This window comes from Bemisia tabaci, chromosome 2, assembly GCF_918797505.1.
Source record: "Bemisia tabaci chromosome 2, PGI_BMITA_v3".
NCBI lineage: Eukaryota > Metazoa > Arthropoda > Insecta > Hemiptera > Aleyrodidae > Bemisia > Bemisia tabaci.
The window spans coordinates 22,488,978-22,711,992 of NC_092794.1; the positions used below are offsets into that span (position 1 = coordinate 22,488,978).

The following is a 223,015-nucleotide window of genomic DNA, read 5'->3' on the forward strand; positions in this document are numbered from 1 at the left end:
GGAAAAAGCTCATATGAACACAATTTTCCCTCAAAGAAATACGCTGCTTGGTGCAACACTATAACGACCATCCAGGAAGGCAACTGCAGATGCGTTTCGACCTCATTGGGCCAATCCTCAGTGCAGCACAGCCTCCTGCATTTCCTGCTACCAAGCTCGGAGAGGTCGTGAAAACCAGCCTGAGACTTGGGCAAGCGGTCGCTTGGTAGCAGGAAATTCAGAAGGCAGCGCTGCAGTGAGGATTGGCCCAATGAGGTCAAAATGCGTCTGCAGTTGCCTTCCTGATTGGTCGTTACTAGTGTTGTACCAAACAGGGAATCTCTTTGAGGGAAAATTGTGCCCATATGCGTTTTTTTCTCTCTGAGACTTTCAGCTTTATGCTGATTTTTAACACACATTGGCTAAAAAATTCCAACTTACTGTCTACCTTCTAAATGATACAAGAGATTATACCTCTGCCAATGGAGATAAATGTGATGCTTACAAAAAGAGAGAGGTAAACTGCCAACTTAGCATCTTCTAAATGCTAAAATTGCGACTGATTTTGCTGCTATAAATGAATGTAGCACTTAAAATAATCTTGAATGAGGAAATGGAACTGTAGATTCGGTAGGTAAACAAGTTTTTCATTTGAGCAACTGCAACATTCAGAGTTCATGAACATACAAGGTAGACTTCTATGGAAGTAAAAATAACACTTGATGCTAGTTGCAGTTAGGTATAATTTTTTTGTGTATGTAGCTCCCAACTTGTGTAAATAAAGAATAATTACTCTCAGAATAGGTACCTACATTATAAAATAGCAGTTCAAGCCTCACAGTTAAGATATATTTTGTCATTTACTTGATGGTCCCATACTATTTCCTCAGGACCATTAACAAATCGATGGTGAAACTAGCGAAACATTTGACTTGAATGCAGTGCTGTAAAATTTATCCTCCTATTTTAAATTTGAAAGGAGAACATTTTCACAAATTTTTTTTCAAACAGTAGAGAAAAATTGAAACATTTATGTTTTCCTAGTTTCACCTTAAAGATACTAACAGAATACTACAGACACTTTCAGAATTGCATGAGCAAACCTTCACGGCCAATCCAAGAGTTTTCAATCCTTGGACCCCCAGGCGGTCAACTGCTTCTTGTTTTTTTCACGACTCATTTTATGAAACACCCTTATCAGAGAATGGAATTAAGTTCACAGGGATTCATTAAAAAAAAATAACGCATTTTGTTTCAATTTTACCTTCTATCTCTATTTGAGATATCCAAAAGCATGCTTTGTTTATAAATTAATAATGAGAAAAATTACACCTTTCCCATTTTCATCTTGTTTTCGGAGAGATTTGTCCCAAAATCACTTTCTTTCAAAAAATTCACGATTCTTCTGATTCAGGATTTTTTAAGCTTTGATCGTAAGGTGACACCCAGGCAACCACATCCCTCATGGTAACACAGTTCTACCCGTTAGGTTCTGTGCGTTTTGTTCTTCACTACTTAGGAGTTTAATATTCAATAGAGACAAAGTAATTTAGGCTTAAAAATGTATTTTGTAAGTAAAAAAAAAAAAAAAAAAAATTCAAATTCTTGACAAAAATTCTTTGAAGAAACTATAGGAGAGTTGGAATTTGTAAATAGGTAAACTATAGAGTCGTCCAAAAAGAAAAAAAGGGTTGAGGAATTAAATCGAATTATATTATTGCTATCATGAGTTTTCTTTTATCCTGTTTTTTCAATTATTTTCAGTTCAGAATAAGAACAAACAATTTAATGAAAGGAGCAGAAGAAGATACATTAGAATCGCAATGTAAGGAATTACTTTCCTGGAGATGCTTGCACACATAGGCATTAAACACAAAAAAGCAAGCTGACTAATAACAACTCTTTTATATACAATTTTTAAAATTTACACTCCAGAAAATTACTTCCAAATAAATTCAAGTGAAATTAACAAATAATACACCAGTTTGTACAGTAATAGTGAATACAACTAGACCTTAAATGCTTTCACTAAGGCAAAAGTTTGGTAACAACACTTCATATCCTAAAACAATCACTTGAAAAAATAAAAATCGGAGTAAAAGTTCTTGAAAGTTCAAGCATGTTCTAAAAATAAGAAAATTTCAGTGTAAAACGACACTTTTTCTACAAAGTTAACTTAAACGGTACAGTAGTTGAATTTCAACACTTACTCCAGCAGCACAGCTTGCAACAAATTGCGATTACATGGTAAAACTATAGCAATTACACTGGAGTGTTGTGTATAATACCTATTTCCTAATTGAAGGGGCTGACTTGTTGAAAAATATTGCAATATGATTGTAACAAGTTGCGACTTTTTTCTGATACACTGAATTCATCTCATAGGAATGTGTTGCAATAAACTGAACAAGAATGTGTTTTTCCTTGAGTCTCAAATTAACACCAAATCATATAATTCAGTAGTAATAGGAAACCAAGGAAAATTGAGTTTTTGACTGAGAGGGGGAGGGGTGGATGGCAAAAAAAGCAATTGTAAGTTGAGCTAGAGAAAAAAGTTAACTTTTCTTTCTCACAGCGTCACAGCATCTGCAACTCTTAATGTGAGGTAAAGGGAGATTCAAGAGAAATTAGTAGTGTGATTATTTGATATTAGTCCTTGGCAGTTTAAATCTCACGATCTCCAAATATTTTTCAATAGTAATTAGTTAGAATTATAATGCAAAATTCCTGCCATGAGTGAAGTTGATTGTTCAGAAACTGTACGCTTTATACTATAAGGAGATTTCTTCTCAAATTCCTTTGATATTTCCCATCCGCAATGATGACTTTTGATCAGCATCCATAGACGAATTTAATGCAAACAAAAATTGACAATCGATCAGGGCACACATTCCCATAAGGAGTGTGTGGGGCCCTTTCACTGAGGCAAAATTGAAACTATGTTTCAATATTTTCATTCCACTGTGTTACCTGGGTAAAAATACTGTGATTGGCCGCACATTCTGACTTTGACAAAGTTTGGTTTCATTTCAGCTCAACAACCAGTAGTATTCTTGAGTGGTTAGCATGTTAGTGAGATTGAAAATTTCAATTATGACTGGATCTAAGAGACAAAGAGTGTCCGATAGATTAGAAATTCATTTCAATTAAGACTTCAGCTGAGAAATTTTAAAAATTCAATTACAAGCTTTACGTAGTTAAAGGTAGGTACAATCTTTTGATATCTTTCTCTCGATCTTTCTTTGATAGGCTATCTTTAGAAAAACTCAAATTTAACAATTTTATGTTACTTCTTTTTATTTTTTTCCTAAAAATGTTTCCCTGTTGGTATTAGTTTCTATGAAATTTTTTGACTGAAGTTCTGACCTTTGTTTCAATGAAGATTGGTAAACTATACATATTAATATGTACTTATATGAAGCATTGAAGACTTCTTAAAGTGGGAAAGATCCATTTGCTCTGAAATTGTATTAGTCCTTTCTGAAAATTCAATTCTCATTGGGCGAACAGCAAAACAGTCTTGCGTAACAGTAATTATGATGAACATTTGAGCTTGTTAAGTATTTTAAAGCATCTGATGGAATTGAATTCTTCCACTCTTGAGAGATGTTTTCTTACGAGTGGTACGCACCACTTGATCTGTGAGGTCTTTGTGCGGGCAGATGGTAAAATTCACAGGTAACAGATTTTTGAGGGAGAGAATGTAGAAGAAATTCACAAGAATCGGATATACTTGAGCTGAACATTAAAACTAACTGGGCTAAAGCCTCTTAAGATTTCTGTAATCCTTAGCCAATGTCCATAACATGTGGCTTAATAGAAAATGGCTAGAGTTAACAAATGAGATTGAGAAGGACGTTTGGGTCTCTCACTCCCCTCATCAATACATACAAAGGGGGAATTTTGGTTAGAGTACATGAAGTGATTCCCAAAAATTGTTGTTGAAGTAAAAAAAAAGATAAGTCATCAAACAAATTCTGTTGACAGGTTTGTCTTTCCCTTGAAATCACATACACATAGCTTTGTTTATTTATTCAAGCACAACAATTGATCTTAGTTCACAGTCAACAATGCCTTCGCTGTCAATGACATTGCAGTCTTGCCACTTCAATGATGAGCTACATTGTACTATAAAGGATGAGCAGTTCATGGGACAAACCAGAGGCAAGTCCTTTTTCTATAATACATAGGTTGTCCCAAAAGTACTGCACGTTTTTTTCTTATTGACGAACGGTAGTAGATATCAAAATTCGGTTTGTGTAGTCTTAAAGACCGGCCAATTACCGATAAAACAAGACAAATCCGAGCTCTTTAAGTCAAAAAGTGACCAAGTTACAGCGTTTTGAAAATGACTTGTAGAGGGGACCCCTACGGGATTTTCAGCTTTTTTTCTGGAAAAAAAAACAAAGAATTAAGGATTCAAGTGGTTTTATTCAATCAATTTTGCAGAATCTTACCAAGATTACTAGCATTTACTCTTCTTCACTGGATGACTGGACACTAGTTTCCTTCTCAAAATACCCTCCATCACTTGCCACACAGCGCCGCAACCGTTCTTCCCAATTCTTCAAAGATGGTTTTTTCGAATTCTTCTTGTCTAATGTTCTTTAAGAAAGTTTCAACAGCTCTTTTCATCTCGTTGATGGAGTTAAACTTCCTGCCTCTTAAGCCCTTTTTCAACGTAGGAAATAACCAAAAATCGCAGGGAGCAAGGTCCGGGCTGATATCATGTTACCAACTTCATTCGATCGCGACGATTTCTCTGTAGAATTTTTGATCAATCAAATCTTTGTTTTTTCCAGAAAAGAAGCTAAAAATCCTAGAGGGGTCACCTCTGCAAGTCATTTTCAAAACACTGTAACTTGGTCATTTTTTGACTTAAAGAGCTCAGATTTGTCTTGTTTTATTGGTAATTTCTCGGTCTTTAAGACTACGCGCAAACCGCATTTTGATATCTGCTACGGTTTGTCCAAAAAAAAAAACAATCAACTCTTTGTTTTTTTCTAAAAAAGAAGCTGAAAATCCCGTAGGGGTCCCCTCTACAAGTCATTTTCAAAACGCTGTAACTTGGTCATTTTTTGACTTAGAGAGCTCGGATTTGTCTTGTTCTACCGGTAATTGGCCGGTCTTTAAGACTACACAAACCGCATTTTGATATCTACTACCGTTTGTCAATAAGAAAAAAACGTGCAGTACTTTTGGGACAACCTATGTATAATAGTATTCACAGCTCCCACAATAATTTTCACAAGATCTGTACATATTTATACTATATACGTCATAATACAATTGGTAACTTTGAAAAATAATAAGTATGCAAATTTCTAATGCTTGTTTTAACTCAATGGATGGCCAAAAATTAAACAGAAGAAAATTGAAAAAGGTTCAAAGAATGGAAAAAGCAAAAATCTAACGATTATTTCGTTTCAATTGATAAAAGCAGTAACCCAGAAAATTAATTCAGCTACTTTCACGGTCCACAATGAGAGAAATGAGCAGAAATCCGTTACTTTGTACTTGACTCGGTTCGCGAGCTGTAGCACTTGGAAAATTCAGCTGTGCCATCAAACAAAGATTTAGATTACCTATTGCTGTCCTATTCAATAGAGCTAAACATTTTCTGATACATTGATTTCATTTTTCTCTTTTATTCTTTGATGGAAATAGTTGACAGGCTTAATTGAGGGAGGGAAAAGTGGAAGAGGAACATGCACACAAATTTTCATTTCCCCTGAGGAGGGGCGTTAGTGCAATCTTCCTTTTTTTACATTAGAATTTCATCGAGAGAATAGTACAAAACTAGGGTTGTAAATGTTGTTCAGAAATCAGTAATGAAATGAAAAATGCCGGAAAATTATTCACGATCAAAGAATAAATAAGAATAAATCGGAATTTTGGACTGGAAAAATAATCTTAAAGTGACAAATACATCATGAATTGACACCTTTGATCAACTGTATGATCAATTGTTTCATCAATTCAATTAGAACTCAATGAAATACAATAAAAAATGTTCCTAACCAGTAAATGGTAAAGAGAAAGCTCTAGTGGGCAGAAAGTGATCGATTTCACTATTTACTGCTTTATTTGAGACAGATGAGCACAGCTCAGTGGATATCATCTGAAGTCTGATTAACAAAGCAGCAAAAATTTGTATAGCTCGATTTTTTAGGGGAAAAGGCGCGTAATATAGAAATTCAAGACTATAAGCCTTTCTTTTTGGGAGGGAGGAAAAAATTGACGACCAAAAATTTGAAAAACTTGGAAAAGGTGAAGAGAATGAGAAATAAAAAAAACCCTGTCGCTTAGTAAGGGGTCGTTGGTAAGTAGAGGAGACAGTTCTTTTTGTAGTCCGCATATTTACTGTGTAAAGAGTGTATTTTCCAAAGATTTTCTATAAACTTAGCATTCCATCATTGCATCTTGAGTGCATCTTAAATTTCAGCTCAAAATGGTAATTATTCTTGTGTTTTTGCGCCCCTCTTCCCGCCTATAATAAATATATATGACCGCCATTTCAAAACATGGGTGCAAATTTTGCTGAAATTCTATAGAAAACCAGTCTCAGAGAATCTCTGGCTACCATCAAAATTTCAGCTCAAAATATTCATTCTTACTCGAGTTATAGCGTAGACAAAATTAACCCCCCCCCCCCCTTCATCCCACTTTGGCCCCTTGCTGTGCGAAAACTACTTAACATATTCCGATTTTTTCATAACAATTTTAAAAATGCTCTTGGGAAACTACAAACAAATTATTTACTGTCTTTCAGACTGATGTCTGATGGCATGAGAATTGAGAGGGTATTAGGCAGTAAAAAATTGACTGCTCAGAAAATCCAATCTAAGATCCTTCTGGGCATTATAGGAAAATTTCTAAAATCACTAAAAGAACAAAAATTCTTCAAGACTAGAATATAAAATAAACTTTCCTACAAAGAGGAAAGTTCAGGCAAGTAGTGTCGGTGGTATCAAGAGTTTAGGAGCTTCAAGTGGAAACTTGACACAAAGTGAGAACGGTTTTAAGCTTGCAAGGATTTTCACAACATTCTTCGAAGTGGAGGTTGCTGTTACCCAAAGTAAGTGAAACTAAGGTACGCTCTTCCCCTATTTAATCGCCTAACATCAACAAAACGCTCAATTTTTGGAAAATTGGCCCAGGCAGAAGAGCGGAGAAATAAGAATTAAATATTGCTGAGTTGAAACCCTGCTACATACTTCCCACTGAAACTGAAAAAAAACCCGAACAAAACTGTATCTTTAGTCCACTTTCGGTGGTCTGTTTTGGAAGAGCATACCTTCATTGCACTCACCTTAGTTGTTACCTGATTTTAATATAGGACTCATTTTTTGGAATTCAAGATAAAATTGAGAGCTTCAAATTTTTCATCATCATGGTTTCCAGTAATTACTGTTCATGCAGAAATTCAAAAGAAATAAATGGCTTGTTCGGATTATAGAGCAAGATCATAATAAGAAATTTTAATTGAATGAGATTTAAAAGACATGATACTAACTGCTGACAAAAAAAAACCTTCCCAGGGAAAAACCTTTACATTGTGAAAGACACAGAGAAGTATTTAGAATCGCAGGAAAATGAAAAAATTGAGTTGCCTCCCTAAAGGGGTCTTACACTTCGATATCATTAGATTATGTTCTCATGGAGGATATTGCAAAGATAGTTATCATTTACTTTAAGACATTGATTAGTTCACCTCAAGCAAGAGATAAAATGAAGATGACAGACGAATGCAACCAAGACATTGTTCAGTTCTGAAATCTCCTTTTAATTTTTTCCTTCAACTATTCAACTTATCTTTAAAGAAGAAAGCAAAAGCTTTTGGGCGGAACAAGAAAAAATTGGGTGACATTCCACTTGAAAAATCTTAAAATGTTACATAAAAGCATTCTACAATTTCTGACCATTTATTAAAAATATTGTTTCATGAACAACCAAAATTTGAAAGAAATTCTACCTCCAATCCATTTTCAAAACTTAAAACCCTAAACCTCACAACCTCGATTTGGAATTAACTACACTTATGCGACATTCTAAATCCAGGTCTCATTCATAACTTAGTAAACTTCTATGGCCTCTCCACAAAATGTAAAGAAACTGTATGATTTGAATTGAGAAAAACACATGAATATGTTAGCAAATACAGGCAAAATTCTCAAATTCTCGTTGAAAATGACTGAACTTGAATTCCTGATAAAACAACAGCAAGTATGGGGATTCCAATGATAATAAACATCTCTTCAGGAGGATTTAGGTCAAGATAGTTTTAAGGTGTAACTTTAAATTTTAAGCTGACTCAAGTTAGGATGAGTTTGCTGAGACTAAACCCTGGTTCCTGCCCTCATATTTAGTGAACAAGACTTTAAGTTAATCTGCCGCATAAATGTAGCTATAGGGCAAAAATAATTTACTCCTTGAAAAAATAAAGAAAAAGTAGAGCAAGGTTTAAACTTATTATGTGAGAAATATGCGCAAACAAACATTACAGAAAATTATGTTAGTTAAAAGATGGATTTCAAAATGAATAGTTTTTCAGTACACAAGAAATAATAAATAACAATAGAAGGTTTTCAAAAAAAAAAAAGCGAGAAATATTTCCCACAAAACTGTAGGCTACAAGTCATCGACAATAACTCACAAAATAACACTGAGAGCAGTAAAAACTGGTACCAAGGAGAGACAGGACTGATAGAAATATACTATGAATTCAGCGCGATTATTCCACGATTTTGCATAGGTCTGAAAGAAGAGGAAAAATATTTTAGAAACTTGGTAGTGAACTGATAAGTAGGTTAGATTCAGGTGAGCGATAATCGTGGTTCCTGAAGAATGGATGATTATGGTTTTTTTTTTTATTCTAAGAAACTATTGAATTTTTTCAACTAGCAGTGAGAAGGAACACACATAAAAAGGGAAAAAATGGGTCTGTTGTACTTGAGAGATATAGCCAAGTGAATAGACTCTCTGCATGTAAAATCATACAAAACTCACTTTGAGCGCATCAAATAGTCTGAGATCTACTCCCTGGAGGACAGTCTGCGATGTTTATAACACGCTTTTTCAAATTTACCGCATCTGCAGATAGTATTTCATAGTGGCAGACACTCAAGTTTGCCTAGAGAAAAACTCAAGAAAACCTAACCTAAATGAACAAACAGTCTCTCAATCTGTTAAAAACTTTCCTTACGTAAAATTTCAATCAATTTGTTTTTGCAGAGCAAAGAAAGAAGAGGGAAACAAATACAAGAAAACGAATAAAATCATACACTAAAAAAAGTTTACAAAATGGTTTTTTTAAGTATGTTAGTTTTTCTCAAGTTTCATTCTGGGCAAACCTAACTATCGGCCACTATGGAAAACTGCCCACAGATGCGTTAAATTTGAAAATATATGTTACGAACAACACAGGGAGCACGCTGAGGGGTACATTCCAGATATTTTAATGTGACCAATGCAAATCATGCTCGTTATTTAAATTTTTGCAAAAAGTTGAGGAAAATTTTATCCCGGAGGATAATCCACAAACATCCATGTCTGGTTCCAAGGTTAATCATTGTTACAATTTAAAAATCTCAAGGAAAATACAGTATTTTTTAGTAGTGTTGTGTAAAAAATCATTGGTTGCTGGACGGATTATCGTTTCCATAAAATGCCTGCATTTTTTTTGTTAATGCATAAATCCTGGAATTTCTTTGGGAAACATGCAATTTTAACGGCAGGGGTTCTTGCTATAAAACACCCATGGATTTTCCTGGTAATGGCCCTCACAAAACTTCTTACACTACTTCTATGGTGTTGGCGACTTGGAGTGATTTGTGGACGAATCTATTCTGTAACTTAGTGGAGAAAAACTTGAAAATTGAAATTGCAAACTCACCGAACATATGAATTGTATGTTATCTGTTTTCTTCCATAACTACTTGTTTAAATACACCGATTGGCATTTGACTCGCTACATCGTGGCCTCCTAATGCTGTTGTTCCATCTTTTGCTATGAATAGTTGTAAACCAGTGCCTGTAAATAACAATTCAGAATTGTTCCATATTGAAGTTTGATACTGAAGGAAAGTATGGTGAACTTTGATTATTTTTTAGGGAGAAAAAATTATCCTCTGTAATTTTTTAAAGAAAATATGACATTGACAAAAATTTGGGTGCTAATAATAACTATGATAGGGGAAATTTCCAAAAAAAGGTGAGGTTCAAGCTTAAAATATGGTGAATTTTAAACTCTGAATCACTTTTTCTCAAAAGAAAATTTTTGGACATCAGACTTCAAAACAACATAACTCCAATTAGGTTTGACATTTTTAGGCTTTTTTTTCTTAAATTCAGAAAACATTTAAAGAAAGTTATAATGGTAGTAGCACTATGAGAGCTTTTTTTGTGCCTAAAGTAAGAAAGACACTTGCCTATGCAGAGATATTAATATCTTCATTTTCCACTTTTAGGCATTATGTCCCTGGAAAACCCATGAGAGGTCCAAATTATTTTTGTCAAAAATAGCATGCTGCTAAGACTTGATGATTAAGGATAGCCCATATGATGAGATGGCTTCAAAAATATTATCTAAATAGGTACAAATGGAATATTATGGGAGGGAAATATTTACTACATTGTTTTTTCTCTTACAGCTGTAATATGAGACCATCATTGTCCGTTTTGATCATTTTCAACTTTTTAACCTTGGAGTATCCCTGTAATGAGACTGCATCTAGACAGCCCATAAACAGACTCAGTTGTTGATTAGGAGGGTTTTAGCGGACTACAAAATTATATGAACGATCCGGAACGTTCTGCTCAATACTTTTAGCAGTTTGAGCATAATATTGGGGGAATTAAGTTTTAAGGGTGGCCCTAAAAGCAACCCTAATGACAGCCGGGCAAGATATTAGGAGTATAACTTCCTGGGGCTCCATGAAAATTTTCGACGCAAATCACTTACTAGAGGTGGTGTCATCCGGTTTGTCCAAATTTGAACTTTTAATTAACTCATCAATCAAACTGTCGGGATTGACTCGTGTTCCTTCTACTCTCCCTCCTGTGCTTGTTTCTTCCGTTGCCTTCTTCCGCCTTTCTAGTGCTGCTTTTCCACGATCTAAAGAGCCAGTTTCACTAAGACCACCGGAACCACTGCTTGCATTTCTGGTTAAAAAGAAAAAAGAAATTGCAGATAAATCCAGATGAACAATTGAAAAATTTTAGGTTGCTCAAACTACTCCCTGCAGTATGTAATTATGTGCTCAAGGATTGCAGGGGTACCCTGGATAATATCAATAAGAGTTTGATTTCTCAGCTACTTAAAAGGGAACTTAGCTTCTATTTTCATTTTCATGTTAAACTGAACACTAACTGTTATATTGTTGATATTACTATTCATCGATGGTGTTCATTTGCGTTTAATTGTAGCTACAACAATCTCAACGTTTCAAAGCGTTAATTGCTTCCTCGATAAAATTAAGGAGCTGAGGCTGTGCGTGAACCTTTCATCAAATATTGAAGATCAGAAGCAAATGTGCAACATTTCTGGTTCTCAACCATCTTAAAAATTACCTTCATGGAAAATGAGAGGATTTTATTTTCCTTCTTGAGCGTGGGAACATTTCAATGATTTAATGGTATGAATATTTTTCAGGATTTTCAAGCGTTTTCAAGATCAAGCAACAGTCTCATGCTAAAGATTTTAAGTGAAATTTAAAAACAATGTTTTGTCTTTAAGTTATTTGGGCTAGAAAATTAGTGAGGGGATATTAAATTTTTATTCCTAAAATGTCTCACAAAGTATCAGTAGCGTTCAATATACAAAAATAAATTTGATTGGAACAACAGCAACAACAAAATACTGTGCACAGTTAATCAAAGGAAAATTATAAATAAACTGTAGTTAAAATGAAATTAAGGCATAATTATCAGCTATTAGCATGCAAAATAGGAAATAATAACCCTTTCTCCTCCTACCATCGTTTTAGATAATGATGGCAGAGGAAATTGTTATAGTGAAACTCTCAAACCATGTGTCTTGGTTAGCGACTTTGCAGACCTCCTGTAGTACTTTATATTTTCAACAGAAAACTATTCAACAGCAATTCTTGAAAATAGCAGTGAGTATTCTTCTCTCTGTCAAGAAAATTCTGTAATAATTTAAAAACTAGCTTGAATTAATTCTATGAAACTTCAGAGAATGATGCTGGTTTTTTTCTCCTTCAAAAAAATAAAATAGAAGCAGAGATTTTAAAACAGTGCTAACAAGGTATGTACACGGTTTACGAGTTTCACCGTCGCTTTTTAAAAGGAAGGAATAAATCAGCTACAGAAAAAAAAGCTGGATATTACTAGAGTAAATAGTTTTAAGGCTGGCACTGACCAAATGCAAGATCAGATTTCAGACTTAACAAAAACAATAGAAAAGAGCCTTAAGAAAAGAATGAAAAAAAAAGAGGAATAGAGGGAATTTGTTGTAGATTTGGAATGTGGCCAAATCTGCTTTCAAAATAACTCATTAATTGGGTAGAAATCTAGGTAGCTGCTACTGCCACTTCGATATTCAAGGGGGCCTTCAAGGGGTTGCAGTTAGAAGTGAAGGGCAACATAAATTTTCCTCTCCATAGTTTAAAAAACATACCTGTTAGGGATGATTCAATGTGAATTAGGAAGTGTATATTTCAGACAAAGGACACACACTTGGCTCTTGACGATCACTTTTTCACCTCTGAATAAAATTTTTACAAAAAATAAGCAGTTTATGTACTTTTACATCCACACTTGAATGGAGCCAAGATTGGACCTCTATCTTTAATGATTCAAAAGTTACAAACAAAAATGGTTATTTTTTGAAACATCAATGCATTGTAAGTAGATAGAGCAAAGACTTTCATGGCTAATGTAACTCAAAGGATATTAATGAAAATATTTTTAGCCCTCCAAAACACTTACTTCAGAGGCACTTTGGGGGAACATCTTTTCTCAAAAATGTCAAGAGGTCAAGGTAAAAGACATCGGATCTGGATTTGATTGAGACAAGATGATTTTATTTGATACATACAGCCTCATAGTTTTGAAATGCTGGCACCAGTCAAGACTTACAAAGGTTATAAAAAAAAAAAAAAAAAAAAAAAAAAAAAAAAATTAAAAACGTAAAAAAATTGACTTTTAATTTATTGAAGGATCAAAATGAATTGGAGAATAAATTTGAAACACTGAAAAACTCTGCAAACAGGCTAACCATGAGAAATTGATTTGTCTCGAAGAAAAAAAAAAAAGAAAAAAAACCGAACAAAAAACTACAGTGTCAAGATGCAAGAGAGGAGAATGTATGACTAAAAGAAAAGAACTGACAGAAAACGTGGAAGTAGTTGGTGAAATACATTTCTAAAGTTCTCAAATGGATAGTTTAGAAGAGTTAAGAAAATTATGCAAAAACTAGTCAACTGAAAAGAAAACAGAGGAGACTAACACTTGACTAGCTCTGCGCAGCGTGATACATGAAGGAGGAGTTGAATGGGCATCTGATTCTTCTGGCTGCAAGTCTGGGCTTATCATTGTGGGTAGACTAGTTTTACAGCTTCCATCTAATAATTTTCTATGTGGAGGCAGTATAGACCTACAATTATACAACTTATTAGATTTTCCATCACACTATACTTTGCTTACAGAGAAAAATGAATGAACTGCACTCAGCAGAAAGAAACAAAGTTTTATGGGAGAAAAAAGGGCCTACTCATAGGTTGATGGTGGACGGAAGAGTGTAAAGAGATTGGAGAGAGGGTAGGAGAAAGCTTTTGAAAATAAGTCTTGGAAAATGTTGTCTATAAAATATGCAGGCTCTCAGTTACTGAAATAGGTAAGAAAGTGATTTCTCTCCACTAAAAGCAGTCCGAATAAAAGTAACGTATGTTTCTATTCTTTCTCTGGGTTTATCATTTTTCAAAAAGTCTCAAGTAAAATTCTTTGATAATAAATTTAGTATTATGAATGTAAGTCGTTCAATTACAAAAAAATTAATAGTGCATGAAAGTGGCAGGCTCTATTGAAATTTGTTACTATTCACTATGAATAAAAATGTCATTTAAAAAAAAAATTGAAAATAAGAAAAAAAATAGAATGAAGAACACATCTAGCATGATAGTGGGTAACACAACCCCAATCTTTTTGAAGACATCTTCTTTATCCTGTGCCCTCTTGGGAAATTTGATTTTGTGCATGACGATGACCTAATCTCAAAAAATCTTTAAGATTTGACTTCATTCATGCTATAAGGATGAAAAACCTGTGGAGCAACTGTTAGACCCCGAACATAATAATTACAATGAAAAGGTATAGAAAAACTAAAAGGATGCATTGCATTTCTACAAAAGGGAATTAATTAAAAGGATATACAAAGAAGATTTTAGGAAGCATTAGACATTACACTTGCAGACATCCCCTGCAAAAAATAGATAAGTCAACTCTTATTTGGAGATACACCAATGCCGCGAGAAAGATTCTTGCTAAGTTGGAATGAATAGAATGAAAGTAACCAGGATCCTATAGGAATTGAAGGAAACCAAGAGAAATGAAATATCGATAATGAGGATACAAAAAAAACACTGTATCTCAATTGCAGCATCGCAAACCTGGTTGGTTTTTAAAGGGAAAACATCTAAGTCATTTTTCATAAATCTTTGTACTATTCCTTTTCTGTCTAAAGAATATTCTGGGAAAATTTAAAACAAAAAAATTTGTTCGTTTCTCTTTAGAAAAATAATTCAAGAACAGCTTTGAAATACTGCAATTGAGGTAAATGATTTTCTTTAAAACCATTAATACACTAGAAATTACACCCCATGACTCTAAAAACCTTCTGATCAAGATAGAAACACCTGTTATAAACAACCATGCTATGAGATTTGTTAGAAAAGCAATTTCTGGATTAAAACTGAAGGTGTCATGAGGGTTGGCTGGTTGGAAACCAAAGCGAGCTAACTACATAGAACAAAAACTCAGATCGATCTGTTGTAAGTTGGAAGAAATCATTAAATTATCCTCAATAGAATTCTTGCTCAAATTTAAACCCCAATAACATTTATTAGCCCTGGTAATATCGGTGCTTCCTGCCATTTGTCAAAGACCTACATATGGGACGTCCCTTTGAAAAAAATCCATTGAGATGGATAAATTTCACAGCCGATGGTCTTAAATTATTGCATGTACATATAAATCTAGAAACCTACTCACAAAATCAGTGGAGAGAATGCAGACGTAAAAGGGCTTTTGATTTCTGGAGTAAGACAAATCTTTCTTAAGCAGGTGCCTAGTATGTACTTTATCAGCTAATGATTTATAGTTATCCCATGAGAGAAGAATTGGGCCTGAAGCACCTTCATAACAAATGTTCAATATTGTTGCCTTAGGCGGTGAGTATTATAAAGGGAAATTTATGCTCTAAATGAGATTTTCCCTTGGTAATGAGAGAGCTTGTTTGTAAGAGCACACTTTGCACCTTGGCTGCTATCTTGTTGCAACTCATTTCAAATCCAATCACCCACCTTCGTTTATATTTTCATTGAATTAAGAAAAAAAAAAGAAAATAATTATTTTTGAGCAGCAAATTCTCAGAAACCCCTCGTGAAGGAAGCACTTTAAAAAGAGCAGCAGAAAGCAAGGGGAGATGAAAAAATCACGTGAAAAAAAATTTACCTCTGATTGGTTGCGTCACTGAGAGGAGTGGGAAGCCCTGGCGAGGATAATGTTCGGGGTGAGGGGCCAGGTCCGGACCATGGAGGGAACCTAAAAATATTCGCGGTTGCAGATAATTTCGCTATAGGACTAGGAGTTACATCATTCCCTTGTAAATGCTTCGGAATACTATTGTTTTGATATGAACTGGGAGGACTTTTTGGTGGCTTGTTGTTATTAATCCGCACCGATGAATTGGGAGTTGTTCCAATGGCTATACTACTCAAAGAGTGGTTATTGGAGGTTGACCAAAACCTTCTCCGATTATTAGTTGTGGGGTGAGTAGAGAGGGGGGTAGAGGGAAGAGTAGGGGAAGCAGGAGCCGATTGAACTGGGGGTAGCCCCGGAGACCAGACCGGCCAAGATGGCGACCTACAAACATAAATTTCACCACTCACCAAATAGAAAATGTATTGAGTCGACAGAAAATAAACAAAATGAGCCCATTGATTTAAAAACATAAAAATTATAACAGTAGAATATTTTAAAATATTTCTAAATCACAACTGAAAATTTTCTCTGGGAACACAGGTTCTCATGTTCTAAGTCATGACTTTCAAATGGACTCTCATGACGCTGCATGAGGATTAGTTGGACCAAACTGAAGAGACAATATACAATACCACTGTTAGACTGGACATAAAGAAAGATTGACAGAAAAACAAAAAGATTGCCAGATTTTTACTGATTTATTAATTCTGTGAATTTTTTCTCAGGTCAATATTATAACACTCGCTCTCACAATCTGTTTCCAATTTGTAAGTAAGGATCAACAGCTTTTATAAGAGATCAATTTTACTCTGTTGCACAGGATGAATTGAATAATAAAAGAATAAAAAAAGCTGACAATGTCAAGTAAATGTCCATTATTAAGGTTCCATTTACATTTATATGGGTACAAACATTTTTATTTGTCAATCACTTGAGTGTCATAATACAAATTTGAAAAGACAAAATATCTTAAGAGATGGTTTAAGATCCGTTACTGCTTTTCATTGAATTTTGCACAGAAAAAAGCAGAAAAAGAAAAAAAAAATATGTATGAAGATAATAGATCAAAGAAAAGAAAAACATGAATGATCCTTCAAAGTAACTTTCCAACACCACATCCAGTGACAGTGACGGGATTTACATCAACTAGTCAAAGGTAAATGCAACCACATTAAATGGGAGGGGAGGACTGAGGAGGGAATGCAAATCCAAGTTAATGGCCCGAAAACGTATTTTTTGAATCTTAACCTTGCCTCCGATAACATTTTTAGCAGGTGCAGCGACTGGTCTCTCAATTTCTATTTCTTTATCTTACCTCTTCAATCCTTCTTCTTCTTCTCCTACTTTATCTACTATCAGGAGAAGAGACAGTAATTTTCCTCTAGTTTTACCCAACCAGGGAGACTTTGACTGACTCTTCTAGAATACAATGTCAAAAGACTGAATTCATCTTCAGGACCGAGTAAATCCTCCACACTAGGATAAAATAGTGTTGACACACATTAAATTTGTATGAAATTAGGGCATAATTGTTGCCTTGAACTCCAGAACCTCAAAAGAAATTCAGATGAACAAAAAAGTGTGCTATTTCAATATGTATACAACACAAAAACAACGAATAAGATTCCCTCTTTTCCTTAAAAACATATTTTCCTATAAAAAAACTTGGAAACCATCCACTTCATCCTTGGCTATAGAAGGAATATCACATTGGAACAAGACGTTTTCCTCAAGACAAAGATTGGAAAGAAACTGGGTGAATAGAGAAAATGAATCAATGAACTATTGGTAGCTCAGAAAGCTGGTAAATTAGACATTTGATTTTGGTAAAGTTTTTGATTTAAATGAAAATTGCCACTTTAGCAAGAATTTTTCATCAGACATTGATGTAAATCTATATCAACAGCAACCATTGCCAAATTATACACACAGAAATAAACAAATAAATGAAAATTGCTAGTAACGTTGAAGAAGTGCTTTAAATGTGCATCTAAGTTTTAAACTTCTTAGAAATTTTAATTAAGCAAGTTTTCAATCACTCTATTGAACTATCTGTCAATCCATCATTCTTTTCCACCTCTCATGAATTAAATTGATTTCTTGGTGAACCAAATGTAAAAGATTATATCCATATGCTTCTTCGTTTTTTGTACCCATTTCATGAGACAAAAAACGATTCTCCACACAAGAGACGCAGCTGAGGTTTTTGCGCTAGATTTTTATTCGGGGTAGTTTTCAGAGGTCACCCTCATCGATCATGGGCATTCTGACTCTTGTTCCTACTCCTAAGCATGGCAGCTACAGTAATTCCCACTTTATTCACAGAACAAAGTTGACTTTCAAAGGTCAGGTTCTACAGGCTACTATCCTTGCACTGACACATGAATATTGGCACTGCCATTTTAAGCTTTGCAGAATTCAATCAATGGTAACTAATTCTCCCCTCCCCCTCCTCCTCATAGTTGTCATTAGCTTGACAATTTTCCATAATAGGAGCAGGGTCACTCCAGATATGCTTTTAAATGAATGGCGTAGTGACTGACTTTCATTGCATTGTTTCATAGGGCTGCATAAATAGGTATAATAAAAACGTAAAAAAAACCAGACATTGGTGCAATGAATGTAAACTCCTTCTATCTATTAACTATAACATAGGATTTATCATAGTAATCAACAATCTAACAAAATCAATATCTACAAAATTGAGAAGACAATTTTTAGTTGGGGCCTTATTCGTTAAAATCCATTCCAATGGAAATACCACCTGAGCAGCATTTTTCAACAAAAAAATTGCATATCATTGAGATGAAGTGAAAATTTTATTGAAGTTTTATTGCTAGGATCATCAGTATCATCAGCAATGGATTAGGTCAAATTACAATTCGATTCATCGCGATTTTTTCAGTTATAACGTTGTCAAATACCAGCATTAATAAAGCAGTGATTGTCTCTTGGTTTGTCTTAATAATTACAATCTTCAATTCTAATTAAATGCAACAAATTGCCACTCACAGAATTGCAGTAATTTGCCGATAAAATTGCAACCCATTTCAATCATTGCTAAATCGCTTTAAATCCTAAAGAGCTGAGTGCTAGAAAGTTCAGTTGAAAAAATAAATACATGAAAAAGACAATTACTCATGAAGTATGGTAAAAATAATGAGGAGAGACCATTGAAATTGATGAAGAATAAAAAACAGAAAACGACCTGAAGATTAAGGCGTACCTTGTATGACCAGCAGCTGCAGAATCTGTTCCAGAACTAGATTGCCGAGAATGTTGTGAACTGTATCCTGAGACCCGACTCAACTGACTTGTATTGGAAGAATTCCGGGAGTGCCCCGGTTCTGAGGAATGGTTATTTTCTTCTTGCTCCATAGGAGGTTCTAATTCTGACACTGTATCTTGACCACTTGGTTCTGTGTTAACAGCTCCACTAGCACTGGTTAACAACTCTGTTGTTCAAGAAGAAAGACTGGATATCAGGGGATTTGATTTCGATAGAGTAGATAAGAAGATAGGCAAGAAAATCAAGAAAACGAATGGAAAGCAAAATAGAGAGAGGGCATTCTTCCCATATTGGCCATCATACGGTACTGATGGCCCCTCTAACAATTACATCTCGTAGTTTAAAAATACCATTTTTTTTCTTTCAAACTCTTTTTCAACTTTTCATCATTAAGTCAGATTATTCTAATCACCAAAAAAGTGATTTCAGACGCATAATGAGTTTATTCTATTGAAGTCATGAAAGAAATTAGGAATGTTAGGCATCAAATGAGATCCGTGAAAAAGAGCGTTTTTACACAAAATTATGTAGCAAAAAGCCCAGCTTACCATGTGTTTCTCTATTAAAGAAAAATTGGTGTTAGCCCGGAATTTCCAGGAACTAACCTCGGAAAATTTATGTTCCTTGGAACAAAAAAGTTCCTATTTAAATCCCTAGCTGCTTGCAATAAATTCCTAATGCTCATATCACCAGAATCTTTCAAGTTTTGCAGCTTTTGGTTGAATAAGACTCTTGGAGCTCAGGAAGTTTGGCATTCATTCAAAATCAGGACAAATGGTTGAATCAATGCTTGGCAATCTTCTGCATAAAAAATTGTGAAGTTATCTCTATAATCCTTTTTTAAAAATGAGCTCTACGAACCTGAGGAGAATAAAGGAGGCCTCTTCTTGGGTAGACTTCCGAAACCTGAGCTACCACTAGAAAATTCTTCTCCTCTAATTCTATCTGCAGTATCCCCTTCAGATAGTTGCTTTTGCTTTTGAGATGGCGAAGGACTGAAATTAAGAGAATGCCTCAATTAAAGTACTAACAGATGACATTCTAAAAAACAATCTGACAGATACTTGGATCGCATTTAGCAAAAAGGAACACAATTACATGCAGTGTATTCAAAATCGTGCAACTTCTTCTTTTCTTTCAAAAATACTGAATGTAGGTACAGTATTAAAATTTGCACAATTATTTTCCTTAAAAATTGGCAATTTTTTGGTGGGAAGCAAAAACTATTTGCTATTCTAAGAGATTTTGTGGATAATTATGAAGAAGCAACTTTTTTACAACACTGTAATCGTGCTGGTTCCTTTTTGCTAAATGCAAACCACTTATGATTGTGAAAAGATAACGGTGTTGATTTTCAAAAATGTTATGAAGTAATTTACAAGCCTGCGGGACGTTTATGTGGTGACTTACTTCTTAAATTGAAAAGGGATCTTATTTGCTGACTAATTTTTAAGACAGTATGTTGGAGTTACATACTGTCATACGACACATGTATATGTGTGTATGTCATAACATACTGTCGTACAAGTGCGTCTACCCCTATCAGTTTGTGTAATTTTTAAGAGGCAGGAAATGATAGTTTCAAAATGTGAGCGTTTGAAATGTATTTTCTCCAGAAAAATGATGATCCTCTAGCATATTTGGCTGTGGCAAGGCAGCAGGTAAATCTTGATGAGAGAAGTTTAATTTTCACCAGTGATCCAGCTAATACTTTTGCTTAGTTCTAATATAAAAAATTTAAGTACATTCTAGGTAAATTTCTCGATGTTACTTTGGACCTTCCACATGAGTTGTGTACTGATTTCTCTAATATTGAATATCGAAAGGGCGAAGTAACTTACACTTTAAATAAAACATCACCCGATAGCATATTCATACGGATATTCAGCCTTAGCATGGAGTTATCTTGTCTATGCCTAGTATCATAGCCTTCTAAAAGACATCTGCGAGTCATGAGACCTGAGCCTGCAAACTCTGCAAGATTTAAGTCTGTAAATCCTAATTTTTGATAAGAGCGTCCGCCTTTTAGCTCCTAGAGGAAACAAAACAAAGAAGATTCAATATTTCATAATATGAAAAAACCTTAAACTCTATCTCATTAAGCAATAAACACTGAGAACTCTGAATCTTAATTTGGGACTAAGGCCCTGCACTCCCTAACCGCTCTGCAACCTAGCCCCAGGGATGGGTATGGTTTGATGCGTTCAGGTTTCCAGGAGCGGTATCGGTTACTTTTTACACATTGAATCAAGAACTCTTGAGATGCAGGTGATTTTATATGTAGACAGAACCTAGCATCACACAGCTTGTCAAAGAATATATTCGGCATACAAAAAAAAAAAAAAAAAAAAAAAAAAAAAAAAACGAAAATATTTTCATGCTCAAATTTTGCACGAAAAAAAATAAGATTCTAAAAATTATAGAGAATTTTGTGGTTTAGAGAAATTTAGGAGGAAGCAAACACTGGTAAAAAAAACCTCTTGGTTCAAGAGTGCAGTTTCTTGTCGCCGGATTTAAGAGTCTTGAACTCTTGTTTCAAGCGGATTTTGCATTGATTCAATTCACGTTTGAATTGAATCGATGCAAAATCCGCTTGAAACAAGAGTTCAAGACTCTTAAATCCGGTGACAAGAAACTGCACTCTTAAGTCAATGCAACGCGGCATTGAAACGATTCTATGCAACGAGAGCTTAAAAACAAGATAAAAGTTACCACAATTGGTTTTGGCGAAGCTACTTAATGTATTTCAAAGTTGAGGGCTCAACTTTTTAATGCCCCCCCCTCCCCTTCAATTAAGAATTAGATGTAGCTGCCTTTGGGAGTAAAACCTAGAATGTCTCTACTTCTTAAAATAGGGGCTAAAGAAAAAACCTACTGCTTTCATCAGTAAAAGTCCCAAAAACTTTGAGCATATTGCCAAGATTAAGCTTCCTCAGATATGAGAAATTGTGGGTAACACATGCAAGGCTCAAGATACGTTAAATAGTAAAAAAAAAAGAAAAAAAAAGAAAGTGAAATCAACAAAAACGGGAGGGTTCTAAAAAATAAAATGCTTCGGTGCTATGGGAAAGACAAGACGGAAATTGGAGAGGAATTTACCTTCCTAACGGAGACCCTGAGAATGCAGGGATCCAGAATTCCTGTCGACGCATTTGCACTCATTTTGCAGACAAATTCAAATTTGGCACCCCATCGGACAGTATGGTCCTTAACCTCCTCCCTGTAACACAAAGCAAAGACAAAAACGATAAAGAACTCGTATAATATGTGTACCGGGTCCATTTATCAATTCAAACAAGTAGCGCAAAAACAGAGTGAGAACAAAAATCCACAACATTGAAAATTGACTGCTTGATTGGGAAGACTACGTTAGTAGAATAGGGCACCACCTGGCCGCTACACAGCCCAACCCCCTGAGGATGAGGGTGCCTCGAACCCTCTAGGTATGGTCAGCCTCGCGGGTTCTTGGGAGTTAATTAAAAATCTGAAGGGAGTGAGCTCATCCGGGACTATCATCTGTCGCGTCGGTGGCCGCAAAAAGCATGGAAATCGGCTCAAGAAAACGTTATGGAGCGAACACGAACAGTGACAAAAAGGTGAGTGCCTGGACAACGACAACGCCTTCACTCCCGTGCGTAGGCAACACGGGCATCCATGGAGCCCGAATACTTGCATCCATGAGTTAAAATGAAATTTTTAATGCTCGTCGCATTCGACACCAACTAAGGGCACTGCGTGTTGCACTTACACCGTGACTTAATTCCGCTGTCGCCTGTTGTGCCTAGGAAGTCAACTATTACCGAATTATTGTATCACGACATAGTCAATTTTCTGAGGAATACATTATTTAAATGTATACAACGTTGCCGTCGAAAAATGGAAGGCTGCAGCCCCTCCCTACCCTCTAGGTATTCGAGTACCTGTATACGGGAGAGTATTGCCATCTCTGTGCCGCTCTCTGATTGGTTCATCAGTTTCAGGCTATCATGGAGCTCTAAAGTTGGACCGATGTAAACCAAATGTAAACAAACCCGACCCAGAGGAACACGTATTATAGGCTGAGAAATGACTGATAATCACACGCTAAGCTTAATTTTTGGAAAAAATGTTCATCAAAGATCGATCCGAAACCAATGCAGAAGTTGGATATAAAACAATTTCTTTCACACCCAAAAGCACGTCTAGAACTTCTAGAACTTTTCCGCCATTGTTTGTTTACGTTGGGCCAAATTAGGAGCGGAGGGGCTGGGGTTTGTTTACATTGGTCTAACTTTGGGGCTCCACGATAGCCGACCAATCAGAGAGCGGCACACTTTTTCTGTAGTAAAAGGATTGAGATGGCAGTACTCTCCCATATACAGGTACTCTACCTTCTATGATCAAGGAACGACGAATGCAACGAAGTCGTTTCCTGGTTACCTCAAGTAAAGTTCGAACGCGCACCTCGACCTATTGGTATTTTTTTTTCGCTGAAGGGTTAGAAAAAAGTTATTCCTATTTATGCGACACGTGTATCCGAATTTCCGATATGGAAAGTTGGCAGTTTCGAAAACGCCTTCAATTGTGGCGTAATACCACACGCATTCCAAAGAGTACGAATAGTTGTATCGTTGCGCCTTAGCAATGCAATGGAACTAATGGAAGATTAATATCAGCCTTTGTCTTTCATTAAAATCATCTTAAAATCACATACATTTCTGTCTTTGTCTATCGCTTCGTCTACCGATTCCAACAATCAGCCCGCTGTTGACTTTATTTTACGAATTTAAAATAGTCTTTCCGGCACGAGAATTCCTGAGATTCGCCTATACGGACTGAACTTTTTATTTTTCCAAAATAATCCACCAAAATGGTTTAAATTTCGAGTTCATCGATCGTACTCAGGATGCATTGCGCAAAAGCTAAAGATTCACCTTAATACTGCCGTGCTAAGGAAGAACGCCGTATGAACATTCGAAAGTTGCCAAATTTCCTTCGGCAAAATGCTTATTTTTTAGGAAAGTTATTAATATATTCTTTCAAATTTTCAGGATCTTTAGGTAAAATTGCGAACTATAAATCATCTGAAAAATGGGGAGGAAAATATTCATAAATTTACCAGACAATGCGCGTTTTGTCAAAGGAAATTTGGCAACGCCTGAAAGTTCATACGGCGTTTTTCCTTAACACGGCAGAATAGAGAGCAACGATATGTGGTACGGATGGGGTCGAATGGACCGCATCGTAATAAAGCGATAGATACCGATGGACGAGGAGCCGCTGGGAGGGAGGGGGAACCGAACCTAACAGGCCCCCATTCACGTATACATTGGATCAGGGAATCGTTCATTAATTGATGGGTTAAATGATGCGACAGCGATGACTATATAAGTTAGTTCCCACCAACTGTCTGTTGCCATTTTATCCGCAAATATCGGCTGAAAAGAAGGTTCTAGGCTACCCGAAAGTCGTGAGATATCCCAGGAGCTTATGAACAATGTGTTGAACGGGACGTGCCTGTCTACATTGAGCCTTCTAAAAAATGACCTGTGTATTTGGCGGATGAATAATAATTGGACCATATTTGCAACTCGGAACTATAATTTCCGGCTCGTCCGTAGAAATATTTATGTGCGTATATACAAAAACTAATGGTGCATACATTATATCTAAACTGGGCCAGAAATTATAGCTCCTAACTGCAAAAATTAGCCCAATTAGGTTTTCCGATCGTTTTTGCGAGCCGCAACGGTGACCCATAGACTAGTGCAGCGATTTCCCGTCGTCATATATTTGTTGAATGGTCCTTTCTGTTAAACGCTGTGCGAGCGGGAATAGCATTATTCAACAAACAGGACCTTTCCGAATGAGCTTTAGAGGCATCTTTCTTTCTTTCTTTTTTACTTAAATTTATACCTTGAGACTCGTAAATAGGAACGTTCAAAAAGTACGTTACACCCTTTTTCAGCATTTCTGACTCCCCTCCCCTCCTGTAACGCTTTTGTGGCGTGGGTCCCTGCTCTTTGACGCATAAAAACAAAAAAAATGGCGTGACGCTCTCTTCGACACCCCCCCCCCCCCAAGCGTTACGTAATTGCGGAATTTTTCGGTAAAAGGGCGTATAAGGCTTGCAAAGATTGTGCAATTTTTTACAGCGTTTAAGGCAGATGAAATTCATTCACAGCCGACTTACTTGCGTACAATTGTGAGGAAAAAGTCAGAGCAGATTCGGGGGCAAATTCACAGCAGAACTGACGGATAGGTTACTTACAACTGGACTGCATTTTGCAATTCGGAACTATAAATTCTGGCTCTTCTGGAAAAGCACTTATGTGCATAGGGAAACTAATGGCACATACGTTGTCTTTAAACCGGGCCAGAATTTATAGTTCCAAATTGCAAAATGTAGTCCAACTAGAGAACTACGTTGCACAATCTGAGCAGCATTGGAAGTCTCATCATACGCCTTTTTGCCGAAGAATGCCTCAATTCGTAGCTCCTCTGTCGTAAGGGCGTAGCTTGATCCTCGCATGAGCCCCAGGAGGCATGGATTTATATGTGAATCAGGGATCACGTGGAAATTGAGTTACGCCCTTACGTCAGAGGATCGACGAATTTATGAGCGCTCTCCTGAAGGTGTTGACACCTTAACGCAGCGCACACTGATGAATTTAACTGTACTTACGGGCTTGCCCGGCGTGAAAGATAATTGGTGATAGTAGCCCACACGTCAAAAAAAGGAATATAAACTTATATTTAAATTGAAGGTGTAAAAATAAAAGAAATACATTCTCTAAGGACCGAAAATGACTTGACCCGACTTGAGATAAAAAGGAGAAGCCCTCGGCGCGGCAATCGGCATGTAACACATATTGGCGCCTACAAGACTGCACGAATACTTCACGCATTGCATCAAACACAGTGCGGTTATTGTGGTCAGCGTGAAACGGATAGCGCCTACAAGAATGCATGAATACTTCACGCATTGTGCCAAACACAGTGCGGTCAGCGTGAAACGCATAGCGCCTACAAGACTGCGTGAATACTTCACGCATTGCGCCAAACACGGTGCGGTCGGCGCGGCGGCGGAAGTTAAAATCATGAAATCAAATTTTGTGTTTGTTCTTTCATAATTTTTTCGTTCATTTCTTATGAATGGAAGGCCTTGTCCATTAGAGATAGGTTTACGAAACTTGACTTCCGCGCAAAGTTCCGTGACCTTTTGCTTGTAGTGTTGACAGGGCTTTCCCAAAAAATGTGTTCAACACGAGTAAACGCGTCTTATGCACCCCTCCCGCGCTGGCACGTTCACTTGATGGTTTTTACTGATGTTTCAAAACGAATGAGAAAGGGGCGGCAAAATACAGGCGGCCCATGGGCGGCAAGTAGGTGAATCCGACCCTGGTTGAGTAGTTTTCCGTTTAAAAAATAAAGTATGACAGGAAGTCTGCGACGTCGCAAACCGAGTTATGTGATTACCGACTTACACCGTCGATTCGTGTTATTGTGTTACTTTTGGCTAATATAGGAGGTGAAACACAAAGGAACAAAAATTTTGTGTTGATTTGGGTACAGTTAGCGGTGAATTTAGCGTAGAAAACAATGGAGAGACGGGGAAGATGCATTCCTCCGATTGCAGCGTTTGTATTCACCTCTCTTTTCGTGTTTTTCCTCAAGAAAATTGGCTGGCACTTTATCTTGAAATCGTCAACCGAAGGCTGCGGTTTTTTTTTGTTTTACTTCCCGTATTGACTAAACTTTTGTGTTGAAATTTCTCTCTGTGAGGAGCTTTCTCACAGTGGCGTGGCGTGCTTTGCCATTTATCGATTGACCTGCCATTTAAATTTATGAAAAAGGATCGATTATCAAGGTGTTCGTAACGAGCACCTTAATAATCGATTCTTTACTACCGCTTCAAATGGGGAAATATCGATAATCGATCATTCACGCCACGCCACTGCTTTCTCAATCTAGTTCCCAGTATGCTTGACTTCCCCAGGTGACTTTAATTCCGAGGGCCCACATTACGAGGGTATCCTGACAAACGAAAAACCTTACAGGGTCGCTACAGACTTTAAAAAATGAATTTCCCAGACACATCTTGATGAAATTCCATGACAATGGACCACTAGACAAGGTACGAATTTAAGCGATCTGATGCATGTTTCTTAACCAGAATTTCTCGCAAAATACGATTCACACAACGAAAATTACTGAAACCAATTCCTAACGAAGATATTAACGTTTTTATTTCACATTGGTTACGAGGAATTTGAACTGCCCGCTCACAAGAGACTCAAAACTCTACGTGAGTCAAATCGCCCACTACAACGGTTTCAGCAAGCTTCTCAATCGAGCAATGTTCATTTCCCATCATGTGTTGTTCAAACTATTAGCAATTTGCTATAACTGAGCCAAAGCTTCAAGATTGAGGTTGCCAGATTTTTATATCGCAGAGACTGTCATGATAACGTTTAGCGCGCGATGTGAATCACGTAGAGCATTGAGTTTTAATGAGCGGGTGGTTTGAATTCACACATTAGGAATCATTAAATATCTTCGTAAGGAGTTAATTTCGGTAATTTTCGTTGTGTGCATCGTGTTTTACGTAAAATTTTTGTTAAGAAACATGTATCAGAATGCTGAAAGTCGTACCTTATCTAGTGGTCCATTGAAGTTATGCCAAATGGTTAAAACGACATAATTTAAAATTATTTTGTAGGCAAACTTCTTTTTCGAGACGCCGAGCTCATTTCAGAGAGCGATTATAGGTGACTTGTTACCTACAAATTGTCTCTGACATTTCCAGGTTTTTCCTGACTTACAATTAGCAAGATTTCCTGACATCTCCCGGTGCTCCCTGACTTCGGCAACCCTGACCCTGGTTGGACAACTTAATTTGAAGCGTATTTTCGTTGATGATCGGTCGAACCAAAATGGGTGGATCATATCGGTTTCGTATTTTGTTTTGACGCGATCATACTTTTTCGGGACTCACCGAACAGATATATAGAAGGTGGAATTCTTGCTAACGCTGGAGCCAAAATATAATCCTACAAACAGTAAGGTTTAGAAATGACCTGATGAAGATGATGGCATTCGACCAGCATTTTACCTTTTTTTTTTACCAAACCGATTATGATCCCGCCGCCATTATCGCGGCATTTTGGCTCGACCAATCATCAAAGAACGCTTTTGAAATGTCAACATACCGTCTCTTCGGAACTATTACGTATCCTCTAAAAAAATTTAGGAACCTGATGTCAGAGCTGACTTTGAGCATTACTGGTCGAAATTTCAAGTAACTGGCATGCAAGATTAATGAGGAAAACGAGTAACTAGTGAGGATCCACTTTATACCCAGAGTTACGACAACTCACTTTTGGTTGGGCCAGGATTGGGCTGAAAGTGGCCTAAAAAAAATCCAATTCTGATTGGTTCTCGCTCATGAAGGCCGAAACTAGTGCACCAAGATGGCGGTACCTCGTATGTGAACAAGAATAATGAAAATATTACCTAATTGTGGTTTATCAAGAGTAAATTGTTATTGCCATCGGTCCAAAATGAAAATAGATTAAGAAATTATTCACAAACCAATCTCATTTTCTTTTTAATTGATCAATTTGTTGATGTTGTTGTTTCTGTGTGACAGACATCGCAGGATTCCTGATCCTTATCCCCCAATATCGTTCGTTTGAGTGCACTAGTTTCGGCCTCCATGGCCAGCCAAGGTCGGCTGCCAGTCAGCTGATAATCGAGTTGTCGTTACTCTGGGTATAAAGGGACTCTACCCTATCGTAAAACGCTATCGAACCGCAGAATATATAAGACGCTTGTTTCACTTCTTGCTCTAACTTCGCTTTCAACCACGAACAAACTAACAGTTTCTGGATAGTTTGCATCGTGAGGATTCAGATTACGACATGTTCTCCGCAAAAAGGGCGTAAGCCGTTCTACGTCCTTGTTGCGCTAAAGACTGTGCGTGAACCGAATGCTCCCGAACTTTCCTCGATAAAACATTTATTTTTTTTGGGAATATGTTGATATTTTCCCTTTGAGCTGCTCAGACACGCTGAAAAAACGGCGGAGGAAATTCTCCGCGTGAAAATTCCACAGATGCATGTGATCAAGAAGTTTTCCAGAATATTCGTATTTGATTGTGAGAAACTCGCAGAGATCCTGAGGTTCATACGTCATTTCACCTGAACATGGTGGGACTCGAGTTTACAGTATAGAAGCTGATTGTCGACGGTGAAACTACCAAACCACGTATCTCGGTTTGCGACGTCGCAGACTTCCTGTCATACTTTCTTTTTTAAATGAAAAACTACTTAACGTCCAGTCTTGAAAATTTCTGTGATTTTTCCTCTTCGTGCCGAAAAAATTCTGTGAAAATTTCAAGGAATGATATTGATTTGGTGTACTTCAAAAAAATAAAATGCGAGCGTAGATTTTTAAACACCGCAAACGAGATACGTGGTTTGGTAGTTTCACCGTCGTTGTGTGGTTCGATGAAGCTCTATCACGCGTGGAACACTTCGCATGCACGGTTTCCCGTGAAAACCGAAAATGACGTCAGAAATCTCGGTAACGCCAGAACGAGAAAAAAAGTTACACCTGCTGTGATGATTGGACCATTCGTCGTCAAAACGACATATACGTTTTGCAATGCTGCTTAGTATGTTCAACTCGGTACTTAATTTGCAACTACGCGATACGGTGGTCTTACTTGAATTTTTATCCCTAGAATCTGCTGCACTTCGCATATTTCTTCAGTAAAACTATTATCATGGATGTTTTTCTTTGGTTCGCTACAAATTGCATTCGAGATGGCACGGCCAGAGCAGCACTGCAAAGCTCATACGTTGTTTTTGCAAGGCATGACTCGATTGAAAGGTGACTAACTGTAAGAACATCGGGCAAGCGACAACGCATTCGACACTTGAATCGGTAGATTTTAAAACCTATAACACGTCCATTTTCAAACAAGCTCTGAGCTCCATGAGAATACTTGTAATCTAGAGTTCATCAAATGAGCGACGTGTTTGGTTATAAAACTCACCGATTCACTTGAGATGGAAGAGATAAAACGACCTACAGATAAAACCATCCGATTTACGATGCTAAGTGCTCCGAACATCGACGCAGGACGACGCCAGATGAATTTTTCGGAGCAAACTTGAAATTTTTCGATAGGATCGAATGGAACGGAGTTTTTTTTTTTTGACCACTCCCAAACCTTGAAGTACCTTCCAAGTGAGAGAACGGCCACTGGAGGGTCCATTTCTGATAGGCTGGCTCAGTCATCTTCGACTTCATGGAGCTCTTATTAGGAATAAAAAAAAGAAGAAAAAAAGGTGGACAGTAGAGTTAATTCAGAGTTAAGTAAGGAGATGATGATGCGATTTGCCTGTAAGAATCGCCGTGAGCTGAACTCACGATCAGGTTAAGGAGCTGTCGCTAGTTACACATTTCTGCGCGATTTGAATAAAACAAATAAGCGCTTTAAAGAACGAAAGAATGCAGGTAAATATTCGCATTTTATGGTCGACCGAACTCAATATTACTTATTAGAACGGAACTATTCACCTACTGAATTTTTTTTTTTTTGAGAGCTTATTTCATTTAGAATCTTGAGTATGCGTAATCTCTTATCCTTTATGTTTTTCCTTAGAAAAATAAAAATATAATAAAATAGAATTTTAAATGGTTCGAAAAGTATAGGTAGGTAAAAAATAAAAAATAAAATGAAAAATAAATCAATAGAAAAATTAATTTGGTCACCGACAGCAAAACTACCTTTCTTGAAAACTAGAGGTGATTATTTGACGTTGAAAAAATACTGAAACCATTTGTTCAATGGTACACTGTACCCCATGTTAACAGACAGTGCGAGTAAAGATCTTACACTTGAAACATAGAGTACGTAGAGTCGTAATGTAAGTGGGTGAGTTGGCGCCACTTTATAGCATTTTCCAGGTCCCGAATTCCGAGACTCCTGTGTGACGCCGGGTCACTTTTTCGATACATAATCGATTGTTTGCGATACAAGGGTACCCGGCCATCCGATGTAAACAAAGAAGATAGGAAACACCACGTAATCCACTCCACCATTTTGGATCGAACATGTATCGAAAAAGTGACCCGAACTCGGCGCACACCGGGCTCGGAACTCGTCGAGCAGAACATGGCGCCCCAGCGCTCCCATTTACATAACGACTCTATGTACTCTATGACTTGAAATGGTGTAACTTCTTAATATCCACAACATTACAATGCTCGACACGATGACGAAACACGCTGGAGCGAAGGGGCGGGGAGGGAGAATGGAGGGGGGGGGGGTCTCGCTCCTGACCCTCTTTACAGCCCGCGCAGTTCAAGCCCGTTGATTTTCCCCGCAGCGAACATCGTAGTCAGGTTGGCCGAGCGGTCTAAGGCGCCAGATTTAAGCTCTGGTTCCCGATTGGGAGCGTGGGTTCGAACCCCACACCTGACAGAACATTTTATGTTCTCTATTAAAGTTTCCGCGTATCTAAATAGGAGTTACTTGGACAGCAATGCGGTCGGCGTGTAGTGGAGTAAAAATTTAATACATCGCCCAAAAGCTTGTAGGGCCATGTGCAGGGTTGGGGGAAAAAAAACCCGGATTTTTCCTTTTAAAAAAAAAGCCCCTGTATACCCGCGGGTAGAGTTGGGGTTTTTTGAGTTTAGGGTGTTTTTTTCGGGGTTTATGGGTTTTCAAAGGGTTCTTTGGCGCAATGTAGGCATATTGGAAACTTTATTAGAAGACCCGAGAACTAAATAGTACACAAAAAAAGACAAAAACAATGAGACAGCTGCTCGGGTTAGAAAGGGGGTGTGTGTGTGTGTGTGTGTGTTGAGGACTCTTACCAATTACATGTACTGAGAAGAGTAAATTGGTACATTCCTCATAGGAGATGGGTCTAAAACTACGACACATCAAGCAAATGTCTGCGTTACGTGCCAGTTTTCTGTAAATTTTTCCATAGTTTCGGTTTAGTTGAAACATCGAAAAAATAAGTCAACTTTTTTTTTACAAAAGGGGGAGTGTTATCCGGCAAAAAGTGATGTAATTATCTAAATAGGGTGATTGTTCAGATCTGTGTGATGAATGCTGGTAAAAAATTGGTCACTGATCATGGTATGAGGCTTTCTAAGAATGTTCTTCTTTGGAGGGGGGGGGGGGGTGTGCTACATTTTGCGTGACGTAATTTGTGGTCAACCGCAAACAAGAAAAAACAAAAGAAAGGAATATGTACTGGGCCACTCATCGGGGTCTTGAACTGCGTAAACAAACACCATGTTATTATACATTTGTTGTTCTTAATTAAGGTGATTCGATGGACGCCATAATTTGTGTCAGAACGGCATGCGATATATCGCATCAATTGGTTCCATTTTTTCAGCTACTCGTCATTTTTCTCCAATTTTGAGATCGCAATTCTGTTGTCAGGAGACTACAGCAATCACTTACCAATTTTAACAAAGAAATTCAACGTAATAAAGGCGTGGTTTTTTCAGAGAGAAAACATCGCATTCGATACCGATATCGAAACTGCACTCTAATGCGTTATTTTCTCTCTAAAAAAACCACGCCTTTATTACGTTGAATTTCTTTGTTAAAATTGGTAAGCGAGTGCTTTAGTCTCCTGACAACAGAATTGCGATCTCAAAATTGGAGGAAATTGACGAGTAGCTGAAAAAATGGAACCAATTGATGCGATATATCGCATGCCGTTCTGACACAAAATATGGCGTCCATCTAATCACCTTGGGTTTTTTGGGGGGTTCTCCGGGTTTTTTTAAATGGGATTTGTTGGGCTGGGGAAAATGGGGCCAACCCTGGCCGTGTCACGATGAGTTTTGATTGGCTCCTTCATCTTGAGCTCCATGGAGCTCTTAGGACCCGGAAGTGGCGGGCGTTGTAAGTAAATATAAATACAAAATGGCTTAAGATGTAGTTATATTTGCATATCGCAACGAGAACGTTACTCAAATGAATCATTACGACGTATTTACAGTTTTACGGCTAATCGTGTGCTACTTTCGACAAAAGTCACTTTGGATGTAGTGAGGTTGGCAGTAAGCGCAGTGGTTAGTAACCGTTAAAAGTTGGCAATAATCCCCCTCCCACCCTCAAAAACCAAAACAAAGCGCCGCCATTTTTAGGTCCTATAGGCACCCATGGAAAGTGAAGGAAGGTCATGTCCATACCGTCTCTTACAAGGTGTAAAAGTAGAAGTGATAGAAGCACATTTTTGCCAAAAAACGCGAAGTTTTTGTTTTCGTGGGGACTAGACTGTACTTAGAAAAAGGGCTTTCCTCGTCATCGATTGAGTACTTCCCGATATTGAATTTCCCGGAGCCAAGGGTCTTAATCTTTCTACGATTCCACACCTTCGTTTTACATAATGTATGGTTGCGTTAGGTATTCTCACTCAATGAAACATTTTTTGGGGGCTAACTTTTGCAGTCGGCTTCATGAAATATGCTCAAGCAAAATTCCTCGCGGAGACGAGATATAAAAAGTAATTCCATCGATTAATACCAATCTGATCTGTCTAGTAATATTCGTTGGAATTCCTATCGTCATATTTCATCTACATAACCTAAGTCTATAAAAGGTACACATTGGCTGCTAGTATTTTAAGACGTGCACCCTGCACTTCTAAACGAGGAAGCAGAGATAGGAGATAACATGAAAATGAGTGCCGAAACTAAAAAAAAAAAAGAAAGAAAAAAAAAAGAAAAACCATAAACTCCAACCAAGCGAAACGGTTCTCGGTATTTTCTACGGATCTCCTAATATTCATGTATAAAACTCGAGTACGACTTGATTTTGTCGAAAATATTGTTCTTCAAGAAAGCAACTATGAGCAAACGAGGTATAAGGCTGGAAAATATTGCCTAAGAAAGATGGCACTCTGAAAGAAAGGACGAGGGGGAAAAAGCATCATTGCACCGCCCGAGGTTGAATTTGCGGGTCGGCTAGGCAACTAAACTAACTGCGTGACAAATCGTAGAGTATCACAGGAATATGAAGGCTTTCCGAGTCTATACCTTGCTTTAAGGGTCCCGTGATAGCAAAAACTTCATAATTAATTCAATGATGGAACATTCGTGTTTAATCACGTGTTTTAAATTTCTTGGACCTTCGTAATGCACCTTCACCTTGAGTAATTTTTAGGCACCTTCACCTTGAGATTTTAAATTTTTAGGCAACGGCTGAGTTTACAGCGCTGGAAATGAGGAGAGGGCGGTTAAATTTCATTTTGCTGAAGAGTGAAATTTCAACGACTTTTCAGAGGCTGCGTTTCAACCCGTACAATTGTCCGAGAATTCGATAAGAAACTTCGAAATTTAACTCATATTTTATTTCCAAAACTGAGATTTTACTGTCTTCGTGCGTTTCGTGGCATACCTGCTGAGTTTTTTTTTAGGAAATTTAAAAATAAAATGATGAAATTTTGAATCTCTGGATGAGATGATCATTTTCCATGATTTTTGGCCCGGAACCGTCGCCAAAAGTCAAACAAAACGATGTTTCTCCCGAAAAATTGTGGGAAGGCAAAGAGGAGAAGCGACACCCATTTTGGCAGTTTAACCATCAGACGCCCTATATAAACTGAGTAGAAACAGTAATCTTAAAAATACATGTTGAAGCCTCGTGCATGAGAAAAGCAAGCGAGGAGAGTCTGGAGTGGATTAACGTAAGGCAATCACGTGGTCAATATTTGGAGCGAGCTCGTCATTAGCTCTTTAACACACTGACACACAAGATACAAACCGCCGTTAACAGTGAGTGATGCTAAACCGTGTAAGTAGATTCGAATCGGTCGAGGTTAAAACCTAGCATTTCCTCCTCTTGGTAAGCCCTCACACGTAAGGGTTCTAACGAACTTCAAGGGTCAACGGAAAACGGACTTATTCGCTTTCATGCGTTGACCGATTCATCCGGGCGCGCACTTCAACGGGTTCCTCTGTTTACTCTACTTGCGCGGATCTGCCACCTAATCTTTCCCTCCCCCTCTTTTGAAATCGTACCCCTCGATCAGAGACGGCTACACGCAGCACGCAGCCAGTAAATCACGCGAGTGATCCGACGAACATGTTATGGGCAGTGTTTATTAGCCCGAAGGAACCGGTAAGAAAAGAGGTCTGCAGCTAGGCGGAATGGAGATGTTGCATGTGTGAGGAATTTGCGATTTGACTACTGATTCTTACGTAAAAGTTCGCGAGAAACACGATGGTGCCACTGGTTTTATCTGAAATCAACTCCCAAGCTCAAAAAAAACTCTCAAGTTGAGGCCAAAATGGAGGGGATATCCCACCCTACCCTGAGAGTTCACGTCTACATCAAGACAAACTGTCCATGCAAAGATAGGGAGCAAATATATGACAGGGCTGCCACTTTATTTGGGGACTCCAAAACTGAAAACACGGCAAACATGTAGACGTGGGTAGGGTGGGATATCCCCTCCATTTTGGCCTCGACTTGAGAGCTTTTTTTGAGCTTGGGGGTTGATTTCACAGAAAACCAGTGGCACCATCGTGTTTCTCGCGAACTTTTACAAAAGAATGAACAGTCAAATCGCAAATTCCTCACACATGCAACATCTCCATTCCACATTTCATACACATAATCTCATTGAAAAAAGGTTAGGTTATATGGACCGGACGTTCGGGGTTTCATGTCACCCCCAACTATTCGGCTACTCGAACTGAACTTTTGGTTCGTGTAACCAAACTTTCGGTTAATATGACCTGAGAACTTCGTTTGTCAGTTCATTTAACAGCCGAAGTTTGGTTGCGCGAACCGGAAGGTAGACAAACCGAATATTTGGGGGTGGTATGAAACACCGACCGTTCAGTTCATAAGACCGATTTTTTCTTTCACTGTGGGACTCCAAAAAGTTTCATTTTTTTTCATAATTTGTTCTAGAAAATAAATCTACCGGGCCGACCTCCGTGAGTTTTGCAGACATCTGCACTGCCGTGCTAAGGAAAAACGCCGTATGAACCTCCAGTTGTTGCCAAATTTCCTTTGATAAAACGCGAATTTCCGGGTAAACTTATGAATATTTTTCTCCCAATTTTTCAATTAATTTTGTTCGCAATTTCACCTTAAGTCCCTGAAAATCTAATTGAAAAATATTCATAACTTTCCTCGAAAATAAACATTTTATCGAAGGAAATTTGGCAACTCTCGAGTGTTCATACGGCGTTTTTCCTTAGCACGGCAGTGCAGGTCAATAATGACCCGCTGAGCTCGCTCTTTCTCAATGTTTGAGATATGAACCAGGTTTTCTGAGGTGGATTTAACCATTTAAACGATGTTAATAATTTTCATAATTTGCCATAGTTCGTTCTACAAATCTGCTCGGACGCGATTTTATTATTTTTGCGGGTATTATCAAGAAGTAACCTCGAGATGGACCCACTCTCTTTTTAGTTTCGGAATATTAATATGACTAAGGAAGCGGTTTTTTGAGGGTGCAAAGAGTCCTCTGAGGTTTGGGCCCCGTTGTTGCTAGAGTACCTGTATAGGGAGAGTAGCGACAGATCTGAAACTCCGAAAGTCCATCAGGCCTTCACCGATGCCTCCGCGAATAAAGTTAGGGCCCAAAAGGGCAGCCAACCTATGAATTTCGAATGTCCAGAGCGATTTACAAATACAATTGTTACGAACCGTCGTTTAGAAAGCATGTATTTGGTTTACTTTTTGCATAAATTTACTTATTTTAGCGAAAGAACGCTCATTTATGTACATTCTTAGCCATCTTGGTTAGAATTGAAATCTGTAGGCTGGCAGTGAAATTTTGTGTGTTAGAAGTTGCTCAGAAGGGTGGCTGCACTTTTGGCCCTAAGCCCTCCATGAACCGATCTGTCGCTACTCTCCTTATACAGGTACTCTAGTTGTTGCGGGCAAGAAAGGTATACCGGGTATACCTCCGGTTATACTTCTGGGTATACCTCCAGTTATGCTATACCCGTGCCCCTATTACAATTACGCACGAACCGAATGTAGTGCGGCCGATTAGGAACGCCATTCTACAGTACATACGACCGAACTTTCTCGCTCGATGCAGCAGCTGACGTTTTACTTGTCTTTTTTAAAAAAAGAAAGAAAGGGAAAGACAGCAAATGGACATGAACGATTTGTGACCATGAAGCACGGATCTGGTCTTCTCACCTGACTCGTGAACATTAAAGTTTAAGTCTGATATAATTAAGAGTAGCAGAAGAAACGGTAAGCATACAATAATACAAATTCTTAAACACAGCCGCACAGAGGAAGAACGCCGTATGAATAACTTACGGGCTTTGCCAATTCTCCTCGTTAACATTTATCTTGAAGGAGTGCATCTAATTTAGCTCTTTCATGTGTCAGGAATTTGCGACTTAAGTACGTAACTTAAGTATACTTATACTAACTTAAGTACTACAGTATGTAAAATTGCGCGAGAAACACGATGGTGCCACTAGTTTTCTCTGGAATCAACTCCAAAGCTCAAAATAAGCTCTCGAAGTTGTGGCTGTAACGGAGGGATATCCCACGCGACCCTGAGAGATCATCTCCATATCTACACAAAACTCTCTTCTCTATGCAAAATATAGATAGCAAATATTTAAACAGGTTTGCCACTACTGTTTGGGGCAACTCCAAAGCTCAAAAGCTACCCGATCATCTCCATATCTACACAAACTCTCTTCTCTATGCAAAATATAGATAGCAAATATATCAACAGGGTTGCCACTTTGTTTGGGGCCTGCGGCAACCCTGCCAATATATTTGCTCTCTATCTTTGTAATAACTTTGAGAGCTTTTTTTTTAACTTTGGAGTTGATTTCGGAGAAAATCATTGGCGCCATCGTGTTTCTCGCGACATTTTACGAAAGTATGAGCACTTGAATCGCAACTCCCTCACGCATGCAGGAGCGCCATTACACGGAAAAAAGTGTTATGGAATGTTATCTTGGAAATGTCCATACCACCCAACGACCCCTACCTCTATTTTCTGTGAAATATTATTCATTGAAATTGTAAGGTATTTTATATTGAAGTTCGAGGAGAATAGACTGAAAAAAAATTGAAAGAAAAATATTACCTAATAAGTTTCCCGGGAAATTCATTTTTTTATCAAGGGGAATCCAGCAACGTCTTAAAGGTTCGGCCGGCATTCCTGGACCTAAGGAGTCCTCTGATCATCGGTGCAACGCACGTATTCTCCATGATTCAAGCGAACGGTGTTGCGGCTCTAAATGAGTGAGGTACGTGATACATGATTCTTCAGCGGATGTCCTTACGCCATTTAAAATGGACCATTTTAGGCACCGCTGCATTGTGTCACGGATTAAATAGTGTAGGTAGCCCGTTTTGGTTGCTTACACAGTTCTGCCGAGCTAAGAAAAAACGCCGCATGCGACTTCAGACGTTGTCGAATATCCCCTCATAAAATATTTGTTTCTTAGATTAGTTATGCATGATATTCCTTGCAATTTTCAGATATTTGAGATTGAATTGCAAAATAAAAATAGTCTGAAAATTTGAGGAAAAATATTCACAATTTTCCCTGTATTTACAATTGATTCTCATTGGAAGAAATATTGCAACGTTTAAGGGCTTATGCGGAGTTTTTCCTTAGCGCGACAGAGCTGGCGCCCTTACACTCCCAGCTACGCGCTTCACTGTTGAGGCGGGTCTACAATGGAAATATGCCAACAGGCAACACCAGGATATCGAACACATTGTTTTTAAAAATTATGTTGTTGGTATCATTTGGTAAGCAAAAAGTGGATACATTACGCTCAGAGGCGCATTCTAGATGTTCCTTCCCAAAAAATCTATATAATAAACCCTGCAATAAAGCTAAAGTAACCGGACGCGATTTATTGAATTCGATTAATTGAATCGAGGGGATGATTTTCGCGTTCGGATACTTTTAACTTTAATTCAGATTTTACGAAGGAGATTTTTCGGGAATTATGCTGAACTGTGCCTCCGAGATTGATGGATCCGTTTGTCATGCCGATTCAAATAATTGAAACCAGTCAGTAGTTCAGAAAACTGCCTTGGATTTACGGGGGTGCGAAGTGCTTTCGACCGCGCGGAAATTTCGGAGGAGCCCTAAAAATCGTGGAGACTGATTTTTTTTTTGTTCCAGGATGTTCAGATTAATTTTCAGTTTTTGCTGTTTCTTTTAAAATCTGTTTTTCTTGACATCTTTCTAGCAGTATTTAATTGCTCTCTAAAATTTTAATACAATTTTAATCAGTAATTTGTGTTGAACTTTTTGAGAAAATTACCAAGGCCTAGTCTGCACCCCTGGTTTGATAATAATTGATAACTCCAGTGGCGTGTTTACGGGGGGGGGGGGGGGAGGGGGGGGGGGTTGGTTGGTTGATTTGCCCCCCCCCCCCCCCCCCGAGCCTCAAAAAGAGAGAAAAAAAACGGGAGAAATCAAGGGAAAGGAAGAAAAATCGGGTGGAGAGAGAACACGATGATATTTTCGTCTTGAGAAACGAGTGGAGGGATTCGAAGTCGGACGAAAAGGCCTCGAGCGTCGCCTCAGAAGCCTCATCCTTTCTTCAGGAAGTTAGTGGGGTTTTTCCATCTCATACTTAAAACAAAACATCCCATTTGATAAACGGTTTTCCATTTTTTTAAGGTCTTTTTGGGGGGAAAATGATGGAGAGATTCTAATCACTATTCATGACAGCAATTGTTAAAAACGGGGGGTTGTCTTTACGGGGTTAAAATCCTGCAAATTTTCCGGGGGTGGCCCCCCGGCCTCTCACTGCAGCTGCGGGGTATTCCATACCCCCCAACCCCCCCGGTGGGAGGTTTCCCCCCCCCCCCCGAACCTTATCCTGCATACGCCACTGGCTATCTCTATGTTTCCTCACTTCCAGTAGAGATCCACCTTAACTTGATTAAGTTTTTCCTTTTTGTCCAGAACCATCAGACAGAGGCTAACTTTACTCGTATCTTTTCCGTGGGGGGGGGGGGGGGGTGTTCAAAGTGGAGTTTGAGGCCCCTCTGGTAGAGGGTGGAGGGAGGATCCTTGGGGTTGGGGATCCTCCCTTGGCGAAATTTGAAAATCAATCCCCGATAAGATTGTATTTTTTAGCATGTTTTGTGGTCAATGACCGTAATAATCCTGAGGAAATGTCATATGCCCATCAATCCTACTAATGATGCCAGAAAAAATATGACAGGACAGGGTCATGCTGGTGTTCCAAAGTCAAATGTTAAGGTGGGCTACCGGTTGGATGGTAAACTCTTGGAGGTAAAGCGTAACATTGTGCTTGAAGAATGGGAAAACTTGGGATTCCTTTCCCCGGAAATAACTTGAAGGTAGAGAGAAGGACTGAAAGCACATGCCGGACCGCTCAAAAGTCGAATTAAATCCGTTTGGTGGAACCTCTTATAGAAGTTCAAATGAGGATCTTAGAGGCTTTGAGTTGTTTTTAATAAGTGCCAATTAGTGCCCTTAATGCTGCTTTCAGGCCACCTTGGGGGGGGGGGGGGGGGATTGCCTCCCTCCTTGGGGCTGCCGACCCTGTCATCATAGACGATGAAAAGACAAGGAAAAAGGATTAGCCACTTAATTTCGACCAACCCGGCCAAAAACTTTTATTTAATCATCCACTTTAATCCATAATTTTTGTGGCCATCTTGGATTGAAGGGACTCTGTGGGCTTAGAAAACGCGATGATGATGGGAGTATCTAAAATTTTCAGATTTATTAAGCCAACAATTTTGGAGTTTTAAGAGCTTTAAATGGGCACCCCCCCCCCCCCCCCTGCTGTATAGCATAACCTGAGGAAAGTTCTCTGAATTTAGTAAGCTGAGGAAACCAAAAGGGGATTTTTTTAACTTTTCGACTTAACCTTAGCATAATCTGGCCTCAGTCTGATGTACATTGGCAAAATGTGGCATTATTCTGGTAATGGAAGTGACACTGAACCGACGTTTACTGTGGCAGTAAGTAGTATAGTCTCCTATCTGTGACCCCATTAGCACATTTACTTACGACTAAATTGAACTAGGCAAATGCAAGCAGGCAGGTTTTAAGCAGCAAATTTCTGGTAAGGTTTCAAATAGGACCTTCATCTCTTACTGCTGTGCCCACACTTTAGACCTCACTCAAGGTACGGCGTGTTTGTTTACAAGCCCATTAGAGAATGAAGCATTGACTTGTTAGGATTCAACATGAGCTTTTCTTTTTCATCCTAAAAAATCCAGGAATATTAAAATGCATTGGTGAATTAGACTTATCCGATACCATTTTGATCTACTGTTTACTGAATGCAACTCAGTAACCTCCTGAGCGTTTAGTAGAATCGTTCGGCATTCATAGGTAAACATAGAAGACATTGAGTGATTCAAAAAGAGTCTAACAAGGCTAACCGTTTGGCATCAGGTAATTCTGTTTCTTAAGGCTTCCAAAAAGTTTACTTCAACAACACACCTAAAAGAATGATTAATTGAATAAAAATCTTGGAGTTCCTTACCTAGAAGAAATTTCACTGAAGTTCCCACCGTCCAACAAGCGAACTTTCACAAATAGCACAGCACTGACAAATGGGACAGCAGTTAGCTCCTCCAAACACAGTTCAACTGTAAATTTGTATTTCTTTTTCTTCATCATGAATGCCATGGTCCCCACAGGATTGATAGTTATGGATGCCGTTGTTATTGGATATGAGGGGACTTCATAGGTTAAGATGCATAACTATCGTGCAGCGTTAAAAGCTTTTGAAGATTGTAAAACTAGTTATGAAAAAGTAGGTATTAACTTCACGAATAAGAAAGAACACTAAGGTAGCAAAAAACAAGAAGATACTAAAATGGTTGTTCTTTGTTCTTCATACTGTCCAGTCTCAAGTGATTTTAGGGACTAGGGTAAGCATAACATAAATGACAGTCATCTGTATCCCATGATGCAAGAGAAGCTCCGTATTATTTAAAGAAATATTACTTATTCCGGTGGCAATTCTGATATAATGTGGCAACTTTATTGAGTGGTAAAGTACGAATTATTCGCAGATAATTTAGTACAAATCATGTACACTGAAACAATAATTTAAAGAGTGTATCATCAGCAGAGTCATCTGAAGTTAACTGAATTTCTTAAACGAAATAATAAACCTAGGATAAGTAGGTTAAAATATCAGCTACCAGGGCTAATTTCTCTAAATGGGACCTTACTTAACGGGAGGAAAAAAGCTTACACACTGCCTCACATGAGTCATTTCGAGGAAGAACCATTAACATTGTGTTTGCGACTAGCAAATATTCTAAGCTATAAAGTCATTCATCAAGAACCATTGGACTCCAGTTATTAGGTCGCTCTTTTATCATCTCATCTAAGACTGACGGCATCCCTACCCAACATTTATTACTGTTTTCAAAGGGTGTCTTCCTTACCATACCCTCCAACCTACTTTCTTACGACAAGAGTACGCAGCAATACAGTATTCTAGGTTAGTTTTGAGAAAAACTCGTTGCCTGCGCCACAGTCAATTATTGACAACAATAAAAAACTAGATTGTGTCCATAAAAACTGACATTACTAAGAGCTAAAGCGTGAGAGCAAATGAATTTAAGGAAGCAAATCGATTGAAAGTTCTCTGCTCCTTAACGCTTCAAGATAATCCAGCGAGAGCAAGAATCACACTGCAGATGTGACACGCTACAATTACAGGTTCCCTCTTGTTGAGCTTGAGCATTTTCCAATTATGAGGAAAAAACAAAAAATCAAAGCTCTGAGAAAACTTGGGTTCTCATGGATACATGACTGAGACTGACCAGAACAACCGAGAACAAACCAAGGTAGTAATACATAATCTAAGTACTTTGGATGATAACACAGTGCTCAGTGATCTAACTATTTCACTGGTTTCGATGACCAAGATAATAACCGATGGTTCAGATAAGTCTGGTGAAGTAAGGAGATGAAACTAAACAAATGCATTTTAGGTTTCACGCGGGGACTAACGACCGACAGGCACGAAATGCGAAAGTTTTATCACTTCAAGCACTGAACCACTATCACAGAATCAAGTATGTACATATGCGTGCGGATTCGACTCGAAACACTGAGAATACACGAGCACCGACTGAAATAAATCGAATTATTCCGATGTAAAATCGGTCCCTATTAAAACTGGTAAAAAAGCATTCGATCTAATCTAATCTGCGCGATGGTAGTGAAAGTTAAAAATTTACAACACAAGTGATTGATAGAAAATTTTCTCACTTTGACAGGAAGAGAAGACGAGTCAGATGTCAGATGCTCAGGTTTTTTTTTTTTTTTTTTTTTTTTTTTGAGAGCTAGATATAGACAGGAGAATTTTAGAAGAAGCAACAACAAGGAGAGAGGTGTTAAGATGTAGCGGCCATTTTGCGTGTCATTTGATGACGTCATAGGATACTACCCCCCGATACTGATTGCTGATAAAAAAAAGCAAATAAATCTTCGTGTTGTTTTTTTGTGATGTAACACTAAAATTTGTGTTGTGTATTTTTATGTAGCTCCTCTAAATTTTAGCGTTTATCTCTCCTTGGAGCAATGTTCTGTGATATTACCGCGTTAAGTGATGGAGAATGTAAAAGATAACAACAGAATCTTTTCAGGGATCAAATTTGGATTATTTATGTAGATGCTCATTCATATAAAACCGACTCCGATCATATTTTCATTTTACGACGGAGCTATGACAGTCAATTTCCATTCAGTTGACGACAAATTTAATCCTCAGTTCTTTAGTCCAAAATTCACTGTCAGTTTTATTTCTACAAAATAGTCTTATTGGCTTTTTTGCTTGCGTTCCATCATGGGTAATCAACTGGTCGGAATAGCTCCGTCCCAAATATTCCCCGTCGAGCATTACTTCACAGATTTAGCATCTCTTCAGTTCGATATTAAGTAAGTTTATTTCATCTTTTGTAGTGTCTATATCTCCAAGTATAATGTGGTAATGTAACTCATGAGCTGTCATGTTGCTACATGCTGAAGAGGATTGCAAATCTGACGCTAAGTCTTACATACATGGTTCTGCAAATGCACATGGGTGCAGAAAGTGCTCGATCGGCCAATTGCGGTGCAAATGTGAAGGCTCCTGTAAAGGGTTATAAATATGTGAAGGCAGAAGGTGTAAACCAGCTAAGCGCAAAGCTTTTCGCCTAGGAAACCATGTAACGTGCTCTCCTATGCAAAGAAAATAGTAAAGCGCACCCTGTTATGTGAAAAAAATAGTGAAGTGCATTCCTTTATGCAGAGGCAGACCCAGATTTAGGTTTGTGCCGCCCTCCCCCCCCCCCCAAATATATGGTGATGGACTATGATCCGATACCCAGGGATTTTTCAGGCAATCTAGGGATATTTTTGATGAAATAAAAGTAAGTGAAAATCGACTTTTTTACCCTCAATTTTACCTTCCACTCAATAAAAAGTATTTTTCATCTATATATTGTAGGCCTTATTAGCAACACTATTTTTCCTCGATAATAGGCCAGAACATGTAATGATTGTGTCACTCGATATACTTGACAGCTCAATGGAATAGGGGAAAAAAAAAATATAATAAAATATAACAAAACCTCCTCAGCTAAAATTCTTTCATTTTATTGGTCTGTTCAACGCTTCATAGGGCGGAAAAATTCAAAGAAGCCAATCAGATTCAAATATTGCAAATCAGCTTTTCGAATGATGTCATAATTCTACGTTGAAAATGGCAGTGTTTTGCAATATCTCGGGATTTTTTGGGAATATTTGAGCAAATCTGGGGATTCTTTTCTTTCCGGCTGGAGATTTTATAACAGATCAATAATATAATATCTTAATCTTGATCAATTGAATATCTTATTGATTCATGCGATGCTGATGTGCACGAAACATAAGTTTCGCCAACATGGCAAAAGCGCAATCTGATTCTGCGATAGTGAGAAGGATGCGCATCTGTACAGGAAAGTGTTGCAAACAAATATTTAAGGAGGAGAAAATGACTCTTCAAGGAACAAGGATTTGTGACGCGTAAAAGGCGAACATAAAACATGAACTCCTTTTATTCTGTTAAAAAAAAAAAAAAAAATCCAACCATGGCACCATGCCCCCCCCTATAAATCCGGCTGTGCAGAGGGAACAGTTATGCGGGCAAGTCTTATGTGGACAGCAATGTGCGGGCAACCTCAAAAAATGCAAAGGCTGCCTCCAAGAATGTGAAGACGGAGAACTCTTTGCACCCTTGCAAATGCATAAAAATCATTCGAAGTACTAGGTGTCCCTCGGAACTATAAGTTTGTGGTTTTTATTCACACCAAAAATATTTTGGCTGGTGACCCTATGTTGGTTTGCTGGAATTTGTATGCAAATTATCAGATATCAATACCAAACCTTGGCAGTTTTTGACTTTTTGCCCCAACAAAGAGTGATAGTCACTGCTTATGAGTCCAAAGAATCGATCCCCGGAAGAAGTGCAAAATTCAGAGAAATTAAAGTAAGTATGCCTACTGTCACATAATTGCAAACTTCGCTGCTCCCACTCTCCGTAGCTTGAATTAGCTCCCTGGCCCCACCTTCCATTTGCTCACTATTCATGATAATTCATAAGAAAAAGTGATTGAAGTAAGCTCTAAACAGTCTGTTCTTTTTCTCCTTAGCCTCGGCAGCACGCGGTTCTTCAAAGTGGCTCGTGCAAAGTCTCAGGAAGGTCTCATAGTTGTGAAAGTTTTTGCTATCCATGATCCGTCCCTACCTTTAGCTTCATATCGCAATCGCATCGAGGAAGTGAGAATAAAATTGGCCTCCGCTGTGAATTGCCTAGCATTCCAAAGAACCATGGTGCGTATTTATTGCTTCCCTCTTTTCTTAACTGTAATTTCTTTTATGAACCAACCCACATGACGGTCCTTCTAATTGGAATATTCAATATGAAAACAAAAATCCTCATAGATCCTGGAGGGAAGAGCAATAAAATAAGGTGATTATAGGTATCAGCTAATCTAGGTGATTTTTCAACGGATCTGTCTTTCTTTGCTTGAATTGTTTATGCCCGAAGTTAGTATCTCGTACCCATCTAAGTAACTGAAGACTCCTGTCTTAGAAATGTACTTGAAAGTCCTAACATGAGTAAGGGTGCTGATTTTTGAGTAAACAGCAATTTTAGACAAATGGTTTGATTTTTTCTGAAAATCACCACATTTTGATATTTTGTGAAAAGAATTGTGTCTGCTGTAAATTCCCCCCTTTTTTAAGACTCTAAGTACGAGTCATCTTTACTCTCGTGGTGATGCAATTGCTGTTTTCCAAATTTGGACTGATACTTAAAGGATCATTTGGAAAAAGAGCATGCATGCATTTAACACTGCTGAGATTGCGCATATTTTATTTGATTTTTTGTCAATCAAAGGCTTTTATTGTCATACATTCACCCTCTAGATTATTCTGATTTCATGAGTTGATTTTCCTGAATAGTTTGTGCAGAGTTAAGTGAATTTTTATGGAAGTAAATAAACAACGAATTTGTACAATCCTGGCAGTAACGGTGGACGTGCGTCCATCTCTCGAGTGGTCCTTCATTTAACAGAAATTATTTGATTATTAGGTAATGATCCCATGACTTCTCAGACTCAATACCAAATCAGCCCCTAAAAGTCGATGGGATTTTTCCTGTCAGCTATATCTAGAAATTAAATTACATAACGTCTGGAAATGATGTACTTGTAATGGCTGCCTGTAGTAATAAGCACTCACTCTGCATGTTGGGAGATTTTAAAGGGAAAATCGTTTTGTTTGCCTTCCTGAATTAAAAGTGGCATGTGTATTAATGACAAAAAGTAGCTCATTGCATGTATATATTTCTCTATCAATTTTGATGACAAACTTCATTTTCAGTTAACTGAGAAAGCTGGATATTTAATGAGGGAATATGTCAAGTATAGTTTATACGATCGCATCAGCACTCGTCCATTCTTGGTTCCAATAGAGAAAAAATGGATTGCCTTTCAAATACTTTATGCCCTTCATCAGTGCCACAAAGTAGGGGTAAGTATTTTTCAATCAGTCAGCCATAAATTTACTGGTCATTAGAGTCATCATGATGTGTAACTTATTATTTCTTCCTTCCAGAATGGAACTTCATCTCTTCAATGAAGGATTGTCAAAAAAAAGAGAAAAAAAAAGAAAGAAAAAAAAAATAGTAACTAGATACCTTTCATGTGGAGTCATGGCAATTAAAACATTCTTATTACATTTTGCATTCATCATATAAAAGATTAGTTTAAAATTGAAAAAATTATTGTCGGCCAATGTCAATAGCTCTTCAGTATAAAAATATCAAGAGAGATTGGGTTGAAAAATTTAGTAGAAATTTTTAAGCAGCAGTTCTTAACCGGTAGTCCGCGAATCCGGTAGTGCTTCTGTAATGAAAGTAACGGTTAAGAGGAAATCTTCCTTTAATAGTAAAAGTCAAATTTTAAAAAAAAAAACCATTAAAAAAAAATTCATTTGTCTTTGTTGGTGGTTAGCAGACTCTTCTTTTGGCCTAAAAGTAGTCTGCGGCTAATAAAAGGTTAAAAGCCGCTGTTCTAAAGACTTTTCCAATGTAAAACTATTGCGAAAGTTAAATGCTTAGTATATTAGTTCCATATCAAAATGAAGATGTAAATCTATAAACCAAGATTCCAATGTCAGCTTTTACCTTGTCCAGTGTTCAAACTATTATTTCTTCAATTTATGTAAAGTTTTCGTTCTAATGCAGTTATTTCAAACCTGCAAATCTCAATCAGAGATTCTCTGTTCTCATGAATGAATAAGTATACAACTTAAACCTCAAGTTCAATGTCTAAATATATATGCATTTTGTGTGTTTTCTTTACAATGTCACACTTTTGAACAATTCGTAAAAAGTTGATAAGAGCTCATTTTCAAAGTAACATGTATCTATTTTTGCTCATTAGTAAATGATGAATGTTTTCATTTTTGTTTGGACTAGGTATGTCATGGAGATATCAAGCTTGAAAATATTCTAGTTACTTCGTGGCACTGGGTTCTTTTGTCAGATTTTGCATCGTACAAACCAACATTCTTGCCAGATGATAATCCTGCTGACTTCTCCTATTTTTTTGACACATCTAGGAGAAGAACATGTTATATTGCGCCTGAAAGGTATTGTTTATTTTTGCTAAAGGCAAGTCTTCTTTTACTTATGTACTCGCTGTAAAATATTAGTAATGATTTGTGATAAATATTAAATAATAAAGAATCTGACAAGACATAACTTTCAATGATTTTGGGGGAAAAACACCAAAATATGATAAATATTTTCAAATTTTATTTTTTCACCAAGTTACTCTTTCGATGATTCTGTTATCTTTTTAAGATGAATCCAGGCTTGAAACTTTGCGATTTGGCCACCATGCTGCGCTGCTCAGAATAACTGTATATATTTGCCAAAATAATAAAAACCGTAATACTTATTCAAGATTGGAGATCCAGGGGATATAGCAACGTACTTGAGGAACACTCAGTAAAAAAATCTTCTCAAAATTCCCAAAAATAAACTCTTAACTACGGCGGAAAGTAATTCTCATCGCGGCAATGGGAAAGAGAGAGACAGAAAATGAAGGATTCCGTTGTGCGCTCGGCCGCCGCCGCTGAGCTGAAAGTTTCAGCCGTACTTTCTCTGCGCTTGTAATACTAATTGACATTATTTTTGGCTTAAAAAATCAAGCAAAAAATAATCTATATCTTGTGGATCTGCTTTTTGTAATTTGAGGAATATTATTTCAGTAAACTTCGAAGAAAAGTGAAATTTTCAGTGGTGACTGGTGGCGCTATCTCTAATCTTGAATTATCCCTAATCGAACCCTGGATTCACCTTAACCAGCGAAAAGATTATTTTTCTGTGAAAGGGAAATTTTTTAAATATTATTCCTTCCTTTCTTTTATCATAGGTTTTTACGTAGTATGGGTGGTGCAGAGACTGGAGGTCAGTTACTTTTTACTGAAGAAAATGTCAGCTCAAGTGACTTAACTCCTGCAATGGACATATTCTCAACTGGGTAAGTCAGAATTTTTTTTTTTTTCAAATGTTTACTGAGCTCTGTTTCTCTGAGGGAAAATGAGCCAATAAGGGGAATCTTAACTTTCAAGGGTTCTTTTGCCAAAATCTACTTTCATCCCTCATGCAAACTACTTTTGACTGACAGAATTACAATTTTCTTTCTTTCTTTTTTTTTCCTACTTCAAATAACCCACAAGGGCTAATCCTTGCGCTTTAGTCCCATCCCCCTCTGTCCCTACATCCAGTCCCAGGCAACCATTGTTTGAAAGCATCAAATTCTGGTCGCCTGCCCGGGAATCGCCTGAAAAAAAACCTGATTTGAAACGAAGACTATTCTAAAAATTTAAGAAGAATAAGAATAATCCCCTGTTAAAGATTAATGTTCTTAGAATAAGACAAACAATTTGATAACAATTCATAAAGAGTTTTGTCTGTGTCGGTAGCTGTGATAAAGAGAGTCATTTTAATGATGCGATTGATCTAGCTGAATTAAGCATGGATTTCAAAAGAAGTGCTTCTAACATTAAGCATGAAAAAATTACTATCATTCATTGAGTATCCTATTGTTCACTTTAAATTGATTCCATGAAAGGGTGAGTCTATTTAGCAAGAAAGACGTATCATTAGAAAATAATGGAATCTCCCCTTACAAATCAAGACTTGGGGGCTTTTCACTGCATAAATCAATCTGCTGCTTCGGTCTTTAGCCATGACAGCAATATTCCTCCAATGAATTTTTCAAATTCTCTGTGTCTACATGTGACTCCTTTCATTGGTATCCAGTCACTCCTGTTGAACTTAGTTTCAAAATACTCTATGAAGTTATTTCTCTTATTACTAAAGAAGCACAAAATTAAAGCAGCATCAACTCATAGATGTGTTGCTTTTATTTATCAGTATAATGAATCTAGGTATTCAGATTTCAGATGAGAGCATAAATGAGATAAAATTATCCATGATTTCTTTGTCCTATTTCTGAATGGTGCTTTCTAATCGAATTTTTATTGGATTGTGAGTACATACTCTCCTTTTCTTTTTCTTTTTTTTCCTTCTTTCTTACATGGGAAAAAAGGCTAATTCCTCCATTTGTTACAGTCATTTAGTTGGTGTAATTAAATCTGTTTGTTGCTGCAATATAAATACTTTAAGCTGACCCTAGCCTCTCCTTTAAGAGCTGAATCATCATTTTTCATCCACTGCCTCTCTCTCTTCTATGTTGCATCAGTTGCAAAGCATTTAAAAGTGTGCAAAATTTTGATTCTGAAATTTTTTATTCACAGGTGTGCTTTAGCTGAATTATTTTCTGATGGTGCTCAACCAACATTCGATCTTTCACAGTTACTTTCATATAGAGCGGGTGACCTATCATTAGATCCGATAATTAATAAGTTAGAGGATCCTGCTGCCAAAGTAAGTTCCTAGATACTTTAAATTTTGTACATTAATTGGAATCTAAGTGAAGAGCAGTCCTAACTGAGAACTTTTATCTCTGCAGCAGATAAATTGTGAGTGTGGATATTCTGAAAAGGACCACCCATAAAGTCTCATTTGACACAAAAGTCTCCGATAAAAACGTGATAGGGATATATTTTTTAAAACATACCAATTCCTTGTAGCTCATTATTTCTCATTCAAAGGAATAATATGGGACGTCAGTATTAAATGAAAATTAATGAATTTTGAAGCAACAAAACACAGGGAGGAAAAGAAAAAAACTTCTGCTATCCCTTTCAATCAAATTTCCTGATTTTTGTCAATAATGATGACCTAAACTGGTTTGCAAATGTTTTAGGAGTTAGTGCGTGCAATGTTGCACATGGATCCATCTCAACGATGTTCTGCCGAGCATTACCTAGACCAAGAAAGAGGTCGACTTTTTCCTGAATACTTTTATTCTTTTCTCCAATCATATATGCTCATTTTCTCCTCAACGTCTCCCATCCTCTCACCTGACGAGAAAATTGAAAGGTAAGAATGTAGTGCTGATGAAAATATGGTGATTATAGTTTGTACAGTGATGTGTCAAAAGTTAACTTTTGTTTCATGCTTAATTTTTTCTTTGGGGGGGGGGGGGGAGGGAAGGAGGTTTACAGCATTCAATCCTCTGTTCAATTGTGCTCATTAATGGAGGAAAATGTCCCTGTTGCAAAGAAATGAGCTTGACTCTCCAACTGTATAAGTTTAATATTCCACGTAATGCAATGAAAAAAATAACAGAGATGTGCTGTCTGTAACAAAGATCTTATGACAAGCAATGATATTAGTCTAAAAGAGCCATAGAAATATGTATGGGGGGGCTGAAAGCTACTTTCCCTTGTTAAACTGAGCTCATTCTACGATTCATTACATTTTACGGAAAGTCTACAGCAACTAACCTCAACTTTTTCAGTATTTTGGCACGGTATTGACCATAATTTTTTTTTCAGACTGAAAAAGGATGTGAAAAACATAGTTAACTTGTTGAAAGTTGCGGAAGGAGAAAATGTGAACTCATCGCCAGCAGATATGAAAGGCACAGGCCCAGATTCTTTAGTTCTCATCACTTCACTAGTCACATCTTGCATTCGGTAAGGATTATTGACACTATTTTTCTTACTGCAAATAGGTCCAGTCAGGGATTATGCGTTGGGTTAGCAGACAACTTCAAGGGTGCAAGAAATCTCAAGGCTTACGGTCAGTGTATGCACCCATAAGCCTGAGGCTTCTACTCTAAAATCGAACTGTTTGTTATCTCACAGCAGGTACAGTCGCACTAGAGAGAGTCAAAGCCTGTCCGCGACCACAACAGCGACTCAGAATAACAAAGACAAACTGCAAAATTACTCAAATCCACCTAGGTGAAATTCTTGAATCTTTTTTATGACTTTTCTGGAGCAAAATGGACCTCTGTGTCGAAAAGTGAAAAGTTGAATTATCAACCTTTTTGCATATAGGAGTATTTTGTGAAAATTTTTGTACAGAAAAAGCCTAAAAATCCGTGACAAAATGGAGGTATGATGGGTCGAAGTTAATTTCTCAAAAAGCATTATTTTAAGGAAAAGCGATCTCAAGTTTCAATATACCAAGTTAAAGGCTCAAAATATCTGGACCCTAATTATATTTTCAACTAAAATTGACACTAAAGTCATCTGAATTGATGACAGTTTATCTCTTGGATTACTTCAGAGTATTTTTTATGAAACTTAAATTATGTTTCTTCAACCTATCTTACTAAAAATTGCTTTCCTGAAAATTTGCTTGCGTCCATTAGGGTCTCTTATCCTGTCGGCAGTCAGACACTTATTTCTAATAGCTATTTACCTGATTAGTTGTCATTAATAACAGAAAAATTGTAAGAAATGCCACATTTTATTTTCTTCTAAGCAGCGGTGATGTACTTTGAATAGCTTTTTGATGAAATTGTGTAAACCCATGTTTAACCAGAATCACCGGAACTAAATCAGACGTAGTCTAATTTCTTTGCATATTTCAGTTTTTCAACAAGAGATTTATCATCATTCTAACTTGAGATTTTGTGACTACTTACATCGTTTACATAAGCTAGAGTACAATTGTAGAAAGTTTTAAGGCATTATATTGTTCGGTCCTCTCCTAAGAAAAGAAACTTCGAGAGGAAATTAGCAAACTTTAAATAAAGTTAGGCTGATTCTGGTTGAATCTGTACCAGTTGGCAACACTGTTTTTCCTCAATTTGCATTCATTAAAAGTATCAATGTGAGGTGAAGAAAGCTATCCTACCCTAAATAGATTATTTTACATGCATTAAAATGGAGGGAAAACATTGTTGCTAACTTTCACAAATCGCCACTGATCCGTCTATGTGTGTATTTCACTTTGTTTTTATTTTGTGTTCTTCCATTTTTATTCCTATCAGGGGTTTACATCTGTCCACATCAAAGCTGCAGGCACTGGATGTTCTACTAGAACTCTCACATCATGTCGCAGCAGAAACCATACTAGATAGAATAATTCCATACGTGGTGAGCATTTAGTTTTAGTGATTGTTTTTGACAGGGTTTTAGAAGTTTCCAGACTCCTCTCCCTCTAGTTTAAAGGTCTTTTCAAGGTAATTTATTACAAAATCGAGCTACAAGCCAAAAATAAAATAAACAAATAATATTTTAAACTACATTTAGATGAGAAATAATATAAAACTTACAAGAAACAAAGCAAACGATTTTTTAATCAATTACCATGTTCTATACAGCTTAGCCAGCCAAATTTGGCATTAAAAAGGTCTTTTCAAGCTTGGTCTCTCTTCTTTAAAGAAAAAAGCCTACCCATGAAGCGTCTGAAGGGTTCAGAAAGTCTAAAGAAGCTGATAAATTGTCTTGATCCTTTCCCCTCGTAGCCGTATCAAAGGTGAAGCTATAGAAATACAGTTTTACACATTATAGACTTCTATGATACTTCATTGATTCCTACAAAACTGCCCAACGTCATTTTTTCAAAACTTCGGTGATTGTTCTTCTCTGTGTGAAGAACATTCTGTGAAAATTTCAAGCCATGACTTTGGTTTTGTCTATTTTCAAAGAATTAATAGGAGCGAAAGTTTTGAGACACAGCAACCAATATGTGTGTTTCTGCAGTTTCACCGTCAATATACCATTTAAAATACCTTGATTTTCTCGAATTTTTTGCCGAAAATTTTCAAGTGAAAGAAAAACAAAAACAAAAAAAGCTATTGCTTTTTAACATCTCCTCTAATCACTTGCCAGGCTTCTTGGTCATGCAATTCAGGGACTGCAAGATCAAGCCTGCATCCCTGGCATATTAGGACAGATACTGTTCCTTTGAATCTAATTTAAATGTGAGGCTGCATCCAAATCATTTTTCAGAAATAATGTGTCAAAAGCTTTTTTAAAGCAAACTAATTTTTTAGTAGTCTCCCTTTAAAGTTTTCCTTCCTTACCCTTTCAGTTTCACTTAGTCAATGACCCGTGTCCTCGTGTCAGAGTGTCTGCAATTCTCACGCTTAATAAGAGCTTAGCCCTAGTCGAATCTCCACCTTTGAGCGATGTCAACATATTTCCTGAGTATGTCCTGCCTGGACTATCATCTGTGAGTATTAGCACAAGTTTAAGTTTCTTATTGTCGTCCTCTCTATTTCCTTGTGTGCAAGGCAAATTCTCATTGATCGCACTGAAAATCATAGAATCACTTGAAAACTGCATGAGTTTCAGAGGAACTATGATGTAACTTTGCTTGATGTAAGCTATAATTTCAGCATACCTTTTAGCCTCTGCTTGCAGTGAGCATCGTGGCATCAGGCTATTGAAAGCAGTACATACTTACTATCCAGGGACTAGCCAAACTAATGGCAGTAATCACCACTTTAACTCTCTCTTAAAATTGCCTTTACGTAGTGAATGGGCTTTTTTTTACATACTTTTTGTTATTCATTGATGTGAAGACCTTTAATTCTCCTAGCTTTCAGCATGCACCAGTCGTGCCAAGAAGCAATCACAGTATTTCAAATACATGCAAGATGATGAATGTTCTTCCGATATTTTGAATTTTTTTTCATATCCACTATGTACAAAAACAATTCTCAATGTATCCAAAATATACACATTTCCTTTAGAGTAAAACTGTGTAACAAAAAAGTTTTAACCCAAATCTTTTGAGGTTCCTTTGCTCAGTGTTATGTAGTTTCCTCATTCTTACTTTGGAAAAATCGTGCCAAGACTTCTCTCAAATGCACTCTGTCTTTTTTTTTTACCAAACTGAAGCAATGGTACTTAAAAGCTAGAAATGTTCCTTTTTGCAGTCTATTCAATATTAAATTTTCCAAAATCCTTCCAGGTTGCCCGCGATGAAGCAGTTATTGTCAGGACAGCCTACGCTGAAACTATAGCTCAATTTGCAGAGACTGCGTTAAGGTAATTTTTTGTCTCTAGTTCCTCTGCAGTGAATCCTAGCACCTATATGTGAAGACTCAATGTTGGATTCATTTCCTGATAATAATTTGTAGGATGATTAAGGTGCTCTGAGCAGCCATTGCATTCGTGTGTCCCTCACCTCTTTTAAATAGTTTCTAATTTCTTTTCATTTAAAAACTAGAGTCAGCAAGTGTTCACTTATTGCGTCTGATGCAGAGCTCCAGAGGATATGAGAAGAGAGCAAAATGCAGAATTTGCCACATACAACTCTCATTGTTTGTGCAGCCTCTTTAAGGTTTGGGGGAAACCCTTTACAGTGAGTCGACTTTGGTTCAGTTTGGTCGAAAGCTTCGCTCACAAAAAAACTTGCAGAAAAGGAAGTGTCCAAAACTTTATCTGCGAAGTTTCCCTTCAGTGAAACAGAACCTCTCTCTCTGATTGAAACAATGGAGCTATTGGAGGAGGAAAGGGTTTCTTCACCCTTGAGGCCTGCCTGGCTTGACCTTGAGGTTTGCATACATATCTCTGCAACAAGGCTGCTTTCAGCCAAGGTTTTCCTTGATCCTCTGCTCTTGAGGCTTGCAATTAGTCTGATGTCAATCCACTTACAACTTTCATTTTGAGTCAACAAGAGTATAGAAATCGGAGGATTCCCCTCAATTATTACAGAAGTAATTTTGACTTCTTGTCTAATAATTTTGGAAAATTACGTTGAACTCAAAGCCACTAAATTCTATAAGGAAGGTCATTAAAAATCTCTTTTTTTTCTCCAAAAAGCTCACTGATTCTCTCCGACGATTGAAGCAGGTTCTCATAATAATAATAATGAAGGGTGAAATTTACCACGTAGAAACTTTTTCCCAAGCATTTTGTATTTTAGGGTAAAAAAAGGCGCTTATAGGCATGAGTTATTTTGTCAATCTTTTCCCCCTTTTTTTTTATCTATTTGTGTATGAAATGCAGTACAGTGTATATTAATGCCAAGCCATAAGGTTGATTTTATGTATAATCTCCTATTAGTGTTATTAATATTTTCACTAACCCATCCTCCTTTTTTTGCAGGTATCTTGAAAGATGTCATACAAATCTCCTTCCCAACGAAACTACTCGTCATAACTACGAAAGTGAATATGCAACTCTGCATGAAATGATACAATTGGCTGTCGCAACACTTCTTACTGATTCTCAAAATATAGTGAAACAAACGCTCATCGAGAATGGTATCACAAAACTGTGTGCCTTTTTTGGGAAACAGAAGGCCAACGATATCATTTTGTCTCACATGATCACATTTCTAAACGATAAAGGAGATCGGCAATTGAGAGGCTCGTTTTTTGATTGCATCGTTGGGGTAGCATCATATATTGGCATTCAAAGTTCACCCATTCTCTGTCCTCTTTTACAGCAGGTATTATTCTCTCCTATTATTTATGAATTTACATGAGGAGCTGAAAAGAAGGATTAATGGTATTTACTGTACCTCAGTGTACAGCAAAGAAAGAACAGAATCCATCAGCGGAGTAAACCTTGACTGACAATGGATAAATGTATTCAACACATTTGTAAGGGTATGACAACTTAGCAGCTGATAGAAAATTATTTATATACAATTTCTCACACAATGAGGTGTTCAAAAATTAACTTCTTAAGATATTAATATTTATAATTAACATTTTTAAACAACAAAAATACGCATGGTGTCACGTATATAACCTGTGTTTTATTCGACTAGTGTTAAGTGTACATTTTTCCCTCTAATTCAGAAGTTGGCTTTTGTTCTTCCCGTTTCGTGGATCACTTTCTGCATGAAATTTTGAACGAGGAACACACAATTTGGTGCTTCAGTTCAAACCATGTCCAGTGGCTCATTATGATAAAAATGGTTGTAAAAAGAATCTCTTCAAATTAATAACGAAACTCAACCAGTTTCCTCAATTTCATACATCCGTCTTACTTTCTCTATCAGGTATTTTGGCTCCAAGAGATGCACTTCAAATTGCCTCGAGTCTGATTGATATAATGAATCATGAAGTATGATTACTGAAGAGAGTTTTTGCCCAAAGAAGAAGAAGATTTAAAAAACAAAGAGTATCATTTAAGAAAAACAGTACTCTGGAATGTAATAGAGTCTTTATTACTTTTCCTTAGTCTAGTGTTAAATTACTCTGAGTAAAGTTCCAACTTTCAGATATGCATCTACAAATTTATTTCCTACAAAATTTTCAGAACTATCAATTTTGTATTTTTTTGGTATGTGGCCCTATGTTCCGTTGAATAAAACCCTTTTTTCATTTCTGGAAGAAAGAGGAAGGTAATTTGTTTTATTGATCTGTTTCAGGGTTTGACAGACGCAGAAGAGTTTGTTGTTGTAAAAGCAATAAATGCAATGACTGCATTAACCAAACTGAACTTATTATACAAGACGCACCAGTATGAACTTATTGGAGATACTGCATGTTTCCTTGTTCACCCAAACCTCTGGATTCGCCTAGCTGTCGTATCTTTTATTAGTGCTTTAGGTCGATCATTAAACATGGTTGATGTGCAATGCAAGGTTGTCTCGGCAATGAATCCTTACCTCAGGCATAGCATTATTCAAGTTGATCGAGAGGTCTTAGTTTTAAATGCACTGAAATCACCCATTCCCCGCTCCATTTATAATAGTATTCTTAAATGTTCACAAATTGATATGTTTTTAGAAACACTCCGTGAGAGACAAAAAGCTCGTCAACTGGCAAGCTCTGGACATATCCCATCGCCTTCCTCGACAAATCAAAGCAGAAACCTGTCCAGTTGTAAACATCTGTTTCGAAACTTAGCTGCAGAAGGTATGACAGAGGATGTTGAAGACATGCTTGTGTCCATGGATAAACATCTTGATAAGATTCACCGGCACACAGTAGAACAAAAAAATCAAAACACTGGCGTTATTGATCTGATTAACGTTCCTCATCCACAACTTAGGTCAATCTCTCTTTCCAGGCTTGATCCCAAAACGGATTCCTCTTCGATATCATTTCCTCGCAAGAGGGTCGTAGATGATTATAGCAGCACAATGAATGAGGAGTGGCAGCACATGTTCGGCATTGCAGATATGTCTTTGAAGCCAAATAGCACATTAAGTAGTATTTCTCCATCTGAGCTGAGCTCTGCTGAAAGCCAACTACCTCCTAGAAGTCTGGATTTTGATTACAGTCTTCCGGAAAGGTCATATATCCAATACCGTTGTGCTCCTTGTCGATTAGAATTGCGTCATTTGATTGCTCGCAGGCAAGAACTTCATTTGGTCTCTTGTCGGAATCAAGAAAGCGGACATGTCAACGATTCATGGAATACAGTCACTCCACCCCCTGGTTATAGGTTGCGAGGAACATTAGTGGCACACTTGTATGAGCACAAAGCTTCGGTTAATCGCATGGTAACGTTCCCAAATTCACCTTTATTTGCCAGCTGTTCAGCTGATGGATCGATTCGATTGTGGGATGCTGTAAAAATGGAAGGACGCAACATTGCTAACAGATCTCGGCAAGTGTTCAACAGTCATTATGGTCCATTAGTAGGCTTAAGTCTGTGCCATCATGGTCATTCGTTAGCAACGACTAGCCTCTCAGGTTCAGTAGTGGTCATTAAAGTAGATCCTCATAGTAGTAAAATGAGCATTCTACAGAGCAGACAGCTTGACATGCAAGAGGAAGGAAGTGCTGTAGATATCGCTCAGTTTGATTCTGGTTCACAGTCAGTATTAGTCTACGCGACAATGTACGGGAGTATTATTGGCTGGGATCTTCGAGCACCAGGAGTAGCTTGGAAGTTAGAAAACGACCTGAAGCAAGGCGTAATAACAACTATGTGTGTGGACTCCAAGCAGTGTTGTCTCACGCTTGGAACAAGCAGCGGTTACCATACTTGTTGGGACTTACGCTTTCGGCTTCCAGTCGCAACAGTAACTCACCCAGCAAACGCAAGGGTAAGAAGGATGATCAAACACCCGCTGCACTCTTCGTGGATTATATCTGCAGTTCAAAGTAACAATGAAGTTTCTATGTGGAATTTAGAAAGTGGTTTTCGGCAGGCTGTCCTCTGGGCTAGCACGGCACCGCCATTGTCCAATTCTCAAATGAATCCACACAGTGTATGCACGCTTCTCGCGCCTAATTTTACTCAGTCTCCGTTCCTCCTCACCGGTGGCTCTGACCAGCGAGTCCGATACTGGGGCTTGGATAACCTAAGTGACTCATATTTAGCCATTCCAGCTGCAAGTGACGTACCTGGCCAAACAAATTTATCATATAAATGTAGGTTTATCGATGGCACAAACGTTGTCCAAGAAACACCCATCAAACCTAGAACGTCAAGTACTTCTAAAGGAACCAATATTGAAGAGGCGCCTAGAGCAGGACCAGACTATCCACCTGCTGGCCATCAAGATGCTATCACAGATATGGTCATGGTGCAAGCATCTCAATGCTTACTTGTAACGGGCTCAAGAGATGGTGTGATAAAAGTGTGGAAATAACTTTTATTTTTAATCCCATAGATCCAATTTCTGTTTCTGGCAGTTTAAACATGTCGAAACCTGCCAACGTGATCTGCTATGCAGTACCAAAACTTGGTGAAAAGTTTGCAGAATGAAGCAGGTGCATAAGCCTCTTTTGATGAAGTTTATGAGTGCCTTTTTTCCCAAATGGAATTGACTACCAAAGAAAGAGAGGGGGTAGAGAGAGACAGAGAGAAAGAGAAATGTATCTATTCTCATCGGAACTGACTGGGAAGTTATTCAGTTTTTGGTTGAGGAGCATAATCAGGTTTGATCCTTGCCCTTTTCACATTGAAAAATTTAATAGCATTAAAAACGATTGTGTTCACTGTTCCTCCACAACATTCTTGGTGGTAGCAGTCTTCCATTCTATAGGTTTGTGGTAGTCTTCCATCAGCCAATTACTACTTATTTATAACTTTTCCAAAAGTAGAAGCAAAATTTTGAGCATTGATACTTGAATGTTCTTTAAGTGATGAACGTTGCCACTTCTTTTACAATGATTTTTCTGAGGGTCCAGGTTCCATCAACCTATCTTGTGACAAGGTCGATAATCTTGGCAAATTTCAACACCTGAGCCAGAAAACGGTAGTAGGTCCTTCCCCCGCACATAAATTGAAAGAATTATCTGCAAGAAAGAAAATTTCAACATTCTGAAAATTATAATATGTGATAATTTCAGTAGGGCATTGGTTTCCTCATCAAATGCAATTTTTTTGTAGCTAAATCATGATTTTATACCTGTAAATTTTCTCTTGTAAAAATACATGGCGTCTATTTATGAGCTGACCTCAACTGAATTTTAGGCCAGCTTGCAATTTATTTTATCGCAAACGATTCTTAAGACTCATGTGCAGGAGCTTTCATTGTTTTTGGCTTAAATACTAAAAGTTTTCAAGATTTTTTACTTAATCGGTGAGATGCCTATCACGCCAGCTCCACCTTTCTGGACTAGGAACCTGGAGTTTTCTGAGGGAAAAAGAGATGCCAGTCGGGCGATTTGCTCGACTGTTTTTAGCAGGGTTCAGAACATGTGACAAGACTGACAATAAAATCATGCATTATACCTGTGGAGATTCTACAAGAATTTTAAATCATAGGGATCGTTACTTATTCGTCAGTTTATAATGGTTGAACTTGCGAACAAAATTACTTCCTTCAACAACCCCTTTGAATTGTATCAGAACTTAGGTAAAGTAATAGATATGCTTAAATATGTATAGGTAAGTACAGTACAGTAAGCCGAATGTTAATCTGAATTGCATAAGACTTTCAAGTATTTAAAATTCCTGTATTGCAGATTGAATTGTCTCATTTTTACTAATACTAGGTAAATCTAAAAGAATGTTTTAGTTTTTGAACTAAATAGTCATCAGTTATGGTAAAGTGCTGTACCTATGTTTCTCCTGTTGTCTGCTGAGACTCGATTGTTTGCTGTCGATTGTTTTTGGATGGTTAAAGTTTTTGATAAAAAGAGTTGCAAATGTGCGAGTAATAAACTAGGAACTACATGATAACAATTGGAGGTACTGCTAGTCTTTTTGTCGTGGGCTGAAAACCAGTTTTTAATTAAGTTTCTCAACTTTCACCCATGCAATCAAGGAAATGTACTTATGTGTTTATTAGCAGTTTTGCACAGACCTATTTGCCAAATTAAATAGAATGAACTTAAAAATTGTCTGCTCCCTCTCAAATTCATAAATGCCAACTTTTGGAATTCTGTATCCTCACAGGATTGCTTACGGGCAATTGCCGACTCGTTTCCTGTTCTTTGAAGTCGTCGCTTGTTGGTCGAATAAAAGAAAGTGATATCCTAATACTTTTGATTTTTATATTCAGTAACCTCCCTCTGACATCCTGACCAATCAGACGCCTTTAGCGTTCAAAACATTTCATTTTCAGTATCAGACCTCTTACTTCTATAATCTATACACTTTGCCCAACAAAATTTCTTGCGTACACACTTTCTGACGTGCATGCTGTTCATGCCTATAATGTGCTGTCAATACTATGGTGATTATTATTATGACAATATGAATTGCCTCACTAGATGAATCATTTAAATATTTTTTTACAACAAATCGAGTTTAAATCCTTAAAATGAGTTTGAAAGTACTGTTTCCATTTTCAATTGATTTTAACACACCTATCAACATTGATGGTTAATGGGAAACAGTGCTTGTGACTTTATTTTCAGACTTTGAAAGACGATTTTTGGCAAGAAAATTCCGTAATGATTGATCCAGAGACAGAAATCTTTATTTTTCCGAAATAGTCCTTCTAGTCATTTAACTTTAAAATCTACCTGCTGCATTCACTATGCGATGCACTGACGTTGAGGATCCACTGTTAAAAAGTTTTAATACAATCGATTCACAAAAGCCATGTTTACGCAGAGAAAGTCCTCAAATTTTTTATTGCTGATTTTTTGTCAATAGAACCCGAACTTTGTTCTGCAGTCGCAAGTGAAAAAGATTTCTTATACCAAACTCAGACTCGTCAACTGAAAACATTGCCATAATCTACCAACAAGGCGTTGTTTTACCTAAGAACAGGTAGAGAGATGAAATGTTTTTTATTTGGACATGCACCTGCAACGAAATATTCATCACACGCCATGCATTAGATGAGACAGCTTAATAAGGGAAAATGATGTCGAAAATCTTCAACCCTTTTAAGAGGTTGAAAAGTATGGAGAACCAAAGTTAAGCACCTGAGGAGCCGAACCTTTTTTCTCATCACTCTCCAGGAGACTTAAATCATCATAATTTGCGGCTATTTTTTCAAAATAAATACAGTGGTACTCTTCTCATTTGGTGTGTTGGAGTTAGTAATATTCTCTCATTTTTGCAAACATTCGCCATGCATTTTCAATTATTTGCATATTTAGTCGGGTAAGTGAGGTTATACTGTATGTTAAACATGGAAGGAACACTAACACTTTTTTTATCAGAAAAATAATGAATTGAAGGACCTACTTAGGACTGAAAAAAAACTAACAAAAAGATAAACAAACAATAAAAATAAATATATTAATTGCGGCAATTCTTGAACTAGTGTACAGATAACAATTTATTGTAAACCTATAGAAATGGAGATAAAAATTTCGGTATCAATGTGGAAATGCTGTGCATAAAGAAATTATGATTTAAAACTTACTTCCATGAGAATATTGATGTCAAAGGAACGAACATAAACAGTTCAAGAATTCAAATCGACAAATTTCACAAGCTAGAAAAAGTATTAGAATTTTCCTTTCATCTCAAGTGTCAGGTAAATTCAGACATCATGGTACAAAGAATCAGTCTGTTCTTTTTTCTACTGTTTTTACAATCAAAACTTTTTGTTAAACCATTCTGGACTTCACTGGCAGAACATCCAAATATGCTGGGAGAGAACATATGAATAGGTCCGTTTTTCTTTATTTCTTCCTTTCTTAAGAGAACATTTTTTAGTGAAGATGTAGGGATACTCCTTCAGCTGACGGTTATTTAGGAAGATTTGCAAGAATCCTCCATACCAGTAGGAGTTCAGCAGTGGCTCTTGGCACATTTTGTTGGAACTTCAATAGATTGACATGAAGTTCATCATCAGCAAAAAACCAAAAAATTAAGCAAATCCACTGAGTAGAAATCGAGATATTTATGATTGAACACATGAACCATTTCCTGTGTGGTGGAGATAAATAAAGCTCAGAGTGTACTTAGAGCGACTGAACCCCTACAGGGACGTGCAAAGTTCTTTTATTCTTGCAGGAGGAAAAAAAAATCAAATAATTTTCCCCTTCTTTTTGTGGTTAAAAATGAACAACCGATGATGCAAGTTTATTCAGAATTTCTTGGGCATCAGCAAAAGCTTAATTATTATTTTGAATATTGGGACTCTAGCACCTTTGTCCTTTTTTTTTTTGTTTCATTTGACTGAATTTTAGCTAGAAATTAATTTTCAGGATCACTAAATATTCGACCTCTATTTTTAACAGAAAAATAATAGGTCAGCAGGTTCCACATCAATAGTAAAAATGACCTTCCTGTATTTTTCTAGTATTAAAATCACCTTTTTAAAAAATAAATAAAAAAGAAGCAAGAAGCCTCGCAAAGCTTTTTAAGCTTACGAGCTCATTTTTGTTAAGTTTTACATAAGAGGTACATTTTATTAAGGTGATTCTAGAATCATTGAACAGCCTTATTGTGCAGCATTAACACGGATGTCTTATGGAATATTTTGTCTTAGAAATTTGCATTTTAAGGATAGTTGTCTCACACAAAACAGCATCCAACTCAACAGATGCTAGGAAAAGAAACGAGTCAATTTGTAAAATATCTCATGCATTATTTCTAGCCAATTAAGATGTTTCAACTAATAGAGCGGGTTGAGCAGAATGATCAATTCAGCAAGGTAGGTTAAAAAGTAAATTATTCGGATGGTACAATTTTTAAATGCACTATGTCACAAGAGGATTGTAACACTGGCGTTTTTGGAATGCCTTAATCTTCATCCAATACTAGATTTAAGATACGATTAATAAACTGATACCATGTTGTGACATCATTTTCTCTGAGTAAACTATTCATCGTAAGAACTTTGAAATAAATCAATGAAAATAAATATGAATTCAATAGAGCTTAGATCCTTCGTGAAGCAGTCTTAAATGATTTATCAGGGCGATGGTCACAACTTCTGCCAGACTTGAACTCTTGGCTGGAGAGGGATTGGCGAATTATAACAGTGACAATGAAGTCATATAATGGCAGCATCAACTAGGTATTGTCCAAATCCAGCTTCGAGTAAAATACTATGTAGGCAGCTGCAGTTTTGACAGAATCCGGGGATATTTCACAGACTTCCTGATCATCGAACTTGTACCACCTACAAAAAGAAAGATGGTTCTGATAATCGGTCGAGTTTTCTTGTGTTTGAGATGATGGATCCGATTGTAACAATGATTTTTTTTTTTTCCATACTCAAAATGGTTGTGCAGCGTCTGTTGAGGAAGGATAAGCGTGGTGAAAAGTATTTACTGCAGAATAATACCAATAAAATAATGACAGGGGAAAGTACATAGAAAGTCACAAAAGTAATGCATGTTTCCTGTTTTTGAGAAAACAGTAAAACTTATTAACATGCGGTTTCAACATAGCTCTAGGCTGTATCGGGTATCCTCTGTTTTAACACAAGATCTTGTGCAAGTCTCTCTCCTAAAAATCGCCGAAGTTATAGTGTTAAAAACTTGACAAGTAAAAAGAGACTTTGGCATATTTCCAGAATGTTTTTTAATCAAATACTTAAAAGCAAGGTATGCAAAAAATAGAACTTTAATGGAGATAAGAATGCCACTGAATGAGGTTGGCAACAGGATGATTGTCAGCAGTAACAGTGTGGCGTTCGAGAAAAGTTTTCATGGAAACCGACTTACTTGAGTGTCTTTGCTGTTTTGCAATAAGCTGTATAATGTCCACTATCCATTGTTCCATAATGATTGGAAACAGCATAAAGAGAAAAGTGTACATTTCTATGTTCAATGCCGAACAGGAAATTTGACATATCCAAAGTTTGGTTGACAGGAAAGTCAACGTATGTTTGTTGTTTGCGACACCATCCATCACTGGTAAACCTAAAAAGTGTTATGGGAATTAAAACTTGTTGGAATGAATAGGTAGTTGTAAAAAAATTGTGAACTTTTTTCCACATTTAAAATTATATAATCAAAGAAAAAATTTAGTATTTTACAGTCTCTGAAAATATGCTCTCTTTGAAGGAAATTTTGCTTTTCAAGAAATGTTTGATTCAATTATTGCATGCGACACTTTTAATGCATTTTATTTTTTCTCTTGAAAACTATTTGGAATTCAACTCGTAATATTGGCTCTAACATATCATACCTCCTCCTTTAAAAAAATGAATTATAACATCCATAAACAATTTAAAGCTTGCCTTGCCAAAGGACGAAGTTTTCAGATCGTTCATGTACAGTCAAGAAAAAATACCAACCTTTTGAAATGGATGACTAAAATTGGAGGTAACCTTGTAATGTCAAGCTTTTTTACAGCATTTCTAGAGGTTTTACATTTTGGGCATTCCCAGCCTAAAATTGTTTCCGCTTGCACATATAAATCAAGACAATCCTGCAAAAAAAGAAGAAAAAAAGGTAGATGTTCAAATTTAAACATAAATAAAATGCAATTACAGGACAGTATGGATAAAAACTTTGAGTAGAATTTTTTTAAAAAATTAAGATACAAGTCATATGGAGTAAAACTCAACTCTGGATATACTGCGTAAGAAACTTAAAACTAAAACTCACTTCACAGTCTGAATTTTTGAGTTTACAGTTCATTTCCCCTAAGAAAGAGAAGATATTGGATACACATCTGTCCAAAAAAAAAAGAAGTCTAGCCTGGCAATGAAAGATTCCTGGGTAGTTTTGAAAGCTGCGATTGAAAAAGTGGCTGTAACTCTTTCTTCATCATATCAAGGTTTTCCAGAAAATTGAAGTCCCCCCCCCCCCCCCAAAAAAAAAAACACACAAAGCACCTCAAACACCGCAAAAGCTTACCGAAAATCACAAGCACACACTGAAAATTGCAAACGACTGCCAGACTATAAAAAATTTGTGAAAAATAGATTCCGAATTTTTGGACCAAAATTTTAAAATCGAACCGAGCCGGAACCGTCGATCCGGTTCAAACTTTCTGAAGGTTTACACAGCCCTAAAAATTACATGAGAATAACCTACTACATGTCCAATACATAAAAAAAATTGTTTTGTACAACTGAAGTATTCATTCCATAGATTAACTTACTTTTAAAGTACAAACATCTGTGCCAGATGGTAATGGAAGAGATAAATTTGAAAAAGGCTCGAAGGTGATGGAGCGTTCATGACACTTTGTGCAAGTAACCACAGATCTTTGCTGGCCGTAAAATAGTTCTTGGATTGGTGAGTGGTTGTTTTTCTTAAACTCACCCCATGCCCGCTCTCCACTTTCCTCTGATGCACCAGCTAAAAAAGATTGTTGAGGTGGCTGGAAAAGAAGATACACAATATTTGAGAGATGAGCAACTAGAATGATGAAGATTTACAGCACTAAGCAAAGGTTTAAGAGTGGTTTTAGAACTGTTAATTCCTTTTACTGCAAATCATAATAAGTGAACCACTTCTTTTCTTTATCACCTTTCTTCATTGAAAGAAAAAAAAATTCCCTTGAATTGTTCTATCTGATTGTGAGCCAGCCTTGGTGGTGTAGAGGATAACATTGGCGGGGCGTGCTTTGCGATATATCAATTGATCTGCCATTTAAACCTATGAAAAATCGATCATTCACGCCTCGCTACTGGAAGATAGGGTAGTTTGCTGCCAGAACTGAGATTCCAGGTTCAATCCCCGGAAATGATGGGTTTTAAAGGGTACTTAAAGGTTCATCATCATGGCCGTGGATGACCATGCCAATTTAATACCTTATCTATCCCTTCAAAGCGACATTGGTGGAGGAGGATCGAGGCCATCTAGTAGTTGTCACTTTGCACTGACCGGATGTATTTTGATTTGATTGTAGATCGCTCGTAGTGCGTGCAACTGTCAGTATCACCTATGTACTAATCGATTGTATTGTGATTTAATTGTGGACCATTCGCACTGTATGCAACTTCTTTTTTTTCTCTACACTTCAAATATCCCACGAGGGATAATCGTGCGCTTTACCGTCCCTAAAGTCCCATCCCCCTCCGTCCCTAATCAAGCCAGCCCCAGATAACCATTGTTAACTGTCAGAATCACCTATTAGAGATTCAAACAACACAATCCACCTAGGGCTGTTCAATCGGTTGTCGGTAAGCTACCGAAACAGTTCCGTTAAGAAAAAGTTACGATAAGAGCGCTCATGCCGATAGCTATCAGAGTTTTTGAAGCTGACGAAAATAAGCTGTTGCCATTTGTACATCTATTTTACACGCCGCCGCGCCAGGAAATCTGATAAACCGACACACGGGGCAACAATGCATTGAGTGCGAGCTCTCAAAAATCCGATAAGGCCAGCTGTTGTCGAAATCATCGCCACTGTCAGTACTGCGCCAGTTTCAATAAGAGACGATATCGAAAGTGTTCCGGCAAGAATTCGTTTGAACACCCTAAATCCACCTTGGTGGGGGCCATGCTCCAAAATTCCAAGTTGGATAGGGTCTGTCATGGTCATCAATCCAACCTATTGTTGGCTATCAGACAGCGACTGAGCCTTGCGCTACGAGGCAAGCCAGTTGAGGGAAAAAAGAAGAAAGCACAAGGCACACTGTTCAACAGTGATTATCTCTCTTCAGAAGAGATCCCAACCAAAAAATGGGTATCAAAAACTACATATACGCCTTGTATCTATCCGCATAAATCAAATTTGCAAACGCATTAGGGAACAAAGAAACATTAAATAAAACAGATTAACAAGAGGACCAAGAATTTCGGTATTCCTTATCTTCTGTTGATATTACTACTATTTTATCAAATTCTTGCAACTGAAATAAAAAAAATTTAAATCTATTTTGATGTCTGACTAAACATTCAAGAATGAAACAGTTTTTAAATAAATGGGAAAATCCTCTTTCTGATGACTTCACTAATAAAAGGCATTACGAATGATATCTTTGATTATTCCATTGATAACTTTCTGACATCAATCTAACAATAGTCAAATCAGAATAATAGTTACCCCTTTTAAGTCCTCATGTAGCCAGTCTATTAATATTGTAAGAAATTCATGCGAATCCTGTTGATCATACCCTGAAAAAGTGTTGCGGTAGTGCCCGATTCGATTCTGGAAAATAATCAAAACATTTTTAACTTAAATACAGCACACTAAACCACTTTATTCCTTTAACTGCAAATGTGACTCACTCACAATAGGCAGAGCGATTTACCATTAAGAGCTTATATTTTAAGTGAAATTTCCACCTCTTTCCTCACTGCAGGACATTAATTTCTTCACTTCATTCTTCTGGGCATCTCAAGATTCTATATCCTAATTTATTTTTACACTAATGTTTTTTAAAGAAGCATTAAGCCTAAAACTTTATGTGAGCCCGATTTGCACAAAGCTAATGTGACATACTGAGCAGGCTTTCATAGCCATGGACGTGGACAATAAAATAGATCATTTCTTAGTAAATGTTGCTTACTTTCAAGTTTTTGCAAGCAAAAGATTTATACTCGCCAGCCCACAATTTGATAATAACCGTGCGAAACTCTTCTGCAATAGTTCCTTCTGTTTTGCTTTCATGATTTTTCTTGAAATCTTTAGTGGCATGAAAGAATTGATTCAAAGGCTGGGTATTGCTTAGGCACTGCAGAATTGAGTTCATGTAACAGGTATTCCTTAGATTTTTTAATCCAGTTAGACCTGGGGTCTGAAAAAGAAAAATTGGAATAAGAAATACAGCTAATCATAATCAGAGTTGATGATTTAAAAGTTATCCGAACACAATTGTAGATGTGCACTGAGAAAAATTTGAGGAAGACAGGATTTATTCCCCTACAAAAAAATGAGCCACGTGACTCGAGGAGGGATTGGTTTGCTAACAATTGTTTCTTCCAATTTTTGGAGCCAAAAGAATGACAGGTACTGTGAAATCTCTTGGAAGGGAATCCTCTTAAAAGAAGAATGCCTTCTTAGGGTATTCAAAATGGATTCAGTAGAACTGCTCGCAACTCTGGCAAAAAGCGCCAAAGAAGCAATATGGCATAGCCTACCTACTTGCTGCCACTATGTCTCTACATATTTGGATTGTAACAAGGTGGAAAAGTGGTGCTGGGTCCACACCATTCCGCAGGGAAAACAAAGCCAAGAAGTTCCAAAATTTATAATTAGAGTCAGAGATAAATAATTTTAAAAGACAATAATTTTTGGAACTTCTCGACTTTGTTTTCCCTGCAAAATGGAGTGGACCCAGCACCATTTCTCCACCTTGTTACATACAGTTTTGGCCACTTCTTGTTTTTTTCCCCTCATATTTGGATTGTTGATATGGCATCAGTATGTCTAAAAATTCCTGCAAAATTTCAGTTAAATTAGATAATTTTTAGCCGTTTCATGATCCAATTTTTTTAAACATGTCACCAAAAAAAGAGAGGGAAGAAACATGTTTTTATACATAAATACCCTTGCAACTTCAAGATGCGAATTCCATGAAACGCATTGGGAAGAAGAAATATTATCAGAGTTGAAGCTAATTTCATTATGTACTCACAACTTTGCCATGAACGGGATCAGAATCTCTTAGGTCCCGAATTTTGTAATTATCTGTATTCCTTTGAGATTGTGGCTTGCTTGATCTATCAATGGTTGGAATCGGCGCTGCCCCTGCTCCTTCTTCGCTTAACTGGGGGAAAAAAAAAATTCCATGAATAAAACGATTAGTTTATAATTTATATGCTAAAAGATGTAAAAAAATGAGGCTGACCGTGGCAGATGATTGGCGATCTGCCCAAAAAGATGCCAGATTGGAATAGGTTACTATCTGATTGATGTACGCACCATTTTAGAAAACTAGAGAGCTACAACCCTTGACAGCTTTGCGGTCCAACCCCTTGAAGCACTCCGTGCTTCAGGTATCATGCATTATTCTCATGATTTCGTATAATGAAATACGATTTGAGAATCACAAGAGAGTGTTATTTTTGAACAATGGATCGTTAGGTTCAGCAGAAGATTCCTGCTGACAGTCCTCACATTTTTTTTCATTACAAAGATAATTTGAGAGAAGAAAGTTCAGGACTTATTCCTTAACCATATTCTCTAATGATGACTGTCTCAATTATAAGCTGAGAGAGAAAAAAAGAAAAACTTTACAAATAACTCTCATGAATTGAAAGGTACCTGATTTATTTTAGGCATGGACAGGGACCTCTTCATGCCTGAATGGCTGGGCATGATCTCAGAGTAACCATCTGAAAAATAATAAATAAACAATTTTGAGTTACTATCGTCAAATGTTTACAGTTACTAACAAAAACTACTGAAAAATAGAATAATTTTCAATGCATCTGTAATGCTGCTGAAAAAAAAAAATTTTACAGGTTTATTCCACTTTTCCTTATTCTTCTCTTTTTAAATGTTCTCTTCGATTGAGATTTCTTGTTTGATTAAGAATGATATTTTTAGGTATAAAGATACATATTTTCACACATAAAATTTGGGCAGAGAGGAACTCTTTAATTACCAGTCACCTTAGTTTCATTTCATTATGCGTAAGCACTAGAGCTCACGCATTGTTTTTTTTTTCATATACATGCCTGCAAAATCAAACGAACAGATTCTCTTGACTTACTGCTTAGTAAAATGTTTTAACTAACTGAAATTAACATATTTTTGTCAAATAATTATCGCTCAAAAGTTAAACAAAGGCTCATGAACAAGTTATGCCACATGCATGTAAGGGTAGCTACCAAGGGTAGGTATTGCGAACGCTCACCTGGCTTTAGACGATGAAAAATAATTTGTGATTCAGCTATGTCTCCGTTCCTGTAAGATATAGAAATTGAGGGAAACAATCAATTGAAAAACATAATAAATTATACAGAGGTAGAAAAAAAATCAGTTTTGGCACTATTGAATTCATATTCACACCTTTCTTTAAATATAAGTGCACCATGCTCAAACAAAAGAGTTAGTGCAATTCAATTTTTCAGCTGGAGAAATAAAGAAGAGCAAGATAATGAACTAATTAGCATTGTCTGCATAATATTCCTTGAAAAATCAATGAGTTTTTTACATGAAGTGATGATTAAGTCACAGAGACTTACGGTGAATGCACAAAGAAGGCTTTAAAATGTCACTCACTTGCTTTGCTCATTAGAGCTTGAATTTACCTCCTGAACGGTTGTAAAATTTGAAAATCTAAAGACATTAAAAAAAACTTACATGTTAATATTGGATTTAGATGGTTCTGGATCACCGTTTATTTTTAGATTTACATCTATGTTAGGAGTTAGTGATTCTTCAACAGTTTTAGTGATTGGCTCTTCTGGCTCAGCAAACTTAGTGCTATTTCCTGTATTTTCATCTCCTTGGTTCATTACCTGTAACATTTAAAACACTTTTAATTGAATACACGTCCACAGCTACAGTGGTTGATTACCTTTCATTCCATCAAAGTAAGAAGAATCATGGTAAAATACTTGCGTTGCAAATTACGATACTATTGCCCAGGGTCATTAGTTATTAATACCTGTGTTAAAATGTCATGTTCTTTTTCTTTTGACCGCTTCAAATTAATTGCATACCATCCACAGCCAGAGTTTCTAGGCTTTATTCCCTTGACTAGAGCCAGAATATGAATTATTAATAAAACTCCCTAGTTCATTCAAAAAATCTACACAGATTATTTAGATGTAGTGATTTGAAAATTGAATAAGTTGCAAGCTCAAATGCCTCTTTTCTACTGATTTGGAAAATAAAGATTTGACTACTTTCCATCATATTTCACACACATTACTTAAAAAAAACTTTTTTTCCCCTACCTTATTTGGAAGAAAGAATAAGAATTCTTTCTTCCAAATAAGATTATTATAAATTCTTTCTCTTATAAAAGATTATAAATTCTTTCTTTAATGACATTCTCATGAAAATTCTATCTTCAAAAGATGGATTAATGTATTAGAACAAAAATAAAGAATATTTTAAAAAGCCACAAGGGTAGTTGAATTGATGAAAAAGTTTGTCTTGGTTGTCATTTTTAGTCAATGGCGCAAATGGAACCTGGGGGAAAAATTATGCAGAGGGAAATGATGAAATACTAATGTATCTGGCAGACTTTTAAAGAAGCTTTATACATGCTACATCAATACTTCCTACCACATATACGATAGTCATAAAGCATTTCCAAACTTACACGATCATCCAGTGGTTTGGACACATCTTCCGATGTTGGCACATTGCTTGGCGTTTTCAAAACTGATATGTTTGGAACATGGTTCATTGAGTCATTGGTAATTGGCTGCAAATAAAAAAAGGAAGAATGTTCTAATATTGACTGAAATGATATTAAGATAGTTGTATTTAAATTTGGTAATAGTTAAAATTAAATAAAGTAATGTTACAACCGAACAAGTCCATATGAATGCTGAAATTGCAGAATTACTCAGAGAATGGACTCACCTTACTTGGCCTACTTTTAGCACTGGTCTTTGAAATTTTTATGGACTAAGTAGACCCCATTCATTTTTTTGCATTTCAGCATTGAAATTTAGATTGAGAGAATAGTCATGTAATGCTTCAACTTAATATCAGGCTGGTGTTCCTCATGGACAGTAAAAAAAAACAATACCTTAAATGCAATAATGACACTTGACGTTGACTGGTGTATTGAGCATTAAATGATTACTTAATACAAAGCTGTAAAAAACACGAGAAAAATCACTGGTTTTTTCAATTGCTATCCTAAAGGGACAGATGGCAGACTAGTGACATATTCTTGTGAGGATGTGAAAAAACTTTCATTAATGCCAAAAGTTTAAAAACCTCTACTTAAAGACTCATAAAAGCCTAAAAAAAGCAACTCGGTCCTTTAAACAAAGACAGCCAATAAGTTAAATGTATTGCATTTTTAAATCTTACGCTGAAATATGCTAGAGATAAATAAACAAAAAACTATAATAGTGATAAAATTCTCATTAATTTCTGAGTAAATTTTTGAAAGATTCCCTCTGATCACAAAATTGGATTACTATAACTGACAGATTTGAAAATATTAGAAAAAAAAGAAAGAAGGAAGTTTCCAGTTTGGAAAAGTTTACCTTTTTAGCCCTATCTGGAATGATTGGAGTAGGTTTTGGAACAACAACAGGTTTTGGCTCATCAAACATATTGGGATACCGAATATCTTCTGCAACATAATATATGACATCAATGCACACAATGCAAATTTTGAGTGAAACAATGATAAGAATCAGACTTTAAAAAGGGTTGGATATGGATGAAGGCAGACTAAGGGGATAAGTTCATCGCAAATGGGTATATTTTGGTAAATTTAACTTAATTTTATTTTTTATTTATTTATTTCTTAAATCTTTGTTTGTTGCAATGAACTGAAAGTTTGATACTTCATGATTTATCTTCCCTCTTTCAGATCATGATATCTAATACACTCAGGACTCATCATGTCTAAGTAGGTTCTCCTACTTACACAACATTGCGTACTCCCAAAATACAACGAAACCTTGCACCATATGATAGAACAGTGCCATATTTTGTTGTAGGGTAGTGGTTATTCACATTTCTTGCCACTGTCTACTATAAATTTCTAGGTTCAGCTAACTGCTGTGGTGGAAGAAACCATTAGCCGATCAGAAGTGTCCTTTTCTTTGCTGTTATGAGTATGGGCTACTATGCAGTCAATGTTTCGTAGCTTCTGTTTTTTCTGAGGCCATACAGGAGAAAAAGGCATAATAAAAAGTAATTCTAATACCAACCTAAACTTAATAGTGAAATATCATGGGAAGGAAACTGGACATTCGGGTTTGTAGTTCGAAATGGGTAAGAATTCATCCATTCTGCATATCCACCATTTAGAAAAACAGCTTTATTTTCATACTTAGTGTTAGGGTCCCACTGGAAATAAAAAAGAAAGAGCATTATGTGATACTGTTCATACTGAGAAGAACATGAGACTTTTTCAGTGCATTTTCCAGGGAAAATGCAATATTGTGGCAGTTCGGGTCCATGTTGGGAGCAGTAGAGTCGGTCGAATTTATATTTTTTCTTGGAATCTTCCACAGCTAATCAGGATATTCTTACAGGGTATAGATGATGAAGATTTGTGTGAATCGCGACAAAAAATTGGACAACTTGCAGTTATTGCCAGCTGCATTTTCTACCGATTCAGAGCTTCATGAAAGGTACGAACACATACTGCTAGGAGTTAGAAAATATAGCTCCTGAAACAAATTGTTGTGTCTTTCTGGGTTAAATTCAAGTACTTTCTCTAGCCCTTACACAAATATTCCGTTGTTGAATATTTACGGGGTAAAAGTAGTAAAAAGAAACCTCAAATCAGGAGAAATGAAACCGTGTATTCTCAACTCAAGAAGTGCCTGAAGGAGTTAAATTTTTTTACTAGGATTTGTGCAAATCTCCATCATTTTTACCCCAATAGAATATCCTAATTAGCAACAGACAATTCGGAGAAAAAATTTTAACTAACCTACCCTAATGAGCAGCTATCATAGATTACAAAAATGCATGCATCAAGACAAAGGTCACTCTAATTTCAAAAATAATAGGGCACACAAAGCGAATAATGAGCCAGTTAAGTCATTTTTTTTTTGCTGTGTCATTCAAAAGTAGTGAGTGACCGAAGCTTACAGTTTTTTTCCTGATTTTTTTTGATGAATGCAAAGGGGAGAAAAGTTTATTTGAAAGTGCCAAAAATTAGGCTGGCCTAAAATGGCGTTTGAACCGCTCGCTCGTAGGTTTCGAATGTACACGTCACGATCAATATGGCAGCGGAATGTGTAGTGGAAGAATACACGGCTGCGTTGCATTGGCGGTGTGTTTTTGTTGGTCAATTGGAGGTTATGTAGGTTACTTTGTTTGAGATTCATACCCATTGCTCTTAATTCTCTAAGCGCTTCAATCAGAATGCGATACAGATTCATGTAGGGTATGGAACATTCACATAGACCTTACTTAACCTCAAACGAGAAATCGTGATGTCAACAAAGTCAGCTTGGCGGTATTAAACAGGTTGGCTTCGTCGCCACCATCTCCCTGTATATGACGCGTAGACTCGAAGATTCACGGCGGTCGGTTCAAACATATTTTCAAGGACCCCTAAAAAGGAAGCGTTATATCTCCGCAGAGACAATGTTTCGAGAAGTTGTAATGTGAGCATCGTTCTTCTCGTACCGAAAACTGAAAGATTCGACTATTTGCAGGCAAATCCCTCCCAAGCTTAACTGACTCATTGGGGATGAATAAGGCAGTGAAAAAAAGGCTGAAGGATTTAATTTTCTTTCTGTTTTACAATCATTAACTTTAATCAAAAATTCTTAAAAATAAATAGAGTTGGGCCGGGTATCCGGCGATTATCCGGATTGCCGGATTATGCCGGATACCGGATATCCGGCTCCGGCCGGATACGATTTTCGCGAGTATCCGGATCCGGCCGGATAATCGCGCTATCCGGTTTTTGGACCCGCCGAATAGTGCTTTTTTGGCCCTGAAAATTTCGATAAATTTTTGGTGATATTCTTTCTTTTTTCTTCCCTATCAATACAATTTTCTGTATTTTTTCCTGAAACTTTTGACTTTTTTTTCTTCTCCTTCAATACAGCTCCGTTTATTTTTTTTTCTTTCAACATGAATTACATGCTGCTAAGTCTTGAACAATTTTAATTATATTCAGTCTGTTTTGCAATTCATGCCACCATTTCTAAAGTTTTAGTGCATTGTTTATTTTTATTACATATTACAGTTTCCCTTTTATTATTTTTACTATTTTCAAGTGGCAAATTAAGCAATCTATCTGAATTAAAAACTCCGCATTCATCGTAGTGTTGCAGCACGCTGTTTGTTTCGGTAATATCGAAACGAAGGCCAATTAAGTTTGTGATCGGTTGAAACATCCATTTCTCTCGTTCATTTAGAGATTCTCATCAACAGAAATTGACCGAATAATTTTCCGTCAAGACAGGCTTTGATTTGCTGTGACTTTGGATTGGCATGCGGCGGCGGTGCTTTCAAAAGTGTCAGATTGGCAGCGCTGTTTTCCACTTTTGTTTTGTTTACATTTCTGACTTCTGATAACACCCTCCTGCTGAACATATGAGCACAGCTGCGAAAAGCTAGAAACTGCCTTGCTATATTTATGACACATATTATTTGTCAACCATGATTTTTGTACTATTGCAATTGTGACACTAGAAATAAGGAAAGAAATTCAAGGCCCGAATTTTGTTAGCTACGACCGATCGTGAGTCGAGTAAACTTAACCTCAAAAATGGCGACATTTTTCGGGCGAAAAAGCACTATCCGGATCCGGTACTATCCGGATCCGGCCGGATACTTTTTTGAATTATCCGGTATCCGGATCCGGCCGGATACAAAAAACCGATATCCGGATCCGGTTCCGGTGACACGAAAATTCCATTTCGGCCCAACTCTAAAAATAAATGTTTTTCAACAAAAGAATCCACTTGATTAATGTCCTCAGATGGCGAGGAGGACCCAAAAAATTAAAATTGATATTCAAATACAAGGACTCGGTTGAGAAAGTTCTTCACCAATGCTTTCATAAACAAAGCAAATTCAGGAAGATCCTTCCTGAATCACATAGGACTTTAAATAATTGAGTCGATCCAAGAATAAGTCATATGATCCATAAATTTTAAGGTTGAGTCAGTTTTTACTTACGTTGTTAATGGCCTGCAAGGCAACATCAAGTGGAGATTCAGGTAAAAAACCATCTTCTGAAGAGTATTCATCAATTAGAATTATGTATTTGAATTTTCTCCTTTGAGCCCACAGTGACTTGAATGGTTCTGCGAGAACTTTCTCTATTTGATTTGCAGTTTTGCTGAAAAAATAAAAAGCAAACTGTTAGAATGTTTGTAAACCTTTCACAAACATCTAAACAGATTTGGTTGTATGAAGCATGATTCAGACATTGAAATGGCATTTGATGAAAATTGATCCTTCCTTTGAAAGAAAAGGCATAAAGGCTTAATAACTGCAAAATCATATCAATTCGGTCATTGCCCAGCTGATACAGAGGCACAAAAAATTATTGACCACCCAACCAGCATGTCACACAAAAATGAGAAAACTCTCAAAACTTAGTTTTGCATCAGCAAAAAAATCAAAGATAATTTGCAAGATTTAGAATAATTGTCGGCAAAGAGCGTTAGTTTTTCCAAAAATGTGAAAATCATATTTTTCCTGGTAAACTTCATTTTTCAGGATGATTTTGACAGAGTTTGTGTTTCATTGAGTTCTCATAAAGTCTTTCGTTATAATAGTCCAGGCGCCTGGTAGCTAAAAATGAGGCTACCTGGAATATCGGGTACACAGTGATTTTTTTGGCTTACTTAATGTTTTTTGGGTCGCTGAATCCGAATCTGAAGTTTCCTACCGCGTATCTGGTGAGCATTTTCCGCCATTTCGAAAAATTGACCTAAAAAGGCCTTTTTTTGCGGTTTTTTTGATGTAGCGGCTACGCATGAAAAAAAGTCCCAGATTTAGTTAATGTTTTGAATAGCTGACATAACTTGGAAGAAAATGGATATGAATATGCTAAGTTTGCTAAAAAATTGAGGAACCTCGGATCTCAGAATTTTGGAACGCTTCCGAACTTGGCTGACAGTGGCGAGCCGGATCGCGCGTTGATGGATGCGCCGCGAAAACGTGAATGTTGACGATGCTGTATCTTCTTCAATTTTTAAGCAAACCTAGCATACGTATACAACATTTTCTTCCAAATTATGTCAGCTATTCAAAACATTAACTAAATCTGGGACTTTTTCTCATGCGTAGCCGCTACATCAAAAAACCCGCAAAAAAGGCCTTTATAGGTCAATTTTTCGAAGGTGGAAAATGCTCACCAGATACGCGGTAGGAAACTTCAGATTCGGATTCAGCAACCCAAAAAACATTAAGTAAGCCAAAAAAATCGCTGTGTACCCGATATTCCAGGTAGCCTCATTTTTAGCTACCAGGCGCCTGGACTATTATAACGAAAGACTTTATGAGAACTCAATGAAACACAAACTCTGTCAGAATCATCCTGAAAAATGAATTTTACCAGGAAAAATAAGATTTTCACATTTTTGGAAAAACTAACGCTTTTTGCCGGAAAATGCTCACCAGATACGCGGTAGGAAACTTCAGACTCGGATTCAGCGACCCAAAAAACATAAATAGAGCCAAAAAAATCGCTGTGTACCCAAAATTCCAGGTAGACTTACCAGGCACCTGGACTATAACTGAACATGATTTGTAAGTTAAAAATAAACATCTAATATGCTAAAAACTTTTATCACATTCACATGTCCACTTGCATGGTGAACTTCAAATACTTGGGCGTTTTTCTGATTCAATTTTATTCTAGTTAAGATTTAACACTGGTAAAAACAATTTTTGAACGGTTAAGTATACATTAATATTTTTTACAGTGCAGGCATTTTTCTAGCCATGGTGGATTATTTCAACTTGAGAATGTAATGATCACTTCAGAAACACTTCGAGAGAGCTTCTTTCCAGCGCTTTGATTATAACTGTCCTGGGGGATATCAGTTTTGATCATTCTTACCTCAATTGAAATTTCTGCATTATAATGAGCTAATATTAATATTTCATGAAATTACGAACAAATCAGGTATTATAATTGACTTATGAACATGGAAAAGGCTAAAATTGTGGAATAAAATCAAATTTTCAAAAGACATGCATGGATTCTTCGGCTTATTTACGAACTCACAGTGCCAGGGTGGCTTCACTTGTCCCCTTCAGATAAAAGTGTTCCATCTTTACGTCTTTGGTTGATGTCAAAGCAATTACTGGACTCTCCGAATTTCTTGTCAAAATTTTTCCAATAACTATAGAATCTTTGAAAATCTGAGTAGAGCTGGAAAATCAATTTTTTAAAAAAAAATCCATGTTCCCTATTGCTTGGGGAAAAAACCCATCCACCATCTACGAAAATTGATTAAAAAGCAAAGGGCACTGTTGTTAAAATTTTACAGCACCAATTTGAAAAAAAAAATGCTAGAAAAAATCCACTATGGCCATTTACTCTGGGCGGCCCTGTCGACCCTGCTTATCCTAAATTAATTGATTTTGGAATAAATTACCTCTGCTTTAAGATTGACGGAGGAATGTTTATGATAGAATCATGAACTACGTGGGAATGATTGAACTCTTCTGACGGTCGCACGTCTACCAGTAGAAGAGCATCTTTCATGAGTTGTGATAATACTTGAGGTCCGATGCTTTTCTGACCATCTTTGATTTTCTTTTCTGGTTTTGGTGCGGTGGCTGCATGACAGAGATAAAAACAATTAACAGATGGAGGGATGCAAATAAATTATTAAAGTTATATAATTAAAGTTAAAGTTATATTAATTATAAAAACACCTAATAAATTATCACACTTGACAAGTTGTATGTTTAACATAAAAACTATTCTAATTATGGGGTTCTTATTATTTTGTCGGGTTGCACAATCAGTAGGATACTCACTTTTTTGAGGTCAAACTTGAAGAATTTTTGGTGGAAATTAAAAGGAGACTAAATTTCTACAAAAAAACTATTTAAGTTCAGACGTCAAAAAATGAGTATCATACCTACTGATATTATAATATATTGTGTTCATGGTATTAAGAAAAATGTTTAAAGCTCTTTGGACTCCCATCCCTGAAGCGATGTTTCCTTGTTACCTTTCTGTAGGCCTATGATTAGCTTCATTGAAGGTCAATATAAATTAATCTATATTGAAACTATCTTACTTTCACTTGATGGCAAAATTTCTCCGTTTGACTCATGCAGCTGCGATTTGGCATTCTTTTCATTAGTCTGTGTTTCCTTCAATATTTTTTCTTCATACCTGAAAGAGAGAATACAAGAGTTTGAAATCTACAATTATCATACCTGAAAAATTTTGGATTTCGTAAAAAAATTCCTCAAAGCTAGCAGTAGGTTTGCATTTTTAAAATTGCCTGCACTTATTTTTAATTTGAATCAATCAGCTTTTCATCGAGACTCGCAAGGGTAGAACTTTGTAAATATTTTATTTGAAGGTGACAATTTTTCTTGAATTATGATATTCTCTTTTGACTCCATGATTTCCCAGGATGATTATCTGACTATCTGATGCCTTTTCAATGTTTTTATTGGAATGACTTCAAAAAACATTTTTGACAAAAAATATGTGGAAAATGAAAAAAAAATTGAGAACCTGAAGGTAAAATTTAAGATACTCTTATGATTGTTTGATTCGTTAGTTTTAATTTTTGTCGATTGCATGTATGGGTACGTGTATAAAACATTTTCCATTCACTGAAAGTTTTTGGCTGAATTTAGTTTTTGTTTTTTGTCTGGATTTTTTTTTCTCTGAGATAGACACCAGAGGTGCAGATTGTTCTCAACCAGGCCTGCATGGTTGCAAGAGAAGACCCTGAAGGGGGAAAAGCCCTAAAAATTAATTATTTGTTTTATTTTAGGGTTTATGGATTTTCAACTCTTGTTAAATGATTCAACTTTGGCATACATACTAAAATTATCCAAAAATTTAACAAAATTTTGATCAAGACATTGTGTTGACCTATTTGAGAAAACCTAACACATTGCAGAAAATTGCAGAGGCCTGGCCCCAATGCAACCAAAGCTAAAGCTGAGTTTGCCACCTAAGAAATAGCGATGAAGAATCTCCCGTTTGGAAAAAAATGTAAATAAATATATAAAGATGTAAGATATAATAGGGTTCATTGAAACATACGTACCTAGCTACGAGTTCTTCGTCAAGTTTCTCAAGAACTGAAATGGTTTCCATTGCTGTTGAACCAAACATGGAAGTTAAATATTTTTTGTCGTTCTCTGAGCGTTGGATATAGGAGACAATTTCAATATACGTCATGAAATGTCGGTACGCACTTTCCTGATCTCCTTTTCGCAGAGATTTTTCCCCTTCTGCAAGTATTTTTGTCAAGTATGTGCTTCGGTCTGACCTGAAAAAAAAAACAACAGAAAAAATAAATATAAGGCTTCGAAGAAAATACCTTGATAAAATTGAGAAAAGTAAATAGGAAGAACATGAATCAGTCATCAAATTTGATCTACATTCACTATTCAAAATACTGATGAGAAATCAGATTTCTGTTTTATTCCTAGGAAAGCTAATCTCTTCTCCTTCTTCCATTCTCTAATAAGCCTACCTTCATCTTCCCATGTTGCATTTTATTTTTCATCGGTAATTATGTATCCCTTCCAACTAGCCAATGAGGTCAAGTCTCCATTTCCCAAATTTTGCATCTTTAAATAATCCATCTTGCAACTTTGGATGAGCTTTTTTTGGACTGAAATAACAATTGCCACTAGACAGGTGGTCCAGGCAAATTGGAACGAAAAATATCCTTACTTAGAAAAATGCATGAAAATTTTTTATGCATGGTTTTGGTTGCTGAATACAAAGGACTTCTGCTACCTTCAATTTTTGCGGCTGAATCCAACATTTTGAAAAAAACCTTGCTAAATCTAAGTTTATTTTTTTAAAAAAAAAATGGCAAAAATACTTACTAGCTAATGCTCCTTCGACCGAATAAATTGCTTACATTTATACTCTACATATAATTTGCAACAAATTTGATTCTTATCACTTCAGAAATAAGGCCAAAAAGTAGGCTGCTGAAGAGCATTGAGAAGAGTGCAAAAATTAACTTCTTGCATGTTTATCCTGCAAAACTGGATTTTTCAGAGATGATAGGGCCTAAGTGCATGGTCAGAATTACAGTAGACTAAAAATGCTACCAGAGAGTGCTTTCAAAAATGGTTTTTGGTCTACTGGCACCAAGGTTATGGTCTGTTAAACATGAGACGTCAAAGGGAAAAAAGTGACTTTTCTCTCTTGCCGTGACGTACAACTCAAAAAAGTATTGCAAAGCTCATCTTAAGGGCTATAACATTTCAAATAAATAATTGAAAACATCATTTTATGAAAATGCAATTATCTTGGACGTGTCTCCCTCCCCTCATCCCTATCCCTCATTCCCTGCTAGTGCAGAGCTATGTGACTTCTTGCTGCATCTAAATGTAGGTAATAATAAGCATCGAGTACTTGAAAATTGAATTTGTATTTTGTCTCCTGTCTGGACAATATTGCAAAAAATTTCGTTCATGAGGCAATTTTAATTCTTTGAAAAATGAGATCATAAATTTTGCTCCTTTGGCCATTTAACACTGACTAAAAAGTAAAATATTAAAACCAAGCGTTCTTCACTTACCGCATTGCAACCTTTTTCAAAGTCTCCAGTGGCACTTGGCAAGCAGCCTTAAGCTCAGTTTTGCTTCGGAACCTTAAATCTTTTAGATGCATGATTACTCTGTTGAAAAAAGTAATGAATTAAAGATAGTACAAAGCAGAAACTAGAAAGATACAATGACAGGGTGTGGAATGGCACAATAATATTCTACCCACCTTTCATCTTGAGGGGTTTGAAGATTTACGATAAGATTCACCAATTTAACTTTGTCACCAAGGAGATAGGTGAACCACCATTGAAACAGAAAAATGGCTCTATCAATAACACTTGAATCGAGGGAAGTAAAATGAAAACTTCCAGTTAATCATATACTAGAAGTTTGACCAAGACCAATCCACACAGGTCAGTCATTCCTGTGGACGAGTTTTGGTACTCTACTGCGCAGTGACGTACTATTGAGTGCTTGCAATGTATTTCTTATGGGAGCACCCATTGTGACGTACTATTGAGTGCAGCCGAGTTAGGGCCGGGCGGGGAAGTGGCTTTCAAAAAGATGCGCAATGACTGACCTGTGTGGATTGGTCTTGAGTTTGACTTGCTCAGTATATTGCTGAACAATGAAGATAAGGATAATTTAGAGGGCTAAGTTATGGTGCTCTAACAGGACAAGTTTGCACCTATCACTATAAGTACAAGGTTCTTGTCCTCACGATTAAATGCAAAGAAATAAAAAATTAATTAATCTTTCAATCGAGAGAATGATTACGACTTAAACATTCATTTACGTTGGATCAGTAAGCAAGTACAGTCTTTTGCATTCTCTGCAGTAAAGCAGCAAGGGAGAAAACGACAACTTTCTTTCTTTTGGCCTCTTCTCTGCCTTGAATCAAAAACTCTGCATATTAATAGTTCAAACTTATTAGCCTCTACATCTGTACATAGATACATTTATAATCTTTAAAACCTCAGAGTATTTAAGTGCTGACCTAAGGTAGCTCTCTCGATGGTTCAAAGTGAGTTTAAAGGCAGTTAGCTGAGAGTGCACTAGAGAACTGCATTTGTTTATCATGGAAGTTTGATGATTTTACCTTGGAAAGAAAGAAATATTGAGTGCTAAGAGCAGGGTCTATGCGGGTGTGAAGTGCAAATTCGCAGATGCCAAAAGGCGGTTCCCAGAGATGTCTTACCTAGATCGAGCAGAATAATAGCTGGAAGGAATGCACCTCTGCAATTGAGTTAACTGCAGGTATCAAGATGTACTGGCAAATATAAGTATTGAGTTGTGCGTGGCTTACATATTCTTTTAAATTCAAAACTTATGAGTGAATGGGCACAAACCTGCTGCAAGATAGCTTGGTAAAAAATAACTGACACTGATGTCTGGCGATTAACTCATTGCTGATAAGATAACTGTGACATTGAGTGAAGCAAAATAACTGTTTTGAAGCTACGTGAATACGACAGAAATTGGTGAAGACTTTTTAGAAGGAGTAGAGATGAATTTTCACAGGATAATAAAGACCTTCCATTTCAGTTCGAGGTTCGAGAGCGATGACAGGCAGACGTCAATGACGTCATTGAAAACAATAACATAACCTTACTTATTCCTGATCGCCGATCGGATCCTGATTCCTGATCCTGAATTCCTGATTCCTGATCCTTGATATGTATCTGTAATCTGATCTAATCAGTGATCCTGTGTTTCGTCTCAGTGCTGTGGTTGTGACTAATTTGAAATGAGCCTTTTAGACAAATTAACTGATTCCAAGAAGAATTTAAAATCAACCGAAACTAAATTCATCCAGACTGATGGTTCAGTGTTTATTGAAAGTAGAAGTGAGACTGGCTTTGCAAAAATTCCTACCAGTGATACATCTCATGGATTTATCATCGATTTGAAACCAGATCTTCAAGTGGCCGAAATTCTCCCATGGCTTTTCTTCGGGTCTCAGGATGTTGCCTGTGATAGATCTTTACTCCTTCAACATCGTATAACTCACATCCTAAGTTTAGGTGTGAATGTACCGCACTTTCATCAAATCCAGTACGAATTCATGGAGGTTTTGGACCTTCCAGAATTCAATATACTCGATCAATTTGACAATTGCTCTCTCATCATTGACAGGGTGCGTGAGGAAAATGGGAAAATTTTAGTGCATTGCAATGCTGGGATATCTAGATCCTCCTCTGTTGTCATTGCGTATTTAATGAAGTATAACAGTCTCTCCTTGGCAGAAGCTTTGAATACTGTCAAATCCGCGAGGCCTTGTGCAAGGCCAAATTCTGGATTCATGAAGCAACTACACCACTATGAAAACTATTTATCTGAAAGGTACCTACAAATAATATCTTGGTTGCATTGTTTCAAAATCTGCGCTCCTATTTTAAATATTTCTCATAAGAAGACCGAATCAACATCATCGCTTGATATTTTCACAGAATTTTATTCATTTAGAGAAAAAAATCACAGAAATTTTCAAGGTATCATGTATACTCAGTAGTTTTTGATGTAGAAATTGATGCATGACAAGAAGTCAGCTATGTCGCAACCAAGATACACATTTCTGCAGTTTCACCATCAATATGGAATCATTGTTTCTCTGAATATTGTTTTGTGGGTTAACACTCTTTCAGCTGTGGCAGCCAAAATTTTAATGGTTAAACTCCAAAATTATTGGATATTATAAATAAGTATAATAGATTGGTATAGTTAGATCATGTTTATTTTTCCAAAACAGAATCTGCAAGATATTTTGATATTCAATTGAACGCAGCCAAGAGCAATGCTTATGTGGCTGAGTCAGTTTACATATTAATTCAATAACTAGATAGGTAGGTTGACAGAGACATTATTTTATGTATAAATGTAACAGAACATGCATTGAAATATTCAATATCCAGAATATTCAAGAAGATTGAATGTTCAAGTAACATAGCATGACTGAACAAAACCATCAAACCTCAATGACCTGAAAAAATGATTGCAATGGCTCAAAATTGGGACATACTAACCATGCCTCATGAATAAAGCCGGTATCATACGATCAAAGTGGAGCTCTCAAAGCAGCATCTCGTGACCCTCAAATATTGTCCGCCCGACATTCTTTAAGGATCACATGACTCCACCCAACACCACTGTGAAAGCTCCACTTTGACCGTAGGATACAGGCTTGACAGAAATATGTTTCCATGGTCAAATCCTCTCTCCCTCTAAAATGAGAGTATGAACTTGGCAGCATCTTATCAAAGGAGACTAAATAAATTGCAGTGTTGCAAAAAATTTGCAGTCTTTTTGCTGTGACGAATACTGATAGTATCTGACGAAATGAGGTCCTCAGTATCATTTACTGTATTTAATAAAAAAAATTGTACAGTTTTTTACGGGTATAATTATTAAACTTTCAAGGTTTTCTAGCGAGAAAGATGATACTCCAGGTTTTAGTGATTTTAGAATGAATCTTGTTCCCTCCGGCCAATTTTCAAAACTGTTGCTCTGTAGAAGTCAAGAAGAGCAGCCAAGCAGCCAATGATGAAACACTGCAAGAAATAAATAGTTCAAATTGAAAAAAATGCAATATTAGCCAGCATTTTACAAAAGGACAATGGAGATACATTTGTGTTCCCTTCTTTTTCAATTTCCCCATCAGAATTTGTAAAAGTTAAATGAATCCTTCCTCTGAAGAGGCTTGATTTACTTTAATTTAGTGTTTAGGTCCCTCATGAAAAAAGTTGCTCTAGTGTACTACTCCGATTAATTTCTATTTCTTTTGTTACAGTTCTAGTCTGTATGGAAAAGAGAATTGTTCTAAAGAATCATGCCGATGATCACAGGAACATGCTTCTAATTAATATTTTTTTCCAAGAAGAGAGGTTCTCGCAACATAGTTCTCTTTGTATCAATGAAATCAATACTTGCAAGGTAGAGAAACAAATGTGTCTTCTCATGCCTTACCTGAGAGGTATTTGGAGGCAAAGACATTATGAACATCAACTTAGCTCTACAGAATGTTTGTGTCCCAGTAATGGAATCAATGATGTGAGTTTCTTTCCTCAATTTATTTTCAACTTTTTTTCTTCTTTTTTTTAATATTGGTTGTAGATGAATATTTTGAAACAAGTTACATAACAATTGATGGGTTGCTGAAATGCCCCACTCACAAACAAATGGTTCTTTGACAAATTATGTGGAACAGTTAAGAGGTTGGACACAGTTAAGGCCAATGGGCCTGTTGCAAACCTTTGCTTGAGCAAACATGAGAGTCGCTACTCATAGAAATATCTCAAAATCACGATGAGCGCATCGGCAAAGTCTGAAATGCACTCCTTGCTTCACAATTTGCATAAGAAATTTGCGTCTTTTCAAGCTTCCTGCCTCAAAAACGATACCACGGCACAGGTGAACATTTCGTCAGAGGCTTCATTCCATCCAACCCCTGCTCACAAGGATACTACGCAATATTCAACATAGTCAACGCCAATTTGCCAAAACAGATGTGAAGGGGCGATGATTCTAACCACCTATACAACCGGCGTGTTTATATTCACATTTTTCTCGCGTTGATAGATATCCGCCTTGATTGACCTCATGCTCTCCTCAACTTGCGTGCGGAAGCGTCGGCCATGTTGAGCAGGGATTGAATGGAACAACTCCTCTAACAAAATGTTCACCTGTGCCCTAGTATCCTTTCTGAAGCAGGAAGCTTAAAAAACGCAAATTTCATACGCAGATCGTAAAGTTAGGAGTGCATTTCAGAGTCTGCTGATGCGCTCATCGTCATTTTTGGGATATTATCTATGAGGAACAACTCTTATTTTTGCTCTAGCAAAAGTTTGCAACAGGCCCATACTGCCGTGCTAAAATAAAGTTTTGAGAAAATGGGCTCATCTGAGCAGAATATCATTGAGAGAAGCCTCCATTCTTTGCCGAATTGCCATAAATCATCTGGAAGACTCTCAGAAATCGTTTGGATGATTAAAAACTGACGAATTTGATCTCAACTATAAAAAAAGGGAATTTTTCATTTTCATGTTAGGCCAGTGCTAGGCAAGACAGCCGTAAATGCTATCTTCCTCATGCTTCTGTGATTGGGTTTTGGACACACAACAATGTATTTTAAGATCAGAAATTAGCAGAAATGGGTGCCATTTTACTCAGAAGTAACTACCTGATTACAATCCAACTTTATGCTCACCATTACTATTTTAATTAATCTATTTTTTAGGACATTAGAAAGCATTATCCGTCAAAATCTGAAAATCAAATTTTTCAATTTAATTTTTGATGCAATTAAAATTTCTCTCCTAAAAATTTTACCTCTCACAGTGTCCTTTCTCCCATCAATGGTCACACCCGGGGAAAAAATGCAGAGACCCATGTGTTTCAATCCTTCCAGTTGAATTTTACTAGGGTGTTTTTCTAAATTTAAGTATTCACAGTTAGAACTTGTAACCTCCCTCCCCCCTATAATCAATGGCATGGCATTCTTCCCCTCTCCCCCTCATCAGCCTCCGGTGACTAATGTCTGAGATGGTCACAGGCCGTCCCAATCTTAGGGCTAGCACGGGGATCACTATTCCACAGGAGGCCAATTATTACAAACTCCATGTCTACTGAACTCAACAACTCAGTAAAGATACACTCCCTCTGTTTTACAGGTCATTAATCCCAATAACATGATGATCAACGGAGAGACATAATGTGTTGAAACTTTTTAAATGTGATAACCCTTACCCTCCCCCCCCCCCCCTCTGCAGCCCTAAGTTATGTATCATTAGTCTATTTTTTCCTCCTCAACACTTACTTCCTGGAATAATTTTTAATTATCTCTGGTTCCATGTCTTTGAACCTTTCCCTGCAATGATTGGTGCCATAGGAGTAAATAACGTATAATTTTGTTCAAGTATGACTGAACAAGCTCCTGATCTATTAATAAAGAAACTCACATAATTGAAACAAAAAGTGGAAACTTTGCTCTCACAGTTGAAAAATTCCGTTTTATTTTTTATGAGGCATGATTAATTTTTAATTTTACTTAAAGCAATATTACTGTACTTTTTGTCAAGTTAGGTACAAAGTGAATAGCAGCAGAATTACGTGGTCTTATTTTTACAACAAGGTAATTTTTTTTTTTAGCATTTGTATACTTTTCTTTACATTTTTGTTTGATAAGTTGATTGAAAGAGGGCATGCATGGTTAATTCGCCAGCCGTGCTAATAATAATCACTCCTGAGGCAACACTATTGAACCCAGTTACAGCTGTTTGGTAATCATTTCACCATCTGAGGTAATGAATAGTTTTGTACCTATGTGTGTGTGAATGTAAATGGGGAAAACTTTGAACTGCTCAAGAGTGCAAATTGCCTTTATCATCCTCTAATGGGGCAATATACATTGGTAATTAGGCTCAAGAAATCCAAATTTGATGGTCCAGTACTTAGAGTTTCCCGATGGGGCACGGGGGACCCCAAACTGGTTAAATTTATGAGTTTAGGGTCCCCCTGTTCAGCGAAGCTTCAGGGGGCTACAGGACCATGAAATTTTTGATTCCTTTGGGTTGATTACCTTAAAGAATATCTTTGTTCGAAGCTTCTTTGTCATATTAGTAAACTAGTGTTTTTCGGAGGGGAGTTCTGTCTCTCACTTTTAGGGGACAGTATTTCTGATGGGCCGATTTTGAATTTCTTGGTGTCTTCTTAGGTTTACATTTCCCCTTATTTCCGATTTCAATAGGGTAATTTCAGAATTTTGAAGAAAACCCCGGTTTTAAAGTAAAAACCCCCTTTTATCCTGGAGGGGGGGGCTTTGAGGTGATGAATTTCGGTTGTCCTGGGGTCAATTCCTTAATCATTTTCACTGACCCTGACCTAAACCAACCGAGGAAAAATCCTGGTGTGAGTGGTGTGGGACACCCTGCACTTGCATTAAAACGGTTAATAGTGTGTTACAAGCAAATGTCTAATTTTTTTATAATGAGATTAAAAAAGCCAGTTATCATCTTCAAATTCTGTTTCTCCTCTGTTGTCAGATATTGCAGACACATTTTCCCCCCTAATTTTTAACTAGATAGATAATAGTTGAAATTCCACTTTCTTTTAACCTCTTCATTTCCCTATATAATTAAATTTTATCTCAAAGGTTCCTGGTGTCACATTCAAATCAGTATCTATTCTTTAACAAATTTGTTTCTTCAGTTACTTCCTGCTCTTTATCAGTTGTGGTGTCAAAAGTGAGCTAGAGTTTGACAGGAGTATATTTCACCTTTTTCAAACCTCTGGCTAATTCAATTTATTTTGCTCATGTTTTACCTTAATTATTTTATTTTATTTAGACTTTTTGCTCTGTCTCAATAGCTATCATTATTATTAATATAGTGAATCTTTCAATTAATTTTTGTTTCTTTCAATAATTTTTTTGGTTTTTGTTCGTGTAAGTCACACAGATCTACTCTCTCATTACTTTTATGTACTTTTTTCTTTCCCAAAGTTTTTAGCTGTTCTGTCTTAGCCTGTGTTTTGCACTGAAACTATTTATAATCAAGTGTGTGTATGTATGTGTTTTTTTTTTTTTTTTTTTAAACATAGAACATTGGACATTGAACAAATAGAAAATATTGAAATCGCATCCTCAAGTGGTCGGACATGAGCTCAACAATTGAACTGCCTGCAGTTGAAGCAGAATTGGAGAAGGTACCAGAATTTCCACAGAAAAATTTGGAGGTATTGAAAGAATGGGTGGACGCTGTCCCAAATTTACCACCAATATCTGGTAAGTACTTCCTGATTAAAGATTTCTACAACCATATAAATTGAAAAATTAAGCCAGTTGAAATTTTTTGAAGTGGAAAACAAAATCCCACGTTGCGCAAACTACATGTGAATTTACAGCCCCTGTATCTTATTTCATCTTTAACCCTTAGATGACTAACCGTTTTTACCTACAAGAATGCCTAACCCTGGCCTGCAAGGCCTGTATTGAGAATTTATGGTTATTTGATAGCTGCGATGCTTTTTTCTGTTTTTTGAAGAATTTTATGATTTTCATACTTCGTCTTCCATAACCGAGGTCTCAAACTCTCTTTCTACCCATTAACGGCCCCCCTTCCCCTCTAACTCTCCCTCTCCTCTCCCCAGTCCCCTCAGATCTAGAAGCCTCTCACTATCAACACATTTTTATGTCTTTTTTGAGATTTTAAGGAAGTTACATTGGAGAAACATTATTACCTCTAAAAGTATACTTGAATTTGAGAGGAAGGGGACAACCTACACCACCCCTACCCCCTCCCCCTCCTTCTGGTAGCATTAAAAATTAGTACTTTCCTATTTGTTTCTTTCAAAGTTTTGCACTCAGAAGGTTTATTTTTTTAATTTCGTGAAAAGAAAAGTCTAAAATTTATTGTTGTTATTTATGGAATACTTCTACATTATTTCAAATTTTTTTAATACTTCCACATTATTTCAAATTTTTCGACAAGTTAGAGCAAATTTTGGGTATTACAGTGAATTATAAGATAAACGGGGGACAAAATTTCTTGTGAAGTTTCTAATGGTTTTCCCGAGGTTTTGCTGTGATTGTTGTACCTGAGAAATGGTCATGGAGGTAATATACTATCTGAGAACTGTCAAAGCACCATGCGTTATTTTCTTACAACTAAAAGGTAACCTCTGTACGTATTTACTGTATCACAAGAAGCACCTGAAATTAACACGTAAAAACTCTTAGATCATCAAAAAGTAAACGTACCTAGGTAAAGAATAATGATTGCAGTAGTAGGACAATGTACAAAACGCGGACAAACAACGGAAAATATACAAAAGTTGGAAAAATTTTAGGAAAAGTAAAACATAAAATAAATTACTGGAGGTCAAGAAAATCAGACTTATTATTTACTTATTATTCATATAATTTTAAGTGCTTCTAGTAATACGGAGAATATGTAAAGGCGTTACCTTCTAGTTGTAAGAAAATAACGCATGGTGCTTTGACAGTTCTTAGGCAGTACATTACCTTCATGACTAGGGGTGGACATGAAAAAAAAATTGCTGTGCCCAAAAAAAATTTCAATTTTTTTTTTTAAGAATCATATTTTTAAGGGTTTTTGTAGAGCTATTCGTGAAGGACAGACTTCTTGGACAATTACAGCTGCCATGGCGCGAAAAATAAGAAGCCGCCGGGCCTCGTAGACCCGGTTTGTCATCTCAGGGTTAATTAAGGTTTTGTCCAAGTTTAAAGGATTACTTCAATTCATGTTATTAGCCTAGTCTAACTTAATGTACATTCCCCTCTTAATTCTCAAAAGATAAAAATTCATTTGACTGTAGGAAATTTTCATCCTATATCTACTTAGTACTATTTATACCTTTCATGAAGGCTTGACAAATTTCATGGAGATATTTTTCCCCTCTATTATAAAACCTTCAAATAATTTTTTTTTTTTTTTTTTTTTTTTTTTTTTTTTTACCATTTTCAGATATCAAATTGATACATTTTCACTTCAGTTGCTACTATGATATGGACAAAACCAAAGAATGTATTTTGAAGTATTATGATATCTTCAGAAATCATCCTGAGTTTTTTTATTGTAGGGATATTACTTCCAAGGGATCTCAGACAGCAATGAAACTATTGTAAGTATACCTTGTCTCCTTTGAGTTGTGATTTTGCTGGTCGAGCTAATACTTTGAAAACACTTTTGAATTTTTCATTAATTTCATTTATAATGATTGAAAATAATTTTCAACCTATTATCATATATTTGTATTTATATTATTATAAAATTTGTTGAAATCAGTACTGTGCGTTTTGTCATAAGTATATTTTAACCCAGTATCAGATTTATCTCTTGTAGATTTTGAATTGTCTGCGGGTGTACAGTACTTTTCGCTCAGCTTCTGTAGTCCCTCAGCACACAGTCATGAAGGTATTGATCTTGATAATAAAAAAAAGGAAATGGAAACTATTTGAAAAAAATAGATCATAAACTGTAAGTAATTGAACGGAGAAGAGAGAAGAAGAGTAGTAAATTAGAAAACCCAAATTCACAAAAATTCTTTACTAAGCCAATGCATTTTGGGATATTGTCTTGAAGGATGAACCAAGGGTTCCCAAAATAGTATCTCTTTCTATAGAATTTTCAAGTTTGAGTATTTACTTTTCCAACTACATATACTTTCTCCTTCTCTTTAAAAATTTTAAGTGAAAAAGAGATGAAGGGTTCGTAAATTTGGTCATTCCAGATGGATTAAAGACTAAGGATTCATTCTGTTCAAAGGTGGACATTTCATCTTCAGGGGTCGTTTATCAAGCCTCTGATAATAATTTTTCCACTTTAATCGGTGAAATACCTCCTCAGTTAACTTTCCTATTCAGATGTATGTAACTGAAGGTTATGAAGCCCTTTTAATTCAGTATTTGTACATTTTTTAATAATTTCATTGATTTACAGGGATTATGCTATACTACCCAATCGAACCCCTCAAGGATATCAAATTATTTTCCAAAAGTTATCTACAACAGACACTCGAGAATTTGATTTCTGTGAGGGAATTAAACTCTTGAACATGATGTTGGATGGGAGTTTGTACCTCTATGGACTGGCGCCTGGCACAGTGGCGCTTCTAGACTACAAAAACTGCTCAATTGGACACATGCTAAAATCAACTCTTCCTATGTGGAAAGTAGTCATTCAGTTTTTGGAGGTAAGCTAAACATGCTTAAGGATGCATGAAGCATGCTTTTTCTCAGTGAAAGATGTTACTTAGTTTTTCACTTCCAAGTAACCTAAGAGGAAGATCATTTAAAAAAGGAGTTATGAAAACAGTGCAGAAAGTGTACTTATTTTGATTAATGAAAAGGACAGGATACGCTGTTGATAGTACACAAACTTCATTTCTTGATGTGTTAAACTTTCTAAGAAATAAACTGTCTTGTCTCTAGACAAAAACAGGCTGAGTTTACCTGAATGTTTATCTGTATTTCTTTGTTTCTCAGAGTTATATGTTCTGCGATCTAATTTTGATCTTCTTTTTTTTGCACTAAAAGTATAGTCCCTATTTTTCCAACCTGTTGTTATTAGTCATGTAGTTCCTAAGCAATGGAACTTATAAAAGTTCTTCATCGCCCTAAGATTTAAATGAGGGTTGAATTTTATTTTTTACCTGTATGTTTTTCTACCATATTGAATCATACCCTGCGTTCTCAGCTATTATTTTGGATTGATTTTTTTTTATCAATCTTGCATTAAGGTGCAGCCTATGTGTGCTTAAATTGAAGATTGAAAATTTTAGCTGCTAGCTTCCAAGAAGTGCGAACACAAAAAAAAAAATATACATCATAATGAATAAGTGACACCCATTTTCCTTTTTTCAATTCATTTTTTGACAGTGTGGAGTGAACTGAGCTTTTAGGAATTTTTAAGGATTTTTGCAAACCCTAAACGGCAAAGAAACCTTGTTTTGAATATACCAAAAATGGGACCAGTTTGAAGCAATATTTTCGGTGGGCTCTAATGACGGAGCTAGGCGGGGGAAACGGCGTTCTATGATCGGCTGAAATTGACTACAGGTTTTACCTTGCTACATCAACTCGACTGTTGGCTTCTGATTGGTCGGATTTTGAACAGCTTTTTCTCCCCCTAGAAGTGCTTTTTTAAACATTTTAATGAATTCTTTAGTTTTTTTTCACAAAATTACAAGAGATTATCTACTCTACAACCCTGTAAAAATTCCTTGCCACTGCCCTATTACAGCTACAGTTAGACACACTAGCTCATCAACTAGAATCACTTAGTTTTGTTAATGTTCATTACTTTTTTGTCTCCATATTGAAGCCTTCCTTGTTTAATAACCTTCACCTTCATTTCAATTTCTTCTTACAGACAGCAATACCTGTCAGACTCAAAGGCATTTATTTTATTAATACAAGTTTTTATGTAAAGAAGATATTCATGTTGTTGAAACCTTTTTTAAGTAAAGGGATACAAGAAATGGTGAGTTATTATCTCTTATAATCCTGTCTTTCAAAAACTTCACTAAATCTGCAAAATTTTCAGTAGACTTCTCTCATCTCCTCCTAAGCAGTGATTAAGACCCATCGTGTTATGAGATCAAAGTAATTTTTTTATTACTTTCATGTTTGTCCAGCTGTAATCAAGCTTTGCATGCATAATATAAGGTACCAGATGATTTGAAAGCGTTTAGTTGTCCAGGGTGGGTAGCACTGGTTTACGGTATTTGTTGATTGGCCTGTGGGACCCAGTCTTTTGTGTTTTTAAGTTTTTAACCCCAGATTAATTTATATGTATGAACATGTTTTTTGTTCAAAATCAGGATCTCAGGGTCCAAATGAAGTAGAAAGAAACTAAGTAAAGAGGTTAAAAGAAAATTGAGGTACAATATCAAAGAAAAAAAATAGAATAGAGAAGAGGAAATTAAAAAGTCTCTTATAAGCTAATCATAGCAATAAGTTTTACATATCAGTACCCCAGAGCCAAAAGGTACCTAACTTACATTTATGGAAAAATCGAGTTTGTGGCAATTTCAAAATCTCCATTAACGGTTCTGTGTGTCTGGAAAATTTGGTAGCTCTATCTTACACCAGATACGAGATACGGAGTTTCAGAAATTGAGATTTACATCGGAAGTAATGGGGCTGACGCGCGGTTTGTCTCTAATATCTCGGAACGACTAAAGTGGAGTTAGGTACCTTTTGGCCTAAGGGTACTGATAAGTATCTATAAGAAATGTTGCTTGGGACTGTTTTAATCGGAAGCAGAATGTTTGAATCAGTATAATATGATAAACTGAAACTCTTTTTAGAGGTTAATTAGCTTTGTTTTGTTCTTTTTATGAATCGATACATTGATTCAAGGCATCAGCTTAAATACTGGTGTGTTTTCTATCATTGTTTCTTGTGGTATCAGTAAATAGATTTTTATCTTGTCATTACAGCTTCATTTTTATCAAGAGTGTGAACTAAGCTCCCTGAAAGAGTTATTTCCTCCCGAGTGTTTACCAGAAGACTACGGAGGCACTCTTCCATCTGTAGAGGATTTGCACAGTAAGATGAATTGATATGTTTTGTTTTTTAGTTTTTATTTTATTCCTATGTGTGAGGTTGAAGTCCAGAAAACCCAATGTGTGACTGTTCACAAGTAAAAGAACATTAATTCAGGAAAATTCAGAATCGAGTTCCTGAAATCAAAGCCAAGAAGAGTGCTCCACAAACATTTGAGGACTTAAATCGCCGAAAATGTCAAACCGAATTCGAAGTTGTGGCAGTTTGAAGTTTGTAGTTCAATAGAAAAACGTAATTTTGAGAAAATGTTCTTTTTGAGTCTGAATTTACTAAGTCTAGGGCTCAAAATTGAATGAACTATACTGCAAATGTACCCCTGCAGTTGTTTGAATAATGAACTGACCTGCTTAAAATTCACTCTGTACAACAGTAGATGGATTTTCCTATTGAAATCTCAAAAGTTGATCCTTCGACTCAACTCGTCAAAAACTATTCTGTTCCAAATTTTGTCTCTGTCAACCAAGGTTACTTTTCTTGTAGGTGGTCAAACTTTTATTAAGACTTTCTTATCCTACGTCTGTTTTGACAATTGGACAGTAATTTTATCTCTGATTTAATACCTTGACAACGGGTCATTAAACAATGAACGAATTTTGACTTAAAAATACATCTTTCTGATGGTAAATGCCGCGTAGAACACGATGGGTGCTTTAAATACGTATGAAAGTAACTCAGAAACAGAGAAATATGCAGTACATAAAGTGCAACTTTTCCGCAAATTTAAAACGCCCAAGTTTTGTGCTGAATAGATGTCATCTGGCACCAATTAGAAGCGAGCAGGGGTACCTACGCCTTCCTTCAAATGTCTTTCTACTCCTTGTATTAGAAAACTATAAGAAAGTCGAAATTATACTTTCAGAATCAAAGAATTGAATCTCATTCATGTTGTCTGTAGTTGACAAGCAACAATCCTACATTGAAATACATTTTATTTTAAGAAATATCTATGGAAAATGAGAGGAGATAGTGATTTGACTGCCATTGTCCATCACTTCTATCATTTTTCGCCGTACTGGGGCATCCAGTCTTTGGAATTTTTAAAAGCAGACTTGTCCAGGATTTGGGCTTGAAGAATACGCAATAAATCACGACGTAATCTACTCACCCAGTACTCTCAGACTATTAAATAAAAACCTCAAGGTTTAATGACCCATCAGTCGGAGACAAGAGACCACTAGACAAAGAAGATAATTGAGCAGTGTGATGCTCGTTCATAAGTTTTTAGGTCCTGTGTGCCAAAGAGAGAGGAAGTTTTTGTGAATATTTATAAGATTTGACTTTTGTTGGCTATAGTTCACTGATGAGTTGATTTTGGAAATATTCTTAGGTTCCAACGTGTTTGAATGAACTTTCCTTGTAGGGTCATGTCTTGTGGTGCTTAAATTATTACCTTATATAGTGATCCACTAAAATATCAATGAATAAATATGAACTAAAATCAAAATTAGTGGTCAATTCAAATATTTTAATGATTCAAGAATGAGTTAGGAGGGAGCATGATAAAAATTTGGTCCTCTCATGATTTGTTTATGTATACCGCCTGTGTAATGAAATTAAACACAGAAGTCATGGTCCTGTTCTCTGTGTGGAGAAGTTGTCATACCTGGGAGCTCTTCTTTTCCATGGCTGAGAAAGTAGGGAACATGAAATATATTTCTCCAAATTGCGGTGATAGATTTTTAAACTTGGTTTCCATGATCAAAATTGATGCAACTACTGAGTTTTTCCAGTCAAAATTAAGAAATGCCTCTAAGTTTTCATCAACATAAATCGAGAGGAGAGTATCTGAAGACATTTATTTGATACTCTGTACACAATTCATGTAGATTGAAAAGTAGCGCTGCCTCTTTATTTTGTTCGGCAACATTCAACAGCCGCATTGATGGTCTATTTTGACAGGTTCATTTTTTATCACGGAAAACAAGCTTTAAAAAACAGTTGTGCGAGTAGTTCATTTTTTAGCATGATGTTGTTTATTCACTCAAATGTTTACAAATTAATGAGAGAAGAATGAGTATGAGTTGGTGTTACACTGGTTCGTAAGATTTTGACACTGACATATTTTACCAGCAATATTTAGGTGGAATACAGAATTATTCACCCAACTAGAAAATACACACGTTTAAATTATTGATTTAAAAAGAGAACAATAACTGATCGAATTGTTTCACCCTGTTTCTTTTCTTTTTTTTGCAGGTGAATTTGGTGAGCAGATGTTACAGTTGCGAGAGTTATTTTTACAGGAGGAGGATGAAGTGAAAAATCCAGCTCAGTACAAGAACAAACAAAAAGTAGGCCAAGCCATAATTAATACTTAAGACTATGCTATTTGATCTCAAAATCCTCCTAAATGAGTAGTTAGAGGTCTTGTTATTCTACGTTCGTGATACATTTTAATTTAAAATAAACCCAATGAAATTTTACTTTTAGGTACATTTATAAGCATTTTCAAACTCTTCCCGTGACTTGATTAGTGTGTGCCATAGATCCGTTGGTTGCCCTATTTTAATTATTCTGTTTCATTGGTTCATGTCTAGCATGTTAAGTGGAATTGGCTAGAGCAGTCAATTTTGTATCATTCACTAATGCGTTACAAATCATAGTCTTTCCAGTTCAATGTTCAGATAATATGGACCTTTGGCGTTTGAATTGATTTAACAATATCAACGACACTTTTAAAAGAAAAATAAGAAATTGAATCACTAGCTGAATGAAAAACTCAAAAATTATGAATTTGGTTCACTTTCAAAGAGTAGTCTTCTTTATCGGCGTGCTGGTCAGTTTATTACTGAATGAATATTTCATTGAGTCTTTTTCGTTAGCTTTTTTTAAAATTCTCAAAATTTCTCTGACTGGAAATGAAAGAAAGCTAGAGCTATCATCCAAAAGACGTATAAACTCCTCGATCGCTACAGTCCATCTTTCTTCAGTTTTTTGAGAGAGCTCATCATCTTCAAAATCTTGCGAAATGTGCAATCCACAGCTGTTTTCCTTGAAACAAGCATTTGATCTCCACAGTTTAGAGACACCATCTTCATCAGAATTTCCATCCCATTTTTCTTCCACTGTAGATGAAGCCATGTTTACATACTTTTCAATTAAATTTTGCATCATTGTACAAATAATTTGTAATTTTTCAGTCATGTGTGAATCATTAAAATCAATTTTCCTTCGCTCTGTATTGTGCCTTTTGGGTCTACTCAAAAGTTTTGAAACTCTCTCCAGCAGGAACTCTACAATGTTCTGACAAACTACTTTATTGCTGCTGAGCTCTACCAGGAAAAAACACTGCTCTTCCCATCTCAGGAACTGTAACAAAATCAAAATGTTCATGAAAATTTTAGTCAATATGTTTGACATCAATAAAAATCAGGTAAATGGCATATCAGACTCTGTTTTTTTCTTTTTTATAATGAATAAATCATGCCCAGCTACAGTGCAGAATCATGTTTTGAGGACCAATCAGAAATTTAATGGATAAATGCAACAGTTTTATTTCATCTTCTTCCTATCAGTTTTCCATCAGAGGAAACTTATAGTTCTTTTACCTACGTTTTAAAAACATTTATTGGCTGTCAATACCAAAAATTCTGTACCTTGGAGGTTTTTTCCTCAAAAATTGGGTGTTTCTTAATCAGAAGCAATTAACCTCCTCCTCCTCCTCCTCCCCCCCACCCCCCAAATAAATAATCACCGCCGGTTACATTTGGAGCTAAACAGCACTGTTTGATATTAACCTCTTCACTCATTTCTCTGTTGAAGTTTGCCTTCTTAATCGCTTACTGTTGGTTTCAAGTAGTAAAATTATGTGCGGCCAGACTAACAAATGATACTTAGATCAGTCAGAATGCTGAAATTTTCATTCCAATATTTACTTAAATGTCTCCCTTCTTAAAAAATAAGGTGGATTACACTATCGATTGGGTCATTTGATACTATGCATTCAGTTTTGTAACTGTCGAGAACGAGAAAAAAACAAAGTTGTGACACAACAGAGATGTGACTGACAATGAGCATGTCAGCTAAGTCGCCATAACTTTTAACTGAAAGTTACCATCATGATAGTGCAAGGCTTGTTATATCTTGAAAAGTCCTTGAATGTACTTCCTTGATTTTTCTCTCCCTAATTTTCAAGCCTTTGTGTATTGTTGCACGAAAAAAGCCCCTGAATTTTTCTTTATTTAGTTATTTCGAAAATCATTGTTTGAAGATTGGTCTTTTCATCTCTCACGCTAGAGACTATCAAAATGACAAATAGCATTATCTAGAGGTAAATTTCAAACAAGATGAGTTTTAGTCAAAATTTATTTACCTGACATGTATCATCGGACGTCAGTATACCGTCTATTGTTGCCTTGATGAAATCGCAGCAAATATCAAAGCTTGTCCTCGTGTTTTTGTCAGGAGCCATCATGTTGAGCCTCTCATCAAAGTAGCGCTTTATATCAGTAAATACCCTTTCCACCAGCAAATTTGGCCAATCAAAGGTTGCATCATGTAACTTAGACCAATCATTCAGCACATCATTCATGTACCCAAAGATCAATCGCAATAAATTGGTCAACATCTCCTCTTTGTTCGTTCCTTGCTCTCGTTGAGACTTAGTCTGAGGATCAAGATCTGACCCTTTTATGTTCCTGCGGTTGTGGCTTTCAAAAATTGAGCTTGTCTGACTTGTTGCACTATTTAACTTCAGGGCACTCATTCTAGTGGTGAATTCATCGAAAATATCTAAATCTTTTTGATTAATTTCGGAATGTATCATACATGAAAATTGATCCACAGCACGGTAAAATTTTGTGAAAAAGACCATTTGCTCATCCGATGTATTATCATCAATTTTATGGACTGAGTCCCATTTCAGACTGTCCAGAAAATGTGGGTTTGCATGCTCTTGCATCATTGCACCCAGTTGTGAATAACGCAGTTCATTTGAGTCGGGTGGATAAAAAATTGCAACCTTATAATTTGAATCACTTTCCGTCATTTTTTCAAATTTACAATTCCGTTTCAATGCCTCAGCCTCAGTTTGTTCTGTTCTTTCTTGGTATTTTTTTGCGCAAGAAGAAAATGGTACTCTCTCATCTGTTTTTATTTTGTCCACCTTTAATGGGGTAGAGCTTTCAAGATTATTCAGGTCATCTTTGAAAAAGTTAGTGGTATTAAGCTCCTTATTGTTAAAGCAGAGTTTTTCTATGTTCTTGCTTTTTTCTTTTTGCTGATGAGCCTTCAGACATTGACTGTGGGATTGAAGTTTTTCATTCAGAAAACAGTGAGAGTAAAATTGACTTTCCGGAGCTAAGGAGAGAGAAGCAGTTTCATTCATTTTCTTAGATGTTTCTTGTAAGCTCTCAAGTAAAGTTGTAGTTGTTGTATTGCTTTTATATTGCCCTAGCTTTTCTTGCAATGTGTCTGTTGTTTCAAATTGAGTTTCATCGGAATCAACCGAAGAGTTTTCTGTAACAAGTTGTAACTCTTCATTTGTATGTAACTCACAGTTGATGTATCGTGAGGTTTTTTTACATACTTGCTGTTCACAAGTATTCTCTGCAGACAGCTTGTCTAAGTTAGTAATTGGTGTCGTATTTGACATATTTTTTCGCTTATCTTCTTGACGGTATAAAGTTTCTTCAGATACATTTATCACATCGAACTGAGTCTCACTGGCATTTAACAAGATGCTGTTTTCCATGATTGTTCCGTTTGCTAGTCGTCTACAAGTCTTCTCAGTGCCTCTAACAGCTCTATCTTTATTTTTCAAATCAACTTTAAAGGCATCTATGAAAAGAAAAAGAAACCAAACTTTTGAATCAATCTGGCGAATGGAGTAAAAATATATGACACCTAAAGAGTCTTGTTCGTCTAAAGTAGATTTTACCCTTTGGACTGCAGGTGGCATAATTAAAATGCAGTATAACTGGAAACTACTTGTAGAAAGAAAGATTGTAAAAAGTTGAAGAAAGAAAAATTTCTTCGTAACTGGCCTATGCTGCCGTGCTAAGCAAGAACGCTGTAAATCCATCAAGATTTTCCCTTGTTTTTCGGAACTTAACACATCATAAAATAAAAACTATTTTACCCATGCATCTCAAATTTTCGGGTTAAATTTTTGATAGTATTTTCAAAAGCATTCTGTTAAAACATTTTTCCAAGGTACACACGTTTTTCTGCTATGATACATTTTCCCCAAAAAATGTAAAATGGCGTTTTTGCGTTGCACGGCAGTCTGGTGGTCAGGAGTCGGTCACACTTGTGGAAACTTTCATGGGAAATTAAAATGACTGTAGCAGGCTTTTGCTCAAGTTTAAAAATTTAATAGGCCCTCAGGTTTTCTCCCTTTTTGAAATCAGGCAAAGTTTTACGTTTTTTAAGTGTCAGTAGGAAAGTGAAGAGAATTGCTGGAAAAATTTTCACTAAATTATTTTTGGAGAAAAGTTGCAATAGTTCAAGAACCTTTACCTCAATGAAACTTCCCAGAACAGACTCGCCATTCCTATTCTATTTCACTATGAAGCTCTAGGACATGGTTCAAGGTAGATCGTGCTTTTGCTAAAGTACTTAGTACTAATTTTAAATATAAAATCACACTTACCATCAGCACCACATAAAGCATCATATATAAGGAGTGCTTTGTCGTGTGGGAATATCCATTTTAGTTCCTTCAACAAGGTGGGACCAATTTTAAAAATTTGGTGAGTTTGGTTCTTTGTCAACACTTTTTCTTGAAGCTCATTAAACTGAAAGTAAGATAATAAAAAAATAAGTAAAGTTCCCTTCCAATTCAACTGTTATAGGATTAGCTTCACTTTTATAAATTGAAGATATTGTATAAAAATCCCTGGCATGAAGATATATTGTACTACATCCTGTAGTGTGTAGCACAAGCCCATGACTGCACTCATGTTGTTTTCTATTCCCTGCATTGTTCCAATTTTTCGCTGAATGCACAAATATTTCTTCTTTCAAATGGGTCTTCTTTTTCCTCTTCAGTATTTTATAAATAAACTTGTGTGCTCAAAAGTGATATTTTGAACGAGTCTCTCAGAAAGAAGTATTTTATAAATGTGTGTGACCTCTGTGTCTTTTTTGAAAAGATCTGTATCAATACCTCTGGAAGGGAAGCAGCAATGATGAATTTTATTATCTTAATTTCTTCCTGAAATGAGGGGCTTGGAGGACAAGGTGCATAAGTGCAGTTTTAGCTATTTCGAGAGATACAGGTTTGAAGTTTCGAAATTACATGGATCCTTTGGCAGAAAGTAAGTTCAGATTGAATTTTTGATTCTTAAAAATTGGAATTTGGACGTGAATTTTTCATAGAATATGCATTAAGACCAGTTTTACTTAAAATCGTCAATATTTCAATTTTTCAAAAACTGCACCTATGCCCCTTGTCCTCCAAGCCCCTTAAATAGGATCTTAGATCTCACAATTTTATTTATTATTATTATTATTTTAACCCCTCAAGTTTTAAGAGAATGAAAATAAAATTGAAATACACTTACAAAAAGTAAATACTTCCGAACACTCTTAGCGTAAGTTTTTGACTTTGATCCTTTTGGTTTATTTTTGATGATGACATGATCTAGAATCTGTTGCACATTTATAATTGATACATCATCTGAAAATAGAACAAAAATATTTTTGTTAGAGAAATGCAGACTTGTAAATGGTGAAAAATATTAGCTGTGTAGGTAAATTTTTGTAGCGTTAAAATCCTGTCAGTGAAAAGTATTTCTCATCCAGTCCCTTTCCATCGAGTCATGTTTTTTTTCCAGAACAATTAAAATTATTTAAGTGTGTGTGTATATGAATTATGGCGCTGTGCAACTCTTGATCGCTATCAAAGCCCATCCTTTCACAGATCATAAGGCAAAAAACACTTTCTGATCTCATCCTCCACTCCCTACCGCATACCCTGTATTGGAGGTCCACTCCGCATTCTCCTAAGAGGAGCGGAATCAAAAATTTTAACACTTACATTCTTTTTTATTGATTTCTGAATTATTTGAACCTAATTTAAATAAAACAAGGATATTTTTAGTCCATAAAATTAGATTTGTTCAAATCTAACTGTGTTTTGAACTGGCTAGCTGTTTAATTATCTCATTTGAGAGACTGTCAGTGTAACAGTCAATGATCCTGCATGTTTATTTGCATTTCATCTTACGCCTAAAGGTAAGTCTTCACATTTCCGAGTAATAACTTGCTGCAATAATTAATTTTAAAAGCACACATTTGATTGCGATGTTTTAAAATGTAATTTCTTAAGTACTTAACTTTTACAAGATACTTATAAGCATCTAATATTACGTATTCTTCAAATTTTTTTAAGAATATCTAGCAGAAGTGAAAGAAATGGAAATATAAACTCTCATATTGATGGCCAAAGTAACCGCATACCTCCTTTTGCAATGTTTTAGATTTTCTGTCACACTTGATATTTTTATCTATGAAAAGCTAGTCAATTAGGTACTTAATTTCTTGGAAATTTTCTTGATTTTTATCCTCTATCAGCAGAATATTCTGCACGAATTTCAAGGTGTAAAGTTGGCCTGTGTTTCTCTTTGAATGAATAAAAATAGTTGGAAAAATTTTGAAACACTGCAACTGATGTACGTAGTTTTGCTTTTTGGGCAATGATAAGAATGAGGCCAATCATACCTAAAGTGCAATCATGCTGTGAAAACTTGCATTTCGACAGTGTAAGTCCGCAACCATGTATCTCCGTTTGTGACGTTGCAGACTTCCTGTCATACCTACTCTATGTTTTAAACAGAAAACTACTCAACGGCAATTCTTAAAAACTGCTGTAATTTTTCTTCTCTGTGCTCAGAAAATTCTGCGGAAACTTCAAGGAATGATGCAGATTTGTCCTTCTTTAAAAAAATAAAATAAGAGAGGAGATTTTCAAACACCGCAAACGAGATAGTTGATTGTGTATTTGCACCTTCGATTTGTATTTTTTATTGGTCTTTATGAAGTAAGGATAACAAGTAATATTATGGAGAATTTTTTTGCATAAACATTGCTAATTTTTTTTTGGGGGGGGGGGGGTGCTTCCTATTGTATGAATCAGAGACAAAGTCAATTTCGCTTTTAAATCCTCCACGCAAGCTTGCTTATAAAAAAGTTAAAAATAACAGAGTTCACTGGATTTTTGCATTTCCTATACCTCAAACGCAGTGTCTACTTAATTGTGTGGCTCTTTTCCTAATATAAGTAAGCCAATTTTACTTATCCACGGTGAAAGTTGGCAATCACGTAACTCTGTTTGCAACATCGCAGACTTCTGTTTTACTTTACTTTTCAAACGGACTACTCAACAGCAATTCTTTAAAACTGCCGTGATTTTCTTTTTTTCTTCTTTTTTTTTTGACAAGTATTGTTGAGCCACACCATGTGGCATTTATATATACTAATGTAAATAAATCAATAAATAAATTTTCCTTCTCTGTGCGAAGAAAATTCTGCAAAAACTTCAAGGCATGATGTCAATTTGTTCTCCTTCAAAAAAATAACACAATGACGGCGATTTTCAGACACCGCAAACGAGATATTATATGATTATGCCGACTTACACCGTCGTTAAGTAATTTTTGCAGCGCATTTCATGAGGCCAATATGGATGCGTTTTAGAAATGCTCTGCTTTCGGCCGCGAAGTTATAAACATTCGCTGATCATTTTTTATGTGCTAAGCCGATTTAAAGTGAGGGCAGTAACACCTATCATCCAACTCCGAGAATATTGTGCAAAGTCTGAAATTTTGAAGATTTGGAGCTCCCTAAAAATGCATGAGGTGTTCTGAAAAATATGCTTCCTACCTATCATCTAACTCCGAGAATATTGTGCAAAGTCTGAAATTTTAAAGATTTGGAGCTCTCTAAAAATTCATGAGATGATCTGAACAATACCTATGCTTTCCCCTGAAATTACCTATCAATTTTGAAAGTACTTATAACTTATAAGTCAACATTTGAGAGGAAGGTGCACAGTTTTCTTACCTAATTGTGAATCCGCACTTTCCATGATATTTAAGTCCTCTAATTTCAATGCCCATACGATGCTGGTAGCCAATTGATTTCCGGTTACTATCCCGCACTTTTTATTTGTAACCATTTCCGCTTTTGTGAAAACTCGCGCTCCGAGCTTTTCGCGGCGTTGCAATCTGATTGGTCCAGATTGGTCGTTGAGGAGAAATAACAGGAGGTAAGAAAAGATTTGGCTTGCCGTCCTTTGATGACGTCAATAGGTACTATTTGTATCTGGTTACGTAGTGCTAGTTCGTTGGTCCGCTCCCAGGTCTCTCTGCTTCTGTCGTCGTACTTTGCTCTGCTTTGTTCATCGATGATATGACGTCTTTTCTTGCGTCTTGCGTTATTCGTCGTAAATTCCAAAGTCTGAATTTTTAAGTTGTTATCCTCTTTTATCGTCCCTTAACTTTCGTTGCAAGCAATGAGCAAGTGTTCATAAGCTTGTAGGTTGTTCATGAAACAACCTTCTCCCCTTTGTGCAGTTTTTATTTTTTCCGAAGTGGCTAAATACCTCTCACCATTCCGTCATTAACCGAAGGCCAGCCGAAAGGGTGGCTTCCATATTTTGTTGAGGTAATTTTTTTATTATATATTGAAGTGATGCTTTTAACTCAAGTTATTTTCGCTGGAACTCACTCTGCGTCGAATTTGAAGAGTTCTATACGTCCTTTACCATCCACCCTCCCTCAAAATGTCCATCAAGACTGAACTACCCTTAGATAGGAGTACTCCAAGATAAGACTCATTCGCCAATGATTTCAATGTTCATTCCTCTAAGTATGTTTTAGTCAAATGTTTCTCCGAATTTGGCTTACTTTGATCAATCGACCCGATACTTAATGACTTTCAATTCCACTGCCCTAGCATGATCTGACTGAAGGTCTAGGTATATTCATTACCACTTCGCCATTCGTTGTGATTCTCCAGATTGATCCGAATCACAGAATTAAGTTTTTTTCTTCTACCGAGGGGATAAGAAATGATGCGAGTAGAGGAGTGAATTTGTCTCAAGGTCTATTAGATTATTGCAGTGACAAAGAGGTAATGGAAGTAGGAGGCTTTTTCATTGGAGCAATTTGTCTGATTGCAACAAATGTGTATTATCTGGTGATTACATGTACAAATTAGACTCTCATGCCTTATCACAATATTTAAGACCAACTGAAGCTTTTGAGCATTATTATTCTTTTTGGCAATAGCAGCAGTATCTGTGTGATTTTTTTATTTTCTGTCTGAAAAAGTCAAACACCCTTTCTTATGATGACATCATACCAGTCTGAAACTCGCCCTTGAAAATTTTATTGATAAGAGAAAATCCCACCTATTTTCTTGTATCATATAAATGCGGCCAGGATTGAAGATTGACACTAGAGCCTATAAGGGAATCAAATATGCCAGTCAAGTCTCAAGTCTCTCATGATTCAATTACTGCTATGCACTTTCAGCATACCCTTATTTTATTTCATTCCCTTGATGAGGATGGTGAGAACAGTTCCTTGCTAATTTTCAATCTTTCATTTATCAATGTCCTCGGAGCAAATTATAGAAGTAGGTAGCTCTAATTTCAACCCTGAAAACATACAACATGTGTGTATTTTATTGTCCTTCAATAAGGTCATTTAATGGTTGAATGAGCTAGTTAGAGCTTGTTTCTGATAACTTTGTCCTTTACGTTACATGTATTGAATAGGGAATTCCCAATTCCGCACATATAGGAAAAAAGGGAAAGTTGTCTGGACCGGACTCTAACAAGTTATGCACCTGCGTCCAGGGTGTACATAGTCTAAGAAACAGACCACTGCTCCTACTAGTCTGCAACAGAATGTGACGGCCTTCAGATGCTACTACACACTTCCGCAAAATTAATTCTCGAAGCAAGTTGCTCTAACCCACTTTTGAAGAAAATTAAAAGTAGAATTGAAATAAAGTGAGATAAGAGGCTGTGTTAACCTACTACTAGAGCTAGCATAGGGAGAAAATTAATTTTAAGGAAGTACGAATCATTTCCGCCTTGCTGTCATGGTAATTGATTACCATTGTGGTATGGGTTTGGGTTAGTCCTAATCAGTATTTAACTAGAACTGGGGAAAGGAAAGAAGAGACAAATGTCACATCCAAAAATTGCACCATTCAACCGATATTTACATGCTAACCAATGGGCCAACTGATGATTGATGCATCTAGACTGATGTGACTTTTGTCTCTTCTTTTCTTTCCCCAGTTCTAATAAATATTCTTTGAGTGTGTACATGTATCAGTTTAGGAGCAGAAAGCCAAGCTATACTTCTTTCAATCTTAAATTCTCTTGTAGAGAGACATACTCTTGGTTGAAGATGGTCAGTAATCGGAGAATTTGTTACATTTCAGAGGCTTGGCAGAAGGCAGTAATATAGTAATTAATGTCTTGTCTAATTATTGTCTTAAACTAATAGTCTTGGTTTCAAAATCCTCATAGGATTTTGCTTGGAAAGTTGAGTTTTTTAAAATTCTGTGCCAGACGTCCCATCTGTAAATCCTTTTATGATAAGAGGAAGAATATGATCTAAATCGTTGGCAAAGGGGGGCTGGCTGCCCCTCTGCCCTCCGAAGGTCGATGACTATTCCCACAAAATTAGTGATGGTATAGAGTCGCTTAGTACCAGTAGACCTCATATGAGTCTTTGCCACCTCTCCATAAAATTTGTCTAGTTTTTCCTGTATCCTAGATTTGCCTAGTAACCCCAGATTTGTTGTCTGAAGGCAATCAACTCTTGAGCTATCACATTGTATGATTATTTGAGATTTAGTTGAACTACGTTTTGCATTAAAGGACTCCTAATTTTGGCTAATTTCAGAAACAAATGCGCCTATTGTTCCCCTATGCAGATAGGAGAAAAAATTATCTAGAGAAATTACATTTTTACCAATTTATTAGTGTTACTATTGTTGAAGAGAGTGAATTCCTTAGTTTAACATTATTTGCGGTGAAGTTTTGGGGTGCTTGATACAACATAACAAATTATTTTTTTAATATATTATATCAGATTGAATTTAGTTCTTGTCCCATTTTCGATGTGTGTGTGGTGGGGGTGGGAGGGTTTGTATAGTGTTAGAAAATATATCACAGAGTAGTAATTCAAATTGCTTCCAAGTAGAATCAAATAAATTTTACTCTTCCATGTAACCTGACTTTTTAGCCCTTTAGAACGGAAATATCAGACTTTTTTTGCATTGAATTCGATCAAAATTTTACGCTGAATCAGATTTTAGCTTTATATTGTCCTTTACCATTGACCAGCAAAAATTGTACAGATTTGCGGCTTTAAGTGGAGAAACCTTTAAAAATACACAATTTTTTTAACTCTTGCACTTAACTAACTACGTGTGTATGAGTGGGAAAAAAATTAAAACTGCATTATATTATCACATGCATTGTCTGGCAAGCAAGACTGACGCAGACAAGCCTAATAAGTTGGTCTATGTTACGGATAAAAAATTTAACTTTCGGTGATAACAGAGCCAAAAAAAAATTTCGGCTGATGAACTGATTCACCACTATCAAAATCAGAGGATTCTGGCCTCAGAAAAAATGCTCGGGTCTTTAAATATCAACCTTTATTTTTTCGGAAAACCATGGCTCTAATAGTAAAATGTATTTGATACTACTCCTCCCCTCATTAGTTTTCAAGCTATTCCTTCTTCGAGTCATTTTTTGAGTTCCAGTATCATATTGACGATTTATGCGCAGGTAATTCAGCATTCGGTGAGATAAGAGGATTTAAGACCCTTGTAAATTTGATGATTGTACTGCTAATCTTGTTGATTTTTCCTTTGACCGGTGTGTTGGTTTTGATAGTCTTTAACCCTAGCTTTGAAAGTTAGCTTATATCGGGGTTTTCTCTTCTTTTCCATACTGTAAGCACCTACCCACTTTTTTTTCTGTCCTTTTTTTTCGCATTGATGGCAGATTTCACTTTTGCTGATGTTCTATTTTCCCTAAGTAACCCAATTAAGCGTATTATTCTGCTGCTTTGTTACAATCCAACGGATAAATCAATTAAACCAATTTTATCTTATCTGCTCTCTCTCTCCTATCATGTGTTTTAAGTCAACCCACTTTATGTAACTTTTTTCGCTTGAAATCCTAATCATGTTTCCTTGTTAGCTGAGATCTTAAAATTGAATTGACAGATTTACTCCTTAAAATTGAATTTCTGATGGAAAATGGATTCTATGGCAAGAATCAGCCTGGGTATTTCAACCCGTTAGTGTGTGAGATAGGTAGCTAATTCCCACTTTAACATTTCTGTAGGCACTTTTATCATCATTCAAAACCAATTTAATGTGAAGAAGTGGCATACTTTACAATTTTCACAGGGAACGTCGGTTTTGGTATTTTTGTCATCAACCCAAAACTATAAATGGATTGCATTTTGCAAAAAGGAACCAAGATCATTCCAATGTCGCTAAAATGGTGCATTTTTTTTTACCTTACAAATATAAACTAATCATTTAGACAAGTTTTATTTTTACTCCCAATAAACTATAAATTCAAGACAAAAATTACCTTTTTTTATTTTTTGCATGATTTCAGTAAATTTACTGCCAAGTGTGTAAGTTGCACAATCCTAGCAACATCGGAATTCTCTTGGTTCCTTTTTTGCACTAAAACTATGATACTGGAAAAAGGATGTTTCCCTTGAAGAATGGGTACAGCATTTCAATAATGATCTCCTATGTTAAGGATTAATACTATATGAATACTCAATTGTTGCCAAAGTTCCACAAAGTAAATATTTAATTTTGAGACCTGTCCTCAATGTTTTACCTAGAAATTTTCAGGTACTCCTACAATACTAGTTCAAATTGTGGATCAAAATTTTTAAAAACTCGGCAATTTTTGAAGTTCATGTAGCATTTTGTTTAAGTGTAGTAGTGTTATAATACTTGCTCTAAATGTCGTCCCTTTTAAGGGTTTTTATTTTTCTCTTTGTGCTGTACTTACCCTTAGTCAATCAGATCATTTTGAATATTTGACGCTATGATTTTTCTTTGTTTTTACAGGGCGCGGGTCAGCTGTCAGCTCCCGTATCTCAACAAGGCGACTGCAGAGTTACTGTGGACTGGGTGATCGCACTCAACGTTGATCCTCCTTGGAGCTGCTGACACTCCTAACAGTTTTTAGCCTCGGTCCGGTCTAGGTCGCCACAAACCTGTCTGAAACTGGACACCGGCTGCCTCGTAAGTTTTTTTTTTTTCCCTCTCCAATATTTTCTCATGAGTCAAGTAATAAGCTCTGTGTTATGTTAATCAATTTCAGCTGTGTTATGTTTAGTGACTAATTTAGAGGCCTACATTTAATATATTATCATTGATAAATGGTCCCAAAACACAAACAACTTCATCGTTTTTACATTATTTTTGCGAAGGTGGTTAAATGCACTTGAGTATAATTTGTAATGAGCGAACACCACGAATACTCAGCACAAAATTCGAACTTGAACTTTTTTTCTTTTGTTTTTGTCTTGAAGCAATCAAACATTGACACATCAATAGGGGCACAAAATCAGTCTGTGATATATTTTAAGGCAGCGAAACAACATTATGACAGGTGCTTACATGACTGCTTTCTCTTCGTTGTTTACCTTGATTTATGTTTAAATTGATGCATTGAGTTTATTTTCATCATTAACTCTGTTGTTTTTCTTATTTTTCAGTTTGCTCTTTTGAAACATTAGCTCTAGAGTCAATATTTGCAAACAATATTTGTTCACAAATAAATCTATTTAACCAACGTACTCAATTTGTGTCATTAGTCTTATTTAAATAATCATAATGAAGCTTACCGAAGTCGAAGATCAAATTTATGTCATGAAGTCTTCTACCAACGCAGCCAAAGTTCTTCAAACAATTGCTGAATCAGGGGTAAGTTATAGTATTATTGCAGTATGTGCCTTACCAGTGATGGTATTTCTTAAAAATTCTGACTCTCCCATGTTGTGCGACAAAAAGGACCCAGGTTATTAATTAGCCGAATTAACCTGGGTGGATATGAGAACAGCCTGTTCTCATAATCCTCAAAAGTTTTTAATAATCTATTTTTCTATCTCTTAAATATTTCTTAATTTCTCATAATATTAGGGGTGAAAGCCTATTATCTATCAGCAGAGCTTGAGCTGAAAAGAGAACACTGATTTATAACTTGAGAACATTTTTCTGAGATCTTTGCTTTGAAATTCAATGCGAACATGAAAGGCTTACATAGAAGATTAAAAGCGCCCCATCTTGACTTACTAAAAACGAGGTAACACAAGAACAAGGGAGGTGAGCACCAACGGATCAGGTGAGAGCAAAACAGTGGTGCAGGAGCCTCTCAATCATGCAAATGACGGGTCACAATTGGTTGGAAACGCATATTAGAAGGTCCCAAACATGAACTTTAAGTATGGGAAAGCGCAAAAAAAGGAATCTTAAAATTGTAAATGAAAAATAGTAATCATGCAAGTTTGAAATGATCCGTTTTTGCACTCTAAAAGAGATTCTATTATACGGGAATTTCAGATTTTTATCTCTAAATCTGAATTCCAAATCTATGATTATGTTTTTATTGATTGATCGATTGCTTAATTTATTTGATGATGTGTGATGGAAAAAATGTATTCATACGCCTTCTCTTCCATTCTTTCCTTTTTTTCCCCCTTAGGTCAAGGATGAGGCGTTTTACATCCTGGATATAGGAACCATCATTCACAAACATCACGAATGGCTGAGCAAACTACCTCGTGTGAAACCACATTATGGTAATTAAATCTCTGTTTTAAAGCCTTTGTTCCATCCTTAGGTTTTGTAGCAACTAGGATTACACGAAGAATTTCATTAGGCTAGGAAATTCCTAGAAAGGAAAATAAGTTAGTGTAAAACATTGAAAATAATTGAACAAGGAAAAGTGTAAAAAATTTGAATAGCAACAAATTGGTTGGAAATTGCGTTGCTTTTTATCAGATAATCATTATTTGTTAGTATTTTCAGTCAATCAGAAGTCATCTTTTGACGCAGCTGCAGAAGTATTGTATATATTCTTAATGTTATACAAGCTCATGTGTAGAAGCTGCTCCTCCGTGAGTAAACACTTTCCTAATCCCTTATCAGTTGCAAGAGCAAGTGTAATATGATGATAATGGTCTAAACAAATAGTTGTTTTCTCTGAGAATCAGGGCTTATCAGTAATACATAGTCTGTAAATCAAAGTTCTGATCAAAAGAGTGCTTATCAAAGTCCACAGAATTGCTTACCAGATCATGGCTTTCGCTCTTAATTCACAACCTTTGTCAAGAAAAGATCTATGTCTGCTCTTCAAAGCAAAGCATAAAGTGATAAGAGATAGCTGCGTAGAGTACATAGAGCCGTAATGTAATCGGGAGAGCTGGCGCCACTTTTAAGCATTTTCCAGGTTCCGAATTCTGAGACTCCTGTGTGAGGCCGGGTCACTTTTTTGATACATAATTGATTGTTTTCGATACACAGGGACCTGACCATCTGATGTAATCATAGATGATAGGAATTACTACGTATTTCACACTGCCATTTTGGATCAAACATGTATAGAAAAAGTGACGCGAGGTTGGCGCACACCGGGCTCGGAACTTGTTGACCGGAACATGGCGTCAGCTCTCCCATTTACATTATGACTCCATTTACTCTATGGATAGCTGCAAGATATCAACCTGCCTTAAATTTTGAAGAGCTCCATAATATTATCGGTGAAGATGAAAGAAGTCAAAATCTCTACCCAAGGGCAGATTGGGACCTAAAAATTTATTGGGATATTCGGCCCATTAGTGCTCAGACCAGCTTACTTTAGTTGCCTTTTGACGTTTGAAAGAGACGACCCAATTCAAAACTACCCTAAGTATGAACCTGCCTTCCAGGATTTTTTCCGGTATTCCCACTTGCCTGTCTGCCTCTATCCATACCACTAAGTACTATAATTAAATATCCATTTTAAATTTTAATTTAAGTAGACATCAGCATTCTCATCTACTGTCATTACTAATAATTTGAGTGAACAGAGACCCTTTCTCCTCCATTTGAAGCACTTCGAACTTGGAACTATATTTTACCCATTACTACTCTTCTGATCATGTTTTTCATTAAACTTTGTTGCTATCATTGTAGTCATGGACAGTGGCATATGCAGGATAGGGTTCTGGGGGGACACAAAGCTCCCACCAGGGGGTCTGGAGGGTATGGAATATCTCCGAGGTGCAGCAGGGGATCCAGGCCACCCTCAGAAAATTTTGAGAATTTTGACCCCGTTAGACCCCCTTTTTTAACAATTTCTGTCATGAAAAGTGACAAGAAGCTCTCCACTGTTTCTCCCCGAAAAGACCTTACAAAAGTGGAAACCCGTTTTTACAAGACCAAATGGGATGTTTTGTTTTAAGTATGAGATGAAAAAAATCCACTAACTGCCTGAGGGAAAAATGAGGCTTCTGAGGCGACACTTGAGGCCCTTTCGTCCGACTTCGAATCCTTCCACCTATTTTTCCTAGACGAAAATATCATCGTGTTCTCTCCCTGTCCAATTTTTCGATTTAGCTTGTCTTTTTCTCTATTTTTGGGGGCTCAGGGGGGGGGGGTTGGTTTGGACCCCTTGGTCCAATGAAAATATTAAAGAACATTCCATGACCAGTGGCATATAGACCGGGGGAGGGGGGGGACCAAGTGGTCCGGACATTTCCTTTGCTTCCTTTCCTTTGATTTAGCTTATCTTTTTCTCTCTTTTTGGGGGCTCTGGGGGGGGGGGGTTGGTTTGGACCCCTTGGTCCTCCCCCCCCCCAGAGCCCCCAAAAAAGAGAGAAAAAGATAAGCTAAATCAAAGGAAAGGAAGCAAAGGAAATGTCCGGACCACTTGGTCCCCCCCCTCCCCCGGTCTATATGCCACTGGTCATGGAATGTTCTTTAATATTTTCATTTTGTAAATGTTGATAAGGAGCATGCTGAACAGTGATCATGAAATAACATTTGAAAGTCACACATGTTTTCAGGTTGTCATATTTCCCTTAAATGGCAAAATTTTATTGTTTTCGTTTATCCTGTTTCAGCTGTCAAATGCAATGATAATATCCTTGTTTTGGAAACTCTTGCAGCTTTGGGTGTGGGTTTCGATTGTGCTTCCAAGGTTTGTTTCTTTTCCTGCAGTTTTGTCTTTTCAAAATGAACATTGTCTCTATTTTTTCATATGACTGAGTCAGTCCAACTAATTTTTTTTTTTTTCTCTCTCTCTTTTGAATGTTCTAAATGGCTTGAATGATTTCCACAATAAACGAGCATAATTTTTCTTTTGTAAGTAATTTTCAATTGCAAAATGCAGGCGCTCTCATTTTTCATGCATTTTCTGATAATTGAAGGAAGAAGAAAAAACTGTGTAACAGCCCCTTTATTGGTATCAGCCAAGCTATTGTGCCTAACAAGTTATTGTGGCATTTTTATCTTCAGTGAAAGACTTCACATTCGTTTTTTCTCTGCCTTTCAGGGTGAATTGAATAAAGTTTTGAGTCTCGGTGTAGCAGCTGACAGGATAATTTTTGCTAATCCAGCCAAACCTGCTTCTCATATCCGGCATGCTGCTAGTCTCGGAGTTGGGTTGATGACTTTTGACAATGAAACTGAACTGCACAAAGTGAAAGAACTCCATCCTGATGCAAAGTAAGAAAAAAAAAATAAGAAATCAATTTCTCAGTAGTTCGATTTAGGATTTAATAACTGAGGTAACAGTTAACTGTTAAATACCTGTTCGGTTTGCTTCATAGACAACTGATTACGGACTTTGGAATCTATCTCATCGGTGTGAAGTGACAACTGTTGTTGTCCCTGCAGCAAAGCCTTCTAGAACAGCCATTCTTATAATATTCACATCTTCATCTTTTTCATAGCAGCATGTATCACAGGCAGTTACTTACTTTACTGCCCTGTTGAGGAAAAAGACGGTGCCTACAATGAGAAGGCTTTCAGCCAAAACCAACCAATGTAGGCCTGATAATATGGTATTTTATTTATGTACTGGTCTCATGCTTCTCATGCATTTCACACAGTAAGATTTCAATTTTTGTGTAATTTTGTTCCTCCAAGAGCGTAAGGTAATAGGTTAAAATAAATTGACCCATGATGAATAGTACCTATGTACTCGGGTACTTTTTCCTAGCAGGACAGCATACTTGAACTAGTTGTAAGATTTTTGTACCTTTTCTGCCAACTTCTTCGAAATTATAAGACCATCAATATTGAATTTTATCTGATGAATGATTCTTCCTCTATAATAAAGGTGAAAAGCACATTTATTTTTCCTAGTTAGGCTTACTTTTTTCTGTTATGATCGAACGAACTTTCTCGTGTGTGCAGATTGGTCGTGCGTATTCGGTGCGATGCAGCTGTTTCTCAGTGTCCTCTTGGAATGAAATTTGGCTGTGATGCAATTTTAGAAGCTCCGCACTTGATGAAACTTGCAAACTCACTTGGTATGTTAATATTTTCTCATTGTTTGGTGTTAAATCAAATTTAATTATTTTCAACTGAGTTTCGAGACTTAAACCCCTCGTGCAAGTGAAAAAAGTAGCTCCTAAGCTGTAGAATAATGGGACAGGGTGTCTGCAGGTCTGGAAAACCAAGAATTGCCACAAGACCAAGGAAAAGTCAGGGAATTTTATGAAAAAGACTGGAATTTTAAAAAAACATTGAAACTTGAAAGGTTTAAAAACATCAGTGCTAAAACTGAGTAGTCTGGGGTTCAATGCTTTGAGTTACATTCTAAGTTGTGAATAGAGGAATAATTTTCAATAAAGTTTAGTCAATTGAATGACAAATGCTTGAAGAATAAAAGATCCATATTTTTCCGTCATCTGCTGAGAAATAAATACCAATAATTGTTCATTTTCATTTCCATTAGTGCAAATTGTCGATGTGAAGTTACGGAATTTTGATCATTTTAGTCAGGGGGAACCTAGAAAAGTCAAGGAATTTTTTCTGCCAAATCTGTAGACACCTTGAATGGGGTACAGTTCCAATAGGAATATCTGGGAAAATGAAACTCAAAGATTGCTCTTTTTATCCAATTTTTTATTGTGACTTTTGAAGAAAGCAAGGATGATTCAATCCAAAAGTTTTAAAATTGCATTCCTCCCTGTGGATTATTGCTGAAGAGAGAATGAACTCTTAAAATTTTTGTCTCCAATAATTCAAAGGTCGAACAAGTTCTTATGGTTCCTTCAGAGATTGGACTGGGTAAGCTGAAATTCATCAAATGTAACATGGCCTTTTCGTGTTAGCAATCTGTTGTTCCTCTTTTTCAGGCCTGGAAATTGTTGGCGTAAGTTTTCACGTTGGTTCAGGATGTCAAGATCCTCCAGTGTTCCGCAAAGCAATATCCCTAGCTAGAGGCTTGTTCGATCTGGGCTTTGAATTGGGTTTCAATATGCATCTCTTAGACCTTGGAGGAGGGTTCCCTGGCGATTCAAGCTCATCCATCGATAGGGTGAGTATTTCGTCTCTTGAAATCCAACATCAAATTTTTGAACATTTTAGAATCATTCTCAGTCCTCTTCTTCTTTTTTATTTATTTTTATCTTGATTCTTATTTAAGATATTGTTGGTCTTTTGTTTGTTAGCTTTTGACTGCTGAAATGTCAGATCAGGCCTTTTGATCAGAACTGAGGGTCCTTTATCACATAACTTGCTGAAACAAATTATGATGAATTTAAATCAACAAAAAAAATATACAAAATTGCAGCCCTTTAATGAGTACGAATTAGGAAACGAAATGAAAAGTTTTAGGGGGCTAGAAAGCTTATGGTAATGATATAGTATAAAATAAATATAGAAGAACAGGTATCTTAAAAAAACAATACTAAAATATTTTTAGACACATTGTCAGATAGTCATGACTGCCTGCAGTGACATTAGGACGCAGTGATTTTTCTGTTAATATCTCACAAAGAGGAAGCCCTTAGTGCCCGCCTCCGATTTTGACAAATTTTTCGGAGAATATATTCCCCAGGGAACTAAAATATGTGATCCAACTACTCCCACTACTGAGCCTTACGAGAGTCATTGTGAATTTTCAAAAATCACAAATTTTCAGCAAGCAAATGGTTCATGCTCACAAACCGAGCACATTTACGCCACAGCTGCCATTGCCTGGCAGTGGCTGAGTGGACTGCTCCCCTCATTATGCAAGGTTGTTGGTTTGAATCCCATCCCTGAGCTATAATTTTCATCTTTCTTAAACTTCTCTTCGGTCACCTCTAATCACTCATAATCATTGGTTATTGCTACTTATTTGAAGGAAATTGATGTGATAACTTCAAATAACGCCATCTTCATTTAATTCGGATTAATAAAAAATAAAACCAATAAATATGTCCCTCAAAATTTGTATCCTCCCTCTCATTTTTAAGGTATCAATTTGACGTATTTATGCCAAAAAGAACCATGTTCCACGCAAACGGTATGCACATAGTTCCTTTTAGCATAAATACGTCTTACGTATATGTAAGACGTATTTGTGTTTTACTTTTGTCTGGTTTATTGGTTACGCAAGGTGGATAATGAAGAAGTATAAGTAATGTGCACCTTTTGAGAGCTCTGATCAGTAATTATTTATCATCAGTTGATTGCTTATTACCTGGAATAATTTTTTGGCGCTTAGGTACAAGAGGAAATAATTGACTCTGAATGAGTTTTCTTTTTCCTAACAACTCACCCCAACATAAACGCAAGCTTTTCGTGTTTACACAACCAGTTGTGCTGTCTTTTTCACTTTTGCGGGCTGCGGGGCTTGATTAGTGGATTCCATGGAATCTTGCTCCAAATGCTGTGACGGAGATCGAGGAGATGAAAATGAGGAAAGAAACGGTTATTCCAAGTTGGACGTGACCGAGATGGATATTGATGCAGCCAAGCGTAAGGTGTATGTATGGAATGAACTCACACTGGTGATGGAGTTACCTAGGTGTTACTCATATTCAAATCATATCTTCCTTTTTGTCTGTAAGACTCTCTTTCCTCTATCTATCGCCATTCTTCAAGTGTACAGATCAGAAACGTCATAGTACACAAGAGCCTCTATTTATGATCAATGTCCCCTAAATGACTCTTTAGTATATTACATTATTACACATTTGTGGAGAAAAAAATGTAGTGCTTTAGCACATCTTATTTACATCCAGAAAAATTGGTAGAGAAAATTAGTATTATCAGAGTTAGAATTTGAAGCTTTAACTTAAATTTTTGTTTTTTTTTGGCTTTGTTCACCCCTCAGTGTGAACTTGAACACTATTCTACAACCCTGCTTACTCACATCTTTGTCGATTTAAAAAAAATTTTCAGCACTTGCACATCTGTCAAATTGCTTCGCTTTTGTTAAGAGCAAAGCATTATCTTTATACCCATTTCTGTGAGGTAGAAATTATCCTACTCATAAGTGAATGCAAATCGAGAAAACTTTGTTATAGAACTGATGTGACAACATGTGAAGCTAAGTTTTTCAAGCCATAGAACAACTAATCTTTTGAAACTCATATTGTGAGTCTTTAGATATCGTAAAATATGAGTGAAGTAATTATCTGTATCTCTTACGGTGATGTCATAAATGACTCACTCTCACTGATCATTCTTACGTCACTCATTCCTGTAAAAAAATATTTTCCCTTCAAGACTAAATTTTTTTTCAATTCCTGATTATTTGCCATCCTGTATCTCATTTGAATGTACATTTCTCTGTAGATATCTATTTGTTGATTGCGGAAAATAGTGTTCTCAGATTGCTCCGATAACAAGATGTACCATGAATCAATTCTGTTGGTGTACTATGTTTGGTCTTGGATATTTAAATTAGCCACCGGATGACAAGTGCAAAATTTTGAACGCGTTCATTCCTCAAACAATTTTATCTCCCGCCTTCGAAATGAGCATCTGTTTTAAGTGTACTGTCGGAGATCCAGTGAGCATCTGAAATGTTCTAACTGTTGGGCAGAATTTTCTTTGGAGATATGATCATGAACCTACTAAAGTTTTTTTTTAAACTTTGAAACATAGGTTTTGACTAGGCTGTTGGAAATCTACTGGCAAACCAATTTTTTCTCATAGTTTATTGATTTCTCTACTAACTTTACTGAATTTTCAGTATTCAAAAGAAATGAAGGCTTTAGTGCGAGAGAATGATAAGAAAGATGGAATTTGCATTTTTTCAACTGTTGCCTCATGTAGCATGAGAGCCAAGTGCCATAACAGAGGTTCACCTCCCCGTGGATCTTGACCAATTATTTTCAGCTACATTACCCCTTGTTTTCATTCTAGGTCTTGAGCCTGCCCACTTTCAAGTGATGCACTCCCCTTTGTTCTAATTTTTTCTTTTCCAACTATTTGTTAGCTGGTGACTACTGCTTTTGATACATTTTTCTATTTTCTACATGGAAAACTGTGACAACTTTGTATATAAACCCCTCAATTATTGTAAGGAGGTCTATTTTTAAAATGTGCTTGAATGTATTCGTTCAAGTAAAGAAACTCGGAAGATATTACAGATGAATTGGATGCATTTATGCTGAAAAGATCTTTGCGCAAATGATCAAAATCAAAGGGAACTGCGTAGCATAAAAACCCTATGCACATAGTTCCTTTCCGATTAAGTTCATCCTCCAATGGTTTCTTTTAGCATAAATAGGTACAATTGGACTACATTTTGCACTTAGGAACTACAATCTCTGGCTCAGTTTAGAAACTACATACGTACCATCATTTTCCGTAAACACATAAGTGTTTTTATGGATGAGCCAAAAATTGTAGTTCCTAAATGCAAAATGTAGACCAATCGGATGGATTTAAATCCATCCAATTGATACTGAATTGATCAAGAATCACCCTGACTGCATCAAATGTTTCCTAATTTTCTCTAACATTTTGTTTTTTCCCCTTTTTTTGGTGTATTTTCTGTATAATCCAGGGAAAATTTACAGAAAGTTTCAAGGCGATATGCCTTTCAGTTTCTTGTTAAGACAATTAAATATGAAAGGAAATTACCCTACATGAAATGGGCTGCATTTTGCAATAAGGAACTACAATCTCTGGCCAGTAGATGAAGACACCTATCTGCATTGAGAAACCATTTGCAAATAAGTTGTTTCTAAAATGAGCCAGAAATTGTAGTTCCTGATTGCAAAATATGGTCCACATGCAATCAAACTGACTCTAGTTAAGTCCGTTGGACTTGACCCTTACCATACTTAAGTTCGACTCACCTGAAAACATTTTGTGTACGAAGTTGTGGACTTGTGGAGGTATCCATCGACCTGTTCACACAAATCTTCGGATTCAACGATAGAAAAATGACAACATCTCAAGTTTTAAGCACTCTAATGTAATTCTCCGTTGTAGTTTTCTTTCTTTTAATCCAATTTTTTTTTTGTCATTCCAGATTGCTGATATTATCAATTTGGCATTAGAGGATTACTTTCCTCCTCAAACCAACATTGAAATTATCGCAGAGCCAGGAAGATTCTATGTAGCCAGTGCTTTCACTCTTGCTACCAACATTCATTCAAAAAGAGAAATATATTCGACAGACAAGGAACTTTTACACACCATGTATTACATCAATGATGGCATCTACGGGAGTTTCAATTGCATTCTCTTTGATCATTACACTCCGACGCCTATTCCATTAACGGTGAGTATTGACCAGTAATTATCAATGATCTAATCGTGGCATTCAGGGTCTCAGTAAAGTGTCATTGGTTTAATTTATAAGATGAGGTTAGAACTTAAACATCAACATGAGTCTTTTTCAATTAAAACTTCAAGCAGAACATTTTGGACGCATTGTAAATTTTCAAATTCAACACATAAGTGAGGTATCAGTGTTTCTTGTATCCGTAACTTCTAATTTTCTGCTTGCCCAATAACTGAAGTTTACTCAAGTCACATCTGACACTAAAGAGGTACATGTAAAACAGGTCCAATCTCGCTCGTGATAGATGCTTTAAAGACTAGGCTCATTTACTCATCTGACAGTGCCGTGCCTTTTCCCATAGTTCTGACCCCTCCGAATACTTTGGAGAAAGAAAACCAGGAAAAACACCATATTATTCATCATTTCTCCGAACATGAGAAAAAAATGGAGTTTTAAATCCGAGGAAGTCAAATTTCTACCTTCAAGTCAAGACAAGTACTCAACTTGTATACTTGTTTGAAGACTTATTCAACTTGAGAGTCCCCTGTGCAAACTGCTTGTAGATATCTTCTCTTTTGATTATTTATAGGACAGAGTCTTTTGCTGGGTTTCCTAACTTTGAACTCAGCCCCGTCATCAGTCTTTTCTCAGGATTTGAAATTTTGGGAAGGAATGCCCCTACACACGATATCATATCATGATATCGTCGTATACACATGGTGTTACGCTGACTATCAGGCTTTGCAGCAATCCAGTGCTAAACTAAGGACATCACATAAACGGATTACATTTTGCAATAAGGAACCACAATCTCTAGCTCTTCTACAAAAACAGCTTTCTGCACAAGGAAACCAATGGCATACATGTTGTTTCTAAAATGAGCCAGAAATAGTGATTCCTTATTGCAAAATGTAATCCATATAAAGCGAGAAGTCATTTCAAAGCGAGTGTGCACTGGATGCACACAGAACTCTGCACTGGCACTTACCTTTCAATTCATGAACTTTGCTTTACTTTTAACTTGATTACTTGGCTTCTTGCTTTCCTCTTGTGTTGATCCATTTTCTTTAAATTTTGACAACATTTGAAGGTTACCCCATTTTTGCATAATCATTGTGGCTGTGTACACAAAGACAGTGTTTCTTCAAAGCAAAAGTTGCAAAGAAATGTGAAATGATTCTATTATTCACTTTTTTTTTACAATGTTACAGGACTCAAAAAGCGATCAAGTTTTCTCCTGTTCATTGTGGGGTCCAACATGTGATGCTTTAGATCGCATCATAGAAAATTCATTCTTGCCGAAAATGAATATCGGTGATTGGATAATTTTCCCTGACATGGGAGCATACACCGTCCCTGTTGCTTCCACTTTCAACGGGTTCCCTATCCCCAAAGTGTACGCTGTTGTTGATGAAAAAATCTGGTGAGTTTTCTTTGCATTCTTCTTTCAATTTTCTAAAATACTCTGTGTCAATGTATGCGTATCACTAATATCATATATTCAAGTCCTACTTATTGTCAGGTCATAATTTTTGATCACCCAAAAGTTAATCTCTCTTCCTTCCCCCCTCATTTTTTGATAAACACTGATTTCTCTGTTTTTCACAAGGTCTTAGTCTGACTGTGTGTATCAAGTGACATGGGTACTGGTAATACTTAAAAAATTACACCTCTCCGTTTTTCACAAGGTCTTAGTCTGACTTTGTGTATCAAATGACATGGGTACTGGAAATACTTAAAAAATTACACCTCTCCAGTTTTAATTTTTGAATTATCAAGCCGAAGTAAAGGCAGGTGGCCTATTACTGCCGTGCTAAGCAAGAACGCCGTAAATCCATCAAGACTTTCCCTCGTCTTTTGGAACTTAACACTTTATAGAATAAAAACCGCTTTACCCATGCACCTCAAATTTTCAGGTTAAGTTCTTCATAGTATTTGCAAAATAATTCTGTAAAAACATTGTCTCAAGGTACACAAGTTTTTCTGCTATGATACATTGTATCCAAAGAATGTAAAATGGCGTTTTTACGTTGCATGGTAAATTAGCTGCAAAAGTGCTCAACAATTGGTAACAGCTTTTCGAGTTGGGTCTACCGTGTAAAAATGATGTTTCTAAAGTAATTTTGCATGAGGTGTTCAATAGCGGATTGAAGAATGAATCCTGAAAATTATGAGGCTGTCACTAATTGGTGACTGTTGAAAAACAGCAATAAATTTGGATTTCGTAAATTTTGATATGCACTGTGATTTCTAACTCATGGAAGTATCTCATCAGTAATCATTTTTATGGCCAAGGAGACACGGTTTGTAATTCAATGTTATTTGTTCAACCATCGCTTGCAGATCACTTTGCTCAACTTGGTCCCTATGATGAAGATGATGGCACTTACACAATAAGAGCCTGCATGTAATACTAGCTAAGTAATGCCAGTTTACTTTTTGTTCTTATTTCTACATGTTTTAATGTTAATAATTTATGTTTTACCTAGGCCTGCCCTGAAGGATTGTGCTCCGCTCACCGATGACCACTTTGCAGTCTATCATTCACCTGCATCATTTGGCATTGGAGATTATTCTCCTAAGTGGCCTAAGGGCATGGATTCGGATGAGTTTGAAGAACCTCACCCGTACTTACTGGAATATCTCTCAGCTGACTGATATTCAATCTTTACCAACTTTTTCAATGGAACATGTTCTAGTTCGCTTTCCAGGTTAAAGAAATTTATATTCACTTCTTTTAAAAACATCAGGCAGCATCAGAATATTTCCTTTTACAATTCATTATCTCAGATTTTACGCTGCAACTCCACTCACTAAGTTTCACAGCCTGTCTAAAATCAATGACAGTATGAAATTATTCTTCTTTGAAATAATTACAGCATCACTTGTTGCATTTTTATCATAATTTTGAGAAACAAAATGCTGTGAAGACTCTAAAAATGGCTTAGTAACTTCTCAAAGTGTACACAACAACATTCTGAGGTGATATATTCTCTGCTGTATACTAAGTACCTCCTCATCAGGCCACCCAAGTTAAATACTAATCATTGTCCTATGATGCTGAATAGGAAAATTCTAATTGATTTTTATGGATCTAGCCTTAAGTTGTTATATGTTAAGACTCTGATTTTTTTGTGGTAGTCTTTTAACTTTCGAAATATTTTAAAGAAATTATTAATCATTAATTTTATCGATTCTCTGTAAATGATTCCACAATTCACTTCGGCAAAAGACAAGTTCATGTCATCAGCATCTCCTCTTTTTAGAGAAGAAAAGTTTTCCCTGTACTTATCATAGTTAATTCATCATTTTTTTCAATCTTAGTTAAAATGTATTTGATCGAAAACTTTAAAAATGGATCCTCAGAAATTTTATGTTGTTATCAGTCTAATAAGAATTATGTAGCTTTAAATGGTGTCCCTTTTTTCAGTTGCATTTTTTGTCACTTGTAGCAGTACAGTATGTTATCATAGGGTAAAAAAGAATATTTTACATGATAATCTTCCAAATGGTCTGAACCAATTGTTTCATTTCCTCCTCAAGGAGCAAGACTCACTGCTTTCACGTGTGTGAATCAAATACATACCAGCTTATCATAAAAACCCGATTTTACAAGCCATGTGTTCTCAAATATTTTGCATAAGAAATTATCACTAAAGTTTTTGAATAACTTCATTGTACAACAATGTCCGATAGGAGCCAACTCAGGAACATTTTTATCTCATTTGTATTTTGTATAACCCTCTTAACCTTTTGTCATTTACTAACTTTTGAAGTGTCATATTATCTAACTATTGATTCGCTGCAGTAATGTTTGGCTTTTTACTTGTGCATTCATGTGTTTTTCCAGTCACCGATAATTTTTGTGTGAACATTTCACTTTTCTCGATATTTCAGTTTTGAGTCGGAGAAAGCAGGTCGGTTACAAATGAATTTGAGCTCAGTCAAGCTCGAGCAATGCAATATTTGAGCACATTTTGATAGAAATCTTCAAGTTAAGGACACTTATGATTCCATACGTTGAGTTCCTATCAACAATTCCTCTGCCAGTCGCTCCAAAATTAAGTGAAAAACTGCATTTAGTTACAGAATGCTGCCTATTTTATTGATTCATTATTCATTAAATCTTACGACTGAACTTTTGTCGGTTCAATGTTTTATAATATTTTTAGAAACTTTAGTTTTACTATATTAGGAGACAATTGTGAACAACTAATGTTTGCAAATAATGATTCTAGAGCATAAGTGTTGTTTCTGTAGTGGCACAGAAACACACAATTTCAATTGAGTAAAGAGGCAGCCCGCGTGGTGCTTTCCATTATCTAATCATTATTTTTATTTATATTTTTTATGAACTTTCAGTAATTTATGTATTTTTATTTATTTTAATCAAAATTGTATAGTTTTAAATTGCATTGTTTATTTTGGTTACCATGCTGTCTGTGTAGTTCCAAAATCCTCATTGCATGTATACATTAAGCTCAGATATGAAAAATAAATAAATGTTAAAAAAAATTGAGAGTTTTTTCCTATGCTTCAAGTACCAAATACTTGATTTTGAAGATTTTACTCTTCACACTTGCACAAAAAATATCATTGGAACTTAATTTTCCTTCAAAGATCGGAATAGAATCAGACCTCTTCTATTTTTCCAATTCTGGATTTCAACGTATCAAATTCTGCTAAAAACAGACGTGAAATCCCTACTTTTTTGAAAAATCACAAGAAAGTTTTGTTCCACCACATTTTTGATCATGTGAAATGGTGCGTTGAAAAATCTGTAAATACGCAAGATGGATATCGGTTGTCAAACAGCACCAAATTTTAATGAGATTGAGCATAGGAGAGAGGAGCACTGATGGTGTTTCGTAAACTCCTAACGAATTTTTTAATGAAAAAAAGGGACAAATTTCATTATATCATATCCTAATGGAAAACGTTAAGATTTAAAGTAATAGGTGTCCTGAATAAATGATTTTAATGTGACTTCCTCTGAATGATGCATGCTCTGAATGAATCCCGATTTTCCACCCCACACATCGTCACCTTCCGGCCAAAGTATCACAAGCGCCATGCAACGTTTCAAAATTTCCGCCGCGATTTTATTTCTTTACAGAGAAATTTTGGTTGAATCTATTTGAAAATTTCATCGGCAGTGCAAAGAAACTTCAGTGAAATTTTCGGACAGCTTCGTTGCACGATTTCTCTGTAAAAAAATAAAATGACGGTGGAAATTTTAAAACATCGCATGGCGCTTGTGATACTTTGACCGGAAGGTGACGACATATAGAATGTCTCCTCATAGGTGAAGTGGCACCAAAAAGCACAAATTGTTAAAGGGAATGGGGCCTTCTGTCATAATGCAGTTCAAATTTTGAGACGGGAAAGAAGATGGAGGTTACTATTTTATAAGACTTCAAAGATAAAATATTGCCAATTTAACGATAAAATATCAAGTCCTATATTTACAGAGAAATTTTTTTTTCCATTTTAAACATTACAACAGTCTATAGACACTTTAACAAAAATGCATAATCAACTTATTCTAGCCATCGTTAATAGATACAGAAGTTATTTTCACTACATAGAAACTTGATGGAACAATACCAATTCAAAATATAGTTTGTATAGATCAAAATGATTTGTCAGTAGACTCTAACTGAAAGAGAATTCACAAATTTAAAAATTCATCTACGCGGTAAATGAAATGATTCATTTTGCATTTCACAATTGAATTTTAAGGGGCCAATAAGAGAAATCAGACCTGCATCACATTGAAAATAACATACGCTTCTATATTTTGCAACTAAGATTAGATTTGGATCAATTTACAACGCAGCTCATGTGCAACCAGCCACCTAGAGGTCGAAACTACTCAACATTTGATACAGTTACATTCCATTTGATCCCACCCTCCTCCCTAGTTTTAAAGGCAAAATAACTTATAAAGAATGACCGATTATCAATAATACAGAAGTTTCTATAAACTTGCTGATTGTTAGGATACAGAAAAATGGAATCACAGGATGGTCAGTTTGTGGAAAGACTTAAAAACTTGGTTTCGTTTGTAGACATGAGGAAGAAGAAAAAAAATTCATCCTAACTCCTGGATTGAAATTAAAAATGAATGATCGAAGTGCCAAAGTATGGGTTATTCAGGTATTGACATGATGTGGCCTTAATTTATCATAAGTTGAAGGTGAAACAAGTAAGAAGTAACTACCTGGAACATTCAAATTACAATTTTCATTTAGAAGCGGTATACTAGATGAAAAACAGTAAAAAAAAGTACAGAAAATAAATGCAAGTGATTGTTTTTGCACTAATTTGAATATTATTCTTTGTGGACCAAGATGTAACGGGAACCTTATTCATAGCATGAATTCAATTATTTTTAAAAAAATCTATTGGAGTAACAATGGCTAAAAATATTCATTTGTACAGAAATATTTCTATCCTCAAACAAAATGAAAATACAGCTCAGCAACATGCGTGATGGGAAAAACTCCAATAAAAGCTTGACTTAGTTTTAAATTTGAGAAAACCAGACACAGGGAAATGAAAATTTTTGCCATTGAAACACCTATCCAAACACATAAGGGACAATGCTCAATAATTTAGAACTAAGAGCTAGCTGGTCAATGCTGAATTGCCTACTACAGTGTTCAATTACATGATGGTCATTTACTTGATCAGTACCTAAAATAGACTTTTTTCGGCTGAGAGGAACTAGAGCCAGTTAGGAAAGATGATGTGTGCTCGTAAATGCTGCATAAGAAACAATGAAAAAGTTGGCGTGGTCCGTTTTAAGGAGATGGAAAAGTGAGATTTTACTGAAAATCAACATGAACTAGGCGCTAAAATACGATAATTCATGAGCCTTGGGCATGTGACAAGAGCGATGTGGACAGAACTCATGAGTTAAAGTCCGACAACCTTGTCGTTGATTGCTCCCATCGTAGCTGCTTATGTAACTGACGCTCTAAAATTCCCACCATTCTTACAGCTGTTGACTAACGAGCACATCCCTTTTCTCCCACCCTTTTCTATTACATTTTAGCATAAATACATCGAAATAATACTCTGAATTCAGCATTAAATAAATTAAGAAATTCTAACATAGAATCTTGTTGATGGGCTGTAGTCGCCTACTATTCAACACTTCAAACAGTGTCAGAGATCAATTATATCAACACTGATGCTTCCAGAGATAAAAATTCTGTCATTGTATTCAGACTAACATAATTCGAGTCATTATTTCCATTTGTGCAACGAAGCATAATCAAAGAGAATAAAATATATTCCTAACGAAAAGAATTACAACCAAAACAAAGAAAAATGGAAAACCTGAATAAAACAATTACGATGTTGATGCAATGACTTGGAAATAAAAAGGTAAGATGTAAGTATTTACAACTACTGTCCTCCAAGGACTTGACCTCTACCCCAAGAGTGTCCTCGCCATGAGCTTCCGGAATTTTCTGGTCGTCTGGGAGTTGGAACAGACCCAAAACCAGCAACATGCGGTCTGTGATCTGGGAACCATTGTTTCCTAAAAATCAAAACAGGTGAGAATGAAAATTTGAACTTTCATAACTAGTTTTAGACTAATCTTAAAAAAGAGAAAATCAAGAGGCACTATTGTGAATAGCTGTTATTTTAGGGGAAAAGAAACTATGTTGAAACGAAATAAACCTTTGTACAAAAAGTATGGATGAATGGATAAAAAGGTAACTCATAAATTGAACAATGTGCATCAACGTGATGAATACGTGTACTTTCATTCATTGCAAAAATGAGCCAGCACTCAAATTGGAGTAACTCACAAATGAACAAACAGTTCTTCCCGCCTTTCAGAACCAACCTCTGAAAATGGATCAGTGAAGTAATTAAATGGTAAAAACCACCTACTTTATGGTTGGTGGCATAATTGAATGCATTAAGACTGCAAACAGAAAAGTCAAAATTAATATTTTCTTGACCGGTCTCCTATTTTTTTAATTCCCTAATGGAGAAAGGAAGGACAAAAGTTTGATTTATTCCTTGGCTTGAAAATGCATATGATAGTAGGAGCAAGACTTAGAAACTTACAGGATGCCTGGAGTTGACAGTAACTCTGGACCATTCATTTCTTGTGGATACTTTATTGTGAGGAAATAATACAAGTGTCCAACTACAATGCCAACCAGCTCCATGAGACCCCTGAAAACAGATTTAGATTTCTTTCAGATTCACAGTAGAGATGATTTAGGAAGGTTTGAACATTCCTGTACTTTGAAATATATCCTCATTGCTTTTATAAAGCTGCAATTCCCACACTATGACTCTACCTCCATTAAAATCTTCAAACTAATCGCATCCAGACTTGTTTAAAGTGATACTGAGATCAATTGGAGTGACTAAGATTTACACAATTAAAAAAAGCAGAGATTCAGAGACTTCTCAGTCAGGCGATGGACCAAGTCAAAAAATCCTGTGAGAGCGGAAAAAAATGAACAGTAAAAATATTCGGGAAAACCTGTGTCTTCTGTCTTCAAGGGGAAGCTATCATACATTCAGGTAAAAGTGGAGGACAGGTCGATTTAATTAGGAGAACGACTTTGAAACCGTTGCACCTCCAAGGAAAGCTGTCTTCGAAACCTGTAAATATGGAACTATTTTTCAAACAGAATAGATATAGATTTTCATGTCTATGTCAGATGGTTTCCTTGTGATGGTCATAAGTCAAAAGATGGTGCACATTGGCCCTTCCGTCTGTCTGATTCTGTCCGACTCATCACATACTGCATTTCGATGGTTTTTTTTTCCAGTACATTACGCAGCTTTACCATTTGAACTCCTCGTTAGTTTTTTGCTGGGAGCACCTTATTACTACTAGTAATATCTTGCGTAATTAAAGGTATAATTCTCTTTTCCACTCACAGATGCCATCGCATTGTAATTTTAACATTTACATTAATTTTACCTCCTAATTTTGGTATGCTTGCAGGAAATATCGTCAAGCATTCTGTACATGGTTTCCTTCGTTTTTGCTACTGAAATTGAAAATAACCTTGGGTTTTTCCGATTATGTTTCAACTTTTTTAGGGCATCAAGTCTTTCCTGGCAAAGCCTGTTTCTTCCACAAATATTAATTTTATACACAATTTTGACGAGTGAGAATTTCTAAAAAATTTCCTTGAATTCAGCATTGAAAATTTACCGGAATCAATGAAGGAAATGCAATGGAAACAGAAAATACTGTGCAAACCTGAATAATTTAAGAGCTCAGAAATGAGGAGAGAAAAGAATAACTAAGTTTGAAAGCATTAAGAATAAGAAAATAGCAAAGAACTCTCCTTACCCATTTGACATAATCATGTTGAAACCAAAGAGAACCCACGGTAAGAACATGGCTTTGAACCTTGTTCCAAACCAGAAAGTTACTATCACATCTCTATTTAGCTGACACCAAACATACAGGACACTAAGAACCATTGGGTCCATCAACAGCTGCAAGGCAGAATAAAAATATTGCATTATATTTTCGGCAAATATGAAGACCAGTTCATTACTCTTTGTAACTCGCTAAACCTTGCGGTAGATTTAATATAGATATGATTTTTCTAGTGAAAATTCTCACATCTCTTAGTGTTCATTTGATCAATTGTGAGACAATAGGAAAAAATATATTGGTCGACGCTGTTGCATATTTGGACTTAATTAGCAATGGAGTTGTTGCACATCTTTTTTTTTTTTTTTCAGTTTCGTAAAGCACATAGAAAATGAGGAAACCCACAAGTTACCTTTTTCTCATTTAATCAAATTTTAGGTGGGAAAACGACTTCCAAAGTTGCCGAAAGTTCAACTTCATTTTAAACGGAAAAATATTGCCCCAACAGATTTTGTGACATTACAAGGATCATTTACCGCCATGATCTTTTCAGATGAGATTGTTTATATACATTCCGGTTGTGCAGTACCTCCAAATTTTCGAGGAAATCAGAGTTTCACTCGAAGAGGAAACAATGATTTACCTGAAAATGTTAGAAGGCTATAGCTCCTATTGAGGGGCACTTGTGGAAAAAACTGTAGAAGAAAAAGGTTTTTTATTGATCCACAGAACACACTCATGCATTATGGCTACTTGACCCAAGGACACCCGGTGTGTGCAAGTTCACACATTGTTTCCCCCTTTAAAGAACTGAATCCTTGAACGCAGCCTATTTGTACAGTTTCCAATTTGAAGAGCACAGAGACAGCATTTCGTCAAAAAAGAAACTTCCTGAAACTAAGTATTTACACTGAGTAAATTAAAATACATTTTCAGTTTTTTATGTTTCGTAATAGTCCAATAAGGACAGTAATTTTTTCTGTTTCATCCTTCTTCCAGGATAAAAGCTCCATTAGGAAACAATTGACTTTACTAGCTGCAGAGATTTATGACTCTTTGTCTCTTGATTTCACTGATCCGCTGAAAAAGAGAGACAGCGAAACAATCTATCCAACATGCAAAAAAGGTAAATAAATTTACTAGATGTGGAATAGAAACTTACAGGTATATTCATTAGAAGTCCTATGATAACACAAGAAATCCAATTGAATAGTAGCATAAAAAAGTAGTCTGCAGGACGACCTTCAAAAGTACCTAAGAAGGATGGAAAAAACCAATAAAACTTGAATGATGATTGAATCAATACTTTTGACCCAGAGGCTACAATTAAGATTTTCTGATTATTGGTATGGAAATTTAAATGGATGTGTCGGTTGCTTTTGCAGTGCACTTGGAGTCCATCAGCTTTTTCACTTACAATGCTAACAAAGAGAACGTCACTCAAAAACCTCGATCAGCAACCTGGTATCATGCATTCTCTGTATGATTCCATAGCAAATTAGCTGTCCAGCATCGCACACAACCATTCCTAATGATCTCTCAAATCATTTCATTTTGAGTTTTTTTTCTCAAAATTTCAGCCAGTTTTGGCCAGAAATCCGTATCTGTAGCTTTAAACATTTTTTGAGTCTTTCTTGACTGCAACAGGAAACTGGCGTTTGTTGCTCTACTGGTTTAGAGGCTAGATGAGATGCTTTTTGATTGGGCATCTCCTCAGCAGCCTTTTTAATTTAAATGACGCCTGGTCACACTTTGCTCAGGAGATAAGGAAAAGTCAAATAACCGAGGTAGTTGAGGGACACATTCGTTCTCAGTAGTTAGATTGATATTGAGCACTGTAAAAATAACATGTTTGCAATTATTTCTTTGGTTAGTTTTCATTGATATTGAGAGTACAATACTAGGGAAAAATAAATGATTCAATAGACAAATTTATGATAGTTACAGATAATTCAGCCTTTTATAATAGACATAATTTCTCATCCTATTCCTCATCTTAAGAGAGTGATGGATTTTTTTCAGTTAAACGAATCCATTACTGATACTTAAAATGAATGAGGCAAATTTTCTTGGTGTGTAAAATCTCACTGTGACCTTTTTCTTTCATCTTTGGAAGACTCCTTGTTTCAAAGAAAAAAATAAAAGATATCAAAGAGATCTAAATAGACATAAATTCAGTAATAAGTCGGCGCAGATGTATCCTGTATCTTTACCTGTTTCCAACCGGAGAGAGTAATTATAAAGAAAATAACAGTTGATTAAAAAGTGAAATCCAGTGGAAGGAGCTAAAGGATAGAAGAACACTGATGTTATCGGTCGCCAAATCTGAAAAGCACAAAAATTTATGGGAATCAGTGGAATCAGTTGGTTAAACTTCAGATATACTCATCATTCCATCAATGTTAATGAATTATGGATGAAAGACCTTCTCTGACAGAACAGATCAATACCTAGTACATGATCTAGTCTTAATGTGATTCTAAAAGAATATTTTTGTTTCTCTTTCAACCCAGGACTATGATCCACAAGCTTCGAAGTTCAAGTTAACTAAGAGGAAAGAATTAAAGAATTGAGAAAACCATTAATTGTAATAATGGAAGCACCTTCCAAGAGAAAATATTCAAGCATAAACAAAATAACTTGGTTTCGTTGGTTCTGGATAATGATGACTGTCAACTTCAGAGATTGTTGCCGCTACCCTGCTTAAAATGATAGACAGCTCACACTATTTTTACGTTAAATTTTGACAAATGAATAAGATTCTCTTGTTTAAATTTATACAGTTGATTGGTACCACGGAAGTGTGTTTCAAGCACTTGAGTTCTCACAAACCTGATTCAAACTCAAAGCATTCAACGTAGAGCAACTGTTAAAAGCTGGCGGCAGCAAACTAGCTCTGAAGACTATCTGCTTCCTTGTCAATCACTTCTTATGAAAATGTAGGTGCAAAATAAGTGGATACATACCTCAAATCCATTTATTAAAGGTTCATGAAGAAGAATGAGGTACTGTGGCTTTAAAAGACCGAATCTTCCTATGAGTGAAATTCCAACTGTTAGCCCAAGCCAGTGTCTGGTAAATGTGGGTAGATTTTGAAACCATTGACTGATGTCCGACATTATGAAGTATATGGGTCAAATCTGAAAAAAAAAACAAGGAAATACTCAATTGAAGATGTGTTGATTAATCTCGGAGAGATTTTTGCCATTTGTGACTGTTCATGGCAAAAGGATCCTTGTCTACAAGCACTCAAGATTGAGTTATTGATACCATAAACTGGAGAAAAGTTCTGTAATCATTTTGGGACAAAAACTCCAAAAATTTCAAACCAAACCAGAGTTATATTGGTCCCAAGTCTGTGCGGCAAAAAACATAGATCCAAGAAAGAGCCCTTTGAAATTTTAGTTTGTCTAGATCAGAGTACAAAATGGCAGGACCACAATGCAACTTCATGGAACAAAAATGAACTAAACTGACCACATCTTATTACTTTTTGTTACGTCATTATAGAAAATTACCCGTCTAAATCTCTACATCTGATTTCCTTTACCTGACTAGACAAAAAAGCCTGAAAATTTAAGTTTATTTCCTGTAGATGATCCTAGTTTTTTAAAATATTCTTAGAAAAATTAAGTTTGAATTAATTTTTGATTATTTTTCATCTCACAAGTGCATTTGAACATATTTACAAAAAAAAAAATTGTCTACACAGGGCATTTAGTGCAGATTGACTAGTTTGTATGAATACAACCATTCAATTTTTACTGAGATAATTGTGCTTACCACGAAGAAAACAACGACTTTTGATAGACTCAGGAGGAATCATCCAGAGACATGCTACACCCGTCTCAGAACTACTTTTCGGTCTCCGATTTCTTGAGGTTGGTGAGCTAGAGAGCAGTACAGAGAGTGATAGAGCTCGCGCATCGCATTTTGCTACTAACGTCAATCTCCAATAAGCTCTTAATTCGCACCATTCAACATTTTAATACATGTAGTCAGGTGGCACCACTGGTAAATGGTGACAAAAACAATACTTTGAGATTTGTCTCAACAAACGATACACGAGCTCTAGGGGTAGGGTTGGCTTTCCTTTTTCTTAGCTTCTTCCTATTCTTGCAGCATTATAAGGTTTTAGGTTTGCTGTTGCTTTACTTTAAAAAAATCTGAGAAATATAGAAGCGTACGTAAGCAATGAAATATTGGCGGATGACAAAGCAACATTACGCAGAAAGTGGGAGCAAAAGGGGTAGTCCTCCGAGCTCTCTGCTTGGCGATCCTCGGGAGACATTAGCAACACACCTGAGTTATCCGCTCAATGTTCCTCCTAGGAGTAGACCGGGGACTTAAGTAACACAACTAATGCTCTCGGAGGTAGTTGTAGCAAAGCGAAGGGGTTGTAAGTTAACAAATAGTAGAGAGGTTAGACTTCTTACCTAGGTTCTGATTTGAGGAAGAGGGTATATACCCGTTGTTAGGCCTGCTATCTGATCTTCAAGACCAATAATATGAAATGTATTGCAATTTTTGGTTCGTATGTGACAGAGGAATTTACAGTAAACAGGGGTTGACAGTCAGAAATTAGCGGCTAGACGAGACCATCGTTCTGATGAATTGACAGACTGAGAATCTCTGTGGGTGGAATATTTCCTTGGTAAACTACCTCGCGCTGAAAAGCGGCATGAAGTTCCGGAGAAAATAGTGAAAAAAGCACAAGAAACTCACTCGGTTAATCACAAAAATCTCGATAACTGTTCAGAATCATCACGTTAGACACGAACACAACAACTACGAATGATGAACGACCACATCCGCATGATAACAGCTCAATAGAGATGTCTAGAGTGGCAGTGCGAATGACGGATTGCGTGGCAAGGAGTAGTAAGGGACACCTGGGCCCCGCAAGACTTCACCGTTACCTCACCTCACCTGCTCGGGCGTTGCGGGTATTTTACACTATCATTTATTTTTAAGAAAGGAATTTTAATTATAGTCACTAACTATTAACATCCCCCTCCCCAAACCTCCGGGGGTAATGAACCTCGGCCCCCTAAAATAATCGTGCATCATGGCATGGCTCTGGAGTCTGAAATTGGCGGGAAATGTCAGCCAATTAGAGGTGATCCTGTCTCCGTTATTTTCAAGTGGGGGTTGCCACCAGTTGCCACACAGCCGGACATTCTGAATTACAGACTGTCTGCTGTAGTTCTTGCATGTGCATATACATATTCTTTAGTAATCAGCCATCACTCGTGCCGGAAGCCCGTGGGTTGGATTAGTAAGTCGTGATTTTCGAGCCCGAGGAAAGGACGGTTTGCAGTTTTCCTTTTCCCAGCACGATTTCAGTCATTAAGCGTTCCGTTATAGTTGTGCATTTTTAGTCTCGACTCCTCTGTTACTACATATTTTCAGACCTTTCTGCTCTTCCGTGATTTATCTCAAGTGCGACAGTTGATTCCTTTCGCGTTGGGACCGCGCGGTTCGCTTTTCAGTGTTTTCGCTTGGTTTTCGGAGAATCGCGTTGTGTTATTCCTGCAGTGAACGTCTCTTTGTTACTCTCATGGATACAGTTTAAGTGGTGCTTCTACCCCCTAACTTATTGTCTTTTTTTCTTCTCGACTTACGGTTCCACATCCCTCGAATACCCCAAGATTCAATGGTCAAGGAATGTCGAGACTTGTTGCTCACCTAACCTCTGCCATGTGGTCTTGAATCACAACTTGGATGTACACACAAAACTGCATTTGACGAAAATAGTATTCTGGTGCCAAAGTTTTCCTAGACACAATGGCAAGCACAGAAACTGAGTATCCTACGCTAGAAGCGAAGAAGGTATCTGAAAATGGGGTCCGGAGTGGTAACGACGATAGCACAGAGGGTGACATTAGTGAGAAGCAGCCTTGCTTGGATCCTAAAACGAACGAAGTCAATAACGCTACGAAATTAGAAGATGATACAGATAAATCGGTTAACTTTCAAGTCGAAAGTAATTCCAAAAAGCACAAGTACAAGCCTAACAAAAGTGTATTTAAAAGTAAAAATTCACGGAATCAAACTGGAAGGTTTCCACTTAGTTTCGATTTTTCTCTCGCTAAAGTCCAAAATTATGTTCAGACCAAAACAGGCATGAACACGTGGTGGAGTGTTGTTTTTGTGTTACTTGCGTTATTACTTCTATTCTTCCTGATCTTAAGTATTGTCATGACTGCTCTCTACTGGAGGTCACAGATGGTATTTCCAGTTTGCAAAACAACTGCTTGTCTTCGAGCCTCAGCACAGGTAATACATTTTTACCTCTTTTGTCAAATTACACTTCATTAATGGCCTCAGTCCAATAAAGGAATGCATTAAAGTATCCTCCTCCCTTGTAACACAGGAGCAAGAATGTATCAATCGCTTCGCTGTAAAGAAGGGATCTTTTGCTGTCAACAGAACAACCAAGGAATAATTTTATGTACCTACAATCCCCAGCTTGCAACATGAGAGCTTATTTTTATTTTTATTTGGGCAGAGGTTCGTCATGAGTCTACTGTTGACCCTACAGAAATCCCAGATAGCACATGCATGGATATCAGTACCATACCTGCAATTTTTTTATATCCATAGAACATTCTATGAATACCTGTGTGCTATCTGGGATGCCCCTCACTCCCAAACTTATTTATGAACTTTATATATACAATTGGACTTCTTGTACACGCAGTCAAGCCTAGCCTACTTTATAGCTTTTGCTGATTAAGACTAGAAGTCTAAAATTTGCCCACTGCAAAAAGGTATGAATTTTAACAAGAGAGTCCCAGTAATTCATCGCATCTGGCTTACTTAAAAGTTGATGCTCACTGAAAGGTGCCAAAAGTTCCAGTATACAGAACATCTCTTCTGGTTAGGTGTGTTTTTCTTGAGGTAAAATTTCAAATTTGCCCAACTTTTATCACTTCAGAATCCTCTACGTAATCTACAGTGACCTCTTGTTTTTTTTTTTTAAATTTATGATATTTATTAGAGGCAGGGAAAGACAACATTGAATAAATGTTACATCAGTTAATGGCACCATTCAACAGAAATTATGTGCCAACCAACTGGCCAACTGATGACCAATGCTTACATCTTGATGTGACTTTTATCAAATCTTTTCTTTTCCCTGCCCTACCTCAAAGCCGAAGGTTTCCATCATTTTTACTGCAATCTGTGGATCGTTACTTAGATTTGGACTGTTTTCGCACCCTCTAACAAAACTAAGCATTAGTAAAGCTGTAAATTAAAAGTAGCTTCCAGCATCGTACAATACAAATTACGTACACTGCACACTGCAATATGTCAATTATGCATACTACGCACAATACGTATTTTATTGTCAAATGATTTTCACTGTGTCCTAAATTGCTCTTAACACGTTTCCAAGCACCAAATTGCACATTGCATAGAGAAAGAATCATTTTTGCGGAGCAATTGAATTATTTCTAAGCTCTAATTTTCTTTCTACCTACAAGCTTTCCTTTGTTGCCAGACTTCTCGTGGTAGAATATTTGAGAAAATCTGCGAGTATTTTCCTTTTATTGTAATGCATCAAGGGGCAGCTCAAGTATTAGGTAACGCACTTTTTCCGATTTTTTAACCCCTTCCCCCGTGTAACGCACCTGTAACGCAGCCTTCTCCCATTTTCGAAATGATTCATTCGGGAATGGCAGGATTTGCAATTTTTTGGACGTTTTTTCAAAGTCCCCCCCCCCCTCCCGCAGGCTTGAATTTGTTGCGTAACGCTGGGCTTAACCTCCCCCCTTGTAACGCACCGTAACGCTGGTTCATACCCCCCCCCCCCCCTCCCAAGTGCGTTACGTAATACTCGAACGGCCCCTCAGTACTTATATGGAATCGCTACCAAAATTCTCCAAAATTTTAAGAGAGAAATATTTTCAAGTATCCATGAAATTCACTTTCTATTAGTAGGTATATATGGCAACCTTTGAGTGCCCGTACGGGGTTTTTCTTGAAACACGGCAGCAGTCGCGCTGGGGGCAGTGCCCGCTTTCATGCTGCCGTCGCCTTAGGGAAAACGCCGTATGAGCCTTCAGACGTTGCCAAATTTCCTTCAATTAAAATCAATTTAATTGAGAAAGTTGTGAATATTTTTCCTCAAATTTTTCTGTCAATTTTGTCCACGATTCAATCTAAAATATCTGAAAATCTGAAGGAAGAATATGCATATGTTCTTTCTTAAATGCATGTTTTATTCGAGGAAATTTGGCAACTCTCGAATGTTCATACGGCGTTCTTCCTTAGCACGGCGGCGTGGTATCGGAGCCGCCGTGACCGTACTGTCGCGTCGTCCCATCCATGCACCTTTCATGGAATCGATTCGCGCCCCGCACTTCGCGGAGAAAGGAGCCCAGAAAGGGGTGGATGAAATCAGGAATTCCCCCTTCGTGATACTCAAAATGTCGCATCTGCAGTCATGAGGTTTCCATTTTTGCCGCTGTAAGAAAGAACGTCTTATGAGACATCAGGTGTTGCCAAATTTCCTTCTACAAATCACGAATTTTCTGGAAAATTTGTATTTGTTGCATTTGTCTCACTTCCAATTTTTCAGGGGACCTCATTCGTATTTTGATCCAAAAAGTCTGATAATATCAAGGAAAAATATGCCTAACTTCCCTCAAAAAATACATTTTTTTGAGAGGAAACTTGGCAACAGTCGGATGCTCATACGGCGATTTTACTCGCTATCAGCACGGCAGATTTCTGCTATTCCCAAGGTCGATAGACCTAGGTCCGTCCGTTAGAAAAATTTAGTGGTTCCAAATTTCATGCAGTTCATCTGGATTGTTCCTTAAAAATTTCGCATTCAACGTCGCAATTAGTTTTCCCAAAAGATAGGTGAAAGGAAATTTTGCATACCTAGTATGCTGAGATACCTAACTTTTAGCGATTTCGAGGGCCGGCAACGTTGTAATACATTTAAATAATGCATTTCTCGGAAAATTGACAAACGTCTCGACGGGAATCAGCAATGGTTTACTTCACGCATATCCGTCGCATGCACTTACCAAACGATTTTCATTTAAAACGCCTGGATGCAACTATTCGGGCTTCGTAGATCTCCATGTTGCATACGGACGGAAATGAAGGCGTTTTGACTTTAGACACTAACCACCCCCGCCAGCGGCGCTCAGTGGAGTGATTCAATGAGAGGAGTCGGACCAAATGGACTGCATTTTGGAATTAGGAACTATAAATAACTAAAGGCTCTTCTGGAAAAACACTTATTTGCGTAGGGAAACCAATGGCACATACGTCGTTTTTAAACCGGGCTAGAATTTATAGGTAGTTCCAAATTGCAAAATGTAGTCCAAATGTGGAAACACCAAAAGCTCGTATCGATGTTAATACGGAACATGAGGATTTTAGAAGCGGTCTCATTGCCCTTCTCGTAAAGTTTCCTTCAAGGAGCAAGGAGCACGACATACAGTTTACAGTGTGAAGGAATATACTAGAAGTTGCAGTAAAAATGTCCCCTTTCTTAATTGATCACTGAGCAATTGTTTGCACCAATGAGGAACTGAGGATGGCTCGAACCTGCTTTAAAAAGAAGCCCAACTTGTGTACAGTTCGAGGTTAGGTTTCGCAACCTGCAGTCTACTGTACTGCCGCGCTAAGAAAAAACACCGTATGAGCAGTCAAACATTGCCAAATTTCCTTCGATGAAATACGAAATTCCTGGAAAACTTGGGGTTATTTTTCTCCCAATTTTTTGCAGGATTTCATTCGCAATTTAATCTTTAGTATTTGAAAATTTCAAGGGAGAATATGCATAACTTTCCACAAAAATTAGCATTTTACCGGAGGAAATTTGGCAACTCTCGAATGCTCATACGAAATTTGGGTCCTGGTGGTTTTCAAACAGATCTTGTTTGTTTTCTGACATTATTCTAACCATCGAAGTAAAGACTCACGCGTGGTCGAGTTGGTGCTGAAACGATCATGTCCAATATTGATGGTGGGCCGCAGAATATAGGCATTCCTATTGCTCTGAGTTCTCAACAGAAACTAGACTTGAAAGGGTTTTCATATTAACCGATTCAGCTAACCCATGGATCGTTTTCGATACATCAAATAGGTGAGATTGTATCGATATCGATTGGTTCAATCTGTAAACATAGCCTCAAAAGTCAATCGAGTAATCTGAGGAAACGATGTTTTTCTGATAGATTCTTGATTTTTATGAGTACTAAATGGCATCGCAAGGTGAAATAGTTAGGAATTTTCTCATTTTCAGCTTTTCCGACTGAAATCCTGTAAGTTCTGTTTTATTGTTTTGAACCAAACGATACATCAACATCGAACCACTATCGAAAACTATCTATTCATTTGGCGGAGGTTACACCGACGCAGGGGCTAATTGATATCGGACAGGGCGAGTGTAAATATTGAGCTGCGCTATCAATGTACACACATCAGACGCCTACGCGCTGAATTATCCCGTTTGCCCTCGGAGGCTTCGTCTTCCGGGACTTCCTCGAGTCCGAACTAAAAATAAATGAGCCGCACACGTTTAGCGAAAAGGAGCCGACTATTTCGGGAGAGATGGGGTGTGCTCGTTGAGGAAGGAATCTGGAGAAGCCCCGTTCAAATTCCTCCACTCGCAATAGCGAATCGTCAATTTTAATGACTACATAATGGTTCTTCTGTTCGTTTCGCCCATCCACCTTCATCCTGGTCAAAAATCGTCTTTTCGTGCCCTCCCGGCGAAGTCAATCAGCACGATACATAATGTGAACTGACCTATTCTCGCCGGGTGTGATATCAGTTTAATGTCAGCTTAATACCCTACTGATATCATACTGGTTTTAGAATGAGATCCTTCTGATATCATACTGGTTTTAGCATGATATCATACTGATTTCAGAAAGATATTCCACTGATACCATACTGGTTTTAGGAAGATATTCTACTGATACCATGCTGATTTTAGCAAGATGTACTACTGAAATCATACTGGTTTTAGCATTATAACCTACTGATATCAAACTGGTTTTAGCACTATAACCTACTGATATCAAACTGGTTTTAGCATGATATCATGCTGACTATCACGGCCGCGAGAAGGCACTCCCCAGTATTTGCCTTTACTTCGATAAAATTTGCCTTTTCTCGACAACTTGTGTAGGTATTTTAGTGTATTCTCCGAAGAAAATGCACTAGGTATTTTTTTTTTCTTTTTTTTTGCGAATTTTGCGGAGTTCTAAGACGCAATTTAATTTAGGTACCGTTGTAAAGAATTTTAAGGGAAATATCCCTAATTTTTCACAAAAACTCAAATTCTATCCCGGGAAAACGTCCGAATGTTCTCACAGCCGTTTTCAGGGAGAATAAGATAAGCTACAAATATTTTGGGTTCAGGGAGTGACTTTAGACAAAACCGGTGGGGTTTTTGTGTTTTATGGGGTTTACGCCTATCTCGCACATGGCCAGATCAAAAATGTCGATCGGAAAAATTGTCGAGTCGTCCGGACTCACGGTCCAAGGAGTGAGATAATGAATGTCGGCAACATTGGATTTTGGTGGCATCTGCTGATTTCTGGATGCCATGAATTGTGGTCTCGTCGCTTGCAGCGTGCCTTTACGCGAACTCGCCTGAATAATTTAAACGGGGCACTTCTGCCGGCTGCGCCACGCAAAAGCGTCGCAGGGCTGTCTTGGTCAAGAAAAGCGGGCCTCCTTATAAAAATCCAGGGCAACTCAGAGTATAAAGAATATTCACACGGTCGAAATGTTTTCCATCCGCTCGTTCTTATCGTGCGTGTGTTTTTACACGCGCAATGCTGGTATTTTCAATCCCCCCCCCCCCCCCCGGAATGGAGCTGTTGCATATGTGAGGGATTTGCGATTTGACCATTGGTTCTTTTGCAAAAGTTTGCGAGAAACACGATGTTGCCACTGGTTTTCTCTCAAGCTCAAAAAAAGCTCTCAAAGTGAGGCCAAAATGGAGGGGATATCCCACCCTACCCTGAGAGTCCACCTCTACATCAAAACAATCTCTCCATGCAAAGATAGGGAGCAAATACATCAGCAAGGTTGCCGTGTTTTCAGTTTTGGAGTCCCCAAATACAGTGGAATAACCTTGATTTCCTTTAATTTTGTTCGCAATTTAATCTAAAATATCTGAAATTTTCAAGGAAAAGTATGCATGAATGTGGTCAAAAATACATGTTTTATCAAGGGAAATTTGGCAACTGTCGAATGTTCATGTGACGTTCTTCTTTAGCACGGCAGTATTGGTCCAGAGTCAGACGCGCTGACCGTTGGGCCATTCTGCTGGCCGGCTTACAGTAACGTTGTCGTCGAGTTCTAGCTGACCTCTAGTAAGTGTCCTCTTTCTTGCTTTACCTGAATCGCAGAGGCGCGGAGCCCTTTAGTCACTCAAAACCCTCCCTGGTCCATTGAACCGGTTGCCGAGACCCTTCATACAACGAAGCGGAACAAGGTGACAATGCAGAGACTGGCGAATGAAGATATTGGAGGTACGGCATGGCGGGGAAAGAGGTAAAGGAAGAAGAAACGAAGGTAGGGACACGGGAACTCTTCCCCGGAATCGCAGTCCATTATACATACAGGTCGAGGCAGAAGTCGCGAAACGGCCGCCGGAATTCTGGTTATCCTTTGAATGACCACACGGATTGATCAAGTTCTTGAAAAGTCGGGGAAAACCGTGGAAAGTCAGTGGAACGTCCCTTCGAATTGCCTGACAGTCTTGTCCAGGAACGCAAATTGAAATTTCTCGGAATAAAATCTAGGTGTATAGTGGCTTTTTTTTGCCATAGGAATTTTGGAGGTGACTCTGCAACCTGCTATGAATGATCGAGAATTCGAATAGAAGACACGGAATTCTTACCGTATTTTTATTTTTTTAAATCTAAAAATCGAGCTTTCACTTCTTTTAACGAAAACTAATTATTTGCGAAACTTTCGAGCGTCCATCATTCTTCTCCATGGACTAGTACATTCTCCATACCAATCAACGGAGAATGAATTTATTTGCACTCGTATTTCGACCATCGGACAAATTCACCTTTTTTCTCTGAATTTGTCGGTTCACTTCGTCTTACCCGGACAAAAGACCGTAACTCCATTCCAAGGTTGCCAGACTGACTGAAACAATTCAATTTATTACAAGAACGTACCCGCGAAATTTCCGTTAAAAATTTATTCGATTTTTGACCGTGATCAGGAGAAAAATCAGTTGAATTTCAGTCAGACACTCCCTAGATTTTCTCGATGAAAATCAATTCACCCAGGGAAATAAGGCAATATGGCAATTTAGTCACGTTCTTTCGTGAAGAAACGACGATTTAACCGCAAACGAAAGCACTGCTGCCATCTTATTTTACCAAAGATTACGGGTCCGGAATTAAGTGGCCGATTTCTTAGTCCTGAAAAAAAATTCCGATTTTTCCAAAAGTTCCGGGAATATTTTTTTGAAGTACACTGGGGGAAAAAATACATTGGATCTAGAGTCCAGACTCTTGAAAATATTGACAAGAAAAAGGACTCTTGATTCAAGCAGATTTAAGCTTAAATCAAAAGGAAATCCGCTCAAATTAAGAGGCTAGGTTCTTGATTTAAGCTTAAATCTGATTGAATCAAGAGTATTTTTTCTTGCCGATGTTTTTAAGAGTCTGGACTCTGGATTCTATGTGGTTTTTTTCCCAGTGTATGCCCGGATTTAGTTCCGAAGATAGTCAAATTTGATAGAAAAGAATCGGTCAAACTGACGGAAAACCTCGAAATTCCATGGAAATCCCGCAAAATTCCGGAGCAGGAATTTCGAAGATTCCGGGAAAAGTTCCGAAGTTCGGAATCAATTCGGGAAATGGCAGCACTGAACGAAGCGAATTTTTTAAGAAAACCGAATTTCGAGAAATCGGGCGTTACTGTGCTCCTCGGTAACACGTCAGTGAACCCCGCCCCTGAGAACTTCATTCCTGGAGCTACTGTTCCCTTCTTTAATAACAAGACGGCCGGCAGTGCGAGTGCCTCCCACAACTCCACAAGGTCTCGTTAAACCGTGCAGCGCGGCACGGCGCACAGTGGACCCAGTCCACCAGAAAAGTCGAACATGAATTTTATGACTAAAACTGCAAATTTTTACATTGAATTTGTCACATTTTAAATTTCAAGGGGTGTTCCTAGAGGGGAATTTGACTAGGAAACCAGTGAAACCACTTCCACTACCTCAAAGTTGTGTATAATCGGAGTTATAAGCGTTTAAAGTTTCCAAATTTTGTCCGACCTCTCACATTGACTCGATCCACCGTGCGGCGCGGCGGCAGGTCCGAAGAGCGCGGAACCGGCTACCGGGGATACGGACGGGACCGGTCACGTGCTCCCTCCCCCCCCCCCCCCCCGGTATACTCTTCAGCGTCGCATTCTGGACCCGGGAGTCGTTGTGCCAGTCCACTCTTCCAGGACCGGGGGGGGGGGGGGGGGGGGGGGGGGGGGCTTCGACTTGGTAATGGTATTACGCTGAGGCCACGGTGAAGTTGCCCCGTCGCCGGCCTTCTTTGATTAGAGGCCGTGGCCGCCACTCGTAAAACGCGTAAGTGACCAGTGGCGTGGCGTGCTTCGATATATACCCATTTGAAGCTATGGTAAAGAATCGATTATTAAGGTGTTCCCTCACATCGATCCTTTTCTATAGGTTTAAATGACATAACAATCGATGTATCGCAATTCACGCCACGCCACTGTGACATCTGTCCTGCCGTGCTTAGGAAAAACGCCGTATGAACGTCCGAGAGTCGTTAAATTTCCCCTCCTCAAAGATTAACCAGGGTGTGTAGAATCAGGATTTTCTCGATTCTATCAGAATTTGAAGTCAATCAGGATTTAATCCCGATTTTATCAGGATTTAATCCCGATTTTATCAGGATTTGAGGAAAATACGACCGTAAAATCAGGATTTAAGAAAATTCGGCCGTCCGATCAAATCTCTTTATCGAGCTATTTTTGTGAAGTTACATTCGCCCAATTTTTCTCCGCATATAATTAGGAGTTGGAAAACTTATGAAATCAGGATCCAGCAGTCACATATCAGGAAAAATCTGGATTTCCTAAAACGAAAAAAAAAACTAGACACACTGTTAAGTAATTTTTGAGACAAATTATGGATACTTTTACTTGAAATTCTCCGATACTTCAGATTACATTGCGAAGAAAATTCTCTGGGAAATTGGACGGGGAATTTTTACAAGTTTTTCCTGAAAATTCGTAATTTACCAGAAGGAATTTGGCAGTACACGAAGGTTCATACGGCATTTTTCCTCAGAGCGGCAGTATCGGAGTCCTATGCTGCCGTTATAACGTAGGGAGCCGCACCGGACGGGAAGAGGTAAATTTAACGTCAAGTCAGTTCGCCTTCAACTTTCAGTGTAGGCAATATGGGCTCCTAAGTGTTCGAATAGCGGTATCACCGCAAATGTCTCGCTTATCCAGAATACCCGTTAAAATATCCTTTCACCAAATGTGGAGCGGTGATTCTCACTCATTGGCTGTTCGCCTATAAGTAACTGAGTGCTTAACTGAGTGATTTAAGTTAAGTTCACAGTGCTCAGTAGGAATAAAACCACATTAGCTTCATTTTGAATAATTTGCATGTAACGCCCGCCAAGATCTCTGTGAAGCCCGATAATACCGAGCCATAAGCAGAAGTGGATCATCCAGTGACTCTCCCGATAAAGGTACTCTGCATTGCCATGATTCTCAAGTTTTTCCGTTGCGAGGAAGAAAACTAGAACTGGCGTCCGGCACGGCGGCGGCGCAGCTCACACCGCCCTGCCGCACAGAGGGGATCGAGCCAACTACAGAGATCAGACTTGAAATTTTTGACTACAACTGCAAATGGAGATGTTGCATGTGTGAGGGATTTGCGATTCGACAATTGATTCGTATGTAAAAGTTCGCGAGAAACACGATGGTGCCAATGGTTTTCTTTGAAATCAACTCCCGAGCTCAAAAAAAGCTCTCAAAGTGAGGCCAAAATGGAGGGGATATCCCACGCTATCCTGAGAGTCCACCTCTACATCAAGACGAACTCTCCATGCAAAGATACGGAACAAATACATTAGCAGGGTTGCCACTTTATTTGGGGACTCCACAACTGAAAACACGCAATCCTGCTAATGTATTTGTTCCCTATCTTTGCATGGAGAGTTCGTCTTGATGCAGAGGTGGACTCTCAGGACAGCGTGGGATATCCCCTCCATTTTTGCCTCAACTCGAGAGCTTTTTTTGAGCTCGGGAGTTGATTTCAGAGAAAACTAGAGTACCTTTATAGCGAGAGTATGGACAGATCGCTTGATGGAGGGCTTAGGGCCCAAAAGTGCAGCCACCCTTCTGAGCAACTTCTAACACACAAAATTTCACTGCCAACCCACAGAGTTCAATTCTAACCAAGATGGCCAAGAATGTACATAAATGAGCGTTCTTTTGCAAAAATAAGTAAATTTATGCTAAAAGTAAGCCAAATACATGCTCTATAAACGGCGGTTCGTAACAATTGTATTTAAAAATCGCTCTGGACATTCGAAATTCATAGGTTGGCTGCATTTCTGGGCCCTAACTTCATTCACGGAGGCATCGGTGAAGGCCTGATGGATTTTCGGAGTTTCACATCTGTCCATACTCTCGCTATACAGGTACTCTAGAGAAAACCAGTCGCACCATCGTGTTTCTCGCGAACTTTTACGTGAGAATCTATAGTCAAATCGTAAATTCCTCACACATGCAACATCTCCATTCTGATGTTTATTTCGTCACATTTAAATTTTGAGGGATGGCTAGTTGTAGAAGAAAATTTCACGAGGAAACCAACGAAACACTTTTAGAACCCCCAAGGTTTGCATTTATGGAGTTGTAGGCGTTTAAAGTTTCCAAATATTGTCCGACCTCTCCTATTGACTCGATCCACTGTGCGCCGCCCTCTCGTAGAACTGATGATGAATGAAGAAACGTTCGAGTCCGAGGAACAAAACTGCCGTGCTAAGGACGAACGCCGTATGAACGTTTGAGAGTTGCCAAATTTCCTTCGATAAAATGTTTATTTTTGAGGGAAGTAATGAATATTTTTCCTTTAAATTTTAGGAATCTTTAGGTAAAATTGCGAACTAAATCATCTGAGAAATTGGGAGGAAAATATTCATAAATTTACCAGGAAATTCGCGTTTAATCTAAGGAAATTTGGCAACGCCTGAAGGCTCATACGGCGTTTTTCCCTAGCACGGCAGAAAAGAGGTCCGGGTACGTTTACGTACGCGGTGTTTCCCGCCAAACGAGAAACTGGACCCGGCTTCAGCAGCGCGTCCTCGTCCAGATCAGTGGCGAAGCGTGAATGATCGATTATCCATGTTTCCTCAGTTTAAAGCTTTTACGAAGAATCGATCATTAAGGTGTTCGATGCTAAGATATTGTTTATCGATCCTTTTCCATAGGTTGAAACGGCAGATCAATCGATTCATCGTAAAGCCCACGCCACTGTCATAGACATCTCAGGAGTCTGAGTACCCAGAACCTTCTTAGGCAACCTATCATCTGGCATCCTTTGCGCAGGCCCACCAGCTGTTTTGTGAAAATGTCTTGCAAAATATTCATAACTTTCCTAAAAAACAAATGTCGCAGGCAAATAGTCAAATCTGGCAAATGCCTAGACGAATAGTCAAATATTCTCACTCAGATTGGAATTTTGAATTTTTACCCTAATTTCAGACAAACTATTTCATTGCTCCTGTGAGAAAAAATTCTCTGTATAAATATGCAGCATACAATAGTATTTTGAACGATTTTAAGATGCTGAATGCACATTTATCATGAAATTTTCAGCACGTCATAAAACATAGAATCTTCTATACTTTAACATTTAACTGTACGAAAGGCATGTATAAAGGAAGGAACAAGGAGTGTTCGCGGATTTGTCCCCAAATATTGAAAACCCGTGAATTCCTCGCCTTTTTACAGAATTCTGTGAACTGTCAAAATTTGACTTTTTGCCGAGGCATTTGCCTGATTTGCCGATCAAAATGCCTGATTTGATTATTTGCCTGCGACGTAAACATTTCATCGAAGGAAATTTGGCAACTCTCGAATGTTCATACGGCGTTTTTCCTTAAGCCCTGCATAGACGATCAAATTCCGAAACAATTTCGATCAAAGTAGACATGCTGATGACTGGTGGTCACCATCTACCATCAAATTTTGACGGGCCGCACTTTTTTGTCCAAAGTAAGATCAGACCGGAGTACCACCATTCATCATTTCCTGCCACAGGAAACATTTCTGCCAAGTTTTCATTTTAAAATTAAGCAAATTAATGAGTTTAAGACTGATGACTCCCGACACTTTGATGCTACTTTGATCGGAATTGGTTCGGGAATTTGATCGTCTATCGAGGCCTTTTGCACGGCAGTCTACCTTTGTACACAAGTACTGTAGTAGGAGTCGGAGGCAGGTCGACCCGTTACCGGCCGCGTTGCCCTCTATCCGGTGCGGTGCGGTGCGGCGCACTATGGTCCGAATAGCCGGTTTAAGCAGCAATAAATCGAAAAAGTAAAGTTCGGAAAAAGTTAGATTTTAAGAAGTAGATCGATAGTACATACTGTAGAGAAGACTCCTGTAAAATTTCACTTCGATTAAAGCACTAATAAAGATGTGACAAGCCTGGGAAGTGCGGCGCGCGGAGCACTTTATGAGTGCGATTCCAGTTACCGAGCGGCAGTGCTGTGTTTAAGGGCTTGTTTTCGTCGTTTCACCGTACCTGAAAGTGTTTGGGCACTTGATTCACAAAATATAAGATAAGTTTAAGATGTTTCATGCTGAAACTGTTCTTTTTCATCATATCTAATGTTCTAGATTAACCCTTAGACATAGTCACTTTTTCAATAAAATCGCAAAAGTAGGACCCAAAAAATATCCTTTGCACCTCTGAGCACCTCGTAATTTTACTCGGAAGTTATTGTCATTACTCTAGACTACCATTTAGTCTGAGTGGCAGATCAATCAAACACAATCGCCTCAAGTTATTTCTTATGAAAAATGAGTTTTCGCGTTTCTTATCACTTGCTACAATTAGCTATCATATGCCATTGACGATGACTTTTATCATGTTCCATTGTCATATTCTAGCAAATCGAATGCATTAGAGCTTAAATCTGCCCAGGCAGAATAATACGAGTTGATGGGGTTGATGGGGACCAATTGAAACTTGTGCTCAAGAACAGCAAAGAATCGCCTCGAGAGGCTACTTTGAGGCCCCGTAAAAGTTTTTTTTTTGACGTTTTAAGTGTTTCAAACATATAATCTATCAGTGTAGATATATGTTAGCATAAGTTTAGCTTGGCAGACGAAAACAAGTCTAAACGGTTGATCGGTGGGACTTGAAAGTAAGGCTCCCGAGCAATGAAATTGTCTTAGGAAGCTACTTTGAGGTCCCGTAAACGTTTTTTTTTTACGTTTACCCATGTTTCAAACAAATAATCTATCAAAATGGATATATTTAAGCTTAAGTTTAGCTTGGCAGACGAAAACAAGTTCAAACGGCTGATCGGTGGGACTTGAAAGTAAGGCTCCCGAGCAATGAAATTGTCTTAGGAAGCTACTTTGAGGTCCCGTAAACGTTTTTTTTTTACGTTTACCCATGTTTCAAACAAATAATCTATCAAAATGGATATATTTAAGCTTAAGTTTAGCTTGGCAGACGAAAACAAGTTCAAACGGCTGATCGGTGGGACTTGAAAGTAGGCCTCTGGAGCCATGAAACGTAGAAGTATTATCCTGAGCTATCTTTTTCAAGTTCCCTTGATAGTAGTGTTTGACGAGGCTCTACTTTTAGCTTCTTATAGTCAATCCAATGTAAAATTAATTTTTAAACTTATAAAAAAAAAAAAAAAAATTCTATCGAGAATCGAACCCGGGACATCAAGAAGATAAGAGAGACGCGATGTCCACTGCTCCACCGAGCCACTACAGTCTCCACTCCTCAATTTATGGTTTCTGAACAAAATATTACCACAGTTATATAAAGTATAAAAATGTTAAAAATGGATTTTTCCTGAAGAATATTAGCATTTTTGCACTCAGCGACCCTAAAAATCCTGAAAACTCATGTTGCGAGGTTTAAACATACATATCTGATTTAATGCCGCTTAAACCGGCTATTCGGACCATAGTGCGGCGCGCGGCTCAGCGCAGCGCTGCGGTCCGGGTCATCTCGTGGATGTCTCGCGTCTCGCGGTGCGGCGGTGGCGGTGTCCCGACCCGCGAGACGTCGGCGTCTGGGCCGGTCTCCGGGTCCCGGTCGGCGTCGGTGTCGGTCCCACTCGGAGCCGAGTTCAAGGAACCGAGTCTGGGGTCCCCGCGGCTCGAGTCACGGCCAAGGCCCGGAATCCGATGCCGATTGTGACTCCGAGGAGCTCCCAGCACCGCCGAAACTCAAACTCCTTCCTTTCATTTGAATATGAATCGGAATCGTTCGGATCGTCATCGTCATCGTCGCTGCGCCCCCACCGCCGCACAGTGGATCGAGTCGATAGGAGATGTCCGACAACATTCGGAAACTTTAAACGCTTATAACTCCGTGTATACAAGACTTTGAGGTTCTCAAAGTGGTTCCATTGGTTTTATAGTTAAATTTTCTTCTAGAAGCACCCATCTAAGTTTAAAATTTGCCGAAATAAACATCAAAATTTGCCGTTTTGGTCAAACATTTCATGTCCGATCTCTCTAATCGACTCGATCCACTGTGCGCCGCGACGTCTGGTCCTCGCGCCGCGCCGCGCCGCTACCGAATTGGACCGCGCTAAGCAGAAAGGAACCAAGCCACATCAGCTACTGACAAATGCGATGGGTCAGTTGCGCTGGCTACAGAATCGTGATGTGATGCTTGATTCTTCCTCCAAACAGCAACTTTCTAAGCTGAATATTAGCCAAGATATGGCGCTTCGAAAAATTCTGTTTATGACGTCATCCACCACGGATGTCGGCAAAAATCGAGTGCATCAGCAATTGGCAACCACTGCCAAACACTGGTGAAGCCCATGTTTTCACCGTACCAGTACTGAGCATTGCAATTGTCGCCTTAGAAATTAAGATTTCTAACTTAACTTTAAATCGAATAAGGCAGCATAGAGTGTAGAATCCGCCAATACTTCAACATTCGTGATTCATTCAAAATTAAAACTGTAAACCCTCAATGAAAGAGGTGCTTACTCTTACGACTTTTGATAAGAAAAGCCGGTTCTTTGATGGTGCACGGAGGTGCTTTTGTTTACTAATAAATTTCTCCTCCCACTTCTTCAAAGTCAGCATGGGTGTGTTAAGAGCTCCCTTTATTCGTATGATTTGAAACTAAATTATCACCAGTTCATATATCATCAACAGAGCTTGGTATTCGGGTTAATAATTGAGAATGCCAATTACTGGTACGATGCCAATTACTGGCACAGATACCTTAATCAAGGAGATTGAGGGAAGTGCAGAGGAGTATGAAAAAAACTTGCAGCCTAGGTAGTCCTCCCCTTTCCCTTCGAATCCTTAAAGCATTCTTAAAAAAGAGAAGAAAATCATGAGCCGTAGTAGACAGCTAAAGAATCTTTTCTCTCATTTCAATTATTATGAGCGTTATTCGTGTGAATCTCCTCTCTGAACATCCTCCTCCTGCATCAGCAAAAATCGGTCTCCATCTTTTGTCATCCGAAACGATCTTCATCGCGTCCCAGTCCGTCCTTTGTGTAGCGTGTACGTTGTACCCACGAGCGTCTCCATTTTTCCCGCGATATGAATTGCAAATCTGGCATTATTTCGCTCTCTCGTATGGCGCGTAAATGCATTTCCCTATTCTTTTTTCCGGGTATCAGGGCTCGCAGGTGCAGAAAACCAACGGAAGAAAATATCAGCGTCGCCGCCATCGGAGCTTTTTTGCTCCTCTCCACGTAACCTACGCATGCGGGAAATCCCAATGTATTTATTTATTTTTAAAATTCGTTTCATTGAACTCAGCTTTACCCCGTGAAAGCTCGATCTTATGTTTTTACAATACATCTAAATTACATACGCACATACTTACATAGAGCCACCTTTTCAGCGCTCCTTGGCGCTCTGCGACACCTAGCCGCCAAAGTCCCCTATCCTCCCGAAGCCTCTCAGTGAGTTGGCACTCCCTCATTTCCTCTAAAAACCCCTGTCACCACCCTTTCATTAGGCGTCCCTTTCGTCTCCTCCCAGGAGGAATCCAATCAAGCATCTTTTTCGACAGCTTTTTTTCCGTCATCTTATAAGTAACTTAATAAACTTAATTTATAATTAAAATGGAATAAATCTGTAGAGTAATTTACTCATTTAAGTAGTATTTTTTTTGTTTTAATAAGAAATACCGCTCAAAGTTCGTCCTTTCCTAGTTCAAGGAACGTATGTGCATTTCAACGTCGCTTTTGCAAAATAGAAGTATCAAAATTCGCAGTTTTTGTTAAAAATTTCATGTCCAACCTCTCTAATTGAATCGATCCACTGTGCGACGGTTCTCAGGCTTTTCTCGCAAGATAAAAGAAGCAGCACAAACTTATAGCAACATTGCAATACCAGCAGTTCTTTGTTGCAAAAAGCAGACCCAAGTCGTTGTCTCCCTGACGAAGGAACGTAACTTAATTCCCAGGTTGCCAAATTGACTCAAACAATTTTTTTTACAATTATGCACCTATGCCTATGCAATTTTTACCTAAAATTTGTTTGATTTTTTCACAAAGTTTGAGGGAAAATCAGTGACATTTTTAGTTAGAGCCGCCCAAGATTCTCCTGGTTAGTATTTGGGAATATTGAAATAGCTTTACCCCGCCCAACACGGAAATATTTTAAAAATATTGCTGAAATATTGTCAAAAACATTTTAACAATATTTTAACAATATCGAAATAATATTGCTGCAATAGTTTGTTGTCCGCCCCCCTGACAATATTGCAGCAATATTGTCAAGGTAATATTGATAATATATTTTAAAAATATTTACTTGCGATGAGGTTATCATATTCCATATCCGTGTGCGCGCATTCTAGGAGACGTCTTTGGTACCAATTTTCTTTCTAATGTACACATGCGTCCAGGTTGTGGATCGTAGAGTTGTTACTGACCTTAAAATCCGCGCCGTCCTAGTCGGGATTAGAACTCACGCCTCGGGGTTGAGTTGATATCCGAAGTCCAGTACTTTACCACCAGACCAGCCAGCGGGGCGATTATTGAAATGATATCGACTGTATGTCAGCGCTTTGTCGTGTCGCTCCATCGACTAAGCAATGGCTTAGTCGATGACACGACACGACAAAGCGCTGACATACAGTCGATATCATTTCAATAATCGCCCCGCAGGCTTGATGTAGATGGGCCCGTAAATTCAATCTCTTAACTATCGCAGGCCTCTGAGTCCGTAATATGTTTGTTTATTGACGGATTCTTATAATATTTTACCAGAATTTATTATTTATTATTTATTTATTATTTTTTATTTCATCCTGTAATTTGTGTTTCAAATTCTTTATTAAATGTACTCAACATATTCCTATTCATGTATTACAAATTTTCGTTTTTTTAAACTCTCTCTCATTTTTTTCTTTACCAAATTACTGTTTTTTATAATTGCGTCTTTTTCCAGTTTTAATTATTTGAGCTTTTTCCTAGTTTGAATTTATGTCGATGTATTTATGTTATGTTATTTATTTTTTTCCCTTCTTTTTGTCTTTTCTCCCCCCCCCCCCTTTCTTTTTTCTAGCGATTGATTTTAGTAAGTTCCGCAAAAGAATTGGTAAACAGAGCAAAACCATACGCTAATTTGGCAAACATTTTGAAAATCTAGCAAAAATTTTAGCCATAATAGCATAAACTAGTAATGTTAATTTCGCAAAAGTATAGTTTGCCATTTTCGCACAATAAAATTACCACTTTTGCAAATTGTTGTGTCGTTCTCGCCACGAGGGTGGGCATTTTACCAAAAAAAGCAAATTGCAGAAATCGCAAACCATTTTTTGCCATTTTAGCAATTAATTTTTAAATATTACAAAAATATTTATAAAATATTTTTAACAATATTAAACAAATATTTTTAAACTAATATTTCTAAAATAATTTTAAAATATTTTGTAAATATATTTTACAAACTGTTTTAAAAGTAATTACATAAATATATTTTGTAAATATATTTAAAACATTTTTATAAATATATTGTTACAATATTGTCATGCAATATTTTAGCAATATTGTCAACATATTTCTGCAGTGTATTTAAGGAAATATTTACATGACAATATTGTTTCAATATTGACAATATTGCTGCAATATTGCTGCAATATTTCGTGTTGGGCGGGCGACGTTCTCTCGTGAGGAAGACGACGAATTGGACGTATCTGTCGAACGGAACTATGTGTATTATGACGTGAGCCATGTCATGCCTGTATTCTTATGGGTCTCAGGGCTCATGTCTTAATGCACATAGTTCCGTTTGATTGAGATACGTCTAATTATGGAGTGCAAAAAGCAGGTGCCGGATCAACACATTTATAGTTTTTCTCGATGGCTTTTCTATTCGAACACCGGTCGTGATACTATACTCCCCGCAGGCCGTATTGTTAGGTACGTTCAGTGATGACATATCAGTATTCGCGTACGCAATGACCAACTGACCTTGGCCTCCCTTCCTGCAAGATCTCAATCGCGCTCGCGTAATAGAAGGGGGCGTTTTAACCAGATAGAATGGACCCAAGAAAGCCCGGTAGTTGTTGAAACCGATCATCTCCATTTTCTCACGAGTTCTGTTGTGTGAGCATTTTTACACACGTCGCAGGTCACCAGAAATGGATTTGCTACGTGTTATCAGCTGATGATTCAGTTTGGCTCATTTTGGCGTGTTTAATGAACTATGCAGGGTTGCCGCTATCGAGGAATACGAAAACCGGGAAATGTCAGGGAAATTAAAAAAGGCAGGGAAAACTTGGAAATGTTAGCAAAAATGATGCAAATGTCAGGGAAAAATTGTTAAATCACCTTTATTTGTTTTCTAGAATGGGTTTCAGGTTTCTGACAGCAAATTTTGGCTGAAAACTATTTTCAATTATATCTTCAATGCTGTCAGAGAATTTTACTCTAATGTACCAGGGAAATCAGGAAAATGTCAGAGAAATTCATTCTTCGAATTCTGTAAGCAGTCCTGGATACAGAACTAGGAAGACATTGGTTTAATACTTGCGGACTGTTAACATCATCATTATGACAAGCTCTCTGACTGCAAATTTTAATTTTTGTCAGAGTTCGCTCTTGAAATCAACCAGGCCATCATTAATGTTCTTTGCGGCTGTCGGATGGTAAATGACCCCTAGTTATGCTTGTTCTCCTCAAGTTTTTGAGGTATGACTCGTGAAATGCCCCTTTGAGGAAGAGTCCTCTGAGGGCCGCGCCGCGTGGTGTCCAGGAAGCATTCCCCGTGTTCCGTAACATAGGAGAAGGGGCACGCGGCGCTTCCATCGCCATTGAACTACAAAGCGATTTAGGTGTTTTTTAAGACCTCTGTAGATACGTTTTTTCTGCTAAATGCCATTTCCGTTCCATGCGTACTTCATCGTTTGTCAATCGAATCATTCCGAAAAATGTCGAAGAGAAAACTTGATACTTGGCCGAGGCCACCGCCCCAGCTATATCGCCTAGCTTCCTATTTCCGGCCGTACTATGGAGCGTATAATTACTCCGAACAATTGTAAAGCCAAATCCATCCGTAGATCAAACAGGCCCCTTTTCAACTGCAAAATCCACAAAGGACTTATCTTTGCTCTAAGCTTTGCAGAGCTCCTGTCATACTTTATGTTTTCTGCGGAAAATTATTCAGGCTCGTTCGTGACAAACTTCCGTCATTTTTCCCCTCGGCGTGAAAAAAATTTCATTCCAGAGTGAACATTTCGAAAATCGAAGTGTCGTGCTCATTCGTTACCCGCGAAAAGAATAAAGTAGAAGAGGAGATTTAAAACACAGAAATCAAAGTAGTTGGCTTGAAAGTTTCCCCTTTGTTCGATACCTAGGTCCAATGTATGGATAGCTTTGCATCGATTAATAGAGGAATTATTTGCAAGGGCGCCAAGGCCCTTCTCGGAAAGAACGTGGCCTAATCGAGTGCAGGGGTGCAGACTATTCATGTTCTCGTCACGGACCAACGACTGATCGGTCGTTCGCGAATTGCGCAGGTAGTGGGAAAATTTCGTAGGCTACGACTTTGAATAATGGACGGAATAAATTCATCACGTTTTGATCAAAGTGCGCTCCATTTTTGCGCACACCTTCTCAAGTTGTGCACACGCGCTGCGCTGTCCTATGCATTTCAGAATAGCGCGCGCATCTGGGAACTCAGCGCGTTTCCCGAGTCAAGAGCCGAGAGCGAGACTAGAGATGGAGTTCCGACGCGATGCTTGAAGTATTCCTACAGTTTTGCAGGCGCTTCTCACGCTCGTTGCCGAGTGAGAGCGAGACTAGAGATGGAGTTTCGACGCGATGCTTGAAGTATACCTATAGTTTTGCAAGCGCTTTTCACGCTCGTTGCCGAGAGCGAGACTGGAGATCGAGTTCCGACGCAATGCTTGAAATTTACCTACAGTTTTGCATGCGCTTCTCACGCTCGTTCCTCGCGTAAATTTCGAAGTTTCGAAGATTTTCTTCAGATTGATGATACCCCTTCTCACAGATCCGGTTATTACAGTAATAAAGCAACGAGACTTCCTCGTCTGTCCCTAACTTTGAAAAAGAGCTTGTTGTCTTTTCTGTTGACTCCGGAGATTTTAACGTAGAGTAGAAAAGTTGGATGAGGCGGAACGCATGACACAACTTCAATTCGACTCTGAAACAGGTATAATTGTACTTCCACGAAATGAAGGAGATATTGGGGTGAAACACGGGTTTCTTGGGATAGATTTTTGATTTTTGTGTGTATCAAACGGCAATAAAAAGTGAAATGGTTAGGAATTTTCTAATTTTCAGCTATTCCAACATAAATTCTAAAATTTTTATTTGAGGTCATGTTCTATTGTTTTGAACCAAACGATACATCGAACCACCATCGAATACGATCCACATCCTGAAGAATACAGAGTCCGTTGAACTCATCCTACCGAAGTTCGGTGGAAGTTGATCTTCGCAGTCGAACCGGTGCGGTCGCGGCGGTGCGGCGCGGCGGTGGCCCAGAGTTCGCGCCAGAAGAACCGGTTAACCACGAGACTACGTAAGTACACAATGCAACGACTCCTCCGCTGCAATGTGCGTAGGTCGCGCGTCTTCCCTGCGCGGGACGGGACGCGATGCGACGGCGACGGTGCCCAAGTGCCCACCCTGCATCGCCTCCCCCGCGACCTCCCCCCCCCTCCCCGGTCACTCCCGCCATCCCCGCGTCCCTCTCGGTCTCTGTCGTGCCAAGGAAGAACGCCGTAAGATTGCCAACTTTCCTTAAAATCGAAATTGACATTTTTGAAACGTGTTTTAAATACGAGTACGTTCCCTCGACAATTTCAGATGCACTAGATTATCCTGCGGTTCTTCTTCTTCTTCTTTTTCTTCTTATTGGTATTTTTGCGGCTTTTGCTCCAGTGGAGAAGCCTACAGCCATCTAGAGACGTTTATTATAATTTTTGAGGAGTAGGATTTATTAGGGGGTAGGGTTAGGAATATTTGTGGTGGTTGTTTTGAAGCAGGATGTCTAGAAGTTCGGAATTTTCGGAAAGTCCGGAAATAGTACTGCTTTTTTGAGGGCGGTCCAGAAGTACTGAAAAAGTGCGGAAATCCCGCTAGGAGGTCCGGATTTTTTTTTCATTTTTGTCGCAATTCGAGCGAGAAATTCAAATTTCTTAAATTTTTCGAATTTCGTCAATTTTGAGTACTCAAAAAGTACTGAATTTCCCCGCTGAGGAGGCACTGAATTTCTCGGGAATGTACTGAAAAAGTACTGTAAAAGTACTTATTTTTGGCCAGCTTGTTTTAGTAGACACCGTGTTTGAAGAAAAAAGGGTAGACTCTAGAAGACCAAAACCATTTTCACATCCTGAGACCCTTTAGGACGACTCCCTATATCATAGTCAGACTCGGTCTTGGAAAACATTCAATGGGATATGCTAGGTATTTTGAAGATAGGAAGAAGGTTGAGTAAAGGATAAACTAGTCACCCCTTGAGTGGCTATTTTATAACCTGCTGTTCAAGTTTGCCGAAAAACTTGACGGTAAAAGCTTATTGGATTTTCGGACGATGATTCGCATTTTACCAGGATGAATTTGGCAGCGTTCGAATGGTCATTTGGTCATACACTGTTTTACCCCAGCGCGATAGCGTCTATCGTCTGCCACCCATGCTGCTCTGTGCCTCAGTGTCCTACAATTTCCACAGGCTCAGTTCCATCCGATCGGCAAAACAACGATTCTGTTTTTTTCTTTTCTTATTTTCACGCGCCTCAGGTACCTCACTGGCAGTCGTGGCGAAGCGTGCTTTACCAGGGTGTCCAGCATCAGGATTTTCCCTATTCTATCAGGATTGTCCGTGAATTTTCCATTTTCATCGGCGTGCTTATACTTCAACTCTTCCTTAATTCTTGTTTTTTTCTTCCATAAATTGTAAGCGAGTGATGTATTTGTAAGTATAAAACGTATGAGTCGCAGTCAATACTTCTTGTTGCGTTTGCATTTTGTGCGGCAACGATAATCGGAAAAATTACCACAGACGTAATTTGTGTGGAAAAGATATTCTGCCAGTATTTCACGCTCCTAAAATATAGCATTTCCGGGGGAGTGGGGAATCCTCATATCGCATGCAGTGGCGTGGCGTGCTTTGCGATCTATCGATATTTCCCCATTTGAAGCTGTGGTAAATAATCGATTATTAAGGTGTTCGCTGCGAACACTCTGTTTATCGATACTTTTCCATAGGTTTAAATGGCTGATCAATCAATATATCGCAAAGCATGCCACGCCACTGATCGCATGTTCCCGTTCCCGGTGCGGGACCTCGTTTTTCGTGGACGGAGCGCGAACAATTTGCTCGTGTGTTGCACCCCCGAGCGGTGCGGTGTGGTGGGAGGACAGGAACACATGGCTACCGTCCCCTCCTCACGGAAGAAGCCGCAGCCGTCCCTCTTTCATCCAGTCGGAAGAACCCACCTCGGCCGCCGTTTCCGCGTGTATCTCCAGGCGAGTCCCTTTCTAGAGGAACACCGTTGCCAAAATTGAGTCGTTTAGCTTTGGTAACGATGCACCTCTGAAAAAAAAAATGAAAAACGGAAATACCTACTCCGGGGTTGCCACCGTCAGGGAATACCGGGAAATGTCAGGGAATTTAAAGAGCCAGGCAAAACCTAGACTTGTCAGGGAAGACGACGAAAGTGTCGTAAATGCAGGGTGTCTACAAGTCCGGAAATAGTACTGATTTTTTAAAGGCGGTCCGGAAGTACTGAAAAAGTGCTGAAATTCCGCAAGAAAGTCCGGAATGTTTGTGTCGTTTTGTCAATATTTGAGCGAGAAATTCAAATTTTTGAAATCTTTCGAAAGGCAGGTTGCCTTACTTTTTATATTTTTAATGAATGTAAATAGAGGAAACACAGTATTGCCAAGTTGCAAAATCGCCACGGCCTCACGCCATCTATTTTCGTCCTTCAAAGAGAGTGTCCCTCTAGAGTCATAAAAAAAGAAAAATTCAATTCCGCAATTGTAACTAACACAATGAGCGGTCAAAAACTTCGTTCGGAAAAAATACCTAAGTACATGAAGGAATCTGGAATGTTCACTTGAGAACCTGACATCAAAGACCATTTCAATGCGTTAAGACGGATAGTTTTTGGAACTCTTGAAGTTGAGTTGTTTTTAAACCAATCGAATTAATTCATAACTGCACAAACACATTTCGCAGATTGAGATTAAAATCAGAGATGTCCAGGAGCGATTTCGAGTATGATTTTTTTCTTTATTCCGTAAGTCGACGAGCTTTAACTCCCTGCGCAGTTGATTAAGAGCAGGACAGAGCACGAAAGCTGAAGGTAAGATAGGCGACATTGAAAAGGAGGGGGGGGGGATAGGTGCAGATTAGAGGAATGTAAACAAAAGCAAAGCCCTCCCATAAAGCGCTAGTTCTTCTTTATCTGAACCGAATGCGGAAATGAAGAGAGGGCCCTTCGATGGTTCAGAAAGGAGTGTGAAGTCGGCGCCAATACTGTTGTCGGCCCCTGGTAGAAAATGTTATTTGTTACAATGCGATTTATCCGCAGATCCAAACAAATACACCCTGTAACATTTGTCAGTCGCGAGTTCGAATTGCCGTGTGACAAGAAAGAATTCTTGCGAGAGTCACGGAATTTCGATTCATCTCTCCAATGGAGATGTTGCATTTGTGAGGAATTTGCAATTTGACTGTTGACTCTTATGTAAAAGTTCGCGAGAAACACAATGGTGCCACTGGTTTTCTCTGAAATCGTCTCCCAAGCTCAAAAAAAGCTCTCAAAGTGAGGCCAAAATGGAGGGGATATCCCATTCTACCCTGAGAGTCCACCTCTACATCAAAACAATCTCTCCATGCAAAGATAGGGAGCAAATACATTGGCAGGGCTGCCACTTTATTTGGGGACTCCAAAACTGAAAACACGGCAACCCTGCTAATGTATTTGCTCCCTATCTTTGCATGAAGAGTTAGTCTTGATGTAGAGGTGGACTCTCAGGGTAGGGTGGGATATCCCCTCCATTTTGGCCTTACTCTGAGAGCTTTTTTTGAGCTTGGGAGATGATTTCAGAGAAAACCCGTGGCACCATCGTGTTTCTCGCGAACTTTTACATAAGAATCAATGGTCAAATCGCAAATTCCTCTTTCTTAAGGCGCAGGATACATGATGATCAACCTGTAATAAGCTCTAGAAAAGCTCACCACTCCTGGGCACTGCCGTGCTGAGTAAGAACGCTATATGAGCTTTCAGGCGTTGCCGAACTTCCTTCCACAAATCAAAGATTTCTCAGGAAAATTTACGAATACTGAGAATGAACCCGAAAAATATTTGCAAACCTGCGACTTTTCCGCAAGACAACATGTCAAAAACTGTGGAATGGTTCCCAACGCTCGACGTACAGAAAACTAGAGACCCATTGTTCGAGGATTGACCTCGGTGGCACACAGTACTGGAGTGAATTGTCCCGTGCTTAGGAAAAACGCCGCTAAAATGAACCTTCAGGTGTTGCCTACTTTCGATTGTTAAAGACGAATTTCCCGGTAGACTTATGAATGTGTTTCTTCCAATTTTTCAGACACTGTTGTTCGCAATTTCACCTGAAATTCCTGAAAATTTCGAGGAAAAATGTTCATAATTTTCCTCAAAAATAAACATTTTACGGAAGGAAGCAACCCTCGAATGTTTATAATGAGTTCTTCCTTAGAATTGGCAGGAGAGACCGGGCATGATTTGGAAACTGTAAAAGCTCGTTAATGCAATTCGTAGAAGTTTATACTTGAGTGGTTTTCTCGTAAAATTTCCTGTTACAAGCACCCCGTAAAATTACAATATGACAAAATAAATATCTAAAATTTTAGTTTTAATAAAAAAATCTAATCTTTATCCTCTACTAAGCGAATTTTATTTAGAGGTTCGGTACTACTTTTGTGCCCGAACCTTGCCGAACCTCCGAGCTGCCATTCTATTTGAGTTCGGAACTTCCGATTCGGTGACTAACGAATCACAACGTTGGTGCGTGAATTTGGTACCGACTCGCGAGATGGTTCCGAAAAAGGTTCGACCTATCGAAAACCAACGGATCTGATTGGTCGACGGTAACAACGGTGTTCACTGGTGCTGGTGATCGATGATACAAACCGGGACAGGTTCGGAACATTAAATGAAATTCGCTTACTGAGAGGTCGCTCCTCTGTGCGGCGCTCCAGTACAAAGCTACTCTAATTTACTCTATGGGACGATTGTATTTGAAGCGTCGCGTATTCTGCCGTGCTAAGGAAGAACGCCGTATGAGCTTTTAGACGTTGCGAAGTCTCTCCGATAAAAACCTAATTTTTGGGAAAATTGCGAATATTATTTTCCAAAATTGTCAGACAATTTTGTACGCAATTTAATCTAAAATATCTGTCAATTTTAAGGAAAAATATGCATGAATGTTGTCAATAACATCTTCTTTAGCAAGGGATTTATGGCAACTCTCGAATGTTCGTACGGCGTTGTTCCTTAGCACGGCAGTATTAGGGATGTGTCATCGCACATCGTTGTCTCCGGTCGGTAAACCCGAAGTGGCAGCCGCCAGGAAGTCTACCGCGCTAGGGAAGAACCGCGTATATGCGTTGGATTTCCGTTGGAGTTGTCACGTGACTCACGTGGTTCTTGACTACGGCACGACAGGAGTAACGATTGCCGAAACGTGGCTCGTCCCCTTTCGATGGGGCGGCCCCCGACTAAAAATAAGTGTCCTTCCCTTACGAAATAGTGTTTCGGAACTTCAACCCGCGCTCCAAATCTTAGACAAATCAGATTTTTAAAGCAAAGGAGCAAAATAAAAGAAATGAAAGGACATTCAAATATGAGTTGTACTTTATCTAAGAGACTAACAGCTCTAAAGAACTTGAAATGTTGTTGTTCCTTTTTGCAAAATGCAGGTCACTGAAGACTAGCATCCACCCATCTACCTTTTATGAATCGCTGATGAGTCACCCGTGAAGTGATTCAGAAGACAACAACGTGTTCACAATGATCCATGTAAAACAGTGGCGTGGCGTGCTTTGCGATATATCGATTAATCTGCTATTTAAACCTACGGAAAAGTATCGATAAACAGGGTGTTCGCAGCGGACACCTTAATAATCGATTATTTACCACTGTTCAAATGCGGAAATATCGATAGATCGCAAAGCACGCCACGCCACTGATGTAAAATGTTGTTGTGAAAACATTGTACCGTGGTGCTTAATTTCACATCTTTCCTAGGTACTTCATCCACCCACAGCCTTTGCAAATAGGGCCTTTTATCCCCGTGCACCATTCGCTTCCTTTGCGTGCCAGAATAGTTAAAAGGCGCCTTGGTTTCACCTGCCGGAGGGCGCGTTTACGTAAGCGTTCAAAGGACGACGTCATGGCACCACCGTAATCCACCCAGTTCGGAGACTGAAGACTCGAGTCTTTGCCAACTTCTGCCAGCTGCTTTTTACCGTTCTGTTTGTATACAACTTCCCAGGCGCTCCGCGTTCCTCTTGTTACAAGCTCTAAACTTTGAGACACCCCCCTCCCCCACCCTTCCTCCCTCCTAGTTGGAGTGGAGGCATGAGCTGGACATCTGTTTCTTCATACTTTCGAGTACCGTTCTCTCCATGATATTTGCACACACCTACTGTAGACTCCTACTCCCACGGGACGCTAGTGCCGAGGCGCTTGCACTCACTATGCCATGCTGTGGTAGAGAAACCGTACAGTGAGAGTATGAACATTGGGCAGGGTTGCCATAGTCAGGGAATATCGGGAAAACCGAGAAATGTCAAGACATTTTAAGAAGGGGAAACCTGGCAATGTGAGGGAAAATGGCGAAAATTTCAAGGAAAAATCGATTATAAAATCGATATCGATGCGTTCAAAGTGTACTCATAGCCTCAAAAGTCAACTTAGAAATTTGAGGGGACGGGTCTTCTGCGATAGATTTTTTATCATTTTGAGCACCATTTGCCCATGAAAAGTGAAATTGTTAGGAATGGAGATGTTGCATGTGTGAGGGATTTGCGATTTGACTGTTAATTCTCATGTAAAAGTTCGCGAAAAACACGATGGTGCCACTGGTTTTCTCTGAAATCAACTCCCAAGCTCAAAAACAGCTCTCAAGTTGAGGCCAAAATGGAGGGAATATCCAAGGAATATCCCACGCTATCCTGAGAGTCCACCTCTACATCAAGACAAACTCTCCATGCAAAGATAGGGAGCAAATACATTAGCAGGGTTGCCTTGTTTTCAGTTTTAGAGTCCCCAAATAAAGTGGCAGCCCTTTCAATGTATTTGCTCCCTATCTTTGCATGCAGAGTTTGTCTTGATGTAGTGGTGGACTCTCAGGATAGCGTGGGATATCCCCTCCATTTTGGCCTCGACTTGGGAGCTTTTTTTGAGCTTGGGAGTTGATTTCAGAAAAAACCAGTGGCACCATCGTGTTTCTCGCGAACTTTTACGTTAGAATCAATAGTCAAATCGCAAATTCCTCACACATGCAACATCTCCATTCTCTCATTTTCAGCTTTTCCAACTTAAATCTTAACATTTTCGTTTGAGGTTATGTTCTATTGTTTTGAATGAAACGATACATTGAACCACTATCGAATACGGTCAATGGCACCAAGTGTACTAATCAGAAGTTTAAATTTATTTATTATCGGGACCCGGAGCGGGAGGGCAGGAAGAGTAATCGGATTAGGTGGGAAATGTCACTCCTTCCAGGCGATTGAGGCCATCGGCTTCGATAAGCTGACGGAGTGATTGGAAGACAGACCCCTCAATCACTTTCAGGAGTAGAGTCGGTCGATGTAAATCCAAAGGTTTCCTTAAGTATCGCAACCTATCGCTGTAGAAATAATCCCCTGAATTCTGCGATATCCGAGGGAAAATGGTCCGATCATGGCTCACCCTTGCAGCTATTTTTATTTAATTAATAATTCAAAGGTGAGACAAAGATGCATATTTTTATTTTTTATTTCTATGTAAGAACGAATGCATTTCGGGACCTCGTCCCACCTTCAGAGCATTACATTACATTTGGTAGACACGATTTTTTTTTTTTTAATCGTGTCTATCCACCAAATGTGATGTTTAATGCTCCGAAGATGGGATAAGGTCCCGAAATGCATTAGTTTTTTTCAGAAATAAAAAATAAAATTATGCATCTTTGGCTTACGATTCTATTATTAATCATTAACAGATGCAATATGCGCATTAACAACTTTCCATATTTTTATTTCATTTTTATTATTTTTTTATGTTTTGATAAGGAATATTTTAATTTTAGGCGAGGTTATGAATAGAACACTGCCGTGCTAAGGAAAAGCGCCGTACGAACCTTTAGGCGTTGCCAAATCTCCTTTCATAAAACGTGAATCTTCTGGTAAACTTATGGATATTTTCCTAATTTTTCAAATAATTTTGTTCACAATTTCACCTAAAGATTCTGAAAATTTAATGGAAAAACATTCATAACTTTTCTCAAAAATAAACATTTTATGCAAGTAAAGGCAGCTCTCGAATGTTCGTACAGTGTTCTTCCTTAGCACGGCAGTACAGTGAGGTCATGTTATTTTTATCATTGTTTTCCATGACGAAGCGCTAAAAATGTGTAAATGGACCGCAAAACGGTGCCTAATGAGCGTTTGGTCCTTTGTTTCAGATCTTACCGCAGATGAATTTCAACGTCTCCCCGTGTGACGATGTGAAAAATTTCGCATGCGGATCCTGGCTCAATTCGAAACCTCTTCCTCCCTTCAAAAGTATTTGGAATTCCAAGCAGATTCTTCAGTATCAGAGTAAGTCCTCCCTCCCGGCATCCAATTAAATTTTTTCATACCAACTCTCCTTTTCTCTGTCGGCTGATGCGATGAGTCGTCAAGCACGATTCTCCGAACCGTTTATTTATTTTTTTTTTTTTCAACGTTTCCAGCATTGCCGTGCCAAGGAAGAAAGCCATATGAACCTTCAGACGTTGCCAACTTTAATTTGATAAAATGCGCACTTTCAGCATACGCGTACCTTGGTCATTTTGCCAGGGGGGCCTGGCCCCCTAACCGCGGGGGATCTGAGGAATATGGAACACCCCTCAGTCTAGAGTGGGGTGCGGGGGGCCTCCTTCGGAAATTTTTCGAAATTTTAATTCTAATTGTACGCATTTTGAGGCTTCCATGACGCAGATTTTCCATTAATTTCTGCCGGAAAATTACGTTTATTTTTTTTTTTTTTACTTTCAGCAAAGAATGATTTCCAATTGTTGCATGGAGTAGATTCGGAAATTTTCTAAAATTTTAACTCTATTTGGACGCATTTTGAAGAATCCATGATGAAAATTTTAGAAAATACAGAGTAAATGAGCACGATGTCTTCAATTTAGACTCAAGAGAGATAATCATTCTCGACGAAGGTCTTTTCCCACCATCCAGAATTTCTGGGGAAATCTTTTTTTTTTGAAAAGCTGATGAGAAAAGTTATAAAAATCCGGTGGGCAGACGTGTGAAAACGCGAAAGCTTGAAAGATTCTGTACCCCTGCTGATAACTTCAAAATCTCTGAAAGACATCTGCGCACTATTTTCTTTTCCGTTTCAAAACGTATACTACGGTATAATTGACGCACGAGGGTATACTCTACCCAGACCCAATTTCGTATATTCTTCCATTATTTTACGTTCAGTGCATTATTCGAATCCAGAGTTCCTCGTTCGGAAAGCATCTCAGATTGTTAATATCGCTGTACTAATCTGTGTGACAAGAGTGTTCAAATAGTTGTCCGAAATAGATATCAGTATCATACTCCAGAGAAACACTAATTGTCCCCTTCTTGCGGAAGTTGTGGGCAGATCTCAAATTTCGCCCGCAAAATCGAGCGTATGCAACCCAGTCCACCGCGAAGTTTAAATAGTCGCATGTTGGGTTCGAACCCTCTTCGAATATTCTCCCATTGTTTTACGTTCCGCCGCGCCGCCGCGAATTTTTCAAATGCCGTGTTATCTTTCGTAAAGGCATCTATCCGTCGGTTTATATCAGTAAGAGTCGCGGGTATCAATATGAGTATCAGATCGCGGGAACTACTCAGTGATGATATCACTATTTGATGCATTGCATGATGACCTATCTATTGGCTTAGTCTTATCTGAGATTAGTTCTTGTCGATTATGCATTTTTAAGCGCTGCTTTTTTTATCAAAAAATTAAGTCTCTTTTCTGGGAACACAACGTTAAAACAATGATGATAACTCAGTGATGATATTACTATTTGATGCATGGCATGATGACCTATCCATTGGCTTAGTCTTATCTGAGATTAGTTCTTGTCGATTGAGAATTTTTAAGCGCTGCATTTTTTGATCAAAATATTAAGACTCTTTTCTGGGAACACAACGTTAAAACAATGATGATAACTCAGTGATGATATTACTATTTGATGCATGGCATGATGACCTATCCATTGGCTTAGTCTTATCTGAGATTAGTTCTTGTCGATTGAGCATTTTTAAGCGCTGCATTTTTTGATCAAAAAATTAAGACTCTTTTCTGGGAACACAACGTTAAAACAATGATGATAACTCAGTGATGATATTACTATTTGATGCATGACATGATGACCTATCCATTGGCTTAGTCTTATCTGAGATTAGTTCTTGTCGATTGAGCATTCTTAAGCGCTGCATTTTTTGATCAAAAAATTAAGTCTCTTTTCTGGGAACTCAACGTTAAAACAATTGAATTCAAAAGTACGCTGAGATTCTTGCAATTTCAAATGAGGGGCTTGGAGGACAAAGCGCATAAATACAGCTTTTGCTATTTCGAGAAATACGTGTTTGAAGTTTCGAAATTACATGGATCCTCATGGATGAAAGAAAGTTCAAACTGACTTTCTGATGCTTAAAAATTGGAATTCTGGAGCGAATTTTTAACAGAATATGTATGCATTACGACTAGTTTTACTTGATATCATCAATAATATCTCAATTTTATCCAAAACTGCATGTATGCGCCTTGTCCTCCAAGCCCCTCGAATACGATTTTCAAGGGGAAAACTGTCTACTTCCCTTATTTTTGACGTTGGAATGGTAATAATACTCGGAGACAGCAACAAAAAGACCCTATTTAACTCTCTGCAGGTATTTTCAAAAATAACTTCCCGTGTATGGAAGTATGAGAGAAAAATCTACCTCGATTTTTTCACGTAGGTTGCAGAAAATGAAGGCATCTAATAAGAAAATCTTAAATTCGTCGGCATTCTTCAGGGTCTCCTCTTCTTTTTTCAAGGAAATTTCTTTAAAATTGTCTCAAGGAATTTTCTTGAAAATTATTCAAGGAATTTTCTTGAAAATTGTATGAAGGGATTTTTGTCAGGGCAGTAAGTAATTGAACTTTTTACACTCTTGCGCTCAATTTACCCTTTTGGTAACTATGGATATCTCTTTTCCTCTCCCATTTTTTGTTGTGTTAGTCGTTTTCTCAGTCGGGATTACACCATTGTATATTCTCTACACGGAACTTGGCTCAAGAAAGGACTAACTTCTTCCATGTTGACTTTCACTGAATCGTTCATCATTTCATAAGCATTAGAGATTAAGTTCGTCCTCTTACGTTTTTTTGCAGCTCGAGAAAAGATCAGGGAACGAATCGTGACGCTGTCGAATCTGGTCACTCGCACAGCCCCGTGGAAGATCAAGCACTTGTATGAATCCTGCATGAATTTGGAAAACGTGGAAACCGATGCAGAAATGCCACTCACCAAAATTCTCTCAGAGTTAGGTATGTTCATGGATTTTGGATATCATTGTCTCTTCTTCTGTGACACCACGTGCCGATTATTTGAAGTTTCAATTTCAGGATTTTCCTAAAACTTCTCCGTAAAATTTAAAAGATAAAAGGGAAAATCTTGGTTAACCATTGGATAAACACACCGAAGCAACTTATTTTTCTCCCTTAAAAAAATTTAAGTTTGGATAAATGGAATGAAAGACTTTTTTTCTTTGTATAAATAGATGGGTGTGATTTAGGGGAGGGGGGTGAGGGAGAAAGGATTAATGGGAAAATTCAAAGTACAAAGTTTTACAATATTTTAAACCACTTTACTTGTTGTCACTCTACATGTAACCTGATCTATTACCAAGAAACCCACATTTTTTAGTTTGTGTTGTTGCAGGCCTCCGCATTAATTTTATTTTTCAACTAAAAATTAATCAATGTATTAACATCTTATGAGATTCCTTGATTTTTTCTCCTAGTTTAAAGAATTCGTTGCAAAAATTGCAAGCAGTACAGCATTCTCGTTTCAGTATAAAAAACAAGGCAAGAATGGAAATTTCGAAATTGAGTAACTTTTACAGTCCCCGAGTCCAGAAAGGGAAGCACCATGTAGAACTTTATTAATGTGCTCATAGTGCCATAGATTTGTGTGTATTTCATTGTAAGAGATTGTACATTTTCATGGATCATATCATTTTGAACTTAAAAAAGTGTGTCTTTTTCAGTCGCATTCCTTCATTGATCCAGCCATTCTTTATCTTCAAGCATTTTTATTTTCTATGCTTAAAATATTTTTTCCCTACCTGAGCATTTGAGCAATCAAATCTATGGAGAAGCTGATTTGTTTATTAAAGTTGCAATTGAAGTCCTTCATATTTGTGTTAATGTATCCTTTTGCTCGATGTTTCAGGCGGTTGGAAAGTAATGAGAGACGTGGAAATCAAAACCTGGGACTTGGTGAAAACCATGAGAATTTTGCATTCTGTTTACCGCATATCTCCTTTCTTTGAAATTTCTTTGACGCCTGATCCTGAATTCCCTTCAAAACATGTCATACAGGTTGGAAATTTACTTGAAAACTTACTACTAAATGGTACTTGCCTATTTTTGAAGAAAAAACATCCTCCAGAAAGAGTTTTAATCCAAGGAGGCTAACTTTGTCAAGTTAGGTCAGACGTTGAGTTTTTGAGTCTTCAATGGAAAATCCTCTGCAATATCCCTTAGAATAAGTTGCAAGTGATACAGTAACTTTTTTGGTCAATCCTAGAGTGGGTAAATTTGCTTTGTTATTCAACGTTTTTGAGTCTTGAATATGACAGACTTAAACTTTCATTGGTGTTTTCTCTGAAGCACTTTTTTAGGACTGCAAATTTCTAAGCAAATACCGATTTGAAGGGTATCTACAAGTCCGGAATTCCCGAAAAGTCCTGAAATAGTACTGATTTTTTAAGGGCAGTCCGGAAGTACAGAAAAAGTGTGGAAATCCCGTCAGAAGGTCCGGACTTTTTTTCATATTTTTGTTGTTTCTGTCATACAGTCGAACCTCGATAACTCGAAGCTGAAGGGAAGCGATGAAAAATTCGAGTTATTGAGGTTTTGAGATTATCGAGGTTTCGAGTTAACGAGGTTTGGAGATGAAAAATTTGAGTTATCGAGGTTGGAGGTTCGAGGTTGGTGCTAGGTCAATTTAGAAAAAAAACCGTTATTTGTTTTACGTTATCATAATAAGGGAATATTGGGGAATGAAAGTAGGAACTAATATTTAACCCCACGTCCGATCGGGGTAGGACAATGGTTTATTATTGGAAAAAATATGTACACAAAGATCAAGAATTAAATTTTAAAAAACTGAGTTATTCTGCTCTGCTGCAAGTGTTGCAAACGGTGTCTATCTACTTCATTTTCAAGTGTTACCAAAGCAGAAAAAACATCATCACTAACATTAGGCAGTTGCTCCACAAAATCGGGTGACACTCAACGCGGAACACTTGCGCATTTTTTTTTAACGCGTCACAACATTAACTGATGATAAACTGATTAACCTGCCACCGCTGATTGCCTGCGGCCGCCTTGAGATTATCTGGGCCGAAGCATCCTTCGAGTTATAAAGGTTTTTCTCCAATTCCTTCGAGTTACTGAGGTACATATTTGACACATGGTAGTTGCCTTCGAGTTTTAGAGGTAAACCGCCGATTCCTTCGAGTTACTGAGGTACAAATGAGCCTCAAATGTCTTCGAGTTAACGGAACAAATTCTTTGAGTTATCGAGGATTTTGGCCTTCTGCGGAAGGGAACGGACATTTTCTTCAAGTTATTGAGGTTTTCGAGTTATCGAGGTTCGAGTGATCGAGGTTCGAGTTATCGAGGTTCGACTGTAATTTGAGCGAGAAACTTTTTTTGAAATTGTTCGAATTTCGTCAATGGACCACTAGACAAGGTACTTACGAATTTCAGCATTCTGATACATGTTTCTTAACCAAAATTTCGCGTAGAACACGGTGCACTCAACGAAAATTACCGAAATCAACTCCTTCCGAAGATATTTAATGATTCTTAATGCGTGAATTCAAACCATCCGCTCATGAAAACTCAATGCTCTACGTGATTCACACCGAGCGCTAAACGTTATCATGACAGTCTCTGCGATATATAAATCTGGCAACCTCGATCTCAACGCTTTGGCTCAGTTATAGCAAATTACTTATAGTTTGAACAACACATGGTGGGAAATGAACATTGCTCGTTTGAGAAGCTTGCTGAAACCGTTGTAGTGGGCGATTTGACTCACGTAGAGCTTTGAGTTTCTTGTCAGCGGGCGGTTCAAATTCCTCGTAACCAATGTGAAATAAAAACGTTAATATCTTCGTTAGGAGTTGGTTTCAGTAATTTTCGTTGTAAGAATCGTGTTCTACGTAAAATTCTCGTTAAGAAACATGTATCAGACTGGTTAAATTCGTACCTTGTCTAGTGGTCCATTGGGGGTACTGAAAAAGTACTGAATTTTTCTGTTGAGGAGGTACTAAATTTCTTGGGAATGTACTAAAAAAGTACTGTAAAAATACTGATTTTTGGCTAACCTGTTTTAGTAGACACCCTGTTTTGAGTTTTTCAGTGCTCAGGTTGTTTTTCCTTTGGATGATCTCAAATATGTTACAAAACAGAAGCACAATATTTGCAATTCAGGTTCAGATTGAAATTTTATAAGCTCTGACATTTTTGCATGGATACTTAGTCATACTACGGTATCCTTCCTTAATTACTTTACCACAGACTATCAATTTCAATAGAATTGTAGCTTGTGGCCCCATGTTTAATGATTGAAATGCTGATTGGTTTCAGCAAAATTCATTCTGGGTATCAAGCACCTAATCCATTCCTCCCTAATTTGTCTGTGTGATAAGTCGGGGAATTTTGATCTGGAGAAAACCTGAAAAATTTAGAGAATTGTTTCTGGCCAAGCCTGTATATACCCCATCAAGTATCATAACGTAATCTTTATCCAGGCATTGTTTATCCCGATTTTGGTAAATTGTTTGCCCAAAAAAGTTGTACTTGTGCGTACTTTTCCGTAGACGAAATTTGAACCAACAATAAATTCTCTTTTCTCATTATTTTCTTTCATTTTAGGTGCTTCCTGCAGGCCTTGGTCTCCCATCGAAAGTTTACTATGAACACCATAATTCTCCTGTAAGTTTTTTTTTCTTTCCCCCGCCATACTTTTGATTTTTCGATATGTCCTCTCTTCAAAAATTTTTCTTCAAAGTTTCAAGTCTTTGAAATAATCAGTCTATGTATGAAGTTGTAAAAGAATTTGCATATCCTTGAACTCGAAAATTTGGGTCTAATTCTTTAGACCTAAATAACCGGGAGTAATTACTCAGCTGAGTAGGCGTGATGGCATTTTTCAGGAATTACTCGCTGCCAAGTACCCTAGTTTTTCTAATAAAATAAAAAATAGATGCCTGCCAAATGTCCAGATATTTACTTACTAAGTCCCCAATTTTTTTTAACCAACAATATCAGTAGGCCAGGCACTATCTTTGATTTTAACGTAGGTTTTATTAATGTTTACTTTGTTTTGCAGGTTGCATCAGCATACAAGCAGTTTATGAAAGACGTCACTTTGAAACTTAATGCAATCAGCACTGATGCTAGAACTTTTTCCGAGGACATGTTTGGATTTGAAAAAAGGATCGCAGAAATTATGCCGGACAGTATTCATCCTTTAAACATAACTGTCTACAACAAAAGAATTACAGTTGGGAAGCTGAAAGAAATCGCTGCTATGGTAATAAATGTTGACTGGATAACTTTCCTTTCTTTGAAATTTTTCATCTAAATTTTTCCTCATACTCAAATTTTTTCATGTAAAAATATATCGCCAAGAGAAATGGGAAGGAGGGTCCAACTGAACAAAGTCTGACAGATGTTAGGTTTGGTACTCCCAAATATGTCAGTAAACCCAAAATGAGTTCCGTTCAAATCCTAAATAAGTTTGTTCTCATACACTTTTGGGAAAGCCATGTCAAAAGTATAATGAAATTTCAAACATCGAATGGCCATGGTTTTTTGGTCATTTGGCTTGTTTGCTTTTGAAATTTACATTATTGAAACTCTGAAGGGAAAACAATGGTTTTAGGAACATCTTTTTAATTTCCTCTCTCTTTTTTTCGGGCCAGGTTCCTCTTCAAGAAATTTTGATTGCAAAATACCCCAATGCACAAATTGACGACAATACTCAACTTATTGTGCCTCATGTCGAATACCTACAAGAGATCTCAAAAATCATCTCAACAACTGATCGAGGGTACGTTTTTTTCTCTCAATTTAGGTATTTGGTTAATTTTTAATATTTTTTGTTAACAGGAGATTTTTTGCTTTATTTTTTCATTTCTTTGTCTTTTTTTTTTTTTTTTTATTTTTAAACCAATTTCAAGTTGCCTATCGGCTAATCCCACGCTTATTACCCCAGCCCCAGGTGACCATTGCCTGAGACCATCAAACTTAGGTCACCTGGCCAGTAATCGAACCCAGGACCTCCTAGTCATAGGGCTAGTGCTATAACCACTACACCACATGAGGCCGACTACGTGAGGCCGACTGTCTACTTGTTGTGTGTTTTCTTTTGTTGTTTAAAAACCAAAAAATCACTCGTAATCAGTTCTTCTAGTGGTATGGTTTGTTTAAAATTTGATCAAGGAATCCATTACGTATATGTCTTATACTGCTCACTGTACTTCATTCGTTTAACTCATTGTTATTCTTACAGGTCACTTAACAATTACCTCCTATGGAAACTGACATCAGAATATGTTGGCTACCTATCTGAGTCTTTTCAAGAGTTGGTATCCATTTACAAGAAAACTGTCACAGGTAAGTTACCTACTAAATGTGGAAAGAGAAGCAAAGAGACAGAGAGAAAAAAACAATTACTCTTCATGAAATTTTCTTTTTTTCCCGTAACATTTTGAAAGAACAATAAACGTTTTCCATGTATTCAGAAATATTCTCATTAAATGAATTAAAAATCATGAAGGTTTTGAGGTGCAATATATATTAAAATACAAAATCAGCTATCCAGCGAGTTGAGGTTACTTAATAAACTTGAACCAGTTTTGTGCGTTTTCTGAATTCAAAGGAGAGCCTCAAATTTGGCACGCTACATTCTGGGTATACCTATTTAGTGTATTATTATAAATTATAGCCGCGAAGAGGATCATTTTAAAAATTAAAAGGTGTGTTTTTTTTGTTTCTGTCTCTCAGGAGAGGAGAAAATTCCGGAAAGATGGGAATTTTGTATTGAAACAACTGAAAAATTTATGAGCTTTGGCCTATCTGTCCTACTGGAAAATAGCACCGAAGACAAAGACCTGAAAACTAAAGTTGTAAGTAATCTTCCTATAGCTGCCAATTTTTCAAAACTGTTTTGTTTAAGCAAGGACCACATGGAGAGGTTGAATTCCTATGTTTCAGCGATTCGTTTTTCAGATTAATCAATTTTTCAGTTCGTAGCTTCTGTTCCTGGAATATTTTCCCCTTAGTCTCCAATTGTTTCAGTCAAAATAGAAGAAATATTTAGCAAATCTCATCAAAAGACCTTTGAAGAAATTTAACAAATGAGACTCGTACCGTCAGTCTTGACGCCAGGTTTGTGAGGGATATTTCCGTGCATTCAAATGAAAGAGATAGAAAACTGTATCTTGTATGCATGCAGAAATCTATAAAGTCTGAAAATAATGATGAACTATACATTGGCAGTGAAACTCCTAAACCATGTATCTCGTTTGCGGCGTTTTAAAATCTACGCTAGTATTTTATTATTTCAAAAGAGAAAAAAGCAACATTATTCCTTGAGGTTTTATCAAAAATTTTTTTCCACAGAGGAGAAATATCACGGCCGTTTTCAAGAATTGTTGTTGAGTAGTTTTCCATCAAAAGAATAAAGTAAGACAGGATGTTTGCAATATTACAAACTGAGATACATGGTTTGGGAGTTTCACCGTCCCAAAAGATGCGAGTAAATTTTGGACACGCGGTGGCGAGAGACGGGTGAGAGAAAACTGATGTCGTACGGCTCTCAGAAGACCGAATTTTGGAAAACTGAAACTTTTTAAAATGCTGCAAGTACGAAAATTCAAACGCTTCTTACAGATCTAAATTATCTTCATTAGTTTAGAAGATATGATATGTTACTTACTTTACGAATATCCCTCGCAGATCACCAGAATGTCATCAGGTTTGTATTGTTGAGATACATTTTGTTTTCCAGTTCGAATTTCTTAGGAATTTTTTCTAAGTTTGATACTTCTGGGTCTTGTTTTTATTCAATGCTTATGATTAATAATTTGTTTCTTGCAGGTAACTGACACATTTCACAATATCAAAAACACAATTAAAAATAGTGTTGAAGGAAGAAAGTGGCCGGGAAAAGAACTGCAAAGCCATGTTTTGGAAAAGGTATGTACTTCCCTGTAAAGAAAAGAAAGATTCTCCTGTATTTGAGAACAATGTTTGAATTTCTTTATCTAATTTCACTTTTTGTTTTACAAAACTCAATACTTCGATGAACTAATTTCAGTTGCAATCAAGATGTGTAAATTACAAACTCTTTTTTTTTTTAAATTTTATTTTACAAATGAAATTAAACATGTTTTTCCTGGATGATTTCTTATACCGACTTTTATTATTTATATCTTAAATGTGTCATTTTTTTCTTTTTTCGTACAGCTGTCATCATTGTCCTTACAAGTTGGTTACTCACCTTCTATGACGGGTAGTGAGTATTTAAACGAGTACTACAACAAACTATTTATTGTGAAGAACAATTTCTTTACAAATGTACTCAAAGGTATGCTGTTTCTCCAAGAAGAAGAACAAGCTCGTCTCATCTCCACAGCAGAAGAATATCGGTAAATTGCTCAAACATCAAAAGCATTCTCTCCAGAAGTGTTAATTATTATTTCCTTTTTTTTCCTGCAGTTTAATTGGCTTCTATTTCTGTTTATTTAGTAACTAAGGAATCTACAGCTACCTATAGACATGAGTTTTAACATATTTTATTGCCAGTAGACATCAAGGGTATTTTGGCACATCCATGCTCCGGCTCTCAAATTTTCACGGATTAAGGTTGAGTAGAATCTGTTTCTGCAGATCCACTCATCAGTTCCATGAAAATTTGTCACCACCACTGGGATTCAAACCAGGGACCTATTGGTCTAGAGTTAGACCCGCTGACTGCTAGGCCAACTTGGCCGGCTATTATTTCCTTTGATTTTTGATAGTGTTTGTTGAAGAGCAAAGATGATAAGAAAGGGGTGCTGTCAAATAAAACATCAAGCATCTTTACCATTTTATTGGAATATAATTTTTACCTTATCATAGAGTAAGAGAACAAAAAAACCAGTTTGGAGCTTGTGACAGAAAGTTTTTAGGCAATTTAATTTTTTTTCTTTTTTTTCAAAGAAAATGCATTTCCATCTCTTATATTTGTCTGAAGGCTTTGTAGCAATTACAAATTGGTCGCCGAGGGTAATATTTGAGCTGTTTTCATTTTTAGACTCGAAGACATTTTTGGGCAGTCTAAAACTTAATTTTGGAATGGTTTATGGACAAGAATACCAAATTCCTCACACATGCCCTTTAATGAGTACTTTTTTCTCCCCCCCCCCCCCCAAAAAAAAAAAAAAATTACATAGTTGCAAGTATTTTTTCCACTAAGATTTGTCTATTTACCTGCGCACAGTTGATAAACTTACTCACTGAAACTCACGGAAAGGCTTATCTGCCAATAGACTGATCTAGTGACTACATCATTCGATATAATATTGAATTCTTGGTTCAAAACAAACTAACATAACTTCATGTACGAATTCTTCATGAGTTAATTGAATTAATTTGTTAAAATTTAGTCATCGACTGGTCATAAATCAATTAAATACTCATTAAACACGAGAACTTTTGATTGTGAGAAACACTTGGAAACATAATACCTCCGTTGCGCAAAGGGTGCAAATCAGAAACAAGGTTTCGTGTTAGTTTACATTTGAACCAAGAGTTGGATATTATATCGAATGAAGTAGCCACTAAATCAGTCTATGGTCACTTAAAATACACTCAAAAGACATTTGTAAGAATTTGTAAAATTAAAATAATGTGTTTGAAAGCTTTAGGGGTCGTAGGTTAAGCACCAAGTTAAGTGTTGTCCATTTTACATGTCCTTTCATATTACCTGCCCTTGACCTTGACGCATATTTTTGAAAAAGCTAATGTTTGGCCATTCCTATGTAAGCCTTGTTTTCTACACTAATGGATTTTCTCCTTTTTATCCTTTCTTTAGATGGATTGATATTATGTCAGCATCTGTACCAGCAATAGGGTACTCTATTCCAGCCAATAAAGTCATAGTCCCGCATTCACTACTGGTGGAGCCTAACTTTGATGCCAATTATATGTTGTAAGTACATCACATGGTTAGAAAATATTAAACCTTGACTTCATCTCAGCAGTTGGCGCAATCAATCTTTTGAGTCTTATACTTCCTTGCCGAGGAAAAGCACTGTTTGCGCTTTTAAATGTCATCAAACTTTTTGATTAAAATGTTTATTTTTTAAAGGAAGGCTGCGAATATATTTTTGTGAAATCAAAAACCAAATGGAGTGCAGTTCAGAAATTCTCTAAAAAAATTAATTACTGAAATGCAATTTTGGAACCCATGTGGTGTGACATGTTTTTAGTCTCAAAAATGTGTCCATATTTCAATATTTACGTTGCATACTTTAATCCTGGTAACAGTTATATTGATACCATTTTTTATCACTTGTTTTGGTAGACCTATCCTCTATGGTGGTTTTGGAGTTGAATTAAGCGCTGCCATACTTTCGTCAGTGACACCGTGGGGAGTTCTTCATAGTCGAGATGGGACCCTACTTAACCCAGAATATCCAGCTGTGAATCAGTCATATGCGTATGTTACCAAAGCTCAGATATGCTTGTCCACTACCTTTGCTAGCAAAGTCATTTTGAATGCTGGCCGATCTATTCTAGAGACACCGTATCAATACTCAACGCTTTTAGCTATTTCAGCGCTGGATCAAGCTTTTAAGGTATTTTCCTCTCCATGTAGTTTTCATTCTTTGAAGAGGGGCCTGTTTATCAAATTAAGAATTTAAATGTAAAAGGTCAAGCGAAAGTAATACTATCATGTAAATTATAAGGTAAAAAGTTCCCGGTTTGACTGAAAAAAACCTTACTATCAGACAATTGGAAAAATTTTTAGGCATGCATTACATGATTATCTTTGAATGCTTGGCTGCTAAATCCAAAAATACCTTGGTTTTTCTCTCTCATGTATCAGTTTTCATCAGAAAAGTCCGTTTTTGGAGGACATTATCAATTCCTTGGAAAAATGGTAGGTTTAGGGAGAGACTAAAGTCCATTTTTAGGCTTGGGGCTTAATTCCAACAGTTTTGAATTTTTTTTCCTCTTTTTTTTCTTTTTTTTTTGAGTGAAACAGTTCAAATTAAGGTAGCTAATGTTGTTTCTGTGTTAATTTTCTTATAGGCTTTAAAATTCGAGCTGAGTAAATCGACACGGATGTATCAACCAGCAATGGAATCATACAATAGTGAAGCCTTATTTTTCATCACATACGCTCAGGTAAACCCATATATTTGTCTCTAAAAAATCATAAAACAATGTAAAGTCAGTTTCAGAAGTTATTTTTGTGCTACAAAAGCTCTAAAGAACAGCCATTGTTCAAATCAAACCAAAAATAAAGTCTTGTAGTGCCTAAGAGATAGACCAGCACTTTTCCAGCTGGCGCAGATGGAGCAGTTTTGGATCTTAGACGATCTCATGTGCTCAGCTTCAACACTTACATTCACTTTCAAACTCATACCTAGCATTTTAATTGATATTTGGACCGCAATAAGCAGAAAGGAACCAAGCCACCTCAGCTATTGCCAACTTAAATTGGGCAACATAATTTATTACATGGAAACGGTTGCGTGGATTTTTGAGCAAATTTCAGTGAATTTCCTGCTTAGCACGAAGCAAATTCCTCAAAATTTTCAAAGGAATCCGCAAAAACGTGCTCATCTAAAAAATTAAATTACCCGATTAAATTTGGCAATAGCTGATGTGGCTTGGTTCCTTTCTGCTGGACGCGGTCCATTTTTGAGTTTGGTCTGCAGCATTTGGCAAGTTTTTAGCTCTGCAATCAATGTTTGTCATTATCTCTACGAAGATTTTTGGGTTGGCGTCCCTTTTACTTTTCCTATTCTCTTTGTTCATCGTGAAATAGAGGTTTTAAAAATAAACAGTGGATCCTCAATTTGAACCTGTCAAACCCAGTGTTTTTTAAGTCTTTGTATACTACTTAAGTCCAATAGATGATTTATTTTTTTATTTTTAAGGAAGCAAATTTCTTTGAAGTCTGAGAACCCCATACTATTTTTCTTCTTTGTTACAGTCCATGTGCACGGTGAAAACTACAGAGCGGAAGAATTTAGATCACACTCTTGACACTTCATTGGAAGACTCTCAGTTGTAAGTCATGATACATAATTCATCTCAAATCTAACCAATTTTTTTTTTTCCGGGCCAGCTGTGCATACAATGGTATTAGTGTGTTTGCAAATGGTGAGCACTTTGAAAGCATCAAACATGAATTAGGCTGTAATGGAGGCTTTAAGTGTGATTAAGTCCATGGAATTCTAACAGAGAACATATGTCAAGAGTTTTAAGGGTCAGGAAAAAGCCCGAGAACTTTTAATGTAAATTGGCAAATTTTGATGGAGAGGGTTATTGTGTGACAGCGATAGGCATTGCCATGTATGATTATCGCGGTTAAGGAGAGTTTTTCAGTGTTGCCCAACTGGCAATGATTCGGCCACTTGCAACATTTGAATTATGCCTGCAATCTGCAATGCTTAGCTGCTTGCCTAACGAGCGTCATCTTTGTACTGGAGTTGAGTGAGTGCACTTTTTGTCAAGATCCATAATAATCTTAAAAGTTGAGAAACGGAAAAAATTCAGAGAATCAGATAATATGGGAAAACCAGGGAAATCAGATGGTGTAAGAAAATCTAGGGAATTTTTGGATACCACAAAGAATTATCTGATTGTGGTTTTGATTTATCTTTTTCAGGCTAGAAGTGGCTCTTGGACAGGTGAAGGACTTTTCGAGCACGTTTGGATGCGATTCAGAATCCAAGTATTTTGCTCAGGACGTGTGTGAAGTAATGCTGTAGGCACCATCATGCCTAGAAAAAGGATTTGGCTCTGAATCTCAAGGTTCTGTAGCTCTTTAAGACTTTTATCATCTCCTCGCAGAAGGGTTTCCTAAACTCTCAGAGTTCAATCGGGTGCTGAAAATAAATCTTCCCGAAAGTAGCACTTTCCGAAATCATTTCTAAGACTTTTTAATTGATGACATGACATAATACTGTCAGTAATTTCAGGGAAGAGAGTTTCCTTGCTAAAAGTATTTTCTTATTAATGTCCTCACTTGCATCAGGTGCCAACGCTTGATAGCATCTGGAAAAAATTTGTTTTCTAAAGGACATTATCACCAATCACTTTGATATTTTAGAAATGAAACTAAATAGCTTACAAATTATTTCTCCCTTTCAAATTTACATTTTACTCAGTTGTTGACTCAAAAAGACAAGGAATTTACCTTTTTACTTAGAATGAAAGGTCGTCATATGTACAAACTGGTGAAAAAATTTTGTGATATTTTTCTTTTAAACTAGGAACAGTATTTATTATTTGTATTACTTAACAATTATCTACTTAATAAAATGAAAATTCATGTACTTAATGCGTTTACATATCATAAGCTTCATGGGGCCAGTTTTTTTGTGTGTCCCAAGCATACTGGTAGTTTAGGCGTAAGTACAAATGTATTATTGGAGTCATATTCCTTTCTATTCCGCTGTCTCTGCTAGATACTAGAATTATGAATGTTGCATTGTATCTCTCAGAGACCTCCTCATTTTTTGTAAAAGCAAATTGGTAAATTTTTCTATTTTTCTAATATAATGTAATTATTTATCCTTTTTTTTATTATTATTTTATTTTTTGTTACGTACGTACTATGTCCCAATCTTTTGTTTGCTGGTCTCGGAAATTAAAGTATTTTATTTGATTATGATGAGATTTGCATTCCTTCAATTAGGAGCTATCATCTTGACATGTGATTTCATGTAATTGATCACATCTGTAGAACATAAATGGTTTTTTCTCTTAAACTTCATCAGGGTGAGATGTGATTAAAGCTCAACAATATCACTTGTTTCGGAAAGGGCAGACATCTCATCTAACTTGTTAAAAGTAATTGCAAATAATTGGGGGTATATTACTCCCTGATAAGTGGCCTTGTTAAAGAATTCCTCCTAGTCTAGACTGAATTATATGACGCTTATAAAACTTTATATCATTGGTTTTCTGTAGTTATTGCATTTCATTCATTTGATTTTTGATTGCAAGGCTGTTTTTGCATAAAGAAATTCGTTTTTGCCTTAATTTTTCAACCAGTGAGTAATTTTTGCTTAGTTGTTTCCTATTTGTATCGGCATGCCCTTGTCTATTTTAATATTTGTCATATTTTTTAATCTGTGGATATTTTTTAAATTTTTTATCGGTAACTTTAAATTAGTGATAATTTCATTAGATTGGTTTCTCAAAAGACAGTATTTGTAAAGTATGTGTAGGTAAAAAATGAGGAAAAAGTAAGCGAAAGTTGGTTCATCACCCAAGTCTTGACTCTTGTAAGTGAGGTGCTATTTTTTTTTAACCAATCACTATTTAGCGGCCTCTCATTTATTCCAATTATCACCCAACGCAATAATTAAGTGGAAATAATATTTTTTCTGCTAGCTTTTCTCAGATTTTTTCCTCCTTTTTTTCAAAGGTAGTAGGTTTTTTATTCCTTCATTCATTTCACGGAAAGAAATTTTTTTTAATTACGATGATGTAAAATGTGAAGGATTTTGTGGATGATAAAAATGGAAACATTTGCAGTTAAAAATGTATTCGGACGCTTACAGCAAAAATGAACTTATCTAAACCTATTAGGTTGAATGTTGGTTGGAAAACGTCTGCTTTAGCTTTCAAAAGTCTAATCCGTAAGCATGGCCTGATTATCAATTTGCTTTTTCATTTGTGCTAGTTTACAAATGTTCCAAAAATACATGTTCCTGCATTGGATGTATAGCTTTATTTTGCGAAAATGAAAGGAGAAAAATAGCTCGCTCTGTCGTTCGAGAGGCCTCAAACATTCAATATTTTATCTACATTGTAGCTGCTTCAGAACTACCTTCTTTTTTGAAAAAATTATGTTGCCTTAGGCCAAGTGTGACTGACACTCCAAGGAATAAAATACCTAAGACTTTATTTCAACTCATAGTGAGTTTTTATTTTTTTTTTTTCTTCCGAACTCAAAAATCATTGCTAAATTTTCTCGTCCCCTTTGGATAAGAACTTGTTGGTAAACATTTTTGAAGGTAATAATGTATTCAAGTCAAGTTTTTTGGCTTATTTAGATTGTTAATGCTCGCTATGACATTTATTTTAGACAGTATTCTTTTGTGAAAATCATTTCCTCTAAACAATGTATATAAGTGGCGATAACATTTTTGCCTGTATTATATGTCTTAAATTTTACCTGTAGGATGAATCAATATTAGAAGTGAACTGTGCCCATTTTATAATGCATACACTAAAGGCACTTGTATCAGACTGAGTAATACTTGTAATTGTAAGCTACTTGATACAGATTTGAGATGAGTAAGTTAATTTAGGTACTCAATTTGATATAAATTCAAATAAAATTGAAAAGATAAATCAGCTCCCCTAAATTAGCAGATCCAAAGAGTGGAAGGCCCTGGCTGTCTACATGAAAAATTTTCAAGTTTCAGAAAGAACAAATCAAGATTATTGTTTTTTGTTTGTGAGCTTTAGTTCTAATAGAATAACCTGCATTAATTGTACGGCTGATATTTCTATGTCAGACTCAGAGATACTTATCAAGTTTCAATGCCTAATCAGCTGTAAGATAATGCCTGCTTCCAGATCTCTTTAGTTTCTTTGCCATGAGAGTATATGCGCTGGAGAGCAACTAACAATGACAATCAAGTTTTTTTTAATTATTGGTATTCTTCAGTGGTTATCAGATGAAAACTGATTGTTTACAAGGAGCTAATATCAGCTATCTTTCTCTGAAAAATCTCTTTTGAAAACCCTAAATTTAAACTATTACCATCCAAACATTAACTTTGCCCTCTACTTCGAATTAAAAATGATTTTTGGGCTTTGAAAAGTATTGGTTAATTTCTTTTAAGGTTTCAAAAATGATCTTTTTTATAGCTGAGATGTGCTCCTCACTGAAGTAATGTCTTTCGCTAATCATACAAAATAAAGTATATTCTTTTTTTTTTTTTTTTTTTAAATATTTTGATGTTTGTTCACTTCTCGTATGGATTCATCTTTCAATGAATCGTTTGTACTTAAGTTTCATGAAAAGATCAAGACTGTTTGTAAATAAACTTCTCTTTTTTATTGGTACCTAATTTTATAACATTCATTTAAAAATACCATTTTTCATGTTTTTAATTTTTGTATACATACTTACAACAATTTTATCCTCCCATTGTATTAATGTACTAAGCCTTCATTATTGCCTCCATACTTTCATGGAATACTCCAGATGATAACCCATTAATCATTAGATATTGGATATCAGATATGCAATTATCATTTTATCTACATATTTGTAAATGATATCACAAGTGAAATAAGGCCTAGGACCTTACAGGTAAGAACCCAATTGACGTTTTGTGAGCAAGTATTATTGGATCTCATCCACAAGCTTGTGTGCTCAAATAATTAAATCTGCTACTGTGAGTTAAAAAATTTGATTTTCTCCCTTAAAAAAACACCAAGTAGTGGCCCATCTTGGGTTCCTCTGGTATTAATAGGTTTATCATGGTAGGAGGAAAACAAGTATGGATATAGAACCCAATTGCCTCTGATTGGCCTGTCTGACTTGGAAGCTTGTCTACAGGAGCTTTTAGCTTTGTCAATTTGTTGGAATAGGACTATCCAACGCATAGTTAGTGTGTAGAGCTCCGCCAAATAGAGGTAGATCAAACTGCTATATCACAACCGAAGGATTTCTTTTCCCATGATGGTTTGCTGCAGCTGTCTATACCTTTTCTTTTACCATGGAGTCCATAATATGAGGAAATTAAAAGTCAATCAGCACAATAATAAGAAATTCAAGTTTCAAAAGGTAACTCAAATATTTATTGGTGTAAAACTGATAAAAAAGAGTGTTGAGTGCAAGCAGTAGCTTGGCTCCTTTTTTGCCACCTCAAACTTTATATTTTCCTAAAAATATTGTCAAAGATGTGCTCAACGGTTTTTACTTTTAAGACTTCAATCCATTAAATTTTGAATATTTTTAAGGCAATAATATGATTCTTCAATTGTGTACAAGAATGTAAGATAACCTAATTCATCTCGCCCAGTTACTTACTTCAGAAGTAAGGAATCAACGTTTCATTTGTATTGTATTTTTACTTATCAAACCAGTGCGTTTAACTTACTCACTGAGGAAATAAGTGTCTTATCTCTTCAAGTTTTTGCTTGTCTTTTTGTATTTAACTTAGCAGACAATATGAAAAGATTGTCTCACCCGTCCGGTGTTGCTTTTGCTCTTTTAGTCTGTGAAGTTAAATTTTTTTCTAAAAGTTCACACATGTTTGTAAGTAAAGATATTACATATCCTGAACGATTCTCAGCCTTGTTGGTTACTGACTCGTATCAAAGCCTATTGTGAGTCGTTTACTGTTTATTTTCGATATTTAGTTATCTATTTCCTCTGAGCTTTTTTTTCTTTATTTTTAAGGAAACTGTTCTTTGTTCAATATTTCATCCGTCCTGTTTTAGTGCAACATGAACTATTCCTTTTGTTCATTGATACTGGTGCATAATCTAAAATACACTCTGAGGTGTAGAAAACATTCATTTTAAGTACTTTTAAATAATGTAGATTGTGTAAAAAAGTTAAGAAATAAACTTGTAATTTTTTCCTTTTAGCAAGTAGTAAGTCAGTTTATTATTTGTCACTCGAACCACTCTTGGGTCATTCCTAGTGAAACTGGGTAAACTCCCAGGTTTGGATTATACTCTAGTCGCCAGACTTATTATTAAAATTAAGTTTTTGTCTACCAGACAAAAATAGACTAAGTTAAGATGGAGTTTCATTGGTGGGCAATATCTTTCAGAAGACTAGGATCTGCAGGAGTGCCCTATATCAGATAGAATAGTTGGTTAGCTCAGCTGAGTTTTGCAGTTATGAAAGGATATTCGTCGCTCATCCATTGAAGCATCTATCTGCATAGGGAAACAAATGACTTGTATGTTGTTCCTAAAATGAATCAAAAGAAGTTGTTCTGCAGTGCGAAATGTGAAAAACCAAAGTGTGCGTTTGCTGAGTGCCAAGAGATTTGAGTCCAACCTACAAGCCCTGAGTCAGTGTACTTGGCATTGCGAAACTGGTTTCTTGTCATGGAAAATGCTTAAAGCCGGAAGGACATTTCGTGGAAAAGTAATTTAAGTGTTAGAAATGCTATAATACAATTCCATTTAATTTCTTTAACACATTCTTTGGTCAATTACTGAACAGAAAAGTATACTGAGCGGAGCAAAAATATTTCTCATTTTCGGAGGGAGACATTGGGCACGCAGCACTGATGAACGCGCTGCGTTTGGACATAAATGCACGGATCTTTTTGGAATTTTGGGAGCTTGTCAAGTATATCCTAAGCTTTCTAAAAACCTATCGTTTTTAAAAATTGGATGAATTTTGTGGAAATGGCAAGGGGGGTGCAAAGACTGAGTGAACGTCCATCGTATCTCAATCCTCTTACGATTCATTTTTGGCAGTTTTTTATTTACATCAATGGCTAAAAGGAGATAGATTCCACATATCTCCATCGCATTGATTCGAAATTGCAGCTTCTAACTTAATCCTTTAAAGAGAAACTAACCAACTTTATATTTGAAATTTATGCATAATATTCTGTTGATAGAGATGAAAAATCAAGGAAGTTTTCAAGAAATTTAGTTGACTAGTTTTCAAAAGAAAAACACTGTATGACAGGAAGTTTGCAACGTCGCAAATGCAAAGGTGGCTTCCCACTTTGACCTTCAATATTTTCGCTAATATGTCCAAATTGACACAGAAGTAAATGACAAGACAATGATTGAGTACATCAATAAAAATTATTTTTATTTAAACTTAACATTTGAGTGAAAGCAATTGCAAAAGTTTGATGAGAATTAAAACCATCCAGCAGTAAATGCATAAAACAGAAAATGCACAGAGATAAATAAATAAACTAAAACTATGAATGTGCTTGTTATGGTAATGGTTCAGAGAGATTAAAATTTTTCTTGTACAAGGTATCCAAATTGACCTTTCTTCTTCTGCTGACTTCTGAATCATTCTATTTATTGAGATGGTGTAACTACAGGATGGGCATTACTTTTAGAGCCCATGCCCAATAAGTTTATGCACTTCTGTACTGCAACAAAAGATCGTCTAACGTCACTTTTACAAGTAAAGAGCGGTCTAATAGTGCGTAAACTTATTTCGCTTGGACTCTAGCAGGACTAAAATTTCCAGGGTTCACCTAAAAAAGGGGAAACTAGCCTTCACTCAGGATTCTGACGGCATCTCCTTCAATGACAATATTATTAGAGGGATTACAAAAAAATCGTACAGCTTAACCAGCCATCTTACTTAGTTGGTTAAACATCACACCGTAGAATAACTAAAACATTTGAATAGTTCAACTTGCTTGATAAACTTGAACATGTTAAGGAGGGGTGAGCCATAAAACATTAGGTCGAGGCTTTGTATTTACAGTGTATTTTTTTCGAATAAAATAACTTGAAACATTTTAGAAACTTTAGGACTGATTGCCATCAAGATAATAATGGATAGACTCTTCTAGTTCATACTGAGAGTTTCCCCTTCGAATTTAGAGACTAAGAGTCATACATGATTTATTTTCAAACACGAGCAGATATTATCTAAAAATACTGAGTTGAGGCAACCCTACTGCTTACAAGATTTACTGCAGTTATTGCTGTTAAACTTTGTGTACACCAGGAAACATTGCTTATACCGACTCAGGAAGCTTAGTTGGTTCCTATTTTAGGGCGGAGAGGTCCAGAGGTTAAAAGAAGTGAAGACCAATTTTGGAATGCCTAGTATTCTAGGACGGAAGGGTCAAATGTTCCATCAAAAATTAATGTTTTCCTAAACTAGAGAGTTTTTTTCATGAATTAAAGTAGGTATCAAGTGTTCTAATTACGAGGAGCATCTCGCATAAAATTTTGACGGAAAATTGAAACACAGGAGCCTATCTTAAAATAGCTCTCATAAAGATCTCTTTCTTGTTTACTTGCCTTCTGAAGCAGATCCAAACAAAAATTTAATAATTTGTACTTCTTTCACAGTTTGGCACAGAAATCAGACCATTACCAAAGTCTGACCAAACCCAGGTTTGTTTATATGAGTCTATACAGCCATCTTTATAACATCGGTACATAGTTATTAACAAATATTATTATATAGCTACCTTAAATGAGCACCATAGCCTCAGAAAGTGGAGGCTTATCATTAAATTAATGAAAAAATATATCACAAGACAACACAATAGGGTAAAACTTTGATCATCATAAGAAAGTAGAAAAACCGACATACTAAAAGAAAAATGCAAACTTTACCGTTCATCATGTGGCCATGTAACAAAAGGCCGTGTGTTTATTGTGGCTTGCGCTGTATTCGGAACATGTGCTTAAGTAGGAATGTTCACATAAATCCTTGTAGGTGGGCTACACAGTTTGTTTCGAAATATCGATCACTTTGGTAAAGCCACTGTTGTCAGGAACAGCTGGAGTTATCGGAACTGGGAAGACTCCCAGTCAAAGAATTGTTGTCTCAAATTTCTGTCCGTGGGGTTGCTTGGCTCATAATACTGATAAACACGGCAACAGCTCATTTTTGCCAGCTCCGAAAACGTTGATAGCTCTCTGTAAGGGTCTTCTTCTCATTACTACTTTCTATTACGCACAGATTTCTGATCAAAACACAAGTCGTTTTTAGACAAAGTGACGGTGATTTACCACCGTGCCTTAAAATTCAGAAAGTACAACTGACATTCTCATTACAGAGGTAAAAAGCTCATTTAAGCATGATATTCCTTAATAGGGAAAAAAACTTGGTGTCAAGTTGTATGCTGATTACTGAATTTCAACGCACGATGGTAAAACCACAAAAATGCTATCTAGATACCACTTTTTAATAGAACTGTTTCAACAGCTTACCAAAAACCGATAAGACACTCCTATCTTCGAGTTTTTCATAACTTGTGATGAAATTTTTCCCACAGCTCATCTGAACACAATTCAAAGATTACAATCACAACAATCTGATGACAATTGATCTTTCCATCTAATAAGATCTTTGATTTAGTTGTCTAAAAATACCTAAACCTAGTATGAAGTATTATTAGTGATGCTAGCACCTGCTACATCTTGCGTCAGTTTAGTTTCACTCATTTCATCTGCAAGTGCCTCTAAAATGGCTAACAGGAGTTCCCGACTGAGAGATCGTATTTTTGACAGCTTTGCCACCTGCACAAACAGAATGTATTCTAGTTAAAAACACCAACTTAAAAGGGACCGTTGAACATAAAATTGATTTGGCTGATATTATCACGTTAATTGACAATTAATTTAGCTTTACGATTAATGTTCCTCACCAAGTAAGACCAACTTTTGCCATCAAAGACCCAAGAAACCTCTGACAAACCTCTCAGGGGATACGGTGGAATATGATAGGGCACTATGCATGCCTGGTGAAATTGAGAATTCCCTTTGCCAAGGAATATATCGACTTCTTCTGTAACTTTAATACAGACTCTCCCAACTAAATTACAGAGGACCTTTTTATTTGACACGTTTTTCCAAACCCTCCAACATGGTGAAGTATACTGTCAAAATACTGAGTACTGGCTACTTTAATGTACTAAGGGGCTATGCCCCCTGGCCAAGACAGAAACGAAACAGAACAGAGCGTTTCATCGCTTTTGGATAGTCTGTAGTAAAGGAGCATACCTTCGAATCACTTGCCTTGCCCTACTAACAGATCAAGATTCACAATTTCCCACTTAGTTCAAATCCCCCCCTCCCCTTTCTAAGCTCCCTGGTACACTTTATTATAAGAAAATCTGGTTCATGTTTCCAAAATCTGATTAGAGCAAACTCATCTAGGGACTACCACCTGTCAATAACAGCAAAAATCATGGAAATCGGGTCAGTTGAACACTTCAACGAACTATGACAAACGATAAAAATTTACATTGTTTAAATGGGAGAATTCGTAACTCTAAAAAAAACCTGGGTCATGTTTTCAAAATCTGAATAGAGCAGCCTCATTTAGAGACAATTGCCTGTCGATGGCCGAAAAATTATGAAAATCGACCCGGTAGAAGGCTGGAACTAAGCGTTACCAGATATGCAAATTAAGGAGGTCTCGGAGCTTATAGTATAAAAGAAAGATAGAAGTGGAGAGCTCAACTTACCTTTGGAAAATGTTGCACTATCAAATGTAGGGCGTATTTTTTCATGTCTTGTGCTTGCATCCTATCAGCTGCCTCAAGTATTTGAACCACATTTTCAAATGTAACATTCATTTCTAAATTTTGTTTGCAAAATGCCTGAAATAAATCAAATTATTGGAGAAATTTAACCTACAGAAAAAAACACATCTCATCTGACACAGGTGAGAGGGGAAACAAAAATATTGAAAAATGCAATTAAAGTTAAAATATTCGAAGATGTAAGAGAGCGCATTTCATGAAAGTGCCGACTTTAAATTTTCAGACCTTGACTATGGTGAACTGCATTGTGATAAGATTGCCATGAAATAAACAAGGGTTTTCAATATCCCTCGATCAGAACTTCTCCTAGCAATCAAGCATTTTGCGTTTTCTTCCCAAGGAAAATTTCTCCGTCTTTTTACTATCCGAAGTAATCGGCAAAAAAAAAATTATCATATAAGAGAATTTTTTCATGACTTAATCGTGCCTTACACTTGCTAAAAATCTGACCTTCCATTGAATAGGGTACTTTCTAGGCACAGAATGGAGTCATGTTCACCTGTCTTCAATTATAACTGTTTTTTCACTCACATTTTGGTTTGAAAAAATCAAGAATGGTTCAATATAGCCTCAGGAAATTTAGAAAGCGTTTGGACAAAGCATTTAATGAATGGGGTCCAATTTTGCAAAGATAAAATTTTTGAACTATGGCTGGAACTTACCTGTAGTCTGTTATTAGTGAACCCATAGAAATAAGGAGCGCTGAAAAGGTACAATGAATCTTCAGTTGGCATATTCACATCAGCGTAATATATATACCTTAAGAGGGAATCGAATGACTCTCTTGATGGCACCATTTCTCCAATTTGTATCTGCAACAAGCGAATAATGAGACTAATGAAATAGGTGGCATGTATATCTTCTTGGAGTGAGTTTTTTCACAATCGATTAAAATTGCTGATGTTGCTTGGTCTACAACACAACTTTTCCTACCGGGTTTGAAGGCCTCGTTTTCCGCAGTTAAACTTAGTTTTTAATCTTGTTGTACTTAAATTTTAGGGACTGCTCACAGTTTTGTCCTCATCTACCGCACTGAGTTTATTGGGCTTTCTTTTAATAGTGACTTTTATACAAGGGGTGGTAATTGCTTTACAGTACTGGGAAGGTGAAATGGAATGGGGGTACTGAAAGGGACTTTTCTAAAATCTGCAAGCATTTCAAAAGAAAGCGTGTTTATATTAAACAAGTGTGTAAAATAAGAGGAATTGAGTACAATATCAAAGCCAAGTGATTGCTTAGGTATAAACATGTGCAGAGGATGGCAAATGATTGGTTGCCAAAACAAGTGCTCGATTCGGTTTCTCCCGGAGGAAGGCAGCTTGGATGTCCCATATAGGGTAGGTGGGCAGCAGGCGATGAAGGCGGAGATTAGAGGGTTTCATTTGTCTTAATGATCTATGGAAGGATGGGTTTCGTTGGCAATTTGACAATGAAATTCCCAAATTACATACCTCCGTTTGCGATATATTGTAGACTTCCTGTCTTACTTCATTTTTTTTAATGGAGAACTACTCAACAAAAATTCTTGAAAACTGCCGTGATTTTTCTTCTCTGTGCAAAAAAAATTCTGTTAAGACCTCAAGGAACCATGTTACTTTTTCTTCCTTTAAAAAAAATAAAATACTAGGGTAGATTTTAAAACACTGCAAAGAAGATACGTGGTTTAGGAGTTTCACCGTCAAATTGGGAGTTGCTGAGCCTCCCAGTTCACTGATTCTGCGCTGCCTTTATTACAGATGTACTACGGATTGATTCGATGCCAAGGAACTGAAAATTTTAGTGCTAACAGTCATGAATAAAATGACTCCTTTGGAGTTCCTTTCAATGTTAATGTATCAGAGAGCACCGCGGTGTAAAGATAAAAATTTCAGTGCATGAAGCGTACTTACTTGGACAATATTATTTGCTGGCATGAATGAACGAAACATTGCCTCAAAGTAGCCGCAACGAGCTGCCAATATAGATTTATGCGCCATGACAGGCACTCCATCTAACATTAATGTAATATCACAGAATTCTTTGCCAGCAGATTTCAATAACATCTCCATGTCATTCTCAAGAGAGGTCCCTGAAAACGAATAAAAAATTTTAAAGATTGAGGGAGTTTCTTACGTCAAATTTGGTTAAAAATACTTATTGTTTGAAATCTTCATGAACCTTTGAGGGAAAAAACTAGAGTTTTGATGCAGATAAGAACTCCACATTTTTAACCCCTTACAAAGGAAATTATTGTAACGTAGCCGTAAAAGAAGCTTCACACTTTAAAAACAGGAGCACAAAGATGAAGTTCTTCCTTTCAATGTGATCTGGAATTTTTCCTCCACATTAAAAACAAAAGAAAAAATAAGAAAAAAAAGAAAAAATGAGAAAAAAAAGAAAAAATGAGAAAAAAAAAGAAAAATAAAAAAAAAAAGAAAAAATAAAAAAAAAAGAAAAAAAAGAAAAAAGAAGGAAAAAAAAGCACAAAGGATGAAGGTATTAACAGGAAAAAAAGATCTTGATGTGTATTTTTGACAGTCTCACCTTCATAGGTAGGTTCTTGGAGAAAAGTTTTATTGTGGAGAGCTGAATTCTGCGTTTGTTTCCGTCTTATGATTTCAACCATCAAAGTACGATCCAGTGTTTCAAATTCTTTGCTCATAACAATTTGATTGTAATTGGATTCCTTCACAATAAATTTAAGGCAATATTCTTTGATGAAACACAGGTTCAACAGTGATGCATTATGAAGAGCCTCCAAAACATTTTGATGATTGATGGTTGTTTCTAGATACTGCACACACAATTGTTCCAGTCTTTTCATGTCAAGCTGAAAAAAAAAGTAATATTCAAATTATAAAATACCAATAACAATTATTCAGATCGTGTGTATTGTTACAATATTTGGAAAATTTGACCAAAATCAGTCTAGCTACATTTGACGTTATCTATTTCCCTTCTATGTTCTTTGACAGGAAACTAAGCCATATTCTTACTGTAAGAATATTCTCTACTATTGAGAGGAGATCCATAGAAAGTTTCAAGGCACTATTTTGTTTCATTCTTTGTTGAGAAGTAAAACATGAGAGGAAATACAGATGTGCGGGAGGAAGATATGCAGTTGAGGTGAGACCGGTAAAATCCACCCATTAATCCAATGAAAATAACACAGACATTAAAAAGAAACTGAAACAATATAAATTGATTTTTGATGATTAAGTAAAAGGAGAGAGATTTGTCATATCTGAGATTTTTCTTACATGTTTTTTCATTTGAGGCATTATCTTGCTTCTAGGACGACAACCTCCTTTGTCCAATCCAACCACCCGCTTCTACCAATGAGATCCCTCCATACCCCTTTTGTCCTATTTGTCTATGGCTCTGTCTATCAATTTCAATAATTAGCCCGCTGTGTTCAAAATAATTTGGTAGAAGTTTACTTACCTGTACTGCTAACTGATATACGTCCATCATCAAGAGAACTATTCTATTGCAAACAGGATCTTTGACTGTAAAAAAGGATGAAGTAAGAAACTATTTAAAAAAGTGTCATCTACAAAAATTAAATTAAATGAAAATATAATATAAGATAGAAGACTGCTGCTTGACTATAGTTTTGGAAAATATATGACTTCAATGATTCAGGAACAAAGTACCACTATAAGTTTCCAGGATTGACCTGTTGCAGCTTGTTAGAATCTTTTTCTAAGACTAAAAACCCTTTAACTGAAAATAGGTGTATACATTTACTTGAAAAACTACCTTCCCTCTTAACAAAACAAGAAAATTTGAAGACTACGAATTAAGACATGGAAAAAAGATATTGAGACATTACATTGGACTTGGAGGGTTCTAATCCAAAAAGCTGAAGTTAAACTGAATGTTCTATGCGCCCTCTAGAGGTATTTGCGTAGAAGATATACGCACAATACACAAAGCAAGCAAGGCATTGGTGATTGTAACTAACATTGATAAAAGATGGGGTTACAATTCACTTAAAATCTCTCCAACATGACATTATTCTGTTGATTCTTTCTTTATTTTCTCTCTCTTTCTAATTGAGCCTTATAGTAACATCAAGTAACATTTTATTACTTCTTCTTGGAAAAAACAAAATTAATTTGCAAAATATAAACAAAAAATAATATTCATGGAAAAAAGAGAATGCACTTACTTTTTTCTGTTGGGTCAATACAGTCAGTGTAAATGTAGTTGAGCACCATTTCAAATGCTTCTGGCACAGCTTTTTTCAAATGAACTTGTAATTTTGGAATATCTGCAGCTAGAATTTCATTAGTGCCATGAACCTACAGAGAAAACAGAAAATTAATAAGTCAGTGCATCTCTTAGGTGTAAATATAGTTGAGCAATATTTCAAATGCTTCAAGCACAGCTTTTTTCAAATGAACTTGTAATTTTGGAATATCTATGGCTGGAATTTCATTAGTGCCATGAACCTACTGAGAGAACAGAAAATTAATAAGTTAATGCATCTTTTAGTGTATATCGCTGGTTATAAATTTTCTTTGAATTTGAAATTTAACTTTTTTCGGGCACAAATCAAAGGGTTGAAAACAAAATAAAAGGAGATCTCAGTTATAAAAATTAAGAGAGTAGTACGCACGGGGTAAAAAGAAATTAAGCGCTGGCTAAATTTCAAGATTTTTTGAAATGATGTGCCTTACAATCTTCTGAGTAGGATGGGCTTAAAAAATTGAACTTACAGTGTGCCAATCTCGAAAATATTGGATCCAAAGATTGCATTTTTTGGCAATTCTACCCGTGTACAGTACTATTATCATACGGAGAAGAGGCACCGTCACTGAGTCGAAGATGCGAAGCCTATTGTTGTGAATTGAGTTGACATGCCGTCTTATCTCCTTGGCCAACCTGTCAGTAAGGCAGCTTGAGAGACTGTTATGTAAATCTGAATACTGTCTCGGAAAGTTTCATCAAAAATTAAAACTCAAAAGCATAGAAAGGACAGGGGTCAGATGTTGGTTTTCCTCACCTTTTCAAGCTGTTTATCCCTTAAATTCTTTGCTTGCCGAATTCGTGAGCGCAAGTATGTGGATCTTGCAACGATTATGGCTATATGAGCTGGAATAACAACCTCATCAGGTCCAACGATGAATTCCACATCACAGAACTGACGCTCCTCTAACAATTTGCCAAAATCTTCATGAAGCGTACATTTTGGGTAGCAAGAAAACTGAAAAAAAAAACAAAAAAAACATTTTACTCAAGTTGTAAAAATTTAAACACCACAGCAAAGGCAACAGCAGTGTGTACGTGAAAATTTATTGCATCCGGAAAAGAGCAGAGAGAGGGCATATTTTTGGAGCAAGGAGCTGATTTTCATGATCAATATCTGCATCCATAAGTAATTACAGCCCATCTGATTAGTCAGAGAGCAAAATTTTGAAGAATCAAGACTGAGCGCCAGGATTTTGCAGCGAGCCTTTTTATGCAGATTGGAGCAAGTAAACATGAATTTTGACATCTTATTCTGCTGATATTAAAATGAGGAGATGCATTTAAAGAAAATTATTCTTCCTGCCTACTGGTCTTGCACCATATGTGATGAATCTGAAGAAGTTTTTGTAAACTTCCGTAACTTTTCCTTTGAATGGTCACAGATGAAGTGCTCTTGACCGCCCAAAATTTTATGATATAATATAATAATGACGTTCGGAAAATCATGAGCCCCTTATTAAACCAACCTGAAACCGAAACATTTCTCCGCTTCGCACATTGTTGTCAACTGTGCCACCAAAAATGTACATGGCATCCCCAACAACAGCGGCTGCATGGAAAAGTCTCCCCGATGGAACTTTGCTGTCTGCTGATGGCTGAATGATAGACCAAGTGACAGTGTCCAAATCATAACAATGAAGGTCATTCGGAAGAGTAGAATCAGCTGCTCCACCAAACATGTATAAGTGTCTTTCGAATGCAACCATGGTGTGACCGTATCGTCGAGCTGGAGGAGGCGGACCTCTCCTTAATATGTGTTCAGTGGAAATTCTAGTCCAGCTGTAAACGCAGAGACAAAGAATATTAGAAAGGTCACCCTCTTCTGATCATGTTACACTCAAACTTTTCCAATTTTAAGGCTGATGCCAATCTATGAAACCGAAGATAAATTGGCTTTGATTGCACTTTGTTCCTTATTTTCAAAATGTATTACTTTTGACCTTGCTGCATCGTTATTAAAGCAATAATTCAAATCCGCAAGAGCGAATGTTCTCAAAATCATGGGAAACTTCTTTCCATCAATAGGCTGAGGTGCCCCTCCTTTGTTGATAGATTCTGAAAACATTCTTGAATTTTTCTACGGCAATAGTTTAAGTCTGGAGGAGAAGTTGAACCTCGATAAATCCCTGACATTTTTAGTATTAAAAAAAAATAAATAAATAAAAATAAATGAGAGTTTTGGCATTTTTGCAAAAACTTTCACAAAGTATGAGGCAAATTATATTGAAGGAGAAGATCAGTGCAAGTTACCTACCATTTTTCTTGGAAATGGAATTGAAATAAACTGTTTGTAATTTTAGCACCACTTTGACCGCTGAAAACAAACATAGATTCTCTTGCGACTGCTACAGGAAAATTACAACAAGTCGGTGGACAGTTTCCAGATTGGACAACCGGCTCCCATACCCGATTTTCACCCTGCAGAGTTAATAAAATTAAGAACAATTAAAAAACGATAAGAATTGAACTAATAAGAATAGAGGGGATAATCACAATTCAAACTTCTAAATCTGAACAAATCTAAGAGCTACATGCTGGGAACCAAGAGTGTTGGATTAGCTTGATTTTAATAATTTGCAAATATTTTAAATAATAAGATCTTTGAAAAATTTGAGCAAAATCATGGATTGGTGGCATTTTAACAAGATTTTACAAGATGCAATTTACCAGACAACCTCTGTTTTGATAGGAAAGGGTTGCGATTAAATGTCGCAGAGTGCCCAGGTCTGCTATAAAAGCCATATGTAAATGTATAGAAAATTTTAGAATGCAAAAAAAAATCAGGACTTAGTCAAGAACAAAGGTAAAATGAAAACTTAAGGTGTTTAGGTGACACAGTCATCATGGTGTTCTACTCAAATCTGCAGTATCTCAACCAAACAGCATTCATCTACCAATGCATACAATGGGTACAACATAGGATCTCTGCCAAAGTATTCTTCATCAAATGAGAACCAATCTCGTTTCCTTAAGTACACAATGATAAATTTATGATTAAAAAATAGTTGCCTTTCTGTAGACTAGAGTGTAATTGTATTTACACTGATGGGTTGCTCTCCACCCAATGTCATTTTTTATTTATGCTTCAAATCCTCTATACTGTTGTTGCGATCTATGACGAGAGGGATCTGACAGAACACAAGAATTGATTCCTGCTGATGGCCAGTCTTGAATGCAGTTTGACCAGAAATGGGTACGGCTAAACTGGATGCATCCATTCAGTGATAAAATAGGCTTAAAATGAGTCAGTAGAAGACCAAACAAATAGCATCAAGCTTCGATGTGCCTCCTGATGTGTCATATTTTACTCTTGCAGGATTCAGGGATGGAGGAAACCTTGATCCCTCTCCCATTTCATGTGTTTTTCAGGTGTTTTAAGAGAAGACCTTGATACTTACTGGTAGCAGAGATATAGTCCACATATCGTTTAAACGCACATTACCATCGTAGCCTGCAAAAATCCATAGCTTGTTATCATAAACTGCTGCACCATGAGCTGATCGAGGGACAGGTGTTCTGTGAAAGCAAAAGAAATAAAACATTGAGATGATCCCTTTCCAATATATGACAGACATAAAATGAGAAGTTTTGAAAAAATGCAGGCAATTTTTAAACGGAACTGAGCAAACAAATCGTAAGTTAATTTTTAAATTGCATCAATTTTCATCCTGAAGCATAAATTGAAATGAATAGAAATTTGAAACAATATAAAATTGACATACTAAATGCCAAAGCACTAGGTCCACACTATTCTGAGAGTAAATCAAAGCTCTAGATAAACCAAAAAACAGAACTTGAGTTACAAAATGAACTCTTGAGAGTTTCGGAGCAAGGCTGGGTGTTTAGCTGAGGCAGCTGTGCCAGAGTACTTAGCTGAAGTCCCACTAATTAGATACACTACCAATTTGGCGCTTTTTTCAGTGCATCAGCAGATCACACACAGTTAGAGGTTCAGCTTAGCATTCAGCAAAATCCTGGAGAATATTAAATCACAGGTAAAGAAATGAGGAAAGGCATGGCACCGAAGTGCAATCTTTCCTCTGTTTGTAGTTGCTGCTGAACAGCTTTGAGGATGAAAATAGGAAAACGCCCAAAGAAATGAAAATTGGAGTCTAATTCTGATTTTTTTAATTTTTCTGGCTTTGAATTCTAATTAGATTGGGTAGTATGGGATCAGTATTATTTTATCATCCAGTAACAGTTTTAAAGCCACATTTTTAGTGGTTTTTTCCTCTTTTTGTAGACAGATGTTACTGTATAAAAATGCCCTCCATGAGATGCTTCATGCAGAAAAGTTTGCAATATAAAAAACAGTTTAGCTGATCTTAAAGCTATCCAACCAATAGAGGATTCAGACTTAGAAAAGATATTGACTTGCCTGCCGACAAATTTCCATTCAATCCATTGACCCGTCTGGAATTTATATTCAAAAAGATCATTTTTGTTGGCGAGATTAGAATTTGAATGGATATTGCCTGTGTAACCACCAAACACGAACATTGAGTTTTCATGAACCTAAAACACAACAGGAAGATATTCAAAAGTCAAACAGGTAGAGGTGTTGTCATTTTAGAATGCGAACACATTTTTCTTTCAAAGTGATTTTGTCCAAATTGAAGGAGATTGAACACTTACCTACGAGAAAATGAAGAAATAAAGGTATTTGGGGGGCATAAATACGCCCTCCATAATTAAACGGTCAACAGGAGCCAAGCCAGTTTTATGGGAAGACAACGGAGTCTGAGCCCTCGCCAGCAAATTTAGGAGATTGAGGATAATTTTACACAAGAAAAATTTCAGAAAAAATACGTCAAACTTCCTGCTGAAGGACATCATTCTTGAAGAATTTTCAGGGAGGGGGGGGGGGGAAGCCTGTTAGTGCGTAATATTTCTCCCTGCAACCATTAGAGGGGCTGGAAAAAGTCGAATCTAGCCGAGGTTAGGAGAAAAGACTAGACTGTGATAAACAGACAATGTTTGGAAGCTTTCTGCGCCTCTGTGAAAAACACTGATGTTAGCTTTCAAATTTGGAATGCAGAGGTATGTGAAAACAAGCTTGTAGTTGATAAACGAAGAAAAAATTACACGAAGCAGTATGTAACTTTTGAATTTTTCTGTGGAGTCAACGTATCTTCTCCTAACAAGTGAAAGCGTAAGCCTAAACAGGAAGTAAGTAAGGGTAAGTGTAAGTTGGGTGATACCCATTAAAACTTTGACAGCCACACCACTAGCAATCTACTTCTTTTGAAGAGCTCCATTGCCGCAGTGCTGAATCTGCCTGAACTATGAGACACTCTAGTTGTCCTAGAGAGTGCGTAACTATAGCCATAGTTGGGACATTTTCTCTCTTGTGAATTGTTTCTGTATGCTAAGTTGCCGTAATTTTTGCCTAGATCCTTGGCAGTCAACATATCAATCTATGGTTACCAGTCAAATCCATAGACATACATATGTACATCCTTCCCTCTTATACCTTCCCTTTACCCTATCCTTCTGGTAACAGAAGAAATAAAAGGACTGAAATTATTCTGAAAAATACTTACCACTGCTGAATGATGATATCTAGGGGTTGGTGGAGTGCCCATGTGAAACGCTCGTCCCCATGACTTCTCTTTCACATCAAATCTCAACAGATCATTCAACATACTTTTTCCATTGTCACCCCCAAAAACATAGATGGCATCTTTGTATGCAACTACAGTATGCTTACTCCGTCTAAAAAAAAGAGGCGACAGTCATACATAAGATGTACTTAAGTCTGAAAAACACAGAGACTTTGGACTGTAAAATGAGCAGGAACAGTATTTTCCGCATTTGCTCCCATATTCAATAAGTAGGTGTAGCACAAGTTAAGTACCTAAAAGTTTGGCACTCTAAGTACCTATTGTAAATCCATAAAATTGCATTATTCATTAATCAAGCTATGATGACTGTGAAATCCTTCTTTAGGTATGCAGGTTATGAAAGCATTCTTAAAAAGCTCATGTTCGATGAGTGTGGACATGGTTACTTTTGACTGACATGCACAGAAGAATTTCTTTCAAATTTGTGCGCAGCAGCATTGCCCTTGGTCAACACTTAACAGCTCCTGCATGTCAGCAGTGCAGTCAGTTACCAATAAAAAGTAAACAGGTGTCAAATTGTCTAACGCATGTTCCAGATGAACATGATAGAATCCATACAGGAAGAAAGAAACTTTTGGATGATTTTACCTGGCACCAACAAACTCATCACATTCAGGCATTCGTTTCCATCTGTGCACAGTTTCAAAGGATCCAAAATCTAATGTGAGACATTCGGAGGGGAGACAGTCGGATCTGTCAGGCCATGCCTCAAAATCTACAATTGATGAATTGGATGGTTGCGAACAGGCCATGATTGCTGTCCAATAAAAACCTGAAAGAAAAAAGGAGAGAGTTTATACTAACATTGAGGATGGAAAATTCAGGGGGAAGAGGAATTATACACTCGATAAGACCATGACAAAATCTTCATGGGGAATTAGTAAACCACCCATGGTTGGGACAAAACCATGAAACATAAAATATCATGAGTCAAAGGCCAATTTCACTGATGACAGTATTTCATATTGGTGCAATAATGCATTTTTTCAATTGACACTTACAATGGGACACTACTTATGGATCGACAGTAGATTTAAATTCCATTAAATCACACAAGATGAAGAGAGGTTTCTCAGTTGCAGCTAGTCACACTGCCAAGAATCTATTGCAAAAATGCTCTTACCGATCGTCAAATCAATTCGGTGAGGTTAGAGACACATATTGGAGGAGAATTGATTGGCTTCCATTCATTATTATAGTTGAATCACCTCTTCCTCTTAAGATGAATGGGACTTGCGTGGGGCTGAGAAGTTATGAATGGGAATTGGAGAGAGGAGGGCTGGGCTGCTGGGACTGATGAGCAACTCTAACTCGGGCTACTTCTTCAGCGAGAAAACGAATCTGCGAGTAAACTGCACTGCAAGTGAAAGCGCACCTCACAAAATTAACTACCGCTGCAGCTTTTATCACTTCACAAAGTACACAAAGAAAATAAAGAAATGGAATTGAAGTTGAAAAAGTGTGAAAATCTCTTGCAGATCCTGCAGCAGCACTTGCACTAGCACTTGCTGTTTGTTTTGATGAACAATCGACCAATCGGACCGAGTTATAAGCTGTGACGTCATTATTTTCTTTTGGATCCATTCAAGAATTTGGAACCAGTTTGGAACCAAGAATCAACATAACCTCCCTTATCGCCTTCGTGACTAATATTTTGTATGTTTTTGTTTTTGATATCCCTGCCCTGCCCAGTACAATCTGATAAAGCATTATTTGCTGCTAATGTAAATGCTTTTTTGTCTGTATGAAATTTGAATAATCTACTCGTTGGTGCTGTGGAAGATCTATAGCCATAAAACCGAATTCGCAATGCCGGTAAGTGTCTCAACTTTCATTTTTTGTTCAATGGATTCCGATTCCGCAGCCTGTAAGGTAGATCATCATGGAGAAGTGGACCTCTTTGTTATCAGTAAGCATGCAGATCCGTTTCAATTCAGAGGAAAGGCCGCAAGCATTGCTGGAAATCTTATCTGGTTGAGCCATTGAAAAGTCTAGTGTGAATGGCGTTGGTGGTTACTGGGCAAGCAACTGAGGCAGTCGCAGTTGCTTACGGACGTCAAATTTTGGCTAGTAGGAGAAGATAGAAACTCTGTCAGATAAGTTTTGTCCTTTTTTTGTGTGTGTCAAGTAGCAGCAAAGTATGCAGGCAAGATTCAGAGAAGAATTTGGTCAGTCTTGTCCAACTATAACGTATTTAATTTTTTTTGTTTTTAATTTTCTTCTGGGAGAGGCCCCCTGGTCTCACCTTGGTACTTAATTTCTCTCCCCGAAACCACCATGAGAGCAGCCAAAAGTCAAATCTGGGCATGGTTTAATTCTGAGTGTTAAGCTGTCATCAATGCGTTGCTCAAAAATCACCTAACTTTCAATAAAATTGAAATTTAACCTCGCTGATCACCTGTAATCCTAGTCTCCAAGAATTGATCCAATGGTGATCCCTCTTTTTTCATAGTGGCTGCTCATTTGCACGGTGCAGTTTGGCCAATTAAACTAGAACAACCAAACTGACTATGCAGTGCAATTGATACTGCAAGAATTTCATTTTCATCAAATATCTTTGACATTAACTCCTCAAAAAATTTTATTTGTGACATTTTTTCATGGTACCTATTTAACCCTTTTCTCCTAAAATCATGTATTGTTCTGGCAATTGATATTCTTTTAATTTTTTAGGCATATCACTCCACGTTCACTGAGTCGAATAACTCTGTTGGGAATTTGGCTCTTTTGCCTCTGAGAACACAACATCGAGGACCTGCTCCAACAACTGCAGATAAGGACATAATTGATGAAGCTATTTATTTCTTCAAAGCAAATGTTTTCTTTCGCACTTATGAGATCAAGGTAACATTATTTATTTCAATCTTTCCGCAGCAATGGAAAAAAAAAGATGTAATTGTTGTCTAAAGTTGCTCTCTTTTCATTTTTTTTCAATCTTTCAGCAGTCTTGCTTCGAGTTACAGTGCAAAGTTACTGTTTTTGAATGTGGTTTCTGTACTTAATAAACCAATATCCAGCAACAAATTTTAACATTTCTTTCACTCCTCAGAGACTTTCACCCGCTGAGGATAGGCCACTGTAAAGAGAGTTTCACAAAAAATTTTCTCCGTATTGTGTCATCGATGGCATAGTATGGTACGTAAATATGGCGCTCCACAGTTTAGTGAGCATAAATCAACAGGGAAAAAAAGTTTTCAATCCTCACTGAAAGTAAATGTACTTGACTGTTCTTCATGAAATGCAGCTCTAAAGTTTTCGTCTCGATTGAGTCTCTGAGCAATTTTTATCGATGTGCTTGGAGAAATCCTTCAATATTTGTTGGAAAAAATAAAGGTACATAGACTTAATTTCAATACTTTACAAGCTCCCCCTCCTCTTCTAAAAACGAACTTCTTGACAGATCTTAAAAAAATTTCTTGCCCTCGACTGCTTTTACACGAGACTGTCAAATCAGGGCACTGCAATCCAGCATTTTCTGCTGCTCTAATTTTCACCACCAACTGAATGTGATTTGAGATTGTGAGATCAAGGATTTCATCAACCCCCATAAAGGAAAGATTTTTTATACACCTAATCTGACTTTTCCATTGTCTTTCCAGAGTGATGCAGACAGAGTTCTAATCTATATCACACTGTACATAACCGAATGCCTCAAGAGGTTACAAAAATGTGCCTCTAAAAACCAAGGAATGAATGAAATGTACTCACTAGCAATTTCACCATTCAGTATTCCGGGAGAAACTGGTTTCCCACTGAATTCAGTATATGCAAAGCCCAGCAGCCCTTCTGAAGGAGGTAAGTCTCTTTGCTTCTAAAAGTAGGATAAAAGAGAAAAGGGGCATACATAAAATATCAGTAATGTAGTTGTTATTTTACTTTGTTATATTTCATTTGCATAGTTTTACAAGTATCAAAGATGAACTCCCAAACAGTGTTCTGCCTTCCCCCTAAAATTTTAGGAACCACCTTGGCTGGGAAGCCCAATTGTTAGGAGCCATCTACTATTTTTTAGGAGCCAAATTAAATTTTAGCATACGGGCCATAGCAATGGTGCAAATGGTGCGTATAGAGAACGCTTCATCGCTACCGCTGCTTCCCGATTGTGAGTTCAACCAGTCGAATTTTTTAGGCGCCACGATGGCCCAGCCCCCCCCCCCCCCCAATTTTTAGGCGCATTTGGCGCATGGCGCCCGGGGGAGGCAGAATACTGCTCCGAAACGACATATGCCCTTAATGGTGTTTAAAAAATTTCGCTCATATTTCATTTTTTTAAAAAAGAGAACAAATCAGCATCATTCCCTGAAGTTTTTCAAAATTGGGCTCGCTCTGAGAAGAAAAATTATAGAAGTTTTTATAAATTGACGTTGAGTAGTTCTTCATTTAAAAAATAAAGTATGGCAAGAAATTTGCAACATCACAACCCAAGATATGTGGTTTGATAGTTTCACTGTCGATATCTGATCCTAAAAAATGTTGAGATCATGCCGCTGCTGGATTTATGGGCGGCAGGAAAAGTGCCAGAGTGAAAGAAATCTCACAAAATATACAAGTCTCTGATATTTTTATGCTTTCTTGCTGGGGCAAACCAGTTTTATGTCAATTAATTTTCAGGAGGTTCGAAGTTATTTTCCTCCATCAGATTCAATGTCAAGGACAAAGTTTCACAACTTTCTCCACCTTCAAAGTATTTTTCTTGTCTTCCAATTTTGGACAGGAGAAAATATATGTCTACCGTCAAAACTCACTAAGTTGGAATGCTGCGGAACCACAGTTCGGAACCAAGGGTTCATTCTGACTTAGCAAGGTTTCGGAGGTAAGCCGACTTTGACACGGCAAAACGAAAAAAATGGGACAAAGTCATTACTGTTGGTTCAGTAGGGTTCCCGACTCAAGCGGGCTCTGAATTGGTTTGACCGTAATTTAATTCAAAACTTCTGCCAAAACATTTTACCCCTAAATGTGACCGGGTATTTTGGCTGAACCTTGTCCAGTTGTGCTATAGTTTTGTAAAATTCACTACTTATCTAATTCTAAGATCCATATTGATTGGTAATTGTTTTCTATTTTTAGACTTGATGCGGCAGTATCTGCAGCAAATTAGGCATGAAACAGGCGTCAGAATTTGTGAGAAAGTATTCGGAGAGGATAACAAGCCCTCTAAATGGTGGTTATGCTTTTCCAAGAAGAAGTTCATGGATAAATCTCTGTCTGGACCAGGGCAATGAAATCATATGGATAATAAGAAAAGATTTGAACTTAGCAAAACGAGGCTTTGATTTGCTTCCATCTGAAGTCAAATCCTTCCATATTCTGTACATATTATGTTTAATTATAGTTTTTGTAACTTTTTTACTTTCGGGATTTTCTCCTTGTTTTTAGCTTTTGTTAAAAACTTTTTCTATGCAATGTTTATTTTACATTTTGCCGCAATTTTTTAATTTATTCGTTGTTAATAAATACTATTCAAGACACCATATGCCCATCTGCGTAATTTTACTGTTCACCCTAGGGCTAGTAGTCACTCAGGTTTTAATTTCATTTATCTAATTTTTTTGCTTAAGTAACAGGGACTAATCTTGATGGACTGAACTTTTGTACATAGTTTTATTCTTTCATCAACAAATTTATGTAAGCAGAAAGAAACCAACTGCATTGCAATGTTGCAGAAATGCCTTTCATGTTTTCTGTATAAGAATCAGTGACCGACATTTTCCAAGAGTAGTCTGTAATTGTGAGTTGTAATTGTAATAATCTGCAGCCTAATTGTTGCAATTTTGTGCTTGTAGGATAGACGTAGATGCCGTAGGTGAAAAAGCGGAGCGTGATAGGTCAGGTGTATCTTATCGCTGCTTTGTCGAGCCTATGTTGGGTGGAACTCACGACAAGGTAAAGGCATGTCTTAAGTTTCTGACAGTATGTTGTCCATTCCACTTGACAAAAGCACGATAAAGCAGTGATAAGATAAAGCCGACCAATTACGCACCGCCTTTTTAAATTATGTCACCTATGTCTACCCGACAACCACAAAATTTCAAAAATCTGGCTGCAGGTACTGTTTCTCTTGAGGGAGACAGAACCTCAAATTTTCAAGAAATTAATTGAACAGTCTCCTTTTAAAGAATTAAAAAAAAATGACTTTCCATGAAGCGCAGCATTGCTAAGTGCAGTTATGTTGAGTCGTAGGAATAAATCCTAATATTAATTATGCTGAGAGAGAAGCTCCAGCATTTTTGATCAAGTTTGAATTGAAAAATCTTTCTTTTTTTTGGTACTGTTTTTACAGCAATCTAAAAAGTTAAGGAATAATGTGAGAAGCAACCTTATCCATTTGTAATAGAGGTCCCAATATTAAATGGTCGGTGGATCATTTTGAAATTTTAAACACAGGAGCAAAATCTCTTACAAATCGAAACAAGTAGATAGGCTTGCAATAAGGTACTTATTCCTAAGAATTAGGAACGTCTTGTTTAGATCATTGAAGTGTCAACAGCGAAACTGAATTTAGATTGTGCGTTTGGTGCAAATAAATATTTGCCGCTCTAAGGTCCCTCATCTAAAAAACAAATTGAATAAAAAATTTACCCAGAACCAAATCATTTGGTTTTTAGTGAAGGAATTTTTTGGTAGAAACTCAGTCCAAAAGAGATACCAAGATGGAAAAAATTAATTCAATTTTCTATCATAATTAACAACTAATTTATTCTTCATGATTTAAACTTTCATAGAAACATAATGCATTGGTATGTATTTGGAAAAAAAAGAAATTACAAAAAATAAACATATACAAATCTGCCAACAATAAGAGATAACCTAATCATAAATCTTGAGAAAAATAAAATTAAGTTTTCAGGATAAAGAGATTGAGGACAACGATTATAGATGATGCATCTCGAAAAAATATCAAATACACAAATCTAGATAGAGATGGATGAGTATAATCTTATAATAATACCAAATTGACGAATTCAAAAACTCAATAACAAACAGATTAAACTTTAAAATAAGAGCAAATCTATTTCCAGTTTAGTAGACTGGAAGACTTAAAAAATAAATAGTATATTCCATACTTGTTTCCCGAATCTAAAATGTCTTTGCAGATAAAAATGATATCTTTATCAAAATTTATGGAGGGAAATAAAGTTAAAATCTGTGCTTAAGAGCATTTATTTGTTTTTTTTTTTTTAAAAAATAAATTTGGATTGAACTATATTTTATTTCATTCTGAATACTCATTATTGTATTCTCATTACTTTACAGGGAGCACAGCTAAATATTTTGGCCTGGATTTTGATACTATAGTTAAAAGGATGGTAATATTTTGTAGAGATGCAATGTTAGTATAGCTCAAACTGGTACAGAAATAAACCTTCAGGCAAATATTTTTGTCCTCTTCATCATAATCACATACTTAGTTGTTGTGTGAGCAATGAAAGAACCACCTCTGGACACACAAAAACGTTGCACGGGTTACAAATGATGCTTATTCATAGTGAAATCTTATCAAACCGTTTTTGAAGAGAAAATTTCCGGTTAAAATGGTACAAGAATGCATTGTTGAAAGAGAGCCGCAAACAAAGTATGAGAGTAGGAGAGTTCTGAGTTCTAAATTTAAAAAAGATTTAAAATATTTATTATTTTAAAAAAAAAAGAGAAATATGTATAGTTTTAACCCAACAAGTTTAATTCAATATGTGAATGGAGGCAAAAACTTGATCAAAGCAGCTCATAAAGATGAGGACGTCTCATGTTTACAAACAAGATACAATCCATACACAGTATTAAATCAGAGACCTCCTATGTACTGAAATTGAAATTTGCTCTTGCATCACTGACACAGGTGAATATTTTGATAAGGCTGTAATTAGTTAGCTGAAAAGTGGCGCACCTGATTTCATAGTAAGTGCGAGCCACAACTTAATAAGCTGGATGCTTGTTTTGTTATTTGGTAAATTTGATACACAGCCATTTGTGAGACTTGTCGAAATCCTCAGCCCAGCATAAAAATTCCGGTTAAACAGAACAGATATTGAGGATATACTTAAAATTAATGGTAAAATTAAAGAAATTTTCTAACTCTCCAGCATGAATTTTTTCCTGAATTGCCCTTAGTAAGAATTCAACTCCTTTATTTGCTGTCAGCTTTCCAAATTACATACATACAGAATTAAAGTAGCCTACTAGTAATGAAAATTACGGCGTTTTTGTGTCTGTTGATGATTCATGGTAATATTTTGCTCCGATAAAGAGAGTACTAAAAATGTGGTAAAATAGTTGCAACTTAATTTTTTAATTTAGGGCATTTAAGCTGCCAGTGAAAATAATTATTTATCGATGATTTAAAGGGACTGTCAAAGATTTCAAAAACATTTATGTATTTAAAACTGCGATGGTAATTTTCTACTTATGAAGGTAGATTCTCTGAACACAACAACAGAGAGAAACAAAGGGGACATTTTGATTGCAACGACTTATTCTTGATACATAAATAAGATTAAGAAAAGGACAACTAAAAATGTGATACACCTACATATTCTCTGATAATGATGACAAACTTTTTCAAAAAGTGAATAAAAATTCTTAAAACTTTCAACTACTTAAACAGTAAAAGGTACAGCTACACGCATCTGCTGGGACAAGATAATAAAAATGGGTAATTTTTGAAAAAATGTCACAAGGGAGTAATAGGCATGAATGCACATTTTGTAGACCACAAAAATCAAGCTAAGATGAAGATCCACTGAAGTATTTAATATGCAATAAGGCACGAATGAGATCTAATAGTGTATTTCAATAACATATGAGTTCAGCTCCCATTTTTCAACCCAGTAATTTTGAGAAACCAAGAGTTAAAATTTTATGGTGGTGGAAAAAATCAGCACCAAGTCTCCTCGAAATAGGATAGATGGTTTGCTCATCACTATGTAGACTGAAAGGTTACGCTATGTCTTTGCAGACACCTAGTTCATTTTCAAAACTCAAAACCACTGAAAATAAGAAAAGTAGATTTAGGTTTTTGAAAATCCACAGAGCAGTGTTACAAATCATTTCTGGGTAAAGGTTGATAGGGAGTTCAGAAGATAGGATTGGTAAAAAATTCACGTCAAAGAAACGTAATGTGACTTTCTGGCAGTTCTTACCTCAGTGATTCTTTAAAAATTCCATTTTGTGAACATTGATTTCATCAGTACAATATCCTAGTGCATTCAGTATAAGTACCCTTAGCACGTTTCACTTTAAAAATAAAAAAATATTCAAAAATATAGATTCATTTTGGTGACAGGAGCTACATTTATTCAAGCATTTCTTGGACCGGTTGAATATGTGTTCATAGACTCGCATGGTGTAATGAAAGTTGAAAACCGTTGCATGAACTTAGTCAAGAATACATGTTTGACTTGAATGGTAGCAGTATAATGCAATCTTTATTGGTAAATATAACTGATGGTTCAATTTTTATCAAACATACCATCAACAAGCTTTCAAATACGTTTTGGTTCTAATTGAAGAGATCTGAGCAGCATTTTACTGGTTCAACCAGATCAAAGCATTTCGAACAGATCTAAATTAAGCTGCATTAAATTGTGAATTATTTGAGTAGAAACTCAGCCAGAGTTAGTAGGTAATGATAAGTAACAAAACTTTGCGCAAACACTGATCAGTCCTCTTTCAATACTAATTTAAATTGAATTTTGATTTATAACTGGCACCAGGGAATTAGTCTTGAAAATGCTGGCATAAATGTAGATATTCCGAAGTTACCTGAGTGTTACACCAAAAAGTGATTTCTTCACTTTCAAAAAAAGAAAAAACCATGATGATTGTTAATGGCTGTACTAATTGTAAAAAAAAACAAAAAAAACTAAAATTTAAGGGAGATATAAACAATTATTGAAATTCTCTGAAAATTTGCTCGAAATGCGAGATAAAGTTGAGACTTTGAAAGGCAGGGTCTTTAAGGATTCACTTAATGAAGCGACGACTTACATGACTCCTTGTTTTCATACACTGCCTACTGTTGCTTACATCTTTAGAAAATCGCTTGGCTGGCGGGGACAGAGAGTTTGATTGCTTCCCATACTTGTTTGCCAGAATATGAGGAGTTGGTGACATAGAAGCCGACCTTTTCAAAATCGGAGACGACCCTAAACAGTGTACATTTTCTGAAGTCCTAGAAAAGACGCCAGTTCTTGGAAGCACAGCTAACTTGGACGAGGAAAGATCCACATTTCTGGAGCACTTGACTGGCATAGAGAAGTCCGACTGCTGCTTATTACACGACGATAAATCTACATTCCTTGATCGAAGAGTTTTGACAGGTGTTGCCGCTGATGTATCCGAGCGCAGAGTCCTGGTTGTAGTCTCGATTGATCGAACTGGTTTCTTCATAGAGCTCATTTTACCTAAAATCGTTTTACAAAGTTAGTAAATAATAAAAACTAGTGATCTCTGAAGACTCAGAAAACAAAGACGGGGTTATCCAAAAATCGTGAAGGGCTAAACTTGCAGTTTTTTGACATACCCTCAAAGGATTTGTACTATATCAACTGTGTATATATATTGTAACTGTGTTCAACACTCTTTTTCAGCCCAATTAAATGATAATTGTGAAAAATTGTATTATTTGACTGATCAGGTTGTGGTTGGTATTTAATGATCCGAGATAAAAGTACTACAGCTACTAACGTAAAAAACAGGGCGACAGTAGGGCTATTCTACCGGTTGTCGGTAAGCTACCGAAACAGTTCCGTTAAGAAAAAGTTACGATGAGTGTGCTCTTGCCGATAGCGATCAGAGTTTTCGGAGCTGGCGAAAATAAGCTGTTGCCATTTGTACATCTATTTTACGTGCCGCCGCGCCAGGCAATCTGATAAACCGACACACGGGGCAACAATGCATTGAGTGCGAGCTCTCAAAACTCCGATAAGGCCGGCTGTTGTCGATATCATCGCCACTGTTGGTACTGCCGCCAGTTTCAATAAGAGACGATGTTGATAGTGTTCCGGCAAGAATTCGTTTGAACACCCCTAGGTGACAGTTCTTAATGCTGACTTCCTCCCCCCTTCCGATTCTTTCAAACTCTTGCAACTTTTCTAAGTGCAAAAGTCATGATCTTCCTTTCAATTGATTAGGAGTTATGCAAGCTTTACCAGTAGGCTAAGCACAGTTCCGTAGGTAATAGGACACCTCAGGCTTTTGGGACACCCTATGCACATGGATGTCTTAGACTAACCATACCAGGGGTTTCCCCCGATTATTTGAGGTTATTTGTTCTGATAGTCCTCAAATAGGTCCGACTTAAAATGACCAAGAAAAAAGCCTTATACGGTACATGTGCATAGGGTGTCCCAAAAGTTTTAAATGTCACGTTGTCTGGGACACCAACTGTATAGTGAAAGAGTTTTTTTGAGATGATACGCTAATATAGTCTGCGCCAAATAAGTTTATGCACTTTTAGACTGCAACAGTAGATCCACTATTTTGATTCTTACATTTACTAAACTGACATCATGCAATCTTCTATCACAGTTTAAAAGTGCATTAACTTATTTGACGAGGGCTTTACTTCATAAATAATACGCTACTTCGTGAGAGAAAACTTAAGGGAGAGACATAAAAAGAAGAGAAAACACAATTGAAAAAATTAATACCTGTATTTGGAAGGGGAGACATTATGCTGTGAGAAGTTCTGTTCCAATCCGAGGACGATTTTTTCGATTTTCGTCGTTTCATCGAATTTGAGGTAGAGGCTGGCGTTGACTGCCAATTATCACGCTCATTTTCTACGTCACTATTGCTGCCAGCTTTTTCATCATCTCTGACACCTTCACTAGACCTGTTGGATGGTAAGAATGAGTCTATTCAAATTCCGAACATCAAGAGAGAAATAGTGTCAATACATCAACACAAATGAAAATTTTGATGACTATAAATCATGTAACATCTTACCTTCATATAAGAAAGAACATGTTTTCAGAGGAGACTATTAAACTACTTGAAAATAGCAGCGCTTAGGCAAATTAACGATGAGGTCAAAAATATATGGCTGAAAACATGATTTGATAATTGAGATACAATGTGGAATCAGACAATAAAAATTTGTTAAATAAAATGTTCTCTTTTGCACTGAATGATTTGGTCTTTTAAAATTACTACTAGGTATCCAGGTTATCAAAGGCGTGGCGTGAATTGCGATATATCGATTGTTATGCCAGTTAAACCTATGGTAAAGAATCGATTATTAAGGTGTCCGCTGCGAACACCCTGTTTATCGATCCTTTTCCATAGGTTTAAATGGCATAACAATCGATATATCGCAATTCACGCCACGCCACTGCAGGTTATCCTAAGTATCCTAGGTATCCTAGGTATCTAGGTTATTTGAAGAAGCACAGAGATCTGCGCTCCTTCAAATAAGAAAAAAAGGATTTGTGCCTGGAAGTTATGAGTTTGAAATCAGATTTTTAATTTGAAATAAAACCTCAATTCAATTTTTGCCCTTTTAGAGGTGTTTTGATAGTCCGTTGATCAGCAGTCTACCACAGGTGGTTCTTCTCACTGATGATGAAGGAAAGGTTCCAATTAAAATAGCTATCAGACTGTTATAAATTTCATTTTTTTATGAAAAAAAACGAGATTTTTTTTATTGTTTTTTCTTTTTTGGATGATTTCAGCAAATCTGGGTTTGTCATATGACAAACCCAGCTAAATAATGCTTAATGGTAATAATGCTTTCATTCTTTTTTCATTGGTATGTCACTATTTGATCAAACTCCGCATAGGAAACCTCAACGTAGGATTGGAATACTGAATCAGTTAATAAGTTAATAAATATAAATACCTTTTTTTCTTCGGCAAAGTTGAGGTATTGTTCATACAATGACTAGTTTCAGAGCAAATATTAGGCTTCCTCTTGAATTTCTGAATTATATTATTAGCAAATACACATTTTTCATCATTATCACTATTTCGGTTTTCAGAGGTACTTGAAGAGGAAATTTCATTGATTTGAACCAAATTTCTATGGCTTTCATCTACAATGTTGCTTGTACATGTGCCACTTTGGCTGCTATTGCTATTCCTGTTGCTTGATTTATCGGGAGAATTTGACAACAGCCTGGAAATTGGAAACATGAATGAGTGAGTATCTTCCAGTTGTGCACTCATGAAACACAGCAAAAATATATTATGATAAAAAGATATGTGAATCAGGCATGTGGAGCCATGCCCCATGCAAGGCAGGATCATTTTAGCTCTCACTTTTGGTGACCAATGGACCACAGGACAATGGTAGAGATTGAGCACTTAGATTTCCTTTTAACTGTGGCATTCGGAGCGTCTTAGACCAAAGAGAGTAAAAAAGCTAGAAGTTTGATAATTTTTTATACAAGAATTTATACCGGAATCAAGCATTATCAAAATCAGTCCAAGCGTTACTTTAAAACTTTCAAAAACTTCATTTCTCGAAGTGGTTATTTGTCGGTACGGTAATGTCAAATATAACTTTGTTAGTTGGTACAGTACCATCCAATAATACGTTATTCGTCCGTGACTACAGCAGTGGAGGGTCATGACATACAATCGTCTCAGTGGTAAAATTTTTTTCCAGTTAGCCACTCTAGGAAACTACCGAGCCACCCTAGCGGTAGGGAAATTACCAGATAGCAGTCAAAAATCCATCCAGCATAGTTACCTTAGCGGGTGAAAGCCGCTAGAAAACCGAAATACGCCTAACTGAATAATGGTAACCTTCGCTTATGAAGATTTAGTCTAAATTATAAGATTTCATAATTTTTTGAAATCATTAGAGGCGATGTTGATACAAAAGTATTACTTGAAAATTTGGAGAGCATCTGGTGTGGCTTTGTTAGCACTGAAAGCTCTTAAACTTAGTCCAACATCTGAATCAATTGATTAAGCTAATAATCAGCAAACAAATTATTGACAAATCATAACTTTGGAGGAAAAAGATCACATTCAGCATGACCGAATCAATAAGATCAATAGTACCTTTCATGGTCGATGATAGAGGCATCTAAATCTTCCTTTGGAGATGACATTGGCGCTGAGGATTTGTTCATGGACCAAGGTAGTGAATATTGGTTTGAGCCATAATGAGTGAACAATGCTACACTTCCTGAAGCGGGAACAGCTGGTAAGTTTTCTTCACCCATTTCTAAAGGAATATCATTAGAGGTTTGAGGTGACATGCTCCCTTTTGATCCACAAAGTTTTGATCCTGCTTCAAGAGGTGTGCTGCTCAGTGGTTTTTCATTTGCACTACAGTTCCTCTTCAGTTGAGACATCAATACCTAGACATAAAAAAAAGGATTTCGGGAAATATTCTTAAGATTATACATGAATTATTGATTATGACTCTAATACCGTATTTACTAACGTATCGTTCGCACCTTTTTTTTTTTTAAATTTCCGCTCTTAAATCGAGGATGCGAGTAACCATGAGCCGTTCACTGATTTTCAGGGTATGTTCATTGTGTAAAAGAACTGTCTTGGTTACTTGGAGAAAACTTCACTTTGACATCTTCAAGTACGGCTAATGTAATTATTTAAAGTTTCGGTCTGAATATAACATCATTTGGAATCTAGCACTTTCTTTCCATATTTGACAAGCATGGACAATTTATTTCTTTGTCAATTCTTTTAGACTAACTAAGTTAAGGTAAGATATGAAGTAATGTGAGAAAATGGGACTTAAAATTACAGGTCCAACTTTTCAGGAAAGGGAAAATCTAATGCCCATTAGAAATATTGATTTTAAGTTCTTGATGGTAAACGATTTTAAATTCTTTTAAGATTATTGAGTTGAAATTTAAAGCCTTAATATGCAGTATAAGTAATGCCAGAAGCGTTTGAAGTGAATTGGTTTTAAAACTGACGACTTTATAACGTTATGTTCATTTCAAATTAGTTGTGTTTGAACCCACGATGAACCGAGCACTCACTCTAGCAAGTGTACAGTTCATCAGAGATAGGTAATTTCAATGTAACAAACTTCAGCTTGAGAAAGTTGTCGAAAAGCAGTGTCGCAGTGGCCAAGAAAAACTGTGTGTACTCATGATTCGATAAGTTAATCGAGTGCGTACCACCTGCAGCTATGGTTATCTGATTCGAAAAATTTTTTGCTCTTTTCAAATGGAGGGAGGTAAGCAAAATAGTCAAATCAAAATTGCAGTGTTTCAAAATTTCATATCCCACTTTAATTTTTTGGAAGGAAACCAACCAAAAGTTGTGCTTAAAATTTTGTTTAAATAATCTCCATTTGGACAAGAAAAATTGCAACAATTTTCAAGTGAGGATGTTGGTTGGTTCTCTTCCTAAAAATTAAAATAGGAGATGAGGTTTTGAAATAACGCGATAAAGATGTGACCGTTTTGTTTGATTCTATTCAGATGGTCTCTGATTTTGTGTAGGTTTCATTCAGGAAAGTAAGTGATAATTCTTACCTGAGCTCGAGGTGGTCCAGGGGGATCCAACATTAAAGTAACTACACTAGTATTGTCTGCTCTCAGATTTTTCACTGACCACAGGAATAGCGCTTCATCCACTAAATTTTTACTTGGATTTATCCACTCTGGATGCTGTAGACATTTGAAAAGGAATTCAAAGAAATGTTAAAAAAGGACAATTATTTATTTGTATTTCTCATTTGAAATCTACAGGAAGAGCAAAGGGAAAATCGTATTATTCTTATTCATTTTCTATTTAAACATAGAAGGGTGACATAAAAGGAATGACCAATTCAGTTTTTTTACAGAGATTAGAAGTAAAACATGAACTAAAAAGATCACTGACTAAAGATTTGAAACTTTTGAGAAATTCTGTCATTGGAAAAAGATTGGCCCATTGGTTGACACATATATTTCTGTTGAGTGGTGCCATGTTTCCAGGTGACATTTGTACATACTTAATTTTCCTCAGCTCTAGGAATTGTTTATTAAGAGCGATTTCTCAGAATGTGTCTCCCATAGTAATAAGAAAACAGCCACATAGTTTATCACTATATTTTGAGTCATTGAATGGCAGTTTTAGAATGTTTTAATGCTGAATTCAAATATACATATATAATAGCCAATCAATAGCCGTAACTAGCCAATCAATTTAAACATATTGCAATCATATTGGGCACATACTGACAGGAATGAAACATAGATGCTACATGCCCTGAGAAGTCAAGCTCCTCAGTATATGTATAGAAAATATATTTTTTGTACTTTCATCGAAACAGAAAGTTAAAACTATATAAATGCCAGGAGGGACATAACTATTATGCTTACATTTTGGTTTTGAGTTTGGTTGATAACGTGTTTTTCATTTTGAATTTCTGTCCACTGGACTGTCTGAACAGCATAAGATGGGTTCATAACATTCCATAAACCATCGGTTCCAAAAATAAGACATCGATGCTTTTGCGGATCAACTGGAAAAACACTGACGTCAGGCTCTGGCGAGACGACAAACTTGTCATACTCAGAATTGTAACTCCAAAAATCTCCTGTAGAAAAAGAATAAAATCATAGAAAATGAGAAAAAAGAAGAATCTTGACTTCTTCACTACTTCTAAGATTCAGAGTATGTTTTTAACACCAAAAAGATTATTGATGCGTAAGAGTGGTTCATTTCAGGGGGTTACTGACTCCTGGGACCCAGTATTCACAATTTTTTTTGGTATGTATAGTTATCAAGAGGCCAGATCCAAGTTTGCATTTCTTTTTACAACACTCACAAAAATATGCTCCCATAATCAGTGCTAAGAGAGAAAAAATCTGATTAAAAACAGCACATCTTGCTGTACATGTGACATAAAATAGCATACTTTGAAAGATATATTCTAATTTTACACTTCCAAAACTGAACAAAATGAAAGTGAAAATGGGCAATCTGCCCCATTTTCTCTGGTAATGGGATCTAGATTTAAATAGGTTTAATTAGGCTAGCGACAATTCGAAAAAATGATCCAATGCTCTTCGCATGGTCTTTGATCTGGATCTGACATGAGGGGTTAGCAAAATATTGTATTTTCTTCGAAAAATACACTAGAACAAAAAAAGTTTAAACATTACCTAATGATCTCGATACAGCCAAAAAAGGAATTTCATCAATTGGTGTTGATCTCCGTACAGGACCTCTGTGGCCAATTTTGGGCCGATTCCAAACTACTCGAGGAACACCTGCTTTTGAGATAACTTTGCCTCCACACAAATGTATCCTTCTTTTTTCAGTGAAACTTTCAGGTTTGTGATCCCTTGTTAAAAGCTTTGCCTGCCATGTGGGGTCAGCTAAAGAAAATAAAAAACACATATTAAGGCACTTCATGGTGTTACAAAAGACAAAAAGCTATTGCTTATATTCAAAATCCAAGGGAATACTCAGTGTCAGCCCTCAACAGTTTAAAAGTGTTACAAGCAATAACTGTCTTAGAAATTTAATATCTTACACTTAAAAATGATTGGAAAAGTAGAGCATAAAGCAAAAACACCCCTGTCAGAGAAATATCTTGATTCTAAGTTTTTCTTAAGCCAGCAAATCAGATTTACAGTTTAACTTAGAAACCAAGTGTTCAAAGTTGCCTATGGTACTTTTCAAAATTTCCATACTTGTCTTAATTTTTCAGAGGTCAGTAGGTTGACTTGATCGCTTGACATTGTCACAGAATGTCCTTTCAACAAGAGAAGAATCATAGAATTTTTTTGAGAATTCACGTCATCAGTTTTTCAATGGGCCAGTGGTGCCTATTTTTTTTTTAATCAATTTTCTTCAAGTACTGAGTGAGTTGACCTCTTAGTAATTTTTTCTAATCATACTGACAAAGAAAATCATTTTGAAGTTGGCAAAATTTAGACTCATTGCAATATTTGAAACAATATTTTTCGTCATCTGTAATGAGGTAGACAGGTGAGAAAGATTGCATACACTGAAGCCCAGCCAAAGACACGGCCTAGTTACACTATTTTAACTGTCTTCCTTTAATCAGTTGGACTTTAATCAGCTTTATCTCTTCTTAGAATTGCTTTTTTAAATCTTTTGATGAGCTTCATGGTTTTTTCATGAAATTTTACACTGGAGACAATTGACAGATACTCTGCAGAAATGTTATGCCACTGAACCATTGGGGAATAGAATTTGGAAGGAATTATAGGTACTTCACAAACAGAGAATAAGCAATTTCCAAGTTCAGAAATTAGTGTAATAAGATCCATCTATAGGCCAAAATAAAATTTGGACAGAACATGAGGTCAGCGAAAACTATGGTTTTTTCCCCTTTCTTTCTTATTAAAATACTTACTTAATTTGTTTTTCTTTTTTTCATAAGGCTTTTAAGACAAAAATTATAATTTCCAATCATGGACAAGGCAACAGTGGACCTTACTATTCCATTGCAATCAATCTAAAATGTCCTTTGGTTGCAATACGAGAGCAAACGGCAAGCAAAGAAGGTATGATTTTAGACTTACTTCCTTCTTGGAATCCTAAGACAATGCCTGAATCACCAACATGGCCGATGTAAATCTTACTCTTCATGATAAATGCAATTGTTGCAGTGGTTCCGGAGGTACTAGGAAGTCCAGAAGAATTGGTTGGCCATTTATCTGGGAAAAAAACCAGGCGTCAACTTATACATAACAATATATGTTGCTTCTCAAAGACACAAACCGCAGAGCAGCACAGCACAGCACAGCGGCAAATCTTGTCTCTAGATTGCATAGAATCACCTTAACTGATTTAGTGAACATTTTGGTATTATTGGATAGCTTTGATGTAAACAATAAAACATAACTTCAACTTCCCATTCCGTTTTGAGTTTGATGAATTAGTTCATAACAATTAAGTCATTCGTGAATCATGAATTAATAGATAACTCATAAAACGCAAGAGACTACAATTGTAAGAAAATTTACATACATTTCACCACCCCTGCGTTGTGAATACAACAAGGTTATGTGTATACACACAAACCATCAAATGAAGTAACTATTGAATCAGTTCGTTATTAGTATTGAGAGCGATTACTACGTAATTGCTTTTTAATTAAATTTGATGTCACAGAGGATTTTTGCAGAAACATGATGACTACTTGATGCTAGCAGCTAAAAGGTTGTCAAGGTCTGGTGCATGGTGACAATTATTACGGTCTCTGAACAGTTAGAGGTGCCCTTAAAAAATGGACTATGGTGTTTGCTTGGTCATCCTCATATTCAGGCTTGGCCTATCACTAGAATGACAGACTACGAACATTGAGTATATGTGTCATCAGATAAGTTGGCAGTTGCTAAATTTTGAAAATCACTTGCGGTGGACCAAGTTATATACCTTCGCACAGTAATAGCGTCGCACACAGTGAATCCTAGGTAACTATTAGACAACTGCAACGGAGTCACTTGATAGTGGAATGTAAACAACTGCCAGCTTATCAAACATAACTTCTACAAGTTTCCGCTAAGGGCATGATGGAACCAGGAAATGGAGAGCAGAGAGTTTAAGTCTGCGAACTATTCACCATTCATTCAGTGATTCAACTGAAATGGTGGAAATCATGACGTCCTCACAATGGTAATTTGGTGAAAATGTTTTCGAGTATCTGAATGTTCAAAGCTGATAAAGGAGGGAAAGTTGTAAACAGAAGGATCTAACCTAAAAGTAAGTAGGCCAACTTACCTCTATCCTTCCACATAGTGTAGTGGGTTGACATGTAGCCTTCGCGAATTGCACGCAGTACATCTTCATCTCTATCACTCCAAAATGCTTTTTGACTTACGATAGAATCTAATAAATGTTCTTTGGCATAGGTCGCAGCTTCAGGTCCGCCATGGCCATCGAATATTCCGAAGAAGGCGTACTCAAGATCTTTCAAGTCCGCAGTCTGCTGATACGCGACCGAAAACATATCTTCCATATACTTACGGCCACCTTGATTACAGTGTCCCGTAACCCGTAAATTGACACCAACACCTCCCGACATTTTAGAGAAAAATCACTATTTATGAGACAAAACAGATAAACTTCATGTTGTCAAACAACAGAACATCCGCCATTACATCATTCTTGGTGCCAAAGGTGCATGCTGGGAGGAGAGCAAAGTAAAGCTGTGATTGGTTGAAATTCATGACGTCACGAAACCGTTGAAGGATACGGATGCGGAAATAGAAAAAAAAATCAAATTCACTTTTATTTAGTTGTATACTACCATAGAATAATAAGGCTGAACTGAAACCTCGCATTCGGTACCGAAATCGATTTCGGTATCGAATGCGAGGTTTTTTTCCAAACACTATCTAGGTACTCTAACACTATCCTGCTTTCATTTCTCTGAATTTTGCCAATTTTTGGGTTTAGAATGATTCTTCAGGCTCATGCGCAGGGGCTATCGTCCTTTTTTTTACTGAAAATTCAAAATCTGCCGAGATTTTTTACCTAAAAGATGCGATATATCGCATGCCAGTTCGACCACTTCTTTTGAGCTTGACAAATCACCTAAAAGCGCGTTTTTAACTATGTGAGGCCGACATTTCGAAAATTCCCAGGCAAAGCCGTGCTAACGAAAACGCCATATGAACTTACGAATGTTGCCAAATGTTTTCGAAAAAAATCCATGTTTTTAAAGAGAGCTATGATTATTGTTCTGTGAATGTCTCGGTTGATTTGGAACAGATCGGGAAGCAACTGCACTTACAAAATGCGGGAAAACAAATATTTTCAAAAAGGAAAAAAATTAAAAGCAATTTTTTGGCGGCACGGGGATATACCCACAAAATAGACCAAGTCTCTTCGAATGCCCCAAAAGCGACTTTTTCCTCTCTCCTGTTCTTTTCCTCTACCCCCCCCCCCCCCCCCCTATCAACGGTGAAACTCTAAAAATTCGTATTTCGACATTTCGAACATGGATCATTCATGGCTCGAAGTTCTCACAGCAAATTTTTTATAGGGAGAAGGATAATTAGCGAAATTTTCGAAAAATGTCAGTAATTTTCCAAGCACCTAGAAAATAAAGTATGACAGGAAGTCTACAACGTCTCAAACGAAGATACGCTCTTTTGCTTCTGCAGTCTATCGAAACGGGATGTAGAAGTTTCAGCATCATTACTTTTTGCTTTCATAATCTGGCGGCTCGGCCGAAAGGTTTTTGTGGAGTGGAGAGTGAAAGGAGAATGCGAAAAGGGTTCGTAGGGTCTGGGCGGGGATGGGTGAATTGACCGGACGTATCTCTGCCTGAAATCGAGCAGTACGCGCTTATCAGTTCTCGAAGGTAAAGAAAACCTGAAATCAAAAGTCTACGTGATACTTCGACGCCAACTTCGAACAGGAATACAGGATACAGTTTGTTGCAGACACCCTCGCGGGAGCCAATCAGAATCAGTGTTGATCCAAGGACGCTACTCCGGGCCACCCACCCGAGGATACGATCATCAGTTCATCACTTTCCGCCGCAGATTTTCGGCAGCGGTCGCTCAACTCGGTTGCATTGTCTCGCGGTCGGTCGGAGTGAGTCCCTCGTGGTTTCAAGTGATTTTCCTCTCATTAGAAGTTTTAAGTCTCTTAGAACTCTTTTAACATGTCTCGTTACCTCGTCTGTCATACGTTAACTCTTCGGTGTGTGTAAAACTGATCGTGTGAAGTAATTAGTCTGTTGAATTGAGTCCTTCATTTCCTCGAAGGAACTTTTGCCCGGCGTTTGAGCAAATTGAATGAAGGTTACGGTTCCCCACAGTTTCCTTCGATTCTCGTCGTTTCGTACCGTTTCGTTATTTTCGGTGTTCATTTTCGCAGTGCGTGTCGTTTGAAACCTCGTGTGTTTCGCGAAAACTCTTCGGCGATGTATGAAAACGATCGCTTGTGTTCGGTGCCTAAATTGTCTCTTGGATTGCACGACGGCCGCGTGCCTCCTATGATTCCTCCTGTTTCACGAATTTTACTAACTCATGTCCGGCGTGTGAGTAAGTCGAATGTAGGTAATTGATACCTACCCGAAATTTTCACCGAACTTTGTTTCCATTGTTTCGGTTGAGCCTATGTGAACTTCTCTATTTTACCATGCTCTTCGCGAGGCATTTTCTGCACTGCTCAGTGACTTTTTGAGCAGCAGTTCGGGACTCCGAGTGATGTGACGTTCGTTCCGGTGTGTTCCTCGTGTGTCGGTGTGTGCGTGTGTGTATTTGCCTCGCGTTTTAAGTGTATCTGTGTCTATTTCTCAATCTAATGCGAACAATTTCATTCATAATTGCTACCCACGATTTGAAGGAGTCGGATTCCTGGTCATAGCTTCCTTTGATGCGTGTATCTTATGGCGATGGTCTGGATTCAGGTTTGACTTGCACAAACTTACCTTACTTAGATTCTGCTCAGATTTGGTGTCATGTTTGCAAAATTGTACGTAACCCATATTTTACTTATGTTCTTGTCTTCTTCCACTTCTCTTTTTCCATCCTGGCTTATGTATTTCCTCTCATAGTGCTTCATTTTTACAGTAGGTACATACGAATCTTGCCGTCATGTTTCTTAGGTAGTTACATTATCCTTCTTTACTAGGCAACAGTCGTTAAGTACTCTACTTTTCTAGGCCAGCAGAATGTCTTGCATAGTGCACCAAGCATACAGACATTAGTAAAACTACTGAGGAAATCATCTACTGGTGCGAGTCAAACACAATTTAGCGAATTTAGAATATTCGCAGAAATTATCTATCTAAAGTAGACTCATTATTTAAAGCACCTCCTTTTTCCCATCTGTATGAGCCGAAAGGGTCATCGCTATCTGATTAA

At 37.0% G+C, this 223,015-nt stretch overlaps 12 protein-coding genes and 1 non-coding gene across 33 annotated transcripts; 7 read left to right on the top strand and 6 right to left on the bottom strand.

Moving 5' to 3' along the window:
* Positions 1-1,670: 1,670 nt before the first annotated feature.
* LOC109043560 (early estrogen-induced gene 1 protein) lies at positions 1,671-43,251 on the bottom strand. Of its 10 annotated transcripts, none has more exons than XM_019060784.2 (11): positions 42,920-43,251; positions 41,510-41,768; positions 22,091-22,211; positions 20,833-21,023; positions 19,853-19,986; positions 18,929-19,157; positions 15,673-16,083; positions 13,451-13,597; positions 10,943-11,142; positions 9,875-10,012; positions 1,671-8,736 (listed from the first exon to the last, which is right to left on the bottom strand). In XM_019060784.2, exons 2-10 carry the CDS (start codon positions 41,653-41,655, stop codon positions 9,894-9,896), a joined length of 1,698 nt encoding a protein of 565 aa, XP_018916329.2. In that variant the 5' UTR covers positions 41,656-41,768; positions 42,920-43,251; the 3' UTR covers positions 1,671-8,736; positions 9,875-9,893. The 10 variants fall into 10 exon arrangements, with proteins under 10 accessions (XP_018916329.2, XP_018916326.2, XP_072153053.1 ...); XM_019060781.2 differs by having other exon boundaries at positions 42,854-43,251; XM_072296952.1 differs by having other exon boundaries at positions 41,510-41,793; positions 42,854-43,251.
* Positions 31,383-31,466, top strand: TRNAL-UAA (transfer RNA leucine (anticodon UAA)). The gene has a single exon. It is a non-coding gene; the product is annotated as a tRNA-Leu (tRNA).
* Positions 43,252-43,439: 188 nt separating the features above from the next.
* On the top strand, positions 43,440-61,299 carry Vps15 (vacuolar protein sorting 15). The gene is made up of 13 exons (XM_019060777.2): positions 43,440-43,926; positions 45,660-45,840; positions 46,894-47,043; positions 47,993-48,165; positions 48,954-49,061; positions 50,344-50,473; positions 50,856-51,031; positions 51,490-51,630; positions 52,938-53,043; positions 53,984-54,124; positions 54,869-54,945; positions 56,008-56,353; positions 57,284-61,299. The coding sequence occupies exons 1-13, from the start codon at positions 43,835-43,837 to the stop codon at positions 59,459-59,461; spliced, it is 3,999 nt and encodes a 1,332-aa protein (XP_018916322.2). The 5' UTR covers positions 43,440-43,834; the 3' UTR covers positions 59,462-61,299.
* Positions 61,300-62,489: 1,190 nt separating this feature from the next.
* Positions 62,490-83,960, bottom strand: LOC109043559 (ubiquitin carboxyl-terminal hydrolase 8). Of its 3 annotated transcripts, none has more exons than XM_019060779.2 (19): positions 83,772-83,960; positions 82,455-82,553; positions 80,958-81,182; positions 79,965-80,062; positions 79,311-79,494; positions 76,876-77,038; positions 73,935-74,073; positions 73,260-73,348; positions 72,356-72,460; positions 71,386-71,543; positions 70,937-70,986; positions 70,342-70,412; positions 69,713-69,844; positions 68,645-68,872; positions 68,179-68,283; positions 66,286-66,507; positions 65,474-65,607; positions 64,899-65,096; positions 62,490-64,351 (listed from the first exon to the last, which is right to left on the bottom strand). In XM_019060779.2, exons 2-19 carry the CDS (start codon positions 82,544-82,546, stop codon positions 64,243-64,245), a joined length of 2,502 nt encoding a protein of 833 aa, XP_018916324.2. In that variant the 5' UTR covers positions 82,547-82,553; positions 83,772-83,960; the 3' UTR covers positions 62,490-64,242. The 3 variants fall into 3 exon arrangements, with proteins under 3 accessions (XP_018916324.2, XP_018916323.2, XP_072153055.1); XM_019060778.2 differs by having other exon boundaries at positions 83,621-83,960; XM_072296954.1 differs by lacking the exon at positions 83,772-83,960 and adding an exon at positions 83,522-83,567.
* An 85-nt stretch (positions 83,961-84,045) lies between these two features.
* Positions 84,046-88,554, top strand: LOC140224026 (uncharacterized). 2 transcript variants are annotated; one of them, XM_072296960.1, is made up of 3 exons: positions 84,046-84,446; positions 86,210-86,469; positions 88,497-88,549. In XM_072296960.1, the coding sequence occupies exons 1-3, from the start codon at positions 84,170-84,172 to the stop codon at positions 88,509-88,511; spliced, it is 552 nt and encodes a 183-aa protein (XP_072153061.1). In that variant the 5' UTR covers positions 84,046-84,169; the 3' UTR covers positions 88,512-88,549. The 2 variants fall into 2 exon arrangements, with proteins under 2 accessions (XP_072153061.1, XP_072153060.1); XM_072296959.1 differs by having other exon boundaries at positions 84,047-84,446; positions 88,501-88,554.
* On the top strand, positions 88,393-98,889 carry LOC109043561 (clavesin-1). 7 transcript variants are annotated; one of them, XM_019060790.2, is made up of 7 exons: positions 88,393-88,549; positions 90,016-90,199; positions 91,902-92,058; positions 92,877-93,129; positions 94,308-94,418; positions 95,380-95,488; positions 97,703-97,935. In XM_019060790.2, exons 2-7 carry the CDS (start codon positions 90,073-90,075, stop codon positions 97,822-97,824), a joined length of 879 nt encoding a protein of 292 aa, XP_018916335.1. In that variant the 5' UTR covers positions 88,393-88,549; positions 90,016-90,072; the 3' UTR covers positions 97,825-97,935. The 7 variants fall into 7 exon arrangements, with proteins under 7 accessions (XP_018916335.1, XP_018916342.1, XP_018916341.1 ...); XM_019060796.2 differs by lacking the exon at positions 88,393-88,549 and adding an exon at positions 98,647-98,889 and having other exon boundaries at positions 88,758-90,199; positions 97,703-97,797; XM_019060794.2 differs by lacking the exon at positions 88,393-88,549 and adding an exon at positions 88,766-89,860.
* LOC140224025 (uncharacterized) lies at positions 97,457-105,781 on the bottom strand. Of its 2 annotated transcripts, none has more exons than XM_072296956.1 (5): positions 105,512-105,781; positions 103,012-103,127; positions 102,099-102,243; positions 99,819-100,963; positions 97,457-98,815 (listed from the first exon to the last, which is right to left on the bottom strand). In XM_072296956.1, the coding sequence occupies exons 1-5, from the start codon at positions 105,624-105,626 to the stop codon at positions 98,252-98,254; spliced, it is 2,085 nt and encodes a 694-aa protein (XP_072153057.1). In that variant the 5' UTR covers positions 105,627-105,781; the 3' UTR covers positions 97,457-98,251. The 2 variants fall into 2 exon arrangements, with proteins under 2 accessions (XP_072153057.1, XP_072153056.1); XM_072296955.1 differs by having other exon boundaries at positions 99,819-101,284.
* Positions 105,782-105,867: 86 nt separating this feature from the next.
* On the top strand, positions 105,868-127,470 carry LOC109043619 (ornithine decarboxylase). Its single transcript, XM_019060889.2, has 11 exons — positions 105,868-106,114; positions 110,585-110,761; positions 111,238-111,445; positions 112,224-112,320; positions 114,625-114,701; positions 115,056-115,228; positions 115,922-116,037; positions 116,869-117,050; positions 120,990-121,241; positions 122,456-122,667; positions 123,734-127,470. Exons 3-11 carry the CDS (start codon positions 111,356-111,358, stop codon positions 123,900-123,902), a joined length of 1,368 nt encoding a protein of 455 aa, XP_018916434.2. The 5' UTR covers positions 105,868-106,114; positions 110,585-110,761; positions 111,238-111,355; the 3' UTR covers positions 123,903-127,470.
* Der-1 (derlin 1) lies at positions 126,682-135,445 on the bottom strand. The gene is made up of 8 exons (XM_019060916.2): positions 135,054-135,445; positions 133,584-133,757; positions 132,831-132,942; positions 131,780-131,871; positions 130,588-130,736; positions 129,336-129,446; positions 128,659-128,796; positions 126,682-127,467 (listed from the first exon to the last, which is right to left on the bottom strand). Exons 2-7 carry the CDS (start codon positions 133,734-133,736, stop codon positions 128,661-128,663), a joined length of 753 nt encoding a protein of 250 aa, XP_018916461.1. The 5' UTR covers positions 133,737-133,757; positions 135,054-135,445; the 3' UTR covers positions 126,682-127,467; positions 128,659-128,660.
* A 387-nt stretch (positions 135,446-135,832) lies between these two features.
* LOC109043634 (endothelin-converting enzyme 2) lies at positions 135,833-185,745 on the top strand. Its single transcript, XM_019060914.2, has 16 exons — positions 135,833-136,896; positions 166,047-166,182; positions 168,992-169,147; positions 170,055-170,203; positions 172,772-172,831; positions 173,229-173,432; positions 173,824-173,951; positions 174,414-174,517; positions 174,908-175,029; positions 176,003-176,101; positions 176,372-176,553; positions 177,981-178,097; positions 178,473-178,746; positions 179,204-179,299; positions 180,114-180,190; positions 180,792-185,745. Exons 1-16 carry the CDS (start codon positions 136,405-136,407, stop codon positions 180,892-180,894), a joined length of 2,499 nt encoding a protein of 832 aa, XP_018916459.2. The 5' UTR covers positions 135,833-136,404; the 3' UTR covers positions 180,895-185,745.
* Positions 185,746-186,915: 1,170 nt separating this feature from the next.
* Positions 186,916-201,744, bottom strand: Lztr1 (Leucine zipper like transcription regulator 1). Of its 2 annotated transcripts, none has more exons than XM_072296957.1 (15): positions 201,367-201,744; positions 200,832-201,015; positions 200,163-200,334; positions 198,998-199,134; positions 198,018-198,135; positions 196,874-197,037; positions 196,086-196,398; positions 195,374-195,574; positions 194,537-194,669; positions 193,807-193,871; positions 192,907-193,192; positions 192,273-192,451; positions 191,046-191,195; positions 190,306-190,440; positions 186,916-189,355 (listed from the first exon to the last, which is right to left on the bottom strand). In XM_072296957.1, exons 2-15 carry the CDS (start codon positions 200,993-200,995, stop codon positions 189,215-189,217), a joined length of 2,358 nt encoding a protein of 785 aa, XP_072153058.1. In that variant the 5' UTR covers positions 200,996-201,015; positions 201,367-201,744; the 3' UTR covers positions 186,916-189,214. The 2 variants fall into 2 exon arrangements, with proteins under 2 accessions (XP_072153058.1, XP_072153059.1); XM_072296958.1 differs by lacking the exon at positions 201,367-201,744 and adding an exon at positions 201,245-201,346.
* Positions 201,745-201,887: 143 nt separating this feature from the next.
* Arpc3A (Actin-related protein 2/3 complex, subunit 3A) lies at positions 201,888-205,717 on the top strand. Its single transcript, XM_019060948.2, has 4 exons — positions 201,888-202,058; positions 202,917-203,087; positions 203,843-204,038; positions 205,314-205,717. The coding sequence occupies exons 1-4, from the start codon at positions 202,053-202,055 to the stop codon at positions 205,466-205,468; spliced, it is 528 nt and encodes a 175-aa protein (XP_018916493.1). The 5' UTR covers positions 201,888-202,052; the 3' UTR covers positions 205,469-205,717.
* A 1,198-nt stretch (positions 205,718-206,915) lies between these two features.
* Positions 206,916-220,313, bottom strand: Pp2C1 (protein phosphatase 2C). Its single transcript, XM_019060947.2, has 9 exons — positions 219,915-220,313; positions 218,714-218,848; positions 217,322-217,537; positions 216,536-216,753; positions 215,705-215,839; positions 214,251-214,552; positions 213,082-213,357; positions 211,892-212,076; positions 206,916-210,643 (listed from the first exon to the last, which is right to left on the bottom strand). The coding sequence occupies exons 1-9, from the start codon at positions 220,216-220,218 to the stop codon at positions 210,204-210,206; spliced, it is 2,211 nt and encodes a 736-aa protein (XP_018916492.1). The 5' UTR covers positions 220,219-220,313; the 3' UTR covers positions 206,916-210,203.
* Between the last annotated feature and the right edge of the window lie 2,702 nt (positions 220,314-223,015).

What these genes read in the sequence shown, in the direction of transcription:
- LOC109043560 (XM_019060784.2), bottom strand. Translation starts at nt 41,655, where the DNA reads ATGGCATTCATGATGAAGAAAAAGAAATACAAATTTACAGTTGAACTG. An exon ending in TTCAGTGAAATTTCTTCTAG is followed by an intron (nt 22,212 to 41,509) that starts GTAAGGAACTCC and finishes TTTGTGTTACAG; the next exon opens with GGAGGAGGTTAAGGACCATA. An exon ending in AGTGACGCAACCAATCAGAG is followed by an intron (nt 13,598 to 15,672) that starts GTAAATTTTTTT and finishes GTATAATTGTAG; the next exon opens with GTCTATACTGCCTCCACATA.
- Vps15 (XM_019060777.2), top strand. Translation starts at nt 43,835, where the DNA reads ATGGGTAATCAACTGGTCGGAATAGCTCCGTCCCAAATATTCCCCGTC. An exon ending in ATCAGTGCCACAAAGTAGGG is followed by an intron (nt 47,044 to 47,992) that starts GTAAGTATTTTT and finishes TGTTTGGACTAG; the next exon opens with GTATGTCATGGAGATATCAA. An exon ending in TCCTGCCTGGACTATCATCT is followed by an intron (nt 54,125 to 54,868) that starts GTGAGTATTAGC and finishes AAATCCTTCCAG; the next exon opens with GTTGCCCGCGATGAAGCAGT.
- LOC109043559 (XM_019060779.2), bottom strand. Translation starts at nt 82,546, where the DNA reads ATGCATCTAAAAGATTTAAGGTTCCGAAGCAAAACTGAGCTTAAGGCT. An exon ending in TCTAAATCCAATATTAACAT is followed by an intron (nt 70,987 to 71,385) that starts GTAAGTTTTTTT and finishes TATATCTTACAG; the next exon opens with GAACGGAGACATAGCTGAAT. An exon ending in TACATGAGGACTTAAAAGGG is followed by an intron (nt 66,508 to 68,178) that starts GTAACTATTATT and finishes CTTCTTTTCCAG; the next exon opens with CCACCTCAACAATCTTTTTT.
- LOC140224026 (XM_072296960.1), top strand. Translation starts at nt 84,170, where the DNA reads ATGAGCCTTTTAGACAAATTAACTGATTCCAAGAAGAATTTAAAATCA. An exon ending in AACTCACATCCTAAGTTTAG is followed by an intron (nt 84,447 to 86,209) that starts GTGTGAATGTAC and finishes CTTTTGTTACAG; the next exon opens with TTCTAGTCTGTATGGAAAAG.
- LOC109043561 (XM_019060790.2), top strand. Translation starts at nt 90,073, where the DNA reads ATGAGCTCAACAATTGAACTGCCTGCAGTTGAAGCAGAATTGGAGAAG. An exon ending in CAGACAGCAATGAAACTATT is followed by an intron (nt 92,059 to 92,876) that starts GTAAGTATACCT and finishes ATTGATTTACAG; the next exon opens with GGATTATGCTATACTACCCA. An exon ending in TAGTCATTCAGTTTTTGGAG is followed by an intron (nt 93,130 to 94,307) that starts GTAAGCTAAACA and finishes TTCTTCTTACAG; the next exon opens with ACAGCAATACCTGTCAGACT.
- LOC140224025 (XM_072296955.1), bottom strand. Translation starts at nt 105,626, where the DNA reads ATGGTTACAAATAAAAAGTGCGGGATAGTAACCGGAAATCAATTGGCT. An exon ending in TTCGGAAGTATTTACTTTTT is followed by an intron (nt 102,244 to 103,011) that starts GTAAGTGTATTT and finishes TCTTACTTTCAG; the next exon opens with TTTAATGAGCTTCAAGAAAA. An exon ending in CGTCCGATGATACATGTCAG is followed by an intron (nt 98,816 to 99,818) that starts GTAAATAAATTT and finishes ATTTTGTTACAG; the next exon opens with TTCCTGAGATGGGAAGAGCA.
- LOC109043619 (XM_019060889.2), top strand. Translation starts at nt 111,356, where the DNA reads ATGAAGCTTACCGAAGTCGAAGATCAAATTTATGTCATGAAGTCTTCT. An exon ending in TCGTGTGAAACCACATTATG is followed by an intron (nt 112,321 to 114,624) that starts GTAATTAAATCT and finishes ATCCTGTTTCAG; the next exon opens with CTGTCAAATGCAATGATAAT. An exon ending in GAAACTTGCAAACTCACTTG is followed by an intron (nt 116,038 to 116,868) that starts GTATGTTAATAT and finishes CCTCTTTTTCAG; the next exon opens with GCCTGGAAATTGTTGGCGTA.
- Der-1 (XM_019060916.2), bottom strand. Translation starts at nt 133,736, where the DNA reads ATGTCGGACATCAGTCAATGGTTTCAAAATCTACCCACATTTACCAGA. An exon ending in CTCTCTCCGGTTGGAAACAG is followed by an intron (nt 131,872 to 132,830) that starts GTAAAGATACAG and finishes CATCCTTCTTAG; the next exon opens with GTACTTTTGAAGGTCGTCCT. An exon ending in CTGTCAACTCCAGGCATCCT is followed by an intron (nt 128,797 to 129,335) that starts GTAAGTTTCTAA and finishes TTTGATTTTTAG; the next exon opens with GAAACAATGGTTCCCAGATC.
- LOC109043634 (XM_019060914.2), top strand. Translation starts at nt 136,405, where the DNA reads ATGGCAAGCACAGAAACTGAGTATCCTACGCTAGAAGCGAAGAAGGTA. An exon ending in TTACAAGAAAACTGTCACAG is followed by an intron (nt 174,518 to 174,907) that starts GTAAGTTACCTA and finishes TCTGTCTCTCAG; the next exon opens with GAGAGGAGAAAATTCCGGAA. An exon ending in TCATTGGAAGACTCTCAGTT is followed by an intron (nt 180,191 to 180,791) that starts GTAAGTCATGAT and finishes TATCTTTTTCAG; the next exon opens with GCTAGAAGTGGCTCTTGGAC.
- Lztr1 (XM_072296957.1), bottom strand. Translation starts at nt 200,995, where the DNA reads ATGGCCTGTTCGCAACCATCCAATTCATCAATTGTAGATTTTGAGGCA. An exon ending in TATATCAGTTAGCAGTACAG is followed by an intron (nt 193,193 to 193,806) that starts GTAAGTAAACTT and finishes TTTTTTTTTCAG; the next exon opens with CTTGACATGAAAAGACTGGA. An exon ending in CAGCAAATAATATTGTCCAA is followed by an intron (nt 191,196 to 192,272) that starts GTAAGTACGCTT and finishes CGCTTGTTGCAG; the next exon opens with ATACAAATTGGAGAAATGGT.
- Arpc3A (XM_019060948.2), top strand. An exon ending in TTCGCACTTATGAGATCAAG is followed by an intron (nt 203,088 to 203,842) that starts GTAACATTATTT and finishes TTGTCTTTCCAG; the next exon opens with AGTGATGCAGACAGAGTTCT. An exon ending in CAGCAGCCCTTCTGAAGGAG is followed by an intron (nt 204,039 to 205,313) that starts GTAAGTCTCTTT and finishes TTCTATTTTTAG; the next exon opens with ACTTGATGCGGCAGTATCTG.
- Pp2C1 (XM_019060947.2), bottom strand. Translation starts at nt 220,218, where the DNA reads ATGTCGGGAGGTGTTGGTGTCAATTTACGGGTTACGGGACACTGTAAT. An exon ending in CTGGACCACCTCGAGCTCAG is followed by an intron (nt 214,553 to 215,704) that starts GTAAGAATTATC and finishes TTTTATGTCTAG; the next exon opens with GTATTGATGTCTCAACTGAA. An exon ending in ACTTTGCCGAAGAAAAAAAG is followed by an intron (nt 212,077 to 213,081) that starts GTATTTATATTT and finishes ACCATCCAACAG; the next exon opens with GTCTAGTGAAGGTGTCAGAG.